The sequence below is a fragment of the Triturus cristatus genome, chromosome 7 (genome assembly GCF_964204655.1).
Source record: "Triturus cristatus chromosome 7, aTriCri1.1, whole genome shotgun sequence".
NCBI lineage: Eukaryota > Metazoa > Chordata > Amphibia > Caudata > Salamandridae > Triturus > Triturus cristatus.
The window spans coordinates 273,892,074-274,135,866 of record NC_140590.1 but is presented as its reverse complement, the minus strand read 5'-3'; the positions used below and the strand labels follow the sequence as shown (position 1 = coordinate 274,135,866).

General features: G+C 47.6%; 1 protein-coding gene across 1 annotated transcript; it reads right to left on the bottom strand.

Moving 5' to 3' along the window:
• Positions 1–2,079: 2,079 nt before the first annotated feature.
• Positions 2,080–190,436, bottom strand: LOC146809396 (testicular acid phosphatase homolog). Its single transcript, XM_085616225.1, has 11 exons — positions 190,279–190,436; positions 173,504–173,599; positions 153,854–153,940; positions 147,232–147,384; positions 132,651–132,749; positions 81,771–81,866; positions 74,250–74,382; positions 70,461–70,543; positions 67,691–67,797; positions 15,937–16,115; positions 2,080–4,926 (listed from the first exon to the last, which is right to left on the bottom strand). Exons 1-11 carry the CDS (start codon positions 190,381–190,383, stop codon positions 4,820–4,822), a joined length of 1,245 nt encoding a protein of 414 aa, XP_085472351.1. The 5' UTR covers positions 190,384–190,436; the 3' UTR covers positions 2,080–4,819.
• Positions 190,437–243,793: the final 53,357 nt, after the last annotated feature.

Sequence of the window (243,793 nt, the reverse complement as noted above, 5' to 3'; positions counted from 1 at the left end):
AATATATTTTAATAATTATTATTTATGTATTTAATACTTTGTATTGTTAGTTGTGGTAATTAATTTATTATTAATTATTTATCAATTGGTTGTTAGTTATTCATTAATTGGTAATTATGTGAATTGTCTCATTATCTTAGGAGCGGGATGTGTGTTGATAGGGGGGTAGGGTGGGAAGTAATTTAATGTTAATACATTTAAAAATATTTTTAATATAAAAGATTCTAATGTTATTGTCTAGTTTTGTGTGAATTAATTTTTATTAATTGTTTTTATTTTGCTTGTTAATTGTTCTCAATTAATTAATTGTTAATTAATTATGTTAAATGTGTCATGTTTTACAACATTTGTGGTGTCAATTATAGGGGAATATGGTGGGAGGTAAATTATTTCTAATTAATTAATTATGTGTTAATTAATGCTAATTAATTAATTAAATATTAAATATGCTAATTGTGGAATCATTTTGATTTGTTGTTGATTGTTATTCATTAATTAATGTAAAATTAGTTATGGAAATTGTGTAAATATATTTAGGCGTGTGTTTTGCTGTTTATTGGGGGAGAGGGGGGAAAGTAATTTATTTAAAATTAATTAATCAGTAGTTGATCATTAATATTCCTTTATTAATTGATAAATAGTTTTGGTCATTATTTTGTATTTATTTTGTTTGGGGATTTAGGTTCAATAATTGTAATCTTTGGTTTTATCCCCTTCGCTATCCAACACTTTCCCTAATGTTACACTAATTGGAGTGGGAATAGTAAAATATTCCCCTCAGCTATACAACACTTTCCCTATTGTTGCACTCCCTGGAGTGGGAATAGTAAATTATTCCCCTACGCTATCCAACACATTCCCTACTGTTGCACTCGCTGGAGTGGGAATAGTAATTTTTACCCCTCCGCTATCCAACACTTTCCCTACTGTTGCACTCCATGGAATGGGAATAGTAATTTTATCCCCTACACTATCCAACACTTTCCCTACTGTTGCACTTTTTGGAGTGGGAATAGTAAATTATTCTTCTCTGCTATCCAACACTTTCCCTACTGTTGCACCGCTGGAGTGGGAATATTACATTTTTATCCCTCGCTTATCCAACATTTTCTCTACTGTTACACTCGCTGGAGTGGGAATAGTAAATTATTCCCCTTCGCTATCCAACATTTGCCCTACTGTTGCACTCCCTGGAGTGGGAACTATGATACCATAACCCCTTGAAAGCAGGCGCTGTCCTTGGCCAATCAGAGATTACCCCTGCAAATGTAAACCTTATTCTAGTTTGTAAGTCTAGGGTCCACTTCAACTGATACACAGTCAGATAAGCCTGTCATTGCCATGAAAACGTATTGAAGTTACTAGCCACATTTCCTTAATGATAATAAAAGTTCGTTTTTTTCTTTTTCTAAAGGAATAACACAGATTGGATAATGTATTTATTGCGAGTCATACATATGCAGGCTGATCCAGAAGTCCCACTCCCTCAACCTCCTCCAAGATTAAGCCTTCACTGTTTGACTTCACCACCCCCAAAAAGTCTAAGCCTCAAAAGAAGGCCCTTGGCCTTTCAGGGAGCCCTCAGAAGTACCCGATCTCTGCATTTCCATGGACAGTAGAAGTGTGCGCTGAAAGGATTTTCTTTCTGTCCCTGAGTTGTGCAGGCCCCAGAGAACTGGCCTGACACCGGTACTTAAGAAATACTCCAAACAAGAACATCCCAAGAGCCCCATCTTTGAGGGCTTGTGATTATTATTGGCCCCACAACAAGTGTCTGATTCTGCCGTTGAGTGGCATGTTTAGAGTGGCATGTTTAGAGTGCCATGTTTAGAGTGGCATGTTTAGAGTGCCAAGTTTAGAGTGGCATGTTTAGAGTGGCATGTTTAGAGTGCCATGATTAGAGTGCCATGTTTAGAGTGGCATGTTTAGAGTGGCATGTTTAGAGTAATGTTTAGAGTGGCATGTTTAGAGTGGCATGTTTAGAGTAATGTTTAGAAATGAAATAAAAAAATAATACGTTTTTAAAAGATGATCTGGATCCCAAATTAAATCAATGTATTTATTTGTATAATCCAGTGATGTACATAAAAACAATGGCATACAATAAATATCCACACACAATTCATTTACAGTATTAAAAATAAAGGCAGACTTTCGTTTTGTATCTGTTCCATTAAGTTAGAGATAAATGTACCTATTGTTAAATAACAGCAGTATCTGTGACAGTTTAAAATAGTGTTTTTAAGCCGAGGTCTGTGAACCCCTGAGGTCAGCAGCCCTTTCTGAGGGAGCTCACGGGCCCTTATGACCTGTATTTACTGTCAATAATCATAAGCATTTTGAACTAAAAAACTGTATAAAGATGGTTCTTCCTACAAGCATAATAGCTTCATAAAGTCACAATAAAGCTTACTTGCAGTCTAATATAAGGCCTCTCCAATGTATTTGTTACATTTATTAATAAAATCAATAAAATTATGTTAAAAAGTCATAGGCTTTTAAAAAACGTTTTTAGTCAGACGCGACTGCTAGTTCAGGACAGAGAATGTGCGGATGCGCGCAGTCACTGTTCGCATTCAAACACACTCCGACCTGAACTAGCAGTCAGCTTCTGACGGAAATACTTTTGAATTGCTCATAATTTTCTAGATAATTATATGCATCTGCTGACTTATGGTTCCAGGTTTCTACCTGCTCAGTGATCTATGCATGCACACACTGCTAGGCTGCCCAAAAGGTCCCTCCAGGCTGCACGTTCTCACATCCGGTGCTTTACGTGGGAAGCACTTACAGACTCAAAGCACTTACGCTGCTTGTATAGGAAAAGAGGCATACCCACACTTTTCAGCAGGGCACTTACACTACTTGAATTGGAAAGGAGGCATGCCAGCACTTTTCAGCACGGCACTTTCACTACTTGAATTGAAAAGGAGGCATGCCTGCACTTTTCAGCAGGGCACTTAAACTACTTTAATTGGAAAGGAATCATGCCTGCACTTTTCAGCGGGGCACTGACACTACTTTAATTGGAAAGGAGGCATGCCTGCACTTTTCAGCAGGGCACTTTCACTACTTGAATTGGAAAGGAGGCATGCCTGCACTTTTCAGCAGGGCACTTAAACTACTTTAATTGGAAAGGAGGCATGCCTGCACTTTTCAGCGGGGCACTGACACTACTTTAATTGGAAAGGAGGCATGCCTGCACTTTTCAGCGGGGCACTTACACTACTTTAATTGGAAAGGAGGCATGCCTGCACTTTTTAGCGGGGCACTTACAATACTTGAATTGGAAAGGAGGCATGCCTGCACTTTTCAGTGGGGCACTTACACTACTTGAATTGGAAAGGAGGCATGCCTGCACTTTTCAGAAGGGCACTTTCACTACTCGAATTGGAAAAGAGGCATGCCTGCACTTTTCAGTGGGGCACTTACACTACTTGAATTGGAAAGGAGGCATGCCTGCACTTTTCAGCAGGGCACTGACACTACTTTAATTGGAAAGGAGGCATGCCTGCACTTTTCAGCGGGGTACTTACACTACTTGAATTGGAAAGGAGGCATGCCTGCACTTTTCAGTGGGGCACTTACACTACTTGAATTGGAAAGGAGGCATGCCTGCACTTTTCAGCAGGGCACTTTCACTACATGAATTGGAAAGGAGGCATGCCTGCACTTTTCAGTGGTGCACTTACACTACTTGAATTGGAAAGGAGGCATGCCTGCACTTTTCAGCATGGCAGATGTACTTCCACACGCACTTACCAGCAGGCAGCGTATACTCTGGCATATTGAGCACCCGGTCTTCAGGCTGTCACTGTCTTTGTCACCTTGTGATACAAAGGCCTGCTTGGTCTCCAGCTTTACCCATACCAAGCTCGATCGGCGACCAGAGTCTGCCTGAGGCCACTGTCGATCCTGCTACCAGCTCCGCCCCTCCATGTCTGCTGGTTTCACATCATTCTCTGCTGATTTATGAGTATGACCTGGATCTTACACTATTGTGTGGTCTCTCTCATATTAAAACATGCAGTGCCGAGGAGCATAGATGTGCTGAGCTCACATCACGTACAAATCGTAGAACTGGCTTGGGGGCCATGGATTCCCGATGATGATCCAATGAGGTCCACAGGAGTCAAAGTGTTAAGAACCACTGGTTTACAACATCTCATGACATATTTTATGAAAGGTTTTAGCCTTTTCCTAGAACATCAAATAGGAACCTAAGAAGATATTAAGATAGATCTGTCCAACTAGTAAACGAAACTTTATGGCTTTGACATTATTCGTCTTCTTATTATTAACACTATTGTTATCATTATTATTATTTACAAATAATATGTTTAAGAATTAAACTTTTTATCTTCTTTTATCTTCTTATACAGGGGACACCGTTGTAGTCTTGTTTGCTTTGCAGGCATATTTGCTGATTTGCTTTCTAGCTATGGAAAATCGATTGCCTCAAATCGGTTAAAAAACACAATACATGATATACTCGGCCTCCTAATAATCTTATCATTAAAAGTTGACATAGATCTTGTACAAGTGTCCGGCTCTCCCTTCGAAGCTGAGAGCACATGCCCTAGTTTCATCAATATGTACACATTTCATTGTATTTGTAAAATTAAAGGAATTTGCTGAATCCCGAGTGAGTAAGGTGCACACCCTTATAACCGTTGACAATGGTGCCGTTTAGATAGTAGCGGAAGTGTGGCCCGCTGACCGGCTGAGAAGAGGTAGAGCCATTGAGCCTTCACGGCCCCTACCGACCCTGTCCCCGTGCGCGGATCGGTCGCGTGCCGCGTCTCAGATGTTCACCCTCTCACATGGTCCTGTAGCGTTTTCGGAGTCTCCCGTACAGCACTGCCAGCGTCAGCGTTGCCAGCCCCAGGATCACCGAAGTCACCGACAAGGCAATCAGGGCTCTTCCTGCAGAACAGAGCACACAGAGAATCAGAACTGACAGTGAGGAAGGAGCACGTGCTCACGTTCCAGGGCTGAGAGTGTGAGTGACGCAAGCCGCACTGCGTGCCCAGCGCTGACCAATCACTTACTGGTACGGATTTTACAATCAGTGCCTTGTGCCTTAGGCACCGCCAAAGCATGACATGCCATGCTTCTACTCATGGCACGCAATAGCTCTGGGCAGAGGTGGGCGGCCCAGCAAATTAGCAGGGGGAGCAGCGCCGATCCCAGGGTCAGGCTCGGATCTTAGAGCCCGTGCACGAGCAGAGCCCTAAACAATATGAGTTATGTAAATCTAACAACAAACTACATAAGATATGATAAAGTGTCTTCAAAGATGAAAAAAAAAATTGACATGTGGGAGCTTTGACATTAATAGGGCACATTATAGTTCTGCACAGGGAAGTACTTAATAAAAGTGATAGTTTTGTACAACTGGTAGTTTGAACTCACATATTCAAAAGTGTTGTCATACGCCATAGTGGAAGGAGCACGATGGCAACAGAAGGCTGGAGAACTTCAAGTTTATTAGAAATTACAGGAGCCTACGTCTTGCACTGATTACCACAAAGGAGTCCCCGGCAAACTGACCAGCTGCCAGTTAAGAACTTCCAGGAGTGTCAGGGCAGGACGTGGAACTACCATTAAATAACAAAAGTAGATGAGGTAAGTTCATTAGCATATCTAGTATTCTATAAGTACATCTTTATGACTAATATTACATCACCTTCCCCTTTGCAAAACAGACACAAAAACCAAAGTAAAGAAGAGAATAGATCAATTATAACAAGAAAGCAATGAAGCTAGTGCATACTAAAATCCTTAAACCTTGCGGCTAGATTAACTTTGCGAGCAGGTCTACCTTCACTACGAACAAGCCCATCACAATGGGAATGAACAATGAGCGGCAAATCAGATCTGTCAGATTGCTCCACTGCGGGAACAAATTGCCCAGTGGAACCAGCTTCCAAAGAAAAATCAGCACTTGACATGATGGAAGGTTCCACAGAAGGAACAATATGTTCCACGGTGGTGTGCAACCATCAGGAACCATCAAGTTGACCGAAAGACACCTGAGAGCCAAAAGACCCTACACGTAAAGTTAAGAAAATGTCAGCCTGTTCCCACATCAGTTTCACCAAACGTCGTTTGCTTTACCATCCTTTGCCATCGATCAGCACAGCATCTTTGGAAACTCTGACAAACTTTCACGGATGATATAAATAGAGATTCCCCCTATCTTCACTTTGTAGTGTTTCTTAATAAGTACCTAATCACCAATATTCAAAACAAGTTCCTTAACATTATGTTTTTTGTCAAAATACTCTTTGCAATGTCTCTGCTGAGCCAACACAGAATTTGTTACCTTATTATGCATTTCATCTTCATCAAACTCAGCAGAAGACTTAGGGCCTCATTACGATGTTGGTCAGAGTTGCCTCCGACCAACACTGTTCCAGAGGGTAAACAGTCAGAATATCGAGGTTTTTTTTTAGTTACACTAATATCGAGTACAAAATATCAGGATACAAAAATATCAACTGTCAGAATGTCGTGGTAAAGCATATTGAGTCTAAGGTAAGTAATATTGTCTTGAACAATATCGAAGTCATTAATATGGTTTAAAAAATTTTCAAAAGTCATTAATATCGTTTGCAACAATATCGTTGTTAAAAATATCGTTTTTTTAGTTTCTGTTATGTATTTTAGTATGTATTTCCGATGATGACACCAGCGCTTTTATGATATACTCGTACTTGAACTTGTTCCCACTGCACCGAACAAATCATCTCTATTATCACTTTTGCTATCTGCCGAACCTTGCCAAAATGTTTTTATACTTATTTTATACTTACACTGCTCTGTATTGTAAAGAGCTCTGATACCCTACTCAGGGTCTTGTTCACGCTATAGAAAACTCTAAAAATAAAATAAATAAAAATAAATAAATATGTGGGTTTTTTTTGTGTCTAAGTATTGCATTTGTTTTTTAATATATGTATTACATTTTTAGAAGTTATTAATTTTATTTTAAGTAAATGTAGCATTTTAGTTCCGTAGGAGGTTGTGGTTTTAGAGGGGAATAGGGTGGGAAGTAATTTAATTATAATGTATTAATAATTTGTAGAAGTAATTATTTTTTTTAAATTACATTTTACGTTTTAGTTCCGTAGCAGGTTGTGGGTTAATAGGGGAATAGGGGGATAGTAATATAATAATAATTAATTAATTAATATTTCTATTAATTAATATTTATGTATTTAATATTTATTATTAATTGTGGTAATTCATTTATTAATTATTTATTAATTGGTTGTTAATTATTATTTAATAGGTAATTGTGTCATTTTTTTAGGAGTGGGTTGTGGGTTGATAGGGGAGTAGGGTGGAAAGTAATTTAATTATAATTAATTAATTAATATATTTTAATAATTATTATTTATGTATTTAATACTTTGTATTGTTAGTTGTGGTAATTAATTTATTATTAATTATTTATCAATTGGTTGTTAGTTATTCATTAATTGGTAATTATGTGAATTGTCTCATTATCTTAGGAGCGGGATGTGTGTTGATAGGGGGGTAGGGTGTGAAGTAATTTAATGTTAATACATTTAAAAATATTTTTAATATAAAAGATTCTAATGTTATTGTCTAGTTTTGTGTGAATTAATTTTTATTAATTGTTTTTATTTTGCTTGTTAATTGTTCTCAATTAATTAATTGTTAATTAATTATGTTAAATGTGTCATGTTTTACAACATTTGTGGTGTCAATTATAGGGGAATATGGTGGGAGGTAAATTATTTCTAATTAATTAATTATGTGTTAATTAATGCTAATTAATTAATTAAATATTAAATATGCTAATTGTGGAATCATTTTGATTTGTTGTTGATTGTTATTCATTAATTAATGTAAAATTAGTTATGGAAATTGTGTAAATATATTTAGGCGTGTGTTTTGCTGTTTATTGGGGGAGAGGGGGGAAAGTAATTTATTTAAAATTAATTAATCAGTAGTTGATCATTAATATTCCTTTATTAATTGATAAATAGTTTTGGTCATTATTTTGTATTTATTTTGTTTGGGGATTTAGGTTCAATAATTGTAATCTTTGGTTTTATCCCCTTCGCTATCCAACACTTTCCCTAATGTTACACTAATTGGAGTGGGAATAGTAAAATATTCCCCTCAGCTATACAACACTTTCCCTATTGTTGCACTCCCTGGAGTGGGAATAGTAAATTATTCCCCTACGCTATCCAACACATTCCCTACTGTTGCACTCGCTGGAGTGGGAATAGTAATTTTTACCCCTCCGCTATCCAACACTTTCCCTACTGTTGCACTCCATGGAATGGGAATAGTAATTTTATCCCCTACACTATCCAACACTTTCCCTACTGTTGCACTTTTTGGAGTGGGAATAGTAAATTATTCTTCTCTGCTATCCAACACTTTCCCTACTGTTGCACCGCTGGAGTGGGAATATTACATTTTTATCCCTCGCTTATCCAACATTTTCTCTACTGTTACACTCGCTGGAGTGGGAATAGTAAATTATTCCCCTTCGCTATCCAACATTTGCCCTACTGTTGCACTCCCTGGAGTGGGAATAGTAATTTTTACCCCTATGCTATCCAACACTTTCCCTACTGTTGCACTCACTGGAGTGGGAATAGTAATTTTTACGTCTCCGCTATCCAACACTTTCCCTACTGTTGCATTCATTAGAGTTGGAATACTAATTTATTCCACTCCGCTATCCAACACTTTCCCTACTGTTGCACTCGCTGGAGTGGGAATAGTAATTTATTCACCTCCGCTATCCAACATTTTCCCTACTGTTGCACTTAATGTAGTGTAACATGTAGTTTTAGAAACTAATAAATATTTTAATATTTAAATTTATAATACATATATATATTTATTTTTAAATGTCTGTATATATATATATATATATATATATATGTCTATCATTTTTAACATATTTCTAACATTTTATAATTTATTAAAATAATTATTTTTAAATTATTATTAAGAAAATATATATATTATATGTATGTTTAATTTATTTTTACATTATATTTAATACTTCTAATTGTTAACATTTTCTAATAATTCTAAAAAAATGTTTAAGTCATATGTATTATTTAATGTATTTTACGTTATTTTTTATACATTTAAAAAAAATATATATTTTTAACAACTATATATTTTTTTCGATATCTTAGTACTTACCATTTTGAAGATAGGATGTCGATATTTTTGACATCGATATTTATGTCCCGATATTTTGGGAACACAATATTTTGTCAGTGATCTGTTTCAGAGACGGAACCGGAAACTTCCATTTGTCAATGGGGACTTGTGCGGTCACAGAAAAAGTCCGCAGCACAAGCTCCCATTGAAAAATGGAAGTTTGTGAACATCCCTGCACCGTGTGGCAGGCACTCCACGGTCCCAGCAACATGGAGCAGTGATGTTTAGGGGAGCACCATAGGTGCTAGCCAGGCCCAAATGCAGAGGCCAAGGAGGCTACGGAGGGACGGGGGCCCTGCTAGGGGCCCCCAATGTCGCTTTCCGACAGCCTTTCCATGTTGGAAAGGCCGACATGGAATGGCTGTCGAAAACCCACATCATAATCCCAACGGCGGAAATGCCATCCTTAAGGGATTATGGTGAATTTCCGACCGCCCAACAGTCTCCATGAGCCCGATGGAAGGCTTCGATCAGTCCCTCCGACCGCACACATTGTAATGCATTGGTCAGACTGAACCAGTAGATGGCGGTCGGACTAAAACCAACAAGTCTTCGGTTGCGGTACAACCGCCATCGTAATTAGGCCCTTAATCTTCAACCGATCTGGACACAAATTAGACCTGAGGATATGTTTTCTCAGAGACTTATAAGGAGAAACTCCAATGGTGCTATGTTGTGTAATGGAATACACACATATCTTTTGTCTCAGAAAATTCTCCATATCCAGACCAGTAGCTAAAGTGGTCTGAATACCCTCCTTCCAGAATCTATTAATTCTCCCCACCAAACTGTTGAGATGGAGAGAGTACAAAGCTACACGCAGATGACTAGCGTGATTTAATCCAACAAACTGTCTCATGGAAGCAGAGGTGAAATGCGTTCCATTATGTGTAACCAGAACAGAAGGGACACCTTCAGCCTGGAATACTTTTTTCAAAAATGTAATCACCAAAGCTGTAGTGGGAGCTGCAGCAAACTCAAATCACAACATCATCACAGAGTGGGATGGGGTCAGTGAGACTGCTGATCCCACCCCACTCTGTGATGAGGAGCCACTGATTGACTCTCGACCCTGGGCGCTTCAGACTTAAAACGAAAGCACCCGGGTGTGAGGCAATCAGTGACGCTACCCCTCATCACTGTGGGGGAGGCCTCAGGGTTCTTTGCTGAGCTGAGGAGGTCACACCCACATGAGCTGTGACTTCCTCAGCCCAGCAAAGTTCAGCTCAGGCAGCCAGGAGCCTGCGCATTTGGCGCATGTCTGGCTCCTGGCTGCCTGACCTGAAAATTAACTGTGTCTGTCAGGCAGACCTTTGTTCAGCCTGACAAACACTGTTCGTGAGGGACAAAAGGTGGAGGGGCATGGCCCCTCAGCCTCAATGGACCGTCTACGGCTGTCTTATTCCAAGGATTCTCAGGTAACGACACCACATGCAAAGGAAACTCAAAGGTCTTCCAATGCTTATCAGAATGAAGAAAATGTCACACAAGTTTAACCACTTGATCTCCTAAGAATCGATTGAAGGCCACAAGTAATACTGTTTAAAAGTCTTGCACGCACCACTGATATCCAAATGGCCCTTGTGAGCTAAACCAATCAACAAGGCCCAAATGAAAGCCGGGAAGGGGATCAAAAATATCCTGATGCGTGGGATGACCATTGACAATTCCTCAGAAACCTTATCAAAAGGTTTAATATTAGAATCCAAATTCCTCTCTTTGGGCCAACAATTCTTGATAAACGTAAGAACTTTTTTCAAAACTACATCTGAGTCCAATGTCTTCAGCCAGTCCATTTTAGAGACTGCTCCCTCGTCCTTCAACATGTAATCCAAAAAGGCCACCACACATTCAACATCTTCCTCTTGATCAGCTGTAGAATCTAGCTCTAAATGTTTTCTTGACATCTTGACAAACAGTCCGCCCTCCTGTTCTTACCACCGGGAATGTAATTAATGATAAATGAAAACTCCTGGAGATGTGCTAATGGCCTGACTAACTTCGAAGAAGCCTTACCCGTGCCATTCCCATCTAGCATGGATATCAAAGGCTTCTGGTCAGTGTAAATCTCAAATTCTTGAGCACCACAAAAAAGGCTTAAACTTTTCCACAGCCTTACAGCCACCATGACATTTGAAAGTGGTGGGGTGTAAACTTAGTGTCTGAGTGGACCCCGGCGAGCATGCGGAGCGAGCAGGCTCGAACAACCTAAGGAGGGTTCGAGGGGGTTTTCCCCCTGATAACATTTTGAAAAAAGAGTGGGCAAATGGTGCATTTTCAAGCAAATTTGGGCAAGCAAGAAGGTAAGAAAGCAATTGTGAAAATGCACTTATTACATTAAACATTACTAAACACCTTTACTCTGCAAAATCTCTGTAATAGACTAGTCTCCCACATTAAAAAGAAATGTCAAGAGAACGGTATTCAAAAAATTCTGTTTATGGAGGTCATCAGGGCAAGACTGCAGAATAGAGCCGGCAAACTCTCTGTGCACCTCTCTCTGAGAAGCATATACGCTGCGTGCCAGCAGGGCATAGCTTCAGAAACATTTCTATCTACAAATGTTCAGTCTCTGAAGCTAGGCACTGCTGGCACGCTGCATGTATGATTTTCAGAGGTGCGTGGCAGGGAAAAACTTCAGAAACATAACATTTCTTATACACCATGCACGCTGCAAATTCGAGTTTGCTAAAGTCTCGTGCTCGGCCAGCATTCATCCTCTGTGAGGGCTCCTTAAACACACACACTCCGCTTATCACTGCAATTCGGTCTTTCCTTTCCACTTGAACTAAAGGCACATCCACTTTTTTCCATGATCAGCTTTTGCACTCGACCTTACTATTGGCGCTTGTCAGATGGGCGTGTTTAATCCATCTTTATCTACTGCCCATTCCAGCTCAAGGCCTGCTCCTTCACCCCTACCTTCCGCGCGTGGTGCTCCTGTTTTCCATGAGACAACTTTACTGCTGCTAAGCAATGGCGCAGCTTTTATATTGCCTGGATAACGCTTCTGTAGTAACACACAGGCAGCACGGTATAATCCACCCATTATGTACACTATTAAAACAAAGCCTCCCAGCAACAAAGCCTTTTAAAAAACAATTTTACTCCTTCCGGATGCACAGCGTAGCACTTGAATTTTCGTGCCTGGAGAAAGTGACAGCTCTATAACTGATGCAATCATTCTGTCCGGCATCTGAGTGACCATCTGGACACGAACGACAGAAAGCATTCGCTGCTTAGATACCGTGCTTAGCCATGATAAATATATTTATACAGTTTCCTCCTGAACCTGCAGTCATGGCAAAAAAAACTAACTCATGCAGAACTACATTATACATACTTATTTTTCAAAGCACTGCTTTACTTCCAGAGGGTCCCTGACTGCTGTGTATGCTTCAGAGGTGCGCAGGGCCTAGCTGGGCCCTACACCTCTAAAGCATACGCAGCTGCATGCCATCCAGGCTCCAGCAGGGCGGGCCTAGCTGTCTGCAGACTGCACCAGACCAGTACTTTTGCATTTCCGACGCCATATAAACATTAACACTCTTTGAAGTGCAGAGTGACTCTGCCAGAGAATCACTCTGCACTTCAAAGACTGTTAATTTTTATAGTGGGAATGCGACTGTTCAAGAGCTACGGGCGGCTGCTGCTGGCTTTGTCATGAGCGCTGGCTGGCAGTCCTGCAGGATGAGCATGTGCCGTGTGGACATCGCAAAGTCCATAATAATTTAATCATACGTCGAGTAAACAGGACTGAAGAACCAGCCAGGTTCGAGTCTCTGCTTCAATGTTTTTTCGTGCGGCCTAGTGTGCAGCAGGGTTCATTCTTGGCCCATGAACCCTGCTGCACATGCACAGTGCGCACTACGTCGCACTAAATAATTTTGACCCATCGGAATCATGGCGGTATCGGTGTCCTGGCCGCAGCACAGCTGACTGAGCTGCCTACTTTGGAGAGGGTATCTATGCCACTTGAGTCGTGTGCACTGCACTACGGCCATGACTGCAGTGCACACTAAAGTACCGCCGCTCGCATGAACATGTTGCATAGATATATTACAACAACTGACAATACAACAACAAAAAAACATAACTAATACTTATAGTAACTCACTCACTTGTGACTCGTCGTCTAGTAGGTCGGACTAAACGAAACCAGGTGCCTGCAGAGGGCCCGGCTGCCAGACAGTGCCATTGCTAATCAAGTGATTGGATGCACACACTACCGTAATTTCCGCGATGCCGCATCAGCCTCAGGGCTCGGGCATCCCGGGCAAGAGGTCAGGCGGAGCTCAGCTCTCTTGAGTGCGCCTCCCGACTTTCTCTCGCTCCACTCCCTCAATCAGAAACGGGCATAACATGCACGCACAGGAGGGAGCAGTCCAGAGAGAGGCTGAGCTAGGGGGAAGCAAATGACCAATCACTGCACAGCTTTACAATAAAGCCATGCAGTGATTGGTGAAAATGTCCACACATGCTCCGAGCCAATTCCAACTCGGGGCTCAAAGTTCTCTTCCTAGAATCGCACGCAGCCACTGAAGCAGCTAATCCAAGCGCTGCTAAAGCAGCGCTTGGATTGGCCTGGGGCAGAACAACTCGCCGCTCCTCGGGAGACCGGTGGGCTGCGGCTTCAAACCCCTCCCAACCCCCGGCTCCTTCATTTTAAAGGCAGGGAATTCTAAAATTGCGCATGTCGGGCTGGCCGGGGAAAGGCACCCGGCCAACCCAACATGCGCATAGCTGCCTGCCTCCCTCTGGCTTAGTCCGACTAACCCCACCCCCTAAGCTTGCTGCCGGTGCCGGGCTAAGTGACACATGCATAACGTAATGCCCGTGGCTGAGACAGCAGCGCAGCTGACTGCCGCGGGCGGAATTTGTTTTAAAGTAAGTAGCTAGTGCAGTTGAATGATTATTTCCCTGACAACTGCATGTGCTCTGGAGAAGAAATTAGTGGGGCGACGCCCAAACGCCCCTATGAAGGAGCTGTCACTGCCTACAGCAGGCAAGAGCTTCACGCTCAATGGTGCAGTAGTTAGTCTCTGACTGTGTCAAACAGCAGTAAGCAAATGCTACAGTCTGCTCCTTTCCATTCACCTATTGTGAAAGAAGTGCACCCAAACCGACTAGACTGGCATCTACCGTCAGAAAACACTTACTCTCTGAGTCAAAAGTAAGCCTGGGCAAAGCACTACGCTACGCTCGCGTAGTTTGCGAAGTTCGCGCTACTTCGCACTATGCGAACTGCACGTAGCACAGTGCGAACACGCGTAGCGTAGTGTTGCGTAGTGCTGCGGTAATTTTTTGCTTGCTCGCGGTCCTCAACGTCAAGTTGGCGACCGCGAGCAAGCAAAATGACATCCCGGCGAGACTTTTTCCTTGTTCGCGATCAGCAACATCAAGTTGGCGATCGCGAGCATGGAAAATAAACCTCCCGGCGAGATTCCCAATGCGAGGAGGTCAGGTTTCTCATTGCGAGTGGTCGGGTATGCTTGCGACTGCTCGCGATGAGAAACTACCAGTTCGCGTTGAGAAAGCTGCCGCTCGAGTAAAAATCTACTCGAGCAGCAGAAAACTACAGCTCGCACTGTGCAAGATGCCATTTTCAATGATTGCACATTGCCGGTTGCTTGTCCGCACTGTGCAATCATTGAAAACGACATCTGGCACAGTGCGAACAAGGTACTACGCAGTTTGCGAAGTGCTACGCATAGCTCGCGTAGTGCGAACTGCACTTTGCGTAGCTTCGCGAAGTGCTACTTCGCGGACTACGCCCAGGGTTAGTCAAAAGAGGAAAGGGCATGAGCAGATGTAATCATTTTTTTGATTCTAGAGAATGCTTCTTCAGCAGCCTCATCCTAGTTAAATTTTGCACCTTTTTAAAGTAAAGCACTTAACAGCCGCACAATAAAAGCAAACCCCTCAATAAGTCTCGAGTAGTACTCACTAACCCCTAAAAAAGACAGAAGTGAATCTTTATCTTTGGGCGGAACAGCATCCTGATTAGCCTGCACCAGTGAAAACTTAGGTTTGATCCCCTCAGTCGTAATGTGATGACCCAAGTAATCTAGGGCCATATGTACAAAGCATTTTTCGGGTCACAAAGGCCAAATTCACAGAATCGGACTGTTTGCGACTGAAAAATGCGATTCGGTAACTTGTTACTGAATCATATTTTGCATTTGCGATTCAGTATTTGGAAGGGGCGTGTTTAGAGTGTCACTTCCAAATACTGAATCGGTATGGTATTACTATTTTGTGACCGGATTCCAGTCACAAAACAGTAATACACTACCACCAGTTTAAAATTGGTGGTAACCCATTCTCAAAGGGTAAAAGGTCCCTGTGGGAGAGGAACCTTTGTGAATATATAAAAATATGTTTTAAGAGCCGGCAGTGGTCGTTCAGATCACTGTCTACTCTTAAAAAATTAAACTGCAAAGTTTCATTTTTTTCTTTTGAAATGCATCCCGTTTTCCTTTAGAAAAAAAAGGTGCTGCAATTAAAGAAAAATATTGCTTTATCAAAGACATGGTGGTCTGCTGACCTTAGCAGTCCACCATCCCTGTGATGGCTGCGATTCCTAATAGGTCGCAAATTGCGACCTACCTCGACAATGGCCGCTGCTCTCTGTGGGACAGCAGTAGTCCACCCTCATTAGATCTAAACTAGAATCCTGTGACCAGTAATGCTTGTATGTGGCATCACCTGGTCTGTAGTCGGTGGCATCCGCCCGGTGGCACTCCTTGCCCCAGTCCTCAGGGATGATGGGCTCCGTCAGCTCGATGAACCGATGCAGCGGACATGAGAAACTGCAGCCTGGCAGCACCATCGGGTATGGAGGTTGGTAGGAGGTGTTCCGGTACAGCATGCTGACACTGTAAGACCTGTAAGAACAACAGTGTATATCAACCGAGGGTCTCCTTTATATGGGAAGACATGTGTGATTGTAGGGCTAGAAGGAATATGTCTCAACGGGGCACTGATGCATCTCTGGTGGTCATGCTGAAAGAAGTGCCGCTAACAACGTAGCCAAAAGAGCTCCGGTCGCCTGACCCAGGCTCATGCCCAACACTCAGCCAAGGATAAGAGCCTAGGCATTTGGATGGACTGCAACCTATCCCTGGAGACACAAAACAACGAAGTGGAAACTAAGGGCATTTATCATCTTTGCCTGCTGAAGAAAATCTATTGTTACCAGAATGTTTCACAAAAAACACAAATCTCCGTGGCAGTGGTCCTCTCCTGGATTGATTTTGCCAACATCACATATTTGGGAGTACGTAAGATGCTGTTAGCAAGTTACAAAGACTACAAAATGATATTGATCTGACGCTGACAGCAGGTCTATGCTGGAATGAGCATGTCTCCCCGATTACAGCAGCTATACGTTGGCTATCAATAGAAAAACCTCTTTAAGGTATGCCTCCATGTATAGCCCATCCGGCCATATAACAAAGAGTACCTAGATTTCTCAGAAGAAAATTTATAATAAGTATTGTCAGGACAAACCTAGGATCAACTGACAAAATGGGTCTAGCCGTACCCAAATACAGACATATTAAAGGAGGTGGGAGGGTCCCGGGCTTTCTCAGTTTGCGCAGCTGAATTGAGGACTTTACTTCCTATAAAACTAAGTGAATCTGGAAATGTATGCCATCTCAGAAAGCCCTTAAAAACTCATCTATTTTGCTGAATAGGTTTCTGGATCGATTGTGTGGGTCCAGGGCACAAGTCCTAAAAAAAGAAGTGGGGGGACGCTCCAAGTTAGGTGGTGTCACCGGAAGTGACGTCACAACAGGAAGTGACGTCACGAAAGGTGGCTTGCACCATCAGACTCATTGCCTCCCCTCGCTCACCCCTTAGATGCGATTGCATCTGAGAAGCCAGCGTGTTAGCAGCGTTCTGAATGAGCTCCGATCATGACACGGAGAGGCCAAAGAGTGAATGTGTGGCTCCATTTGCTCCAGCTATCAAGCTCTCAAGTTTTCCACTGTCATGTGGGTGATGACAGCCAGTCCTGGTTTTACAACTCTCCTTGCTTTGCGTTATGCATAATATTATAATAGTAATAATGCAGGTAAAATTACAATCGCAGGGATCTCTCGAGTCACTCGGTAAAGGGAGATGAACGGGGCGGCCTTGCGGGCAAGTAACGCCATAATTGAAATTCCAGCTTTTGGGCAGGGGGGACGGCATCCACCCAGTAAAAATCCGGTAAAATAAGTGGGGGGACGCCGTCCACCCGCGTGGTACCCCGACTCGAGCCCTGTGTGGGTCTCAGTTTTCAGAGGTAGTCATTCAGTGAGAAGGTACCGTCTTGTCGGCGTATGTATGTGTTTCATAAAACCTGCTAACATAACACAGCAAAACACAAGATGATCCTGCTGGTCACAATGCTTAACGCCCTCCAGCCGTGTGATGTCATAGGATCCTTCTGTACACTCTGGCCTTTGATCATGCTGTGCTGAATCACTTTACCTTGATGGCCTTATTGTCCTTGAGGCACCTTCGAACTGTTATGCGACACTGATGACCACCTTAGCCGTAACTCCCAATGGGATGCTGTATCACCCTTTCTGGTGAACTTGACTTTGAACCCCACTAAATGATGCCCATGATGTCACATGATCTCGCTGGTCATTCGTGCACATGAGCTCCGTTTGTGAAGTAGCATCAAACTACTTGACACATTGCCATTTAGGTCTCCTATGCGATGTCATCAGGGTCGGACTGGCCTATCGGCCAATCAGGCAGTGCCTGAGGGACTGGTCTGAAAAGTTTGTGGGCAGTGTTTTTGGCCCCCGTGGGCTGGTTTTATGGTCTGGAGAGCCGGTTTTTACTGTTGATTTCTCTGATACTAAAACAAACATTGCTTGCAAAACGTTCAAATCCATGCACTCTTCCATACCTTGCAAAACACTTATACAGCGTGTCTTTACAATTTCAGAACTGCCCCAATTTGCAAACATGGGCCACTTGTTTAGCTATCTAATTCACTAATGAGGGCCACTTTAATTTTGGTTCCCGTGCCTATTTTCTGTCCCAGTCCCACCCTGGATGTCATAAAATATGTCGGTTGCACCGCCCTTTGATAGCTGCCACGGTCATCATATTAACACAGGTCACATAGCTCTTTGGCGTTGCCTTATGATGTGACGTATTCCTGCTAGTCACATTGCCATTTTTCCCTTCTGTATGGTTCCCATCAGATCCCACTGTGTGACGCTGCATGATCCTGGTAGTAAATCCCCCTTTGCCCACACATGGTATGTGACATAGCCCTCATGGGGAAAGTGATTCAAACCCCCACTTTGCAATGTCCCATTATCCTCCTGGACACACTGTCCACCATGTTGTCTCTTTATGTTTTCTAATGAACCTGCTGGTCACATTGTCCTTTTATACTACTGATGACATCACAACACTGTTACAAATCCTTATAATCCCCCCTTACCCATGTGTAGTCAGTCAAAAAAAAGTCAGTCATGTGATGACAGTCAGATGAAACTGCTGTTTGGAGTCCTATAAGGCTGCTAAAAATCACATGGCACAATGGCTCTGTACTTCACATCTCACCCAGGTAGGATGTCTTATAATCCTTGTAGTCACACTGGCCCCAAACTCCCCCTGCCCCATTATGTGGTGCTAAACATTTCTGCTTGTAGCTTACTCACTTTCAATGCATCATTAAATCAAAGGTTGGAAAAGCGCAACTTCTCACCGGTGAGGGTCTCAAGGTGCTGGGAGAGCTGGGGAGCAGATCCGTCTATGTGCTGTGGTGCACTTTGTATGATCACACTCTTATGACCCTAGTATGTCGGGTTGCACACGGCCGGACTGGAAACAGAAACCAGCCTTGACTAGAATCCTCTCGACTGGCCCTGGGGGCAGGGGAGTTGCTACTGGGAAGCTCCAGCCCCAGGTAGGGGTGCTAGTGTGAAGCGCTGCTGCTGCTTTTGTTACAGGGGGGCTCATATTGCAGGGGGGATTCTAGTGTGAAGCGCTGCTGCCGCTTTTGTTACAGAGGGATAATATTGTAGCGGGGTGCTAGTGTGAAGCACTGCTGCCGCTTTTGTTACAGGGGGATAATATTGTAAGGGGGTGCTAGTGTGAAGCACTGCTGCTGCTTTTGTTACAGGGGGATAATATTGTAGCGGGGTGCTAGTGTGAAGCACTGCTGCCGCTTTTGTTACAGGGGCATAATATTGTATGGGGGTGCTAGTGTGAAGCACTGCTGCTGCTTTTGTTACAGGGGGATAATATTGTAGCGGGGTGCTAGTGTGAAGCACTGCTGCTGCTTTTGTTACTGGGGATAATATTGTAGGGGGTGCTAGTGTGAAGCACTGCTGCCGCTTTTGTTACAGGGGGATAATATTGTATTGGGGTGCTAGTGTGAAACACTGCTGCTGCTTTTGTTACAGGGGGATAATATTGTAGGGGGGTGCTATTGTGAAGCACTGCTGCTGCTTTTGTTACAGGGGGATAATGTTGTAGGGGGTGCTAGTGTGAAGCACTGCTGCCGCTTTTGTTACAGGGGGATAATATTGTATGGGGGTGCTAGTGTGAAGCACTGCTGCCGCTTTTGTTACAGGGGTATAATGTTGTAGGGGGTGCTAGTGTGAAGCACTGCTGCCACTTTTGTTACAGGGGGATAAAATTGTATGGGGGGGGCTAGTGTGAAGCACTGCTGCTGCTTTTGTTAAAGGGGGATAATATTGTAGCGGGGTGCTAGTGTGAAGCACTGCTGCCGCTTTTGTTACAGGGGGATAATATTGTATGGGGGTGCTAGTGTGAAGCACTGCTGCTGCTTTTGTTACAGGGGGATAATATTGTAGCGGGGTGCTAGTGTGAAGCACTGCTGCTGCTTTTGTTACTGGGGATAATATTGTAGGGGGGTGCTATTGTGAATCACTGCTGCTGCTTTTGTTACAGGGGGATAATGTTGTAGGGGGTGCTAGTGTGAAGCACTGCTGCTGCTTTTGTTACTGAGGGATAATATTGTAGCGGGTGCTAGTGTGAAGCGCTGCTGCTTTTGTTACAGGGGGATAATATAGTAGGGGGTGCTAGTGTGAAGCACTGCTGCCACTTTTGTTGCAGGGGGATAATATTGTAGGGTGTGCTAGTGTGAAGCACTGCTGCTGCTTTTGCTGCAGGGGGATAATATTGTATGGGGGGCTGCTAGTGTGAAGTACTGCTGCTGCTTTTGTTGAAGGGGGATAATATTGTAGGGCGGTGCTAGTGTGAAGCACTGCTGCTGCTTTTGCTGCAGGGGGATAATATTGTATGGGGGCTGCTAGTGTGAAGTACTGCAGCTGCTTTTGTTGAAGGGGGATAATATTGTATGGGGGGCTAGTGTGAAGCACTGCTGCTGCTTTTGTTACAGGGGTATAATGTTGTAGGGGGTGCTAGTGTGAAGCACTGCTGCTGCTTTTGTTACTGGGGGATAATATTGTAGGGGGCTGCTAGTGTGAAGCACTGCTGCTGCTTTTGTTACAGGGGGATAATATTGTAGGGGGGGCTGCTAGTATGAAGCACTGCTGCTGCTTTTGTTACTGGGGGATAATATTGCAGGGGGCTGCTAGTGTGAAGCACTGCTGCTGCTTTTGTTAAAGGGGGATAATATTGGAGGGGGGTGCTAGTGTGAAGCGCTGCTGCTGCTTTTGTTACTGGGGGATAATATTGTAGGGGGCTGCTAGTGTGAAGCACTGCTGCTGCTTTTGTTACAGGGGGATAATATTGTATGGGGGTGCTAGTGTGAAGCGCTGCTGCTGCTTTTGTTACAGGGGTATAATGTTGTAGGGGGGCTAGTGTGAAGCACTGCTGCTGATTTGTTACAGGGGGATAATGTTGTAGGGGTGCTAGTGTGAAGCACTGCTGCTGCTTTTGTTGCAGGGGGATAATATTGTAGGGGGGCTAGTGTGAAGCACTGCTGCTGCTTTTGTTACTGGGGGATAATGTTGTAGGGGGTGCTAGTGTTAAGAACTTCTGCTGCTTTTGTTACAGGGGTATAATGTTGTAGGGGGTGCTAGTGTGAAGGACTGCTACTGCTTTTGTTGCAGGGGGATAATATTGTAGGGGGGCTAGTGTGAAGCACTGCTGCTGCTTTTGTTACAGGGGGATAATGTTGTAGGGGGGTGCTAGTGTGAAGCACTACTGCTGCTTTTGTTACAGGGGGATAATATTGTAGGGGGGTGCTAGTGTGAAGCACTGCTGCTGCTTTTGTTACAGGGGATAATGTTGTAGGGGGGCTAGTGTGAAGCACTGCTGCTGCTTTTGTTACAGGGGGATAATGTTGTACGGGGGTGCTAGTGTGAAGGACTGCTGCTGCTTTTGTTACAGGGGGATAATATTGTAGGGGGGGCTGCTAGTGTGAAGTACTGCTGCTGCTTTTGTTGCAGGGGGATAATATTGTAGGGGGGTGCTAGTGTGAAGCACTGCTGCTGCTTTTGTTACAGGGGATAATATTGTAGAGGGGGTGCTAGTGTGAAGCACTGCTGCTACTTTTGTTACAGGGGGATAATATTGTAGCGGGGTGCTAGTGTGAAGCACTGCTGCCGCTTTTGTTACAGGGGGATAATATTGTAGCGGGGTGCTAGTGTGAAGCACTGCTGCCGCTTTTGTTACAGGGGGATAATATTGTAGGGGGGTGCTAGTGTGAAGCACTGCTGCTGCTTTTGTTACAGGGGGATAATGTTGTAGGGGGTGCTAGTGTGAAGCACTGCTGCCGCTTTTGTTACAGGGGGATAATATTGTAGGGGGGTGCTAGTGTGAAGCACTGCTGCTGCTTTTGTTACAGGGGGATAATGTTGTAGGGGGGTGCTAGTGTGAAGCACTGCTGCTGCTTTTGTTACAGGGGGATAATATTGTATGGGGGCTGCTAGTGTGAAGTACTGCTGCTGCTTTTGTTACTGGGGGATAATATTGTAGGGGGCTGCTAGTGTGAAGCACTGCTGCTGCTTTTGTTAAAGGGGGATAATATTGGAGGGGGGTGCTAGTGTGAAGCGCAGCTGCTGCTTTTGTTACTGGGGGATAATATTGTAGGGGGCTGCTAGTGTGAAGCACTGCTGCTGCTTTTGTTACAGGGGGATAATATTGTAGGGGGCTGCTAGTGTGAAGCACTGCTGCTGCTTTTGTTACAGGGGGATAATATTGTAGGGGGGCTGCTAGTATGAAGCACTGCTGCTGCTTTTGTTACTGGGGGATAATATTGTAGGGGGCTGCTAGTGTGAAGCACTGCTGCTGCTTTTGTTAAAGGGGGATAATATTGGAGGGGGGTGCTAGTGTGAAGCGCAGCTGCTGCTTTTGTTACTGGGGGATAATATTGTAGGGGGCTGCTAGTGTGAAGCACTGCTGCTGCTTTTGTTACAGGGGGATAATATTGTATGGGGGTGCTAGTGTGAAGCGCTGCTGCTGCTTTTGTTACAGGGGTATAATGTTGTAGGGGGTGCTAGTGTGAAGCACTGCTGCTGCTTTTGTTACAGGGGGATAATGTTGTAGGGGGTGCTAGTGTGAAGCACTGCTGCTGCTTTTGTTACAGGGGTATAATGTTGTAGGGGGTGCTAGTGTGAAGGACTGCTACTGCTTTTGTTGCAGGGGGATAATATTGTAGGGGGGCTAGTGTGAAGCACTGCTGCTGCTTTTGTTACAGGGGATAATATTGTAGGGGGTGCTAGTGTGAAGCACTGCTGCTGCTTTTGTTACAGGGGATAATATTGTAGGGGGGTGCTAGTGTGAAGCACTGCTGCTGCTTTTGTTACAGGGGGATAATATTGTAGGGGGGTGCTAGTGTGAAGCACTGCTGCTGCTTTTGTTACAGGGGATAATGTTGTAGGGGGTGCTAGTGTGAAGCACTGCTGCTGCTTTTGTTACAGGGGATAATGTTGTAGCGGTGTGCTAGTGTGAAGCACTGCTGCTGCTTTTGTTACAGGGGATAATATTGTAGGGGGGTGCTAGTGTGAAGCACTGCTACTGCTTTTGTTGCAGGGGGATAATATTGTAGGGGGGCTGCTAGTGTGAAGTACTGCTGCTGCTTTTGTTGCAGGGGGATAATATTGTAGGGGGGTGCTAGTGTGAAGCACTGCTGCTGCTTTTGTTACAGGGGATAATATTGTAGAGGGGGTGCTAGTGTGAAGCACTGCTGCTACTTTTGTTACAGGGGATAATATTGTAGCGGGGTGCTAGTGTGAAGCACTGCTGCTGCTTTTGTTACAGGGGGATAATATTGTATGGGGGTGCTAGTGTGAAACACTGCTGCTGCTTTTGTTACAGGGGGATAATATTGTAGCGGGGTGCTAGTGTGAAGCACTGCTGCTGCTTTTGTTACAGGGGGATAATGTTGTAGGGGGTGCTAGTGTGAAGCACTGCTGCCGCTTCTGTTACAGGGGGATAATGTTGTAGGGGGTGCTAGTGTGAAGCACTGCTGCCGCTTTTGTTGCAGGGGGATAATATTGTAGCGGGGTGCTAGTGTGAAGCACTGCTGCTGCTTTTGTTACAGGGGGATAATGTTGTAGGGGGTGCTAGTGTGAAGCACTGCTGCCGCTTTTGTTACAGGGGGATAATGTTGTAGGGGGTGCTAGTGTGAAGCACTGCTGCCGCTTTTGTTGCAGGGGGATAATATTGGAGGGGGTGCTACTGTGAAGCACTGCTGCTGCTTTTGTTACAGGGGGATAATGTTGTAGGGTGTGCTAGTGTGAAGCACTGCTGCTGCTTTTGTTACAGGGGGATAATGTATGGGGGTGCTAGTGTGAAGCACTGCTGCTGTTTTTTTTTACAGGGGGATAATGTTGTAGGGGGGGTGCTAGTGTGAAGGACTACTGCTGCTTTTGTTACAGGGGATAATATTGTAGGGGGTGCTAGTGTGAAGCACTGCTGCTGCTTTTGTTACAGGGGGATAATATTGTAGGGGGGTGCTAGTGTGAAGCACTGCTGCTGCTTTTGTTGCAGGGGGATAATGTTGTAGGGGGGTGCTAGTGTGAAGCACTGCTGCTGCTTTTGTTACAGGGGGATAATATTGTAGGGGGTGCTAGTGTGAAGCACTGCTGCCGCTTTTGTTGCAGGGGGATAATATTGTAGGGGGTGCTAGTGTGAAGCACTGCTGCCGCTTTTGTTACAGGGGGATAATATTGTAGGGGGGTGCTAGTGTGAAGCACTGCTGCTGCTTTTGTTACAGGGGGATAATATTGTAGGGGGTGCTAGTGTGAAGCACTGCTGCTGCTTTTGTTGCAGGGAGATAATATTGTAGGGGGGCTAGTGTGAAGCACTGCTGCCGCTTTTGTTACAGGGGGATAATATTGTAGGGGGGGTGCTAGTGTGAAGGACTGCTGCTGCTTTTGTTACAGGGGGATAATATTGTAGGAGGGTGCTAGTGTGAAGCACTGCTGCTGCTTTTGTTACAGGGGGATAATGTTGTAGGGGGTGCTAGTGTGAAGCACTGCTGCTGCTTTTGTTACAGGGGGATAATGTTGTAGGGGGTGCTAGTGTGAAGCACTGCTGCTGCATTTGTTACAAGGGAGGTAATATTGTAGGGGGGTGCTAGTGTGAAGCACTGCTGCCACTTTTGTTACAGGGGGATAATATTGTAGGGGGTGCTAGTGTGAAGCACTGCTGCTGCTTTTGTTACGGGGGGATAATATTGTAGGGGGGTGCTAGTGTGAAGCTCTGCTGCTGCTTTTGTTACAGGGGGATAATGTTGTAGGGGGTGCTAGTGTGAAGCACTGCTGCTGCTTTTGTTACAGGGGGATAATATTGGAGGGGGGGGCTGCTAGTGTGAAGGACTGCTGCTGCTTTTGTTACAGGGGGATAATATTGTAGGGGGGCTGCTAGTGTGAAGCGCTGCTGCTGCTTTTGTTACAGGGGATAACATAGTAGGGGGTGCTAGTGTGAAGCACTGCTGCTGCTTTTGTTGCAGGGGGATAATTTGTAGGGCGGTGCTGGTGTGAAGCACTGCTGCTGCTTTTGTTACTGGGGGATAATATTGTAGGGGTTGCTAGTGTGAAGCACTGCTGCTGCTTTTGTTACAGGGGGATAATATTGTAGGGGGTGCTAGTGTGAAGCACTGCTGCTGCTTTTGTTACAGGGGGATAATATTGTAGGGGGTGCTAGTGTGAAGCACTGCTGCTGCTTTTGTTACAGGGGGATAATGCTGTAGGGGGTGCTAGTGTGAAGCACTGCTGCTGCTTTTGTTACAGGGGTATAATGTTGTAGGGGGGTGCTAGTGTGAAGCACTGCTGCTGCTTTTGTTACAGGGGGATAATATTGCAGGGGGGTGCTAGTGTGAAGCACTGCTGCCGCTTTTGTTACAGGGGGATAATATTGCAGGGGGGTGCTAGTGTGAAGCACTGCTGCTGCTTTTGTTACAGGGGGATAATGTATGGGGGTGCTAGTGTGAAGCACTGCTGCTGTTTTTTTTTACAGGGGGATAATGTTGTAGGGGGGGTGCTAGTGTGAAGGACTGCTGCTGCTTTTGTTACAGGGGATAATATTGTAGGGGGTGCTAGTGTGAAGCACTGCTGCTGCTTTTGTTACAGGGGGATAATATTGTAGGGGGTGCTAGTGTGAAGCACTGCTGCCGCTTTTGTTGCAGGGGGATAATATTGTAGGGGGTGCTAGTGTGAAGCACTGCTGCCGCTTTTGTTACAGGGGGATAATATTGTAGGGGGGTGCTAGTGTGAAGCACTGCTGCTGCTTTTGTTACAGGGGGATAATATTGTAGGGGGTGCTAGTGTGAAGCACTGCTGCTGCTTTTGTTGCAGGGGGATAATATTGTAGGGGGGCTAGTGTGAAGCACTGCTGCCGCTTTTGTTACAGGGGGATAATATTGTAGGGGGGGTGCTAGTGTGAAGGACTGCTGCTGCTTTTGTTACAGGGGGATAATATTGTAGGAGGGTGCTAGTGTGAAGCACTGCTGCTGCTTTTGTTACAGGGGGATAATGTTGTAGGGGGTGCTAGTGTGAAGCGCTGCTGCTGCTTTTGTTACAGGGGGATAATAATGTAGGGGGGTGCTAGTGTGAAGCACTGCTGCTGCATTTGTTACAAGGGAGGTAATATTGTAGGGGGGTGCTAGTGTGAAGCACTGCTGCCACTTTTGTTACAGGGGGATAATATTGTAGGGGGGTGCTAGTGTGAAGCACTGCTGCTGCTTTTGTTACTGGGGGATAATATTGTAGGGGGGTGCTAGTGTGAAGCTCTGCTGCTGCTTTTGTTACAGGGGGATAATGTTGTAGGGGGTGCTAGTGTGAAGCACTGCTGCTGCTTTTGTTACAGGGGGATAATATTGGAGGGGGGGCTGCTAGTGTGAAGGACTGCTGCTGCTTTTGTTACAGGGGGATAATATTGTAGGGGGGCTGCTAGTGTGAAGCGCTGCTGCAGCTTTTGTTACAGGGGGATAATATAGTAGGGGGTGCTAGTGTGAAGCACTGCTGCTGCTTTTGTTGCAGGGGGATAATATAGTAGGGGGTGCTGGTGTGAAGCACTGCTGCTGCTTTTGTTACTGGGGGATAATATTGTAGGGGGTGCTAGTGTGAAGCACTGCTGCTGCTTTTGTTACAGGGGGATAATATTGTAGGAGGTGCTAGTGTGAAGCACTGCTGCTGCTTTTGTTACAGGGGGATAATATTGTAGGGGGTGCTAGTGTGAAGCACTGCTGCTGCTTTTGTTACAGGGGGATAATATTGTAGGGGGGCTAGTGTGAAGCACTGCTGCTGCTTTTGTTACAGGGGGATAATATTGTAGGGGGTGCTAGTGTGAAGCACTGCTGCTGCTTTTGTTGCAGGGGGATAATATTGTATGGGGGTGCTAGTGTGAAGCACTGCTGCTGCTGCTTTTGTTGCAGGGGGATAATGTTGTAGGGGGGTGCTAGTGTGAAGCACTGCTGCTGCTTTTGTTACAGGGGGATAATGTTGTAGGGGGTGCTAGTGTGAAGCACTGCTGCTGCTTTTGTTACAGGGGATAATATTGTATGGGGGTCCTAGTGTGAAGCACTGCTGCTGCTTTTGTTGAAGGGGGATAATGTTGTAGGGGGGTGCTAGTGTGAAGCACTGCTGCTGCTTTTGTTACTGGGGGATAATATTGTAGGGGTTGCTAGTGTGAAGCACTGCTGCTGCTTTTGTTACAGGGGGATAATATTGTAGGGGGTGCTAGTGTGAAGCACTGCTGCTGCTTTTGTTACAGGGGGATAATATTGTAGGGGGTGCTAGTGTGAAGCACTGCTGCTGCTTTTGTTACAGGGGGATAATGCTGTAGGGGGTGCTAGTGTGAAGCACTGCTGCTGCTTTTGTTACAGGGGTATAATGTTGTAGGGGGGTGCTAGTGTGAAGCACTGCTGCTGCTTTTGTTACAGGGGGATAATATTGCAGGGGGGTGCTAGTGTGAAGCACTGCTGCCGCTTTTGTTACAGGGGGATAATATTGCAGGGGGGTGCTAGTGTGAAGCACTGCTGCTGCTTTTGTTACAGGGGGATAATGTATGGGGGTGCTAGTGTGAAGCACTGCTGCTGTTTTTTTTTACAGGGGGATAATGTTGTAGGGGGGGTGCTAGTGTGAAGGACTGCTGCTGCTTTTGTTACAGGGGATAATATTGTAGGGGGTGCTAGTGTGAAGCACTGCTGCTGCTTTTGTTACAGGGGGATAATATTGTAGGGGGTGCTAGTGTGAAGCACTGCTGCCGCTTTTGTTGCAGGGGGATAATATTGTAGGGGGTGCTAGTGTGAAGCACTGCTGCCGCTTTTGTTACAGGGGGATAATATTGTAGGGGGGTGCTAGTGTGAAGCACTGCTGCTGCTTTTGTTACAGGGGGATAATATTGTAGGGGGTGCTAGTGTGAAGCACTGCTGCTGCTTTTGTTGCAGGGGGATAATATTGTAGGGGGGCTAGTGTGAAGCACTGCTGCCGCTTTTGTTACAGGGGGATAATATTGTAGGGGGGGTGCTAGTGTGAAGGACTGCTGCTGCTTTTGTTACAGGGGGATAATATTGTAGGAGGGTGCTAGTGTGAAGCACTGCTGCTGCTTTTGTTACAGGGGGATAATGTTGTAGGGGGTGCTAGTGTGAAGCGCTGCTGCTGCTTTTGTTACAGGGGGATAATAATGTAGGGGGGTGCTAGTGTGAAGCACTGCTGCTGCATTTGTTACAAGGGAGGTAATATTGTAGGGGGGTGCTAGTGTGAAGCACTGCTGCCACTTTTGTTACAGGGGGATAATATTGTAGGGGGGTGCTAGTGTGAAGCACTGCTGCTGCTTTTGTTACTGGGGGATAATATTGTAGGGGGGTGCTAGTGTGAAGCTCTGCTGCTGCTTTTGTTACAGGGGGATAATGTTGTAGGGGGTGCTAGTGTGAAGCACTGCTGCTGCTTTTGTTACAGGGGGATAATATTGGAGGGGGGGCTGCTAGTGTGAAGGACTGCTGCTGCTTTTGTTACAGGGGGATAATATTGTAGGGGGGCTGCTAGTGTGAAGCGCTGCTGCAGCTTTTGTTACAGGGGGATAATATAGTAGGGGGTGCTAGTGTGAAGCACTGCTGCTGCTTTTGTTGCAGGGGGATAATATAGTAGGGGGTGCTGGTGTGAAGCACTGCTGCTGCTTTTGTTACTGGGGGATAATATTGTAGGGGGTGCTAGTGTGAAGCACTGCTGCTGCTTTTGTTACAGGGGGATAATATTGTAGGAGGTGCTAGTGTGAAGCACTGCTGCTGCTTTTGTTACAGGGGGATAATATTGTAGGGGGTGCTAGTGTGAAGCACTGCTGCTGCTTTTGTTACAGGGGGATAATATTGTAGGGGGGCTAGTGTGAAGCACTGCTGCTGCTTTTGTTACAGGGGGATAATATTGTAGGGGGTGCTAGTGTGAAGCACTGCTGCTGCTTTTGTTGCAGGGGGATAATATTGTATGGGGGTGCTAGTGTGAAGCACTGCTGCTGCTGCTTTTGTTGCAGGGGGATAATGTTGTAGGGGGGTGCTAGTGTGAAGCACTGCTGCTGCTTTTGTTACAGGGGGATAATGTTGTAGGGGGTGCTAGTGTGAAGCACTGCTGCTGCTTTTGTTACAGGGGATAATATTGTATGGGGGTCCTAGTGTGAAGCACTGCTGCTGCTTTTGTTGAAGGGGGATAATGTTGTAGGGGGGTGCTAGTGTGAAGCACTGCTGCTGCTTTTGTTACAGGGGGATAATATTGTAGGGGGTGCTAGTGTGAAGCACTGCTGCTGCTTTTGTTACCGGGGGATAATATTGTAGGGGGTGCTAGTGTGAAGCACTGCTGCTGCTTTTGTTACAGGGGGATAATATAGTAGGGGGTGCTAGTGTGAAGCGCTGCTGCTGCTTTTGCTGCAGGGGGATAATATTGTATGGGGGGCTGCTAGTGTGAAGTACTGCTGCTGCTTTTGTTGAAGGGGGATAATATTGTAGGGCGGTGCTAGTGTGAAGCACTGCTGCTGCTTTTGCTGCAAGGGGATAATATTGTATGGGGGCTGCTAGTGTGAAGTCCTGCTGCTGCTTTTGTTGAAGGGGGATAATATTGTATGGGGGGGGCTAGTGTGAAGCACTGCTGCTGCTTTTGTTACAGGGGTATAATGTTGTAGGGGGTGCTAGTGTGAAGCACTGCTGCTGCTTTTGTTACTGGGGGATAATATTGTAGGGGGCTGCTAGTGTGAAGCACTGCTGCTGCTTTTGTTACAGGGGGATAATATTGTAGGGGGGGCTGCTTGTATGAAGCACTGCTGCTGCTTTTGTTACTGGGGGATAATATTGTAGGGGGCTGCTAGTGTGAAGCACTGCTGCTGCTTTTGTTAAAGGGGGATAATATTGGAGGGGGGTGCTAGTGTGAAGCGCTGCTGCTGCTTTTGTTACTGGGGGATAATATTGTAGGGGGCTGCTAGTGTGAAGCACTGCTGCTGCTTTTGTTACAGGGGGATAATATTGTATGGGGGTGCTAGTGTGAAGCGCTGCTGCTGCTTTTGTTACAGGGGTGTAATGTTGTAGGGGGGCTAGTGTGAAGCACTGCTGCTGCTTTTGTTACAGGGGGATAATGTTGTAGGGGTGCTAGTGTGAAGCACTGCTGCTGCTTTTGTTGCAGGGGGATAATATTGTAGGGGGGGCTAGTGTGAAGCACTGCTGCTGCTTTTGTTACAGGGGGATAATGTTGTAGGGGGTGCTAGTGTGAAGAACTTCTGCTGCTTTTGTTACAGGGGTATAATGTTGTAGGGGGGTGGTAGTGTGAAGCACTGCTGCTGCTTTTGTTACAGGGGGATAATGTTGTACGGGGGTGCTAGTGTGAAGGACTGCTGCTGCTTTTGTTACAGGGGGATAATATTGTAGGGGGGGCTGCTAGTGTGAAGTACTGCTGCTGCTTTTGTTGCAGGGGGATAATATTGTAGGGGGGTGCTAGTGTGAAGCACTGCTGCTGCTTTTGTTACAGGGGATAATATTGTAGAGGGGGTGCTAGTGTGAAGCACTGCTGCTGCTTTTGTTACAGGGGATAATATTGTAGAGGGGGTGCTAGTGTGAAGCACTGCTGCTGCTTTTGTTACAGGGGGATAATATTGTAGGGGGGTGCTAGTGTGAAGCACTGCTGCCGCTTTTGTTACAGGGGGATAATGTTGTAGGGGGTGCTAGTGTGAAGCACTGCTGCCGCTTTTGTTGCAGGGGGATAATATTGTAGGGGGGGCTGCTAGTGTGAAGCACTGCTGCTGCTTTTGTTACAGGGGGATAATGTTTTAGGGGGTTGCTAGTGTGAAGGACTGCTGCTGCTTTTGTTACAGGGGGATAATATTGTAGGGGGTGCTACTGTGAAGCACTGCTGCTGCTTTTGTTACAGGGGGATAATATTGTAGGGGGGCTGCTAGTGTGAAGCACTGCTGCTGCTTTTGTTACAGGGGGATACTATTGTATGGGGGCTGCTAGTGTGAAGCACTGCTGCTGCTTTTGTTACAGGGGGATACTATTGTAGGGGGGCTGCTAGTGTGAAGCACTGCTGCTGCTTTTGTTACAGGGGGATAATATTGTAGGGGGTGCTAGTGTGAAGCACTGCTGCTGCTTTTGTTACAGGGGGATAATATTGTAGGGGGGGTGCTAGTGTGAAGCACTGCTGCTGCTTTTGTTACAGGGGATAATATTGTAGGGGGTGCTAGTATGAAGCACTGCTGCTGCTTTTGTTACAGGGGGATAATATTGTAGGGGGGGTGCTAGTGTGAAGCACTGCTGCTGCTTTTGTTACAGGGGGATAATATTGTATGGGGGTGCTAGTGTGAAGCACTGCTGCTGCTTTTGTTACAGGGGGATAATATTGTATGGGGGTGCTAGTGTGAAGCACTGCTGCTACTTTTGTTACAGGGGATAATATTGTAGGGGGTGCTAGTGTGAAGCACTGCTGCTGCTTTTGTTACAGAGGGATAATATTGTAGGGGGTGCTAGTGTGAAGCACTGCTGCTGCTTTTGTTACTGGGGGATAATATTGTAGGGGGTGCTAGTGTGAAGCTCTGCTGCTGCTTTTGTTACAGGGGGATAATATTGTAGGGGGTGCTAGTGTGAAGCGCTGCTGCTGCTTTTGTTACAGGGGATAATATTGTAGGGAGTGCTAGTGTGAAGCACTGCTGCTGCTTTTGTTACAGGGGGATAATGTTGTAGGGGGTGCTAGTGTGAAGCACTGCTGCTGCTTTTGTTACTGGGGGATAATATGGTATGGGGGTGCTAGTGTGAAGCGCTGCTGCTGCTTTTGTTACAGGGGGATAATATTGTAGGGGGTGCTAGTGTGAAGCACTGCTGCTGCTTTTGTTACAGGGGGATAATATTGTAGGGGGGTGCTAGTGTGAAGCACTACTGCTGCTTTTGTTACAGGGGATAATATTGTAGGGGGTGCTAGTATGAAGCACTGCTGCTGCTTTTGTTACAGGGGGATAATATGGTATGGGGGTGCTAGTGTGAAGCGCTGCTGCTGCTTTTGTTACAGGGGGATAATGTTGTAGGGGGTGCTAGTGTGAAGCACTGCTGCTGCTTTTGTTACAGGGGGATAATATTGTAGGGGGCTGCTAGTGTGAGGCACTGCTGCTGCTTTTGTTACAGGGGGATAATATTGTAGGGGGTGCTAGTGTGAAGCACTGCTGCTGCTTTTGTTACAGGGGGATAATATTGTAGGGGGTGCTAGTGTGAAGCACTGCTGCCGCTTTTGTTGCAGGGGGATAATATTGTAGGGGGTGCTAGTGTGAAGCACTGCTGCCGCTTTTGTTACAGGGGGATAATATTGTAGGGGGGTGCTAGTGTGAAGCACTGCTGCTGCTTTTGTTACAGGGGGATAATGTTGTAGGGGGTGCTAGTGTGAAGCACTGCTGCTGCTTTTGTTACTGGGGATAATATTGTAGGGGGTGCTAGTGTGAAGCGCTGCTGCTGCTTTTGTTGCAGGGGGATAATATTGTAGGGGGTGCTAGTGTGAAGCACTGCTGCTGCTTTTGTTACAGGGGATAATATTGTAGGGGGGTGCTAGTGTGAAGCACTGCTGCTGCTTTTGTTACAGGGGGATAATGTTGTAGGGGGTGCTAGTGTGAAGCACTGCTGCTGCTTTTGTTACAGGGGATAATATTGTAGGGGGTGCTAGTATGAAGCACTGCTGCTGCTTTTGTTACAGGGGGATAATATTGTAGGGGGCTGCTAGTGTGAGGCACTGCTGCTGCTTTTGTTACAGGGGGATAATATTGTAGGGGGGTGCTAGTGTGAGGCACTGCTGCTGCTTTTGTTACAGGGGGATAATATTGTAGGGGGTGCTAGTGTGAAGCACTGCTGCTGCTTCTGTTACTGGGGATAATATTGTAGGGGGTTGCTAGTGTGAAGCACTGCTGCTGCTTTTGTTACAGGGGGATCATATTGTAGGGGGGTGCTAGTGTGAAGCACTGCTGCTGCTTTTGTTACAGAGGGATAATATTGTAGGGGGTGCTAGTGTGAAGCACTGCTGCTGCTTTTGTTACAGGGGGATAATATTGTAGGGGGGTGCTAGTGTGAAGCACTGCTGCTGCTTTTGTTACAGGGGGATAATATTGTAGGGGGTGCTAGTGTGAAGCACTGCTGCTGCTTTTGTTGCAGGGGGATAATATTGTATGGGGGTGCTAGTGTGAAGCACTGCTGCTGCTTTTGTTGCAGGGGGATAATGTTGTAGGGGGGTGCTAGTGTGAAGCACTGCTGCTGCTTTTGTTACAGGGGGATAATATTGTAGGGGGTGCTAGTGTGAAGCACTGCTGCTGCTTTTGTTACCGGGGGATAATATTGTAGGGGGTGCTAGTGTGAAGCACTGCTGCCGCTTTTGTTGCAGGGGGATAATATAGTAGGGGGTGCTAGTGTGAAGCGCTGCTGCTGCTTTTGCTGCAGGGGGATAATATTGTATGGGGGTGCTAGTGTGAAGTACTGCTGCTGCTTTTGTTGAAGGGGGATAATATTGTAGGGCGGTGCTAGTGTGAAGCACTGCTGCTGCTTTTGCTGCAGGGGGATAATATTGTATGGGGGCTGCTAGTGTGAAGTCCTGCTGCTGCTTTTGTTGAAGGGGGATAATATTGTATGGGGGGGCTAGTGTGAAGCACTGCTGCTGCTTTTGTTACAGGGGTATAATGTTGTAGGGGGTGCTAGTGTGAAGCACTGCTGCTGCTTTTGTTACTGGGGGATAATATTGTAGGGGGCTGCTAGTGTGAAGCACTGCTGCTGCTTTTGTTACAGGGGGATAATATTGTAGGGTGGGCTGCTTGTATGAAGCACTGCTGCTGCTTTTGTTACTGGGGGATAATATTGTAGGGGGCTGCTAGTGTGAAGCACTGCTGCTGCTTTTGTTAAAGGGGGATAATATTGGAGGGGGGTGCTAGTGTGAAGCGCTGCTGCTGCTTTTGTTACTGGGGGATAATATTGTAGGGGGCTGCTAGTGTGAAGCACTGCTGCTGCTTTTGTTACAGGGGGATAATATTGTATGGGGGTGCTAGTGTGAAGCGCTGCTGCTGCTTTTGTTACAGGGGTGTAATGTTGTAGGGGGGCTAGTGTGAAGCAGTGCTGCTGCTTTTGTTACAGGGGGATAATGTTGTAGGGGTGCTAGTGTGAAGCACTGCTGCTGCTTTTGTTACAGGGGGATAATATTGTAGGGGGGTGCTAGTGTGAAGCACAGCTGCTGCTTTTGTTACAGGGGGATAATGTTGTAGGGGTGCTAGTGTGAAGCACTGCTGCTGCTTTTGTTGCAGGGGGATAATATTGTAGGGGGGGCTAGTGTGAAGCACTGCTGCTGCTTTTGTTACAGGGGGATAATGTTGTAGGGGGTGCTAGTGTGAAGAACTTCTGCTGCTTTTGTTACAGGGGTATAATGTTGTAGGGGGGTGGTAGTGTGAAGCACTGCTGCTGCTTTTGTTACAGGGGGATAATATTGTAGGGGTGCTACTGTGAAGCACTGCTGCTGCTTTTGTTACAGGGGGATAATATTGTATGGGGGCTGCTAGTGTGAAGGACTGCTGCTGCTTTTGTTACAGGGGATAATGTTGTAGGGGGGCTAGTGTGAAGCACTGCTGCTGCTTTTGTTACAGGGGGATAATGTTGTACGGGGGTGCTAGTGTGAAGGACTGCTGCTGCTTTTGTTACAGGGGGATAATATTGTAGGGGGGGCTGCTAGTGTGAAGTACTGCTGCTGCTTTTGTTGCAGGGGGATAATATTGTAGGGGGGTGCTAGTGTGAAGCACTGCTGCTGCTTTTGTTACAGGGGATAATATTGTAGAGGGGGTGCTAGTGTGAAGCACTGCTGCTGCTTTTGTTACAGGGGGATAATATTGTAGGGGGGCTGCTAGTGTGAAGCACTGCTGCTGCTTTTGTTACAGGGGGATAATGTTGTAGGGGGTGCTAGTGTGAAGGACTGCTGCTGCTTTTGTTACAGGGGGATAATATTGTAGGGGGTGCTACTGTGAAGCACTGCTGCTGCTTTTGTTACAGGGGGATAATATTGTACGGGGGTGCTAGTGTGAAGCACTGCTGCTGCTTTTGTTACAGTGGGATACTGTTGTATGGGGGTGCTAGTGTGAAGCACTGCTGCCGCTTTTGTTACAGGGGGATAATATTGCAGGGGGGATTCTAGTGTGAAGCACTGCTGCCGCTTTTGTTGCAGGGGGATAATATTGTAGGGGGTGCTAGTGTGAAGCACTGCTGCCGCTTTTGTTACAGGGGGATAATATTGCAGGGGGGATTCTAGTGTGAAGCACTGCTGCTGCTTTTGTTACAGGGGGATAATATTGTAGGGGGTGCTAGTGTGAAGCACTGCTGCCGCTTTTGTTGCAGGGGGATAATATTGTAGGGGGGCTAGTGTGAAGCACTGCTGCTGCTTTTGTTACAGGGGGATAATATTGTAGGGGGGGTGCTAGTGTGAAGGACTGCTGCTGCTTTTGTTACAGGGGGATAATATTGTAGGAGCGTGCTAGTGTGAAGCACTGCTGCTGCTTTTGTTACAGGGGGATAATGTTGTAGGGGGTGCTAGTGTGAAGCACTGCTGCTGCTTTTGTTACAGGGGGATAATGTTGTAGGGGGTGCTAGTGTGAAGCACTGCTGCTGCTTTTGTTACAGGGGGATAATATTGTAGGGGGTGATAGTGTGAAGCACTGCTGCTGCTTTTGTTACAGGGGGATAATGTTGTAGGGGGTGCTAGTGTGAAGCACTGCTGCCGCTTTTGTTACAGGGGGATAATATTGTAGGGGGTGCTAGTGTGAAGAACTTCTGCTGCTTTTGTTACAGGGGTATAATGCTGTAGGGGGGTGCTAGTGTGAAGCACTGCTGCTGCTTTTGTTACAGGGGGATAATGCTGTAGGGGGGTGCTAGTGTGAAGCACTGCTGCTGCTTTTGTTACTGGGGGATAATATTGTAGGGGGGTGCTAGTGTGAAGCTCTGCTGCTGCTTTTGTTACAGGGGGATAATGTTGTAGGGGGTGCTAGTGTGAAGCACTGCTGCTGCTTTTGTTACAGGGGGATAATATTGGAGGGGGGGGCTGCTAGTGTGAAGCACTGCTGCTGCTTTTGTTACAGGGGGATAATGTTGTAGGGGGGTGCTAGTGTGAAGGGCTGCTGCTGCTTTTGTTACAGGGGGATAATATTGTAGGGGGGCTGCTAGTGTGAAGCACTGCTGCTGCTTTTGTTACAGGGGGATAAAATTGTAGGGGGGCTGCTAGTGTAAAGCTCTGCTGCTGCTTTTGTTACAGGGGGATAATGTTGTAGGGGTGCTAGTGTGAAGCACTGCTGCTGCTTTTGTTGCAGGGGGATAATATTGTAGGGGGGTGCTAGTGTGAAGCACTGCTGCTGCTTTTGTTGCAGGGGGATAATGTTGTAGGGGGGTGCTAGTGTGAAGCACTGCTGCTGCTTTTGTTACAGGGGGATAATGTTGTAGGGGGTGCTAGTGTGAAGCACTGCTGCTGCTTTTGTTACAGGGGGATAATATTGTATGGGGGTGCTAGTGTGAAGCACTGCTGCTGCTTTTGTTGAAGGGGGATAATGTTGTAGGGGGGTGCTAGTGTGAAGCACTGCTGCCGCTTTTGTTACAGGGGGATAATATTGTAGGGGGTGCTAGTGAGAAGCACTGCTGCTGCTTTTGTTACAGGGGGGATAATATTGTAGGGGGGTGCTAGTGAGAAGCACTGCTGCTGCTTTTGTTATGGGGGGATAATATTGTAGGGGGGTGCTAGTGTGAAGCACTGCTGCTGCTTTTGTTACAGGGGGATAATGTTGTAGGGGGGTGCTAGTGTGAAGCAGTGCTGCCGCTTTTGTTGCAGGGGGATAATGTTGTAGGGGGGTGCTAGTGTGAAGCACTGCTGCTGCTTTTGTTACAGGGGGATAATATTGTAGGGGGTGCTAGTGAGAAGCACTGCTGCTGCTTTTGTTACAGGGGATAATATTGTAGGGGGGTGCTAGTGTGAAGCACTGCTGCTGCTTTTGTTACAGGGGGATAATGCTGTAGGGGGTGCTAGTGGGAAGCACTGCTGCTGCTTTTGTTACAGGGGGATAATATTGTAGGGGGGTGCTAGTGTGAAGCACTGCTGCTGCTTTTGTTACAGGGGATAATATTGTAGAGGGGCTGCGAGTGTGAAGCACGCCTGCTGCTTTTGTTACAGGGGGATAATATTGTAGGGGGGTGCTAGTGTAAAGCACTGCTGCTGCTTTTGTTGCAGGGGGATAATGTTGTAGGGCGGTGCTGGTGTGAAACACTGCTGCTGCTTTTGTTACAGGGGGATAATATTGTAGGGGGGTGCTAGTGTGAAGCACTGCTGCTGCTTTTGTTACTGGGGGATAATATTGTAGGGGGGTGCTAGTGTGAAGCACTGCTACTGCTTTTGTTACTGGGGGATAATATTGTAGGGGGGTGCTAGTGTGAAGCACTGCTGCTGCTTTTGTTACAGGGGGATAATGTTGTAGGGGGGTGCTAGTGTGAAGCACTGCTGCCGCTTTTGTTACAGAGGGATAATATTGTAGGGGGGTGCTAGTGTGAAGCACTGCTGCTGCTTTTGTTACAGGGGGATAATGTTTTAGGGGGTGCTAGTGTGAAGCACTGCTGCTGCTTTTGTTACAGGGGGATAATATTGTAGGGGGTGCTAGTGTGAAGCACTGCTGCTGCTTTTGTTACAGGGGGATAATATTGTAGGGGGGTGCTAGTGTGAAGCACTGCTGCTGCTTTTGTTACAGGGGGATAATATTGTAGGGGGTGCTAGTGTGAAGCACTGCTGCTGCTTTTGTTGCAGGGGGATAATATTGTAGGGGGTGCTAGTGTGAAGCACTGCTGCTGCTTTTGTTACAGGGGGATAATATTGTAGGGGGGTGCTAGTGTGAAGCACTGCTGCTGCTTTTGTTACAGGGGGATAATATTGTAGGGGGTGCTAGTGTGAAGCACTGCTGCTGCTTTTGTTACAGGGGGATAATATGGTATGGGGGTGCTAGTGTGAAGCGCTGCTGCTGCTTTTGTTACAGGGGGATAATGTTGTAGGGGGTGCTAGTGGGAAGCACTGCTGCTGCTTTTGTTACAGGGGGATAATATTGTAGGGGGGTGCTAGTGTGAAGCTCTGCTGCTGCTTTTGTTACAGGGGGATAATATTGTAGGGGGTGCTAGTGTGAAGCACTGCTGCTGCTTTTGTTACAGGGGGATAATATTGTAGGGGGTGCTAGTGTGAAGCTCTGCTGCTGCTTTTGTTACAGGGGGATAATGTTGTAGGGGGTGCTAGTGGGAAGCACTGCTGCTGCTTTTGTTACAGGGGGATAATATTGTAGGGGGGTGCTAGTGTGAAGCTCTGCTGCTGCTTTTGTTACAGGGGGATAATGTTGTAGGGGGTGCTAGTGTGAAGCACTGCTGCTGCTTTTGTTACAGGGGGATAATATTGTAGGGGGTGCTAGTGTGAAGCACTGCTGCTGCTTTTGTTACAGGGGGATAATGTTGTAGGGGGTGCTAGTGTGAAGCACTGCTGCTGCTTTTGTTACTGGGGGATAATATGGTATGGGGGTGCTAGTGTGAAGCGCTGCTGCTGCTTTTGTTACAGGGGGATAATATTGTAGGGGGTGCTAGTGTGAAGCACTGCTGCTGCTTTTGTTACAGGGGGATAATATTGTAGGGGGGTGCTAGTGTGAAGCACTACTGCTGCTTTTGTTACAGGGGATAATATTGTAGGGGGTGCTAGTATGAAGCACTGCTGCTGCTTTTGTTACAGGGGGATAATATTGTAGGGGGTGCTAGTGTGAAGCACTGCTGCTGCTTTTGTTACAGGGGATAATGTTGTAGGGGGGCTAGTGTGAAGCACTGCTGCCGCTTTTGTTGCAGGGGGATAATATTGTAGGGGGTGCTAGTGTGAAGCACTGCTGCCGCTTTTGTTACAGGGGGATAATATTGTAGGGGGGTGCTAGTGTGAAGCACTGCTGCTGCTTTTGTTACAGGGGGATAATGTTGTAGGGGGTGCTAGTGTGAAGCACTGCTGCTGCTTTTGTTACAGGGGATAATATTGTAGGGGGTGCTAGTATGAAGCACTGCTGCTGCTTTTGTTACAGGGGGATAATATTGTAGGGGGCTGCTAGTGTGAGGCACTGCTGCTGCTTTTGTTACAGGGGGATAATATTGTAGGGGGTGCTAGTGTGAAGCACTGCTGCTGCTTTTGTTACTGGGGATAATATTGTAGGGGGTGCTAGTGTGAAGCACTGCTGCTGCTTTTGTTACAGGGGGATAATATGGTATGGGGGTGCTAGTATGAAGCACTGCTGCTGCTTTTGTTACAGGGGGATAATATTGTAGGGGGTGCTAGTGTGAAGCACTGCTGCTGCTTTTGTTACAGGGGATAATGTTGTAGGGGGGCTAGTGTGAAGCACTGCTGCCGCTTTTGTTGCAGGGGGATAATATTGTAGGGGGTGCTAGTGTGAAGCACTGCTGCCGCTTTTGTTACAGGGGGATAATATTGTAGGGGGGTGCTAGTGTGAAGCACTGCTGCTGCTTTTGTTACAGGGGGATAATGTTGTAGGGGGTGCTAGTGTGAAGCACTGCTGCTGCTTTTGTTACAGGGGATAATATTGTAGGGGGTGCTAGTATGAAGCACTGCTGCTGCTTTTGTTACAGGGGGATAATATTGTAGGGGGCTGCTAGTGTGAGGCACTGCTGCTGCTTTTGTTACAGGGGGATAATATTGTAGGGGGTGCTAGTGTGAAGCACTGCTGCTGCTTTTGTTACTGGGGATAATATTGTAGGGGGTGCTAGTGTGAAGCACTGCTGCTGCTTTTGTTACAGGGGGATAATATGGTATGGGGGTGCTAGTGTGAAGCGCTGCTGCTGCTTTTGTTACAGGGGGATAATATTGTAGGGGGGTGCTAGTGTGAAGCACTGCTGCTGCTTTTGTTACAGGGGGATAATATTGTAGGGGGGTGCTAGTGTGAAGCACTACTGCTGCTTTTGTTACAGGGGATAATATTGTAGGGGGTGCTAGTATGAAGCACTGCTGCTGCTTTTGTTACAGGGGGATAATATTGTAGGGGGGGTGCTAGTGTGAAGCACTGCTGCTGCTTTTGTTACAGGGGGATAATATTGTATGGGGGTGCTAGTGTGAAGCACTGCTGCTGCTTTTGTTACTGGGGGATAATATTGTAGGGGGGTGCTAGTGTGAAGCGCTGCTGCTGCTTTTGTTACAGGGGGATAATGTTGTAGAGGGGTGCTAGTGTGAAGCACTGCTGCTGCTTTTGTTACAGGGGGATAATATTGTAGGGGGGTGCTAGTGTGAAGCGCTGCTGCTGCTTTTGTTACAGGGGGATAATGTTGTAGAGGGGTGCTAGTGTGAAGCACTGCTGCTGCTTTTGTTACAGGGGGATAATATTGTGGGGGGGCTGCTAGTGTGAAGTGCGGCTGCTGCTTTTGTTACTGGGGGATAATATTGTAGGGGGTGCTAGTGTGAAGCACTGCTGCTGCTTTTGTTACAGAGGGATAATATTGTAGGGGGTGCTAGTGTGAAGCACTGCTGCTGCTTTTGTTACTGGGGGATAATATTGTAGGGGGTGCTAGTATGAAGCACTGCTGCTGCTTTTGTTACAGGGGGATAATATTGTAGGGGGGTGCTAGTGTGAAGCACTGCTGCTGCTTTTGTTACAGGGGGATAATATTGTAGGGGGGCTGCTAGTGTGAAGCACTGCTGCTGCTTTTGCTACAGGGGGATAATATTGTAGGGGGCTGCTAGTGTGAAGTACTGCTGCTGCTTTTGTTGAAGGGGGATAATATTGTAGGGGGTGCTAGTGTGAAGCACTGCTGCTGCTTTTGCTACAGGGGGATAATATTGTAGGGGGTGCTAGTGTGAAGCACTGCTGCTGCTTTTGTTACAGGGGGATAATGTTGTAGGGGGTGCTAGTGTGAAGCGCTGCTGCTGCTTTTGTTACAGGGGGATAATATTGTAGGGGGTGCTAGTGTGAAGGACTGCTACCGCTTTTGTTACAGGGGGATAATGTTGTAGGGGGTGCTAGTGTAAAGCGCTGCTGCCGCTTTTGTTACAGGGGGATAATATTGTAGGGGGTGCTAGTGTGAAGCACTGTTGCTGCTTTTGTTACAGGGGGATAATATTGTAGGGGGGTGCTAGTGTGAAGCACTGCTGCTGCTTTTGTTACAGGGGGATAATATTGTAGGGGGGCTGCTAGTGTGAAGCACTGCTGCTGCTTTTGTTACAGGGGGATAATGTTGTAGGGGGTGCTAGTGTGAAGCACTGCTGCTGCTTTTGTTACAGGGGGATAATATTGTAGCGGGGTGCTAGTGTGAAGCACTGCTGCTGCTTTTGTTACAGGGGGATAATGTTGTAGGGGGTGCTAGTGTGAAGCGCTGCTGCTGCTTTTGTTGCAGGGGGATAATGTTGTAGGGGGTGCTAGTGTAAAGCGCTGCTGCCGCTTTTGTTACAGGGGGATAATATTGTAGGGGGGCTACTGTGAAGCACTGCTGCTGCTTTTGTTACAGGGGGATAATGTTGTAGGGGGTGCTAGTGAGAAGCACTGCTGCTGCTTTTGTTACAGGGGGATAATATTGTAGCGGGGTGCTAGTGTGAAGCGCTGCTGCTGCTTTTGTTACAGGGGGATAATGTTGTAGGGGGTGCTAGTGTGAAGCACTGCTGCTGCTTTTGTTACAGGGGATAATATTGTAGGGGGTGCTAGTGTGAAGCACTACTGCTGCTTTTGTTACAGGGGGATAATATTGTAGGGGGTGCTAGTGTGAAGCACTGCTGCTGCTTTTGTTACAGGGGATAATATTGTAGGGGGTGCTAGTGTGAAGCACTGCTGCTGCTTTTGTTACAGGGGGATAATGTTGTAGGGGGTGCTAGTGTGAAGCACTGCTGCTGCTTTTGTTACTGGGGGATAATATGGTATGGGGGTGCTAGTGTGAAGCGCTGCTGCTGCTTTTGTTACAGGGGGATAATGTTGTAGGGGGTGCTAGTGTGAAGCACTGCTGCTGCTTTTGTTACTGGGGGATAATATGGTATGGGGGTGCTAGTGTGAAGCGCTGCTGCTGCTTTTGTTACAGGGGGATAATATTGTAGGGGGTGCTAGTGTGAAGCACAGCTGCTGCTTTTGTTACAGGGGGATAATATTGTATTGGGGTGCTAGTGTGAAGCACTGCTGCCGCTTTTGTTGCAGGGGGATAATATTGTAGGGGGTGCTAGTGTGAAGCACTGCTGCCGCTTTTGTTACAGGGGGATAATATTGTAGGGGGGGCTAGTGTGAAGCACTGCTGCTGCTTTTGTTACAGGGGATAATATTGTAGGGGGGGCTAGTGTGAAGCACTGCTGCTGCTTTTGTTACAGGGGATAATATTGTAGGGGGGTGCTAGTGTGAAGCACTGCTGCTGCTTTTGTTACAGGGGGATAATATTGTAGGGGGTGCTAGTGTGAAGCACTGCTGCCGCTTTTGTTGCAGGGGGATAATGTTGTAGGGGGTGCTAGTGTGAAGCACTGCTGCTGCTTTTGTTACAGGGGATAATATTGTAGGGGGGGCTAGTGTGAAGCACTGCTGCTGCTTTTGTTACAGGGGATAATATTGTAGGGGGGTGCTAGTGTGAAGCACTGCTGCTGCTTTTGTTACAGGGGGATAATATTGTAGGGGGTGCTAGTGTGAAGCACTGCTGCCGCTTTTGTTGCAGGGGGATAATATTGTAGGGGGTGCTAGTGTGAAGCACTGCTGCTGCTTTTGTTACAGGGGGATAATATTGTAGGGGGTGCTAGTGTGAAGCACTGCTGCTGCTTTTGTTACTGGGGATAATATTGTAGGGGGTGCTAGTGTGAAGCACTGCTGCCGCTTTTGTTACAGGGGGATAATATTGTAGGGGGTGCTAGTGTGAAGCACTGCTGCTGCTTTTGTTACTGGGGATAATATTGTAGGGGGTGCTAGTGTGAAGCACTGCTGCCGCTTTTGTTACAGGGGGATAATATTGTAGGGGGTGCTAGTGTGAAGCACTGCTGCTGCTTTTGTTACTGGGGATAATATTGTAGGGGGTGCTAGTGTGAAGCACTGCTGCCGCTTTTGTTACAGGGGGATAATATTGTAGGGGGTGCTAGTGTGAAGCACTGCTGCTGCTTTTGTTACAGGGGGATAATATTGTAGGGGGGTGCTAGTGTGAAGCACTGCTGCTGCTTTTGTTACAGGGGATAATATTGTAGGGGGTTGCTAGTGTGAAGCACTGCTGCTGCTTTTGTTACTGGGGGATAATATGGTATGGGGGTGCTAGTGTGAAGCGCTGCTGCTGCTTTTGTTACAGGGGGATAATATTGTAGGGGGGTGCTAGTGTGAAGCACTGCTGCTGCTTTTGTTACAGGGGGATAATATTGTAGGGGGGTGCTAGTGTGAAGCACTACTGCTGCTTTTGTTACAGGGGATAATATTGTAGGGGGTGCTAGTATGAAGCACTGCTGCTGCTTTTGTTACAGGGGGATAATATTGTAGGGGGGCTGCTAGTGTGAAGCACTGCTGCTGCTTTTGTTACAGGGGGATAATGTTGTAGGGGGTGCTAGTGTGAAGCGCTGCTGCCGCTTTTGTTACAGGGGGATAATATTGTAGGGGGTGCTAGTGTGAAGCACTGCTGCTGCTTTTGTTACAGGGGGATAATATTGTAGGGGGGTGCTAGTGTGAAGCACTGCTGCTGCTTTTGTTACAGGGGATAATATTGTAGGGGGTTGCTAGTGTGAAGCACTGCTGCTGCTTTTGTTACTGGGGGATAATATGGTATGGGGGTGCTAGTGTGAAGCGCTGCTGCTGCTTTTGTTACAGGGGGATAATATTGTAGGGGGGTGCTAGTGTGAAGCACTGCTGCTGCTTTTGTTACAGGGGGATAATATTGTAGGGGGGTGCTAGTGTGAAGCACTACTGCTGCTTTTGTTACAGGGGATAATATTGTAGGGGGTGCTAGTATGAAGCACTGCTGCTGCTTTTGTTACAGGGGGATAATATTGTAGGGGGGCTGCTAGTGTGAAGCACTGCTGCTGCTTTTGTTACAGGGGGATAATGTTGTAGGGGGTGCTAGTGTGAAGCGCTGCTGCTGCTTTTGTTGCAGGGGGATAATGTTGTAGGGGGTGCTAGTGTAAAGCGCTGCTGCTGCTTTTGTTACAGGGGGATAATGTTGTAGGGGGTGCTAGTGTGAAGCACTGCTGCTGCTTTTGTTACAGGGGATAATATTGTAGGGGGCTGCTAGTGTGAAGCACTACTGCTGCTTTTGTTACAGGGGGATAATATTGTAGGGGGTGCTAGTGTGAAGCACTGCTGCTGCTTTTGTTACAGGGGATAATATTGTAGGGGGTGCTAGTGTGAAGCACTGCTGCTGCTTTTGTTACAGGGGGATAATGTTGTAGGGGGTGCTAGTGTGAAGCACTGCTGCTGCTTTTGTTACTGGGGGATAATATGGTATGGGGGTGCTAGTGTGAAGCGCTGCTGCTGCTTTTGTTACAGGGGGATAATATTGTAGGGGGTGCTAGTGTGAAGCACAGCTGCTGCTTTTGTTACAGGGGGATAATATTGTATTGGGGTGCTAGTGTGAAGCACTGCTGCCGCTTTTGTTGCAGGGGGATAATATTGTAGGGGGTGCTAGTGTGAAGCACTGCTGCCGCTTTTGTTACAGGGGGATAATATTGTAGGGGGGGCTAGTGTGAAGCACTGCTGCTGCTTTTGTTACAGGGGATAATATTGTAGGGGGGGCTAGTGTGAAGCACTGCTGCTGCTTTTGTTACAGGGGATAATATTGTAGGGGGGTGCTAGTGTGAAGCACTGCTGCTGCTTTTGTTACAGGGGATAATATTGTAGGGGGGTGCTAGTGTGAAGCGCTGCTGCTGCTTTTGTTACAGGGGGATAATATTGTATTGGGGTGCTAGTGTGAAGCACTGCTGCCGCTTTTGTTGCAGGGGGATAATATTGTAGGGGGTGCTAGTGTGAAGCACTGCTGCCGCTTTTGTTACAGGGGGATAATATTGTAGGGGGGGCTAGTGTGAAGCACTGCTGCTGCTTTTGTTACAGGGGATAATATTGTAGGGGGGGCTAGTGTGAAGCACTGCTGCTGCTTTTGTTACAGGGGATAATATTGTAGGGGGGTGCTAGTGTGAAGCACTGCTGCTGCTTTTGTTACAGGGGATAATATTGTAGGGGGGTGCTAGTGTGAAGCACTGCTGCTGCTTTTGTTACAGGGGGATAATATTGTAGGGGGTGCTAGTGTGAAGCACTGCTGCCGCTTTTGTTGCAGGGGGATAATATTGTAGGGGGTGCTAGTGTGAAGCACTACTGCTGCTTTTGTTACAGGGGGATAATATTGTAGGGGGTGCTAGTGTGAAGCACTGCTGCTGCTTTTGTTACTGGGGATAATATTGTAGGGGGTGCTAGTGTGAAGCACTGCTGCTGCTTTTGTTACAGGGGGATAATATTGTAGGGGGGGTGCTAGTGTGAAGCACTGCTGCTGCTTTTGTTACAGGGGATAATATTGTAGGGGGTTGCTAGTGTGAAGCACTGCTGCTGCTTTTGTTACTGGGGGATAATATGGTATGGGGGTGCTAGTGTGAAGCGCTGCTGCTGCTTTTGTTACAGGGGGATAATATTGTAGGGGGGTGCTAGTGTGAAGCACTACTGCTGCTTTTGTTACAGGGGATAATATTGTAGGGGGTGCTAGTATGAAGCACTGCTGCTGCTTTTGTTACAGGGGGATAATATTGTAGGGGGGGCTGCTAGTGTGAAGCGCTGCTGCTGCTTTTGTTACAGGGGGATAATATTGTATGGGGATGCTAGTGTGAAGCACTGCTGCTGCTTTTGTTACAGGGGGATAATATTGTAGGGGGGTGCTAGTGTGAAGCACTACTGCTGCTTTTGTTACAGGGGATAATATTGTAGGGGGTGCTAGTATGAAGCACTGCTGCTGCTTTTGTTACAGGGGGATAATATTGTAGGGGGGGTGCTAGTGTGAAGCACTGCTGCTGCTTTTGTTACAGGGGGATAATATTGTATGGGGGTGCTAGTGTGAAGCACTGCTGCTGCTTTTGTTACAGGGGGATAATATTGTAGGGGGTGCTAGTGTGAAGCACTGCTGCTGCTTTTGTTACTGGGGGATAATATTGTAGGGGGTGCTAGTGTGAAGCACTGCTGCTGCTTTTGTTACAGGGGGATAATATTGTGGGGGGGCTGCTAGTGTGAAGTGCGGCTGCTGCTTTTGTTACTGGGGGATAATATTGTAGGGGGTGCTAGTGTGAAGCACTGCTGCTGCTTTTGTTACAGAGGGATAATATTGTAGGGGGTGCTAGTGTGAAGCACTGCTGCTGCTTTTGTTACTGGGGGATAATATTGTAGGGGGGTGCTAGTGTGAAACACTGCTGCTGCTTTTGTTACAGGGGATAATATTGTAGGGGGGCTAGTGTGAAGCACTGCTGCTGCTTTTGTTACAGGGGGATAATGTTGTAGCGGGGTGCTAGTGTGAAGCACTGCTGCTGCTTTTGTTACAGAGGGATAATATTGTAGGGGGTGCTAGTGTGAAGCACTGCTGCCGCTTTTGTTACAGGGGGATAATATTGTAGCGGGGTGCTAGTGTGAAGCACTGCTGCTGCTTTTGTTACAGGGGGATAATGTTGTAGGGGGTGCTAGTGTGAAGCGCTGCTGCCGCTTTTGTTACAGGGGGATAATATTGTAGGGGGTGCTAGTGTGAAGCACTGCTGCTGCTTTTGTTACAGGGGGATAATATTGTAGGGGGTGCTAGTGTGAAGCACTGCTGCTGCTTTTGTTACAGGGGATAATATTGTAGGGGGGTGCTAGTGTGAAGCGCTGCTGCTGCTTTTGTTACAGGGGGATAATATTGTAGGGGGGTCCTAGTGTGAAGCACTGCTGCTGCTTTTGTTGAAGGGGGATAATGTTGTAGGGGGGTGCTAGTGTGAAGCACTGCTGCTGCTTTTGTTACAGGGGATAATATTGTAGCGGGGTGCTAGTGTGAAGCACTGCTGCTGCTTTTGTTACAGGGGGATAATATAGTAGGGGGTGCTAGTGTGAAGCGCTGCTGCTGCTTTTGTTACAGGGGGATAATATTGTAGGGGGCTGCTAGTGTGAAGTACTGCTGCTGCTTTTGTTGAAGGGGGATAATATTGTAGGGGGGTGCTAGTGTGAAGCGCTGCTGCTGCTTTTGTTACAGGGGGATAATATTGTAGGGGGCTGCTAGTGTGAAGTACTGCTGCTGCTTTTGTTGAAGGGGGATAATATTGTAGGGGGGTGCTAGTGTGAAGCGCTGCTGCTGCTTTTGTTAGAGGGAGGTAATATTGTAGGGGGTGCTAGTGGGAAGCACTGCTGCTGCTTTTGTTACAGGGGGATAATATTGTAGGGGGGTGCTAGTGTGAAGCACTGCTGCTGCTTTTGTTACAGGGGGATAATGCTGTAGGGGGTGCTAGTGGGAAGCACTGCTGCTGCTTTTGTTACAGGGGGATAATATTGTAGGGGTGCTAGTGTGAAGCACTGCTACTGCTTTTGTTACAGGGGGATAATATTGTAGGGGGGTGCTAGTGTGAAGCACTGCTACTGCTTTTGTTGCAGGGGGATAATATTGTAGGGGGGCTAGTGTGAAGCAGTGCTGCTGCTTTTGTTACAGGGGGATAATAATGTAGGGGGTGCTAGTGGGAAGCACTGCTGCTGCTTTTGTTACAGGGGGATAATATTGTAGCGGGGTGCTAGTGTGAAGCACTGCTGCTGCTTTTGTTACAGGGGGATAATATTGTAGCGGGGTGCTAGTGTGAAGCACTGCTGCCGCTTTTGTTACAGGGGGATAATATTGTAGGGGGGTGCTAGTGTGAAGCACTACTGCTGCTTTTGTTACAGGGGGATAATATTGTAGGGGGTGCTAGTGTGAAGCACTGCTGCCGCTTTTGTTGCAGGGGGATAATATTGTAGGGGGTGCTAGTGTGAAGCACTGCTGCCGCTTTTGTTACAGGGGGATAATATTGTAGGGGGGGTGCTAGTGTGAAGCACTGCTGCTGCTTTTGCTACAGGGGGATAATATTGTAGGGGGCTGCTAGTGTGAAGTACTGCTGCTGCTTTTGTTGAAGGGGGATAATATTGTAGGGGGTGCTAGTGTGAAGCACTGCTGCCGCTTTTGTTGCAGGGGGATAATATTGTAGGGGGTGCTAGTGTGAAGCACTACTGCTGCTTTTGTTACAGGGGGATAATATTGTAGGGGGTGCTAGTGTGAAGCACTGCTGCTGCTTTTGTTACTGGGGATAATATTGTAGGGGGTGCTAGTGTGAAGCACTGCTGCTGCTTTTGTTACAGGGGGATAATATTGTAGGGGGGGTGCTAGTGTGAAGCACTGCTGCTGCTTTTGTTACAGGGGATAATATTGTAGGGGGTTGCTAGTGTGAAGCACTGCTGCTGCTTTTGTTACTGGGGGATAATATGGTATGGGGGTGCTAGTGTGAAGCGCTGCTGCTGCTTTTGTTACAGGGGGATAATATGGTATGGGGGTGCTAGTGTGAAGCGCTGCTGCTGCTTTTGTTACAGGGGGATAATATTGTAGGGGGGTGCTAGTGTGAAGCACTGCTGCTGCTTTTGTTACAGGGGGATAATATGGTATGGGGGTGCTAGTGTGAAGCACTACTGCTGCTTTTGTTACTGGGGGATAATATGGTATGGGGGTGCTAGTGTGAAGCGCTGCTGCTGCTTTTGTTACTGGGGGATAATATGGTATGGGGGTGCTAGTGTGAAGCGCTGCTGCTGCTTTTGTTACAGGGGGATAATATTGTAGGGGGGTGCTAGTGTGAAGCACTGCTGCTGCTTTTGTTACAGGGGGATAATATTGTAGGGGTGCTAGTGTGAAGCAGTGCTACTGCTTTTGTTACAGGGGGATAATATTGTAGGGGGGTGCTAGTGTGAAGCACTGCTACTGCTTTTGTTGCAGGGGGATAATATTGTAGGGGGGCTAGTGTGAAGCAGTGCTGCTGCTTTTGTTACAGGGGGATAATGTTGTAGGGGGTGCTAGTGGGAAGCACTGCTGCTGCTTTTGTTACAGGGGGATAATATTGTAGCGGGGTGCTAGTGTGAAGCACTGCTGCTGCTTTTGTTACAGGGGGATAATATTGTAGCGGGGTGCTAGTGTGAAGCACTGCTGCCGCTTTTGTTACAGGGGGATAATATTGTAGGGGGGTGCTAGTGTGAAGCACTACTGCTGCTTTTGTTACAGGGGGATAATATTGTAGGGGGTGCTAGTGTGAAGCACTGCTGCCGCTTTTGTTGCAGGGGGATAATATTGTAGGGGGTGCTAGTGTGAAGCACTGCTGCCGCTTTTGTTACAGGGGGATAATATTGTAGGGGGGGTGCTAGTGTGAAGCACTGCTGCTGCTTTTGCTACAGGGGGATAATATTGTAGGGGGCTGCTAGTGTGAAGTACTGCTGCTGCTTTTGTTGAAGGGGGATAATATTGTAGGGGGTGCTAGTGTGAAGCACTGCTGCCGCTTTTGTTGCAGGGGGATAATATTGTAGGGGGTGCTAGTGTGAAGCACTACTGCTGCTTTTGTTACAGGGGGATAATATTGTAGGGGGTGCTAGTGTGAAGCACTGCTGCTGCTTTTGTTACTGGGGATAATATTGTAGGGGGTGCTAGTGTGAAGCACTGCTGCTGCTTTTGTTACAGGGGGATAATATTGTAGGGGGGGTGCTAGTGTGAAGCACTGCTGCTGCTTTTGTTACAGGGGATAATATTGTAGGGGGTTGCTAGTGTGAAGCACTGCTGCTGCTTTTGTTACTGGGGGATAATATGGTATGGGGGTGCTAGTGTGAAGCGCTGCTGCTGCTTTTGTTACAGGGGGATAATATTGTAGGGGGGTGCTAGTGTGAAGCACTGCTGCTGCTTTTGTTACAGGGGGATAATATTGTAGGGGGGTGCTAGTGTGAAGCACTACTGCTGCTTTTGTTACAGGGGATAATATTGTAGGGGGTGCTAGTATGAAGCACTGCTGCTGCTTTTGTTACAGGGGGATAATATTGTAGGGGGGGTGCTAGTGTGAAGCACTGCTGCTGCTTTTGTTACAGGGGGATAATATTGTATGGGGGTGCTAGTGTGAAGCACTGCTGCTGCTTTTGTTACAGGGGGATAATATTGTAGGGGGTGCTAGTGTGAAGCACTGCTGCTGCTTTTGTTACTGGGGGATAATATTGTAGGGGGTGCTAGTGTGAAGCACTGCTGCTGCTTTTGTTACAGGGGGATAATATTGTGGGGGGGCTGCTAGTGTGAAGTGCGGCTGCTGCTTTTGTTACTGGGGGATAATATTGTAGGGGGTGCTAGTGTGAAGCACTGCTGCTGCTTTTGTTACAGAGGGATAATATTGTAGGGGGGTGCTAGTGTGAAACACTGCTGCTGCTTTTGTTACAGGGGATAATATTGTAGGGGGGCTAGTGTGAAGCACTGCTGCTGCTTTTGTTACAGGGGGATAATGTTGTAGCGGGGTGCTAGTGTGAAGCACTGCTGCTGCTTTTGTTACAGAGGGATAATATTGTAGGGGGTGCTAGTGTGAAGCACTGCTGCCGCTTTTGTTACAGGGGGATAATATTGTAGCGGGGTGCTAGTGTGAAGCACTGCTGCTGCTTTTGTTACAGGGGATAATATTGTAGGGGGTGCTAGTGTGAAGCACTGCTGCTGCTTTTGTTACAGGGGATAATATTGTAGGGGGGTGCTAGTGTGAAGCGCTGCTGCTGCTTTTGTTACAGGGGGATAATATTGTAGGGGGGTGCTAGTGTGAAGCACTGCTGCTGCTTTTGTTACAGGGGGATAATATTGTAGCGGGGTGCTAGTGCGAAGCACTGCTGCTGCTTTTGTTACAGGGGGATAATATAGTAGGGGGTGCTAGTGTGAAGCGCTGCTGCTGCTTTTGTTACAGGGGGATAATATTGTAGGGGGCTGCTAGTGTGAAGTACTGCTGCTGCTTTTGTTGAAGGGGGATAATATTGTAGGGGGGTGCTAGTGTGAAGCGCTGCTGCTGCTTTTGTTACAGGGGGATAATATTGTAGGGGGCTGCTAGTGTGAAGTACTGCTGCTGCTTTTGTTGAAGGGGGATAATATTGTAGGGGGGTGCTAGTGTGAAGCGCTGCTGCTGCTTTTGTTAGAGGGAGGTAATATTGTAGGGGGTGCTAGTGGGAAGCACTGCTGCTGCTTTTGTTACAGGGGGATAATATTGTAGGGGGGTGCTAGTGTGAAGCACTGCTGCTGCTTTTGTTACAGGGGGATAATGCTGTAGGGGGTGCTAGTGGGAAGCACTGCTGCTGCTTTTGTTACAGGGGGATAATATTGTAGGGGTGCTAGTGTGAAGCACTGCTACTGCTTTTGTTACAGGGGGATAATATTGTAGGGGGGTGCTAGTGTGAAGCACTGCTGCTGCTTTTGTTACAGGGGGATAATGCTGTAGGGGGTGCTAGTGTGAAGCACTGCTACTGCTTTTGTTGCAGGGGGATAATATTGTAGGGGGGCTAGTGTGAAGCAGTGCTGCTGCTTTTGTTACAGGGGGATAATGTTGTAGGGGGTGCTAGTGGGAAGCACTGCTGCTGCTTTTGTTACAGGGGGATAATATTGTAGCGGGGTGCTAGTGTGAAGCACTGCTGCTGCTTTTGTTACAGGGGGATAATATTGTAGCGGGGTGCTAGTGTGAAGCACTGCTGCCGCTTTAGTTACAGGGGGATAATATTGTAGGGGGGTGCTAGTGTGAAGCACTACTGCTGCTTTTGTTACAGGGGGATAATATTGTAGGGGGTGCTAGTGTGAAGCACTGCTGCCGCTTTTGTTGCAGGGGGATAATATTGTAGGGGGTGCTAGTGTGAAGCACTGCTGCCGCTTTTGTTACAGGGGGATAATATTGTAGGGGGGGTGCTAGTGTGAAGCACTGCTGCTGCTTTTGCTACAGGGGGATAATATTGTAGGGGGCTGCTAGTGTGAAGTACTGCTGCTGCTTTTGTTGAAGGGGGATAATATTGTAGGGGGTGCTAGTGTGAAGCGCTGCTGCTGCTTTTGTTACAGGGAATAATATTGTAGAAGGGGTGCTAGTGTGAAGCACTGCTGCTGCTTTTGTTACAGGGGGATAATGTTGTAGGGGGTGCTAGTGTAAAGCGCTGCTGCCGCTTTTGTTACAGGGGGATAATATTGTAGGGGGGGCTAGTGTGAAGCACTGCTGCTGCTTTTGTTACAGGGGGATAATATTGTAGGGGGTGCTAGTGTAAAGCGCTGCTGCCGCTTTTGTTACAGGGGGATAATATTGTAGGGGGGCTGCTAGTGTGAAGCACTGCTGCTGCTTTTGTTACAGGGGGATAATGTTGTAGGGGGTGCTAGTGTGAAGCGCTGCTGCTGCTTTTGTTGCAGGGGGATAATGTTGTAGGGGGTGCTAGTGTGAAGCACTACTGCTGCTTTTGTTACAGGGGGATAATATTGTAGGGGGTGCTAGTGTGAAGCACTGCTGCTGCTTTTGTTACAGGGGATAATATTGTAGGGGGTGCTAGTGTGAAGCACTGCTGCTGCTTTTGTTACAGGGGATAATATTGTAGGGGGCTGCTAGTGTGAAGCACTACTGCTGCTTTTGTTACAGGGGGATAATATTGTAGGGGGTGCTAGTGTGAAGCACTGCTGCTGCTTTTGTTACAGGGGATAATATTGTAGGGGGTGCTAGTGTGAAGCACTGCTGCTGCTTTTGTTACAGGGGGATAATGTTGTAGGGGGTGCTAGTGTGAAGCACTGCTGCTGCTTTTGTTACTGGGGGATAATATGGTATGGGGGTGCTAGTGTGAAGCGCTGCTGCTGCTTTTGTTACAGGGGGATAATATTGTAGGGGGTGCTAGTGTGAAGCACAGCTGCTGCTTTTGTTACAGGGGGATAATATTGTATTGGGGTGCTAGTGTGAAGCACTGCTGCCGCTTTTGTTGCAGGGGGATAATATTGTAGGGGGTGCTAGTGTGAAGCACTGCTGCCGCTTTTGTTACAGGGGGATAATATTGTAGGGGGGGCTAGTGTGAAGCACTGCTGCTGCTTTTGTTACAGGGGATAATATTGTAGGGGGGGCTAGTGTGAAGCACTGCTGCTGCTTTTGTTACAGGGGATAATATTGTAGGGGGGTGCTAGTGTGAAGCACTGCTGCTGCTTTTGTTACAGGGGGATAATATTGTAGGGGGTGCTAGTGTGAAGCACTGCTGCCGCTTTTGTTGCAGGGGGATAATGTTGTAGGGGGTGCTAGTGTGAAGCACTGCTGCTGCTTTTGTTACAGGGGATAATATTGTAGGGGGGGCTAGTGTGAAGCACTGCTGCTGCTTTTGTTACAGGGGATAATATTGTAGGGGGGTGCTAGTGTGAAGCACTGCTGCTGCTTTTGTTACAGGGGGATAATATTGTAGGGGGTGCTAGTGTGAAGCACTGCTGCCGCTTTTGTTGCAGGGGGATAATATTGTAGGGGGTGCTAGTGTGAAGCACTGCTGCTGCTTTTGTTACAGGGGGATAATATTGTAGGGGGTGCTAGTGTGAAGCACTGCTGCTGCTTTTGTTACTGGGGATAATATTGTAGGGGGTGCTAGTGTGAAGCACTGCTGCCGCTTTTGTTACAGGGGGATAATATTGTAGGGGGTGCTAGTGTGAAGCACTGCTGCTGCTTTTGTTACTGGGGATAATATTGTAGGGGGTGCTAGTGTGAAGCACTGCTGCCGCTTTTGTTACAGGGGGATAATATTGTAGGGGGTGCTAGTGTGAAGCACTGCTGCTGCTTTTGTTACTGGGGATAATATTGTAGGGGGTGCTAGTGTGAAGCACTGCTGCCGCTTTTGTTACAGGGGGATAATATTGTAGGGGGTGCTAGTGTGAAGCACTGCTGCTGCTTTTGTTACAGGGGGATAATATTGTAGGGGGGTGCTAGTGTGAAGCACTGCTGCTGCTTTTGTTACAGGGGATAATATTGTAGGGGGTTGCTAGTGTGAAGCACTGCTGCTGCTTTTGTTACTGGGGGATAATATGGTATGGGGGTGCTAGTGTGAAGCGCTGCTGCTGCTTTTGTTACAGGGGGATAATATTGTAGGGGGGTGCTAGTGTGAAGCACTGCTGCTGCTTTTGTTACAGGGGGATAATATTGTAGGGGGGTGCTAGTGTGAAGCACTACTGCTGCTTTTGTTACAGGGGATAATATTGTAGGGGGTGCTAGTATGAAGCACTGCTGCTGCTTTTGTTACAGGGGGATAATATTGTAGGGGGGCTGCTAGTGTGAAGCACTGCTGCTGCTTTTGTTACAGGGGGATAATGTTGTAGGGGGTGCTAGTGTGAAGCGCTGCTGCTGCTTTTGTTGCAGGGGGATAATGTTGTAGGGGGTGCTAGTGTAAAGCGCTGCTGCCGCTTTTGTTACAGGGGGATAATATTGTAGGGGGTGCTAGTGTGAAGCACTGCTGCTGCTTTTGTTACAGGGGGATAATATTGTAGGGGGGTGCTAGTGTGAAGCACTGCTGCTGCTTTTGTTACAGGGGATAATATTGTAGGGGGTTGCTAGTGTGAAGCACTGCTGCTGCTTTTGTTACTGGGGGATAATATGGTATGGGGGTGCTAGTGTGAAGCGCTGCTGCTGCTTTTGTTACAGGGGGATAATATTGTAGGGGGGTGCTAGTGTGAAGCACTGCTGCTGCTTTTGTTACAGGGGGATAATATTGTAGGGGGGTGCTAGTGTGAAGCACTACTGCTGCTTTTGTTACAGGGGATAATATTGTAGGGGGTGCTAGTATGAAGCACTGCTGCTGCTTTTGTTACAGGGGGATAATATTGTAGGGGGGCTGCTAGTGTGAAGCACTGCTGCTGCTTTTGTTACAGGGGGATAATGTTGTAGGGGGTGCTAGTGTGAAGCGCTGCTGCTGCTTTTGTTGCAGGGGGATAATGTTGTAGGGGGTGCTAGTGTAAAGCGCTGCTGCTGCTTTTGTTACAGGGGGATAATGTTGTAGGGGGTGCTAGTGTGAAGCACTGCTGCTGCTTTTGTTACAGGGGATAATATTGTAGGGGGCTGCTAGTGTGAAGCACTACTGCTGCTTTTGTTACAGGGGGATAATATTGTAGGGGGTGCTAGTGTGAAGCACTGCTGCTGCTTTTGTTACAGGGGATAATATTGTAGGGGGTGCTAGTGTGAAGCACTGCTGCTGCTTTTGTTACAGGGGGATAATGTTGTAGGGGGTGCTAGTGTGAAGCACTGCTGCTGCTTTTGTTACTGGGGGATAATATGGTATGGGGGTGCTAGTGTGAAGCGCTGCTGCTGCTTTTGTTACAGGGGGATAATATTGTAGGGGGTGCTAGTGTGAAGCACAGCTGCTGCTTTTGTTACAGGGGGATAATATTGTATTGGGGTGCTAGTGTGAAGCACTGCTGCCGCTTTTGTTGCAGGGGGATAATATTGTAGGGGGTGCTAGTGTGAAGCACTGCTGCCGCTTTTGTTACAGGGGGATAATATTGTAGGGGGGGCTAGTGTGAAGCACTGCTGCTGCTTTTGTTACAGGGGATAATATTGTAGGGGGGGCTAGTGTGAAGCACTGCTGCTGCTTTTGTTACAGGGGATAATATTGTAGGGGGGTGCTAGTGTGAAGCACTGCTGCTGCTTTTGTTACAGGGGATAATATTGTAGGGGGGGCTAGTGTGAAGCACTGCTGCTGCTTTTGTTACAGGGGATAATATTGTAGGGGGTGCTAGTGTGAAGCACTGCTGCTGCTTTTGTTGCAGGGGGATACTATTGTAGGGGGTGCTAGTGTGAAGCACTGCTGCCGCTTTTGTTGCAGGGGGATAATATTGTAGGGGGTGCTAGTGTGAAGCACTACTGCTGCTTTTGTTACAGGGGGATAATATTGTAGGGGGTGCTAGTGTGAAGCACTGCTGCTGCTTTTGTTACTGGGGATAATATTGTAGGGGGTGCTAGTGTGAAGCACTGCTGCTGCTTTTGTTACAGGGGGATAATATTGTAGGGGGGGTGCTAGTGTGAAGCACTGCTGCTGCTTTTGTTACAGGGGATAATATTGTAGGGGGTTGCTAGTGTGAAGCACTGCTGCTGCTTTTGTTACTGGGGGATAATATGGTATGGGGGTGCTAGTGTGAAGCGCTGCTGCTGCTTTTGTTACAGGGGGATAATATTGTAGGGGGGTGCTAGTGTGAAGCACTACTGCTGCTTTTGTTACAGGGGATAATATTGTAGGGGGTGCTAGTATGAAGCACTGCTGCTGCTTTTGTTACAGGGGGATAATATTGTAGGGGGGGCTGCTAGTGTGAAGCGCTGCTGCTGCTTTTGTTACAGGGGGATAATATTGTATGGGGGTGCTAGTGTGAAGCACTGCTGCTGCTTTTGTTACAGGGGGATAATATTGTAGGGGGGTGCTAGTGTGAAGCACTACTGCTGCTTTTGTTACAGGGGATAATATTGTAGGGGGTGCTAGTATGAAGCACTGCTGCTGCTTTTGTTACAGGGGGATAATTTTGTAGGGGGGGTGCTAGTGTGAAGCACTGCTGCTGCTTTTGTTACAGGGGGATAATATTGTATGGGGGTGCTAGTGTGAAGCACTGCTGCTGCTTTTGTTACAGGGGGATAATATTGTAGGGGGTGCTAGTGTGAAGCACTGCTGCTGCTTTTGTTACAGGGGGATAATATTGTGGGGGGGCTGCTAGTGTGAAGTGCGGCTGCTGCTTTTGTTACTGGGGGATAATATTGTAGGGGGTGCTAGTGTGAAGCACTGCTGCTGCTTTTGTTACAGAGGGATAATATTGTAGGGGGTGCTAGTGTGAAGCACTGCTGCTGCTTTTGTTACTGGGGGATAATATTGTAGGGGGGTGCTAGTGTGAAACACTGCTGCTGCTTTTGTTACAGGGGATAATATTGTAGGGGGGCTAGTGTGAAGCACTGCTGCTGCTTTTGTTACAGGGGGATAATGTTGTAGCGGGGTGCTAGTGTGAAGCACTGCTGCTGCTTTTGTTACAGAGGGATAATATTGTAGGGGGTGCTAGTGTGAAGCACTGCTGCCGCTTTTGTTACAGGGGGATAATATTGTAGCGGGGTGCTAGTGTGAAGCACTGCTGCTGCTTTTGTTACAGGGGGATAATGTTGTAGGGGGTGCTAGTGTGAAGCGCTGCTGCCGCTTTTGTTACAGGGGGATAATATTGTAGGGGGTGCTAGTGTGAAGCACTGCTGCTGCTTTTGTTACAGGGGGATAATATTGTAGGGGGTGCTAGTGTGAAGCACTGCTGCTGCTTTTGTTACAGGGGATAATATTGTAGGGGGGTGCTAGTGTGAAGCGCTGCTGCTGCTTTTGTTACAGGGGGATAATATTGTAGGGGGGTCCTAGTGTGAAGCACTGCTGCTGCTTTTGTTGAAGGGGGATAATGTTGTAGGGGGGTGCTAGTGTGAAGCACTGCTGCTGCTTTTGTTACAGGGGATAATATTGTAGCGGGGTGCTAGTGTGAAGCACTGCTGCTGCTTTTGTTACAGGGGGATAATATTGTAGGGGGGTGCTAGTGTGAAGCGCTGCTGCTGCTTTTGTTACAGGGGGATAATATTGTAGGGGGCTGCTAGTGTGAAGTACTGCTGCTGCTTTTGTTGAAGGGGGATAATATTGTAGGGGGGTGCTAGTGTGAAGCGCTGCTGCTGCTTTTGTTACAGGGGGATAATATTGTAGGGGGCTGCTAGTGTGAAGTACTGCTGCTGCTTTTGTTGAAGGGGGATAATATTGTAGGGGGGTGCTAGTGTGAAGCGCTGCTGCTGCTTTTGTTAGAGGGAGGTAATATTGTAGGGGGTGCTAGTGGGAAGCACTGCTGCTGCTTTTGTTACAGGGGGATAATATTGTAGGGGGGTGCTAGTGTGAAGCACTTCTGCTGCTTTTGTTACAGGGGGATAATGCTGTAGGGGGTGCTAGTGGGAAGCACTGCTGCTGCTTTTGTTACAGGGGGATAATATTGTAGGGGTGCTAGTGTGAAGCACTGCTACTGCTTTTGTTACAGGGGGATAATATTGTAGGGGGGTGCTAGTGTGAAGCACTGCTACTGCTTTTGTTGCAGGGGGATAATAATGTAAGGGGGGCTAGTGTGAAGCAGTGCTGCTGCTTTTGTTACAGGGGGATAATGTTGTAGGGGGTGCTAGTGTGAAGCACTGCTGCTGCTTTTGTTACAGGGGGATAATAATGTAGGGGGTGCTAGTGGGAAGCACTGCTGCTGCTTTTGTTACAGGGGGATAATATTGTAGCGGGGTGCTAGTGTGAAGCACTGCTGCCGCTTTTGTTACAGGGGGATAATATTGTAGGGGGGTGCTAGTGTGAAGCACTACTGCTGCTTTTGTTACAGGGGGATAATATTGTAGGGGGTGCTAGTGTGAAGCACTGCTGCCGCTTTTGTTGCAGGGGGATAATATTGTAGGGGGTGCTAGTGTGAAGCACTGCTGCCGCTTTTGTTACAGGGGGATAATATTGTAGGGGGGGTGCTAGTGTGAAGCACTGCTGCTGCTTTTGCTACAGGGGGATAATATTATAGGGGGCTGCTAGTGTGAAGTACTGCTGCTGCTTTTGTTGAAGGGGGATAATATTGTAGGGGGTGCTAGTGTGAAGCACTGCTGCCGCTTTTGTTGCAGGGGGATAATATTGTAGGGGGTGCTAGTGTGAAGCACTACTGCTGCTTTTGTTACAGGGGGATAATATTGTAGGGGGTGCTAGTGTGAAGCACTGCTGCTGCTTTTGTTACTGGGGATAATATTGTAGGGGGTGCTAGTGTGAAGCACTGCTGCTGCTTTTGTTACAGGGGGATAATATTGTAGGGGGGGTGCTAGTGTGAAGCACTGCTGCTGCTTTTGTTACAGGGGATAATATTGTAGGGGGTTGCTAGTGTGAAGCACTGCTGCTGCTTTTGTTACTGGGGGATAATATGGTATGGGGGTGCTAGTGTGAAGCGCTGCTGCTGCTTTTGTTACAGGGGGATAATATTGTAGGGGGGTGCTAGTGTGAAGCACTGCTGCTGCTTTTGTTACAGGGGGATAATATTGTAGGGGTGCTAGTGTGAAGCACTGCTACTGCTTTTGTTACAGGGGGATAATATTGTAGGGGGGTGCTAGTGTGAAGCACTGCTACTGCTTTTGTTGCAGGGGGATAATATTGTAGGGGGGCTAGTGTGAAGCAGTGCTGCTGCTTTTGTTACAGGGGGATAATGTTGTAGGGGGTGCTAGTGGGAAGCACTGCTGCTGCTTTTGTTACAGGGGGATAATATTGTAGCGGGGTGCTAGTGTGAAGCACTGCTGCTGCTTTTGTTACAGGGGGATAATATTGTAGCGGGGTGCTAGTGTGAAGCACTGCTGCCGCTTTTGTTACAGGGGGATAATATTGTAGGGGGGTGCTAGTGTGAAGCACTACTGCTGCTTTTGTTACAGGGGGATAATATTGTAGGGGGTGCTAGTGTGAAGCACTGCTGCCGCTTTTGTTGCAGGGGGATAATATTGTAGGGGGTGCTAGTGTGAAGCACTGCTGCCGCTTTTGTTACAGGGGGATAATATTGTAGGGGGGGTGCTAGTGTGAAGCACTGCTGCTGCTTTTGCTACAGGGGGATAATATTGTAGGGGGCTGCTAGTGTGAAGTACTGCTGCTGCTTTTGTTGAAGGGGGATAATATTGTAGGGGGTGCTAGTGTGAAGCACTGCTGCCGCTTTTGTTGCAGGGGGATAATATTGTAGGGGGTGCTAGTGTGAAGCACTACTGCTGCTTTTGTTGCAGGGGGATAATATTGTAGGGGGTGCTAGTGTGAAGCACTGCTGCTGCTTTTGTTACTGGGGATAATATTGTAGGGGGTGCTAGTGTGAAGCACTGCTGCTGCTTTTGTTACAGGGGGATAATATTGTAGGGGGGGTGCTAGTGTGAAGCACTGCTGCTGCTTTTGTTACAGGGGATAATATTGTAGGGGGTTGCTAGTGTGAAGCACTGCTGCTGCTTTTGTTACTGGGGGATAATATGGTATGGGGGTGCTAGTGTGAAGCGCTGCTGCTGCTTTTGTTACAGGGGGATAATATTGTAGGGGGGTGCTAGTGTGAAGCACTGCTGCTGCTTTTGTTACAGGGGGATAATATTGTAGGGGGGTGCTAGTGTGAAGCACTACTGCTGCTTTTGTTACAGGGGATAATATTGTAGGGGGTGCTAGTATGAAGCACTGCTGCTGCTTTTGTTACAGGGGGATAATGGCGTAGGGGGGGTGCTAGTGTGAAGCACTGCTGCTGCTTTTGTTACAGGGGGATAATATTGTATGGGGGTGCTAGTGTGAAGCACTGCTGCTGCTTTTGTTACAGGGGGATAATATTGTAGGGGGTGCTAGTGTGAAGCACTGCTGCTGCTTTTGTTACTGGGGGATAATATTGTAGGGGGTGCTAGTGTGAAGCACTGCTGCTGCTTTTGTTACAGGGGGATAATATTGTGGGGGGGCTGCTAGTGTGAAGTGCGGCTGCTGCTTTTGTTACTGGGGGATAATATTGTAGGGGGTGCTAGTGTGAAGCACTGCTGCTGCTTTTGTTACAGAGGGATAATATTGTAGGGGGTGCTAGTGTGAAGCACTGCTGCTGCTTTTGTTACTGGGGGATAATATTGTAGGGGGGTGCTAGTGTGAAACACTGCTGCTGCTTTTGTTACAGGGGATAATATTGTAGGGGGGCTAGTGTGAAGCACTGCTGCTGCTTTTGTTACAGGGGGATAATGTTGTAGCGGGGTGCTAGTGTGAAGCACTGCTGCTGCTTTTGTTACAGAGGGATAATATTGTAGGGGGTGCTAGTGTGAAGCACTGCTGCCGCTTTTGTTACAGGGGGATAATATTGTAGCGGGGTGCTAGTGTGAAGCACTGCTGCTGCTTTTGTTACAGGGGGATAATGTTGTAGGGGGTGCTAGTGTGAAGCACTGCTGCTGCTTTTGTTACAGAGGGATAATATTGTAGGGGGTGCTAGTGTGAAGCACTGCTGCTGCTTTTGTTACAGGGGATAATATTGTAGGGGGGTGCTAGTGTGAAGCGCTGCTGCTGCTTTTGTTACAGGGGGATAATATTGTAGGGGGGTGCTAGTGTGAAGCACTGCTGCTGCTTTTGTTACAGGGGGATAATATTGTAGCGGGGTGCTAGTGTGAAGCACTGCTGCTGCTTTTGTTACAGGGGGATAATATAGTAGGGGGTGCTAGTGTGAAGCGCTGCTGCTGCTTTTGTTACAGGGGGATAATATTGTAGGGGGCTGCTAGTGTGAAGTACTGCTGCTGCTTTTGTTGAAGGGGGATAATATTGTAGGGGGGTGCTAGTGTGAAGCGCTGCTGCTGCTTTTGTTACAGGGGGATAATATTGTAGGGGGCTGCTAGTGTGAAGTACTGCTGCTGCTTTTGTTGAAGGGGGATAATATTGTAGGGGGGTGCTAGTGTGAAGCGCTGCTGCTGCTTTTGTTAGAGGGAGGTAATATTGTAGGGGGTGCTAGCGGGAAGCACTGCTGCTGCTTTTGTTACAGGGGGATAATATTGTAGGGGGGTGCTAGTGTGAAGCACTGCTGCTGCTTTTGTTACAGGGGGATAATGCTGTAGGGGGTGCTAGTGGGAAGCACTGCTGCTGCTTTTGTTACAGGGGGATAATATTGTAGGGGTGCTAGTGTGAAGCACTGCTACTGCTTTTGTTACAGGGGGATAATATTGTAGGGGGGTGCTAGTGTGAAGCACTGCTGCTGCTTTTGTTACAGGGGGATAATGCTGTAGGGGGTGCTAGTGTGAAGCACTGCTACTGCTTTTGTTGCAGGGGGATAATATTGTAGGGGGGCTAGTGTGAAGCAGTGCTGCTGCTTTTGTTACAGGGGGATAATGTTGTAGGGGGTGCTAGTGGGAAGCACTGCTGCTGCTTTTGTTACAGGGGGATAATATTGTAGCGGGGTGCTAGTGTGAAGCACTGCTGCTGCTTTTGTTACAGGGGGATAATATTGTAGCGGGGTGCTAGTGTGAAGCACTGCTGCCGCTTTTGTTACAGGGGGATAATATTGTAGGGGGGTGCTAGTGTGAAGCACTACTGCTGCTTTTGTTACAGGGGGATAATATTGTAGGGGGTGCTAGTGTGAAGCACTGCTGCCGCTTTTGTTGCAGGGGGATAATATTGTAGGGGGTGCTAGTGTGAAGCACTGCTGCCGCTTTTGTTACAGGGGGATAATATTGTAGGGGGGGTGCTAGTGTGAAGCACTGCTGCTGCTTTTGCTACAGGGGGATAATATTGTAGGGGGCTGCTAGTGTGAAGTACTGCTGCTGCTTTTGTTGAAGGGGGATAATATTGTAGGGGGTGCTAGTGTGAAGCGCTGCTGCTGCTTTTGTTACAGGGGATAATATTGTAGAAGGGGTGCTAGTGTGAAGCACTGCTGCTGCTTTTGTTACAGGGGGATAATGTTGTAGGGGGTGCTAGTGTAAAGCGCTGCTGCCGCTTTTGTTACAGGGGGATAATATTGTAGGGGGGGCTAGTGTGAAGCACTGCTGCTGCTTTTGTTACAGGGGGATAATATTGTAGGGGGTGCTAGTGTAAAGCGCTGCTGCCGCTTTTGTTACAGGGGGATAATATTGTAGGGGGTGCTAGTGTGAAGCACTACTGCTGCTTTTGTTACAGGGGGATAATATTGTAGGGGGGTGCTAGTGTGAAGGACTGCTGCTGCTTTTGTTACAGGGGGATAATATTGTAGGGGGTGCTAGTGTAAAGCGCTGCTGCCGCTTTTGTTACAGGGGGATAATATTGTAGGGGGTGCTAGTGTGAAGCACTGTTGCTGCTTTTGTTACAGGGGGATAATATTGTAGGGGGGTGCTAGTGTGAAGCACTGCTGCTGCTTTTGTTACAGGGGGATAATATTGTAGGGGGGCTGCTAGTGTGAAGCACTGCTGCTGCTTTTGTTACAGGGGGATAATATTGTAGGGGGTGCTAGTGTGAAGCGCTGCTGCTGCTTTTGTTGCAGGGGGATAATATTGTAGGGGGTGCTAGTGTGAAGCGCTGCTGCTGCTTTTGTTACAGGGGATAATATTGTAGGGGGGTGCTAGTGTGAAGCACTACTGCTGCTTTTGTTACAGGGGGATAATATTGTAGGGGGTGCTAGTGTAAAGCGCTGCTGCCGCTTTTGTTACAGGGGGATAATATTGTAGGGGGTGCTAGTGTGAAGCGCTGCTGCTGCTTTTGTTACAGGGGATAATATTGTAGGGGGGTGCTAGTGTGAAGCACTACTGCTGCTTTTGTTACAGGGGGATAATATTGTAGGGGGTGCTAGTGTAAAGCGCTGCTGCCGCTTTTGTTACAGGGGGATAATATTGTAGGGGGTGCTAGTGTGAAGCACTACTGCTGCTTTTGTTACAGGGGGATAATATTGTAGGGGGTGCTAGTGTGAAGCGCTGCTGCTGCTTTTGTTACAGGGGATAATATTGTAGGGGGGTGCTAGTGTGAAGCACTACTGCTGCTTTTGTTACAGGGGGATAATATTGTAGGGGGTGCTAGTGTAAAGCGCTGCTGCCGCTTTTGTTACAGGGGGATAATATTGTAGGGGGTGCTAGTGTGAAGCACTGTTGCTGCTTTTGTTACAGGGGGATAATATTGTAGGGGGGTGCTAGTGTGAAGCACTGCTGCTGCTTTTGTTACAGGGTTATAATATTGTAGGGGGGCTGCTAGTGTGAAGCACTGCTGCTGCTTTTGTTACAGGGGGATAATATTGTAGGGGGTGCTAGTGTGAAGCGCTGCTGCTGCTTTTGTTGCAGGGGGATAATGTTGTAGGGGGTGCTAGTGTAAAGCGCTGCTGCCGCTTTTGTTACAGGGGGATAATATTGTAGGGGGGCTACTGTGAAGCACTGCTGCTGCTTTTGTTACAGGGGGATAATGTTGTAGGGGGGTGCTAGTGTGAAGTGCTGCTGCTGCTTTTGTTACAGGGGGATAATGTTGTAGGGGGGTGCTAGTGTGAAGCACTGCTGCTGCTTTTGTTACAGGGGGATAATATTGTAGGGGGGTGCTAGTGTGAAGCACTGCTGCTGCTTTTGTTACAGGGGGATAATATTGTAGGGGGTGCTAGTGTGAAGCACTGCTGCTGCTTTTGTTACAGGGGGAAAATATTGTAGGGGGGTGCTAGTGTGAAGCACTGCTGCTGCTTTTGTTACAGGGGGATAATATTGTAGGGGGGTGCTAGTGTGAAGCACTGCTGCTGCTTTTGTTACAGGGGGATAATATTGTAGGGGGGTGCTAGTGTGAAGCGCTGCTGCTGCTTTTGTTACAGGGGGATAATGTTGTAGGGGTGCTAGTGTGAAGCGCTGCTGCTGCTTTTGTTACAGGGGGATAATGTTGTAGGGGGGTGCTAGTGTGAAGCACTGCTGCTGCTTTTGTTACAGGGGGATAATATTGTAGGGGGGGTGCTAGTGTGAAGCACTGCTGCTGCTTTTGTTACAGGGGGATAATATTGTAGGGGGGTGCTAGTGTGAAGCACTGCTGCTGCTTTTGTTACAGGGGGATAATGTTGTACGGGGGTGCTAGTGTGAAGGACTGCTGCTGCTTTTGTTACAGGGGGATAATATTGTAGGGGGCTGCTAGTGTGAAGCACTGCTGCTGCTTTTGTTACAGGGGGATAATATTGTAGGGGGTGCTAGTGTGAAGCACTGCTGCCGCTTTTGCTACAGGGGGATAATGTTGTAGGGGGTGCTAGTGTGAAGCACTGCTGCTGCTTTTGTTACAGGGGGATAATATTGTAGGGGGCTGCTAGTGTGAAGCGCTGCTGCTGCTTTCGTCACAGGGGGGCTCATATTGCAGGGGGGGTTTTAGTGTGAAGCACTGCTACCGCTTTTGTTACTGGGGGCCGATATTGCAGCACTGCAGCAAAACTGACTCCCAGTAACAAAACTGGCCCCCACACCACGGGTCAGAAATCGTTCCCCACCCTTCCGGCCCAACGATAAAAAGCCCGGTGCTCGCTACGGTCAGTCCGGCCCTGCTGTCGCAAGAGCCTGCAGGGCACATTCACCTATGACACTGATGTGCAATGTTAAATCTGGTGAGTGGTTATTGCCCAAATAATAAACATTTGTGAAGTGAGAAGATCCATATTGCCCTTCGGTAATCAGACTAACCTGACCACTAACCCTCAATGCTGGACTGTCATCCATTTTATACAAGTATTCAATGTTCTTCAAATTTATTTTATTTAATAGTTGTACATAGTGTGGATGCACTAATTAGTATTAGTGTGCTTCGCATCACAAGGACAATGCACAATCATATAGGAAAACCATTCAGAAATAACTAGCAGTGGTATGGGGTGCAGCCAACTTTGTAGGAATCTAAAGAGTGAAGGAAACAACAGAACCCTGAGCACAAGTGGAAAATGTCAGGAAAAAAGACCTGGAAGCGTGGAAGGGAGGGGAACAGAGGAAGGAAGTGGGAAGTGGAAGGTGCAGAAATACATCGGATTAGGGAATGCGTTCTACCAGAGGCTGAGGTGACTGGCCTCAGTTCAGGTACTGTTTGAGTACATTTGTTTTCAGTCCCTTTCTGAAGGAGAGTAGAGGTGGCTGGACTCACAGGTATCCGGGTGACGGGTTACAGACACTGGTTGCTGCCCCCATGATAGAGTGTAAAAGGCTTGAGATGGCCTGAATTTGTGTGTCTGAAGCTGTAGAGAACCCTTACTTCTTGAGGGTCATCTGCGGCTGGATATGATCAGATAACACCCTTTGATCAGTTGGATGGCTTCCTCAGCCATCAAATTTTGAACTTGATCTTACCTTCCCGGGGTAATCAAAGTACTCTTAGCATTTGAAAAAAGTGGTCGAAGTTGCTTGGGTTTGATATTAATTTTGCTGTAGAGCGGAAGATGATGGTGCGAGGGAGGAGCATGGGATCTCCGTAGTCTAGCAATGAGAGGATTAAGACTAGAAACTGAGCTGCTTTTTTTATTTAATTTCAAGACAGTTTTATTTGCTTTAGCAAATGTAAGGGGAAATGTGCTGATTAAGCCAGCTTGTTTATTTGTGGTAAGGAGTTGTCTTGGGTGATTCCTAGTGATTGAATCACAGATCATACGGATGGAAAATACATCCTCCCTGGATTTTGTAATCACATCATCGTCAATTTTTGGCATCAGATCAGAAGGTTTTCAGTATTTTGTGGGTTTAGCATTTGAACATTTTCTGATATCCAATTGTAAGGTTTTGTGCATCTGCTCTTTTTTGCACAAAATGTGCAAAACATCTGTCTATGAGACCCTCATTTCTTGGTTTTACAGACACTGGGCTCTCACTTCCACTGTATCCATCCCTACACCCCTCACACTCTGTATCCCAACATGGAACTCCCAGGTTTTCTATATCTACACATGGAATGCTCAAATCCTGCATTCAGACATGCTGCTATGTAATGAGACAAAGGACACTCACCCTCTTTATTAAGGATACGGATTATGCACGCTCTGTAATACGATTTGAGACACTCACACCTTCTGTATTGAAACTTATAATTATCAGTGTTATTGTCATTGGACCCTCAAGTTGACTTTACCCTCCCAATGCAGCCAGGGGGCCCTCACAAGTATAGACCCTCTATACACTAGCCTGATAATCAATCCTGAGTAACCAGGGCTGGCAGCCTCACACCCAGGCGGCCACATCACATGAACCCTCACACACTCTGGTTTTAGAACTCTAAATTCATGCTTGAGTCCTTTTCAACCTCTATGGTCAGGCCTGACTAGCTATAACCAAGCCTGATCTCTGTACCCAAGCTTGAAACCCTTAAACTCTCTGCATCTAGGACTGAGTCCCTCACACCCTCTGTGTCCAATCCTGGAAACCTCACACCTGGTGTAATCATGCCTGGGACCCTCAAACCCATTTAATTCATGCCAGGTTACCTCACACCCTGTATTCATTTCTAGAAACAACTCAACCTTTGCATTTAGGTCTATAACTCACATAGCCTCTGTATTCCCCCAGGGACACACATACCCTCTGTGTTCAGGCCTGGCACCCTTCCATTCTAGGAACTCGGGCCTTGAACGTGTTCTCAATACTCACAAACAGTCCCCTGTTGATCCTTAGAGCAGATACAGCTGTTTTACTCCACCAAGGAAATAGAAGTAAAAGATGTAGGCTCAGACAGCAGAGCAATGTCTGCTCTGACAACGTAAGCTAGTTGTGACAACCCACCCTTGCTTTGCTAACCAATCTATGCCGCAAGGACCAATCTCTGCAGAGGTTCCATACACCTACTGTGGTGACCTATTCCAACAGGGTCAAGGAGCGCCCTCTGTGGGACCAGCTAACCCTATCCATGCTAACATATCCATGCTAGTGGCCTCTCGCATCTGTGAAGACATAACTGTGTTACAACTCCTCCAGGCAAACTTCATGTGATGGGCCAACCTCTGTGCTAGTCAACACATCCTGGCTGCTACGACGACTCATGCCAGCTATGATGACTCATGCCTGCTACGACGACTCATGCCTGCTATGATGACCCGCTCCCTGCGATGCTGCCCGCTGTCTCCTGAGAGAGATCCACATACCCATCAGTCTCCTCGTAGAACTCGAAAATGTGGCAGGCGGCGTAGGGAGGGTGGCGGCCATTGAACACTCTGAGAGCCGCCTGCAGGGCGATGATGGTACTGTCATGCTAGGAGGGGAGAGAGAAACACGTCAGATTTGGAAACGGCATTACATTGGGTGTCATGGGATCCTAGTCGATATTATTAACTTCAAGACTATTATTGTTCCATGAAATATCCTCCAATAACAATTGCAAGACAGTCCTAATAATCCTTCAAATGTAATGCAATCATAATTGAGTTTGTAGAATAAAGCTTGGATCCATCTGTCAATATTTTTACATTTCATGCTCCCCACCAACCATCCCTACGTTTAAGGTCTGTTGAACTGGAACAGCTGCTTCAATGTTTCAAAATAACACAAACCTGACAATTGCCTGGGTAGGAGAGGGAAACTGACAGCTTAGCTTCATAACATAAAGGAGCCGATACACAAAGGCCTTTTGGAGTGCGTAAAGTAGTGCTCTTATAGTACATTTTTACGTACTCTTACATACCTTCATGAATGCCCAATTACCTCCTGGTAAAAGTGCAAAAATGGCACAGTCTTTTCTACTTGCCCAAGGGAACTCTTACCTGGGTAATATCCACCTTCTCTAACTCTCAGAGGAAGGCAGACCCCTGCTTGATAAGCCAATAGAGGATAGTCAAATAAAGAAAGTTATTTTGCACATGCTCAAAAAGAAAACTCCTGGGTTGGGTGGAATTCTTGATCAAGGGACATCGGAAGTGTTTATCCCAGTAGATCTCATTGCTGTCTCTAACACTGCCTCCCACGCCATTCTTTTCAGACGTATGCATATTCTTGACATCGGTCTCAATGCTCTTAACTGGCTCAAATCTTTTTTATCTGACAGAACCCGAACAGTTAGCTTGCCCTCTTTTTCTTTTGATATCACAAAGATCATCTTTAAGCCCATCAGGGGCCTCCCAGAGTCTGACCTTCTATATGACTCCACTGGCTGATATCTTCAAATCGTTTGAATTCAATATTGTTTCCTAAACCGATGATGCCCAGATCACTGTCTCTGTTACAGAAAATATTAACAAGACATGGGTTAATTTCATAGCATGGATTTCCCAAGTAGCTAGATGGATGAAGGGCAACTGTCTTAAGTTTAATAGGTACAAGACAGAGCTCATTTGGTTCACAAACTCCACTGCTATCAGGTCTAAGGCTAGATGGCCCAAAGAATTGGGCAACTTGTCGATTCCAACGGACTTGTCCAGGAACCTTGGTATCATCGGAGACAGAAACCCTTCCAAGGTAGATGAAGACACTTCTGTCTCTTCTTCTTGCTTTAGCCCCCTCAGGATGCTCCCTAAAGTGTTCAAGTGGTTCCCCATTAACTCTCATAAAATTGTCACCCAAGCCCTGATCACCAGCAGTTTAGATTACGGCAACGCTCTGGATGCTGGCAATCCCGATTACCTCATCAGGAGGATGTAGACTGTTCAGAACACAGGAATCTACCTGCTTCTCAACCTTCCATCATGCACATTGATGTCTTCACATCTTAAGGCCTTGCTCTGGCTTCCAATGCACAGATGTGTCATCTTTAAATTACTGTGCCACACACACACACACAGCACTAGATGGTACTGGGCCACACTTACCTGAGTAGAAGGAGATCTTTGTCTAGCCTTCTAGAGTGTTTTGCTCCAATGCACTTCATCTAACTACATTTCCACGGATCCACCAGACACGAATGGATCAAAAGGACCTTTTCCTTTCTGGCAGCCCATATTGAAAACCTTCTTTCCCTTCATCTATGACTGACTGACAACATTTCCACTTTTAAAACGAAACTGAAGACTTGTTTGTTTTGACAACAAGGCTTTAAGGAAACTCCTATCACAGTCTTAATGTCCGGTATGTCACCTTAATCTATCACAATCAATAATCCACAAGAACCACAGAATAACTGTTTGCTCTTGGATACATACAAGGTTTCTTAAAAAATCAGCTCCCAGCTTTTCCCATGGTTTACTTGGCAGCTCACTTGCCACCATGGGTGTATTACTAGAACTCAAATTCTTACCCGAAAACTTTCAATCACACTCCTGAACACTGTACTCCACCTCTCTGTCCATCATAGCCTACCAGTGTGCACCTCGTAACTTTCTCTTACTCAAGGTCATGCCCAAATATCCCACATGCAACATCTCTATCAGTTTCTTCTCAAAATGTGCCCCCCCCATGAGATGGGGGGGGCACATTTTTCACCCTTCTTCTAGTACCACTAATAGTGAGCGGTGAGCCCACTAACAATAACAAGACAGTGAAATTTGCTCCATTGAAGTAAAACAAAGCACCTTCAGGTGGAGAAAGCAGTTTAAGGAGCTGTGTCTGTGTTACAACGTCTCATAATACCTGCAACTTCATTGCAATTAGTCGCCCTCCTTTAATCTTGACCACAATTTCCTCAAATATATTGCATTGCAGCCCACAATAGAAAGTGAGATGATGGCGCAGCTCACTGGTTTACTCTCAATTTGCCCAGTACATCTAAAATGACCCATACATTATACATACTACCGTGACATCATAACCCAAAAGGACATAGTACAGAATCTAGTGGAGGACATGAATGCATACACCCCGGATCTTCCAGGGATCAGGCTCTCTCAGTAGCGTTGAGTGGCACCCGCGCTTCTCCTTGATACCCTTAGTCGGAGTGGAACTTATAAATTAAATCCTTGCACGGCTTAGGGGGAAGAGGATACTTACAGCAGAATACATAATCATCTTGAGTGGGAGTGATCTCCTCATCACCTCTGAGAAGTTCCTGAGCACAGCGTCCACGAGGATTCCTGCATAAATTGGAGGGAAAGGGTTAGGGTCAGGCTGGATGTACGATGTTACAACGCGAGTTTTTACAACGCATACCGTTACATCGCGGTCGTTACAACGACTGCGATGTTACCCCGCCATGCCTTTACAACGCAAGTCTTTACATCGACTTGCACTAGATGGCGTGCTAACATTAGAAAAGCGTAATTTACTATTCCAACTCCAGTCCACTTAACAGTAGGGAAGGTGTTGGGATAGTAAACTACACTATTTGTAATGTTAGCACGCCATCTAGCGCAAGTTGATGTTAAGACTTGCGTTGTAATGGCATGGCGTGGTAACATCGCAGTCGTTGTAACGATTGCAATGTAACTGCATCGCGGTGTTAAGGCTGTTCCCCGTCAGGCTGCATTGAATGAAGAATGGAGTCCCTGTGGCAGCAAGGGTGAGGGAGACTGAGCACATGCAGTCCTTGCAGTCCGTGTCTGAGAGGCCACTGCAGTGTGAGTCCAAGAGCTGCTCACAGCATGTGTCCATGGCAGAGACCTAACAGTCAGTGTCTTGGCCACAAAGTCCTTTCACTTAATTCCCAAGAGGCTCTTGTAGTCTGTGTCAGAGCCAGAGAGCCTCATAGTATGAGTCCAAGAGGCCATTCCCACCTGTGTCACAGATGCTAGTACAGTGTGTGTCTGAGAGGTCCTTACACTCCGTGCCAAAGACCTTCCAACAGTGTGTCTGAGACACAGAGTCCTTGCAACTAGTGTATCCTACAGGCCCTTTCTATCTGAGGCCTGTAGTCTGTGTCTGAGGCACAGGGTCCTTTCTGTCTGTATCCCAAGGCTATCACAGACTCTACAGTGTGTGTCTGAGAGGTCCTTACACTCTGTGCCAAAGACCTTCCAACAGTGTGTCTGAGACACAGAGTCCTTGCAACTAGTGTATCCTACAGGCCCTTTCTGTCTGAGGCCTTACTCTGTGTCTGAGGCACAGGGTCCTTTCTGTCTGTATCCCAAGGCTATCACAGACTCTACAGTGTGTGTCTGAGAGGTCCCCACACTCGGTGCCAAAGACCTTCCAACAGTGTGTCTGAGACAGAGTCCTCGCAACTAGTGTGCCTGAGAAGCACAAAGGCATGTAGTCTGTGTCTGAGACACAGAGTCCTTTTGTCTGTATCCCAAGAAGCGAGGCTCTCACAGTCTGCACAGTCTGTGTCTTTGAATCCTTTACACTCTGTAGCGCAGAAGCCCTTGCAGTCAGTGACAATGGCAGGGAGACCCTTACAGATGCCTCTCAGGCCAAGAAGCCCTGGCTGTCTAGTTTTGAAGCTGGGGGGTTGTTACAGTCTGTGTCAAAGACGCCCTTACAGTCTGTGTCTAACCTTCTGGGTCCCACTGACAGATGCCCATATAGTTTGTCGTTCAGTCACACAGGTCCTTCGGTCTCTGTCCTAGAGGCCATTTCAGTCTGTGACAATACATTCTTACAGTCTGAAGCCTAAGAGTCTGTGTCTTACGCACACACAGTCTTTTATATTCCATGTCCAAGAGGCCCTTTCCATTTGTGTCTGAAAAGCCAGTTAGCCTGTGCCTCAGAAGTCCTTATAGTCTAAAGTACCAAAGAGGCCTTAGGACTGTGGCAGAGAGACCTTTAGGGTACGTGTCCGAGCGAAAGAGATCCTGCAGTTTTCATTCCAAGCAGAGAGTCCCCTCACTGTCTGGGTCTTCAGAAGAGTGCTCTTCCAGTCGGTGTCCTTGAGCCCTTCGCATTCTCCAGCAGAGAAACCCTTAAAGTTAGTGTCTATCGAGCGAAGACCCTTATAGACTGTCTCTGATGCCAAGAGGTCCCCACAGTCTTTGCGGCTGGGGGATTGGCCAAGAGCCCCTCACAGTCTTTGCGGCTGAGGGATTGGCGAAGAGGCCCTCACAGTCTTTGCGGCTGGGGGATTGGCCAAGAGGCCCTCACAGTCTTTGCGGCTGGGGGATTGGCCAAGAGGCCCTCACAGTCTTTGGGATTGGCCAAGAGGCCCTCACAGTCTTTGGGATTGGCCAAGAGGCCCTCACAGTCTTTGCGGTTGGGGGATTGGCCAAGAGGCCCTCACAGTCTTTGGGATTGGCCAAGAGGCCCTCACAGTCTTTGCGGCTGGGGGATTGGCCAAGAGGCCCTCACAATCTTTGCGATTGACCAAGAGGCCCTCACAGTCTTTGCGGCTGGGGGATTGGCCAAGAGGCCCTCACAGTCTTTGGGATTAGCCAAGAGGCCCTCACAGTCTTTGCGGCTGGGGGATTGGCCAAGAGGCCCTCACAATCTTTGGGATTGACCAAGAGGCCCTCACAGTCTTTGCGGCTGGGGGATTGGCCAAGAGGCCCTCACAGTCTTTGGGATTAGCCAAGAGGCCCTCACAGTCTTTGCGGCTGGGTGATTGGCCAAGAGGCCCTCACAATCTTTGGGATTGACCAAGAGGCCCTCACAGTCTTTGCGGCTGGGGGATTGTTACAGTTTGAGCACGAGGCCCCTTAGAACGAGACTGAGGACGCGGCGCTGCAAGTCGTCATGCGATGCCCTGCTGCGTCATTAGGAAAGTTAATAAAGGGGTAAGGGAGTGCTGCTGTAGGGGTCTCACATAAAGTTACACTGGGCCTCTGTAATGATGCAGGAGAGCCTGTCCGGTGGTTACACCCCAAAGCCCACCAACATGGAGAGCAATTGTCAGGGAGAGGACAGCTCCGGCCATTTAAGCAATATTTCCTAGAATAAATTCTCCAAGTTGCAACGTCAATAAGTTAATAATTACTCAATTAATTACGGAAGTATGAGATCAAGAAATTATAGAGAATGAATAGCTGACAAGTGTTTTGCCACCTGCCTTTTTCAAAGCCGTTATATAACATTAATGCATCATAATGCATAAAGCAGGCATATTAAATTATAGAAATAATAATTAACCATAACGTACATAAATCACAAGGGCATAGAAACCAGGGTAAATCATGGAAAAGAAACATGAAGCAAAACGCGGGAGGTACAACACAAGGTGAGAAGGGAATATCCCAGGGCAAGAATTAAAACATGTTGCAGAAGAAAGGAGGAGAGAAGAAGAAAAAAAGAAATAGAGGCAGGAAAATGCCCAAGGTCAGGGATGGTACATGTGGCAGAAAGACGAGAGAGAAAAGAATAGGAGAGAGAAACACAGAAAGAGAAAGAGGAACGAGAAATGCATGTTATGAACATGGATAGTAAAGCACATATAGGTGATGTAATAACCTATATGTGCATTACTATTCATGTTCATAACATGCACTTCTTGTTCCATCCCTGACCTTGGGCATTTTCCACCCTCTATTTCGTTGGCCCCTGAATATTGCCTCTTGTTTGTTCAGGGTTAGAACCCACAGAGACTCCTTACACCTATTATTGTGCTGAGGGTCCATCTGTCCAGTTCTCTCTTATGTGTGTGTGCAGTGACTCCTTAGGCTCTCCCGTTTATCTCTCTCTGTCCAAGCGCAGTGCTCCCAGTCCTCCCAATTGTGCTGAGCATGAGGGCTTATTGTTTGGGTGCTGAGGGCCAGTTCCCTCAGCGCCTTATCACCCCTGTATGCTGAAGGGTGGGGTTGGAGCGGGGTCACTGCCCAAATCCCTTTTAACATTTCCATATATGGACTGTGAGGCCCATCAGCCCCCTTTTACCGTCTTTATATTGAGAGTCGAACCACATATACTGTTCCTCACCTCCGGTCAGGCGGGCCTTTTCGTTCAGCTTGTGGAAGCCCACGTGGGACATGACTTCAAAGGTGGAGATCTCCTCCAGCGTGGCCATGACCTGCGGCGTGGCCCACTCAGGTAGGCTCAGGTTGTGTGTCTTCTGCAGAGAGTAGAAGAGGAGGAAGACATGAGGACAGGCCTGAGCTAGTTATGTTTGTGATGTTTGCCAGGTTCAACCCGACCCCTTCTAAGACACAGGATAGTCATAATCTTCATTAGGCACAGTGGTGCTGGAACCATTGTCAAAGTGGAGGTGCTGACTTCACACACTGAAATTGTTGTACTCTCACATGAAGTAGACGCTGTCAGCCATGTAAGATCTTTTAGTACCTTTATTCCAGTTGTACAGCAAGTAGGTTCATAGGTACATCAAACAGGTAGAACAAGTAACTGGATAAGGTAAGTAGGGTAGCCCAGTGGTCAGTCCTTGGTACTATGTCACAGCAAACACCTTTGATGTATCAAACCCCCTTGGTAGTATCTAACCCCACCAGGAGCAGCCTGCCTGCTGCTCAGCCCATCTGTAACTGTCATACCTCACCCAGTCAGACTCCCAACGTTCTATGCATCACAGCATTCTCAACATTCTACTCCCAACACACTCTGTGGCTGATCAGCAGGTGAACTAGTAAACTGCAAGATATGAAAATACTATGCAGGGCATAACATATTGCCATTGGAGGCGCGTGCTATATCCGCCAACCACGTAATTTTGCCAACCAAGTTTTTTTTTGTTTCTCCACGTGCGTAGTTCCTTCGATAAAGTTTTATGTAGCAGGAAGATGTTCTTGTGAGCGTGCCGTTTGGTTTACTTTCCAGAGGACAGACGGTGTTATTTGATACATCGCCGGTGAGTGGCAGTTTTGATGCTGATCCTTTCAGTTGCAAAAGCATTTAGAGGCAGAGTTTTGATGTCGCTTCATGTGAACTTGGGGAAAGTCAGATTTTCAGAGGTTGTTCCTGGTACACGACTTTGGGGCTGAACATATCTAATTGGAGAGTTGGAGACTGCACAATATGAATGGCGTAAATGTTTTCGGGTGAGAGATCGCTCACCGGTGTGGCATACAGTTTTAAGATGTTTTGCATTTAAAATGTTTGCAAATTTTATGTAATGTTTTTTTGGAGTGTGATTTTCCACAGTATTTGTTTCCCTTCATATGGGTAGGACATGTAATGTCGGGGTGGTAATCACAGGTTCATCTCTAGTTTCAGGGGTGTGGTTCAGTTAACGCTCATCGTATAGTTACAGTACCCTTAGGCAAGGGATGCCCTATTAGTGTTATTGGGCAGAGGCTACACGTATGCCTGATTTAGTTAGTGAGTGTAAAGTTGAGGTGTTTTTTTTCCTCAGTGGTTCTATTTCCACAAGTTTAGTGCCCTTACGCAAGGGATGCCCTCTTAGTGTCTTTAATGGGCTGTGTTCACTTGTTCCCTTATTTTAGGGATGGGTTTGGGTTTGGTTTTAGTTCCTTCCCATTTAGAGTTATTGGAACCCCTGCTCTGGGGTGGTTATGTGGTCTTGTTACACATTAAGCGGTACACGCGGCCTTTTTATTGAGGCGAGTTGGTGAGTGAGATTTCTACTCACAGTTCCCATATTATAGGGATGGTCATGGTCTGGGTACGAGCCCCTTTCCATAGTGCGTAACACGCAGCCTTTATTAAGGTGAGTTTATGGGTATTGTTCCCATTCAAGGTTTACAGATTAGTTCTTTTGGTAACCCGGACGCGGGTCATGTTTTCATGGTTTCCACCAGTTAACATAACACTGTACCCTCTCACAGGGTTGGTTTAGATTTATGGGTACGGTTCCCCTACACAGGGTGTATATGTTAGTTATATTGTCCCATATTCATTGTTATAGTCTTGGACCCTTACATTAGGGTGGACTTTAGGGTCATAATCCCGAGTTTCTGTACCTTGCATGAGGAGTGAAGGTTTGGTTTTAATCATCTTCACAACGTAGGTAAGTTTCCTTTTGCTAGGAACTGTGCTTTTCATTTGTTCCCTTTCTTTACGGATTGTATTATAGGGTTGGTATGTGTCGGATGGGTCTCATGCTTTTCAAGGTCATTCCTACTCAGGATGTGCATGCATGGGAGTTAGACTCAAATACAGTGGCAAGGTGGTTACCTTTTGTCTAACGCAATGACACTTTCTCATTTTGTTTTTAGGAGAGGATGGGTTGTTGTACTCAATTTTACAATTGTTGTATATTATCCGTTCTCTACTTTGAATGGTTCATTATCTCTCGTGATGTTCTTAATTGCACATCCCTGGTTTTGAATCATTCTTTTCATGGGTAATTTTGCTGTGTTTGAGATTTGGCAATATGTGCATTATGCTTCAGAATGTTTTTTAGATTGAGTTGGGTCGTGGGGTTTGTTTCCCTTTTGCTATATGCTACTTATTGTCTCAATCTGTTTTATTCTTTTTATTGCCTTTGAATCTTTCGTGTTGTTTAACACTTTTAGGCATTTCTGAGTTTTGAATCATTTTATTACAAGTGTATTTTCATTTGTGTATGGTTTGCTCATATAGCATTGTTGTATTTTCATAGTACAAATGTCACTTTCGTTTTTCATTTTAAAAGAAGGGGGATATGTTATGCCCTGCATAGTATTTTCATATCTTGCAGTTTACTAGTTCACCTGCTGATCAGCCACAGTGTGTGTTGGGAGTAGAATGTTGAGAATGCTGTGATGCATAGAACGTTGGGAGTCTGACTGGGTGAGGTATGACAGTTACAGATGGGCTGAGCAGCAGGCAGGCTGCTCCTGGTGGGGTTAGATACTACCAAGGGGGTTTGATACATCAAAGGTGTTTGCTGTGACATAGTACCAAGGACTGACCACTGGGCTACCCTACTTACCTTATCCAGTTACTTGTTCTACCTGTTTGATGTACCTGTGAACCTACTTGCTGTACAACTGGAATAAAGGTACTAAAAGATCTTACATGGCTGACAGCGTCTACTTCATGTGAGAGTACAACAGAAATCACAGGGCAAAATCCATATCTTACTGACCAAGGGTCTGATTACGAGTTCCACCGAACCCGTGGTGGAGGTGCGGTGGCGGTCAGGGACCACCACGCCAGTGGTCTGACCGCCGTAATACAAGTACGGCGGTCAGACAGTTTTAGGACCATTGCAACCGCCAGGGAATCGCGTTTCCAGTTACGGTGGCACAGCAGTCTGTGTAATTTGTGGTTCAAATGTTGGTGATATACTTCGAACGTTTACAAATTGTATAAAGCAAGTGTTTTTGCAACTTCATTGTATAAAAGACATTTGCCATATTTTGCTTTTAACATCCCCTGAATCCCAGAGTGAGACTTATAAGTTAAGGAAATGCCTAGACTTTTCAGGCACATTCGAGCAAGGACGAGCACAGCGTTTACAAAAGACAGCTATTCTATGATTCAATTACACTCAACTTCTGACTGACCACCAAGGCTGCAGGAGTAAATAATCTCAAGGGCCTCATTATTACCCAAACTCTTGTCGAAGACTTTCAAGATCATTGGGGTTGCGGGGGTGCTGCAGCACCTCCTGTAGCCCTTCTTCCAGCACCACTCTTAGGCTCCTGCTAGATAAGTAATAGTGTTCTTCTGCTGGGACATCAGCTGTGGGCAGGTCTAGCATGGCCCACCTCTATTGACCCCTCCTCTTTGGCACTCACAAGATTTCCAAAAACCTCTCTTAGTAGCTTGTAACTAGTCTGGTCAGTTTCAGAAGTACCCAGAGACAGTTATGTGGGTGGCATGTAGAGTTTGGGGACCATTCAAAATTACAAAATGATACAACATGTTAAACCCATTAAGTTCCAAATAAGATTACTTAATTATTGTACAACACTGATCAGAAGCATCTATCCCTACTTCCCAAATAAGATATTTGAGGCGACCAGTCACCCAAAGAGAATTAGGGCATCATAGGCAGTAACTTCAGTCCAAAATTAGGACCTAGAGGGGTGCGGGTGAGAATTTGTTGTAATCATGAAGAGCAATAGGAGCTCCAATCCTCAATCACAATCTAAAACTAGCGAACAAGAAAAGGAAACTACTCATAAACTTCTATCCGTGCGACAACGGGAGTGGTATCAGTGCTGCATACTGTGACAAGAGTAGAACATAACATTGTTTAATAGTTCAGCAGTAACAGCCCAGCATAGACAGCATATTACCCTTTGGAAAACTGGTCTTCATTCAAGGAAATGGAGTTCAGCTAGTGCAGTACCATGCAAAATGATCTCTTAGAGAACAGCAAAGTAAAAAATGCCCAGAGTCCAACCGGTATTCAATAAAATAGCAGATTAAGAGGGAGTAGAGTGGACAAAATGACACTTAAGAAATGATTAGAGACACTTCAAGAAGAATACATTAAACATGATGTATTCCTGCCAGACTTAGGACTAAACAAGTCATAAAAAACTACATGATGAATCCAGTACTAGCGTATAATTGAATATTGTACTCAATGGCCTAAACATGCTTCATCATGCTACCTAGACAAGTACAAGAATCAGAATCCCTGTAAGGGCCCACTGACAACATGGTTTGATAAATCAGTGAACATTTAAGAATAAAGTTTAAGCAATGATAGATATCCTGAGGGGAGAGCACAAGACCCTTTTCCATCAGATAAAAACAAGAAATATTGACTAGAAAATGGCTAAACTGCAATACAGTAGCAAAAAACAAGGAGTCTAAACAATTCTGGATGATGGGAGCAAGGACTCATTAGACAGAACCCTAGACTAGATAGTCTATTATAATCAAAGTGGTGTATATGGAGCAGTTTGTGAGCATGTTCTCCTAAACACAATTTCAAAATGGACCCCACTACATCACAAGTCCCTCAGAGGATAAACACTGAGAAAAAGAAAACTGAATCAGAGGAAAGATATGTAAACCTGGTTATTATCAGATCAAGTAAGTCTTCTTATATCTCCTAACTACAAACGTTCCAGATTCAAACCATCTTCCAAATGAATACTTCAATGAGCTCCCAGAGTGATGGAAGCCTATTTTTTGTATAACCTCTTTTGCGTCAGCATAGAGAATTACATGGTCACAGGGTCCTGCAAACTGGCATTGTTGATCCTATCCATAAGACAAGTAAAAGAAGATAGAAGGGCCAAAATCATAAGCCAATCATCCTTGTGGACCAAAAAAATACATCCAAAACGGTCTGTATGATGAATATTTCCTAACCACTTCTCAAAGAGGTTTTAGGTCACCTTCTCTACTGTTACTGAAACCTTTCTCATACAACAACATGTACTTTACAGATAAAGGTAACCTAACTGGTGCTTTTCTGGTCTACTCGTTGACTGTCGACCTTGTAGAAACAAAATTCGGATAAATTTTGGAAGCACTTCTATCCACAATTAATCTGTTTAAATAGAGAACTGTACTTGGATTCATCAGCGTAGGGAGGGGTTAGCCTCAACAGACATTTTACACTCAGATGATCAAATACTGGGCTGTCTTTTGGCAGATCTGCCCCATCTGTTTTAAAGATATTTAAGAAGTACTCGCTGCTTCAATCAAGATATGCCAAAAATACTCGAGATGAGAATTTCTATCTTCCTATAGGCTGATGATGTGCTTGCTTCCTCACTGACTGCACAGCTTTAGGTCCTAACATAAAGCAATATATTGCAAAAATAACAAGATTAAGACAAATTAAAACAGTAGTCTGTGGCACTCAGAATTTCACAGCAAGGAGCAATGAGAATTCCCTCAGCACTTGATTCCTAGAATTCATATGACTATTAGTATTAGTATATATAATTGCATTAGATTTGGTGCCTCAAGTCATGGAGCCACCCCTGGATTTCCTACAAGCAAAAGGGATCACCAGTTTAACATCTAACTCCATTGAAATAAAGCTGGTAAAAATTCAGGGTGCAGGAATACTACAAAGGAAACTCTTGAAAAGGTATATATCTCCTTTAGGTGCCATTAACTTCAGTACTTCAAGCAGAATGAGGATACATCTCAGTAGAACTTCAATGCTGTAAAGCAGCTCTTTGTTTGATAATAGCTTCTGTTTGTGACATAAGATATCAGTTGAATGACGAAGTGCTGGGAAGAAAGTACATATACCAATAACTAATGACCCCAAATAATCCAAAAATCGTGGACAAGAATGTGCCTTAGTCGCCCTCCAAATGTCACTGCCTACCTGAAACAACCAAAATCAAATTGGACTAAGACAATTTTCCACAAAATCATTTGAAATCAGTATAACGAATGATATTTAAGTATGGACTTTGTAGCCTGCATTGTATGAGTTGCAAGTACATCTACAGCCCTATCGCACGACTCTACTTGGGACAAGATACTGCAGAACCTTTGCTAGCGCATGCATGAATCTTGCGAACAAACCAGGGCTAAAAATTCATTGGGGCTTTCAGGATACCTCTGTGAGTGCTCGAGAGAAAGCATGTGCGATATACTCTACGTTCGGCCCTATTACAACAAGCCCTGTGAAATGTTTCTAGAAAAAGTCAAGATAAGTTTTGTCATAAGAATCACTGGGAGAAGGCAGTCCTATATCTAGAGGTCAATTCTACCATCACAGTTTACATAAAATGTACCGCTTCGCAACAAGAAACTGAAAAAATGGATGGCGAAACCATGGCATCCTAAAATCTAGTCAGCAGCTACTGCTTACACAGAATAAACGTATCACCGTAAGGAAGCTCTTAGAGGGCATACCTTAACCATCAACAAAAGTGAAGACTTCCCTAAGTGGAGCTAAAATATTGAGCTGGGTTGGTATCAAACACGTAAAAAGGGAGTGTGGAGCTCGCGGCCTGGCAACTAACTGTGAACTGCTCTATGGTAATAACTAGCAACCCAAAGTCATCGGCTGAGCCATCACTGATCCCTCACTTTTTTACCTTTGGGAACAGACCTTTTTGCCTCCTCATTCTCATTGCACTTAATACTTTCCTGATACTCTTGTTTTTTTTACTTTGCCTACTACAGTGAACAGTGGATAACCCTTCTGCCTGAACAACAGGAGATTCTTCTGACTGACCAATGTCTTATCCTTCTGACTGAACAACAGATGAACCTTCTGACTGAACAGTGGAAGAGAAGTCTGAGGGAGCAACGTGTGAACATTCTAACTGAATAGTGGATGAACAGTCTGGATGAACATTTTGGATTAACACTGAATGAGAAGAATAACTGAACTATATATTAATATTTTTATGAACAATGGACAAACAGACTGACTAAAAAAGTGATGGTTAGAGGAGTATACAAATAGATTTGACTGCCAGACCTCAAACAGACCCAAGTTTCCCTCCCCTATATCATGCAGTAAATCCAAGTCCTGGACATTAAAAGTGAAACACTGAAAGGAAATCAATGTAAACAGGTGTCTGGCAGCTTCTCATTAATATATTGATACACCAGGGAGATTTTTTTCACAGTTTCCTCACATTTAGAGTCAGTCTCACTTACCTGGCAGAAAAGAGTGTCGTACACCTTCCAGGCGCGGCGCGGTCCAGTCCCCTCCACGCTGTACCCTGTGTGGTTGGCAATGTCTTTGATAAAGTCCTAGGACAGAGAAGTAGAATGATGAGGGATTCCAGCGACTCCTCCCAATCCATGTGTGATGGATATGCAGGCTCCTCCCCCTCCCCCAGCCTAGTCTACCAGAACATGTCTTCCTCTTGTTACACCATGCCGATAATGGATTTTGTGGTGGGTGACTCACGTCCTTAACAGGGTGGAATGACCCAGAAAACAAAATGGAGGCTGGTGACTGTTCTGAGTCAAGTGCTTTACATTACTGAAATCACAAGAAATCTGAGTTGTGTGGTATCAAATGTACGGTGCTGTTCAGTATTGTGAAATGCATAAAGGGGCATAATTACTACTAGTTCGCACAAGTTGCAGCGCTGTGTTGTGTGGACATGAGAGAGCTGAACAGCACGATATATACCAAGATATGGCGCTGTTCAGCTCCTTCGATGCGCTGGCACACTTGCCGCTGCCTACCACTAACGCAGGCACTCTTGCACTGTGGCGCAAAGGCATTTACATTAGGGGTAGAAATGTTTTTGTACAGGATGGTGTATCTTCCAGCTCAAAAACCCTCCTTAGAGGCATATTCCTCCTTCCGTGTGTGCTGCTAAGTGCTCAGATACATCTCTGCCAGGCCTTGACGCACATCTTTCCTTGAAATAACCCTCCCATACATTCAACTACAGATGCAGGCTAGGTTGGGACCATGGGCTATTGTAATGCCGCCTGTGCTTCCTCCCCTGGCATGCATTTTACCCGCATGCGTAGTCCAGCATGTTGATCAGGAGCATGCTCCTCCGATCGATACATATCAGGGTCGGGTCAGAGCGGTATTTAAACATCCACGAAATGTAGAATTGGTTCTTAGGTCCACAGCCAGGATTAGGTTCTTTCTAGAATCAGGCCTGGCGACTGTCCTGCTGCCCACTATCTGGGCCCTGCCTCCATCGCTGTCAAGGTCTTCTGTTTGAGTCACTTGTGGGGTGAGCATTTTCAGCTACTTGGAAAGCCCCCATGACAGAGTTGCTTCTGCTTTTCATAAAAGTTTCTTCATACTTCTGTCATTCTACATAGCGGGTTTCCACAGTGTGCTGCTACAAAGCCACGCACGGCATCATCGCTCCAATCGCCAGCTCTGCCTCTTTTCAAAGCACACTTCCCATCTCACCATCTGCCAGCTTGATGATGTAAACAAGCACTTTACTGTAACTATTGTCTGCTGGCTGCAAACGAAACGAAATAGCGCCCTCGTGTGGGCGACTCTTCTAAAGATGAGGCTGGCATCTCATTTAACACTGGTTACAGCGCCCTCAGGGCCTAGCCTGCCCTAGATTCACACGTGTGCGCAGAGTTCAGCCTTAACTTTTTCCAGACCTAGCCATAGTACAACTAGTACAGACACCGTACGAACTGATTGCACTCAGAGGCATCGTACCACCCCCCCACCCCACCAAGCAGCTGCAGTGGGGGAGTTCTTTATGGGCCTCCTCTCACTGCAGCTCCACAGACGAGCGCTCTTAATCTAGGATAGCAATCATTTGGAATGCAATAGGTCTCGCATTTGCGAGAGTTGGAGCATTTGGCATTGTAAATGATGTCTTTTATCTCTGTGTTTTGAAAACCTGCAAGCGGTGCGTAAACACACTTTGTACTTATAGTCCTTGCTGACGAGAAGCAAGGCTGGCAGTAAAAGAGGCGCAGTAACCACGATGCACATGTCCGGATCGATGCTCTCACGCATGGATGCTTTAAGCCGCGAGTCATCGGAAGATGCTCTGCTGCGAGGATTAATCCACAGTATCCCGTCTGCAGACACCAGAAGCGCGCGGGCTCTGGCAGCAAGCACTGACGAGTCGCCCTGTCTGAGCCGGCTCCTTCTGCTGCTTGAGGTGCACCCGGGGTGATCCCCGAAGCTGGGATCCCCTGCAGGGAGGATTTTATCTTAAGAGCTGCAGTCTGCCCCTCCCCCATCTCCTCTCCTCCTTGACAATAGTTAACCCCTTTGGTAGCACAAGAGGTAGGCACAACACTAGATCACTTGAATACTACAAGGGTGGGGATAAGATGTTCAGTGGCTGGTAGTTGTCGTCTCTCTTTCAAAACACAAAACACTCCTCCGGTGTTTCCAAGCACGTCTGCGGAGCACGACTAGCACCCTGGCCCTTGTAGCACAGCAGCTCACCCCTGCACAGCAGAGCATGGCAGGAGGAACGCAAGGCCGAGCACTAGTTTACACTATCTCCGTTTCCACACAAGTCTGCAGAGCACGACTGGCCTCTTTAGCACAGAAACCACACCCTGCACAGAAACTAACCCATGCGAGGAACGGGCCTCTCGCAGGAAGAGATCCAAGAAAGAGAAAAAAACAGATTACATGAGTTGGAAATGGCACGACTCAAAATGGACGGTGAACTAAAACTAGCCGAGCAAAAACTGAACCTAGAACATCTGCGGCTCCGAGAAGAACGGGAAGAAAAACAGAGACAGAGAGAGCTCGAAGAAAAAAGACTAACATTCGAACACGAGCGCAAACTGGCAGAAATAGAACTACGGAAGCAGAACAAAGAACCGGAGGTGCCCGAGCGACCGCGCACCCCGGGAGCAACCGAAAAAAAAGTCCACATCCCCAAGGATGTTGTCCGAGAGTATGTCCGAGAGGACGACATACAACAGTGGTTCAAAGCCTACGAGATCGCCATGACCTCCCACCGGATCGATCGGAGTGACTGGGGAGCCGGCCTATGGGGGAGGTTCGTCAACGAAGGCCGCGATGCCCTACTGCAGCTCCCAGACCATCAGATGTCATCCTATGACCACATGAAGGCTGCCCTCCTCACCCGATATGGGCTCACACCCGAAATGTACCGCCAGAGGTTTCGGGACTGCACCCGGATCCCGGGTACAACGTGGGTGGAATATGTCAACTATTTCAGCCGAGCCTTCGAGGGTTGGATCAAGGGAAGCCACGTAACGACCTACGAGCAACTTTTTAATCTCATGGTGTGGGAGCACCTGTCTAACAACTGCTTCGTCGAGCTCAGGCAGCACCTCCTCGACAGTAAATTGACTGACCCACGGCAACTCGCCGCCGAAGCTGACCGGTGGGAAAGCACCCGAGTGGGCCGGAGAGGGCCACACGAGCAAAACCGGAACAACCAAGGTCAGCACCGTCCCCGAGGAGGAGGAGGAGGCCAGGGGCGAGGGAGAGACACCGTTCCGGCCACTCCCGCGGCCAGCACCCCGCCCCCGGCCGGCCAGGGCAACCCCCCCGATGCGCCCGGGGTTCCGAGACAACGTCACGTGCCACCGATGCCAGCGAGTCGGCCACTACGCCAATGACCCGAACTGCCCGCAGAACCAAATGCCAAAACCCCGCCAGGTAGCTGCCGCCGCCCTGGGGGGAGAACAAATCTCCGAGGAACAAGAAGAATATGAGCAGGCCCAACAAGAGTGGGAACCGGCTACCATGGTTCTGGCGTGCCTAGGGGGAAAAGACATGGTCCCGCGGGCTCCCCTACCCGCCAACACCAGAAAATATAGCCAGTGGGTGAACATTAATGGGCGCCAGGCCGAAGCCCTACGTGACACCGGGGCCAGTGTGACGGCCGTCCGCTGTCACCTGGTAAAACCAGAGCAGATCCTGCCGAACATTCTCTGCCCCGTCCGCTCAGCCGACAATTCCGAGAGTCTATGTCGGATGGCCTGCGTCCCCTTCGAATGGGGAGGGGTCTCCGGCATGTTGAAGGTGACGGTCCGGGATGATGCCCCCGTGGACTGTCTCCTGGGGAATGATCTTGAGAGTTCCCCGTGGGCCGCCGTCGAAAGAAGAGAGCACCTGGGGATGCTGGGCCTCCCGGACTGGGCGCGCGTAACCACCCGGTCCATGGCCGCCCGTGCCATCCCCCGACCAGAAGAACCAGAATGGCCTACAACTTCCCCCCGATCGCTCCAGTAGAGGACACCGACTATACCGACCCCCCAGAGACAACCCCCGAAGGGGTCGCCCAGCCCCAGGACCTTCCCGGCCTGGCTCAGTGGCGTCAAGAAGGGGGGCCCACCCAGGAACAGTTCCACCAGGAGCAGAAGACCTGTCCCTCCCTCGAGGGACTCCGCCAGCAAGCCATCGCCCAGAGCGCAGGGGACTCCACCGGAGCCCATTGGGTCTATTGGGATAACGACCTGTTATACAGTGAACAAAGAATCGCGGAGTTAGGGGCCAGTCGAGTGCTGGTGGTGCCCCTCCGTTTCAGAGACTTCCTGCTAAATTTGGCCCACGATGTCCCCCTGGCTGGACACCTGGGCCAGGACAAAACCTACAGTCGCCTGGTGACCCACTTTTTCTGGCCGAGGATGCGAAACGACGTCCTCAACCACTGCCGGTCCTGCCCCACGTGCCAGGCCAGCGGGAAGAGCGGCCGCAAGCTCAAAGCACCTCTGCAACCCTTCCCAGTGGTCACCACCCCGTTCGAGAGGGTAGGAATAGACATTGTGGGGCCCCTGGACCCCCGCACAGCACAAGGACATCGGTTCATCCTGGTACTGGTGGACCACGCCACCCGCTACCCCGAGGCTGTGCCCCAGCGAACTGTAACAGCTCCGGTGGTCGGCCGGGCCTTAATGGGGATCTTCTCCCGGGTGGGCTTCCCCCGAGAAGTCGTTAGCGACCGAGGCACAAACTTTATCTCGAAATATATGAAGTCCCTCTGGCAACAGTGCGGGGTCACCTACCGATTCACGACCCCCTATCATCCTCAAGGGAACGGACTAGTTGAGCGATTCAACCGCACACTCAAGGGAATGATTGGGGGATTGGAAGATCCCCTCCGTCGCCAGTGGGATGTACTACTTCCGTGCCTCCTCTTCGCCTATCGAGAAGTTCCCCAGAAGTCCCTCGGTTTTAGCCCTTTCGAACTCCTGTACGGGCACCCTGTGTGAGGGCCCCTCAGCCTAGTCAAAGAAGGTTGGGAGATGGCCCCCCTAAAGACCCCTCCAGACATCTTCAAGTACCTCCTGGCACTACGCAATCAGACCCGGCGATTCAGGGAAATGGCAAAAGCGAATCTTGAGGCCAGTCAGGAGGACATGAAAAAATGGTACGATCAGAATGCCTCCTCCGTCGAATTCGAACCTGGTCAACAAGTGTGGGTGATGTCCCCCACCGAACCATGTGCCTTGCAAGACAAGTGGACGGGGCCCTTCAAAGTGGTCGAACGCAAGAGCCCCGTCACCTATCTCATCGATATGGAGTCTCCCCGGAACCCCCTCCGGGTCCTCCACACCAACAGACTTAAACCCCACTTTGTGCGCTCGGAACTCAGCCTCCTGATGGCTACAGACAGTGGGGCGGAAGAAGACTCCGAGCCTCTCCCTGATCTCCTGAAGACTCTGGAGAAAGACGGTTCCGTGGACGGGGTCCGGCTCTCCGATGCCCTCACCCTAGAGCAACGCCAGGGCTGCCGGGACCTCCTGCTGCAGTTTGCTACTCTGTTTTCCCTCACCCCAGGGGTCACCCCCTGGTGCTTGCACGACGTGGACACTGGGGACACTCCCCCTATCCGACACCGGGCCTACCGCGTACCAGATCGGGTGCGGGCCTGCATCCAAGAGGAAGTGTCCAAGATGCTCACGCTCGGGGTCATCGAGCCCTCGGACAGCCCCTGGGCCAGCCCGGTCGTGCTGGTCCCCAAAGCCGCTGCCCCCTGCACCACTCCTGAACTCCGATTCTGCGTCGACTATCGGGGCTTGAACGCTGTCACCAGGACCGACGCTCATCCCATCCCCCGAGCGGATGAATTGATCGACCGCATGGGGGCTGCCCGCTACCTCAGCATCTTCGACCTGACAGCGGGCTACTGGCAGATCGGTCTCACACCCCGGGCCCAAGAACGGTCTGCCTTTTCTACCCCCGATGGCCACTACCACTTCAAGGTCATGCCCTTCGGCATGAAGAATGCCCCAGCTACTTTTCAGCGACTAGTGAACCAGGTCTTGGCGGGGCTCGAAGAGTTCAGCGCCGCCTACCTGGACGACATCGCTGTATACAGCTGCCACTGGTCCGACCACCTCCACCACCTCCGAGAGGTCCTGCAAGCCCTCCAGCGGGCCGGCCTCACAATCAAGGCCGGCAAGTGCCAAATTGGTCAGGGGTCCGTGACCTACCTCGGACACCAGGTGGGAAGCGGTCTGGTGGCCCCTCTGCAACTCAAAATTGCTGCCATCCAGTCCTGGCAACCCCCAGTCACGCAGACCGAGGTCCGAGCCTTCTTGGGGCTCACCGGCTACTACCGGCGGTTCGTGAGGGACTATGGCAACTGGACCCCCGACTGTCAAGCGGCCTTCGAGAAGCTGAAAGCCGCCCTGTGCACCGCCCCGGTGCTCCAGGCCCCCGATTACAGTCGGGAATTCATTGTGCAAACGGACGCCTCCGACCACGGCATCGGGGCGGTTCTCTCCCAGCTGAACCCCGAGGGTCTTGACCAGCCGGTGGCCTTCATCAGCAGACGCCTCCTGGCCCGAGAACAGCGCTGGAGCACAATCGAGAGGGAGGCCTTCGCAGTAGTGTGGGCCCTCAAAAAGCTCCGGCCCTATCTCTTCGGTACCCACTTCCGGGTGCAAACCGATCATCGGCCCCTGCAGTGGCTAATGCAGATGCGGGGGGAAAACCCAAAACTATTGCGCTGGTCCATCTCCCTGCAGGGGATGGACTTCACTGTGGAACATCGACCGGGCCAAGACCACGCCAACGCAGATGGCCTGTCACGCTTTTTCCGCCTCGACGAGGAGAGTCCCCAAGAGGATGGGTGACTCTCCCCGCCTTCAGCTGGGGGGGACGCATGTTGGACAGGCCACATGAAGGGCTGGCTCCCTCCCCGCATGACAAGGCCCAAGCCCCGGACTCCCAGGTGTTACCCACAAGGGCAACCCGCACCCCGTCTCCCAACGGAACTCCTGCCCCCGGACATCCATGTATCATGGGGCCGAACCACTACCGGCTCCCCCGGCCGGATCAGCCGCCATCTTGGACACTGCGCCACGAGGCCGCGTGGCCTCAGCTCGACCCTAACCCTGGGCCTGGCCGGCCCCGACATCCCGGCACCACCATCCACCCAGGAGGTGAACGGACCACTTGGCAGGTCAATGGGAGAAAGAAGTGCCGATGGCTCTCCCCCGCCAGGTGCCGATCGCCCTCCAGCTCCCCCAGGCGCTGGCTCCACCCCCTGCTGGGTGTCTGGACTCCCTCATCCCGGACCCCCCGACCTCCAAGTGCGAGGGTCCGGACATCAAAGGGCGCCAGACCTATAACTAGGGCAGCTCCAGAGCAGGAAGGCAGTTGTATCCTGGAGTCGAGAGACACCGAGAGAACTCAGCCTTGACGGACTACTGGCGCTGCCGTAGCTCTGCCTTGTGAAATATCGTCCTGCCTGCTGGCGCTGCCGCGGCCTTCTGCATCATCCATCCTCGTCGGGACCTGCTGGCGCTGCCGCGGACCGTTGTAACGACCACCTTCATCGGGACCTGCTGGCGCTGCCGCGGACCGTGTAACGACCACCTTCATCGGGACCTGCTGGCGCTGCCGCGGACCGTGTAACGACCACCTTCACCGGGACCTGCTGGCGCTGCCGCGGCCCGTCCAAGCTAGAACACCGAGCTCGAGGATTGTGAGCTATCCACCCTACCATCTCAGCTACCAGATTGGTAACCAGACTGTCCCGCTACCCCCTTTTCCCAAACCAAGAGACTAGAATCGAGGGGACCCCTGAGTCCAGACCTCCTTGTACCATTTCATCGTACCTTAAGAAATCACCTATAAAGAACGTTAAATCCTATCCTTGTGTGGTGTATATCTGTGGGGGGGAAGTTGCTCATCTGTACGATCGCTGGAGACGGCTCTCCCCGGAGACCTCTCCCCTTGTCCTCGGCCGACCCTCCCGGTCCGTCTAACATTTACACTATCTCTGTTTCCACACAAGTCTGCAGAGCACGACTGGCCTCTTTGGCACAGAAACCACACCCTGCACAGAAACTAACCCATGCACTGCACACCAGAGTGAGGCAGGCGGAGCGCAAGGCCGGAGCACTAGTTTACACTATCTCCGTTTCCACACAAGTCTGCAGAGCACGACTGGCCTCTTTAGCACAGAAACCACACCCTGCACAGAAACTAACCCATGCACTGCACACCAGAGTGAGGCAGGCGGAGCGCAAGGCCGGAGCACTGGTTCCTCTACCTCTATTTCCACACTAGACACTCATTTGTAGAGCACTGCTAGCGCCCTGGTGCCATTAGCACAGCAGCTCACCCCTGTACAGCAGAGTGAGACAGGTACAATGCAAGGCAGAGCACCAGTTTTTCCCACCTGTTCTTCCACACAAGTCCACAGAGCACGACTAGTGCCGCGTCTCGCTTTAGCACGGCAGTTAAACCCTGCAAGAAAACAGATAAACCCTGCACAGCAGCTGAACCCTGCATCAAAGCTAAACGCAGCACAGCAGCTAACCCCTGCACACAAGAGCGAGGCAGGTGCAACGCAAGAGCGGAGCCTAGTTTTCACCACCTCTGTTTCCACACAAGTCTGCAGAGCATGACTGGTGCCCTGGTCCCTTTAGCACAGTAGCTAAAACCTGCACAGCAGCTAACCTCTGCATAGCAGCTCAAAGCTGCACAGCAGGGCGAGGCAGGTGCAGCGCAAGGCTAGGCCACTAATTTCAACACAAACACCCCATCTATTTCTACACAAGTGTGCAGTACACTGCCATCTCCCTACCCCATCCGACAACAGTTACCCCTGACAACAGCACAGCGAGTCTACACTTCCATCACCCGAGCATCACTAGTTCACTAGACCCTGGAGGCAGCTGGCTACAAGGCTGATTCATGCTTTATGGTGGTTGATGCTAGTTCCACACAAACAATGTTCCCACAGATATGTCCCCGCCCTTATGACAATGCACGTCACGGATGGGTTGGAGAAACTGCAGCTGCTGCATGAATAGTTCATTAGAATCCCAGGGGCCCTGGTGATCAGATAGGCGGGGCTTAATAGTGACCTCTGCTGCAAAGGATGGCATCCCGGGCCCTTAGGATAGCAGTTAACCTCTTGAGCACACAGTGAGGCTTGGATGGAGAACCCCGTGCTGGTGCATCAAAGGCTGGGGCTGGCGGGGGTAAGGTGGGTTTATGGTGATTGGCACTGTTTTCACAACATCACGAAGCTATAATGCATGGCTACCTCAAGACCATACACAAGTTAACCCCTTCAACACACAGCGAAGGTGTGCTGCAGAACCCCCTGCTGGTGCCTCACTAGCTTACCAGATCCCTAGGGGCTGGCTACAAGGTGGTCACTGGCTGCCCATGGCTGACAATGTTCTCATGAACCCACCCCTGATGTTGCCGCATAAGGGGCTTCTCACTCAGCTCCTCGCAGCCGCACAAATAATACATGATGGGAAAATGAAGGCTGGCAGCTGAGCCCTAATCTTTCATTTTTCCTGAGGCATCGCACAGAGAGTCTTAAAACAGCCACTTGGAGGAGCGCAGATAAGACAGGCGTGCCTCCTCGCTGGCCGGACCAGTCAAGGGTGCAGCTTGCCGTTTATGCATAATAACCCTTACCGATGAAACGCGCGTTTGGGCTCAAAATGCAAGCTTGCGCCTTGCTCGAACTGCACTGCTCACCTCTAAGTCCCTCCATAGAGTCCTGGTTTACGGTTCTGCACTTGTCCCAGGCCATCCAGTCCCTGAATGACGGCTGTGTGGCATTGAAACTGCAGTGCACAGATCCACACAGCACCGGCACACACTCATGCAGGCATTATAAACATGAAACTGGGTGCCGTGCTGAAACAAAGCGCGGCGCCTGTGTACATAAAACTTGTGCGCTTGGCGATACGTGAAGCGGGTGCCACAGTGATTTAAAAATCTATAAAAGCGGGCGTCGTGCTAAAACATGAAGCGCAGCGCCCGTGGCACTCACACCACACAGTAAGGTGGCCCATGTATTGGGCACCATGGTAATTATAAAAAAAACATGAAAGCGGGCGCAGTGCTAAAACATTAAGCGCGGCGCCCGTGGCACTCACACCACACAGTAAGGTGGCCCATGTATTGGGCACCATGGTAATTATAAAAAAAACATGAAAGCGGGCGCAGTGCTAAAACATTAAGTGCAGTGCCCGTGGCACTCACACCACACAGTAACACTAGCAGGATATAAAACAAGTAGTCCACAATAATAAGGCACACATAAGCATTTACAAGAGTAAGGAAACTGTAGTTGGCCAGTGCTCCCAAGCATAAACTGAATATTGTATTGGGAGCGCCGACCAATAAGGACCCACGAAATAAAAGCGGAGCAGAAGTGAACCTATTGCAAGCTGCAGGTGGGTTTACACGCACTGCCTAGGCTCAACCTAAATAGGGCTCCTGGTATCGCCCCTGGGCTGTAAAATGAAAAGAAAATACAGTGCAGGGGACGAGAAAGATAAATGAACATAGTGAATAAGTTTAGTCTATAACTCTGAGTGCCTCTTCAGTCACTGATGAGTTTAGGCACTCAATAAATCATCATAAATGCACTCTGTTACTCATACTCGCACTCACTCATTTATTCATTTACCCTCTAACTCATTCTTGCATTCACCCTCTTACCCATAATAAAGCAGGCACATAAACTGAACAAATATATGCAAGATAAATCAGATAAATGAAAAGAATAAAAGCTGAAAAGAATAAAAGTTGAAAATAAATGCATGCTGCCAACTAAACCTGGAGGGCACATTTGTACAATTTATACAAACAGCATCGGATGGCCATTGTGCGGTGTAGTGTACAAAGTGTTTTGTTGTTTTTAAGTTCCAACATAGCTGCCATGTTTAGAAAAATCTGTTGGCCATATTACAGTGGTAACAACAATGATAAATTATGCAAATACTATTTAAAGATGGCTGCTCAGTAAATAAACATAACACTGGACGGCCATCTTCGAATAATAAAGTCTATGATTATCAGAACGATGAAACAATGATACACTATGAACAACACCATTCCAAGATAGGCTGCCAGTTTACGAGTAGCGGATACTAGGAATACGGAACACTGCAAATGAAATGATCATCAAGTAGCTTGGAAGAAGTGTTTAGGTTTCAGGAAGCTCTTTAAGAAAGAAGGAAAGAAATGAAAGGGAAATCTAAAAAAATCGAGAATGAAAGGACTTGTCTAGCAGCCCTATCACTGAAGCACACTATTTTTCAGATATATGAGCACATATGATCAGGCAAACTTCCGTCACTCACAGGGCAACCGAGGCGATAGCAGAAATGGTCTCACCCATTGCTCCCTGCAGTGTACTGTCATGAGGAGAATCAAAATGTGAACATATGTATAGTTTTTGTTTGCTAGGAGTCTGCCAAATAGTTACACTTTCCAAGCCCTCCTCAGAGGGTCTAGCAAGGATTTGCACAGTATGCAGCTTCTAACACCAGGGTTTGTCAAAAGAAGTAACTAACACCACAATCCTTGGCTCCTGCCATAATGTATGAGAGTTCAGCCTTTAACATGGCGCAATAACAATCCACCCTTAAATGTCTATCTACCTAACCATATGGGTTCCAAAAGAAATGAGTCAAGACCTGCTGCCTTTATTGTAATTTTTCATAGTAAACAGAGCTGACTTATATCACAGCAAACACCAGGAGATGATGGACGGAGCGCTGAAACTTTTCAGACGCTCACCCCCAGTCACAGATCTAGGTTGAATCCATCATCATTCTTTAGCACACTTCGCCACCCCAGTTCAGACACAGCTATATGCAAATCAGTCTGACCCTGTGCCTCAGGGGAACAGTCCAGCCCGAAATGCCAAGCCATGACTACCCTGGACAGAAACAAATATCCTGGGACTGGTTTCGGGATAACACCCTCATCAGCCAGGCTAGATTAATCCAGTGGCAAAGTGACCAAGGGACCCATGTCTGGGCATACCCTGCCAACTTAGGGCGAACAAAGCAAACACAAGGAGATGATGGATGGAGCGCTGAAGCTTTACTGACACTCACCCCCAGTTACAGATCTGGGTTGAATCCATCATAGTTCTTTAGCTCACTTTGCCACCCCAGTTCAGACAGAGCTATATGCAAATCAGTCTTGATTTCACATATCTGAAAATTTATGACAAAGTCTGTAGGTCTGACATGTTTATTAAGAAAACCATATCTTAAATTCAATAGGCCTCTATGGGTGGATTGTTATTACACTGTATAAAGCTTGTAGACAGGTTCTGCGTTACATGTATTCTCACAATTCACTGCAGTTGGGAAGGATTTTGGTGGTGGTGCTCCCCGTGTGGAGAACAATTGGACTTTTATCATCCTTGTTAGCTGCTCTAAGCAGGGGTTGTATACTGTTTTGCAAAGTATACTATTGTATGTATTTGTAATTTTTTTAATGCCTGCCTGATGGGAGCTGTGTGGGAAAGCTTGTGATGAATACCATATGACTGATTTGGGAAAGGTTATGGCGGATGCAATATGTCTTATTTGCTTACAATGTAGAGTACGACAAAGGCAGTAGATCTCACCTATTTATTTTTAAATTTAATACGTTAAGGCTAATAAGCCTTTAATGATGAACTTTTACCATATTGTGTTGAAGCTTCTTGACAGGTATTTTGTTACATTGGTTCTCAGAGATTTCTGCAGTAGGTAATGATTTTGTTATTGATCATATACTTTGATCATCTTTGTCAACTCTTCTTCGGAGTGGTTGTGTATTTTTTTGCCACTATACTTTTGTGCATATTCGATTTTTTTAGGTCTTGCTGAGTCAGCGCGCATGCGCTGCCCTGCGAGACATTTAGTAGGTGAGTTTTCAAAGTGCTACTGGCTGGCCTAGCGCTTGCGTTCACGCGAGCAGCCGGCCGCCATCTGTCTTTCACGGGTCATTAGCACCGTGATGACTTTTATTTTCGCAAAAGTAAAGAAATAGAAAAAAACATCTATTTCTTTACTTTTGCTATAATCGCAGCACCCGCGCTTTACTTTGAACATTAAAAGTAAAGCGCGGGCTGCCGCAATTATAGCAAACGTAAAGAAATAGAAAAAAACATCTATTTCTTTACTTTTACTATAATCGCGGCACCCCCGCTTTACTTTTAATGTTAAAAGCAAAGCGCCGGTGCCGCGATGCTTGTTTTTTTTGCATTAATGCCACTTACATCAACCTGTGCAACTCTTTGTAGATGTGGTTCCTCCGTGCACATTTCAAACTCAAATCGCACAAGTTTTCAAGATAATTGAGTGATTCGCTCGCCTAGTCCAAGTATAATGTTGCATCCTGGGGCTCGTGGTCCTAATTTTGAAATTCATAAAGAGTCCTACCGATCTCGGAATGCTTATAAAAAACGTGGCTTAGACAAGGTATTCATGGATGGTATTGAGATGGTGTGGGCGCCTACACACCATGTAATTTTCCCAAATCTGCACAGAAGGCTTGCTTTTCGGCTGGGGTTCTTAAACTCACGCGGCATCCTACGTAGCTGCTGACATCATGCTCAGAGCGCGCACTTTTCACCGAAAGCCTAAAAACGCCTCCCACCTCCCTACCAGCATTCTGACTGACCTGACTCCCTGTGGCTACAAGTGCACTTCCGGAAGTGTGAATGCCTCCGTCTTTCCAGCAGGCGCCGAGTGTGCAGTGCCTTTGTTGCGGCTGGGGTGTGCGCCCCCTCCCTTCGCAGCTGTGAGACAGCGTTAACGATCGGCCCAGTCTAGCAATTGTCTGCCGGAGGTGAACTGGAAGCGATGAAGCTGCGGTCCTCCATCCCGCCCCTGGCACGCTTTTATCCCGTGAGGAGAACTGGGCTGAGGTCACCACTCTTTGGAAATCTCATTGTTGCTGCTGCCCCATGGTGTTTTAAGGTGTTTAATGGCATTGTTTTATGAAGCTCACAAACCCTGTTCTATTGTTACAAAATACACAAGCGAGGTGACCGTGCCAAGTACCACAAGCGCGTAGACCACTAATTTCAGGGTGACGTCACGCCAGCAATCAGCCGCGGTCCGTGGAGGGAGTTCTGTGGGGCGGAAAGGCGGGGCGGGGGAGGGGTAGGGTGGGGGGTACTAAACACCGGAATATGGATAATTGGAGGTGAGTAAACAATTAAATAAATAAAACGAATTTCGTAGTGCGCGCTGCATCGCATTTTTTATTTAATTTCTTTTGTTCATTATTTTACGTACATATAAAATTCATCTTTTGTTTTCGGAAAGACCATACAAACATTTGTTACTATTTTCATATATAAAGCAGAGTTGGTATGAAATACAATTGGATATTGTCTTATACAAGTCTACAATTGTTGGCGTTGCAACGCAGAATTACCAGACGAACATAACCCAGCATTTCAGCATTCTGATCTGAGGATGCATTTTGTGCTAGGACTATAGAGCTAAATGCAACAGGACACAAAAGGCAGCAGCCATCAGACGCCTGCTCTCTGTTTCTTTTTTCTTGAGGTAGGCAGTTTACCCTAATTTACGCAAGTGGGGTAATCGTTTAATTTTCAGTAATTTTGTGTCTCAAGAGTAGCACGAAATAACCGAAACTTCTCTGATTGCTTTAGTGTAACTAAAAGTTCATCAAGGCCTACTCCTCACCCCTCAATTTGCCAAAACCTGTCCATTTCCAACATTTCTCTTCTTGGTAAACTTCTCTCCTTTCTACACCTCATCTAGTTCTTCCTCTCTTGTTACTTCTCCTTAGGTCCTTCTCCCCTGTCTCTTTATTTGCTCTCTGTCCATCCTTTATTCACAGACTCTTTTACCATCATAGACTCTCTACCTCACCACCACATTTTTTAGCTCAAATTTTTCTTTTACTTCTGGGCATTTCTCTTTTCACATCATCCCCTTTTCCATCCTTTGATGTTCTATTTTCCAAAATCTCTTCTTACTTCTTCAGTTCTTCTCTTTCTCCTTCCTGCACTTTCCTTCCCTCCACCCCTGCCTCTCTACCCTTTTCATTACCTTCCATCTTTTCACCTTATCTCTTTCCCACTACCCACTTTCGGTATGCCTGGTTACCCTCGCCTGTCCCTTGCTACTGTAAGGGTCAGGGCCCTAGGTCTCATGCAGTAACAATGACCACATATCTAGAACTGGCCCAGGGCTGCCCTCTACCCAGGAATCAATAAATCGCTGCTATGAAATCTCAAGACCATACGGACACAGCGGCCAGACTCATTCTCGGCACCCCACGACATGAGCACATCACCCAACACCTGCAAGACCTCTACTGGCTCCCCGTCGAAAAGAGGACCCTTCAAGCTACTCACCCACGCCTACAAATCCCTCCATAACATCGGACCCAAATACCTCAACGAAAGAGTCTCCTTCCACGTACCCAAAAGGAGCCTTCGCTCCAGCTACCTCGCCGTAGCAGAAACCCCACGTTTCCGCAGATACAGAGCAGGTGGAAGAGCCTTCTCCTACACCGTAGCCAGAGCCTGGTACGAGCTCCCAGTCAGCATCAGACGCTCCCCTACTCTGCACACCTTCAGACCTTCAGGAAGACCCTCAAGACCTGGCTTTTTGTCTGAGCCGGAGCTGCATCCCCCCCCCTCACGGGTGAATAGTGCGCTCTAAACCCCCTGATTGATTGATTGATTGATGTGCGCCCAGCCCCTTTTATTGGCAGGGTTACCTGACAGGTGACACCTGTGATGGATGGGTGTGTGGTGATATTGGAAGCCAGACCTCAGGGAGTGGCTGTAAATACATACACTGAGAAACACTAGAACAGTGACGAACTGGTCACTGCATCCCTCCCAAACTTTTTTCAAAAATGAGACAAATCCAATCTGTGGGAGAGAACAAAAGGCCAAAACAAATCTCCACTGAGTCTATTCAGGATGTTTCCACGGACAGGATAAGTGGATAGATGCTGCTGGGAGCACCGGGCATCATGGCACGCCTCCGTTATTTTAACCAGACTACTCTGGGCATGAATTGAAGTGTAGATTAAATCTAGATTTCTCGGGGGGCGTGGTTTGGACGCCGAGAGAGATGGCGGCTCGGTGATTCTCTCTGCCCCTGCGTGAATCGTATGAGGGCGGAGGAACGGGTCTCACCGCTCCTATCAAGCATCTGACGGTGGAAACAGTGATCGGAATGTGAGGGGGACTCAGAGGTGAAGCTTGGAGACTTTTTTCGCTGCTGAGAAGCGGCTCTACCGCAGCCTCGAGAGATCCGCTTGATGACTGCGAGGGCTACGGCAGGCAACGGGACCGCGTGACTGAAGGTGTGTCGGCGGCCGGGCTGTTGCTGGAGTGGATCGGGCCTATGTGCGACTGGTGGCGGAGATCAGCGGGTATGTGGGCAGGAGCGCGCCTGTGATGAGGCAGAGGAGTTGCGTGACGCGGTGAGAAGTCGTTGGCGCCTATCGCACAGACAAGATGGCGGCTACCGCGACATAGACGGAGAGCCCTTGCATTACTACTGCGGCGCCTGTGGGGTGTTTGGAGCTGACTGAGGTATCGGCCTACCGGGAGTGATGAGTGCCTTCTGGATCGTGCCCTGGTGCTGCTAGATTTCAGAATTCGAAGCCGGATCTATCCCCATCAGTGCGGCTGGGCTACGCTGCCCGCGAAATGGTGGTTGTGTCGACGTGGGAGCGTGCATGTGGTGGACTGCTCCCTCCAGGGTGGACCTAAGCTTGCAAGGCCGAACCTGAAGCTCCACCTGTGGTGTGATCTGCTTTACTAATCTGGAGTCCTAAGAGCCTGTGTATGGGGTTATGGAGCTGTAAATGATTCAGGCGCTGCGTTGCGTGGGGTGAGTCTTCCTTACTGCTATCCTGCAATCCTGCTACTCTGAGACTGCCTGAGACTGCCTGGCTTCCCTGCTACCCTGTGATTTCACCTGAAATCTTTTGCCTTGCAACATGGTTCTTGTGTGTGATGGCGCGACCTAGCCCTGTTCTTCTTCGCTGATTTCCACGATGTGGTCACGCGTCTCTGCCCTTGGATGGGAAACACGTGCGCCCTTTCAGAGATCCACCAATCACATAGGTAACGGTCGGGAAGGCGCCAGGGAATGAATCCATAGTTGCACGCGTAGTGATGTATTAGGTCAATGTGAATTTACCTGGATTGGCTGCTACCAGTCGGCAACGGGGACGGCAATAGGGAGGCACTCCATAGGAGAAGGTTGAAGCGCTTTAGGACATCTCTGACCGGCAACGGAATCTGCACGACGGGCTAACATGGCTGATAGTAAAGAATCTGTGAAAAGCATGAAGAGGCTCAAATCTGATCAGTCGAATCCTAGTTCACCCAGCAAGGGAGCGAAAAGCATTCCGGATCCGATGGAACTGATACTTAATAAGCTGGAGGAAGTTAGGGAGCTGGCTAAAGCAACCAAGGATGAGGTAGCGGCTATCAGGCAGGATAATCGCGAAACCAATGCAAAACTGGTGGAGGCAGAGTCGAGGATTAGCAGACTGGAGGATCTAGAAGTAAAGTCGTGTGCAGCCATCAAGCGCTTATGCATAACCTCGGATCAAACTATGCGGAAACTGGCGGAGTTGGAGGATAGAAACAGACGGGGGAACCTCCGCATTTTTGGTCTTCCGGAGGGATCGGAGGATCAGCACGCGAGCTGTGGGGCCTTCCTGGAGTCTTGGTTTACCCAGGCTACTAACCTGTCTCTTCACCATCCTCTGGAGTTCGATAGGGCTCATAGAGTGCCAGGCAAGATAAGTAAAAACCAGAAAGGTCCTAGAGCGATTGTGTGCAAGCCATTGCGATATCAACATGTGGAGCAGATTCTTGACTTCATGCGGAAAAACAACCATATTTTATGGAAATCGGTCAAGGTATACATCTCACAGGACTACAGTAAAGAGACGGTGGAGGTTAGAAAAGCGTTCCTGGCACTGCGACCGATGCTAAAGAAAAGGGGCTTCCAATATGGGTTTGCTGGTCCTGCAAAGTATCGTGTGTTGGTCCACGGATCTCCACATTTTTTCTCGGATCCTTTGAAGCTGAAACGCATGCTTGATGGGCCGGAAGATCTGGACATGGAAACAAGCTCTTCAATGGGGGCAGGGGAACAGGCCTCAGCCTCAGGTTATAAGTGACCACAGATCTGCATGAGCTACTTCTACTTGAAGGGGCAGGTTACCTATAGCATGTTCTCTGCCTCGAGGTACTCTCCAAAGACAGTTCTGTTGGCAGTATGCAGACGCAGATGCTCCGGGTACCTGGCCACATAATATGTTTTAGATTACTGCCTTTCGCATAGATGGGTTTCAGTTTAATTGGCCAAGATTGCTAATGGTCATGTTTCATGTTTCACAAGTTTGCTCTGTGGGTTTGTAATGATCGTTGGGGGCCGGTTGTTGCTTAGCGGCTGGGTCTAGACTGGTTGTTGAGGTCCCCGAGGGATGTGCTAGTGGGTGAGGGTGTTGATGTCCAGGGGGTGGTAACAGGCCTCAGTTCGAGTGGGATAGTTCCTCTGTTCCATGGTTTTCATCTTTCTGTAACAGTCATGCACGGGGGGTTTCCGACGCATTCTCTTTCCAGTCACCATGCCTATATCGTACAGTTGGGGTGGGGAGGGTGGGGGGGCTGGGGGTTTTTTGGGTAGGGGTATGTGTTCCTTGTTTATTGCTTTTGTTTTCTCTGGCTTGCATGATCTTCATCTTCTTATTGCTCATGGGTGGGGGTGGTGTTGGGCTCTACTACGGCTTTAACTGCGCTTACATTGTGGAGTATATGCAAGTTGTGATGTTGATGCAACCTCCTGATGCTAAATAGCTCACTTAGCTCTCCGATGGGAGTGTGTAATATGGACAGATTGAAGGTATTATCGTTTAACGTTAAGGGTCTGAACCAGCCTGTTAAGAGACAGAAGATCTTAGATTATGTTAAAAGACTGAGGGGTGATATTGTTTTACTCCAGGAGACGAAGCTTGAGGCTAAGCAGTTTTATCACCTGAGGAATACATTTTATAATGAGGTGGTAGGTGCTGAGGCTGTGAACAAAAAGAATGGTGTCCTGATACTTGTTGCGAGGAAATCTAAGGTGGAGATCTTGTCATCTGAAGGCAGTGCAGATGGTAGATGGGTCACGGCCAAAATGAGTAGGGATAATACAGAGTTTTATGTTACTAGCGTGTACGCCCCCAACACTAGCGACTTGGTCTTTTGGGACAAACTAAATAAGCACCTTGAAACTATTCCGGACAACGCGGTGCATATAGTAGCTGGGGATTTCAATCTTCCAATAGATGCAACTTTAGATAGAGACTCACACTGCACCTTTAAGTCAACAAAAGCTCATAAAGCTTTTCTTAGTCTGTGTAAACGCTTTAACTTGGTGGATACATGGAGACTCCAGAATCCCACTGAGAGGGATTATACTTTTTATTCTTCACCACATGACTCGTATTCCCGGATTGACTTTCTTCTTATCACACAGAATGGCGTTCCTAGATTAGAATCTACAACCATTGAACCTCGTGCATTATCTGATCACTCGTGCATTTCATTATCAATCACTAATGTCAAACCATCCTCTCGTCAGACATCTTGGCGGCTGAATGATGAAATCCTAACTAGTGATAAGCACCAGTCCACAATCCAGGAGGCGATATCCTCCTACCTTCAGATCAATAAACAGGGGGACACGTCCGATCTCATTAGGTGGGAGGCTCTGAAAAGTACTATAAGGGGAGTGTGTATCAAAATTAGGTCAGAGATGAATAAATCTTATAATGAGAAGTTGGAGGCTTTGGAGATGGACATTAGGAATCTAGAGATTAGACATTTAAAAGATAGGGATGAGGTGTCTCTTGCTGCGTTGGCGAATAAAAAATATGAGTATAATAAAATAGTTAGTGAGAGAGCGGGAGTCTGGCTTGATAAGGGTAGGCGGTTTAAGCTTTGTGAGTCTAATAAGGCAGGAAAGTCCCTAGCCTCATACTTGAAGTTCAAGGTTCAGAAGAACTCTATTAGTGTCATTAAAGATGCATTGGGACACTCGCATTCAGACCCTGACAAAATAACGGAGGTGTTTAGAGTTTTCTACGAGGACCTCTATGCAAAAAATGAGGCGGTAGAGGAATCTAGAATTAAGGAATACTTAGATGAGTGCGAACTCCCACAGCTTTCGGATGAGGACCGGGTCTGTCTTAATGGCCCAATTAGCTCTTCAGAGATAGAGATTGCAATTAAACGCTTAAAAGTAGGGAAAGCCCCGGGCCCTGACGGATTCACTGCAAAATTTTATAAAACCTTCCCCTCCCTTTTGGTCGAACCCCTCCTGCAGCTATTTCAAGGTATTAATAAATCGGGTGAGGTTAGAGGTACTTTGGCAGAGGCCATAATTGCTGTACTTCCTAAAGATGGGAAAGACCCCTCGCTACCGAATAACTATAGGCCGATTTCATTGATTAATATTGATTGCAAACTCTTGGCCATGATACTCTCCGCCCGCCTCCAGGGGGTTCTCCCACAGCTGATCCACCCATCCCAAGCAGGCTTCCTTAAAAACCGGTTGTCCAGTGACAATACAAGGATTTTGGCGCACGTATTAGAAAAAGCGAAACTTTTAGACACACCGACTGCAGCAATAACACTAGATGCTGAAAAAGCATTCGATAAGGTTGATTGGCCCTTCCTCCGCGCGGTTCTCTGTAAATTCAACTTAGGGGAGTCATTCACTAGACTGGTAATGTCCCTTTACTGCTGCCCTTCGGCACGTGTTAGGGCTGGTGGATCCTTTTCCTCCCCCTTTTGTTTACAGCAAGGCACGCGACAGGGTAGCCCCCTGTCACCCTCACTGTTCTTGTTGGCAATTGAACCGTTCTTATATCATATAAGGCATGATCCCAATATAGCGGGTATACCGTTTGGAGACTGCACTGTAAAATTAACGGCTTATGCGGACGATGTGCTTATTGTGTCGGAAAGAGCGGATGAGGCAATTCCGGCGCTCATGACTGACATCGAGGAATTTTCCAGAGTCTCTGGATATAAACTCAATAAAGATAAAACGGAGGTCAAACTTTTGAACAGTGTTGGGGACAAGGGGATTATCAGAGATTCTGGGCTCACATGGCAGCCTCGGTGTTTTAAATACCTTGGGCTGGATTTTGATAAGGATTTGATCTCTACACTGAGAGTAAATGAAGATTTGACCCTGAAAAAGATTTCTACATTACTGGAAGGTTGGTCTCCAAAGTTTCTCTCCTGGTGGGGTAGAGCAGAGACGCTTAAAATGATGTCGACCCCGTTGGTCAACTATCTGGCCAGTATGCTCCCTATGACGTTCTCTAATGCTTTTGTTACTAAGGTGGATCAGCTGTTTGGAAATTTCCTGTGGCAGGGCAAGAAAGCCAGAGTCTCACTGAAGAAATTACAATTAGCAAAAGACAAAGGTGGTCTGGGTCTCCCCTCCTTCAGGTGCTATCAGACAGCGTTTCTGTGCAAACAAGGTGCTCAGTGGCTGTTGAAATCCCCTGCGTATACACCACTATGGATTAATATTGAAGAGGCACTAGTGGACCATGCGCCTTTGGAGGCCCTCCTCACGATGGACCTGTCACACCTACCTCACTCTAAATATATAATGCTGAATACTAGAAGGGCCTTACTTAGACTCGACCAAACACATAAAACAAAGTTGACATTTGCCAGGTCATCGTTTATGTCCTTGTGGAGAAATGCCCGTCTTAAACATAAGGGTAGTAGTATATTCTGGGAGTCTTGGTCCAAGAAGGGCATTAATTTGGTGAAGGACTTATATGATGATAAGGCTCCGCTGCCATTCTCGACCTTACATCACCGGTATGATCTTATCCCGATGGATTTTTATGATTTCCTAAAACTTAAATCGATGTTGACAGCGAGTAACTTCTCTCCTTATGTCCCATGGCTCTTACTTCATATCCCACGACTGGTACATGCTGGCCACTTTGTGTCGAAGGTGTATAAAATGTTGTTGCCTTTACCCATGAAAAAACACAAAAGGGTGGAGGTCGTATGGGAGGCTGAGCCAAATCTAACAGGCATACCTTTTGACTGGGAAGTGATTCATAAGTTAGCCCTTACACATAAAGTCTCACCCATCCTATTTCAGACGAAATATATGCTCCTCAACAGGGCCTTTTGGACGCCTGACAGGCTTTTTAGATGTAAATTAAGAGACTCTCCTATGTGCTGGAACTGTCAATCAGGTACTGGTGATCTTGCACACATGCTATTTTCCTGTCCTTCATTAGGGGATTACTGGGGGAAGATATTTGATTGCATTTCTCACGTTTTTAAGATAAAACCTGTACAGGAATTTGTTTACGTTATTCTGGGGGGCACTGGATCCGCAAATAACAATAGACCAAGATCGCCAGCTGTTGGATTTAATGTTAACAATGGCATGTAAAGTGATTCTTTGCAAATGGAAAAATGCGTCCGAAGTGAGTTTTAAAATCTGGCAGGAGTGGTTATCTTTCCTGAGGGGGTCTAGTAATCCGGCTCTGCAGGCTTCTGCCTGGAGCCCTTCTAACAAAAAGCTTTGGAAATCATTGGATGCATCCTCCTTTCATTATGAGCCACCTTGAGAGGTATACTGTGGTTGGTCCCTCTGATTGGGGTTGTTGTGAGCTGAGGCGTGGTTGACCTTTCGAGTCCAGGGGCGCTGCGCTCACACATTGAGCAATGTAACTAGGGATGTACCTGTATATTGATGATGCGAGCTGGAATGGGTTTTCTTTATTTCATTTGGTTTTCTTTATTTCATTTGTCTTGCTATTCATTTTCTATTTTTGTATCTGTATGTGATGGACATGACTATTTTAACCTTGTGTACGGAAGAGTTATTGTATTGTCTCTGTTACTTTAATAAAAATGATTTGAAATAAAAAAAAAAAATCTAGATTTCTCACTCCCCAGTGCAGATTGTCACAGTTCACCTGAGCACTGTGGGTCCCGTACCACCTGGTCTCACTGCATTGAAGTCTATTTACAGTGTTCGCTGTGAGGGTGAATGAGGAGCTAAAGTGAAGTCTGTTGCCGATACATTTTCAAAGGCACCCAGACTCCATGGATTGCAAGCCTCCAAAGACAGATGATGTACCGGCGACTGTTGACAAGATTTCCCAGCTGCCTGATGATGGAGCAACGTCCGGCTTACTTCTCTCACCAGGATTCCCCTCTCTTACCGGGATTCCCCTCTCATGGGAGTCCCCTGAGGTCCTCTTCACCGGGCTTCCATGGGACTGTGTGTACTGCGCCATGTCTCTCCAGTGCCATACTATAGGCCCATGGAGGAATCGCTACGAGTCCCAAGTCACTCGCTCTGTCTCAAGGATAGTTGTTTCTAGGTCAGGGTACTCCTGCCATACTGACTCTGGTTCACAGGCATCTGTTGGATAGTCTTTGGGTACCCAGACTCCGACCGAGACCTTTGTGCTCCATGGTACCTGCTGGGGAGCTGCTGCAGACGCATTTCTCGTGTCGGGATTCCTCCCTCTCTGGCACTCCCTGAGGCCCTTACCCCTGGATTGCCACTGGCCGGTGTGGATTGCTCAGATCCTCTTTTAGTCGCCACAGCCGAGGTCACTCAAGATGTCCAAACAGGATCACAACCAAGTCTCCCGTGCAACCCCAAATGTGGATGGAACAAATGGTCCAGTATACTCTCTTCAGCAGACTTCCGGTTCACTTGGTCTAACCGAAGATTTCAGCCTTTCATGGCACCAAAGATGCCTCATTGACCTCAGGGTGTTTCACAGGCACAGGGCCCCACTCTAGATGTCTAGGGCTCCTTAGATGTTCTTAACCCCTTCGCTGCTAGGCCTTTTGCCCCCTGTGTTAAGCCTTTTTTTGGCTGTTTGGGGTAGTTCGCGCTTAGGCCCCAGTAACTTTTTGACCACATAAGGTATCCACGCCAAATTTGCGTCCTTTTCTTCCAACATCATGGGGATTTTGAAGGTACCCAAGGTGTGTTGATTCCCCTGGAGGGGACCCAGAAATTAGCCAAAATACTGCTAAATTATGTTTTTGGGGGGAAAAATGGGAAGCAAGGGCTACAGGGGTTTTTATTCCCTGCAAATGGTATCAACAAAGGGGTTGTGGTGCTGAATTTACCATCTTCCTAGCTTTCAGGGACAAGCAGACTTTAGTCAGAAAACCAAAATCTTTAACACAGTTTTGACATTTTTCTGGGACATATCCTATTTTTGCTATTTTTTGTGCTTTCAACGTTGTTCCAGTTAATGGTAAAAATGGGTATGAAAGCAATGATGGATCAGGAAAGCTATACATTTCTGAAAACTAGACAAAATTCTAAATTCAGCAAGGGGTAATTTGTGTAGATCCTTCAAGGTTTTTGTATAGAAACTAACAGTTGAAAATAGACAAAATTGAAAATGAGTTAAAAAAAACAGCCATTAGTGCCAAAGTTATCAACTGTAACTTCTACTAAGTATGACAGATATTTGAAAGCAATATACCGTTACATCCGCTGCACCCTTCTGGTTGTGGAGATATATAGGACTTGTAGGTCCACCAAGAACCCGAGGAACCCAGAGCCAATAACTGAGCAGTGTCTTGCAATGTTTTTTTTCTTGTGTACCGGGTATAAAGAAATTCATTTGGGAAAATATAAACAGGGAAAAATCGGTATGAAAGTCACCTATGTATTTCCGAAATGGGAATAAAATATAGAGTTTAGAAACAGTAGCTATTTGCACATCTCCGAAATTGTGGGTACCGATACCCGCATGTGAATTATAGGTAATTTTTCAAAGTGACTTCTTTTTTACACATTGTCTTACATTTGAAAGGCAGAAATGCATTGAAAGTCAATAGCTAATAACAGTTGCTATACAATTTTGTGTTCCCCTAAGTTTCCAGATAAAAATGGTACCTTACTTGTGTGGGTAGGTGTAGTTCCCACGACAGGAAATGGCCCAAACCGCAACGTGGACACACCACATTTTCACAGTGAAAACAGACCCTTTTTTTGCAAAGTGCCTAGCTGTAGATTTTGAACCCTAGCTCTGCCGGCACCTAGGAAAACCTAGCAAACCTATACATTTTTTAAAACTAGACACCCAGGGAAATCCAGGATGGGGTGACTTGTCTGGCTCTCGCCAGGTTCTGTTACCCAGAATCCCTGGCAAACCTAAGAATTTTACTGAAAATAACATATTTTCCTCACATTTCTGTGGTGGAAAGTTCTGGAATATGCGTGGATCCACAAAATTCCACCCACCCCACATTCCCCAAAGTCTTCCAAGAAAAATGGTACTGACTTGTGTGGGTAGGCCTAGTGCCCACCACAGGAAACAGCCCAAAAAGCAACATGGACACACCACATTTTCACAGTGAAAACTGACCCTTTTTTTGCAAAGTGCCTAGCTGTAGAGTTTGAATCCTAGCTCTGCCGGCACCTAGGGAAACCTAGCAAACCTGTACATTTTTTTAAACTAGACACCCAGGGAAATCCAGGATGGGGTGACTTGTCTGGCTCTCACCAGGTTATGTTACCCAGAATACCTTGCATACCTCAAATTTTTCAAAAAAACACATTTTCATCATATTTCTGTGGTGGAAAGTTCTGGAATCTGCATTGCATGGATCCACAAAATTCCACCCACCCTGCATTCCCCAAAGCCTTCTGAGAAAAATGGTACCTCACTCGTGTGTGGGTAGGCCTAGTGCCCGCAACAGGAAACGGGCCAAAACGCAACTTGGACACACCACATTTTCACTGTAAAAACTGACCGTTTTTTGCAAAGTGCTTGGCTGTAGATTTTGAACCCTAGCTCTGCCGGCACCAAGGGAAACCTAGCAAACCTATATATTTTTTAAAACTAGACAGCCATGGGAAACTAGGATGGGGTGACTTGTCTGGCTCTCACCAGGTTCTGTTACCCAGAATCCCTTGCAAACCTCAAAATTTGTCAAAAAAACACATTTTCCTCACATTTCTGTGGTGGAAAGTTATGGAATCTGCATAGATCCACAACATTCTACCCACCTCGCATTCCCCAAAGTCTTCCAAGAAAATTGGTACCTCACTTGTGTGGGTAGGCCTAGTGTCTGCGACAGGAAACGGCTCAAACTGCAACGTGGACACACTTTATTTTTACAGTGAAAACTGACCCTGTGCCCAGCTGTAGATTTTGTGCCCTAGCTCTGCCGGCACCTAGGGAAACCTAGCAAACCTATACATTTTCAAAAACTAGACACCAACAGAAATCAAGGATGGGGGGACTTGTCTGGCTCTCATCAGGTTCTGTTACCCAGAATCCCTTGCAAACCTCAAAATTTGTCCCCAAAAAACACATTTTCCTCACATTTCTGTGGTGGAAAGCTCTGGAATCTGTGCGGATTCACAAAATTCCACCCACCCCGCATTCCCCAAAGTCTTCCGAGAAAAATGGCACCTCACTCGTGTGGGTGGGTCAAGTACCCGCGACAGGCAAGGGCCCAAAACGTATTGAGGAGACATCAAAATGACCTATCACAAAACAACCTGGTTTTGCAAGGGGGGGGGGGGTCACCTGGGATTTTGGCCAAACCCACACATTGCTGAAAACTAGACACCCGGGGAGTCCAGCGAGGTATAGTGCGCGTGGATGCCCAACGTTTTCCTACCCAGAATCCCCTACAAACCTCAAATTTAGCTGAAAGAAAATCACTTTTTTCTCAGATTTCTGTGTGGGAAAATGTTGGAATCTGCGTGGATTTACACATTTCCTACCACCCAGCGTTCCCCCAGGTCTCCCGAGAAGAATGGTACCTCAGTTGCGTGGGTGGGTCAAGTACCTGCGACAGGCCAGGGCCCAAAACCTATTGAGGCAACATCAAAATCACCTATCACAAAACAACCTGGTTTTGCAAGGGGAGTCCCATGAGTTTTTGTCCCCGGGCTTGGCGGCTATCTAGGGAAACCTACCAAACCCACACATTTCTGAAAACTAGACACCTGGGGGAGTACAGCAAGGTACGGCTTGCGTGGGTCCCGCAACGTTTTCCTATCCAGAATACCCTCCCAACCTCAAATTTAGCTGAAAAAATCACTTTTTTTCTCAGATTTCTGTGTGGGAAAGTTCTGGAATCTACATGGATCCACAAATTTCCTACCACCCAGTGTTTCCCCAGGTCTCCCGATAAAAATGGTACCTCACTCGCATGGGTAGGTCAAGTACCTGCGACAGGCAAGGGCCCAAATTCTATTGAGGAGACCTCAAAATGAGCTATCACCAAACAACCTGGGGGCATATTAGCAAGCACGGAGTTAAAATTATCGCCGCTTTAGCGGCAGAAAACTGCCGCTAAAGCAGTGATAATGGACTTGATAATATGCCGCAGAGAATTCCAATAGAAGCCCATGCTAACACCAGAACATGGGCTTCTATGGAAATTCTCTGCGGCATATTATCAAGCCCATTATCGCCGCTTTAGCGGCAGTTTTCTGCCGCTAAAGTGGCGATAATTTTGACGCCGTTTCTTGATAATATGCCCCCTGGTTTTTTTCAAGGGGAGTCACCTGGGTTTTTAGCCCCGGGCTCGGCGGCCATCTTGAAAAACCTACCAAACCCACACATTTCTGAAAACTAGTCACCCGGGGGCGTCGAGCAAGGTATGGCTTGCTTGGATCCCCAACGTTTTTCTACCCAGAATCCCCTGCAAACCTTACATTCAGCTGAAAAAATCACTTTTTTCTCAAATTTCTGTGTGGGAAAGTTCTGGAATATAGGTGGATCCACAAATTTCCTACCACCCAGCGTGGATTTGCAAGGGAAGTCATCTGGGTTTTTGGCCCCGGGCTTGTTGGCCATCTTGAAAAACCTACCAAACCCACACATTTCTGAAAAGTAGACACCCGGGGGAGTCCAGCGAGGTATGGATTGTGTGGATCCCCCAACGTTTTCCTATCCAGAATGCCGTGCAGACCTCAAATTTAGCTGAAAAAAAAACAGTTTTCACATATTTTTGGGTGGAATCACCGTGCCGTCACAAATGTCCTACCCCACAGCATTCCTCTCAGTCTCCCGAGTAAAATGGTACCTCACTTGTGTGGGTGGGGCAAGGGCCTGTTACTGGAAAGAGCCCAAAACATAGGGATTAAGGGAACAGCACCGAGAATTCCAAGCGCTCCATTTTAAAAAAAATAAGTTTTTAGCCAATTCTACATTGGACACCCACACATGTGAGGTATCATTTGACTCGGGCACTAAGGTGAACGCTGTGGGGAAGGTCGTTTGTGCCGGCACGGCAATTCCACACAAAAATATGTGAAAAATATGTATTTGTCAGCTAAATTTGTGGTTTGCAGGGGATTCTGGGTAGGGAAATGTTGGGGGATCCATGCAAGCCATACCTTATTGGATTCCCCAGGGTGTCTAGTTTTCAGAAATGTGTGGGTTTGGTAGGTTTCCCTAGATGGCCGCGAGCCCAGGCCCAAAGAACCAGGCCACCCCCCACGAAAACCAGGTAGTTTTGTTACAGGTAATTTTGAAGTCTCCACAGTTTGATATGGGTGAATTTCCTGTTGCAGCCACTCTGCCTACCCACACAAGCAAGGTACCATTTTTATCGGGAGACCTGGGAATTTGTGTCAGCCCAGTGATCCTACAACTTTCCCACACAGAAATGTGAGAAAAAAGTGATTTTTTTCAACAAAATTTGAGGTTTGTAGGGAATTCTGGGTAGGGAAATGTTGAGGGACCCACGCAAGCCATACCTTGCTGAACTCCCCGGGTTTCTAGTTTTCAGAAATGTGTGGGTTTGGTAGGTTTCCCTATATGCACGCCGAGCCCGGGGCCAAGAACTCATGGGACCCCCCTTGCAAAACCAGGTTGTTTTGTGATAGGTAATTTTTTATGTCGGCTCAATAAGTTTTGCGCCCTTGCCTGTCGCGGGTACTTGACCCACCCACGCGAGTGAGGTACCATTTTTATTGGGAGACCTGATTGAATGCTGGGTGGAAGGAAATTTGTGGATCCATGCAGATTCCAGAACTTTCCCACACAGAAATTTGAGAAAAAAGTGATTTTTTTCAGCTAAATTTGAGGTTTGCAGGTGATTCTGGGTAAGGAAATGTTGGGGCACCCACACAAGCCATACCTTGCTGGACTCCCCTGGGTGTCTAGTTTTCAGAAATGTGTGGGTTTGGTAGGTTTCCCTAGATGGCCGTCGAGCCCAGGGCCAAAAACTCATGGGAACCCCCTTGCAAAACCAGGTTGTTTTGTGCTAGGTAATTTTGATGTCGCCTCAATAGGTTTTGGGCCCTTGCCATTACCATTCTTCTTAGAAGACTTTGGGAAATGTGGGATGAGTGGAATTTTGTGGCTCCACACAGATTCCAGAACTTTCCACCACAGAAATGTGAGGAAAATGTGTTTTGTGTGACAAAGTTTGAGGTTTGCAAGGAATTCTGGGTAACAGAACCTGGTGAGAGCCAGACGAGTTACCCCATCCTGGATTCCCCTGGGTGTCTAGTTTCAAAACATGTATAGGTTTGCAAGGTTTCCCTAGGTGCCTGCAGAGCTAGGGTTCAAAATCTACAGCTAGGCACTTTGCAAAAAAAGGGTCCCTTTTCACAGTGAAAATGTGTGTCCACATTGTGTTTTGGGCCATTTCCTGTCACGGGCACTAGGCCTACCCACACAAGTGAGGTACCATTTTTCTCGGAAGACTTTGGGAAATGCGGGGCGGGTGGAATTTTGTAAATCCACCAAGATTCCAGAACTTTCCACCACAGAATGTGAGGAAAATTTGTTTTTTTTTACAAAGTTTGAGGTTTGCAAGGGATTCTGGGTAACAGAACCTGGTGAGAGCCAGACAAGTCACCCCATCCTGGATTCCCCTGGGTGTCTTGTTTTAAAAAATGTATAGGTTTCCTAGGTTTCACTAGGTGCCGACAGAGCTAAGGTTCAAAATCTACAGCTAGGCACTTTGCAAGAAAAGTGTCCGCTTTCACTGTGAAAATGTGGTGTGTCCACGTTCTGTTTTGGGCAGTTTCCTGTCGTGGGCACTAGGTCTACCCACACAAGTGAGGTACCATTTTTCTCGGAAGACTTTGGGAAATGCAAGATGGTTGGAATTTTGTGGATCCACGCAGATTTCAGAACTTTCCACCACAAAAATATGATGAAAATATGTTTTTTTGACAAAGTTTGAGGTTTTCAAGGGATTCTGGGTAACAGAACCTGGTGAAAGCCAGACAAGTCACCCCCTCCTGTATTTTCCTGGGTGTCTAGTTTTCAAACATGTTTAGGTTTTCTGGGTTTCCCTAGGTGCCGGCAAAGCTAGGGTTAAAAATCTATAGCTAGGCACTTGGTAAAACAAGCATTGGCAATGCCAATCGGTCTCGCCATTGGGATCTGATATGTATTTAACTATGCAGCATATTAGCGTGGGTGCTGAAACATACTGTTGTTTAACATGGAGGGAAAGTAAGCACCAAACTGTGTGACACGCCAGGTATGGGAACAGATGGTCAAAAGCAATCAATCCACTTCCAAAGTAATTAGCCATCTTAAAGTTATTATTAAGAATGCTGTTTAAAAAATGGCAGGCAAGGAGCAGCTAAGTATGTGAGAGAGTATTTGGGTGAATTTAAAGGCGTAAAAGTGAAATGTTCTTTTCTCAGCTGAAAAGAAAGGGTAGTGTTACCACTTTCAGCTGCTCTGAAACAAAGGAAGTCAAAATGATTACCTTGTGAATAAGAAATCATTAGAGGAATGAAAATAATTAGTTGTCACGAACATAATGCAGTAAATATTTAATTTCACGAAATATAATTATTAATGATCAACAACACGGCTGCCTGCGGCGTTTCATTTATGGTCTTAAGTATGAGAATGTTTACGAGATGAGGAAAGAAATTGTTTGAATTAATTAACCGAGCCGGATTTCGCAACTAGAGTTGTGAATACGAGTAAGCTTTGTATTTATTCCTTTAGTCTTTTCATTAGTTTAAGTGAAGCCTGGGTCTCGCCTTGCCTCCATGTTGGGTGTTTGGTAGGATGTTGCCCGTAGCTAGTGATTAAAGGTAGCATCTTTGTTTTTGTAGCCTCACCTCTCCCCATGTGAGTTAGAAAGGCACCCGTAAACCGAGGTGGTAAAACTTGAATAGTAACGTTGGTTATGTGAGGAAGGCTGCTAGGGGCTCGGGGGGCTGTGTGTTTAGGCACTAAAGAACCACAACCCTGTTGCCAGTGTGCGCCACTCTCCCCAGCTCCACACAGTGTGTGGTACTGTAAATTTCGGAACCATGTTGGTAGCATGGCCCTACCATGCCAATTTTGGTATCAGCGGACCGCAAATGACTAATGCGGTATGTATGAGTGTTTTTGTCACGTTTCCCCGATGTACTCACCGTGTATGCAATACTACATATTAAACCCTCGGGTTCCATTTTAAAACGGTAACCATGTTGTGGTTGCCCTCACATAGGCTGCGCACTGAGGCCATGCCCAGGCCTAAAGGACACGCAATCTTTCTGTGACTTCTTTGTGACCTGTGCAAACTGACTCCGCTGCTCGAGGTCAGTCCTGCCCGACCGGTTCCTTTTACTGCGGCCAAATGGGATTAGCATCAGGGCCCGACACATCATAAAGTCGTGCATCCCACACAAACCCTGACTAATCTCTTTCACACCTGACTCTGTTTCCTACTTTATGGCTTGTTTTACGAGGAGGAGGTGTCCGTTTTATTTGGGTCTGCTGATATCTGATGAGGGTTCTGAGCCTCACTGGGAAAATAATTGTGGGCTGACCGAGCTGAAATGTGGGATTACCATCATGACTTTGCTCTTTCTTTGAAGTGAAAATATGTGAACGACCACTTGTAAAATAGGGGCGGTGTTGCCCAGAGCGTAATATTCTGTATATAAGAAAAGACTGGTTTTTGGTTTGGAGCAGTCTCCTGAGAACATACACTGTTCTGTACTTCTCGGATACCTGTGATTGGTCTGCAGCCAATAAATACGATCTTTGACTTCATCTAGAAGACTCTGTGTTTCTGTAGTCTGAAACAGGAAGAACTCGAAGTCTTCGGGTGTGTCCCCAGGCACCGCTGGGTTGGTTCTGAAAACCCAGTACTTCAGTTGGCGCCCAACGTGGGGCGATTTCAGCAGTACCGGTCCAAGCCAGAGGTTCGTGAGGAGCTTCGTGTGAAAATTCTAGAGGAAGGCCGCCACTTCATCGACCCCTGCATGTCGACGTGGTCCGAAAGTCTTTACTGCGAGGTTCTCCGCGTCCCGACGGCTATGAAGGACTGCTGCCCTGACTATCACCCTGTTTTGGACCCTTGATGATTTGGTAGAGCGAAACGATTTAACGAGTCTTCTGGTGACGTCATCGATACCTCAGTTAAGTATAAGTGGAGCGTCTCCCAGTCCTTAGTTTGGTTCTTAGTTTGGTATCCCTTTGGGATCGCTTTGATTTGGAACTTGCAAGTGCCAAAGCCGAAGGACTCGTGTATTCACGAGATTACCGTATTCGATAATCCTTTGACGTTTGAAACTAGACTAGTGAGCGAAGATGCCTGGTTCTAGTATATTTGAAAATTTGTTTTGTCTGGGTTGTAATAAGGACTCCCGATTAGAGGATTCGTGTCCGGTTCCTCCAATTGGAACTCCAACTTATGAGCTTTATGTAAAACATGGCGTGGGCCCCATTACGTACAATGAAGTATGGATCCGATACACCAGGAAAGATGGTGATTTAAAATGGCCCCAATATGGTAGTTTCGACACAGAGATTTTGGATAATCTAGAGGTTAAATTATTTAAAAAGAAAGCCCGGCCGGCGATGTTTGATTCTTTCCGCCTATGGCGAAAGGAAGCCAAACAGAAAGAAATCAAATTAGCGAAGAAAAATAAAAGAGAGAAAGGTATGTCGATAATGCAAGCAGCCTTACAGTTTAAAGATAATGAAGAAGAACAAATGAATGAGCAGTTGCGAAGGCAACGTAAACTCGTGATTGATAAATGTTACCCAGTTTTGCCGCCCCTTCAGCAAGATGCGTCAAAAGAAAAGGAGAAAGATCCCCTATTGTCACATTTGCTGAGTTCACCACCCCGTATGCGCAGAGTGCTACAGCACCTCCGCAACCCTTAAATGTACAGCCTTTAGTTAATTTGCCGCAAGCCTTCCCGCAGCCGCCAGCTCCTCCTCAGCCGGCTCCTATCCCTACGGCGCAGCCCTCTCAAGAGCCGCCGGTTTCGCTACCTATCTCTTCTGTGCTTCCTGCGACTCTACCTAGTACATCAGCTGCCTCTCTCGGCGCTATTCCTGATACGATACCTGTACCTGTCTCCGCACCCGCTTTTCTTCCCTCTGTTTTTCCCCCTGTTCTTGCCTCAACTTCACCTTCTACATGACAACGAATAGCTAGTGCGGTCACTGGTTTTATATCGCCTCTCTTCGGGTCATCTAGTACGACCCCTGGTTCACAACGTAAGCAGTTGCGTAGTCAGCTGCCTGGTTCTGAAGAGAAAGAAGTATTAGACCGCATGGCACATAAATGGATTGTTTATCCTTCAAGATATGATGTGGAATCTGTTGTAAATGTTTTTCATCAATGGGAAGCACCAAAACAGAGATACGTTTTCGAGAAAATGTGTGAATTCCTCTGTGAGGAATTGGAAGATCATGGTCTAGACTCAAGCCCGCAGGAGTTGTGTCAGGTACGGTTCGATTTTGAGAAAGGCACGATTGTGGGCCCCGATGTTGATAGAGCAGTTGCGACATTGTTGTCCTTCAGTAATGGGGATTGTCATCAGTCGTTGTTCGAACAGGAGTTCCCTGTAGGGAAAAAGGTAAAAGCGCGCCAATATCTGATGCGTGAGGTTCCTCCAGTTTGGAGACCGGGTGATTTAAATGCTAACCCACCTATTCAGCCACATTTTCAGCGTGTTTGGGTACACGTGCCATGGAAGCGAGCTGAAGTAATAGCGCTTAAACAGACATTGCCTGACCCCCGTAAAAACCCTGCAGGATATTATAAGGAGTTATCACAGACCGCAGAATCGTGTGTTATGAATTTAGCTGACATTGATATGTTGTTCGGGAATGTTGTTCCGCAGCCTTTGTGGGGATTGATTCGTAATGCAGATCATGCTGCAGAACTAGGTGACACATGGGCTAATATCATTGCTGCAGACACTAGACAAGTTGGTGGTGCGAAGCCTGAGCCCGCGGTAGCAGAGCTCCCTGGTAGAATAATTAATTATATGAAAACTTTAATGCCCGCGATGCGTGTGAATTGGGATAAATTATCGGCATGCAAGCAGAAGAAAGATGTGTCAGTGTCTGATTTCTTTACCAGGTTTGAAGAAACTTTTATCGACCATAGTGGGCAAGATATGAGTACGGAAGGTGGTCAACGATTATTTGTTGAAAAATTTGTGCATAATTTGCTTCCCGAGTTGTGTAAGAAATTGAAAGATTCTGAGAGTTCTTGGGCTGTTTCCTCTTCAGCACAAATACTGGCTACTGCACAGTATTACGAAAATAGGGATAAAGATGAGAAAGATAAAGCAGACAAGAAAACAAAAGAATTAAAAACAAAGGTTCTGTTACAGCAGGCCTACCCACCATGCGGAAGTCAGAGTAACTATCAGCAACCTCAGCAGTTTCAAAGAAACATGCAAAGGTTCGAATATTCCCAACCGCGTGTTCCGGTAGGTCCCAATCAATGTTCGTATTGTAAAGAAGAAGGTCATTTTAAGTATAGTTGTCCTATATTGTTGCAGCGTACGAATAATGCTTATGGCACGAGAGGTAGAGGTGGTCAGCAAGCTCCTAGAGGTAGAGGGCGTGGGAATGTTCCACAGAACGCGCGTCCTCTTCCGCCTCAAAATACGATGAATAGTTTTGATCAGAAAGCCAATGCAACTGGTAGGACAGCTCAGTGTACTATAACGATGACTATTATGCGGAAGATGAAAATGCGGAAGGTAATGATTACTAGGACAGCCATAGACAGAGAGAGGGAGTTGTTTCAGTGCCAGTGGATCAGAGTGGACCGTATGTCAAGGTGACTACAGCGGGTGTGTCAGAGCCTTTTCTATTGGATACTGGTGCTGCAAAGAGTTCTATTATGCACTCAAAACTCCCTGGCGCTCCTTTGTCTGGCAAAATGAATGTTTCAGTAGGTTTTTCTGGCGCCCCGGTTAGGAACCCGATCTCTAGTCCTATGCCCCTTTCTGTTGGACCTTGTGAGCTGAAAGCACCCCTCATCCTAACGACAGGATGTGGTGAAAACCTGTTAGGGTTGGATTTGTTAAAGAGATTACATGCGACATTATATTGTTCCTCCTCGGGGGTACAACTTACACTGGGTAGGGAAGTGATTTCTCCAATGTATTTGTCGAAGAATAAACTGCCAGCTGAATTGTCGTTTCTTCCGGATGTCCTTTGGGCTTCTGGTCTTAATGATGTGGGTCTCTTAGAAATACCGCCATACGTGGTCACTTTGAAAGCCAATGTTAAATTGCCACGCATTCCCCAGTACAAGATCTCTAATGAAGGTGAGAAAGCGTTGTTAGCGATCATCTATGACTAGATTGAAAAGGATGTAATTGAAGAGACAAGAGGCAACGTTTGCAATAGTCCGGTTCTGCCTGTTTTAAAACGTACTGACCCTTCTCAGCCACCTGTTTACAGATTTGTGATCGATCTTAGAGAGGTCAATAAGATAGTTGTGCCACAGTTTCCAGTTGCCCCTGATATAACTGCCTTGTTAACTATGATTCCAGCTTCCGCTGCTTGGTTCTCGGTGATCGATTTGAAGAATGCTTTCTTTAGCATCCCGATTGCAGAGGAAAGCAGGGATATTTTTGGTTTTAGTCTAGGAGGTCGAAGCTTCCGTTTTAAACGCGCTCCTCAGGGCTACTGTGAAAGTCCATCAATATACAGTCAGGCTTTAAAAGCGCAGCTTGATACAATTGTTCTACCTAGTGGTGCTACCCTTATTCAGTATGTTGACGATTTACTAATCGCCGCGGATACTGAGGAGATTTGTAAAGAAGCTACATTGTCGTTGTTGCGTCATTTGTCTACTTTTCATCACAAAGTGTCTCTCTCAAAACTGCAATATTGTCGACAAGAAGTGACCTACTTAGGCCATCTCTTATCGAAAGAGGGAAGGAAACGGACCCCAGAAAGAATTCAGGCCATTGCACAATTGAGCGTGCCAAGAACACAGAGAGAAGTGCGTGCTTTCTTGGGTATTACTTCATACTGTAGGCAGTGGATCCCGAGTTTTTCTTTGCTGGCAAAACCTTTGATAGCATTAACATGTAAAGATATCCCGAATCCCGTCCCGTGGTCTGAAGAGTGCCAGAAAAGTTTTTCGGAATTGCGTAATGCATTATGTTCAGCTCCTGTGTTGGGTACCCCCGACTACAGTAAGCCCTTTACGTTGTATGTTCACGAGAAAGAAGGTTGTGCATTGTCAGTGCTGACACAGTCTTTTGGAGACAAACAGCGTCCGTGCGCGTATTTTTCGTCAATTTTGGATCCGGTAGCCAAGGCATTGCCAAGTTGTTTGAGAGCCACAGCGGCAGCAGCTGTTTCTATTCGACAGTCTGCTGGGTTAGTAATGAACAACACATTGATTGTGATGGTTGCACACGCAGTGGACACGTTATTAAACAGGACCAAGACACAGCACTTAACTAGTGCTCGATTGTCAGGTTATGAGTTAACACTATTAGCGAGTCATGTGCACATAAAGAGGTGCAACACGTTGAATCCAGCTACTTTATTGCCGATTTCAGCAGACACAGATGAGATTGAACAACATGATTGTCTGTTCAGAACAGAAGAAGAAACAAAAGGGAGAGTGGATCTTAAAGATACTGCCTTGGTTGAGTGTGATGGTACCTTATGGGTGGATGGCTCGTGCTTCAAGCTCCCGAATGGTGAAACGACTGCTGCATATGCTATCACGACTTTGCACACGATTGTTGAAACTGCACGTATACCACATAATTCGGCTCAAGCAGCAGAATTAATTGCACTTACAAGAGCATGCGTGTTGTCGAAAGGAATGAAAGTGAACATATATACTGACAGTCAGTATGCCTTTGGCGTGGCCCATAGTTTTGGGCGCTTGTGGAAAGAACGTGGGTTCTTGACTTCGCATGGAACTAAGATTCAGAATGGTCAGTTGGTGAATGATCTCCTTGAGTCGTTGACCTTGCCATTACAAGTTGCGATTGTGAAATGCAGCGCACACAAGAAAGTTACCGATGATGTTGGTCGTGGTAATGCATTTGCTGACGAAGTTGCGAAAGAAACAGCAAAAGATTTTACAACTCGAATGTATGTTGCAGGCCCTGCAAGATGGGTTGGTGATGTTGGAATGTGTGAAGACACGATAGAGAGTGTGAAGTCCCTTCAAGCTGAAGCCACAGAGAAAGAATTGAGTATGTGGAAAGAAAGTAAGGGTAAATTGGATGAAAAAGGTTGTTGGGTTGATTTGTCAGGGCACCGGCGATGGTTGTTACCTGATGCATATGTGCTTCCAGTGGTCACGATGGCACATGGAATGGCGTATATCAGTGTGAAAGGAATTTGTAAGTTGTTTGATCCAGTATGGCAGAATGCTGGGATTCCCAAGTGTGCAGAGAATGTGGCCAAAAATTGCATGGTATGTTTGAAATACAATCCTGGTAGGGGAACCCCAACTCCAGCTGGTCATTTTGCACCTCCAACGTATCCGTTTGAGGTTTTGCAGCTAGATTTCATCCACATGGAAAGGTGCAACAATTTGAAAATATGTACTTGTTGTCTGTGCTTTTTCAAGGTGGATAGAAGCCTATCCCCTAAAAGACAATACTGTCTTATCCACAGCTAAAGCCCTTGTCAAGGAATTTTTCCCTAGATTTGGAATGCCGAGAATGGTATGGAGTGATAATGGGAGTGAATTTAAGGGTCGAGTGATGAAGAATGTATGTGAGGGACTAGGTATTAAGCAGAAATTCCACGCTGCAAATCACCCCCAATCAGCTGGACGAGTAGAATGTTACAATGGTACTTTGAAACTTAAGTTGGCTAAGATTCAGGCGAGTTCTGGTCTTAAATGGCCTGATGCTCTGCCCTTAGCACTCCTATCAACAAGAATGACTGTGCATTCACGAGTGGGACTTAGTCCGTACGAGATTGTGTTTGGCCGTCCGGCCAATATATGGGGTGTGCCAAGACCGACAAAATTCAGCGAGATTGAACATCCAGTACTGCTTGATTACCTGTATGAATTGACGGCTAAATTGCGTGTTTTACACCAACAGGTGCATGATACTCTGCCTCGGGTCTCTGAAGCTCCAGGACATCCTATCAATCCTGGATCATGGGTGCTGGTCAAAAACTTTCAGCGGACGAAAAATGATGAGCCCCGTTGGACCGGCCCCCATCTCGTCCTTCTCTCGACGAGATCAGCTGTCCGAGTGAAAGGGAAAAAGAACTGGATCCACGGCGTTCATTGCAAGAGGGTCCCTTTGCCTTTGCCCTACGACCAGTGGGTCCAGAAAGGGATCGCTGACTCAGAGACTGAGACTGTGCCTCATTTTCTGCCCTTTAGCGATGCACGAGTAAAAGGAACGCTTTCTGAGAAGGAAAGCGATGACATCTTGCAAGAAGCTGTGCCACCGTCAATTCGATTGGACACTACAGAGCCTGAACTCTTGTTTCAAGACCAGACAGTACCTACAAGAAGCCGGTACAATTTGAGGCTGAGAACTATGGACAAATAAAAATTCTTTTTCTTTGATATTTTTGAGAAGTGCAGCTCTCTCTTCCATCTGAGAAACTTTCTCATTTTTGTTTTTTCGAACCGCCATCCGGGTTCAGCTGTAGGGTCGCGGTGCCAAGACTTTGGGGTACAAGCCGGAGTCGTTAGGTCAACGGTCTGGTTGGTCTAGGGCGTTCCCTGGACTGACAGGTGTACTCCTTAGCAGAAGACACTCATCCGCCGCGAGCAGCACGATTAGAGGATGGAGTTTTTCGAGATGGAGAGACCCGCTGAGGAAATAAATTTTAAGAGCAGAATATGTAAAGTAATGAATAACCAACGTTTTGTAATATTATGTCTGTTTGTACTATTTAGCATAATGATGTTTTCTGTAGGTTATGTATTATTGTCTTTTCAAGTGCCGTTTGCACCCACTATACAGCCCATACCTCCTCCTACTGTTCCCTCACACTCTTTCCACCCTCTGCCTGAACACGAACAAGCTAGACGTTCTGAGTTCGTAAACAATTCGTTTATTCAACTCCTGCACCAGCACCAACTAGTTATGAACACAACAAATTGCTGGGTGTGTGGTTTGATGCCGCATACCATTGATAAGGGTATCCCGTATCTAGTGCTGCCGTTTAGCTATAATGGGTCATCATGGGCATTCCAGACTATGTTTCTTTTTGCACTTGAGACCTATTCCCCACGACCACCGCGTTCCACTAGACCTAGCACGAACAATAAAGCCTTGATGAGAGGAGTTGCTGATATGAGTAGAGACATCGATGCATATTCATCTATTCCCAAGGATGAGTTGCGAGCTTATGTGGGTTGGAACGCGACGGGGTATAGCATTAGTCTGGGCGAGAAACAGCGTAAAAGTTCATCTCCGATTTGGGTCGTACCCCACATAGGTCGGTTCTGTTTACAAGGTAATGGTCAGAATCCAAGAGCTCAATTAGGGAAGAGTGACTGTGCTGAAACGTACATTTTTCCATCACAGTTTTCCCCTGCGTTTTTGGCTGCCAAGGGTACATACTTTGTTTGTAATGACCGAGCATATACATGGTTGCCCCCCGATTTCTCGGGCACGTGTTATGTTGCAAATTTGCTACCGCTGTCATTCACTGCCGCCTCTGATTATCACAAGAGCAGAGTTGTGAGAGGCGTTGTTAATAAGGAGGATACTGCCGGTCAGGAAGCGGGAGACTTTTTCCTGGGTTTCCTGCCGTTTTGGGGACCAATGGTCAATAGTAGGAACCTGAGACAACTGACTCGTGTAGTTGAAACCACTGTTAATGTAACGGCTGGTGCCCTTGGTAACTTGACAGCTGAGCTCCAAGCGGATCGCCTCATGACGTTGCAGAACCGTATGGTTCTAGATGTCATACTTGCAGACCGCGGTGGGGTATGTAAGGTTATCCAATCAAGCTGCTGTATTTTCATACCAGATACCGCTCCGACAGTCTATCAGGTCATTTCCAAACTGCATAAGATTTCCGAATCCATTCATGTGGATAAAGGAGACTGGTCGATGATGGGGTGGTTCTGGGGACTGATATCAGCTTGGGGATGGAAGATTCTAATAGTCACTGGGACGATCTTAGCCATTCTTTTCCTGTTCTGTCTATGTATACAGTGTGCTCCTGCAATGTGTAGCCTCTGTGTTGCATCATGTGTAAGGAACCCCGTATCAAGGGACGAACTAAGCAATAGGATGATGCTACAGCAACATCTTCATGACTTTATGAATATGGACCTGGACTCAGATTAGTATGAGTATAGTTATTGCCTATGTAAGGGCAAAAGGAGGGTCTGTGGTACTGTAAATTTCGGAACCATGTTGGTAGCATGGCCCTACCATGCCGATTTTGGTATCAGCGGACCGCAAATGACTAATGCGGTATGTATGAGTGTTTTTGTCACGTTTCCCCGATGTACTCACCGTGTATGCAATACTACATATTAAACCCTCGGGTTCCATTTGAAAACGGTAACCATGTTGTGGTTGCCCTCACATAGGCTGCGCACTGAGGCCATGCCCAGGCATAAAGGACACGCAATCTTTCTGTGACTTCTTTGTGACCTGTGCAAACTGACTCCGCTGCCCGAGGTCAGTCCTGCCCGACCGGTTCCTTTTACTGCGGCCAAATGGGATTAGCATCAGGGCCCGAAACATCATAAAGTCGTGCATCCCACACAAACCCTGACTAATCTCTTTCACACCTGACTCTGTTTCCTACTTTATGGCTTGTTTTACGAGGAGGAGGTGTCCGTTTTATTGGGGTCTGCTGATATCTGATGAGGGTTCTGAGCCTCGCTGGGTAAATAATTGTGGGCTGACCGAGCTGAAATGTGGGATTATCATCATGACTTTGCTCTTTCTTTGAAGCGAAAATATGTGAACGACCACTTGTAAAATAGGGGCGGTGTTGCCCAGAGCGTAATATTCTGTATATAAGAAAAGACTGGTTTTTGGTTTGGAGCAGTCTCCTGAGAACATACACTGTTCTGTACTTCTCGGATACCTGTGATTGGTCTGCAGCCAATAAATACGATCTTTGACTTCATCTAGAAGACTCTGTGTTTCTGTAGTCTGAAACAGGAAGAACTCGAAGTCTTCGGGTGTGTCCCCTGGCACCGCTGGGTTGGTTCTGAAAAACGCAGTACTTCAAGTGTTGCAATCCGAGTTGCATAAAAAGGTAACCACCCGTTTCAGAATGTATCAGAAGGTGCCAAATAAACCACCAAGGCCACGCTCGATTCATTTCTTATACACGGAAAGATTAAGTGACTTGCCCGAAATCACAGGCTGTTTAGAGACGCTGAGACTTCATCCCCGTTGCAAAGGGTCAGGGTCTGCGTCTCTGACCGCAGGGCAACAGCCTCTCCTGGTGTGCACAACCACCCCCCCCCCCACTGCTGGCAGAAGAGGCAGATTAAAAGTAAATAAATAATTCATCTGTGGGATTTGTGCTCACGCACTCCATCCCTTTTTCTTTTTTTTGCGAAAAGGAGCCCTTTACATGAGCGCCAGCTACATTGTACAGTACATAATACTCCCCTGAATCGCCAGACGTAAGGCTCGAACCTGCCCTCCAAGCTCGTAGGTCGGCTGCTCCAGCCTCGCCACCACTGGGTGCACGGAGGCCAACCCCCAAGCAGCTGCGCCTCCCGCAAGGGTCTGGCCACTGCCTGGATGTGAGCCCGCTTCATGAAGGGCTGCACCCAGGCATACCCCTCAGGCAGCTCCACAACACATAAGAAATTGGCAAGAAAGCCTCAGGACACCTCTGCTCATCTGCGTTAACACACGCAAATAGCTGCCACGGTCATTGGCACACAACAACCCCTGGTCTGCACCCAAAGACCCTGTCGCCTCTGCCCCGACAACGGGGGTTCGGAATGCCCAATGGCGGCGCGCAGTCCACTGTTGACACACTGCCAGGCCGGAGACCCGGGCAGACAGAAGAAACCCAGGCCCAGGAAGACAACGGACTAACAGACTCACTCACTGCATAAACCCGATGCTGCATAGACCCGACGCCCGCGGTGCCTCAAGCCAGGCAAATGGCCTCCCGACCGCAGTGCCAACGAACCAGAGACGGCGTGACCAGAAGGCAGAAATGAATCTTTATGCTGGTTAATCAGACCTTCTGACAAAATGTGCCCAAATGTAACACTTGTAAAAAGAGATTTGACGCATGCGTAAAATAGCCGTCTGGGTAACACTTGTAAAAAAGAGTCGACGCATGTGTAAAATAGCCGTCTGGACAGGTCAGGCAAAATAGAGTTCGTATTCAGCCAGCCAATCCCAGGACCAAACAAGCATTTAAAATGCAATAGGACTCGTATTTATACGTGACCTATTGCATTATAAAAGCATGTGCGGCCCTCGAAGAAGGCACAAACGGGAGGGGCGAGGGGAGGGGGTGGTGAGACGAGAAGTTACGGACCGTGGGAGGGAACGGGGGAGGCAGGAGACCAAAACTGTTTTGAAAGTAAAGGGGCCGATAGCCATGGAGGGACAAAAATGACACCAATCAGAATGCGACATTTAGGATTTCGGCCAATTGAAAAGATAGCCGGAAAGTGGGCGGAGCTTCCCCCTATACTGTATACAGCATCTCTCGACGAGACAGCGCATGCGCTGCCTAGGCGAGAGCTAAAAAGGGTCAGTTTTCACTGAGAAAATGTGGTGTGTACACTTTGCATTTTGGGTCGTTTCCTGACGCAGGCCCAAGGCCAACACACACAAGTGGGGTACCATTTTTCGCGGAAGACTTTGGGGAATGCAGGGTGGGTAGAATTTTGTGGATCCACGCAGATCCCAGAACTTTCCATCACAGAAATGTGAGGAAAATGTGTTTTTTTTTTACTAAGTTTGAGGTTTGGAAGGGATTCTGGATAACAGAACCTGGTGAGAGGCACACAAGTCACCACATCTTGGATTCCCCTTGGTGTCAAGTTTTCAAAAATGTCCAGGTTTGCTAGGTTTCCCTATGTGCCGGCTGCGCTAGGGCCCAAAATCCACAGGTAGGCACATTGCTAAAAACAAGTCTGTGCCTAGTGGGCTTTCTGCCACCCATGGGGAGATTCGGGGGGGGGGGGGGTTGCCCCGATATGCCCCGAAGGGGAGCAGAAAGACTGTTGCTATTTTTTGGGGGAGTGGGGGCACCTCCACGCATAAAAAAAGCCAGTGTAATCGCTGGCGCCTAGTGGGATTTCTGCCCCCCGAGGGCAGATCAGGGGCCACTGTCCCCATCTGCCCTCCACGGGGGGCAGAAAAACTGGAATTTATCTTGGGGCCCGGGGGATTGTCATGCCCATTTTGGGAAGCCCCCACCCCTACATGAATACAAAAACAAATCTGTGGTTTCTAGTGAGCTTTGTGCCCCCAGGGGGGGCAGATTGGGGGATACCGCCCCCATCTGCCCCCCAGGGGGGACAGAAAGACTGTAATGTTTGCAGTGGGAAGGTGGGGACATTGGCATGCCCGTTTTGGGCAACCCCACCCCTAATTCAAATTGGCAAAAAAAATCCCTAGCGTCTCGTGGGCTTTTTGCCCCCTGGGGGCAGATTGGGGGCTACTGCCCCCATCTGCCTCCCAGGGAGGACTGAAAGGTTGTAATTTTTGTGGGGGTGGGGGCATTGGCATGCCCATTTTGGGCATCCCCCACCCCTAATTGTACTTGCCGAAAATAATCCCTGGTTTCTAGTGGGCTTTCTGACCCCACGGGGGGCAGATTGGGGGCTACTGCCCCCATATGCCCCCAGGGTGGGCAGAAAGACTGTAATTGTTGCGGGGGGTGAGGGTATTGCATTGCCTGTTTTGGGCAGCCCCCAACCTAATTCAAATTGCCTCAAAAAAATCCCTGGAGTCTAGCTTTTTGCCCCCCAGGGGGGCAGATTGAGGGCTACTGCCCCCATCTGCTGACCAGGGGGCTCTGAATGGCTGTAATTTTGGTGGGGGTAGGGGCATTGGCATGCCCGTTTTGGGCAGCCCCCACCCTAATTAAAATTTCCACAAAAAATCCCTGGCGTATACTGGGCTTTCTGCCCCCCAGAGGGGGCAGAGAGAGTGAAATTAGCCAATTTGTTTGGGCGGAGCACCGGCCCTTGCCCAAGAGGCTGCTCCCCCTCCCTGGTGTCTAGTGGGTGAATCCCTGCTTAGGGATATTCTCCCCTTTCCAATGATACCCCTCCCGTCTTTCTACGTGCTCAGGGGGCTGAGGTAGCCCCCTGAGCACATAGAAAGTGAAACTGAAATGAGCCTAAAGGCTCATTTCAGTTTCGGTTTCTATGAAATGACGTCAGCTTGAAGTGCGCGCTTATTGTCATTTCACAGAAACGGGGTCAGGGTGGGGTGGGGGGGGCTCGGGTGCCTGCACCAGAGGGATTTCCGGTGCCATGTGTCATGAGCCACGATGGCCGGGAGCCATCCTGTGACGGCTCTACCAGCACAGAAGGGGTTATGGATGCACTTGATAGCGATAACCCTCACAGTTCATATTCTGTACTCTGCGGTGTGCTAGGTGAATACTACATACCATTAACTTCTTTTTTTCACACTCTAGTGCTTTGGCCTTGTGCCACACTTTTCTCTTCCATCTTTGTTCTTCTTCCTCATGATTTAAACTTGTGGCCTTGTGCCACTTCTACACTTTCATCGTCTTCCTCTTCATGACAGGGTCTGGTGCCTTCGTGCCTTACTCTTCTTTCTTTTGACCGGGCCTCTCCATGTGACGTGCAATTTACATGGGTCTCCCTAGCCATGCCTAACACCTAGGACTTAGCCTTCTACTTGTCTACTGATCAGACCACTCATCATGACCTTCTTCTTTTCATAACCTCTCACAGACTTATTTTCGTGGGCCTCTCACAGGCCTTCTCCTTGTGGACCTCTCACAGGTCTCTTCGCTGGGCCTCACACAGGCCTTACCTCCTTGCGGACCTCTCACAGGTCTTCTTCCTGGACTTCTCACAGTCTTTATCTTCATGGGCCTCTCACAGTCCTTGCGGACCTCTCACAGGTCTTCTCTCTGTGGACCTCTCATACATCACCGGTCTCTTCTTCATTTAAAGACACACTCCTTGCACCTCAATGGAAGCGCTCACTCCTACCTCCACTCAAACAGGCTTCGCAGGGTCAGTCACAGCGCGTGATGACATTGGCTCTCGTCCTCGCAGGGCTCTCACTCTCAGGCTCCAGCCCGTGCAGTCAGCTTCTCGAGTGCGATCTTCGGTGCGCTTCTAATTTTGCACCCTCCATCCTTCACTTGAGGGTGCTCCACCTGCTGGCGCCTTGCTCACAAGGTTCCTCCTTTCCCCACGAGGTAAGCATGTAGCACGCATTCTTCTGTCCTTCGTGGACTTGCTGCTGGGGGATTTGCTGCTTGGTGGCTGTTAGCAACAGTGGAGCCTTGGCAGTTTAGAGCTTCTTTGAGTTCTCTGCAATGGGATTCATAGTCTCTCCCCCATTACAGTTCATGCCCCTGGGTGCTCCCACCTTGCTTCAAACGATGCCCAGCAGCCTTCTCAGCGCTGCAGGCCTTTCTCCTGTCACAAAGGGTCCTTGACTGCTGCAGTAACCTCCCATGACCACTGGGTGCTACTACAGCACTCCTCATAGGCTCCTCACTCAACTTTTATTATCCGGTGTGCACTGTCTCTCCCCATTCCAACACACAGCATCCCATTAGAACATGTGGCACTCTCTCTAAATACTGCGGTGCTCAAGTTGCTTCGAGTGCAGGACACTGCTGGTCATTGTCCGTTGTACTTTGTTAGTGGTTAGGGCCTTGCCGCGCTTTTGATTGTTTTTATAGACCAGCACAGCGCTGCCTCTCCCCTCACATTATCTGGAGGCCCTAGGCAGTCTTCACCATGTCCATGTAAACTGTTGCCCTTTCTTTTCTTTTACTGGTGCGGCTCCACCAAACGGCCACTAGGTGGCAATGCCACTTTATTTGTAGGCCCCGGCAGCTTCCTAACGCTGCCAGCCTAGTGTGCCCTCACTAGAGCACCCGTAGGTCAAACCATGCCCTGCTCCTCTTACCCGGGGTGCCGAGCAGCACGTCCCGCGCCAGTCCACCACACTGTCCCGAGGAAGACCAGTCTTTCTCCAATGGCAGGCGGCAAGCCACTGTCTCCTCCTCAAGCCACGGCTGAGCTCAAGTGCTTGGCCAGTGGATCTTCTCTGGCTGGAGACACTGGGTGCATTGCTGGATGACACTGCCCAGGTTCCACAGAGCAGGACAAGAGTCGGTAAGCGAGGCAGAGCTCTCTTGACGGTGGCTTAACTTTTCTGTACATACTTGGTTCTTGAAACGGTGCCCCTCCAGTATGTTACTCCCTTTAACTCGGTGGGCTGCCACTTCTCACGCCATTCAGAGCTCTCCCTCACTCAGTGCTTTACCCCATCCAGATAATTAGACACGTTGCTGTTCAGAGACACTGCAGTTTGGGGACCTTGCAGCATGGGCAATACCCAGACTTACTCCTTCGCCATACTGTGTCCCCATCACTGGCTGAATGCCCACCCTTCCCTACGACAGCCTCCTCGATCTTGCAGGCTAGCAATGGGCACGAATGCTTAACTTGTTCTAGGGGTGTGATGCTCGCACGGGAAAACGCCGTGAGCCATCCACGCTTCCCTCACAGCTTATGCCTACACCTTTGGGGCTCACCTCATGCCCGATGGGTCAGCCGGCGCTTCGCTTGGTCTGCAGCAGCCTCACTGGGTCACGGCAATGGGACCTTAGACCAGCTCTCCCTTCCTCACTTCAGGAGCCAGCACTCGTCGGTGTGATGGTGCCGAATTATGGCGGGTGCTGCAGGGTCACACCCTGGGAGGCACCATGTTCCCCACCCACCTTGTGCAGTATGTTGGCAGGGGAGCCGTCAACACAAGCTACACTTCCCCCACCTCAACCTTCAGGCTGCCACACCTACACACGTGGGTCCAACCCGCGCATCGCCAATGTAAGGGTCGGGCCCTGGACCCCCATGCAGTAACAATGCCCACACAGACACAGTGGTTTAGTACCTAGAACTGGCCCAGAGTTACGTGCGCTCGGCCCCTTTTATTGGCAGGGTCACCTATCCGGTGACACTAGTCATGGATGGGTGTGGGGTGATGTTGGACGCCAGCCCTCAGGGAGTGAGTAACACTAGAACAGTGACCAGCCGGTCACTACACCCACGTGCAATGTTTCAGTGTTCCCTGTGACCCTAACCTGCTCCTTCCCCTACCTTCTTTAGGTGTTCCCTGTTACTCTCACCTGCCCCTTTCCCCTTCCTTCCTTTGGTGTTCCCTGTGACTCTCACCTGCCCCTCCTCCTACCCTCCTTCGGTGTTCCCTGTGGCCATCAACTGGCCCTTTCCCTACCTTCTTTCGGTGTTCACTGTGGCCCTCACCTGCCCCTACCCTCCTTTGTTGTTCCCTGTGACTTTCACCTGCCCCTTCTCCTACCTTCCTTCGTGTTCCCTGTGACTCTCACCTGCCCTTTCCCCCGACCTTGCTTTGGTGTTCGCTGTGACTCTCACCTGCCCCTTCCCCCTACCCTCCTTTGGTGTTACCTGTGACTCTCACCTGCCCCTTCACCTACCCTCCTTCGGTGTTCCCTGTGGCCCTCACCTGCCCCTTCCCGCTACCTTCTTCGGTGTTCCCTGTGACTCTCACCGGCCCCTTCCCCTACCCTCCTTCGGTGTTCCCTGTGGCCCTCACCTGCCCCTTCCTCCTACCTTCATTCGGGGTTCCCTGTGACTCTCACCTGCCCCTCCTCCTACCCTCCTTCGGTGTTCCCTGTGACCATCACCTGCCCCTTTCCCTACCTTCTTTCGGTGTTCCATGTGACTCTCACCTGCCCCTTCCCCCTACACTCCTTCGGTGTTCCCTGTGGCCCTCACCGGCCCTTCCCCCTACATTCTTTCGGTGTTCCCTGTGACTCTTACCTGCCCCTCCTCCTACCCTCATTTTGGTGTTCACTGTGGCCCCACCCGCCCCTTCCCTCTACCCTCCTTTGGTGTTCCCTGTGACTCTCACATGCCCCTTCACCAACCCTCCTTGGGTGTTCCCTGTGGCCCTCACCTGCCCCTTCCCCCTACATTCTTTCGGTGTTCCCTGTGACTCTTACCTGTCCGTTCACCCTACCTTCTTCGGTGTTCCCTGTGCCTCTCACCTGCCCCTTCCCCCGACCCTCCTTTGGTGTTCCCTGTGACTTTCACCCGCCCCTTCCCCCTACCCTCCTTCGGTGTTCCCTGTGGCCCTCACCTGTCCCTTTATCCTACCTTCTTTCGGTATTCCCTGCGACTCTCACCTCCCACTTCCCCCTACTCTCCTTTGTTGTTCCCTGTGACTCTCACCTGCCCCTCTCCCTACCCTTCTTCGGTGTTCCCTGTGACTCTCACCTGCCCCTTCTCCTACTCTCCTTCGAGGTTCACTGAGGCCCTCACGTGCCCCTTTGCCTTACACTCCTTTGATGTTCCCTATGACTCTTAACTGCCCTTTCCCCCTACCCTCCTTCGGTGTTCCCTGTGACTCTCTCCTGCCTCTCCCCCTACCTTCTTTCGGTGTTCCCTGAGACCCTCACCTGCCCCTTCCCCCTACCCTCCTTCGGTGTTCCCTGAGATCCTCAGCTGCCTCTTTCCCCTACCCTCCTTCGGTGTTCCCTGTGACTCTCTCCTGCCCCTTCCCCCTACCCTCCTTCGGTGTTCCCTGTGACTCTCTCCTGCCTCTCCCCCTACCTTCTTTCGGTGTTCCCTGAGACCCTCACCTGCCCCTTCCCCCTACCCTCCTTCGGTGTTCCCTGAGACCCTCACCTGCCCCTTCCCCCTACCCTCCTTCGGTGTTCCCTGAGACCCTCACCTGCCCCTTCCCCCTACCCTCCTTCGGTGTTCCCTGAGATCCTCAGCTGCCTCTTTCCCCTACCCTCCTTCGGTGTTCCCTGTGACTCTCTCCTGCCCCTTCCCCCTACCCTCCTTCGGTGTTCCCTGAGACCCTCACCTGCCCCTTCCCCCTACCCTCCTTCGGTGTTCCCTGAGATCCTCAGCTGCCTCTTTCCCCTACCCTCCTTCGGTGTTCCCTGAGATCCTCAGCTGCCTCTTTCCCCTACCCTCCTTCGGTGTTCCCTGAGATCCTCAGCTGCCTCTTTCCCCTACCCTCCTTCGGTGTTCCCTGAGATCCTCAGCTGCCTCTTTCCCCTACCCTCCTTCGGTGTTCCCTGAGATCCTCAGCTGCCTCTTTCCCCTACCCTCCTTCGGTGTTCCCTGTGACTCTCACTTGTCCCTTCCCCACTACCAATTTTCAGTTTGCCCAGTGACCCTTACCCGTCCCTTCCTAGATACCATCTGTCGGTGTTCCCTGAGACCCTCACCTGCCCCTTCCCCTACCCTTCTTCAGTGATCCCTGTGACTCTCACTTGTCCCTTCCTCACTACCCTCTTTCAGTGTGCTTTGTTACTGTCCCTTCCTCATTGCCTTCTTTCAGTGTGCTTTGTTACTGTCCCTTCCTCACTACCCTCTTTTAGTGTGCTTTGTTACTGTGCCTTCCTCACTCCCCTCTTTTAGTGTGCCATGTTACTGTCCCTTCCTCACTGCCCTCTTTTAGTGTGCTATGTTACTGTCCATTCCTCACTGCCCTCTTTTAGTGTGCTTTGTTACTGTCCCTTTCTCATTGCCCTCTTTTAGTGTGCTTTGTTACTGTCCCTTCCTCACTACACTCTTTCGGTGTGCTTTGTTACTGTCCCTTCCTCACTGCCCTCTTTCGGTGTGCTTTGTTACTGTGCCTTCCTCACTCCCCTCTTTTAGTGTGCTTTGTTACTGTGCCTTCCTCACTCCCCTCTTTTAGTGTGCCATGTTACTGTCCCTTCCTCACTGCCCTCTTTTAGTGTGCTATGTTACTGTCCCTTCCTCACTGCCCTCTTTTAGTGTGCTTTGTTACTGTCCCTTCCTCATTGCCCTCTTTTAGTGTGCTTTGTTACTGTCCCTTCCTCACTACACTCTTTCGGTGTGCTTTGTTACTGTCCCTTCCTCACTGCCCTCTTTTAGTGTGCTATGTTACTGTCCCTTCCTCACTGCCCTCTTTTAGTGTGCTTTGTTACTGTCCCTTCCTCACTGCCCTCTTTTAGTGTGCTTTGTTACTGTCCCTTCCTCACTTCCCTCTTTTAGTGTGCTATGTTACTATCCCTTCCTCATTGCCCTCTTTCGGTGTGCTTTGTTACTGTCCCTTTTTCACTGCCCTCTTTTAGTGTGCTTTGTTACTGTCCCTTCCTCACTGCTCTCTTTTAGTGTGCTTTGTTACTATCCCTTCCTCATTGCCCTCTTTCGGTGTGCTTTGTTACTGTCCCTTCCTCACTGCCCGCTATTAGTGTGCTTTGTTAATGCCCCTTCCTCACTGCCCTCTTTTAGTGTGCTATGTTACTGTCCCTTCCTCACTGCCCTCTTTTAGTGTGCTTTGTTACTGTCCCTTCCTCACTGCCCTCTTTTAGTGTGCTTTGTTACTGTGCCTTCCTCACTCCCCTCTTTCACGGTGCTCTAAGGCCCTTACCTTCCATCCGGCCATCTTGTCTCGGTACTGGGGCAGCTGGACTGTCTCCTCCATCAGCTCGTGGTATCGAGGGCAGTCCTTCATCGGGAACTTCAGCAGCTGGAGGAGCAGAGAGACGAAGAGTGTCAGTGGGCTTCATCCTGCGGAAAGCTGCTCTTCTCTCTGCGTCTCGCTCATCTCTGCCTTCATTGGCTGCTATGGCTGCTCGCTCCATGCTTTCTCAGCTCGTCCTCTGCCAGCCTGTTCCCATCCTGTGTCTCTGTCTGCTCACTCTCTGCCTGCTCATCCTCTGTCTCTTCACTGTGTCTACCAGTAGTATGTCTATTAGCTGTTAGTACACTGTATAAGTACGTGCACTCTGGCAGCTCATTCTCTGCCTCCTTGCTGTCTGACTGTTTGCTCCTTGCCTGCTGGTTACTCTAAATGTGTTCACTTTGTCTACTCGCTCACCGTTTGCATTCAGTATTTTTGCAGTCTGTCTCTTACCTTTCGATATGGCTGCTCTCTGTCTCGGTGTTCTGTGTTTACTTGCCCTCTGGTCACTATGTCTACTACTACTGTGCATGTTCACTTTCTGGTATATATTTGTTCATTCACTCTGTATCTACTTATTCTCGAGCTAAGGAAGATTCTAGGCTGCACTCACCTTGCCCTGTGTGAGCTGCACCCTGTGGGCACAGGAAGATTCTAGGCTTCACTCACCTTGCCCTGAGAGTCTATTCTGCATGCCCTGAGTGAGCTTCACCCTCTGGGCGCAGGAAGAGTCTGTGCTGCATGCCCGAGTCAGCCGCACCTTGTGGGCACAGGAAGAGTCTGTGCTGCATGCCCTGAGTGAGCTGCACCCTGTGGGCACAGGAGGAGTCTATGCTGCATGCCCGAGTCAGCAGCACCCTGTGGTCACAGGAAGAGTCTGTGCTGCATGCCCTGAGTGAGCTGCACCCTGTGGGCACAGGAGGAGTCTATGCTGCATGCCCAGAGTGAGCCGCACCCCGTGGGCGCAGGAAGAGTCTGTGCTGCATGCCCTGAGTGAGCTGCACCCTCTGGGCACAGGAAGATTCTAGGCTGCATGCCCTGAGTGAGCAGCAACCTGTGGGCGCTGGAAGAGTCTGTGCTGCATGCCCTGAGTGAGCTGCACCCTCTGGGCGCACAAAGAGTCTATGCTGGATGCCCAAAGTGTGCTGCACCCTATGGGCACAGGAATGGAATGGAATGGAAAGACATTTGTAGAGCGCATGGCTACTCGGAAGCATCCCAGCGCTAATAACTGACACGGGGGAGACAGAGGGCTACAGAGGCTAAGGGATTGTGCAGAGATGGAGAGGCAGGGAGTTCCAAAGTTTGGAGGCATTATAGGAAAAAAGCCTACCGCCACTCTTGATCCTAGGGATCTCTGCCAGGTACAAATCGTCTCATCGAAGATTCGGGTTGGCTTTATATGGACGAATCATGGTGGAAATGATAGGTGGGCCAAGTCCCAGCCTTGTCTTATGTACTAAGCATAAGGCCTTGAATCTGACCCATTCCTGAACCAGAAGCCAGTGGAGGGAACGGAGGGCCGGTTTGGCTGAGAGTCTATTAGTGGTTCCCATCAAGAGTCTCGCAGCACTGTTTTGTACGGATTGAAGTTTTGTGACTGCGGAGATGGGGGCGCCCAGATATAAAGCGTTTCCATAGTCCAGTCTCGAGAGTATTAATGATTGGACCAGTACTTTCCTGGCCTCAAAGGGAAGGAGGGGCAGGAGCTTTCCAGCCATTCTAAGAAGGCCATAGCAGAGAGCTGCCGTTTTTCTGGCCTTAGTCCTGAGGCTCAGGTCCAGGTCCAGCCTTACACCAAGGCTCTTGATTTCTGCTTTCGGGACTGGGGCTGGGCCCATGCTAGGGGGCCACATCAAGCTGGGATCGAAACTGAGAGTGTTGCCCAGAATCATAATCTCAGTTTTTCCTCCGTTAAGCTTAAGCTGGGAGGCGTCCATCCAGCTCGAGATGTCATTTAAGCAGGAGTAGAGGGCGTGGGTTGTTAGATCTCCTTGATTGAGCCCAACCACCAATTGTGTGTCATCGGCGTAGGTAATTATCCGGATTCCATAGGGAGCTACTATGGCTGCTAGAGGGGACATATAGACAATAAAAAGGGTCGGACTGAGTGATGAGCCCTGTGGCACACCACTCAGAAGACGGGTGGGTGTGGAAACAATGTTTTCTTTGAAGACCTGAAAGGTTCTTCCCTCCAGAAAGGAGGATAACCAGCGAGGCGCTGTACTATCCACTCCTATACACCTGAGTCGTCGGATGAGAATTGAATGATTCACTGTGTCAAATGCGGCGCTCTGGTAGTAGAATGGCCACCGATCCTCCTGAGTCCAGAATTTTCCTACTTTCCTCTACTACTGCCAGTAAAGCGGTTTCGGTGCTTTGGCGCGGGCGGAACCGGTTTGGGAGGAATGGAGCAGGTTATGACTTTCAAGAAACTCCGAAAGAGTTCGGTTAACATGTTTCTCTGTTACCTTGCTTATGGCAGGCAAAGGGGATATGGGGCGAAAGTTGCTCAGTTCTACCGGATCCAGATTAGGCTTTTTAAGTAGCGCTTTAACTCTTGTCTCTTTCCATTTGGTGGGGACTATTCCAGAGGCCAGTGAAGCGTTGCTCAAACTTATCACATTGGGGGCTATGCTGCACCCTGTGGGCACAGGAAGAGTCTGTGCTGCATGCCCTGAGTAAGCTGCACCCTGTGGGCACAGAAGGAGTCTATGCTGCATGTCCTGAGTAAGCCGCACCCCATGGGCGCACAAAGAGTCTGTGCTGCATGCCCTGCGTGAGCTGCACCCCGTGGGCACAGGAAGAGTCTGTGCTGCATGCCCGAGTCAGCCGCACCCTGTGGGTACAGGAAGAGTCTGTGCTGCATGCCTGAGTCAGCAGCACCCTGTGGGCACAGGAAGAGTCTGTGCTGCATGCCCTGAGTGAGCCGCACCCTGTGGGCACAGGAGGAGTCTATGCTGCATGCCCTGAGTGAGCCGCACCCCATGGGCGCAGGAAGAGTCTGTGCTGCATGCCCTGACTGAGCTGCATCCTCTGGGCACAGGAAGATTCTAGGCTGCATGCCCTGAGTGAGCAGCAACCTGTGGGCACAGGAAGAGTCTGTGATGCCCAGTTCTACCGGATCCAGATTAGGCTTTTTAAGTAGCCCTTTAACTCTTGCCCCTTTCCATTTGGTGGGGACTATTCCAGAGGCCAGTGAAGCGTTGATCAAATTTATCACATTGGGGTCTATGCTGCACACTGTGGGCACATGAAGAGTCTGTGCTGCATGCCCGAGTTAGCCGCACCCTGTTGGCACAGGAAGAGTCTGTGCTGCATGCCCTGAGTGAACTGCACCCTGTGGGCACAGGAGGAGTCTGTGCTGCATGTCCGAGTCAGCAGCACCCTGTGGGCACAGGAGGAGTCTGTGCTGCATGCCCTGAGCGAGCTGCACCCTATGGGCACAGGAGGAGTCTATGCTGCATGCCCTGAGTGAGCTGCACCCTGTGAGCACAGGAGGAGTCTATGCTGCATGCCCTGAGTGAGCCGCACCCTCTGGGCACAGGAAGATTCTAGGCTGCATGCCCTGTGTGAGCAGCAACCTGTGGGCGCAGGAAGAGTCTGTGCTGCATGCCGGAGTCAGTCGCACTCTGTAGGCACAGGAAGAATCTGTGCTGCATACCCTGAGTGAGCTGCACCCTGTGGGCACAGGAGGAGTCTATGCTGTATTCCCTGAGTGAGCCGCACCCTGTGGGCGCAGGAAGAGTCTGTGCTGCATGCCCTGAGTGAGCTGCACCCTCTGGGCACAGGAAGATTCTAGGCTGCATGCCCTGGGTGAGCAGCAACCTGTGGGCGCAGGAAGATTCTGTGCTGCATGCCCTGAGTTAGCTGCACCCTGTGGGCACAGGAAGATTCTAGGCTTCACTCACCTTGCTTTGAGAGTCTATTCTGCATGCCCTGAGTGAGCAGCAACCTGTGGGTGCAAGAAGAGTCTGTGCTGCATGCCCTGAGTAAGCCACACCCCGTGGGCACAGGAAGAGTCTGTGCTGCATGCCAGAGTCAGCCGCACCCTGTGGGCACAGGAAGAGTCTGTGCTGCATGCCCTGAGTGAGCTGCACCCTGTGTGTACAGGAGGAGTTTATGCTGCATGCCCTGAGTGAGCCGCACCTCGTGGGTGCAGGAAGAGTCTGTGCTGCATGCCCTGAGTGAGCTGCACCCTGTGTGTACAGGAGGAGTTTATGCTGCATGCCCTGAGTGATACAAAAGGGGGTGGTGATGGACGGAGCATCAGAACCAATCAAACACTCACACCCAGTCAACAGATCTGGGTTTGATCCATCACCGTTCTTTAGCCCACTCTGCCACCCCAGTTCAGACATGGCCATATGCAAATCAGTTTGACCCTGTGCCTCATGGGAACAGTCCAGCCCGAACTGCCAAGCCATGCCTTCCCTGGACCGGAAACAAGCTTCCTAGGACCGGTTTCTGGCATTTCAGCTGTCTTCAGCCAGGCTTGCTTGAATCCAGTGGCAAAGTGAGCAAGGGACTCACGTCTGAGCATACCCTGCCAAATTATGGTGATCAAAGCGGTACAAAAGGGGGTGGTGATGGACGGAGCATCAGAACCAATCAAACACTCACACCCAGTCAACAGATCTGGCTTTGATCCATCACCGTTCTTTAGCCCACTCTGCCACCCCAGTTCAGACATGGCCATATGCAAATCAGTCTGACCCTGTGCCTCATGGGAACAGTCCAGCCCGAACTGCCAAGCCATGCCTTCCCTGGACCGGAAACAAGCTTCCTGGGACCGGTTTCTGGCATTTCAGCCGTCTTCAGCCAGGCTTGCTTGAATCCAGTGGCAAAGTGAGCAAGGGACTCACGTCTGAGCATACCCTGCCAACTTCTGGCGAACAAAGCGGTACAAAAGGGGGTGGTAATGGACAGAGCATCAGAACCAATCAAACACTCACACCCAGTCAACAGATCTGGGTTTGATCCATCACCATTCTTTAGCCCACTCTGCCACCCCAGTTCAGACATGGCCATATGCAAATCAGTCTGACCCTGTGCCTCATGGGAACAGTCCAGCCCGAACTGCCAAGCCATGCCTTCCCTGGACCGGAAACAAGCTTCCTAGGACCGGTTTCTGGCATTTCAGCCGTCTTCAGCCAGGCTTGCTTGAATCCAGTGGCAAAGTGAGCAAGGGACTCACGTCTGAGCATACCCTGCCAACTTCTGGCGAACAAAGCGGTACAAAAGGGGGTGGTAATGGACAGAGCATCAGAACCAATCAAACACTCACACCCAGTCAACAGATCTGGGTTTGATCCATCACCATTCTTTAGCCCACTCTGCCATCCCAGTTCAGACATGGCCATATGCAAATCAGTCTGACCCTGTGCCTCATGGGAACAGTCCAGCCCGAACTGCCAAGCCATGCCTTCCCTGGACCGGAAACAATCTTCCTAGGACCAGTTTCCGGAATTTCAGCCGTCTTCAGCCAGGCTTGCTTGAATCCAGTGGCAAAGTGAGCAAGGGACTCACGTCTGAGCATACCCTGCCAACTTGTGGCGAACAAAGCGGTACAAAAGGGGGTGGTGATGGACGGAGCATCAGAACCAATCAAACACTCACACCCAGTCAACAGATCTGGGTTTGATCCATCACCGTTCTTTAGCCCACTCTGCCACCCCAGTTCAGACATGGCCATATGCAAATCAGTCTGACCCTGTGCCTCATGGGAACAGTCCAGCCAGAACTGCCAAGACAAAGCGGTACAACCTTGGCATGACATCCATGAACAGTGCAAACAATTATGTTGCCGTTTTTCTTTATCAGAAGGTTTGAGTCCTAGTAGAATTGTAGTAAGAAACATTATCTTGGTTTTCCGTTCTGATTACCGTAAGGCATTTTGTCCAAAATGTAAAAGTGGAGGTGAGGCTTGGATGTCAATTTTGATCATGTAATCTTTTTCAGTTGAATCGGGGAAATGTTGGATTAAAAATTGCCATACAGAAATTTAAAAAAATTATATTTTTTGATGTGTATCCTCTTAACTTGTCTTAAGTAAATGTCTTCTAGAGTTTCAAAAGACTTAAGCTATCTAACAAAAATCCGCGTCTGGCCCTGTCTGTATGTGGTGCATAGCTTTAGAAGTAGCTGTTCTTGAATGCCTTTGAGGCAGCACATAGTTTGTTTTGATGAACACACGCCTAAAGCCCCGATAGTACTGTGGCATCTTTCTTCTGAATTAGCACCTGCGATGACGGTTTACTAAAGAATTTCTCCAGAGAAATACCGAACGAGAGAATCCCTTTTGTAAATACAGCCCATAAGGAGTAAAACAGCGTGTTTGGTTTTGCAGTTTCTTCACATGTTTGAACAGTACTTCAGTGCTAAATAACGTCAGTGTGCAACCAGTTTCCTGTGACTCAAGTTAAAATACACCTAGCCTACCTGGAGACATGTCTATTTCTCGCGAGGAGGAAACCGTCCCGGTCTTGCACACACCATCCACACGCAAAGTCTGGGGCAGTTCTAGACCCTTCACTAATCTTGGAGCACGAACAGTATAAAAACACTGATTATTGAAAATGGAATTTTCCCTGCATGGACGGAACATTCTGTCTTTTGCTGCAAAGTTTTATGTTTTTATCTGATTTTGTTTTATTTGATTATATTAATTTTTGTGCTTAGTAGAGGGAACCAGCCCCAGAGGGTGTTAGAGCACAAGTTGTCAATGGTTTGTCATGATTTGACCACCGTAGAATTGGTAAAGTCAGGCAAAGGGAAGTTTCTATTCCACAAGACATTCAGTATTGCTGTTGGATTACCATCTACAGGTGTCAATGACGAGGTGTGACACACGCATAGCAGCTATCCGGGCATGTTAGAATGAGCATATTCACCATGACAAAAGGCTACCAGGCTAGGGGGGTACAGATGTGTGCTAGCTCTTTTCCAAGAGAACCTGAAGGTAATGATCATAACTAGAGAACCAGTGGCAAGTATAGAAGACTTGGCAATTCTTGACAGGAGGTGGTAGCACAGCTGTAGTAGTTGGATCTGCAAAGATGTGGGTGAATGAGACATATGTTTTTTAGGTCAAGCCTAGGCAGCTTATGCACTGCTCTGCAAGGCATACTGTACTCGGGTATGGACTTGGAGCTCCGCCCACTCTCCGCCCATTTTTTCAATTGGGCCCTGTCCCTTCTAAATGGTTGCTTCTGATTCATTAATAGGCTTGTTAGTCCCTCCTTAGTAACTCCTTGTCTGCATTTGTAACCTCCCATAAGGATAGGACCTTTTACTTGCATGGTCACACAGTATGTGTAGTTAGTCTGTGAGAACTATTTTCTTTCATTAACTTGTCCTACTCCAGACACGACCTGCTTTCCTGCAACGGCTGCGCACCTTTCTTTATATATTTTTCCAGCGTGAACCACTTTGAATAGAGTGGCCGGGCGCCTTTCTTTCTTTATTTTTCCAGCACAGTCCGCTTTGAATCGAGTGGCCGACAGCACTCCTTTCTTTTAATTATTAAATGTTTTATGTATTTTTTTTAAAGCGCTCCATGTGGCGTTTTCACTTTAATATCAGCCAGACACCTTTCTTTACAGGAGCCGCGTCTAAAGAAATGGGCATGGCCGACATTAAAGTGAAAGTGCGGCATGAGGTACTTTTACAAAAAAAATGTTTGTTTGTCAACTTGATAAAAAAAATATTTGTTTGTCAACTTGACAAATGCTTTTTTTTGTGAAAGCGCCCCATGCCGTGCTTTCACTTTAATGTTAGCCACACCAATTTCTTTAGATGTGGCTCATCTAAGGAAAGGGGCCTGGCCAACATTAAAGTGAAAGCGCTGTATGTACTCTTTGACAAAAAAGCATTTGCGATGCAACAGGTCTCGCATTTAATAGAGTAACGTAAATTCGAGCCCTATTGCATTGCAAATGCTTGTTTTCTTAATTTTTCCCTGTTGTGCCATTGTTTTTGTGCCCATCTGTGTCTTGCTCTAATTCCACCACTGTTTTTATTTTCTCGTGCCTGCCTGTTCCTTTCGCCTTTCTCCGCTGCTGCCCCTGTGGCCCCTCCCCCTGGAATTCCCCCGCTCCCGCCTCCCAGCCTCTCCTCCCTCCCACCTCCCCTACTTATTGACGGCCGCTGCGGGGGAGCACGAGTAAGACCTCCTACCCTCGGTCTAGGTCCACTCTCTCTCCGCAGCTCTGCTGTGTCGTCTCTTTCCTCCAGACCCCGACCTCCTCCTTGGGAGGTTCGAGGCTGCTGTACGCTTCTGTGCCTGCTGCCGCTACCAACTGGGACCAGACTGCCTGCAACCACTGTAACCTTTCTCAGCCGTTTTTTCTTCTTAATTTTTCCCTGTTGTGCCACTGTTATTGTGCCCATCTGTGTCTTGCTCTAATTCCACCACTGTTTTTATTTTCTCGTGCCTGCCTGTTCCTTTCGCCTTTTGCCGCTGCTGCCCCTGTGGCCCATTCCACCTGGGAATTCCCCCCCAGAATTCCGCCGCTCCCGCCTCCTACTCTCTCCTCCCTCCCACCTCCCCTACTTAAGGCGGCCGCTGCGCGGCGGTGAGCAGCAGGCACGCTGCTGGTACGCCGAAGGCTTGCCGAAGGCAAGCTCGTCTGCGCCCCGACCACGACCGGACTGCGGCTAGCGCCAGGAACCCTGGACCTCCCACTACCCATTGCTACGACACCACCACCCTCCGCGCACTCAACCCTGGAAGACTTAGAGAATGCCAACAGGCCTCGCTGAATATGACCCACGGCCAGTTCTCCTGCCTCCACTGCCGCCAGACCCTCAACACCACCCCGGCCTCCAACACCGCCGATGTCAGCACCGGTGACACCCTAAAATGCATCCTCCTCAACATACACTCCGTACACAAACACACCATGGAAATCTGTAACCTACTCGACTCTCTCTCACCCGACATCGCCTTCTTCACAGAGACCTGGACCAACGCATCCTCCGCCCCCGACATCAGCACCACCATCCCAGATGGATACAAGATCCAGAGGAAAGACTGCCCCAACCACCCAGGTGGGGGCCTCGCCATCACCCACAAGAGCACCCTCCACCTCACCACCTCCAGCGAAATCTTCCCCTCCGCTGAACACCTGCACTTCCAGATCCAGACCATCCCCCAAAGCGACACTCCGAGGAACCCTCATCTACAGACCCTCCGGCCCCAGAACACCCTTCGCCACCGCCATCACCAACTTCATCGCACCTCACACCATCGCCTCAAAACCTACATACTCATTGGAGACCTGAACTTCCACCTCGACAACCCCAGCAACCCTAACTCCACTATCCTTTGTGACAACCTCGCCAGCATCGGACTTAAACAACTCGTCAACCCCCCCGACCCACAGAGCAGGACACATCCTTGACCCCATCTTCGCGGCAGGAAAGAGCGTCCAATTCAGCCACACAATGCAGCCGCCATGGACCGACCACCACTGCTTACACTTCGCTATCAACAAACCCAAGGCACCCAAACCAACCCCACGCCCTCCACGAAGGAACTGGAGCAAGGTTACCGACGAGCAACTTAACTCCACCCTCACCAGAGACAACCACACCTGGGCACCCGACGCAAACGACGCAGCCAGAGAACTTCACAACTGGATCTCCGACTGTGCAGACGAGCTCGCCCGCTATGCAACCCCGACAGACAACGCCCCAGGAAAGCCGTCTGGTTCCCCACTGCTCTCTAAGAAGCCAGGCGCACCTGCAGATGCCTGGAGAAGAACTGGAGGAAAACCAAGACAACCGAAAACCACACCACCTACAAGGACGCCATGACGGACTACCACAACCAGATCAGAGACACCAAGAGGAACTTCAGCCACAACAAAATCATGGCCAACTCCACCAACTCCAAGGAACTTTTCAATGTCATTCAATAATTCACCAACCGACGCAGCAAAGCCACAGACATCACCCCATCCCAAGACCTCTGCGACAAGCTTGGAACCTATTTCCACCTCAAGATCAAAAACCTCTACGACAACTTCACTGACCCATCCACCAGGTGCCACAGACGGCCCCTCGCCCCCCAGAAACACCAGTCAGCCCACCATCTCCAACTGGACACCAATCACGACCGAAGACACTGCCTCGACCATGAAAAGCATTTACTCGGGGTCCCCCACCGACCCCTGCCCCCCTCACATCTACCACAGAGCCATGGCTGCCATAGCACCCAAACTACAACGCACCATCAACACCACCTTCAAAACAGGCACCTTCCCAGACGACTGGAAGCGCTCAGAAGTCAGACCTCTTCTCAAGAAGCCCACAGCTGACCCCACCGACCTCAAGAACTATCGGCCCATCTCGCTCCTCCCCTTCACAGCCAAAGTCGCAGAGAAAACAGTCAACAGGAAACTGACACGATTCATTGAAGGGAATGCCGTCCTCGACCCATCCCAATACGGATTCTGAAGCAACCACAGCACAGAGACAGTCCTACTTGCCGCCACAGATGACATCCGCACCCTCCTGGACCAAGGCCACTCCGCAGCCCTCATCCTACTCGACCTATCAGCGGCCTTCGACTAGTCGCTAGACTACATGACGCAGGCATACAAGGAACAGCCCTGGACTGGATCCGATCATTCCTCACCGGAAGAAGACAAAGGATCAGACTCCCACCCTTCCTCTCCAACCCCACGAAAATCACCTGCGGAGTCCCACACGATTCATCCCTGAGCCCCACCCTCTTCAACATCTACATGCCCCCCTCGCAGCCATCGTCCGACAACACGGCCTCAACATCGTATCCTACGCTGACGACACCCAGCTCATCCTCTCCCTCACCAAAGACCCCACCACTGCCAAACTCAACTTCCAGAAAGGAATGCAAGCCGTCGCAGTCTGGATGACCAACAGCTGCCTGAAGCTCAACACAGAGAAGACAGAAGTCCTCGTCTTCGGTACCACCCCTTCTGCATGGAACAGCACCTGGTGGCCGACCACTCTCGGAAGCCCATCTACCCCCTCAGACCACACCAAGAACCTTGGCATCGTACTCGACCCATCACTCACCATGAACCGACAGATCAACGCCCTCACCTCCAGCTGCTTCAACACCCTCCACATCCTCCACAAGACCTTCAAGTGGATCCCCCCTGAGTCATGGAAGACAGTCACCCACGGACTCAGCTCCAGCAGACTGGACTATGGAAACGCACTCAACGCTGGCATCAACAAGTCCCTACTCCGCAAACTCCAGACAATACAGAACACCACCGCCAGACTCATCCTCGGCATCCCCCGACACGAACACATCAGTCATCACCTACGAAGGCTCCACTGGCTCCCCGTGGAGAATAGAGTCACTTTCAAAATCCTCACTCACGCCTACAAATGCCTACACAACAATGGACCAAAATACCTCAACGACAGAATCGACTTCCACGTACCCAAAAGAAACCTCCGATCTTCCAACCTTGCACTGGCCGAAACCCCGCGCATCCACAGAGCCAAAGCAGGCGGAAGATCTTTCTCTCACATTGCAGCCAAGACCTGGAATGAGCTACCGGCAAACATCAGACGCGTCCCCTCCCTGAACACCTTCAGGAAGACCCTCAAGACCTGGCTCTTCGGCTAAACAGATCTACGGACCCCACCCCCTCAGCGCCTTGAGACCCTCACGGGTGAGTAGTGCGCTTACAATTCCCTGATTGATTGATTGATTGAGTTCTCTTCAATGAAGTTCGTTAGTTGGGCATTGACGATCTTCTCGGTGACTTTGGCCGTGAAGGGGAGGAGAGAGATGGGTCCGTAGTTCTTGAGGTCCGTCGGATCTGCCGAGGGCTTCTTGATGAGGGGCCTGACTTCTGTGCATGTCTTCGGGGAATGTGCCTGCTTCGAAGGTGGCTTTGATGGTGCTTCGTAGCTCAGGTGCTATGACGGTGGCAGCTCTGTGGAAGATGTGCGGAGGGCAGGGGTCCATAGACACTCTTGAATGGATGCCTTTCCTGGCTGATGCGGTGTGTTCGGTGGGGACTGGGGTCCAGGAGGGGATGGTAGGCTGGCTGTCGTTGCTGGGGGGAGGAAGGGGTTCGGTGTACAGAGTTTGTTCGTTGAAGTTGTAGTAGAGGGATCTTATCTTCAGGTGGAAGTAGGAGCTGAGTTTGTTGCAGAGGTCCTGGGAGGGTGTGACATCCGTGGTTTCGCTGGGGGGGCTTTCCTGAATGATGGTGAAGAGTTCCTTGGAGTAGCCGGCTTCGATTTTGTTTCGGATGAAGGTCCTTTTGGTGGATCTGATAAGTTGGTGATATTCCGTGTCTTCTGAGGTTTTGCTGTTTCTCCATAGCTTCTTGAGACATCTGCAGGTATGTCTGGATTCTTGGAGCTCGGTGGTGAACCAGGTGGCCTTACCGGGGCACTGTCTGTCGGGGTTGCGGAGAGGGCGAGCTTGTCTGCGCAGTTGTTGATCCATCTGTGAAGTTCTTTGGCTGCAGAGTTGGAGTCGGTCGAGGTGGGTGGAGGATCATGGATAAGGGTGGAGTTGAGGTGCTCCTTAGTGACCTTGCTCCAGTTCCTTCGTGGAGGGCGTGGTGTAGGTTTGGGGCGGTGGCTTTTTTGAAAGAGAAGTGTATGCAGTGGTGGCCTGTCCAGAAGGGTTGCGTAGTGTGGCTGAAGTGGATGTTTTTACCTCCTGCGAATATGGGGTCGAGCGTGTGTCATGCCTTGTGGATGGGGGTGGTGTCTAGCTGTTTCAGTCCGAGGTTGGCGAGGTTGTCCAGGAGGGTGGTGGAGTTGGGGTTGCTAAGGTTGTCGAGGTGGAATTTGAGGTCTCCGATGAGTATATAGTCCATGGAGGCGATGGCGTGGGGCGCAATAAGGACAGCGATGATAGTGGTGAATGAGGTTCGAGGAACGTGGGGGTCTGTAGGTGAGGGTAACTCATAGGGTCGTCTGGGGCTGGTCTGGATCTGTGAATGGAGGTGTTCGGTGGTGGATGGGGAGTCGCTCGTGCTGGAGGTGGAGAGTCGCAGGGAGCTCTTGTGTGCGATGGCGAGTCCTCCTCCTGGGCGGTTGGGGTGGTCCTTCCTCTGGATCTTGTATCTGTTGGGGATGGCAGTGGAGATGGCAGGGGCGGAGATGGGGTTGATTCAGGTTTCCGTGAAGAAGGCGACGTCTGGCGAGAGGGTGTCGAGGAGGTCCCAGATCTCTGCAGCATGTCTGTGCAGGGAGCGCACATTGAGGAGGATGCACCCCAGGGCTTCAGGGGTGCTGGTGTCGGGCGTGAGTGAAGCAGCCGTGGGGGTGCAGAGGATGGTAAAGGATTGTCAGCAGTGTTGGCAGGAGAACTGGCCATGGGTGGTGTTCGGCGAAGATAGCTGGCAGTTGTTGCTCCTTCTGGGGTTGAGTGCGTGGAGGTCGGCTGAGTCGTAGCCTTGGTTGGTCGGAGAGCCAGGGTCCCTGGCTCTGGTCACCGTCGGGTACAGACGGGCTTGCCATTGGCGCACCTTTGGCGTGCCAGAGGCTGCCACTAAATAGGGAAGTGGGGGAGGGAAGTGCAGCAGCGGCAGGAAAGGAAACGGACACGGAGGACAAAAACAGGCACAAATAAAAAGAAAGACAGGAAATAACAAATACAAAGGCACATTAACAAAAAGACAGATGAAAGACAGAAAACGGGCACAAACAGAAAGACAGAAAACAGCGGACCAGCAGAAGAGCAAGGCTCTCCCACTGGACCACCAGGGATGACGCGCAGGCAGGAGCCTGCAGGTGGGGGAGGGCCTCAAACACCTACCTTTTTAGAGAGATGTAGGGGGCAGCGGCACAACAGTGGAGCTGCTGGGGCACAGAGCTGAGTCCCTGACCAGGGTGTCAGAGGTCCTGAATGAACTGCATCACATGGGCACAGTGAAATATCATGGAACACTTACCTTGTCTATTGGTACAATGAGGGCACAGAAGACTGTCAGGCTGTCTCTCACCCGTTCCTGGGACACTGTCACAGTGTGGGCACGGAGATAAGGCATGCTGCACTCACCCGGTCCTGGGACAATGGCACAGGGTGGGAACGGAGACATGGCATGCTGCACTCAGTCACCCGGTCCTGGGGCACCAGCACAATGTGGGCATGGAGACATGGCATGCTGCACTCACTCACCTTGCATTTGTCACCCTAAGTGGGAAGGGTATGCCCAGACGTGGGTTCCGTGCTCACTACACCACTGGATTCAAGCTAGCCTGGCTGAGGAAGGGTGATGCCCTGAAACCGGTCTCAGGATGCTTGTTTCCGGTCCAGGGAGGACCTGGCTTGGCAGTTCGGGCTGGACTGTTCCCACAAGGAACAGGGTCAAGACTGATTTGCATATGGCTGGGTCCAAACTGGGGTGGTGTGGTGAGCAAAAGAATGATGGATTTAACCCAGATCCTTGTGACTGGGGGTGAATGTTTGTATTGTTCAGCATTCCATCCATCAACTGTTTCTTTAGCACTCACTCACCTGGTTATGTGACACTGGCACAGGGTGGGCACAGAAACATGGCATGCTGCACTCACTCACCCGATCCTGGGACACTGGAACTGTGTGGACGGGGATGGGTTGCCACCATATTTGCGGATTCCAGAGTTCGCTTCTGTTTGGCGGGTACAATCCTGCCAGGTTGGCTTGGGCACTCATCAGTGTCCGGTCGTAATCTGTGCTACGGACGGAGATCTGCCAAAGAGAGCACAAGAGAAGACTTCAGATACAACCACTACTCCATACCATGAGCACCCCTCAAGCTCATTAGGTAACCCTATATAACATGGTAACCATCTGCAATATGGGCACCGGTCTGCAGCAAGGCACCCCTCCGTAACATATGACAGGCCTCTCTGCGGTATGGCCACCGGGCTAAAACAAGACATCCCTCCGTAACATCATATAGGCCTCTCTGCAGTATGGGCACCAGGTTGAAACAAGACATCCCTCCTTAACATAAGAAAGGGCCCTCTGCAGTAGGGGCACCCGTCTGGAGCAAAGTACCCCTCTGTAACTTAAGTCAGGCCCCTCTGCGGTATGAGCACCCATCTGCAGCAATGCACCCCTTTGTAACTTAAGACAGGCCCCTCTGCAGTATGGGCACCGGTCTGCAGCAAGGACCCATCCGAGACACATGTCAGGCCCCTCTGCGGTATGGGTGCAGGTCTGCAGCAAGACACCCCTCCGTAACATGACAGCCCCTCTGCGGTATGGGCACCGGTCTGCAGCAAGGCACCTCTCCGTAACATAAGATAGAGCGCTCGCCCATGCATGTGTGATTGTGGCCCAAGAGTCATGGCCCTACAGACAGCAGAATAGTAACTGACAACTTCTGAGGTATCTGTTTGGAACTTAGTTCAAGGGTGAACGACACTCGTGTTCAGTGAGCCAGGGTCTCATGGGTTGCCAGTGTTGGCCCCTCATGTAGGGCAGTGAGGCGCTGGCCTTCTGCCGGTCTGTATTCTTTTAATGGCTGAGGGCTTCTGGCCACCATAAGCATCAAGCCTTCAGTTTAACTCCCTCTGGGTTCAGACATTGCTACTACCATCTGGGCCTTAGTTCTAATGGCAGCAGGGTGCTGGGGTGTTGACATGATTCCATGGGGCCAGCGATCTATGCAGGGCCGCACTGGGGACACAAAGTAGCCCAGGGGAATCATATCAAACCAGCCCCCATACGGTGCAAAGCGAGCATAGCGAGCAAGCCTTACCACTACAAAGGGGCATGGAGGGGTTCTCCCCTTTAGAAATTTTGGGGGGAAATGGTGCATTCTACAACATATTTTTAATTATATATTCAATTGTATTCATTTTTAAAGCATAGTAAATGATGACCTTACAGTGCACCAGGATACGGCAATCTTAATTGGGGCTCTTTAATGATTACCCTAGCTATCATCCTCCAACAGTGTCTCTCATCTCTCCCTATCACCTTTCTCACTTATATTTCATTAGTTTTGTAGCGCCTCACATACCAGTGTAGGGCATTGGAGCACTTTACATCACACACAAATATAGAGACAAAGAATCATACATGTGTAAATCAGTGTACAGAAAATGTTACATAAAACAAAGTGTCCTTGGTCTGGGGAAGCACAAACTCAAGTCAGTGGCTTAGGTTGACTTAAGTAATAGGAAATTATTTCTACCCAAACAAACCTTATTTAGCAAAATTAGGATACTGAAAGACTGGATAAAAACATAACTTTCTAACGTAGATTACGTTTGTAACTTATAAACTGCACAGTAACAAAATGATGTCTGTGACAAAATCAGTAACCCACATAAAATCCTGTTCTGTGGTCTGCATAATACACACTCTTTACAGCAGGCATTATAATACTCTGCACTACCTTTGACAAGCCAAAACTACCACTAAACAACACACCGACCTCTCCAGCAGGTACATTAATCACCAGAGTTATCTTGGCACTTTTATTGTTGTATGAAAAGTGTTGGATATATAAGGAATTCAGCGTTGCTTTTAAAACTGCTACACTGCTACAAAACCGGCCCCCAGTACCAAAAGTGACCCCCACCCTTCCAGCCTCCAGGGGAAACGCCCAATGCCTGGGTCGGCCAGTCCTGCCTTGGATCTGTGGTTGTACCTTTGGAAGGTGGGCTGCTGGGATAACAGTGCTACACTCTGACATTTGTTTCTGTCTCAGGCCTGCAAAAACTGTCACAGCACTGTTGGGTGGCATCTGTTTGCCTCATTTTACTACTGTGATCTCTGTAATCCCTTTCTAGAGACTCTTCCCTCCTCGATCTCTTGTTTTTACTCATCCCAAACTTCATCTTACTACTGTGGTCTCCCAAATAACACTTACTAGACTCTTCCCTTTTCTATTTCTTCATTATCCTATTCAATACAACTAACAGATTCACATGTTCTCCGCTCAAATGACCTCAAATTTCCCTATACAAATCCACCACTAATCCTTTTGGGTTCTGGAGTAGTGCCGAAAAGCGCTGTGACAACTCATTTGGGGTAGTAAACGCTTTATAAATACAATTTTTCAGATTCAGATTTCAAAACCACTTTATTCGATTAGTTAAAATCATAAAAGTGTACAATTCAATAATCAACAATTTAAAAACATTCATCATGTACATAAGTAAAAAGGGAGAATTAATTAATACCGGTGGTACAGTTTTATGAAAACTAAATGATTTCCTCCAAGGTAGCCAATCTAGACCTCCTTAGCCTAATAGAGGCAACTAGAAAACTGGCTACACAAAACATTGTTGTAGAAGATTCCATTAATTGTAAAAACATTAAAGCAGGTTTAACTTGGGCAAAAGCTCCCTCTCTCAAAATGGGAAGGATAACCCTTTTCCTGGCATCAAGATGCATGGAACCCCATCTTCCGGCTTAAACCACCCCTGAGGGACACTTAATACAAAGTGAATCTGACTAAAACGGAATTTGGTCAGAAGCCATCTATGATAAGAATTCGTAACAGTTGATAAATATGGGTGCATATCCATGGATAGATTAAGCAAGAGGTGAGCCCTTACTGATGATTTACCAAGCTCTATGGATTCACGCTCAGCCTCGCAGTGCTTAATATAGTATGACTTAACCCACAATAAGTCGGCTTTACAGAGACCTTCGGGATTGGTAAACAACTCAGGGCGTCCTAACTCCTTAGTAATCATTTTAATGTAGGACAGCCACTGTATTTCCTTCCAATTATCAAGTTTAATGCAGTCATTCAAAATGCTATGGTTCAATGATAAATCCGGGTTTAGCCAGATTCTAATCCATAGCAGAATTGGGGCGATTTTTAAAATATCAGAAATATATCCAATGCCTAGTTCTAAATGGACCGAATATGTTGCAGTAGATTGATGTAGGCCAAGAAGGGCACGTAGAAATTTGTTTTCTACGATTTGAATGGGTTCCAGATTAGCATACCCCCAAATAGCAGCCCCATACCTAGCTATAGAAACAGATTTTGCTTGATATATTTTTAAAATAGCTTCACAGGGTTTCCCTCCCAACCTTTTAGCAAAATCCAATATTGCAGCCGAAGAGCTACGTACCGCTTTTGCCTTTGTGGTTACTTGGGATGGCCAGGTACCCTTATCACTAAAAACGACTCCCAGGTAGGTGAATACTTTCACTTTAGAGATAGCAGCATCATTACAATAACATGTTTTAAGGAGTTTTTTTCCCTTACCTAGAGCCATAATATGGGATTTATCATTATTGACCACAAGGTCCAAAGACTTCATAAAATTCCCAAAGGAATTCAATAATCTTTGTAGGCCAAGCGGGGTCCGGGCCAATAATACGGTGTCATCCGCATAAAGAAGTACGGGTATGGGAGTTCCACCAATCCGTGGAATATCGAGGGAAGCCGATAACAGGCTTTCTTCAAGGGAATTTATGCACAATGTAAATAGCATAGGGGCGAGGATACAACCCTGACGTACCCCTCTGCCAGATTTAAAACTGGCTGTACATTTCCCCTCCTGGGACATCCTTATAGACGCTTTCAAATCTTTGTGTAGTTCTGCCAAAAAATACACAAGGGGCCTATCCAGACCCAATTCCAACAGTTTAGACCAAAGCTTGGACCTGTTAACCAGGTCAAAAGCCGTGGACAGGTCCATAAAACCTAAAAATATCGAGCCCCCAGAGGCTTAAATATATTTTGCCACTATTAGGTGTAAGTTAAGGCATTGATCCTCTGTACCCCTCCCTGATCTAAAACCATACTGTGCATTAGAGATTACGCCCTTTTCTAAGGCCCAATCATTTATCCTAGCCAGGATAACCTTTCCTAAGATTTTAAACGAGGAATCCAGCAAGGATATGGGCCTATAACATCTAGGGTCTCCCCTTTGGCCCTTCTTAAACACAGGGATTATAATTGATAAGGACCACGACTTGGGGGGGACTACTGCAGCCGCTGAATTAAAAACATTTAACAGAATTTTGCCCCAGCAATTGGGGTTGGCCTTATACATATCCGAGGGCACCCCATCGGGGCCTGGCGCCTTACGACCAGCAGTACCCTCTATTGCTTTCACTACCTCGTCAAAAGTAAAATTAATAGGGGAGAGGAGAGGACTAGAAATTGGGTTCACAAAGGCTTCCAGCTCAAGATGACTTCCATAGATTTCTTCAAAATGGGCTAGCCACTCCTCCTCAGGGATATTCAGTTCTAACACCGAGTTGTGTGAACCGGGTAGCAATGGGGAGTTAATAATATCCCAAAATGTAGAACTATCTTTCAAAATGGCTTTATCCATTAAAGCTACCCATGCCTCCTGCTTAATTTCCCTTTTCTGTACCAATTGTATTTGTGAGTACTCTTTCCTTAACCGTATAATTAGCCCTTTGTTTCTCGGTTTCTCATTGAGGGCATTTTTAAGTTTGTTTAGGGCTGTGGTGCAACTATGATTGAACCAACCACAGGCGGATTTACGTTTGACACCTCCGCCTTTTGTGGTAAGAGCATTATCCACTTGGGAGCAAATCGTTTCAAAGGCCAATATTATATCCCTGCTATGAGAAGACGGATCAGCACATGTATTTAAATAAGGGTCAGCTTTTAAGGTAATTAAATTAAAAAAGTCTTCAGGAATTACCTTACTCCATTTAAGTCTCCGCCCTTTATCTTTAGTGTTCATAGAAACCACAGCTTGGGTCAGAGCACACTTGTTCATAAGTGGGAAAACATTAGCTAAAATCAGGACCACCGGGTTATGGTCACTAAAACAGGATCGTAGAGCATTATAAAAAAAACACATATTCTAAAAGTCCTGCAGATAAAAATATGTAATCAGTTATAGATTCACTATCCCTTGCATCATAAGTAGGTATACGAGTATTCTTGTCCAGGAACTCAACTTCATACAGGTCATTATCTGACAGAAGGGACTCCATAGCTTCCCCCTTCAAGCTGTGTTCGAAATGCTGGGGGTTAGTGAATTGTGGGCCATCCATGTCCCTATAATGGCAATTTAGATTACATAAATGTACATTAAAATCTCCCATCAAAATATAATAGCAAAAAGTGGTTTGTTTATCCTTATAAGATTCTAAAAATTTAGACAGCCAGTAAATATGCTCATTGGGAAAATCTTCTTGAGGTGAATTATAACAGTTGATTAATAAAAGCTTGGAATTATTTGCCAGACTAACTTCCAATATAAGACAATAATAGGAGGTGCTTACAATCTTCTTGGTACTCCCCATAATATTCACAGAGATAAGGAACATGAGGCCACCCCTATCTCTACCCGCTATGGAACTCTGAGCTGGCACAAAATAGGAGGTGAAACCATCCACCCAAAAATCACAGTCCCTATCCCAAGTCTCTTGTAAGGCTATAATGTCATATTGCTTTAAAGTATCTAACCAACCACTATCCCTCATTTTAGACCGTAAGCCCGCAATATTCCAGCTTAACATTACAATACAATTACAAATACATCCTCCAACCTCAGGGGCACTGCGGCATAATATCTACACTCATAGTAGACTCCCTCTTACTTCTCCGTCACACACCCGTCAGTCTGTCCCTCTTCTCTCATGTTGTATACACGGAGCAGCAGCTTCCACTTCCCTTCCCTGACTATGCCGCTTCTCTCTCTGAATTATGTGCTCATTTTAGGGAACGCTACAGACTTTGATCTAGCGTTCTGAATTGTAAACTAGCACCAAGTACTCTTACCTGAACTGGGGGCTTAGAGTTGGTGCTTTGTGGTCTGAGCTGGCAGGAGGCACTCGGAGGTGGCACGAAGTGCTAAAGGTGCACTGAGATCGCTGGATGCCCTCAGGTGGCACAAGGCACTTTCAACTGGTAGTAAAAGTAGCTGGGTCTTGCTGCTAAGTGGACTAATGCGTCCATTTAGGGGCCTGTGTTTGACCTCATGGTCACAGGTTCAAATACCTGCAGGTCCACTCAGCCTTTCATCCTCCTGAGGTCAACAAAATGAGTACCATTGAGTTGGGTAACAATAAACATCTTATTCAGCGCCAAGATGCCCACGGGTGACCGTACGCTTTACAAATACAAGTTATTTTGATGTGAAGCCTTCCTCGGAGCTCTATTTGGTATTGTGTGACTTCAGCTGGCACTAACCCGCTGTCCTCCAACATGGCCCATGCGTGCACTGCAGTGGGGTGCAGCCCCAGACCTTACCTCCTGCCTCCGGTATGAGCTGCTGAGGAAGCCCTGGTAGCGGGCCCGGAGGTACTGCCCAAGTTCGAACTGCTGCCGCATCCCCTCCTGGAGGCGAGAGAAGGACAAGCTCACAAGGACGAAAGCGAATCAGAGCTGCGCATAGATACACCGGACACACACCTCAAGCTCCAGGGGCTGTTACCTTGATGGGCAAAGCATTCATATCTCATAAACTCTCCATGCAAAAGAAACTATAGATTTTATATACAGACTATTGAAAGACACACACAGATCTCAGATACAACAGGGGTCTGAGGTAGATGTTGAACAAAAGACGGGGAATAACGGGGCTTGAAAGACAACGTGTGTGGATGAGGTGAAAAAAAGGATGGAATGGGTTGGAAGAAAGTCGAGGTCCTGCTTCGAGCTCTGATGTCACACAGGCATAGAAGGTGAGCCCCATCAAAGGGTCCAGCAACAATATACACATCAGGATATAGACTGCCACTGTCTCATCAAGGTAGATATATCTAGTTAAATGTAAATGTACTATTCTTAACAGCACATGTACATACTGTGAATATATATATATATATATATATATGTGTGTGTGTGGTACTCGTGGAACCTAATATCCTGCACTTGATACTTTTTTGGGCAATCTTTTATCACTCAATATTGTGACATACATCAAAATTTGTTAAAAGGACCTCACAGGTACAAAGAGTCCTTACGATAAGACAGTACCATAGATACAAGGGATGTTAGTACCTATGCAGAGAACAACACAGTCTTAAAGGTTTCAGGATGTAAGCAAATATAATATGCATCCCTTACAGTTCCGGAAAAGAATACAGATAGAAGGCTTTCCAAGGATCAATTTATTTTCACGAGGGAGCTCTTTTAGTAATACCTCTACTTTCATACTTGTCGACCATTAATCCAAAGTGTCGTCTATCCTTAAACATCAGAGACATCTACCTTTAACCTAGAGTTTTCTACCCTTAAACTCCAGTGTCATCTACCCTTACACCCCAGAGTCGTCTACCCTTATGAAAATGTTGTCTACTCTTAATCCTTAGTGCCTCCTACCCTTAAACCCATGTTTCATCTACCTTGAAACCACAGCGGTGGTACCCTTAAACCCCAGATTAGTCTACTTTTAAACTTCAGTGTCTTCTAACCATGAACACCAGTGTCATCTACCCTTAAACCACAACATTGGTACCCTTAAACCCCAGAGTAGTCTACTCTTAAGCATCAGTGTCTTATACCCTTAAACACCAGCGCCATCTACCCTTAAACCCCAGAGTAGTCTACTGTGTTGTCGACCCTTAATCCTTAGTGTCTTCTACCTTCATACCTGAGTCTTCTACCTTTAACCCCAATGTCATCTACCCTTAAACCCCAGAGTATTCTCCCCTTAAGTGAGTGTTGCCTACTGTGTTGTTTACTCTTAATCCTTAGTGTCTTCTGCCCTTAAAACAATGTCTTCTACCCTTAAACTCCAGAGTTGTCTGCCCTTAAACACTAATGTCTTCTACCCTTAAACCCCAGAGTTGTCTACCTTTAAGCGAGTGTTATCAACCGTGTTCTCTACCCTTAATTTTTAGCGGCTTTCCCCCTTAAAACCATTGCTGTCTACCGTTAAGTGAGTGATGTCTACTGCGTTGTCTACCCTTAAACCCCAATGTCATCTAGCATTAAGTGGCTGTTGTCTACTGTTTTGTCTACCTTTAAACTGCAGTGACTTTTATCATTAACCCGCGTGTTTTCTACCCTTAAACCCAGGTGTCTTCTAGCCTTAAACTGCAGCGTTTCCAACCCGTGAACCCTAGTGTCATCTACCCTTCACGGAGAGTTGGCCACTGTGTTCTTTACCATTAAGCCCCAGTTGTATATACCCTTAAACCCTAGTGTCTACTGCTCTTAAGCCCCCGTGTAATCTACCCTTTATAGGTTTGCGAGTTGGTATTAGAAAGGGGCGTGTACAGGGTGTCTTTTCCTAATAGCAAGTTGCAGGGGGATGTATGAATGTTTTGCAACCGGAATGCGGTCGCAAAACATTTGAAGTTTTGCACCTACTTCAAGTAGGTGGTTGGCCAGTCGCAAACAGGAAGAGATCCGTAGGGGACCCCTTCCCTTGTGGTTGTGAAAACGTTTTTTAAGAGCAGGCAGTGGTCCCATGAACCACTGCCTACTCTTAAAAATTGAATCTGAAATGTTTCATTTTTCTTTTTAAAACGCATCGCGCTTTCCTTTAAGGAAAATGGGCTGCATTTAAAAAAAATGCTTTTTTATTTAAAAGAAACACAGACATGGTGGTCTGCTGTTCCCAGTAGGTCACCATCCCTGTGTTTTTAGTGATTCCCAAAGGGTCTCAAATTGTGACCTACCTCATGAATACTGATGAGGTAAGTCAATTGCGACCCCATTAGGAATCGCTAAATGTATCTGAGACACATTAATACACCGCATTTTGTCACTTCCTAATTGTGAGTCACAAAAAAAAGTTGCAATTGGGAACTCGCAAAATGTAGCGGTCGTACATGTGTCCCTTAGATCCTACCTTTTTTATAATTTGAACCCTCGCTCAGGAGTGCTTGTGGCCACGTGCACGTCATACCTAATTACACAGCAATACTTCTACCTGTCCTCAAAACTCTGAAGCGCTTACTAACACGCTTCATAATTACAATGTTTTCTAATTATCAGTTGTCTACCACATCTTTCTCAGCTCTTAGCCTGCTCTGTGGTGTCGACATTCCTTATGTTTGTGGTGCATGTTTGTTGCGGTCTTCCCTGTGCTGTGCAGAGGCCCCAGCATACCTGCTTCACTTGCATGAAAAGTATGACAATCCTTTCACCCGCAAAATGTTCTGTGGCTAGAACAGAAATCCTCCTAGAATCAAAGTATATGGGGAACTGTTCGCTAAATATCCTCTGTTTCATGCTTGATAGTAACGTTCATGTCATTCTGTCTATTTCAGAGAGGATAAACACACAGATGATGAAAAGTATTGGGGTGTGGCGTAGTTTTCAGTAGCCAACCCTGTCCCCCATTAGGATCTTCTGAACACCGGCTTCCTTCTTTGTCCCATGCTATGTCTGGTCTTGCTTCCACATCCCAAGTCTCTCTCTGACATAGTTGGGGAACATCAGATCTTGGTATCTTCCCAAACCCTTCTATATCACACAATTATTCTCTATTGTGGATGAAGGTGTATAGACAACGAAGAACGCCCCCATAAGGAGCAGGACACCCTTCCGGCTCCCCCTCTTACCTACTACCACAGGCCTCGCTGCCCCAAAGCAGAAGCACCCACTGTTCCTCTTTGGGGAGGGTGGGCCTATGGAGGTGGTGAACAGACAGAACAACAGACAGGGTCACAAACAGTCCCGCAACAGGTCAGCATGCTTCCATAGATCTCAGGGCTCTCTCAGTGGACTTTCCCTCTTCAGTAAAGCTTGTATAGAGAGTAAGACAATAATCTAATTTAGTGGCAATGACTGCATGGTACCAGAGCCAGGGTCATCCTTTGATAGAAACCCAAAGATTCTACAGATTAAGTTCTTTTTTTTAAAACAAATTTTATTGGCATTTCGCATGACTAGGTCCATACAATAAAAGAGACAACAGCTACTCCACAAACACTTAGCAATTTAAAACCACAACAGGTATACAAGGCAACTTCCACTCCTCCCCACTTAGGACAGACGAACAAAGCAGTTGAGCTGCTGCTCAATGGATAGTGAAGATTCAAAGTAGACCTCGGAGTATGTACTTTGCTTAGCAATAGTGCTTTAGGAAGGTATCCGTGCTTTAAATGGGCCGGTACTGTCCGATACTGAGTCCCGGCACTTGTTTTATTTTGAGGCGGAGAGTATCTGCACTTCTCAAGAGTGACGCAATACCTTTAATTGGCGAGTACCAGCACTTCTCAGACACAAGCAGGTGCTCTGGTACAGGGTACCCGCACTTCTTTTTTTCCATTTCAAGCTTTTGACGAGCATTGGAAGTGATTCATTTTTGATGCTTCGTCCTAAGCAAGTTCTTTTACACCCAATTCCAGAGCTCAGCTTCGCAACGGGCTGCATCTGGAGGAGAAGTTGTGAGCTTCACTTGGATGCTGTTTGCAAACACATGAAGCATGACCTCAAGATCACCTCTCTCAGGAGTTTACTTAAACATTGAACAGAGTGGCCGAATGACTTGACCACCATGGTGCTCCATGGGGACATCACAGTCTCAGTCCTTCTGAGGATGCACCTCTCAGGAGTTTACTTAAACATTGAACAGAGTGGCCGAGTGACTTGACCACCATGGTGCTCCATGGTGACATCACAGTCTCAGTCCTTCTGAGGATGCACCCCTCTCTGGAGTTTACTTAAACATTGAACCAAGTGGCCGAATGACTTGACCACCATGATACTCCACGGACGACATCACAGTCTCTGTCCTTCTGAGGATGCGCCCCTTGGGGTTGGCTATCAAGGATGCAAACCATGGCTCGGTTGGTTCAGGCACCAGGCACCCCAGCTCTTCCACTTGTAACATGAAGTGGAAGAGAGCATGAAAAGCCGTTCACAGGTCCAACAGAGCGGCACCACCTTGACAGATGGTCTGGGGCAGACCGCTCCACACAAACCGATCAGTGTTCCTGCTGCACTCAGGATAGGGGGTTCTCAATTCTTCCCAGAACCTCCAGTGCCGGGTCTTCAGTGGATGAGAAGTAGGGAAACAAGGCCTCCCATGTAACCATCTGATCAGTAAATTAGTGGACTGCAGTTCAGACCATTATGGTCAGAATCAAAAAGATTGCAAAAATATGACAATGACATTAAGTAAAAAAAAGATTGCAGCAAAAAGACGGAACTGAGAAAAGACGTCATTTAGAAAACACTGGAACTAGATAAGGTGTTCCTGAAAAACTCACCTTCCTGGCGCTGATTCTTTCTTCCCGGTGTTCCTGGTCGTGAGGACAAACGGCAGTTGGGGCAGTGGCGCGAGGCTGATAGCACCGCATTAACCACAAACTACATCCCCCAGGTGCCCCAGCAATCACCGGCGCACCGCTGACGACGCCACCTGCGCCCGGAGGCGCTACTTAACAGCGGAACGCCGAGTGCTCCCTGTGTTCCTGAAAAACTCACCTTCCTGGCACTGATTCTTTCTTCCCGGTGTTCCTGGCCGTGAGGACAAACGTCGGTTGGGGCAGTTGCGCGAGGCTGATAGCGCCGCATTAACCACGAACTACATCCCCCAGGTGCCCCAGCAATCACCGGCGCACCGTTGACGACGCCACCTGCGCCCAGAGGCGCTACTTAACAGCGGAACGCCGTTTGCTCCCTGTGTTCCTGAAAAACTCACCTTCCTGGCGCTGATTCTTTCTTCCCGGTGTTCCTGACCGTGAGGACAAACGGCAGTTGGGGCAGTGGCGCGAGGCTGATAGCGCCGTATTAACCACGAACTACATCCCCCAGGTGCCCCAGCAATCACCGGCGCACCGCTGACGACGCCACCTGCGCCCGGAGGCGCTACTTAACAGCGGAACGCCGAGTGCTCCCTGTGTTCCTGAAAGACTCACCTTCCTGGCGCTGATTCTTTCTTCCCGGTGTTCCTGTCCGTGAGGACAAACGGCGGTTGGGGCAGTGGCGCAAGGCGGATAGCGCTGCATTAACCATGAACTACATCCTCCAGGTGCCCCAGCAATCACCGGCGCACCGCTGACGACGCCACCTGCGACCGGAGGCGCTACTTAACAGCGGAACGCCTCCCGCTCCGCGGGACGCACGCGGGCGTCGCCGGGCTAAGCCCGGGCAAAGGGCGGGCCGTTTGTGGTCGTCAGGGGCCGAAGGAGGACGGGACAGGCCACCCCCCTAAATACCGTTATGTCGGGACCTGTACATTGTAAATGAGTGTCCATCATCACTCCTGAGCCATTATTGTGTATCTGTGTTTAAGCTAGGGGTGCTTCGCTACATTGTTCTCTATATGTGCATGAGTCATTGGCCGTCAATAACTGTGTGACCAACAACACCCAGTAGCTTAATTTGACGTGGCTGCAGTGTGTCCCATTGAAATACACGGAGTGTCAAATAATAATGGCTTCTTCCCTAAGGTCCGGGAGAAAGATCGTTCAGGATAGTATAGGGGGTTCTGTGTTTGGGACTTTAGATAATTTCATCACAAGAGCGGCCTGTGTTCTCGAGCACGAAATTATCCTTACCGAGAAAAGATTGTCCCTAGAGTTATTGGCTAAGAGATCCTCCCTTGGTAACATAATGTCTGCTGTTTCTCCTGAGCGCTTGCCAGCGCGCATCGAATTACACCCGGCGTCAAGTACTGAGATCGTGGGGTCGGATATAACTAATTATAGCAGTCTAGACACTACCCCCGAAAGTATTTCCATTCTAGAGAATGTGCCACCTGCCGTGAAACCCAATACCAATCCCCCGTTGCCCCCTGAAATAGCACCACGGCTGATAACTTGGAAAAGGGGAGTACGACCCAGCATGTCGATGGTAAAAGAAATAGGAAAAAACGTGGGGGAGGGACTCAAAAGGGTAGATGCGTTAAAGTGTCTAAACCCGATATTACTCCGAATGCAACCCCCCCCCCCCTAGCCAATTATACCACATCCATAGTCGCCCCTAGTCCTAGGTCTAATAAGGTAACATCTTGCCAGTCTTGTGTTAACCAGCTCCCAAATGGCATCCTGGAGACCCTTGAACAACTGTTAAAGTCGTTATTGCTTCCCATACTCGAGAGAGTCAAACAACTTAGTATAAATGTTGGGAACCTGGAAAGCACTGTGCTTGCCAATACGGCTATTTTAAATAAATTTATCGAGCCCATCGCTGATCATGGGCCAGTAACATCTCTAGGTATAGTTACAAATGCCCAGAACGTTTTGACTGGCACCCCTCATTCCATCTTGCCTAGCCAATTCCCTCTTGGTCCTACCTCTACTATGTCCAAAGAGCTAGTAAATACACCTGCTTTGGACTCCATCAGGGAAGAAGGTCAAACACACGTTGGAACGGGTAGGACGAAGTTGGCCACTAACAATCCTAGACCGCAGCCCAATAATAGAGGGATCACCGCGCCCCGGAGAGAAGGTCTGTTTCCTAAATCTCCGTGTATTAACCTACCCCCTGATTCTTTATCGTATACGGTAATCTTGGCAGGTGTTCCTGGGATATCCCGTGATAAGTCTGAGTCCCACAGAGAGCTTAAAAATAAGGTCATACATTGGCTTAATAGGAATAGGTCTCTCCCACCTAACATTAATACAGAAATTTTGTCTGTTAGAAGAGTGAGCTGGCTAGGTACTAAAACCAAGGATGTGGAGGGTGACTGCATAATCACAAACTTTAGGGACCCAAGAGTGGTTAGGCACATCTGCAGCCAACCCAATATCCAGGGCACTAGAGGAATTCTTACTTTTGATCTGCGCTACTTCTACCCCACTATCCATCATGGTACATACAATGCCCAGACTGATGGGTGGGAAAGGGTTTTTAGACGTCCACATGGCCCATTCAGACAGGATTTCCTCTTCCCCTTGTACAACCGATTTGGACCATTGAGTAGTATGGAGGGGGTGGATTGACTGGTTGATAACAACATGGGTTTCGACAGTGAAAGAAACAAGGGGTATGGAAGCATTAGCAGGGCGGAGCAAGCATTTTGTAGAGGTAACTCGGGGGGGTTTGAAGGGACTGGGAGTGAACGACTAAGCATTGCTCCCTCTATATCACCTGTGCTATATAGAAAACTAGATTTTCCTCTTTTACCTCCCGTTTCCTCTGAATGCTCCCAAGGCAGAAATCTACCTCGCAAAAAGTCAGCCGATTTAGTGTTAGCTCCCTATGTTAGAGAGGCCCAGCGTGACATGGCCATTCACACACGCTCGGAACCAAGCCCCCGCGAGATAGAGTCCCTACTTCCTGGCAAGAATGACAATTTGATTAACCCCCAGGTTTTGTCTCCACACCATTTACTTGTTGATAGTGTTCTCCAACAGCTTACTCTGGTCTCCTGGAACATAGCTGGCCTTAGGAGTAAAATCTCTATAGATGAGTGGTCCGCATGGGTGGAAAACTATGACATTCTGGTTTTCCAGGAGACATGGACAGTGGACCCGGTTTATCTATCTGGCTACCTTAATTTTCATAAAGCAGCTATCAGAGGGACCAAGGGTAGACCCTTAGGAGGTCTTAGTATCTGGGTCAGGCAAACCATCAAGTGTAGACCCACAGAAATGGTCATAGACAGCCCAGATCTCTTAATTTTATTGTTGCACCTCGAGGGCAGCCCCGATATCATGATTAATAATGTTTATAATAGAGGTCAGCCAGGAGGGCGTGGCTCCAACACCTTCTTACATCTTGATGGGTTTTTGGAATCAGTCAACCCCGATACTAATGTAATAATATTGGGGGATCTCAACTGCTGTTTGGAGCCTCTGATTGTTAATGGGAAACACTTATGACTGATGTGGATGTCTTATGGAACATTCCCTCTCTTGACCTTCCTCCTGTCAAGAAGTGGACTGAGTCCGCTATTCAGTGGACGAGTCTGTGCCTGGGGCGTGGTTTTAGGGCGGCAAATGGACGGACTGACTCCGATAAAATGGGTCGGGACACATTTGACGATGGTCTTCATCATAAAACTCCGCATGCCAAAAACATCTGGGCACGGAACTGGAATAGACTGGATTACCCCTCCTTGACCTCCATGCTCCGCGACTCTACCCCTACTCTTGTTGGCTTACCATCTACCTCTCAAGCCAAGGCCATTAACACCTGGCTGGCTGAAGGCTGCGACTCTGTGGCGCCCCTACGCCGCATCTCCATCCGCCGACCAAAGGACTCTAATAGATGGTTCAATGACCACCTAAAAGACCTCAAACTGAGCGCCCGACGGGCAGAGAGGCAATGGAGGAAAAATTACAATCCCTTATTAAAAACCCACTTCATTTCAGCACTGGACAAATACAAAACAGCAATCCTGGCTGTTAAGACCACCTACTTTTCGTCAAAAATTACTTCTGTTCAAAATAAACCCAGGGAAATCTTCGGGATAGTGAATGACCTGGCATTCTCAGACCGAACCTCGCCCAATATCCCTCCCTCCCAACCTCTCTGCGACCAGCTTAATACTTATTTCTTAGATAAAATAGCAACCATCAAGCTCAATATCCCTCCACCTTCTTCCGCCTTCGTCGATCCCTCCCCCCCTCCCCTCCCCTACCTGCTTACCTCCATCCCCCCCCTCACTCAGGACTCTTTTTTGGAGATACTCCCTAAAGTGAAGTCGGGGTCTCCCGCGGACGTCTGCCCAGCACGAGCCCTGCAGCAAATCTACTCCAGCTGCCCTGACCCCCCCATTGCCTTCCTCAACAGCTCCCTGGCACAGGGCGTAGTGCCCACTGCGCTCAAGGCAGCTACCATAGTGCCCATCCTGAAAAAACCTGGCGCTGACTCTTCTATCTCGGCCAACTATCGCCCCATCTCCCTGCTACCCTTTCTGGGCAAGGTGATGGAACGCCATGTTACCGCGGTGCTCAGCACCCATGTTGAGGCAAATGGGGGACTGGCATCCCGCCAAGCCGGGTTCCGTCCCAGGCATTCGACCGAGTCAGTCGTGGTCTCAGTCTTGGACAAACTCAGAAAGGGTATGGATGAAAACAAACACCAGGCACTGGTCCTCCTTGATCTCTCCGCCGCCTTTGACACGGTGGACCACACCATCTTACTCACCCGTGTCAAGGCGGCCGGCATCGGGGGATCAGTTTTGATCTGGCTCTCCTCCTTTCTGAGGGAACGCACTCAGGCGGTCCGGCTAGGCGACTTCACGGCCACTCCCCTCCCTGTCACTTGTGGTGTCCCCCAGGGATCCTCTCTCTCCCCCTTACTTTTCAACCTTTATATCTTTCCTCTCATCTTTGCACTACAGCAGCTGGAGGTCACCGTCTATAATTACGCGGATGACCTCCAGCTCATCTTTGATCTGTCCCCTTCTCCTCTCTCGGTCTCTAATTTCCAGTCAACTATGACATTTATCAGGGACTGGATGAACCACAACCACCTTAAGCTGAACCCGGATAAAACCGAGTTGGTTCTCACTGGTGGTTCGTCCAGTCCCTGGAACTCTCTCTTCTGGCCCCCCTTCCTTGGCTCTGCACCGACCCCCTCCACCACGGTCAAAACCCTTGGTGTCAAAATAAACAGCCAACTCACCCTCCATTCACAAATCAGTTCTGTGGTGTCCTCCTGCTTCCTCTCTCTCCGCACTATCCGCACTGTCTCCCGCTTCTTTTCCCCCCAAGCACTTAAGATCATTATGGCCGCACTTGTGATATCGAAACTGGACTACGCTAACGCTCTCTACCACGGTATCCCCGCATACAGTCTGCGTAGACTCCAGACCGTCCAGAACCAAGCAGCCCGGCTGGTGTACGGTCTCCCTCGGTATCACCACTCCACCCCTCTTCTCAGGGAGCTTCACTGGCTCCCTATAAAGGAACGGGCCCTATTCAAGATCGGCTGCATGGTCTTCCAGGCCCGCCAGGGCACTGCCCCCGTCTTCATTTCCTCACTAATCAAGTCTTATGTACCCGTAAGAGAACTTCGGTCTTCCTCCAAGTCCCTCCTTCAGATCCCTCGCTTCACTCGCAAAAAGTGGGGCGGGGCTAATTTCTCTACCCTGGCTCCAACCTTCTGGAATTCACTCCCTGACCATCTCCGCTCTGCCACTCAGTATCTCCCCTTTCGTAGAGATCTGAAAACGTTCCTCTTCAGCCAGGCTTTCCTCACTTAAACTCCCTCAAAATTCCCTTCACCTCTCCCGGGTCTTTCCCCCTCAGTTGCCGATCTCCCCAGCGCCAAGAAACCGCAAGGTGTATGTTGCGCTCTAGAAGTATTTTAAATTAGAAATTAAATTAAATTAGAAATCATAGCAGAATTGATTATGCCCTCATTAAAGGGGAGTTCTGGTCCACCCTAAGAGATATGGTGATTCTGGACTGCCCTGAGAGTGACCATAACCCCCTGGTTCTATGCCTTTTGCCTTGTATTGCCCACAGAAGTGTCGAGCAAACTGAGATAGTCACCGCTGATGCCCTTCTTACTAATAATCTACGTAGAGTGCGCTGGGATAGGGTCGCAATTGATACTGGAGCACTAGAGGAGATCAGTACTAAAGTTTCTTGTGCCCTGAAAGGCCTGCGCTCCCTTTCATCCCAAGTAGCCATCAATAGGGAGATTACAAAAATTCACGAGGTCTTATTTTTGGGCCTAAAAACTTACTTCTCCAAACCCACCAAGGTAAAAAAAAATAATTCAACTAAAGCGCAATCATTGGTACAACAAAACGTGCCGTGAGACTTATGGTAAATTGAAATCTGCCATTAAAACCAAGATCATGGGTGACATTCAAATAGCTAGGCGCAATTACCTCAAAGCCAAAACTCTGGCCAAACAATCCTGGGATAACAACCACTGGCTAGAGCTCTTGGCTCAATAAACACAGTTTGAACTAGGGAGTCCTAGGGAAAGTTTTAGAGACCACTAAAGGATTATTTCCCCAAACAACTATTGACAAAACGCAGAAATCCTAGGGTCTACGGACTACCTCTAAGTATTATTTAAACCTATGTGGTAGTAAACCTAACTTTTAGGAAGCTAGTGAGCGCAATATGCATAAGGGCAGATCCCTTTAAGGACGAGATCCCTCACTCACCATTGGTGACATGCTTCATCATAGGGACTCTCCTCCCAAGGGAAAAACCTAGTTCCCTTGGGGGCTACAACCCCCTCTCTGAGAGGGAGGAGCTCAGGGATGTTTTATTTTTGATGTTCAGGACTAACTAAGTCCACATATGATGAGCCAGGAAGTGTGAGCAAGGGTGCAGCGCAAGAAATGAAATTAGTGAGTCTGTGGAAAATAGTGATAGACTAAAACTGGCTAGGAGGCACCAAAACCAACTTTAATCAAAAGGTGCCTACTGTCAGGATTAAAAAGCAGTACACCTGCAGTATGGATTTAGAACTGCTATGGTGTGGGTTTTAGGTGGTCAACATGTTTCAGCCCACGAAGACCAAAGGTGGATCGGGCTTTCGTCAGGGCCTTTCAGAAAAACGCTACTGCAAAATGAAAAAATTGAATAAATTATACCAAAAAGGATATCGGGCCAATGCAATGTCATCAGCCTGTATTTGAACCTGCATGCACCCGCGAAGGCTGGGTACAGGATCTCACCTCTCGCCTGGCAACCGCTCAGGAAGGCAGCACCGCTCTATCCGTCGGTACCGCTAGACCAGGAGAGCCTGCTGCCGGAGCCTTTTTGGTATAATTTATTCACTTTTTTCATTTCTAAATCCATCCTGCAGGTGTACTGCTTTTTAATCCTGGCTCATCATATGTGGACTTAGTTAGTCCTGAACATCAAAAATAAAACATCCCTGAGCTCCTCCCTCTCAGAGAGGGGGTTTTAGCCCCCAAGGGAACTAGGTTTTTCCCTTGGGAGGAGAGTCCCTGTGATGAAGCATGTCACCAATGGTGAGTGAGGGATCTCGTCCTTAAAGGGATCTGCCCTTATGCATATTGCGCTCACTAGCTTCCTAAAAGTTAGGTTTACTACCACATAGGTTTAAATAATACTTAGAGGTAGTCCGTAGACCCTAGGATTTCTGCGTTTTGTCTAGAGCTCTTGGCTGCCAGCAAACTTAAAAACCTGACTAAGTTCTGGCATATTGTAAAGTGGGGTAATTCACTGAATGCACAGGTCCCCACTAACCACGTTCTTCCGGAACTATGGGTGGAGCATTTTGAGTCCCAGGTTTCAGGTTTTAACCTGATTGATGAAACTACCCCTCACAATTTCTGTGATATGACCAACACGCAGAATCTAGCATTTGATTGTAGAGAGGTCGAAGCAGCATTAAATCAGATACCCTGTGGAAAGGCCCCGGGTATGGATTGTGTCCCGGCGTACCTTTTCAAATACGATCGAGGAAACTGGGTACCATATATTGCTTTCTTGGCTACTGCCATAGCTAAGGGGGCTGCTATCCCCGAATCTTGGAAAGGTGCCGAGATACTGCCTATATTTAAGAAGGGTGACTGCTCATGCCCAGGGAACTATCGCCCGATCAGTCTGATCGACTCGATCCAAAAAATCATTGCCAGGATGGTATTAGCTAAAATTCAGATTTGGATCGAGCAGGAGGAGATTTTATCTCCCCTACAGGCTGGGTTTAGATCCTGTATCAGTACCATCGATCAGGTTTTTAGATTTCAATTGATCGTGTGGAAAACGGTCTACCTAGGCGGTGGCACCTTGTATGCCGCTTTTGTTGATCTTAGGTCAGCTTTTGACCTAGTCCCTAGGTCCAAATTATGGGGGGTCCTAGGTAGGCTAGGGATGCCCCCAGATCTTTTGAACATTGTAATTAGGTTGCACGATGCAAACTTTGCTTGGGTACGATGGGGGAATCAAGGGCAGGTCACAGATAGATTTGCAGTAACACGGGGTGTCAGGCAAGGGTGCGTCTTAGCGCCTACCCTGTTTTTGTTATTCATTAACAGGGTTGTGCAGTATTTTTCAACCATTTCAACAGACGCCCCTTCCCTAGGTGGTATTAAGTTTCCGTTACTCATGTTTGCGGATGACACCCTTTTATTATCGCAGACACAGATGGGTCTACAGGCGACCCTGAATAAGTTCGATGACTTCTGCCTTGATCATGACTTACAAGTCAATGTCTCAAAAACGAAGCTTATGGTTTTCAATAAGGGAAGACGTATGGCAGGCCATGTTATGATGAATAACGAGAAGCTGGAACAAACTAATGTTATGACCTATTTGGGGATCGTCCTAGAAAGTAAATTGAGTTGGAAGCCCCAAATTGATATCTTATCACTAAAGTTTGCCTAGCTATCCGGGTGCTTGGTAAAAGAGCTGAGACTGTCTCAGACCAAAAGGATAGGTCCAGCAATGAAGATTTATAACTCCAGGATTAGTTCTGCGATTCTTTATGGCGCGGACCTCTGGGGGTTTGCGGACCTTTCTTCTTTGGTTAAAGTCCAAAATAAATTTCTGAAGAACCTCACTGGTCTTCCTAGCTCAAGCCCCGTGAAACCATTACTATTGGATCTTGGGTGTCATTCAATAGAAGATATTGCCCGGTTTAAACCAGTGGCTCCATGGAGAAGAATCTGGACCACCCCGGAACTAGCCCCATATGCTAAGGCTATCCTGGATGTCCATTCCATCTTGGGTTCGGGAAACCTAGCATGGTTTAAGCAAGTTAGATTGCTCCTGGAGTCCATGGGCTTGGGAACCTTGTGGTCTGATCCCGCTGACAACCCCTTCCCCTATAAAACTACTTAAAAGCTTATATTGGTCTCATATCCAGCAGAAACATTTTAGTCACATCTCGGCTACCTCATTGACCGGCATGTTCTTGGTGTGTAAAAGTGACCCTTTATTAGAAGAATATTGGGATATTATCTGCAAGTCCAGTGACAGGAAACTCTATCACCAGCTAAGGGTCGGCTCCCTACCCATTAGATCTTTTAGTAAAAACTGGAAGGGGGAGGAGACCGAATCCTGTCACTGGTGTATCGATCGCAGAGAAACGATTGGACATATATTCTTTGAATGCCCAGCCTACGTCGCTCCCCGGGCGAAATGGCTTAAACCCATCTGCCGTAATATGGGCATTAGAGTGGGGTCAGTGGCCTTAAGATTACTGAGATATGACACGAGTGAACCCACTGTAATTGCTGTGGCCAAATGTTTAGGCTGGGCTCGGATTATTAGAGCAAGGTTATAATGGTAACTATGTGTCGTGTTTCTATCTAGTTTTTATCATTATTGTATTGATTTTAATTCTATTTATAACTATGGAGTTTTAATGTTTGCTCTTAATAGGAAAGTATTTTTACCATTTTTTAACTTTTGTTCTCATCTTTTGTATGCCTCTTTCCTGGTGGATGTTCTCTTTTTTTTATTTATTTTTTATAAATGTCTTTCATGATGAATTCAATCGAAATAAAGACTTATTGACTTGACTTGACTTGACTTGATAAGACCATTTGTGGTAAATGTACTTTAAAATGAACAATGCAGCCGAACCTTGAGAACAATTTGAATGAATCTTCTGCTGCAAATCAATGTCACAGTGGGAGGGAGGCGCTGCGGAAGGTGTGGGGGGGCTGGGAAGTTTGGGGGGTGTCCCCCCCAACAATGGATGAATGGGGCCAATATATTACACAAACCAGTACACTATAGGCCAGCAGATTATACAAACTTATTTAATGTTTTCACCTCGCAACTTTTTTAACTACTAAATAATATTTTCTATTTTTTGGGATGTACTTTATTCCATCATACATATATATATAAATACATCCCTACATCTATATATATCTATGTAGATATATATAGATATATATATTTTTTTTAAATCACCAAAAAAGTAATGTTTAAGGTGACATTATAGTTAGATATGGTAATAATATATTACTTTAAATTAAAAGTAACCTTAGAAATTCACTGGGAAAAAAACAAAGGTTAAAGTGACTTTATAGTTAGGTGATAACTTCAGTTTAAATGTAAGATTTTAAACTAAAAAAAACCTCAAATTCACCAGTTGTAGTTAACTGATATGACTATAACATGCACCCTCACCCAGTCCCCATGAGCAGCCAACCACATGCTGCTCACAGCCGATGGCCCGCATCCCTGCTCTGCATTCAACCCCCCATACTAGGACATACATGAAAACATTTTAAAACTAGGAAAAGGGACATTTTGGAGAAAAAAATCAAGACCGATAAATAATTTTTTATTCAATCTAATGGACATCATTCGGGGACTATAGAAAGGAGCCGGTAAGATCGAGATCTAACCTGTTTGGAGGGTCGCCGGAGACAATTTTGATAAAGAAGGGACATATCACTAACGCCAAATTCTCAGTACTGTGTTTCAGAGTCTGTACCTGTATTTTCACTCCTAAAGCGTGTTTGGGTTGCTAAAATGGCAAGAAAGCGCCATACTTCAACCAACATCAAGCGCTGCCCAGAATCGTTCTCCTGTGTTTGAAGAGAACTGGCGTTGAAAGACTTACTTCTGTCTCTAGCCTCCCTTTCGCCATTTTGTATCAAACAGTCCGACTATAGATGTACTAAAATCATCTTTGGCTTGGTGTATTCTTGCATTGTGGAGATCGTACATATGTTTTTTTTGTTAATTTTCTTCAATTTATACCCACGTATAGCCGCAAAGTTTCACAGGCCCATGTGTGATTTGCTGCTCCAATCCTTTTTTGCTTCCTTTGAATTATGGGACTTTTAGACCTGCTTTATAATGGAATAAACATGACTACAAGTCCCAGATTTCAAAGGGAACAAGCATTTGCAATGCAATAGGTCTCGCATTTACGCAAGTTTGAGCTATTAGCATTGTAAATAATAATGGCTTTTATTTATATTTTGGTTTTTAAAACCTAAATAAAAAGTATTGTCATTTACAATGTTAATAGCTTAAACTCTCACAAATGCGAGACCTATTGCATTGCAAATGCTTGTTTTACCTTATTTACAGACCTGGGGCTCAGTCCCCAAGTGCTATAATGTGTTTAATATCTATCTGCAACCCCTGATTGAGGAACTCACGCGTAAGAACTGTGAGGTCTTTAACTACGCAGACGACACGCAGTTACTGGTCCAGCTGGGTGATACACCAGAGGCCCAGGAATCAGTCAGAGATCTTCTGAGATTCACGGTCAACTGGATGACTAACAACTTCCTTAAAGTTAATGCAGATAAAACGGAGGTTTTGGTGGTGACCAACATAGCCAATCCTTGGGATGATCTGTACTGGCCCCCAGAACTCGGCAAAACCCCCAGCCCTGGGACGGTAGTGAAGAGTCTTGGCCTAAAGATCGATGCGGCTCTCACTATGGCCCCCCAAGTGTCGGCTGTGGTAGGTTCCTGTACTGCCGTGATGCGGCAGCTGCGTAAACTTACTGCCATTCTCTCTGCCTCCACGCTGCAGACTATTGTCTCGGCAACGGTCATCTCAAGGCTAGATTATGGCAACGCTCTGTACCTGGGCCTGTCACAGAAGCTGATGAGGAAACTGCAAGTCGTGAAAAACGACGCTGCCAGACTGGTCTTTTCTCTTCCCAGAAGTGCACATGCATCCACTCTCCTTCGTAAACTGCATTGGCTTCCAGTGAAGCTTAGGGTCCATTTCAAAGGCCTCTGTATGGCCCATAAAGCACTTTTTGGCAACGCCCCGGAATATGTCAAACAGCGCCTAAGGAAGTATGTTCCCGGTAGGTCCCTACGCTCTGGGTCTGTCCCAAATCTGGTTCAACCCAGATTCAATTTAAAAACTAAAGGAGGTAGTGCTCTCTCAGTGCTCATTCCTCAACTCTGGAATGACCTTCCTTCTAGCCTGAAGGAGGAATTTAACCTTCTTTCCTTCAGGAAAAAATTGAAGACATTTTTGTTTGGTACAGTAACATCTTCGGTCTAATTGGAGTTGGCAGATGGTTGGGAGGCGGCACGATGTTGTTGGTCGCCTGTTTAGCGCTTAGAGACCAGTGGTGATAAGCGCGCTATAAGAACCATATAACATTAACATTAAAATGGTTGTTGACACATCTTTGTAGATGTAGCGACAGCCATTCAGATCTTGTCTTAAATCTGTTAGCTCCGCAGATCTGCGGCGTGAAACGTACAGCTTTTGCGCCTTTATTTCTCAAAAACTACTGGATGGATTTAGACCAAATCACAAAAACACAGTTTTTGGACCAAGATCTAGCTTTCTGCCAAATCTGGAGTAACTTTGTTCAGTGGTTTTTGCAGTAATGCTGTTCAATTTTCTCAAAATGAACTAGGAAAATGCATTTTGGGGCCCTTTTCCTCAGCCCTTGCTTGACGGATCTTTCGAAGCTTTCCAGGAAGGAGCTCAGGAAGATCTGTCATATGGCGTCAAAGTTATATTATGCAAACCAAAAAATGCTTTTCCTATAGTAATGCAGACCTAACTATAACTATCCAGTGGAGACAGCCACTGGGTTTGTGTGTGTGTGTGTGTGTGTGTGTATGAGTGTGTGTGTGTATATATATATATATATATATAAAAAAGAGTAATAAATACATGCATCACCTATAGAAAGAATATTACCATAACATTAATTCAATTAAATATTTGAAAAAATAAAAGACTATTTAATAGGCAAAATAATTGTTGAGGCACCTACCAGATCAAAATAGTTTTTATCTGAAAGTAATGCCATCCAAAATAATGGAGGTCAATATAGTAGCATCAAACTTTTCCGGTCTTGAAGCTTTGGACTGTCATTATTACGTTGCAAACTCACACGTGTTATTGTTTCTACGTATTGCAATCACAATCTCACCTTATTTTGTCTTTCTAGTTTTTGCACCCTATATTGTTTCTGGGGTGGTTCTGTGCTTTGTTTCAGAAGAGTTGCTAGCCACTCTTTTTGCAGTGGAATTCACTGTGGCCACGTGTGTCATGAAGCCACTTGTTGTATGTGTGCTTTATAAAGTGCATGGCACAACAATATTATTTTCTTTGGGGAGACGACAAAAGGAAAATGTATGAAGGTGAAAGACACAAGAGTTTAAAAGTGACTAACTCCTTTCTACTATACAAGGGAAGAGAGACAGTCCTGATGTGTGTGCACTTTGGGTGCTTTTCTTGTCCAGCAGGGCCATGTACCTGGAATACCTGCAGTGGATATTAAGATGTCAGGACCACTGGCTGAAAGCACAGGATCAGTTGGAAAAGTTAAAAACATGGGCAGAGTGGCACAGCTGCCTGCACAGTGCAAGGACTCTCATGCCTAAAAAGAGCCTTTGATGCTGCAGGAATAGCCTGTCACTGAAACAACGAACAGGCCCCAACCCACCAGGAACAGCCCCTTGGTGACCCCACAGGAAGCACACAAATGAAATTTGGAGTAGCACCTGATGTTAAGAGGAACATCCCCTCAATGCTGCAGAAACAGCACTTCATTACTGCACACTTTTTCTCTCAAAGGCCCCAGTAGCTGCAGTTCAATGTCTTCTGAAATTGACTCTATATTCTCCCTTTGCTGCCATCAAGATCTGCCTCTGGATCCCGCCAAAGACCACCCTACATTGACCTTGGAAATCCATCTCTGGTGTCTTCAATGCTCCTGCCATTGTGACAGTAACAAATAGACCCCTTCCGGGATACTCCTCGGGCTTAATTTATAAAAGAATGAGTGCGAGTGCCGAAAGCTCTGCTCAGAAGCCCGCGGCCAGAGTTATTAAATGTCAGCTTGCTGAATGTGTACCCTTGAATCCACCTCATGCCTCTTTAATCCACTACCAGACACTCCCTGCCCCTTTATCTCTCTCTTGCAGGTTCCGGCTTTCTCCCTTTCTAATGGTTTTTCCATCATTCTCATTCTTTCCCTTTTGTGTGTTTTTCCTTCTCTTGATCCATGTCTGTGGGAGAAAAATAAGTGCCAGGCCTCAAAAATGAGTGTTGGTGGCTCCCCCGTCAACCACTGGCTCAAATTTAGCACTGAAAACTCTGGGTCAAACAGTTCAGTACACACAGGTTGCAGAGGGCCTGAAGTTCGTACCTGCGTGAGCTGCTGCAGACCCCCAGGCCAGGGGGCATCCTTGTGGGGGTCCTTGGGGTAGGTGTCTATCGGGGCTCGATCTCCATGGCGGTAAAGCTTTAAAGAAAAGAAAGAAGAATGAGTTATCATGTAATAAACTCCTGCATGAAAAACTGACTGACTTCAAACTGTAAATTGTTCCCTCTTTTTCCTATCGATTGACCAGCTCCTACGTCCATCCTCTGCATGCCCCGCTGTCTCAGCACAGCCTCCTCTAAATCACATGACTGTCTGCCCCAATCTCTTTTACCACATTTCTGCAATCGCCCTCACCTCATTTCTTAGATCACCACCTCTCCTTCCATATCCCTGCAACCTAACAATACTTAGGACCTTATTTAGAGGCTGGCTGGCGGGATACTCTGTCACTAACATGGTGGATGTCCCTTTCCCCATATTACTAGTGCATTGTAGCCTACTGCACTTGTAATACGGCTCTATTCTCTAATCTCCTCTAGCCTATCTATTCATCTCACCAACCATTTGCAAGAACTCACATAGCAATGATCACGCCTAACTCCTTTAATGTAACCTACCACAAAAAAACTGGAGAAAATGCAGGAAGCGATAACCTTGAAAGCACAACACTAATCAAAATAACTAATAACCACTGGATTAACCACTAACCTTGGGTTCCGGAGCAGAGTGAGCCTTGCCATAAATTGCACCAATATCTTGTCAGAGGTAGTAGGCGTTTTATAAATGTGATTACAATTCAAATGTGATAAAACAATGGTCAGAGAGATTAAGTGTCACTGACTGGCTGGTAAACTTAGAGATTCGGACATTAAAGCAGGAGTATTGACTAAGATGAAAAAAGTATTGTCTAATCAAAGTGCATTCAATTGACACTTGAACTTCATTATTACAAGATTATTGGTCCCATTTCAATTTTTTTTGCTGTATTTAGAAAGCCAAGATGTGTTGAAGTTATTAAGTCATTATAGATGTCTTTGCCATTTGACATTCCCTGCTTTTCCGATCATTGCTCCCCTCCGCCAGCTGTTTTTGAGATTCCTTTGGAACAGACAGGGGAGAGGGCGTGTCAGATAGGAGCAGCTGAGCTTCTGAGAGAGGAAGCTGCTTGCTTGGCTGGATGTTAGAGAGAGAGTGCTTCAATTAGACAGGTGTCCATCAGACACCTTTTTGGAGTGCTTGAGGGGCTTCGAATAATAGATGGTGTATTCCCATTATGTGAGGGGGCTGTATAAGACATTTACGTTTGCGAAGAATTAATCTGTGTGATGGAGCTTGTGAGGGGGTTATTCGTGAGACCGTCAGGTTTATGATGGTCAGGAAGGACTGTCAGAGGAACGCCTGGGAGAAAGATGTGTGAGAGGAAGGTTTGCAAATGCACCATGTCTGCAATGGACGGTACGCCTGAGGAGGTGGAGTCAGAAAAGTGAAGTCTGACTGATGTGATTCAGGGTAGGGGTGAACGGGGACAGCCTCGGATTGGGATCACAGTTATGTCCAGGCACACCCAAAAAAGTGGCCCATATTCCCAAATGGATAGTATTTTTTTATTTAGTTTTTTGTAGCATGAACTCCAAAGGCATTGAAGCAATTGCCACGAGCACCAGCTACATTGCACAAGATCAAATTCATTTTTAGGTCTCGCCTGGCGTAGGCTGCGCGCAAGCGCAGTCTCGCTGGCGAGATTTAATGAGATGTGGTATTTTCTGTAAGGGGCATTAAGCCCCGCCCCTCTTTTCCATTGGCTGGCGTCACCGTTTATGCTAAACGGTGGCCAGCCATTGGAAAAGAGGTGTCCGTGACGTATTTGCTCAGCTTTCTGAGCTGTCCCATTTGGACGGCCTCGCCTGCTTTGCGTTCGTCGCAAAAGGTTTCTTATCTTTATGGGGCCAAATACATGGCCCCATAAAGACAAGAAACCTTTTGGCAGAAGCCGAGCAAATACGTCATGGCGAGCGCTTGTGCGATGTGAGCATGCGCAGAGCCTTTCGGTCCTAGCGTCGCCTCTTGTTTAACCGTCTCGCGACCTCTCTTAGAGAGTCCCGCGCGCGCCCCCTCCCCCACACACACACACCACCTCCCATAGCAGAGGCTGGAATCTCAGGAGGGTCTCTTCCGACACAAACCAAGTGAGTTCCTTCACAGGGTGAGGGTTTGTATTCTGGGGCAGGCGGGTGAGGGTGCTGGGAGCTCCGTGAGGTCAAAGCGCTACTTGACCACCGAGGGGGGTCTCTACCAGAGCTTTCAACACAACAGATGGAAGCCGGCCTGCCCACCCTTCCTACAGGAACACAGTCCATTCACCTCTCCCTCACAACAAACCTTGTCGCTACCTGCTCACAGCTAGAGGGAGCCTGCCCATCACACCCTGTCCACCCCACTAAGGAAGCCTGCCTACCACCCACTCGCATCTGGAACCAGCCTACCACCCATCCCCATGCACATGGAGCCAGCCTGCCTAACTATCCCCTCGCACCTGGAACCAGCCTGCCCACCCCTCACACCTGGAACCAGCCTGCCCACCCCTCACACTTGGAACCAGATTGCCCACCCCCTCACACCTGGAATCAGCCTGCCCACCCCCTCGCACCTGCAACCAGCCTGACCATCCCCTCGCACCTGCAACCAGCCTGACCATCCCCTCACACCTGCAACCAGCCTGCCCCTCCCCTCGCACCTGCAACCAGCCTGCTCATCCCCTTGCACCTGCAACCAGCCTGCCCATCCCCTCACACCTGGAACCAGCCTGCCCATCCCCTCACACCTGGAACCAGCCTGCCCATCCCCTCGCACCTGGAACAAGCCTGCCCATCCCCTCACACCTGGAATCAGCCTGCCCACCCCTCACACCACCTGTGATTTTATACGTTGCTTCACCACAAACTGCGGCCATGCTCGGAGCTTCCCTTGGAGCGGGCGGTGGGTGGACCCCGGGGGTCTGTGGGGGGGGGTCTGAGAGGGAGCGCTGGCAGTAGGACTGAGGGGTCTCAGTGGATGCAAAGGGTCTCGGGCCCTCGTGAGCCAGAGAAGGGTCGTCAATGAGAGCAGTACCGCCAGTCCGCCCCCTCCCCCTTTACAGGGCATGGTAGGTCGAGTTACCCCCTCATGTCAGGCACACAGTTCCAATCTGAAGGTCAAGGGGCACTGGGCTGCCCACCGTACCCCACTACCCTTCCTGGCCTGCTGCTTCCTCACTTCCCAGTCAGCTCGCCCCCCCAACCACCCCACACATATCCCCACCCCCAGCCGGTCTTGGGTACTCGCTACTCTCAGAAATGTTGAAAGGAGTGACGTGGGCATCCAGCACCAGCGACCCCTGTAAGTTCAGTGAAACAATAAAGCGCAACTGGTTGCACAAGAGCACACAGAGGGTCCGCAGCGAGCGAAGCAGGCAGAATTGCAAAGTGCGCGGCTTGCACAACACAGCGGGGGGGCTACATCTAAAGAGAGGAGAGGTTCCCCCCCCCCCTCAATAAAATGCTTGAGCTTGGCGAGTGCCATGACAACACCTCCCCCCACCACAAAAGAAAGGTGAACAACAGGAAATACCGACCAGGCCACAGCCCACTCACTGGGGAACATTCCTAACAGCAGCCTCAACCAGCCCCGCTTTCAGATTCAACAAAACTATTTCGAAGAAATATATTAGTATGGAAATATTAGACACATTTCTATTTCTTATTAAAAAACAAGAGAAAAAACGACAATTTTAGTAACCTAAACAACAATGCACAGCTGTGTCCTTCCGCCACTACTATGTGTAGATTATACAATTTCAATGTTTCAAATTCTCCCTACCCAGACCCAAAACAATCCCAACTCAAAGTCCTACATACGTTTAAAACCTTCTACTAAAAATAGTAAACAAGGATTTGCAATGCAATAGGTCTCGCATTTACGCGAGTTTGAGCTACCGACATTGCAAATGATAATGGCTTTTATTTTTGTTTTCAAAACCTAAATAAAAGGCATAGTCATTTACAATGTCAATAGTTCAAACTCGCGTAAATGCGAGACCTATTGCATTGCAAATGCTTGTTATTTTAGGTAGGAAGATTACGGGCATATTATCAAGCACGGCGTTAAAATTATCGCCGCTTTAGCGGCAGAAAATCGCCACTAAAGCGGCGATAATGTGCTTGATAATATGCCGCAGAGAATTCCAATAGAAGCCCATGTTCACACCAGAACATGGGCTTCTAAGGGAATTCTCAAGGGCATATTATCAAGCCCATTATCGCAGCTTTAGCGGCAGTTTTCTGCCGCTAAAGCGGCGATAATTTTAACGCCGTTTCTTGATAATATGCCCCTACGTTATTTGCACAGAATCACTGGTTGTTGAGCTAATGACAGAACTCGAAAGTACCTCCCCAGTTCCAACGTCAGCAGTTCTGAGACCATAACGCTACATTCTATGTATTAGTTTTCCTCTGGAAAAGGAGACCTAATAGAGAGACCTATGCAAACACTCCCCCACCCCTCCACCAAGGTCTGTAAGACACTGGGACCGAGGTGACAACAACTGTCCCCTAACAAGGCCACTTATCTTAGTCACCCGCTCCCCATCTCATTATAGCCTCAGGGTATGACCAGGCAGGGGAGGTGGTCAAGAAAAGCACACTGCGGCTGCTGCTACTCCAGGGAAGCGTAGGTGAGAATGCCCCCCCCCTGCGAGGACCCTACATACTCCCACCCTCCCCACACCTGCCATTGCCTCAAAGTGATGGCCTGGGGTGGTGACACTGCTTCTGGGCCGGGCCACCACACAAAGCAGGGGTCAAGGTGAGAATGTCCTAAGGGCCAGAACAACACCTAGCTCCCAGCCTCAGTTTGACAGCATGGCAGGGGAGAGCCCATGAGACTGGCAACACTTTACAGTGGTCTGGCTGGACCGAGGAAGACAGTAAGTCTCTGTGGGCTGGTTTAGGTTAAAGGCCCACACCCAGAGGGGGCGAGAGGGCCGGAGGAAAAACCCCACCAAGGCCCTGGAGAAGATTGCACCCGGGAGGAAAAGGGCCCGAATAAAACAATGGGCTCAGGAAATGGCACCCTAAGCCCCCTTTACCGGGAGGAGAGACTGGGGGTGAAAGAGCACCAAACGGAAGGAAAAGGGTGTAAAATACCAGCAGCCAATGGGAGGTTTGATATACATTTGAATTACACTCCGAGGGGGTTCTCCAGGTTTAAAGGGGACTGCCACGGCCGGGACCCCCACATTCAGTGGGTGGACGGGCACCCAACACGGAGGGGTGGCAGGACTACTTACCTTAGGATGCCTTATGGCAGAGTAGGACAGTCAATGGAGGGGGTACACAAAACACTGTGCTCGCTTCCAGGTAAGCGGGAGGGAAGGATGCAGTGAATCATCGAAGGTAGCAAGTTAAGCCTACAAGGGTTAAAATAAGTACACTCCACACAAATGGAGAAACACCAGGGCAAAGACTATAGTTCCTCACTAAATGTTTGAATTATGGCAACTTGACTTATGATTGACAGGTGGAGACAAGGCATTGATGCAGAAAGTGATATATGGTTTTTCAGATTTGGGGCATCATAAGAATGCCAATGTGATTTATGATGATCTGTCACAAACAATTAATGACCCCTGATGGGTCATACAAATGTCAAGATAATTTATGATTAGCCTGTCAAAAATGATTTATGACCCCTAATAAATATCAGTACGGTGCAGGTGCTGTAAATAAGTGTTTAAAATAAACTGCGGCCAATATTTCTGACTTACAAATGGATCTATGTTTATCATTTTTGGGGAGTAGACAGTGGCAGCCGCCTCGGAACAGGGGTGGTGAGGCAGGGGGGAGGGGGTGGATTAAAAAAAGAAATAATAATAAACTTACCTTTTCCGCAGCGCTGCTGCACACCTCTCCCGCCGTCGCACGCCTCTCCTCGGTCCTCGGCCTGCTGGAAGCACCCAGGCTTCCGGACTCTCCAAGCCAATCACGACGCTGCAGGAGCAGCGTCGTGATTGGTCTCAGCATCCTGTTTGGACACTCAGGCAGTGCCTGGGAGTCTGGGCATGTTCTCCATGGGGCTGTGCAACACAGCCCAATGGAGAACATGCCAAGTGCGCATGACGATTTGGCAGACCCTCGATGGCCTGCCAAACCATCATATCCACTCTTCCCTTGCTCTGGCATCACAGACCCCAGCTCTGCCAGACTCCTGCATAGAAAAATAAAATGATAATAACATCCTGTTATTATCATTTTATTTTTATTTTTTGCGCTGCTGAAATAGCAGTGGGGTGACGCTCCTCCGACTTAGCGGAGGAGCCGCCACTGGGAGAAGGCCACATGGAGGGGTTTACAGAGGCCCCAAAACTCGCCCCACAGATGACCCGGAGTCACTGGTCCATCGCCCAATGCCTGACTGCCCACCTCCCCAATCCAACCCTGGATGGGGTGGAGAGTGTCTGAGCAGGATATCTCTGAAGGAGGTGTCAAAAGGAAGGGTTGCAAGAGAGGTTGCTGTGTAGGTAAAGAACATTATGCGAGAGGCAAAGTGGATGGGAAAGAGGCAGTGTGACACAGGCAGCCTTGCTCTGACAAACCTGACTGGAAATCTTGGAGAGGATGTGGCGTAACGGGCATTGCTAACATCTTTGGATTTGGGAACAGGGTTCGAGTCTCGGTGTTAGCTCAACATCCTGTGATTCTCGGCAAATCACTTAATCTCATTGTGCTTACCAAAAATGAATGAGTTTTTGTGTAATGTAATTGGTACTCATGTAAAGCGCTCCAATGCCTTCGGTTTGAGTTCGCACTATATAAAACTGCAAAAAAATATATATATTGAACTTTCTCTCATTTGTATCAGCCTCCATTCTCAACTGAGCTGTGTGGTATGTCCTGTCGCATTTGTTCACCAGTGCTGCCCAGCTGTGATGACGTTCGAGTACTGTGGTGTGTGTGATGATGTCAGTGGAACGCACATGAGAAAAGGTTCCACCAGTTGCTGAGCTCAAATGGAGACAGAGGTGCAGACAGCATAGTTCTTGGTGGGTGCTATGCTATATACTTACTTAAACTCTAAGGGGTCAATTACGATGCCATGCAGAAAGACTCCAAATCGGATTTGGGTCTGCCCAATCTGATTCGGAACCCGTCTTTTCGACTGATTCAGAAAGGTTTCTGAATGACCGATTACGATGTTTGGAAAGCATTTGGACTTTCCGAGTCGGTTCCGGACGGCATTCGGAGGAAGCAAGTCGTTGAACCTACTCTTGCAGGTCTAAGGACCACATTACCGACCGAGCGATTACGATGTCAGATTCAGACAGCCTTTCTGAATCAGTTGTTCTGACATGGACCAGCTATCAAATCTGACTTTGGAGGCCCGTAGCAGGCCCCCCTTCACCAGGAGCCTTCTGAATGGAGTCCATGGGGGTACCCAAGGGACCCCCCCTTTCAGACCATGCACAGTGTGGCAGGAACCAAGGGGTACCTGCCACAGGGTGATCGATTTTCCCCAACCCCCGCACCCTTTCTTCAATGGCAGGCTGTGTATTCGGTCGGGCCACAGACTCCCATTGAAGTCAATGGGAGTCCGTCCGAATCATATCCAGAAGCATCGTAATCAGTGCGTCAGACTCACCAGATCCGATTCGGTCAGAAACCATTAAGAGACTGATTCGCTCAGAATGCTTTCTGACCGGCATCGTAATCGACCCCTAAGTCTTAGACGAATAAACATTCTTAAAGTACATCTTGTCCGTTGTCATTTTGTACCCTTGCTATGACCTGGGTTCTAGGCTAAATTTAAGCCAGAAGGCCATGACCCTTTCTTTGTGATGAGATGGCACCACTGATAGCCTCCATCTTTAACCTTCGTTGGCTGGTGTTGATATCCAGCACCTTTGTTCTGATCGCGCAAGGACAAGTAGTTCTGATTAGTTGACTGTCATTACACAGCAAGGTTCCATTTCCCCATCCGAGGCTGCAGAGGCAGGTGAGATGCTTAGATGGCAGAGCGTATGGATCACAAACAGTGAAACCAAATGATCAGCGTCCAAAGGGCCATAAACCCTGAGCTAGTGGGTGACCCTGAGGGACTGAAACATCTGTACGGCAATCAGTAAGAACTGAGATATGGACCTGCTTGGCTGCCTTGTCGCACCCGTCTGTGAGATGCTTTGAACCATAAGCGCTCCAGGGGTCCCAGAATTACACCCAGTGGAAACAAAAACACAGTCCAGAGTCCACTAACCCTATCCATGAGGTGCCAGGAGCTTTCAAAGTCCAGCATCAGTAAAAGTCGCTCGTTCTTGGGACACTGTTTATGAGTGTTTAATATCGTTACACATTTCGGCAGGGTCGGGCTTCTATAGACTACAGGGGCCATTTCTTAAATTAGGGCGCGTTCAGCACCATGGAGGGGGCTGGCGCTGTCCATGGTGCTGACAGCAGTTGTAATAAGAGTCTTTGGAGCAACACAGGGACGGTGAAAATACGGCTATCACAGCTGGAGCTAAGGGTTCAGGAACATACGTGAAAGGGACTGAATTCCGAGCCCTTTCTGAGGCTTTGTGGAGGTCTTAACCCTTTAGTCAAAGGAAAAACTTTAGTAACCCGCCATCTGACTTCGCAAATAATAATCTTGATTTCAGAGGCAGATTTTATTTATAGCTTTGAAACCGGTATTGCTGCAGACCTCAAATTCTTGCTCTAGTGGCTCATTTTAGGCAGTGTTTTATTAAAGGGAACATCTGGATATCAATAATTTGTGTTAGTGACAGCCGATGGCATATCTGGTACCAACATGTCCATCATTGCGCTCGAGCTAAAGTTCGAGTGCGCGACCACAGCTCCCACTGGGGGGCGGGGGGGGGCGCTGTGGAGCCCTGACTCACCTCTGCGGCCCAAGTATCCAGAATCCTGGGCAAGCATGGAGGACCTACAGCAATCCCAACGCCCAGGGGCTCCCCATCATCAACAGAATCTAGAGACGAAGCGGCCAGCATGAGAGTGGGTCATCGGGCCGAACAGGGTAGCGCTGAGAGTCCGACCTGTCGGGCACGGTGCCCTCTGGGCAAAGGGTGTGGGGAAAGGACCTGCTAACCTCAATAAATGCCAGTATTTACCTCTGCCTCAAAGCCCCAACACTGTCCCCGCTATCTGATGGTGGGAGTCTCCTGTGGGGGTACCACAGGAGAGAGCTCTAAGATACACCTCTCGTTTTGTGCTTCGATCACGTAAAAAACAAGCGTTTTAATTCTGGAACGAAACGAAAACGGTATTTTCTACTACAAGAGAGGTCAAATGAAATCTAAAGTTAAATATGCAGAATTTTAGTCAGACTGCCAACTTTCCCACTTGCCTCATCTCCTTAGCATTGTGAAGACTGCTCTTTCGATTCTACTGCCTCGATCGAGATGAGCGAACAAAGGTAGTGATGGATGGAGAATGGCACAGGAGTTGCACAGGTGTGGTCTACTGGCTAAAGAGTGTCGCTGGGGCCTAGACTGGCGCGCCATGATGGAACGACCTAAGGCGCGGGGGTAACCCATAGAAGCATACCAAGATCTGGGGGAGGTAGTGGACGCACTATGGGCTTGAGACACATCTGTGCACACATATAAAAAGAGACATAGGTTTGGAAAGTGATGGGGCTGTTTACAGACCGGTGAGATGAGCATATTTCATGAAAACAGAAAGGTTGCGCTTCTGCCCTTGTAGGGCTTGGTGCAAACCGCCAGGCGGCAGATGGGAGCCATGAAAAAAGACCAGAAGCTAACACCGACTATGTGGGGGTGTGTCAGTGTAGGCGAAGGACATCTGCTTTTGTAGCACCTACAGGAGGAAGGAGCTGGATGTACACAGGTGACATGGGACTATGTGCACACATACAAGATAGAGACAGGTACACGGGAGCTATACGTACGTAGGCAAACACAGCTCGCCAGTTGCACACCTACTTGAACATTGCAACGTGCCTCAACTTGCTTTTGTCCGCCTTCACTTGGAGGGCACAATTTAAAACTTGGCGAAGCCAACTCTTGCCTTCCATCCTTCTGAGGCTAGTAAACGGAGTGCCAATAAACTGGGTGTTAGTAGTTTTTACATACATATGTATAAAATAGAATAGAGTAATAGAAAAACATATATGTGTGTGTGTGCGTCTATACACACACACACATTTATAAAAAACATATCAAAACAAAGTATACACATTTTGTTAATCACAAACAAAATGTTAAACACACATATATAAGAATAATAAATAAACAAATACAATAATTATGAATGAATTTAATTTAAAAGAAAAACTTTGTCCTAAAAACTAAAAATAGAAAAAAATTAAATGAATAAAAAACATACTGGATGACATAAAACATTTTGCTGCATGAACACAGACACTGTGTATTAATCATGCTCTCCTGCTTGACCCCTGGCCAAAACCCAGTTCCTGTCATCAATATGGAAACTCAACTGTGTACAAGTATCTAAGGGCCATATGTATGAACACATTTTCCCATAGACACAGAATGGGTAAAACCCTTTGATACATCTGGCCCCTAATCTCAGCTGTGTACACTATCCCCGTCTTACCTGTTCGCAAATAGCTCTTCTTACCTGGGTTGACCTCCCCCCTTGCATGTGTGTTCCCATCATCTGTGTGGTAAACCGCCATGGTCACTGTGCACCTGGACATCTCGCACATGTCTGCACCGTGCCACAACTTAGCTTGAAATAGGACAACTTGAGATGTATGGGTTATCGTACCCCTTGCATCTGTCTGTATCTAGTCCCCATCTCACATATGGGCACCGGCCCACATGTACACCCAAGTGCACAGCTTCCATTCATGTGCATACAACGAAATCCCTCTAATATGCGGGCATGTAGCATACATTCCCCTCTAACCCGTAATCACCAAACATTAATTCACCCATTTTGCCCTAACCTCTTGTTTGTTTACATCTACCTCCCTCTCTTCTGCGTTCCTCTAGCCCTCTCTCACGCGCTCATACCCCTTCATTCCCAGATTCCGAGTACTCTCATTTGTGTGAACTGCCCCTCTCGCGCCCATTGTGAATGGATGGATGCTGTGGAGGTCTTGCCAAGTTTCCTTCTTGATTGCCCGAAGAAAGGGCTGCTCCTCTTACTAGCCGCGGTGCCACCATGGGCTTAAAAGTGCCTGGGAAAGTGTCAAGTGTCTCCTTAACATGGTCCCAGTGAGGAGGGAAATGCCACAGAGGGCAAAACACCGCCGAAAGCAATCTTATAACTCTTGATTGAAAATGAAGGTGATGGGGAAGTAGATAAGCAGGGCACCAAACTTTGCCCCTACTACCAGGGAAGAGAAGAATTGCCAAGTGAAGACATCCAGTACAAGAACCAAAAGGAATTCATGCTGCCTGGAGCAAAAATCAGGGACAGAAACAGCAGGAAGTGGGCAAAGAACATGACACAAAAAGAAACTGATGCTTTGAGATGCACTTTTCACTTGATGATGCTTACTTTAAATTTGATTGGGGACCTCAGGAACCAATATATGGACTGACCAATATATGGACTGACCACCATCCTCTGCAGTCCTGCTAACGCTCTTACCACCCGCCTGTCCTTGCAGGTAATGGAGCACCCCTCCAGATGAGCGCAGCTTCAGAAATGATGGAGGAGCAGTTCTGTCTCGAGGATGCTCAGCCACTGGCTGGGCTCAGCATCCTGCAACATGTTGAATGGCTGTGCAATGAGTGCACAGTTTTCCTTCGAAGACTTATTGCTTATGGTAACCTCTCGGCTCATATGTAACACCCACATACACCCAGACTCGAACCCCTTTGCATCTCTTACACTTGAGCACTCTTCCTCTCCTACATTTCTACATTCCCAGAACCTTTTATTTACACATATATCTAGACCTTTATGACCCACTGCCTGTCACTGTGAGAACCTCGCAGGGCCTTCAGCCTCAGTTCCAGAGCTCTCAGTCATGGCCCGTTATAAACATCCACCCACTATCTGGGCTCGCATAGACATCTGCCGACGAACAAATTTACAGTATGCACAATACCAGATCAATATGTTGCATGAAAAAAACTACAAAAAACAGCATCCTGGAAAAACAAATACACCTTGAGAAGTAAATTAAAGACAAACTTCTGAAACGTAAACAAAGAGCTACCTCGCCAATATGGATTACCTTAATGTTTTTACACTCATTGTTCTGATATTGTTCCCGAGAGATTGATCACTATTTACCTGCAAAAGGACAACAATAGAGGGTCCCATAGGGACATGTTCAACGGTCAGTTTTTAATTACTGCAAACACCAGGAGATGCAAACACAAGGAGATGATGACTGAGTGCTGAAACTTTCCAGATACTCAACCCCAGTCACAGTTCTGGGTTGAATCCATCATTGTTCTTTAGCTCACTTCGCCACCCCAGTTCAGACCAAGCCATATGCAAATCAGTCTTGACCATGCTCCTCATGGGAACAGTTTAGCCCAAACTGCCAAGCCAGTTCTTCCCTGGACCGGAAACAAGCATCCTGGCACCACTTTCGGGGTAGTACGCCTCATCAGCCAGGCTAGCTTAAATCCAGTGGCAAAGTGAGCAAGGGACCCACATCTGGGCATTCCCTGCCAACTTAGGGTGAACAAAGCAAACACAAGGAGATGATGGACAGAGTGCTGAAACTTTTCAGACACTCACCCCCATTCAGACTGGGGTGGCGAAGTGAGCTAAAGAACGATGCTGGAGTCAACCATGGATCTGTGACTGGGGGTGAGTGTCTGAAAAGTTTCAGCTCACCGTCCATCAAACCCCACTTCAGTAGCTGTGCCCCTCCATCCTACAACCCCTCCCAGAGAAAACACTCTTTATTTCTTGTGGTTTGGCCAAGGCTGTGTAGTATCTCGCTGCCCTGTACTTGACTAGTCACTGAGAACTGCCACATTGCACCATTCTACATGTGACACTGTCAGCCAGCCACAACATTTTAGCCGATAGCACTTTAAATTTTGAGATACATTGGGCCATCTGTGGGTTTGTCAGATGGGATACTCCTCATATTACACGTGCATTGTACCCTAATGGCACTTAATATGGCGGACGGGATATTCACCAAGGTTGGACAGAGTAACTCATCTGCTGAACTTTGCATAAGGTAACAACAACAATTGGTCCTGATCTACCTCCTGTGGAGGCCAAAGAGGCAAAGGGACTCTTCAAATAATTAATTGAGTTGCCAAAAAGGTTTTCTCATAATTGCATAAACAAGAGAGTAAAATACTCTTCAACCATGCACCAGAGAGAAAGACTAAACAATTGAATTCAAGAGGCTAAATCTTCTTTATATATTTGTTATAGAAATTGCATAATCAATAGAATATTAGATGGTTGTCAAAAAAAGAGAAAGTGCAAGAAAAGTGCTCTTGTGTGAGATGAGTGGAAAAAGTGGAAATCAGAAAATAAACAGTTTAGGGATCATAGTATCTTAATTTTGCAGAGATAACACTGGTTGCAATGATGCTAAGAAAGGTAAACCAGTGTTCCTGGGCCTGTTTACAAAACAATTGTGTTATATTCTCCCATGTCCGATTTATGGAATGATGCTGTTATTTTTAGATTGCATCATCCAGTTGCAGGAAGGACAAGTATATTCCAGGCCATAAAATGAGGGGTGTCGCCGTTTCGACCCAATTTAAGCGATGAGGGTAAGTTTAAACCTCCGCATGCGGGTCTTCATCGGAACAATGGAAATGGAAGAGGCAACCTAAATAGAATAAAGTAAAATCTGGGCTGTCTCCCTGGTGCATGAAAAGTCATAGAAACAAAATTAATTAAATGCATGGTCACTGCCCGTGGTGGGTGCCTAGAAAGGCAGGGCGGGTCAGTCCAATACTCCCGGCAAGTGGGTAGTCCTTGGAATGAGAATGGATCAGGTCAGAAGAGTGGGTGGTCTTTAATCATAAATGTATCAAATGGTAAGAGTCACCAAGACAGAAAAGTGGGATTCTAAGGGTGGAACTCTAAATACTATAGACTTACCACCGCACTCAGGGGGAATCCTGTTGCTCACTTGGCGGTTCAAAAGGAAGTGACTACAGATTGTTCAATTGGCGTTGAGTTCAAGTCATCAAAATCAAACCAACCACAAATATTATCTAAATGGATAAATAAATAGAAAGCGTAGAAAGGTCATGATAAGTACCATCTTCAAGCCGTGAGCTGGCAAGGAGCCAGACTTGCTGGTACCTTGTTAGGCGTCCTTGCGGCAGTGAGCGGAAGCTCCTGGTCCCGCGATTTCTTTGAGGAGATGCGTGTCGGGAGACCAGCGGTTTAAGTGATCACAAGCATGTAAAGTACGTCTGTGTAAGGCCCATAGTTTTGATTTTCTCATTTTAGGTATAGGCCTGCTAATGCCAATATGGATCTCAGAATTGGCTCTCACAGGGCAACTTGAGGTGTAAGGTCCACCCCACCATACAAATGTAAAGACCGAACGTAGACATTCTTCTCTGTCTGGGAAGTCCAAATGACTACAAGGATTACAAAACACACCTTCCTGTGACCTCCTTATCCTCTGTTATCAGCTAAAAGTAAACAATTAAAATATCTGAAGGGATTTAAACAGCTGAACTATGTCAACCTTTTAAATAACCCTGTATGCCACCTCCCAGGACCGTTGTAAGTCACACTAAGGCAGACTGGTCTACAGGGAAAAGAGCGGGGCACAAGTCGGGGGTAAGCGCAGGTACACGGCGTCCACTCACTCTTTTCACAGGGTGGACGCCGTCCCCTCTGCCAAGAAGGTGGGCCCCACAGAAATATGCTGAACGTGTCCCAGTGTAATTTTCAGACACCGGGTCACATTCACAGCGCCTGTGCGTTGTCTGCTTTGATTCCCAGCAGCAACATACAGGCTGGGAGGGAGCTTTTTCTCACCTCCAGCTGGGCCGAAGTTAAGGGGCCTCCTTTTGTTTGAATATGGCGATGGCGACTGGAGGGGCCTGGAACCGCACACTTAAATGTAAATGCCACGGAGGGGAAACAAAGACACAGCGTGTTATCTCTTCACAAGAACTTAAGAGAGGCAAGCGTTTGCCTTTGTTCAGTCCTTGTATGTGAGAGATGCATGCAAAGTAAGAATGTCAGGTGTGTGGGTCTGTCCCAGTATTTACACAATAACAATTTCAGCAGCACTACTTTATTTCTTTTATAGCGCTCGCAACCCAATGCAGGGTGTCAGAGCACTATACACATTACACATTGACAATAAATCATGTACATGTGTAAATCAGTGTACAAGGTGATTTCCATGAGACAGTGAGGGTTACAAGGTGTAGGAGTCACATGTCCTTCATAGCTCACTGTACTATATACATGAATTACAATGTATAAACTGCAGGAAACAAAAGGATCTCTGTTATAAAAGCAGTAACCCACTTGACTATCTACATAAAAAATAAATCTTTCATCTGCTCGATACGTGATGTGCTTTGAAGAGACACATTAATTAGCCTTATACTACTGTGGTTCAAATCTTGGTCTTCACAAAACATAGATCTCGCCGACAAATGCGTTAAACTCCAGAGTTATCACCATTATTACTATTCCCTGAGATTTACTGGCCAGCTTTATAGCAGATGCCTTAACCCAATCAAATATTTTAAAATGTAGACTTAGCAACCAATTAAGCATAACAGATCTGCTGCCATGCTTCTCCTTATTGCCAATTTCTTTGTGACAGGGCTTAAAAAACATAAATGTATTAGTTGAGGCCCAGATTTTGCATCGGGATTGCGCCACTCTTTTGGCGCAACCCTGACGCCAAATCTCATTTTATAAATCTCATAATGCACTTAAATGTACTCATGATATGCCGGTTAATCATATGTGTGAGGTCTTGATATCTGAAGTCACTTCCAGTGAGGTCACATCCAATGTCACACGTCGTGACATCATGCGCTGCTATGACACCCGTCATGATGTCACTTGCATACTGCCTAACCTGGTTAGTCCCCCCACTTCATTTTTTTAGGACTTGTACCCCGGAAAAGAGGAGAGTTTTAAAACATGCCGGTGCCGCTCTCTTGTCCATAAGCTGGAAAGAGTCTGTCAGGCAGCCATCTTGCAAAGTCTATACATCAAAACCCGCATATTTTAAATTGGCCAATGTGCCAACATGCAACAAGGTCCGTCTACTGTATGCAGCCCCTTTCCTCTCATTCGGTGCCACTAGGACTGCTCATGGTCGCTGAGTGCCCCAGGCCATGTGTAACTCCTTGAGTCAGACCTGTTTTTGATGCAAAACCACATTGTATTCTGAGACTTGTCGTTTCTAAGACCATATAATATTTAATGCAAATCCCTGCACATTACATAGCTCCAATTGATGCTCTGGCAAGTGTGACCAATTTTCTAAGAAACAAAACATTAAATAGTTATCGATTCTTAGCGCACAGAAACAGCTTCGTCACAGTACTGGCGCTCTATAAATCAAACAAAATAAATAAAAAGCGCCACAGATCAATGGATCACCGAATAATCACTGAACCCAGGGCCGTTTCTACCATTAGGCAAGACTAGGCGGCCGCCTAGGGTGGCAAAAGGGGGAGGGCGGCAAAAAACATGAGTTTGGGAATATCTAATGGATTAATTCTTCTAGCCTGGATGACAGGGGGAGAGAGTTATGGTAGTAAAAGGGAGGGGGCGGCATTTTTCTATTGTCGCCTAGGGCGGCATAACACGTAGAAATGGCCCTGACTGAACCCCTCACTAACCACTCACCAGAGTGACCATCCGCAGGGTCCGTGCTTGTGCCCCCAGCTGGGCACCAGCCAGAAAGAGGAAGACGATTGCGAAGGGGGCCAAGAGAGGCTGGCGCCGGTACATGGTGCCGGTGGCACGGGCGAGGAAGTACTCCTCGCTGACTAGACGCTACAGGATAGTTATACCGTGTGCTCACCCAACCTCCTCCTGGCACTGCCCGTGCTGCTGACTGGCCACAAAAGGCGTGTTTGAGTTTGCCCGCCGCGCGACCGCACGAGGGGGCCCTGGCGCACGAGCGCGCGTGTGTCCGCCAGGGCACAAACACATCCTCGGCGCGTCTGGCGCAACCCTTCATTTCCCTAATCTGTTTGGGTGATGAGATTCGGGGTGATTTGTTTGTTGGTGGATAAAAGTGTTTTTTTCTACAGAAAGTGAAAGTTAAATGCTTTGTCTAATTGCTCTGAAAACATTGCGGCTCGATGACGCACGTGGCCGCCCAAGCAGTAAACGCCGCCATTTTAACCCATTACTTTTACCCGCAGTGAAGCCTCCCCGCTGTAGTGTTAAGGAAGGCCACGATTGCGTGTTACTATTGGATCACACGCGTATACCTGTCATAAGTCCTTTCGTCATGTAACGTGCCATTCACCCAAGCTCAATGAACATTTGTGAGATATGGGAAATGTATGGGCCCCTGATTACGTTCTGCAAGGGGGAGTGGGGTCATTTTGCGATATGAAACTGACTAGGATAGAGTCCCATCTACCCCTGGGTAGTGTAGGCGCCTGCCTTATGGAAGAATCCTATTCACGACTAGGATAAGGCATTTGTGTGGCGTCAGGGATAGGGTTACCACTGGCCAGGGCTTTAAGTGGGCCGGGTCTCACGGGGTCTGAGCTCCGGCAGTTTTGAAAAGGGGGTCTCGAAACGGGTCTCTATTGGGCTGTGTTTTGTGCCCTGGCACAGGCGGTCTGTTCTTTTCCGGACTGCAGTGACAGCAGGTACATTGATGTGTGCCGCTCACACTGCTCACTTCTCACTAGTGGAGAAGTTATAGCACAACAGGTCAGCGTTGTAGGGGAAGGAAAATCTTTTAAAGAGAGTCATTTTCTCTCTGGATTGCCCTTCTCTTTTAGAAACTAAGGAGCAACAACATTGTCGTGGTGTCATTTTAAGGTAAGAAGGGGGGAAAAAAGGTCCCAAAGAAAAGGCAAAGAAATAGTATCCAGACTTGAACAACGCGGATACAATCGTAATACCTTGGAAACCACACTTAAAACAGTCTCAAAAATTGAACGGACAAGCACCTTGAAAGCCAAACATAAAAAAGAGGAAGACCCAGCTATCCGCTTCATCACCAATTTCCACAATTGGCATCAACACATTTATAAAATCTTGAAACGACATTGGCACTTACTCAGACATAATCCCAGCCTGAATGACCATCTCAAGGACCACCCGGAAATGACTTTCCGCAGAGCACCTAACCTCAAAAGTATGCTGTGCCGCTCCGAATTCAATTGTTTTCAACAACAGTGGTCCCCAGAAAGTGAAATGGAAACCAAAGGAATGAATATAGACTGAATCGTAGCTATATTTAGTGGACCTGTCCAGCCGGACAGAGGTCTGATATTTACTTGTAGGTTTAGGATATAATCATACAAAACAATACATAAAATGGGACACAATCCTGTGTCCTACTTAGCCAGTAGAGTACATAAACAAGGGAGAAAACGAACAGCAGGGGGCTCAGGCAAAGCTTTTCCGGTTTGTTACACAAGGAGGATATACAGTGTTACAAGAACAAATCACTACAAAACACCTTTACAGCGGAATGAACGAAAGGTTTTTTGCGTATAAGGTGTATCAGGGTGTCGAGGGCATTTCGATCCGTTTAAAGGATGAGCGGATCATCATCAGGACTTTAATAACATGCCTGTTAAATAGAGCCTCATTAGCCGCTATTCCAGAATGAGGGAACTTAGGCGGGGAGACGAGGGCTACTATAATGGCGGCTCCAGATATGATGAATTTCAGCTCGGATACGGGGGGAGTCGCCTTCGCGTACTCTAACGGCTCAGTCGCCGTTTCGAATCACAACCGGAAGAATCCTGCTATTCAGCAACTTTCCTGCAACATACTGGTGACTGAGCCGTTAGAGTACGCGAAGGCGACTCCCCCCGTATCCGAGCTGGAATTCATCAGATCTGGAGCCGCCATTATAGCAGCCCTTGTCTCCCCGCCTAAGTTCCCTCATTCTGGAATAGCGGCTAATGAGGCTCTATTTAACAGGCATGTTATTAAAGTCCTGATGATGATCCGCTCATCCTTTAAACGGATCGAAACGCCGTCAACACCCTAATACACCTTATACGCAAAAAACCTTTTGTTCATTCCGCTGTAAAGGTGTTTTGTAGTGATTTGTTCTTGTAACACTGTATATCCTCCTTGTGTAACAAACCGGAAAAGCTTTGCCTGAGCCCCCTGTTGTTCGTTTTCTCCCTTGTTTATGTACTCTACTGGCTAAGTAGGACACAGGATTGTGTCCCAATTTTTGTATTGTTTTGTATGATTATATCCTAAACTTACAAGTAAATATCAGACCTCTGTCCGGCTGGACAAGTCCACTAAATATAGTTACAATTGAGTCTATATTCATTCCTTTCATTTCCATTTCACTTTCTGGGGACCACTGTTGTTGAAAACAATTGTCTCCCAAGGTCCCTGGCCGATTTCTCTTGGGTTCCCCTGTTGTTGCAGAATATGCTCCGAATTCAATGACGGACGGAAAAAAGTAACAACCTTCTGGATAGACCTGCTGGCTTTCACATTTGCCGCAAGTGCAATATTTGCAAACTCAGCGTCAACAAAACAACTGAAGTACCGATGCCACAGGGGTAAAAACTCTATATCAAAGAATGGATTGATTGCACCAGCCAATTTGTCATCTATGTGATTATTTGTCCCTGAAACAGAAAACACATTGGGAGTACTATCAGACCCTTACGTCCTCGGATCCAAGAACATTACAGGAACATTTATAAATATAACTCTGGCCACCCGCTGACTGAACACTTCCACAATGAACATCCGCACAAAAAAGATTTTACCTTCTTTGGTGTAGAAGTGGTACGACCAGCCAAAAGAGGAGGTAACCGTGAACTAAAACTTAGGAGGAGAGAAAGTGAACTCATCCTCCACTTCAACACGGTGAAACTTGGTCTGACTAAAGATGCTGAGATGCATGTATGGCTAGGTGAATGAATGATGATCACCTTCCCTCCACTGTCTCTCATTACTATGTGCCCAACCTCAACCCCCCAACTTGTCCATATTCTATGAAAGTATGACACCATGACCAACCAGTGTGGTTTATAACCCTTTTTTCATTAATAACCAAATCCATATCCTCCATGTTGTTTACACCTGGGTCCGTTTTCCCTTCCGTCTTTTTATCATCTTCCTTCCCCCTCACTTTATTTATTTATTTTTCTGCCTTCACCTGGCACTTTCCATGACATTTTGCTACACCCCATGTGCTTCCTATTCACCATCCTGACATCACTACCTGTCTTCTTTTCAATACGTCTTTTCTTGGTTCTTTTCCCACAACCACCCCCCCTCTTTTCCTCCCTTTTCCGCCCAAGCATTCACTATTGCTTGCGATTCTCTTTCACTGCCCACTGTCCCGCCGTTAATAACCCTTTCCAAGATGGCGCCGGCTATCTACCACCATACCCGGCTCGTTTAGACTCTCTCTGGGTAAACACACCCCCTTTCCGGCGTAACCCGGAAGTGTTTGGCAAACACAGCCCCTTCCCCAGACTTACCCGGAAGTGCTCGACACACGCTTTGTTTTAAATATCCCCCACGCCACTGCCCATTTGTGAATACCAACTGACCCGGACTGACTGCAAAGGCGACGCGCCTCAATAGGTAGGCTATCCATACGGCCACGCTTGTTACTCTCCTTTCCTCACACCGAGGCCCCTTTCTCGATCCCAGTTCCTAACCCGCCCGATACTTTCTCTTCTGTTTCCTCCTCCAGATACTAAGGACGATTTCTTTACATACTTATAACTTGACAGAACCTAAGATTCCATACGGTTTCATATACGGTAAGCGCATTACTTACAGGTTAAGCTACCGCGACCTCTTTACCCTCTCTGCTCCTCTTATTGATCCCCTTAACCGTATTTTGTTTTTCTAATATGTTGTGTTTTACCTTTGTCCCTGCGTGGACACCGTAGTCACCTTTGCTTATTGTCCCAACTGATACGCCGTATCAGTTGTGACGTTCGTGCCTTGACGTGATCAGCTGCCGTTTGTTTTGACAGTTGACAGCTGACCACGCAACGCACCACATGTTCTGCCGGCTCCGCTGTTGGAGCCTCCGTGTTGGTTTGAACAATAAAGTTGTTCTTCACGAAGACTTCGACTTCCTTTATTACTACAAATTGGCGACGAGTGCCAACACGGGAACCCACGGAAGGAACACCTTTATGAGACTTTTGGTACGTCTTCTTTCAGAAGTGCCCTGGAGAATATAACTTTAAAGAACAATGTTCAGTGCATAAGTAATCTACATGTCTGCGTGGAACTTGTTAAATTTCCGTTAAATAAGAACCTATGAAAGTGACTGGAGTGACTGTCAACTCTCCGCATCTGAGGTGAAAGCTTGAACTTTGACGAGCTTCACGCATTCCATACTTCGGCAAGTATGAGGTGAGCTGTTTGTCACGACCGTGTGAAGGCTTGACCATTTCTTGTGTTCTGGAACCATCTTCACAGCTGTTGCGCCTCAGCAGTGATTGTCAGTTCCAACGACTTTAACTGTCATTCACCAACGTTCGTTTCCAACTGTCAACAGCTGAGCAGCGCATCATCATTGAGAACTGTGCGCATGTACGGCGTTACTACGTCATGACGTTTCCAGGACAACGGAAACTAGAGGCAGCAGTCTAGCTTATGCACGCAACGTGACGGCCATTTTGGAAATTGATTCTCCTTTGTTCAAAGTGTAAACACCCGAGCACGTCCTCCGGCGCGTGTTTGGAGCTTTTTGGATAATTTGAAATCGGAGTGCAGAACTTGCTGTAAAAAGGTAAATCCTGCTAGCGCTCCTGAATTCCTGTGCATTATTGACTGTTAGAGCGACTACAACTGTGGAAGCTTACCGGCGCTCGTGTGTTTTTAAACTTTTTTGACTTTTCAAGCAGCATTCAGCTCTTCAGCCTGCGCGTTAGCGGTGTCTGTGCCGGTCCTAACTGAAACACAAAGACTGCATGGTACCCTGCGACCATTATATTGCTTCCTCACTTTAAGCCTTGTCCAGGTACTTCCTTCTAGCGTCCAAGTAATAACACACCTTATGAGTTTATACCATTTACCGTAATAACCTTGAGCATACTTGTATGAAACAGTAGCCACTAACACTATTTTAAAGCAGCTTTACCCATCCTCTGACCACCCAGTATTCAACCTTTCTCCTTCAGTACCTGCAGCCACAACATGGCCTCTGGCTGCATTTGGAATCTTTCTCCACCAGAGACATTCTTACGTGGGGGCGGTGAACCCACCCTTAAGTGGGAAGAGTGGAGGGAGTATTTCTTGAATTACATATCAACGCTGGAGGAGGATGATGACGTAAAGCCAGAAAGGAAATACAAGATGCTAATGCATAGTCTAGGAGCAGGGGGAATTAAGGTTTACAACTCCATAAATAAAAAGATAAGAGCGGAGAATGAAGGCGATGTTTTTCTCAATGCCATAGACGATTTAAACACATACTATAAGCCCACTGTGTGTGTAGGGGTTGACCGCTACAAATTTTTTCATAGAAAACAGGGCAAGGAGGAATCAATAGACGATTACGTGTCTGTGTTGAAAAATCTTGCCATTAACTGTCGCTTCGGAGCACTGCATGATGAGTTTATACGCGACCAGATCGTAATGCAAGGGTCCAATGAAAACATCCAGGACAATTTGTGGGCAAAAGGCGAGTATCCTTTGCAAAATATAATTGATATTGCTCGCAAGGCCGAGCTTACAGGACGCTGTGCTAAAGCGATCCTCAGTGAGGAAAAAGATAAGAAATCCAGTGAAAGTGTAAGCAAAGTGATGGACCATAAAACAAATTCTAAACATAATTGGGGCAGAAGCAGTCAAAAATTCGTTGGCCAAAAGCAGGAAACTAAAGTCTGGGGGCGTTGTTACAGATGTGGAAGTACATATCACCTGGCAAATGACCCTAAGTGCCCAGCTCGTGAGGTGAAATGTACCAATTGCGGACTGAAAGGTCACTTTGCCAAGGCATGCAACAGACGCAGAACCAAACAGGTGAAACTTGTGGCTGGAGATGATGAGAGTGCACAAGGTGAGCAGGAAGAAGTAGATATGAACATGTTCGTACTTAACATTGAGGAAGGAAGTAGGGGTGACAGTACATATGTGAGCGCTACAAAGACAAAAAAACCCATGTGTGAAATGACTATAGGAGGAGTAAACATAAGTATTGTGGCAGATTCAGGGTCACCCTACACCATCGTAAATGAGAAAGTGTGGATAGCAAAGTTTAAAGACAAATTGGGTGACAAACTACACAAACCTGACATAAAGATAAAGTCATTCACGGGTGAACCCATAGAAGTGTGCGGTTTCCGAGATCTTTTGTTTGTCTACAAAGGAAGGGAAGCACAAAGCAAGCTCTATGTGTCGAAAGTGGGGCCATCAGTTCTAGGTTGGATGGACCAGGGTGAGCTAGGCATCATACTGGATCCAAGAAGACTTGACCCTGTACTGGTGGTGACAGAGCTGGAAGGTTCAAGTGAAAGCTTATGTCGTGAGTATCCACAGGTTTTCAGCAAAGAGATCAGTGCACTAAAGGGTTATCAGCACAAGATCAGACTGAAACCAGTCACCGTTCCAACTGTACACAAGGTACGGAACATACCTTTCGCCATCAAGGGAGAAGTCAAGGTGCAATTACAGAAACTGCTGGATGAAGGGATAATAGAGAGAGTAGAGGCGTCTGAATGGGTCGCACCTTTAGTTGTTGCTAAACGACCAAATGGCAAATTGAGGTTGTGTGTCGACTTACGTGATCTCAACAAGAACATTGTGATTGAACAGTACCCATTACCTAAAATAAATGAGATGCTCGCAACCACCAAGGGGGTACGGTGGTTTTCTACAATTGACCTAAAGTCAGCCTACCACCAAGTGCCACTCCACAAAGAGAGCAAAAGACTAACGACATTTATCACGCCATTTGGTTGCTACAGGTTCACGCGAGTACCGTTTGGGTTGGCCTCTGCAGCCGCAATGTTCCAGCGTTTAATGCACAATTTGTTTGATGGCGTTAGTGACATTTTGATCTTCCAAGACGACATTTTAGTCATGGGAAAGACGAAAGAGGCACATGACATGAAAGTGAGACAGGTGCTAGATATTTTAAAACAAAAAGGGTTGACTGCCGAGTACAACAAATGTAAATTTGGATGCAGCTCCGTTAACTACCTAGGCCATCGCATAACAGGTGATGGCATAAGCCCCAAGAAAGAACTCATGGACGCTATACAAAATGCACCAGTACCAACCAACAAGGATGAACTGAGATCGTTCCTTGGGATGGTAGAATTCTATTCTAGATTTGTTAGAAACTTTTCCCACAAGACGTATGATTTAAGGCAATTGCTCAAGTTGAAGAACAAATTCATATGGTCAGAGGACTGTGACTGTAGCTTTAAGAACATTAAAGACGAAATGTGTGCAGCTCTGCCCCTCAAGGGATTTGACACGAACCTGAAAAGCTTCGTAACAACAGACGCAAGCAACAAAGGTTTGGGGGCGGTGCTCTCGCAAAAAGACATTGACGGGACAGAGTACACCATAGCCTTTGCTTCACGCTCCCTCACACCCTCTGAAGAAAATTTTTCAGTAATTGAACGTGAAGCGTTAGCGTGTGTGTGGGCCCTGGAACACTTTAGACATTTTGTGTGGGGCCGCAAGGTTACTTTATGTACGGATCACAAGCCGTTGACAAAGGTCTTCACCACTAAAGGTTTGTACACTGCCTCACCACGTCTAGCTAGGCTATCTGTCCGGTTGTTTGATTATATCTATGAGATTGAATACGTGCCTGGAGTAAAAAATGTGGTCGCTGACTTTCTCAGTAGAATGCCAGTAGTGCACCAAAATCTTGAGACACCCACAGATGTGGAGGAGAATGCCATAGCTGTTGTCCTGGAGCAGATTAGTAACATATCCAGAGACGAATGGTTCAAAGAACAAGAAAAAGATGGAAATGTTAGACAGGTAATGTCATTCGTGAAAAATGGCTGGTGCAACAAAAGAGAACTCAATGACCAACTACAAGCTTACTGGGAAGTTAAAAACGAGCTGTCACTTGAAGATGGATTCCTTCTCAGGGGAGGGAAGTTCATCCCTCCTTCCAGTCTTAGGAGCAAACTACTTGATGCATGTCATGAGGGCCATCTAGGCATCAGCAAAACCAAAGAGAGAGTAAAGAACCTGTACTGGTGGCCTGGTGTCGGATTGGAGGTTGAACGAGCAGTTAGAGAATGTGCACTCTGCATGTCGGCAGACAAGACGCAAGTCACATTTAGACCACCTCTCCATCCTCTTACGTGCCCTAACATGCCTTGGGAAAGGATAGGCATAGACGTAATGGGTCCCATCACTGAGGAACTTGAAAAATGGTATGTCGTTGTTATGATTGATCACTTCTCCAAGTGGCCAGAAGTGCTGTTCACCCAAAATCCTGAAGCAGTGAACATTGTGAAATTCATGGACAGCATCTTCTGCCGCGAAGGTTTACCCAAGGTGGTTGTGAGTGACAACGGAACACAATTCATGTCAGATGTATTCCAAGAATACGTGAAAAGGCACAACATCTGTCACAAGACCACGTCAGTGTACCACCCGGCGGGGAACGGTGCAGTAGAACGTTTCAATAGAGTCATCAAGGGCATAATACAAATAGCCAAGAGCAATGGATTGCCATGGAAAAATGAAACCATGAAGACTGTATGGGCGTACAGGATCACCCCGTGCGAGTCCACTGGGCACAGTCCATTTGAACTGATGCGAGGAAGAACGCCATTGTCGAAGGACAATGTAGGCTGGATCACGGCGGCGAGAAAGGTTGACTGGTCAGCTAAGTTGGTGCTAAATAAACTTACCAAGTCACAAGCTAGGGCGAAGGCATACTATGACAAAACCCACGGTAGTAAAGCTGTAGAACTCAAAGAAGGGGACTATGTAAAGGTGAAGAAAAGTGGACACATCGCCAAAGGGCAAGAGAGGTATACCCCGCCGTACCAAGTCCAGAGAGTGTTTTGCAACTCAGCACTTCTGAGTGACGGAAGGGTGTGGCATTTTTCGAAATTATCTGCAGTCAAACATACTAATGAAACACCTATCGAATCAGACTATCCCTGCTTTGAACCAGTTAACTCTCATGGATGCAGGCGAACCATAGATTACGACTCAGAGAGTGAGGTGCCCACGGAAGGGATGACTGGTGCATACCCAGCAGTGTCGAGTCCACCTAATCCAATTTTGGTGCCTAGACCCGTGGAAAACGTGGTCAGACGGAAGTTACCCAAGACACCAAGTCTGGACAGTGCACCACTAGCCACCACAAGCAGAACAGGCAGACTCCTGGGTCCTCCAGCTAGACTTAAAGACTTTGTGTGTGAATGAATCTCTTCTTCCCTTAGGGAAGGGGATGTGTTGTGTTTTACCTTTGTCCCTGCGTGGACACCGTAGTCACCTTTGCTTATTGTCCCAACTGATACGCCGTATCAGTTGTGACGTTCGTGCCTTGACATGATCAGCTGCCGTTTGTTTTGACAGTTGACAGCTGACCACGCAACGCACCACATGTTCTGCCGGCTCCGCTGTTGGAGCCTCCGTGTTGGTTTGAACAATAAAGTTGTTCTTCACGAAGACTTCGACTTCCTTTATTACTACATAATAAAACCACCCACGGCTTCTTCTCTCCAGCGCAGCCCCATTAGCATTGGTTCGTTCTTACTGTCACCCATAGCACTCGAGACCCAGCAGTTATTCTCGGATATGGCTATACGCCTGGGTCTCTCCCGACACTTCGATCACCTAACGGCGATTTTTTCTGAATTCTAATTTCCCTTATCTTTTGTCATTCCTCCCTACTTTTCCTGACCCGGAAATCTGATCCATCCATTACGGGATTTTTTCCCAAACCAATTCAACGGATGTTTTTTCCCCATAATGTATTTTTCATAACAATATGTGCATGCTGCATTACCTTTCCTGTAACACCCTTGCTTGCTGTTTACTTTGAAATGCTGTGTATGTCGGGATACGAATCATGGTCATTTGATACTCCTCTTAGCTTCCACCATGCTCCATCAATTATCGCCTCTTTATCTCCAATTGTTCACCTTGACTTAACGTGCGTAATATGACAACGTGGTACTTTTCAATTATGGATCTCTATGCGCCACATTTCGGATTTCTTCATGATGTTTCACCACTTCTCGATACACCATTGCCTGTATATGATGTTACTTGACCTTTTGTATTTTGATACACGTTTCTTCTCCACTAGATTGCTCCATCATATTATGTCTTCACTATTGTAATGTTTTTCCTTGACCAAACATGTGTGATATGCAAACCTATACTTTCGAATGTCCATTTAAATACCTGATATTTCGGGTTTTATTATGATGTCTCTCTTACTATTTTCTCTAATTGTTTTCCTCGCTCTTCATCTGTTCGTGGCTCGCAACCCCACCGCTCTACAACCTTTTCTGACCTTCCCACCTTTCTATTCTATTTTACTTTATTACTGAATTTCTACCTCTCCTCTACTGCTGAAATCGTCTTTCAAAACCTCTATTTTTTCTTAACTGTTATATCCTGCTTCCACACATAATTACTCTATCTTGTTTTTACCTCCTGCACAGTCCTTGACCTCTGACGGGCCATTCTTGTTATATAATATGTACATATGATGCTATATATTCCTGTGTTTTACACTGTACTATACTGCACGCCCAACCCCTCAAATGTATTTCTCTCCAAATTCACCACTCTTGAATTTGTATGCTTTTGTCACGTATCACCACAGCCCTGAGGAAGCCCCAGGCCGGATGGCCAACTAAATGGGGTGAAACACGTGTTGGCTGCACTTCTCTTGTTGCTCGCCCACAAAAAAGTCACAATACCTCATGCAATTGCAATTAAAAACGTTTTTCATGTTAAAATCGCAACTGCTGTCTCTGGAATTTTTTCCACAACTATCAACAAAAAAATCATCATTTGTCCTAACACCCTTTTGAATTGTCGTGGTGTCACCGGGGCTGTAAGTGGAACCTTCTTCAATAGTATATACAAGCCACTGTTGCTGCTTATTTATCTTACGTAACAAACAACTATTGACAAAGCGAATAGTCCTGACTTGTTGTAGGTATGATGTTACTGGTTGTATCATATATCTAGATGCAATGACAGAAACAGCAAAATAGAAGTCGGGCGGCACCCTACTCTAAACACAGACTTTTAGATTACGTGTTTTAAGCCACGCCCTTATTTACATCGGTCACGCCCCTTTGAGAGACCCTCCAGTTTTTTCATCCCACTTAAAGCACTGCCACTGGCTCTAAGACAAGCTTTCAAAATCATGTTTCAAAGATGGCGTCATGGCCCCTTATGCAAGAAAGTGTTATGCCCCCTCCCGCTCCTCCCACCACCCCCTCTCCATTTTGAGAAAGTAAAAGGTGGCCATAATTGGTAACTCAAATCCCTTGATCTCAGAGCTATTTGATGGCTACTCCCCTGGCTTTCACATAGACACTAAAAGGCGAGTTCGCTATTTACGTCCCCACGGTTGTCTTCCTTAGGGTAAGTAGGGGAAAAGTAGGGACAAGTTCCACTCCCCATGTGTCTTGACGCTTCAAATAGTGGGCTGTGATTTTTGCAATATGAAGGTATTATTGTGCCTGAGAACAGTGCGTCCTCACCCCACTAACACAATACTACCAATGGTGTAGAAAATGGGATCTCTACAGGGTTGTCAATTGGCCGTTCTTTTACCGACATGACCAGTATTTACTGTCGTGACTGGTGGGAAAAATCGGAAACTCACCTAAAGTCCTTTCCTCTTCTCAATACACACTTAGAAACACAAATATAAAAAAGAAAGCACTTTAAAATGTGTTCTAGAACTGCCTCAATGAATCATGACTTGTAGTTAAAGCAAACTAAGGAATTTTATATAAAGGCCTATTTGAGTAAAATGTCCGGCCCTTTGCTAAATTCTAAAACAGCAACAAATGGTCGATCCGCTTTTTTCAGTAAAGGTGTCAACCCCAGGCCTATAGCCAGACTGCACTAAACTGGGAGCTTTGAACTCAGCCAGAAGCCCCCTGCGTGACTCTGGCTGCAGGACCAGATCCCAGCTCGGTGTCTTCCAGAAGGTTCTAGATCCGACTAGAGGGCAGATGACGAGAGGTAAGAGCTGGTGTGTGCGTGGGGCATCAGACCGGGAAGTTCATATCGGCCCCTTTTACACACACCCTGTAGCATAGGAAAGTGGTCTTGGATGATGCATTTGTTTCATTGCATTTGTTGTCTAAAAGTCTTCATTTTACCCTCCTTCCAAGACCTGTCCACAGATTCCTACTGATGAATACATTACACACGTGGGGTCTTCAGGTATCCCCTTAAGACCATGGGGGCAGTTTCTGAGCAATCCCTGGTTGGGTCGGACTGAGACAGAAAATAGTCCTGGGTACCAAAACCAAGTGGCCCTTATTAGCCAATCCGATAGGTAAGAAAGTGGCCTCGTGTGCAGATCAGGGCAGGTTTGAACTTGTAAAGACACAACTGCAAAGGAGTTTGCAAAGTAGGGAAACTGCATGCTTTGTGTTTGCTGGAGGCAATGTTTCAGGGAAAGTGGCCCACCGACCATAAAACAGAGCCACAACCCGCTCCATACACCAACCTGCCAGACCAGCCCGTCTGGCACTGCCTGGCAGCCCCGTAGTCCAGTCGGACCCTAGAGGAACTGCTGGCAGGAACTCCTCCTGCACATAGCATGGAGAATACAAGAGGGTAAACAACCCAGAACTGGGACTAAATCAGTATGAAATATGGGCTGGTAATGCCAATCCGTGCATGTTAGTCCCCGTTCTGGGCAGAAGTATTAAGAAAGTGTGGCTCAGGTAAGAATGAGTGTCCAGAATCCGTGACTCCAGCCCCGCTTCACGTTCTGCGAGTCATTGGCCTCCTAGGCCCGATTACATTAGGGCTGAACACTGCAAATGGAAATAGAGCGGCCTTTAATTTCAAATGTGTGGCGCATGGTGGGAGCAATTGGCGCCATGTGTGCATGATTTATAATCCCGCCTGGGGCCCCAGTGGCATGACACAATGTGATGGCCCCTCCTGCAGAATGTGGAGGGGCCCCTATTCTCCCACATCTCACAGATTCATTGGCCATGGGCTCAATCGGGGCCTCCTGAAGGGTTGGGGGGGCACTAAAAAGGTACGATGTGTGCTTCCTCTTCCCCCTTCCAAAGGAACCTTCAGCATGTTGTCAGTAATTTAATAAAATTAGTTTCTCATATTGTTTTCAGAAAGGTAATGGTGCATAAGTCTGGCTGTTTGCATGAAGCCCAGCTTTGTGCCGGTGACCAAGGTCCGCCAGCCGTGTCTAGCATCGGATTCATACTCGAGGAACATCTCCCAGTGCCATGTCCTCCTTGTAGACAACAGCCAAGGGTTCTGGCACCAGAGGCGTAGCTAGAGCTTGTGGCGCCCGGGGCTATCCCTCAGATTGTCGCCGGGGGGGGGGGTTGCTCGGGAAAAAGGACGGCAAGCACTTGAAAGAGGACCGAGAGGCACGTAGTATCGCCACTAATAGTTACCTCGATCATGCAAGTTACATGCACATACATGACACGGTCCAAGGCTACTCAGTTGAATACACCGGTGACTGGCAGTACAAAAGAGAACACACAGACTGCATGATCTATCTGGGGACTCAGAAAAACCGCATGAGACATCCATCAGAGAGCTGCGTGAACAATTACCTGGTAATCCCCTCAGCACAATGCAAACATGCACATACATGACACTGTTCAGGGATCCATCATCTTCAGCTAACATTAAATGACCATTCATCATGGTCCCCCCATTAAAGCAGTGCACTTTGTGATCTGCATGGTAGATGTTCTTTGCAGCAGGCACATTAACCCTCTGTGCTACCTTTCCTGGAGCCAACCCTTCCACTAGACAAAAGGAAAAACATTAATCACTGAAGTTATCATGACATTTTTATTGTTTCTGAAAATTGCTGGAGGCCAGGAAGGAGGCAGCAAGTTTTTAAAAAATCATAATATACTTACAAACACTACCCACCCACCTGAAATAGGTACCCAGTGCGGTCACACCGTTCGCACCGCCCTAACCTGCTCAAGGTTCATGTGACCTCAGTGACAGAGTCACAGTGACTGGATCACTGTTGCTCTAGGGTGTGCTGCTTCGTAGGCCTGCTCGCAAGACTGGAGATGAACTTCAGTATGGATTGTGGTGGACAGGCCTTCAAGGTTAACTCACAATTGACACCACTAGGGTACACCTGCTTGTGCTAAGACATCAAGCCTTCTAAGGTCTAGTGGGGCCTTTTAAGGTCTAGCATGGGCATATGCTCCCTCAGTAGAGTGGTCTGGTGGACTGGTCATGAAGGCTGAACCCAGTTCCCCAGTTCCAAATTCGACAGCTCTGGCCATAGTGCCACATCCTCTCCCCCACTGAACACCATTATGCCCCACTGAGAGAAACTCGCACTGCCTTCAGCTACAACCTAATTGTGTCCGCTATAAACACTTGGATGTGGCTCAATTCAAATTATGCTCTTGATAAGAGTAATATGCTGCCTTAAAAAAAAAGTAAAAGCAACCACTCATAGGGAATGCAAGATTAAGTAAAGCATGTGAAATGTAAGCAGAAACAACATGGTTACCTTAACGATCTCTCACTCACTATTCAGAAATCAGCGAGTGGTTTTACCTGAAAAGTGAAGGACATGACTAGAGGGCCCTGAAGGGAAACGTTTCAATGTCCATTGCTTATATCCTTACAAAACGTAAGCAGCATGGTTTAAAAAGACCACACCCATAAACACAGAGCCACGGTACACATTTTGTTCTCCAATCCACCCATCAACCAGGTAGTGCAGTACCTCCAGGAATGGTACACTTTCCCACCTGGGGACAACAATGCTGTTCAAAGAAAGAAGAGAAAACAAAAGTAGCGCTTCACTGGCAAACTCTGTAAAGTGATGATGATGTATTTGGATGTGAATAAAACCAATCTGGCCTCTTTGCAACCACTCTATCTTGCTTTATTTAGTTATGTATTTATTTTTCATATTTAAAAACTTCTATTTCTCTCCAACCCGCTGCACTTTGGAATAGAAAAATGTCAGAAAAAGGGCATTTCTCGCAAGAGTGTTTTTCTTTATTGGATCCATTTCACAGGGAAGCAACTAAATGAAAGAAGGAAAGAGAGGTTGTGAACCCTTTTTTCAAGTCACGGTTTTCAGTAAGTGAGGAGCAAGACAGAAAGAGAGGGAATAATAGGAAGAGAGGGGGGGACAGCTGCCAGCACAAAAAAGAAGAGGACATTGCCCGAGTCCTGTTCCTTCTCTGCCCGTCCCCGAACGTCCACGAAAGCAAGCCGAGCCTTATCTGAATGCCTTTGTCCGCCCCCAAATTAGAGCCGCCTGGGGCGGACCGCCCCCACCGCCCCCCCCCCCTAGCTACGCCACTGTCTGCCACGCAAGATGTGTGATTTAGGGGCAGTACGCTTGTTACACATATGTTTATTAGGTAATATTCTACTTTCCCAATTGCTTGGTGTTATGTTTTGAAGCAAAGCCAGATCATGCGTCTTACCTGGGTTTGCACTAAAACCTATAAGTTTTGCACTTGCCTCCCCTGACATGTCCCTTCTGCCTGCATTGAGAGGGATGGTACAAAGAGGCGGCACTGCACAAGGGTCAAAATTAGGCACAAAATAACTTTTTAGTATGAAAGTTGATCAGTTTATGATAAATCTGGCCCCAAGTGTCCAAGGGGGTCAGACACATTTTAAAACAACAATCTTATGGAGGCCTCGAAGGCATCTCATTGCATTTTGCAATAAAGTGCAATTACTTTAAGAATAAACGATTCTATGCGATAAAACTGTTTTTTGGTTTCATAGTTAAAGTTTTTGCTGTTCACCAGAACCTCAGATGGTTCGCAGTTACAACTGGGACAAAAGGGGGCCTTTGTCTCAGACCTGACGAGGCGCTTCCATATAGTCCTGGGGTCCCTTTCAGCAGGGTTAGATGGTGCGTGAGAAGAATTCCAGACACCAGCTGAGCAGATAGACAGCATGGAATGTTAAAAAATAGGATGAGATTTCCTTAAATACAGGCATATGCTAACATACATTTGTAGCATAACGCTCATATGTACTTGTGGGTGTAGACTTTTGTTATACGTGGCTGCTTAATTTGCTAAAACATGACAGGCATCCATGTACGAGTGCACGTCCAAGAGTTAAATAAACATGGAAATATAACATTTTACAGCTCCATTTATTCGTAAAACACAAAATTAATATGGATAAAAACCAATGAGATAGACAAAAAATAAATACAGACAGAAATGTTAAAAAAATAAATACCATAAAACCGAGAGCCATAATTACAAGTAAGCAGATATTCCATCAGGCACCTGTGTGTTACTGCATCCCCCTCCTTGGTCCCAGGCCAAGCTGCAGAGGAGCATGGCAGCTCAGACCTCCAATGTCCAGGCTTCTGGAATTCAATGACTTCACCCCCGAGCTCACATAACCCCCCGTTTCTCACCAGTGAAAAGTGTTTCAAACTACCCACTGGGCAGGATAGTACTATAAAAAAAAAAAACAGTTAATACAACGAAATAAAACAAAATAAGATAAATGAAAGCATGACCATGCAGGATTTTGGCCGAGTATCAAGGGATCAAGTCCATAACTCTGACCCTTACTGAGGGATCTCGGCTGTTCGTCATTGCATTCTTACCTCATACCCTGGAGCGAAGGGAAAGGTCCTGTTATGGAGACATGCGTGGTTTCCACACAGTGAGATTTGGCAAATCTCCTCCCAGGGTACAGTAAAATGGCTGCATGACTTAATCTCACAGACTGCCAACACGTGAAGTATCCCCAAAGACAGGCAAAACAGGTTCCTCCCTTGAGGTCAAGGTGCGGGCACATTAAATGTCCCCTTCGCCACCCAGAACCTAGGGCTCTACAGGTAATCCCATACAGCTAATACCAGCATGGACTGGACATAGGGACCATTCATGGTAAACATAAAAAGTGTCTTAGGGTATCCAGTGGATTCTCTGTGGACTCTTTCTTGTTAACCAAACTTTCATGTCAATGATCTCTGAGAACCAATTAGTCGCGTGTATGTGGGCCATCTCCTATCGGATGAGCCTAAGGAATATAAGCCTCAATCCAGACCGAATCTTCATCTGTGGCCTCTGCTTCGCTCACCAAAAACACTTGGACAATATTCTACTCCTGTTACCAAAGGCAGACATCTTGGGCTTCTTGTTGATCAAGATGTCTGACAGTCTAGCGCAGGAGCTGCAAAACACACCTCTGGGTGTTCAGCCTTGAACACATGATCTTAGATAGAGATGCACCTGCCCCTCACATAGGGTAACCCACGCTGCTGATAGGGGGCCATCTGATTCTGAGATGTGGAGTTAAACCTGCTTTTGAGAGAGGGTTCACTTGCTTTCAACAGAGCGTGCCACCTGATGCCCAGATAGGGTTCCAACCACCCCTGACAACGGGATCCCCCCCAGACTCCTGACACATGGATCCATCTGCTGGTGAAGGTAGATGCAACATGCCTAGATACGCTTCCAGCTGCTTCCAAGATTTGGTTCCACTTGTTCCTAATGTAGATTTTCCTAACTCCAGATAATGGGTTACAACTGTGATTTGGAGAGAATTGCATCTGCTCTCAAAACATAATTCCATTTACTTTGAGTTGGGTTTCAATCTGTGCTTGATAAAGAGGTCCAGATACCAATGAGAAAAGGATCTGCCTCCCTCCCAACTCCTTCAAAGACAGAGCTTTAGGAGACACTATGAGAGTGCGCATACGCCCCATAGATGATCTTTTATCCAATACTAGGATAAAGTGCCACTTGCACTTGAGATAGAGTTAAGGAATTCACTAAGAGAAGGTCCCGCCTCTTCAAGAAATTCTGAGAATGGAGTTAAACTCCTAGACCCCATAAGGTGTGATGCTTTTGTAGCCCCCTCCTTGACCCTGCGGCTGCTGTTCGGGCATACTGGGATGTGTAATATCCCACTTCTCTTGCTTACGAGCAACCATATTTCACACTACGCTGCACACCTGTTAAGTATCTGTTTCATCTTGCACTGGTGCAGCTGCAATTGATACCATGGGGAAGGCGAACCATGGCCAGCCTCCCCTAACGTTTGAATAAAGCACGCTGCAAAAACCCCGGCCCCGGCTGATGGGGGAAAATGGCAGCCAGCTAGGAAGCCGGTCGCGGGTCTTGCTCCACTAACCTCTTCTGAAAACTGATCTCCCATTGGTGCTGTGTAGCTGTGGCTGGCTAGTGGCCGCATGTCTTTCTTTTCCGTGTATTGTTTCTCTTTTCTTTTTTCTTTTTCTTTTTGCTGGTTTCATTGGGACCGCTTGGGCAGCGTGTGCTTTCAGCTTTCGTTGCGGTGGTGGTGTGAACCGCTCGCGGCGGCTTGTTCCAGCGGATCTGTGGGGCGGCGATCGAAGCTGTGATCTCGGGGGCAGGTCAGCGTGGTGCTGCTCGTTCCCGGCATTGGGGGTGGCTCCGGAAGCTCGGTGGGTGCCTGTAGCAGCATCTTTCACTCCCGGTTGGGGTAGGTGGTTGCCTTAGACAGACGCGGATACGGCTTTGGGCACTGTCTGGACTTCATTAATCCCTTCCTAGCAAGGATGCAGTCTCCTTGGATTAGATCAAGTTTGGCGATACGAATGGTGAGCCATTTCAGTTCGTGATTTGACTGTGCTGACGCCATTGGGAGGTTGTGGTTCTGGATTGCCTCCGAGTCAGCTGCTGGGATTTCAAGGTGTGGTTTGCCCCGGGTAGTGGGCAGTGGGGGAGCTACACAGGCTTGGAGAGGACTGCACGACTTAGACTCCAAGTGTTAATTTCACCATAGTAGGGGTTCAGGGTGAGGGAGGGATCGCCACCGAGGCAAGAGGGGAGTTGTACCATATAGGTGTTTCAAGTCTGCACTCTTAAATCCTCCACCCCCCGGTACTGGATGTGTGGTGGACCATCTTTTGCTCTTCTCAGAGCCGCCTGAGCGCTTGGTGAGTCTCACCGAGCCCGGTCTCGCTCGTTCGAGTTGACCCCTTGTTATTGGATCAGCTCGGTAAGGGACTGTACACTTTGTACACATTGTTCATTAGTAAGAGCACAGGGTACGAGTTGGTCTCAAACAGAGGTGTGTTCTGTTCCCCTGGGTACTTGGAAAATTTGTTTCTTGGATATATGCCATCATCCAATTGAGGTAAAGGCGGATGAGCTAAGGTATGACTCAGCCTCCAGGTTTAGGTCTAAGTCTATGTAGTGAGTCTCTCTGCAGTGTGGGGGAAATAAACAGCCACATAAGGGAGACCTCCTTGTGCAACATAAACCATCTCCTAGTCTTCCCACTAGCCTAATCCCAGACAGCGACATTCTATTAGGAAAAAGATACAAATTAAAATCTAGTACGTTCCCAGGGAAAGAGCTCCCCCCCCCCCATCCCCGCAGCAAGCTATACAGCCCAGTCAGCTTCTAGCTGTCGCCCCGAGTAAGCATAGACACAGGAAACTGCCAGCTAAGTCAGGGAAGGGGACCCCCATTAAGGAGAGAAAGAAGAAATCTACTCTGCCACCGGCGAGGGTGACCCCATCACTCAGGTCCTACTTTAAATTGAACATGCAGAGTAATGAGGGAATCGTAAAGCAGGGAGCAATCTCTTCACAGATTCCTTCGCCATCAGATTCTGCCATTACATTGTCAAATAGATTCTCTACCTTAAGCGAGGCAGGCTCCTTATTGGGGGGAAAGTTCTCAGCAGGAAGGTGACCGTATAAGGAATGCAACCCCAGAGGTGGCTCAGGTAATAACTCAATGCTCAGGTCTAATACAGGGGATGTTGACCCAGTTGTCTCTAGAGATCAAGAAACGCATTTCCACATCAGAAGTAAATCAAAAAAACATACAGGATACATGTACTAATCTAGAGGAGAACATGTCTGCACTAACGTATCATATGGAGATGCTAGAGAACAAAGTGGGAGAGCTAAGATTGAACTTGAAGGGGAATACTCTAGAAGTGAGCAGGTTAAAGGAAAGGGAGAAAGACCTTTCGGAAAGACTGGAGAGACTTGAAAATAATTCCAGAATAAATAATATCAGGATTCTTGATCTAGGAGAAGGACTGGAAGGGGATAACATTAAGACCTTTGTTATAAAGATTCTGACCAAAGCATTTCCGCAGGTTGCCTCGGCGTCTGTCTGGGAATCTGAGATTCAACGGGTTCACAGAAACCCGTTTAAATTAAACTCTGGACGGAAGCAGCCCAGGAAAATCTTAGTGTGTATTCAATCATATACTCTCAAGGAACCATTACTTGGGGCAGCTCTGAAGCTTAAAACCAAGGCGCATCCCTCAGAATAAGATCAGACATCTCTCGTATTACAGAGGATAGAAGGTGGGAGATAGGCAAGCGGATGGATTCCTTAAAAGATCTAGGTGCGCAAGTGCAGTTAAGGTTCCCTGCATTTCTGAAGGTGAGGCTGGATAATAAGATGTATAATTTTAGATCACCTGAAGAAGTGGATAGTTTTCTGACACACAAGAAATCAGCGGCTAGCTGAAACCGACGTCTATCGCTAGTGGAGGGAGTTCAGTTGTTACTTGTTACTTTTCAATTTTCTTATTTTTGAGAGGTTAGTGGGTCCCGGCTCAAAGAGGCAATTTTATTTGTCAATGAGTGGTCAGGGAGGGTTCCCAAGGGTGGGGAGGGAGGGTAAGGGGGTGCTGCACGTGCGTGGGTGGGTAGCATTGGGAAAAAATAAAAACCCTAATAGGGCCCTTATGTGACTCAACAACCACCGGTAGATGCAGCTTGGGGTGGAATCAGGAACAAGATGGTTTAGGGGGAAGTGAGTGCCTTGAAGTTTTATGTTGGAATGTGAACGGTTTGAGAGTCAAGAGAAGGCAACGACTGGTCTTGCAACATCTTAAGGATAATCCGGCCAGGATTCTCATGCTTCAGGAGACACACCCGCTGCACTCAGAATGTAAGGCTCTGTTTGGGAAGCAAAGATGGGTTGAGAGGATTGGAGCCTCTCACCAACAATGTTGGCGGTGGTTATGATTCTTAAAACAAACTCAGGAGTGGAGCTTATTAAGACACAGGCCGATGACAGTCGACGTTGGGCAATAGCAGTGGTGAGATGTCAATGTGCCAGATATACTTTAGCTAATTATTATGGCCCTAATGAAGATAACACTGCCCCCCTAAATAATCTTTGTTTAGCTTTGGCAGATTTTGAAGCCCCCTTGATTTTAGGGGGTGACTTCAATGTCCTGCTCAATAATAAGATAGACAGATCCTCCCTTAGAACTCAGATTGCGGTACCACAGGTTAAAGCCTATTTAGCCACAATGCAAAAATCTTTCAATCTCTGTGATGTGGTGGAAAAAAATGGGTGAGGTGAGGGAATATTCTTTTTACAGTAAAAAAAATGGCCACTACTCCACAATTGTTTATATATTTATTGATCTCTCGGAGCTAGAAACAGTAAGAATAATAGAGTATCTACCTATACACATCTCAGACCATGGGGCTATTGCTTTAAAGTTAGAACTTGGCTCAGAGCCGACTTTGAGGAGGTGGACCCTGAATAGGAGACTTCTCCTGCAATCTTCGATCCCTGACACATTAAAGAGAGAAACAGCCATCTTTTTTCATCACAACCTAGATTCGGCCCCTTTATATATAGTGTGGGATGCCTTTAAGACCTGGCGAAGAGGGACGTTAAGGGGCGAGGCCTCGGGCTGGGCCAGATCGGAAAAAAAGGAGATGGCAGATTTAGAGAAACAACTAGCACTAGCAGAAACAGCTTTAAAAATTGGGCAGGGGACCGATGGGGAGAAAGAAATCCTATTAGCAAGGGTCGAAGACCTACAGTTGAAGTTCAGGCTTAAAACCCAGGAAATTATGCTTCAAAAGTGGGAGGCAAGTAAAATGAGAGATTTTGACCAGGGCGAGAATTGTGGTAAACTCCTCGCCATGAAGAGCAAAGTCAATAGATCTCGTAACTACATCAGCAAGATTATGGTTGGTAGCCAAATTGTGGACGATAAAGGGATATGGAGCAGGCTTTTGTGGAATTTTTTCAAAGCCTATATAGTGAGGAGTTATTGGTTAAGGAAGATGTTATAGATCAATGGCTCTCTGAGAAACAATTACCAAGGTTGAATTTGGTTAGCCAAAAAATACTTACCCAAGATGTAGATGGGAGTGAAATACTTGCAGTTTTAAATAAAGCTAAGAAAGGGAAAGCTGCGGGATTTGATGCAATCCCAATCGAGGTCTATACGTTGATATCTGATAAAATTATTCCGATCTGGCTGAAATTGTTTAATGAAATCCTTAGAGGAAGCTCCTCTTTGCCGGATTCATGGAGTGAGGCTGTTATTACCCTGATTTTGATGCCCGGGAAGGACTCAATGTCAGTCTTACCGGCCCATATCATTATTAAACTGCAATTATAAAATCTTTGCAGGAATATTGAATAACCGTCTTAGTATGATAGAGGGGTCGATAATCCATCAAGACCAAAAGGGCTTTCTCCCGGGCAGACAGATGCTGGACCTGGTTTACTCCCTAATTGGTTCGGTCAATTTGGCAACCGCGCAGGGTGTTCCTCTTTCAATTATCACTGTCGAAGCTGCAAAAGCCTTCGATCAAGTCAACTGGCATTATTTAAACAAGACCTCGAAGGCTTTTGGCTTTGGAGACACTTTCAGAGAAGTCCTTAAGAACATATATAAAGTCCCCCTGGCCCAGATCGTGGTTAATGGTAATCTTACTGCAGCAGTTACAATTCAGCGTGGTACGAGGAAGGAGTGTCCATTGTCCCCCATTCTTTTTGATTTGTATATCGAGCCTTTGGCCCAAAGTCTAAGGCAGAATGATAAAATCTCCCCTTTTAAAGTTAATGGGTTTACCAGGAAGGTAGCATTGTATGCTAACAACCTGATTTTATTGTCATCAAACGTTAATCCCACTCTATCTGAGCTAGTGGCTGAAGTTCAGGCTTTCGGGAAAATGTTGGGCTATCAAGTTAATAGCGACAAGACAGAGATTATGGCCTTGAATACTCCAGCCTCAGGGGGTGAGGCTTTCCAAGGAACTAAGATACCTGGGAGTAACAATAACTCAAGACATACGAAATATTCCCAAAATAAATCTAGAAAAACTTTCCAGGGAGGTGGAGATCTTATTGAAGAGATGGCAGAGTATGCTGTTATCCCACTTTGGTCGAGTCAATCTGATTAAAATGAGTGTTCTCCCTAAGTATGCCTACCTGTTTAATAACATTCCTCTGGAATTTGACAAAGGTGAACTTCTTAAAATGCAGGGTAAGATCTCCTTATTTATTTGGGCAGTCAAAGGGATCAGACTGTCCGGGAAGAAACTGAGGCGGAAACTGTCACATGGAGGTATGGGTCTGCCGGATCTTCAATTGTACTGCTGGGCATACCAATTAAAGAACGGTAGGATGTTACTTTTAAAGCCAGATTGTTTCCTGATCTGTTTAAAGCTATGCTCCTAGACCTAGATGAGGTAGGTTTTATGTACAAATTTGGCGCTGCTAAATTCTTTAAAAAAGTTAGAATGGGGGGCATGGCGGGGCAAGATGGCCGAACGGTCATAATCCGTTTCGGCTCCCGCACTCCGCTACTTTCTCGGACCTTAAACTACAGCACTATCAAGCCCTACCTGCCTGAAATGCGTTCCGGTGAGAGTGCGAATGACTCTGGCTGAGAATGACCCGCTGAGAGTTCATCGGAGCCGCTCCTGCACACCGCTGTACGAGCTCGTGCAGAGGCCCCGACACTAATCATCATGGCGGCCGGTGCTGTGAGCTGGGAAGACCAACCCGACTGAGGCCGCTTGCGGTCCCGCGCCATAATATCCGGCACCCCGCTGCTCCGAGAGCTCAGATGAGCGTATGGGAGCGTGGCGGTCGGGGGGAGGAGACGCGCTATACCCCGATCCCCGAGTGAGTGCGGCAGCAAGACAGCGCGAGCAGTTGGCGGTCTCCCTGAGGGAAGCAGACCGTTGTACGGGCGATCATTTGCGGACCTGCTATCCTGGGATGAGGGGATGATCGGCTAGCAGCAATTACCGACCTTGGATCACGCCACGCCTGACGTTAAAATGGCAGCCGACCACTAACACAGGCGCCATTTCATAACGCTCCTGATGTTGAACACACAGAGATTTTGCAGCTATCACCCTACACGCATCAGCTCCGATACCCTTCAGCCCCAGATGGGACCACTGATGGCTAAGCCTCAGGAGCTACATTGATCTTACCACGGGCGGACTCTAAAAGCAGACTTGCCCCCCCTGAAAGGCGGTCTCCAGTTGAGGCCCAGGGATATCGCCAGCGCAGTAATCACATTGGGGGCCGCCTTATGCCTGTGCCTTCCTGACTTACGTAGCAAGTGCTAGACCTCTACTACCCATAACTTCTCTTCGTCTGCTCCCTTTTTACCACCACTACAAGATCAACGGAGTTTGACCATTAGCGCCTATCAAGCATTCCCGCACCGACGTACCATCCTGGGCTGTGGACTCACCTCCTCTCCGCCACACCAGTATCCAGTGGCTGAGGTCGAGCCTTATGCCTCCGAAGAAGTCGACAACTCGAGCGACAACTAAGGTCACAAGCTTTTTTACACCAGCTGATAAGCATCGGACCCCTGTCCGCAACGACGAGTCATCCACTATGGCTCTTACCAAAGAAGATCTTATGTCTTCACTTCGAGATTTCAAAGCAGAACTACGGAAAGATCTGTGCCACGACATTCAAACTTCCATAGACCAACTAAAGACTGATTTTACCACACAGATGGCAGATATTCAACGCGACATGGACTCAGTGGGAAGCAGAGTGATCGACCTTGAAACGCGCGCCCAAGATGCAGATAGGCGCTCCTCCGAGTTGCTTGATACGGTCCTCACCCTTCAAGATCAGCTCCGTCAAACCCAGCTCAAGGCATAAGACTTGGAAAATAGAGGGCGACGGGACAACGTAAGGGTCCGAGACCTTGCAGAGGGAACGGAGGGACCAGACCTAGAGACCTTCTTGGAAGGGCATTTTGCAGAGATCCTCAGCCCCCAGACACTCCAGATCAAACTCGAGAGAGTGCATTGGGTGGGGAACCTAGCGAAGGAAGGGCGACAACGACCGCAAGACATTCTCGCAAAATTCCACTACTATAAAGTGAAGGAAGCGGTGCTTCTGGCGGCCCGTAAGAAAGTCGCGGTGACCTTTCAAGACCACACTTGCTCTATATACTAGGACCTGGCCCCAACCACGCTGATTCGACGACAACAATTTCGGACCATCACTTCCAAACTCCGTGAGGACAAAGTTCGTTACCGCTGGACTTACCCTTTCGGCCTAAGCTTTGAACTTCATAACAAACAGCGGCATGTGACGGATTTGAAGGAGGGGCTGGACTTGCTGGGACCCTCCTCGGAGGCCGCAGACCTCATGCAGGGAAAATCCCGGGACACACAGATTGCCAACTTCCCTACTTCACAGTGGTCCTCAAGCCCTCGGGCCGCCACAACTAACTTAGACCTTGCAAATACGGCCTCCAAATTTCTATGTTGGAGGCAATGGGGCCGAGGAGATAGTGACTTGGCTAAGGAGTTGATGATGTGGAGCCCGCAACGGGCAATAGCGAGATTTCTCCTACACTTCTCTGGAGATCTACATAAATACATGTTGACTCTCTAGGTCTTCAGCACTCCCACCCGCTGATTACCAATCGATGTGTAGTCACGACAAAGCTCGGCTGGACCCCAACACAGGGTGGGGATATGATATCGCCTACACTGTACCGCATGGCTTGAACCATGATTCCTCACAGGCTTGCCACTCCCTCCGTGCCAGCAGGAGAGACTTGACCATCCGGCCTGGATGTGAACATCAAACGGCATGAGGGGGGGCTAGAACTTCTCCTTTGACAGGTCCGAAGGAAAGGCGGGCCGGGGCCCCGGTCCTACCGTGCCTTCACCCACACATGCAGGTTCCATAACCTGCAGTCGGAGACTTACCACCGATCCGGCGTCTGGGACGTTATTTTTGATTTGTTATGTTTTAGGTTTTGGGGTTTGGGAAAGGGGGGGAGGGAGGTTGGTGGCGGCTCTTTCACGATTTTTCCTACATCTGCATCGGGGGTTGGCTCGGGGCTTCACATTGGGTCCATTCTACTCTCAATGTGGGTGGGGACCATCATGCAGTCGACTGGGGGTTCATACAGGGGCTCTTAAGAGGACAGAGAGGTGAGTCACAGTCCCAATGGTAATAACAGTAGGCTCCTGGAATGTCAAAGGCCTTAATTCACCTCAAAAAAGGCAAAAGGTGTGGAAATACATCTCTGATCACCACCTAAACATAATAGCGTTACAGGAGACACATTTGCCAAGGGCGGAAGAGACCCGTCTTCGCCACAAAAATTACCCATTAATCTACTGGGCTTCTGCTCTCACCAAACACTGGGGGACCGCGCTCCTCTTTCACACGGCCATGAAATTTCAACCCATAGCTACTGCATCAGATAAAGAAGGCCGCTGGATAATGGCCAAAGGTCTCCTAAAGGGAAAAATATGCACCTTCATTTCAGCTTATGCACCCAACACTGGATAGGCCGCTTATCTCCAATTAGTTCTGGGGAAGATCCAGGACTTCGCCGAGGGCCCATCGCTCCTCCTGGGGGACTTCAATCTTGTGTGGCAGGCAGACATGGATAGTACGCACTCCCATCGCCAGGAGTCTGGCGTCTTCCCCACAGAGGTTAAGCAGCGGATACATGACATGGGGCTTCGAGATGCTTGGCGGTCTCTATACCCCCAGACACGCAATTATACCTTTTACTCACATTTGCATCACACGTACTCCAGACTTGATCATATCTTTGTTAGCCAACATTTATTTGGGGTTATAAGTGAGGCCAAGATCTTCCCACTCTCGGTGTCCGACCACAGTCTCGTCTCGATCTGCCTGTCCTGGGGCTCTCCACCGCCCACCTCTCGCAAATGGTACTTCCCGGCCTCCCTTACCAGAGACAGGGTGCTATGTGCAGAGCTAAGGGACACAATTACGGACTTTTTCACTAGGAATCTACCTGAAGCCACCTCACTGTTTAATAACTGTGACACCTTTAAGGCAGTTTGTAGAAGCCGCTGTATTGCCCTCAATTCTGAGTTGAACAAACGTCGTGCCAAAGAGCGAAATGACTTGGAGGTCAAATTAACCACAACAGAAAGACTCCATAAAACGAATCCTACTAGATTGACTCTTCATACGCTGACAGCGCTACGGGGGAAACTTAAGGCTATATATAACAACAGGGCAGAACATACCCTCCTAAAACTTCAACAACTTTCCTATACCTAAGGAAATAAGATAGGCAGACATTTAACTCGCCAACTGAAGGAAAACGGGAGCGGGAATATATCGGGGGCATCCAAGGTGACCAAGGGGAACTGACCCATAAAGACACGGAGAAGGCCGACCTGTTTGGCGCCTTCTATAGTCGCTTATACATGGGGGAATCACATGACATAGAGACACAATGTAACTACCTACATCAATTCTCTCTTCCTCAGGTCTCCCAAGATTGGAATGATAGACTTACTGCTGCTGTAACGACTGAGGAAGTGGCTAACGCTATCAAATCCCTCATACCAAAAAAAGCCCCAGGTCCGGACGGCTACACAGCTCAGTTCTATAAAATCTTTGCGCCTGACCTCATTCCCCATTTTACCCGCCTTTTTAACGCCATGGCTGCGGCAGGTTCAGTCACTCCCTCGATGGCGGACGCTGAGATTACGGTGATTCCGAAACTGGAGAAGGATCCACAGATATGCGCTTCTTATCGCCCCATTGCCCTTCTCAATCTGGCTGCAAGCTATACTCGGCTATCCTCGCGACCCGATTGAACGACCTCATGCCAACTCTCATCCACCCTGACCAGTCTGGCTTTATCAAAGGCCGCCAGACTCATGACAACACCAGACGTATTGTCCATCTAATCGAAAAAGCTACCAAGAAGCATATCCAAGCAGTACTGGTAGGATTAGATGCCGAGAAGGCATTTGACAGGGTGGATTGGGCGTTCCTCTTTACTACGCTTCAGTCCTTTGGGTTCACGGATAAATTTATCACTATGATAAGGGCTAACTATGTCCAGCCACGCTCGAGGGTACAGGTCAACGGGGTCATGTCGACCCCCTTCTCCCTGACTAGGGGCACCTATCAGGGATGCCCCTGTCGCCCCTCCTGTTCGCTCTGAGTATTGAACCGCTGGGCATGGCGATTCGCGCCGCTCCTGAGATTAAGGGCATCCCTTTTAGTGGAGAAGCACATAAAATATCTCTTTTTGAAGATGACGTCCTCCTTTCCCTTACGGACCCGTCCACCTCTTTACCTGCCCTCCAAACGGAACTCACTCGATTCGAGGTAGTAGCAGGATTCAAGGAGAACTTAGATAAATCCTACATACTTAATCTCACGGTCCCCGCCGCTGAGGTTGGGCGCCTTCAGGCAAGTACCCGGCTTCAATGGACTACCCGGCCCCTCCAATATCTGGGAATCCCGTTGACGCCGAGGGTAGAGGAGCTGTATAAAGCTAACTTCCCGCCTTCCCTCTTAAAGCTCCAAGCAGATCTCACGCGATGGAAACCGCTTTTTATTTCCTGACTTGGCCGCATCCACGCAATTAAAATGACAATACTTCCTAAACTATTACATCTATTCCAACCTCTCCCAGTTGAGCTGGACAGAGATTTTTTCCCCAAAGTAAAATCTATGGTGCTATGGTTCGTCTGGCAGGGTGGCCACGCGCGGTTCTCTTTTTCCTTTTTGAGAAGGCCCCGTAGGGAGGGGGGAGTGGGGCTTCCCGACTTTGGCCTCTACTATAAGGCAGCTCAGCTGAGAGTGGTGACTGAGTGGTCCAAGAGGGAGTCGGAGATGCATTGGCTTCATATGGATAGGACGGTGATGGAAAGATCGATATGGGACCTCATATGGAGGCCCAAGAGCGATAGGCCAGAAAATGCCTACCTTATTACACCCACCCGAACCACCTTAAAAGTATTGGACTCTATATCACATAATACCCAGTGGACCTCATTTCTGTCCCCGTGTACGCCAATACACTTTAACATGGCCTTCCCCCCGGCCTTACAGGAGGGCCCCTTTGACCAGTGGAGGGAGGGAGGCTGCAGAGCACTGACACACCTCTTTCATAATCACGACATCCTTACCTTCGATAGCTGGAAGAGGGATTATGGGCTGGAGCATACTGAACATTATCACTATCTTCAACTGAAACACTGGGTGCTTACACCCCACATTCATGAAGCAGCTACTCGTCCTCTCACAAAATTTGAGCAATACGTACAATTGGCGGACTCTATGAAAGGTGTGATCTCCTTTCTATATAACTATCTTCTCACCTCTTTGCATACACCGAGGCCATGCTACATGTCCATGTAAGAGGGCCTATCACAACGGGATATTCGCGATGACGAGTGGGCAGGTCTTTGGTCGGACATCCCCAAATTTAATCATTCTATAGAACTACGGGAGGCCCACATCAAAGTAATGATGGACTGGTATCTCTATCCCGCCAAGATCCACAAGATCTTCCCTGCTTCGTCTGCCTTGTGTTGGAGGGGTTGCGTCCTTTTAGGCGATTTTCAACATATTTGGTGGGACTGCCCAGTGATACGACCATTTTGGACAGAAATCCTGGTGCAAATTAAAGATATGCTGGGATACCCTATTCCCACCTCTATGGAATGCGCACTTCTCGGTCTCCGTGTCCTTTCCCTTAAACACCAAACCAAGGCAGACAAGGCAATTATGTGGACTTGTTTAGGAGCCACGAAAGTAGCCGTAGCGGCTGCCTGGAAGCAAAAGGAGGCCCCCGCCATCTCATTGTGGCACTCCAGACTTTGGAAATTACTAAGCCTTGAACGATGGCTGATATATGCAGAGATGATTATAAAAACTTTGAATATCGCTGGGGCCCGCTAGTAGCCTTTCTCACAAAGGGTCTTCCATCAGCCATCTGCCCTGCCTCGATCAGAGTCATGCACTTGTTTCAATTCTAACCTACCTAGACCCCTAGGATAGCAACCTAATTGCAGTTGAATAGCCCCCACCAGGGTTGGGAGGGAGGGACTGGGGGGGAGGGTTCTTTTGTTTTCTGAGATTTCTAAGGGATCTGGTTATGTTGTGTTTCCGTTCAACGACCCTTCCATGGTTGGAGGGGTCAGATTACTAGTATTACCAACGTGCGACAGATGAAGAATATGTTCAGGGTCCATATAAGCTTACTCCCTATTCGTGCTTTTGGAGAGACTGTCTTACTTCTTTAGGATTCATGGGATGCGATGGGGGTACACCTCTATGATTACATGTTATTCTAGTGGGGACCTGTTCTCTGCTTAACTGTCCTAACCTATTCAGAAATATACTCTGCCGGATTACTTTGTACTAAGGGATAAAATGTTAATAAACAGATCTTTGAAAAAAAAAAAGTTAGATTGAAGACTTTATACATGGCAGCCAAGTTATGGTCGGATTGTCTGGTTTGTTTGGGACTGTCCTATTACAGCGAATGGGCTCCAGTGTAGGACTCCCCAGGAACACCAGAATGTTTCTTAGACGCTTTAGTTCAGCTACTAAAGGAGGCCGGTGTCATACACTGGAAGGGCATGGTGGACGGTAACAAATGTTTCTCTTGGGATTTCTGGAGGAGCCTCACTAGTGGAGCTCTCTCCAGATTTAAGTACTACCAAATGTCATCATGGTGTAACAGTCAACGTTGGTCTTTCCCTAAGGATAACACCAAGGAAGTTGAGTTACAAGATCCAACTGTGAAAAAAAAGAAGTAGGAAGGTGGTATCATTACCTTCTTGCTGCAGTGGATGGAAAAATGGAGCATCCATACTTGGTCTGGGAGAGGTGCTTGCCGAGTGAAGAGCTGGAAAATGTATAGCAAGTATCCTTAGACATTCTATACCCATTGATTAAATCTGCTGCACTTAGGAAGAATCACTTTTTCACACTCCACAGGATATATTGGTCCCCTCTAAAGCTTTCCAAATTAAAGGGTAAAGGAGAAGCAAAGTGTCTGAGATGTGGCGTCCCGAAAGCGGATGACATACACATATTTGCGGCCTGCCCCGCGATTCAAGAATTCTGGGGTAACGTGGGTAAGACCTTGTCTGATATCCTGGGCACGGAGGTTGAGGTAAGCCCTTCTCTTATCCTTTTTATGTCTCGCCTAGCTATTGCGTAGCAATTGCTATGCGAGACTCTAGTAAGGGGCTCCCAAAAGTGCTCCCAAAAGTGGATTGCATGGCGAGCACGCGCACAATCACGTGCATCGTGCCGCCATGCAATCCGTTTGGCATCGTACTTCAAAGGGTCCGCTCCCCCGCCTGGAATGCTCTCCCCCGCCCCTGCCAAGCGCGCGCGCCACGCTCCACCGGGCTTGTCTTGTTTCTCTTGAAACATTCTTTCCATCTCCTCTAGCTCTCACCCCCCGCCTAGCTCGTTTTGTTTCTGTTTACTCGCTTAATCCATCGTCTCTACCCTGTGCTTTCCTCATTCCGTTTTCATTCTTCTGTCCCCTTCCAGAGCTGCCTTGGATTGCACGCCTCCGCTGGTCTCATCTGACCTCCTCTCCTCCATTCCCATGGCTCGTCAGTGATCTCCCCCGCCCGACTCCCTCACTTCCCTCTCGTTGTGCCTAACAAGTTGTACAGATAATACAAACACATCAATTATGTAAAACAATGCAGTAATTACCGTCTCTACTGTACTCGGGCTCCCTCCCCCGCCCTTCCTCTCCATCTCTATTTATCACCTTCCATTTCTGCTTTGTTGGTCTCCAACTGCTGTCAGCATTTTGGAAATACCGGCCTATTTTGAGCCACGTACCTTCATTTGCAGATCCCAGGTTCCGTGCACCAGGGCAACTGTTCTGCTGCAGCGTCGGCTATGTATGTAGCACGTACGCCAATTAATTTAACATAGTGTACATTTGTAAACAATTACACAATCAAAACTGGTACTCATATCGACCTTGGGAGCATGAAAGGCTGATTTGAGCTTACCGACTTCGAACTCATAACCTTATGATCATGGACACAGCAGTGAAGGCTACAACTCCGTAAGGTATTTTAGCAGCATGAAAACAGGAAATTTCACTAGGGGTCACATTTACTTATAATTCATGCAACACAGTGCATCAAGGCAAGTTGCTGCGCTGCATTGCATGAATGGGAGAGAGTTATTGCTCCTCTGTACGCCTCACATGGGAAGGCATAGCATTTTGAAACATTTCCAGTCTAATTAGCTGTAGTACATACAGGAATGCGCCAAGATCCATGGGTGGGTGCATGGGAACGCCCATGCTCCACCCATAGACCGCCTTCCCACTGCAAGACAGCACTATGCGCTGCGTTGCATTACTCTGTATTTACTAAACCATGCAAAGCGGCTTTGCATGGCTTAGTAAATACTAAAAATGAATTTGCATTGGGGCAGCGCCACAAAAGTGACACAACCCCAACGCAAAATTATAGTAAATCTGCCCCTAGATGTTTTCATGACGCATCGCCAAAAGAAAGCGAAGAAATGTCCAGGTGGGTCTGGGAGAGAGTAATGCTCCGCCAAGGACAGTACCCAGGGCTTTAAGTGGAATTAAATAACTGGGGGGTCTCTCAAAGGGGCGTGGCCATTGTAATTAAGGGTGTGGCTTAACCACACTTGCGCTACAAATCTGTGCTGCCCAACTTGTATTTTGCTGTTTCTGTCATTGCATATAGACATATGATACAAGTAACATCATACCTACAACAAGTCAGGACTATTGGCTTTGTCAATCGTTGTTAGTTGCATAAGATAAATAAACAGCAACTATGGCTTGTTATATATAATGTTGAAAAAGCTTCCAATCACAGCCCTGGTGACACCACAACAATGTTGCTGCTCCTGAGTTCCAAAAAGAGAAGGGAAATCCAGAGAGAAAACGACTCTCTTTAAAGGTTTTCCCTTCCCCTTCCCCTACACCGCTCACCTGGCATTACGTCATGCCGTAACTTCTCCACTAGTGAGAAGTGTGCAGTGTGAGCACGTGCACATCGATGTGCCTGCTGTCACTGCAGTCCGGAAAAAAACGGACCGCCTGTGCCAGGGCACAAAACAGAGTCCAATAGAGATCCGTTTCGAGGCCCCCTTTAAACAAGCATTGGCATAGCCAATAGGTCTCGCTTTTGGGACCTTATAAGTATTTAGTTATGCAGCACAATATCCATGGTGCAACAACATCAACTGTTGCATGGGTAAACACTTATAAGGTCCCAAAAGCGAGACCTATTGGCTATGCCAGTGCTTGTTGGTATTGTATTGAACCCGGAAGGGATGTTGGGCTCGGAAATTCCGGCCCGGAGGCGGAGCTTCCGGCCCGGAGGTGGGATTCCGGCAGGTGGCGGAGATTTAGCCATGGCCGAAATCTCCACCTCCGGGCCAGAAGCTCCGCCTCTGGGCCGGAAGCTCCGCCTCTGGGCCTTAAGCCCTGCCTCTGGGCCGGAAGCTCCGCCTCCGGGCCGGAATTTCCGGCCCGAGTGCGGACGTAAAGATAGTAGTCGTAAATTCATTCTGTGAATACCAAAAGTAGTAAGTGCATTCTGTGAATACCAAAAGTAGTAAGTGCATTCTGTGAATACCAAAAGTAGTAAGTTTAGGATTTTGTTAATTCTGTGAATCGGGCCCATAGGGATTAGGTCCTACATACTTTGCCTCCAAACACTGAACACACAGACGGGGTATTCTTTGTTGTGTAAAAAGACACTGCTTGACATGAGTATACACTCAAATTCCTAGTCAGGCACACATATCATGTGTATCAAGGGATAACTCTATGCCTAAAAGGGTACAGGGCGGTACATGCAGTATTGGTGTGGCTTGTCTCTACTGCTTTCAGAGTAGACATGCTCATGCAAACCCACACCTGCTCAAGCAGTGTCCTACCGCAACTGTGGTCAGGGCTTGCTCTACGGCGGTGCGACTGGTGCCATCGCACCAGGTGCTGACTTCAGGGAACGCTGTGTTTACAAGTTTAATTTGTTTTTTAAAGCACCTGGTGCAGAGGTCCTTGACTCCAGAAATCTCCAGGCAACAATACAAATGTCAAGATAACTCCCTTGATGTTCTTCCTGGAGGGAGATCGGAGATTTGTCTAGTTGAGGTTTTGACTGATCATAAAATAGCTCCAATGGTTAATATGTCTGCTGCAAAGAACGTGTACCATTCAGATCACAATGTGCATATAATGTAATTAGGTCAGTGGGTTACTGCTTTTCTAAGAGACAATATTTTATTACTTGCAGTTTATAAATTAAAATCCTAATATAGAACAGTGAATTATTAACTGTCACCATATAACTGCATTCACACTGCAAAGTATAGATTACAGCATATAAATCGATTCTTATGATTAAAGAGAACCCCAACTATGGTGTTTTCAATTCTGAGTTTGTGCCTCTCCAGACAAAACATTCTTAAACTATACTGCCTACCAGAATGGATGACAAGTTACTCCTACACCTTGTAGTCCTCTGACATATGAAACATTTCATATATGCGGATTTACACACCTATGATTGTTTGTCTCTGTGTAACGTGTGTGTGATGCAAAGTGCTCTGACACCCTACAAAGACATGAGTGGAGCTGTATAACTATTAAATGCATCTGAAAGAGTGGTTATGGAGATTTGAGGAGCACTGTTAAAGGGTGGTAGTAAGGGAATCCATGGCGGAGATGGTCATTGGGGGAGGCGTCAACACTGTCGCTCTGGGCGCCACCAGCCCTAAAGTCGGCCCTGACCACGGTCATATTCACTTGTGTCTTTCCCTTAAATGTGGCTGGATAAAACACAGTTGCTCTTATTTGCCACACATGTGCAAGCCCTGTTCCAGTGGTGTCATCATCTCTGATGAAGATGGCAAGATAATACACTCCAGCTTTTGAGGGAGAACAGAGGGGCAGGCTGGTCACCATCAAGGCTCCGGAAAGAAGAAGGAGCATTACTATTACTCAATCAATCAATCAGCATTTATAGAGCGCAGCACTGTTACTCCTAGGGCCATCTGGGCACTTATTGAGCCCGGTCTCCATCGAAAAGCTAGGTCTTGAGTTTCTTCCTGAAATCTGCAAGGGAGGGTGCTGTTCAGAGGTGTAGGGTAAGGTCGGTCCAGGTCTTGGCCGCGATGTATGAGAAGAAGTGGCCTCCGCTGCAGCTACGAGGGATGCGGGGTCTGTGTGCTAGGGAGAGTGAGGAAGAGCGCAGGTGTCTTAAGGGCAGATTGAAGTGCAACCTACGGTTGATGTAGGTTGGTTCTAGGTCGTGAAGGGCTTTGTAGGCGTGTGTGAGAATGTTGAACTGTCATCTTTTCTGGATGGGGAATCACTGGAGGTTTGTTAGTTGGGGAGTGATGTGGGTCAGTTTGGGGAGGTCCAGGATGAGTGGGGCTGCAGTGTTTTGTATGGTCTGGAGTCTTCAGAGGAGCTGGGTGGAGAAGCCTGTGTAGAGAGCATTGCGGTAGTTAAGGTGGCTGGTGATGAGAGCCTGTGTGACGGTCTTTCTGGTTTTGATTGGGATCCATATGAAGATTCTGCGGAGCATGCGAAGGGTGTGGAAGCAGTAGATGGCTACTCCGTTGACTTGTCGTTTCAAGGTCAGTTGGCTGTTGAGGATGATGCTGAGATTGTGTGCATGGGCGGTCAGTGCAGGTATGTCCGAAGTCCATTGGCCACCAACTGTGGTCCCATGCTGAGGTGTTCTTCCCGAAGATCAGTACTTCTGTTCTGTTGATGTTGCATTTGAGGCAATTGTCTCTCATGCATTCGGCTACGTGGTCATAGCATTGCAGAAGTTGGTTTTGGCGCTGGAGAGGTCCTCAGTGAGTGAGAGTATTACTTGAGTGTCGACCACGTAGGTGATTATGTTGAGTCCATGGTTTCTGACGACGTCTGCGAGGGGGGTCATGTAGCGGTTGAACAGGGTGGGGCTGAGGGATGATCCTTGGTGCACACCACATATGATGTCCTTGGGTGCAGAAATGAACGGAAGTAGTCAGATGCTCTGTGTGCGTCCTGTAAGGAGGGAGGCCTACATATCTAACGTGCCTTACACCAACAAGAGATTGTCACCTTTATATCTGGACTGCAAGGAGAGAGAATTGTGGTGCTCAAAGCTTATCAGAACAGGAAATGAGTGAGTCAAGTCTCCATTGTGTCTCCTTCCATGTTCTTATTATGTAGAGGACAAATGCTGATTCTTGTCACCGAGAAACCACCCACGCTGTAGACCGGTGGGAAAAGCCGGGCTCTCCGCATAGCTCTAGTAACCGCCTAAAGAAGTGGTTCTTAACTTGTGGTCCGGGAACCCCGGGAGGTCTGTATAGCCTACTCAGGGGGTCCTTTTTTTATATACTTGTTTGTGAATTAAATATTTAATCATTTGTGTATTTGCTTGATAAATGCTTGTTTCGGTATTTTGTACACATTGTTTTGTGGTACAGATCATCAAAACTACTTAGGCTGCTATTCCCTACTTCTAGTATTGCCTTAGGGGGGTCCCTGCATTCTAATGATGATTCAGCAGGGGTCCCGAGTTGCAGTGATGAATAAGTGGGGGCCCACAGAAGTCAAAATGTTAAGAACCACTGGCCTAGGAGGAGCCTAGCGCGCAACCAAGATGGCCGCGTAGGTGCGAGGCTCCCGAGGACCTCCACGACCTCCTACATCTATCCTGTCCTCATCCTGATTTGGTTGAGGGGACTTTGTTTGTGAACCTGAGCCGAGGTGGTGCCCGTTTTCCGTTTTCGAATCGGACCCCGGGTGCCGTGATGGGCTTCGCTTGAAGTTTGCGGCCTGCTTCTCCTCTGACCCCGGACTTGAGTTGAGGGGCGATCCAGTGGTGAAGTGAATAACAACGGCGGGACGAGCCTGGCGGGGCGCGCACCCCTCACTTTCACTTTCGCTTTTGAGCCCTCTCGCCATCATCACAAGTGGGATCTCGGCTCTTTTGCGGAGTGTGGTGGTTGGCTCACTGGGGGACCCTGCCTACTCTGAGGGGACCCGTTCCGCCTTCCTGAGGCGACCTTTGGGGTCTTCGGCCTCGATTGTTCGCCCCCCGTCGCTGGACTCATGGGTGCACGGATTACAGGGCGATGGCGACGAAGCAGGATGGAGAGAGGCTGAAGGCCAAATCGGCCCGGCGTGGTGCCTCTACCCAGGCCAATGTTATGGATCGCTACACCCTGCCGAAAGGTTCTCCCGGCGGGTCGCATAAGTCTCCGGAGCGGCCCGCGGATGCCCCGGATTTGCCAACGGACCCGACCTTGCAGGATATCATGGGCACCATAGCGGAGATGAAGACCTCGGTGGGTCAACAGTTTGACACCCTGGCGCACAAACTTGACGCGGTTCTCATTGATGTCAACCTTGTTAGGGCTGATCTTTCCAAGACAAATGATAGGGTTGACTCTTTGGCCCACAATGCGTCGGGCCTCACGACTGAGGTGGCTGCCCTCCAAACGGAGGTACGTCGGCTCCGGCAGGCCAGTGCTCTCACGGATCGGCGACTGGAGGATTCCGAGAGTAGGGCCCGGAGGAACAACGTTCACATTATCGGAGTGCCTGAGGGATTGGAGGATTCGGCTGCGGATCTCTTTGTGGAGGACTTGATTTCCAATCGTCTGATGCCTCGGGGATTGAGTAAATTCTTCGCTGTGGAGAGGGCCCATAGAGTTCCTGGTGGCAAGCCGAAGGTTGGAGCTCCTCCGCGGCCTCTTATTGCACGTATCTTCAATTTTCGGGATAGGGATGTGATTTTACAAGCCTCTAGAGTGCAGGGGCCGCTTAAGCTAGAGAACGTTGAGGTGAACTTCTATCCTGACTTCACGCAAGCGGTCCAGAAGCAGAGGCTGGGTTTCATGGGCGTCAAACGGCGGCTCAGAGACATGAACTTGAAGTACGCCATGCTTTTCCCGGCCAGGCTGCGGGTGGAATCCGAGGGTCGTTCTCATTTCTTTGACCGTCCGGAGGCGGCGGGGGATTGGTTGGACACTAGGGGACATGATCGAGAGGGACTGGGGGCCGCGAGTGGGGAGTGCCCACCGGACCGGGCCTTATGTATTGACACTGGGGCTACTTTCTGATGATGTCACTTCTTTGTTGGGCTCAGGGTTCCTTGACTGTCGTGTTTTGTCCTCCCTCGCTTGGAGATTGTGGTGTGTCTTGAGGGGGTTCTCTTTCCTCCTCCAGGAGGTCTTTTTGTAGTTTAGTTCATGCAAGGGCGACAGGCACACTGCAAGTTGGGGGGGCTGTTTGGGCTCATGCAGGGGTGCAGGGTGGGGGGAGTTTTGTTTGGAATGTTGGGTTGGGGTTGGGTATTGTTTGTTCGTACCACAAGGCAGGATTATTGTTGTTTCATACTTGAAGTGCTCTCTGGGAGGGTGGTGATTGGAGCTGGTTGTGATGGGGGGTAGGGGACTGAGACTTCTTTCCTGGAATGTTAACGGACTGGGGGACAGGATAAAACGGGGGGTGGTCCTGCAGTTTTTAAAACGGATCTCACCCGATATCGTGTTTCTGCAGGAAACACACCTCATTGGTAATTCCTTCCGTGCTATGAATAGGCGGGGCTATCGCCTTCTGGCTCATTCGGGCTTCACCTCTGGTTCGAGGGGTGTGGGCATAATGGTTAAAACCTCGCTCCCGCTGGAGGTTGACGAGGTGATCCATGATGACAGGGGGCGCTACACTGCACTGGTGGGCAGATGGGAGGGTAAAGTGATTGTTTTGGTTTCTATTTATGTCCCGCCGGGTTTGCAGACTACTACTTTTGCCGACTTGGGGCGCCTTCTTCTTGGGCTACCAGAGGGGATTCTAGTGGTTGGAGGGGACTTTAATGCTGTGGTTTCCGGAGCCGAGGATCGATACCCCCCCAGGGACCTCCCCCGGGCCCAAACTTGGTTGTCTGGACTCTTGGACACCCTGGGATTGGTGGATTGTTGGCGGCTAAAACACCCTGCACAGACACAGTACACGTTCCACTCCGGGGCCCATGGTAGTCTTTCACGACTTGATTATGTTCTTATGCCAGCGGCCCAGTCGGGGAGGATCGGGGAGGTGCGACATCTGGCCCGGGGTATTTCAGACCACTCCCCGCACTTCTGTTACACTTCGATATTGTCCTGGGGGTGGAGGGGAGGGTGGTCCCGATCAACTCCTGGTACCTGCGTAATCCCACAATTCGTGCAGATTTGATTAAATCCCTTGAGCAATATTTTGAAGATAATGTGGGATCGGTCTCGTCTGCTGTTTCTCTTTGGGAGGCGTTCAAGACGGTACTCCGGGGGGAAGCCCTGTCCCTCATTTCCCATTCCAAGAGGCGCGAGCGGGAGGAGGTGACTCGTATTGAGTCTGAAATTACTGAGTTGGAGGGTGACCTGGATCGTGGTGTCACGGAGGACAAATTACATGCTCTCAGACTCAAACAAGCAGACTACAAGGCCCTGGTCACTGAAGCGGCCAAGGGCATGAGTAGGGAGCAACAGGGGCGACTGTATGATATGGGGGATAAGGCTGGAAAACTGATTGCGTGGCTGGATAAAAAGGAGAGAGCGAGTCGAGTTGTGCCGCTGGTTGAGAGAGTGGATGGTGTGTGTGTTACTGATCCCGAGGAAATTGTTGATTGCTTTGCAGAGTATTTCCGCGGGGTGTACTCCCCGGTCTCTTCTCGCCCAGAAGAGGATTCCCGCGTCCTGCTTAAAGATATTGGGTTGCCTTCCCTTTCGGAGGAGGATAAATTGTTGATGGACGCCACTCCGACGTCTGAGGAGATCGCCCTGGCCATACGCTCAGTCGCTTCTGGCAAGGCCATGGGTCCTAATGGCCTTCCCATTGAATTGTACAAGTTGCGGCCGGATACCTTAGCGCCTCATCTTCGTGATATGTTTCTCGCGGCTCGGGCGGCGGGTTCTCTCCCGCTGGACCAGCGTCTCGCCACCATCGTGGTTATTCATAAGGAGGGGAGGCCGCGGGATCGAGTCACGTCCTACAGGCCCATTTCGCTTTTGAATGCGGAACCGAAAATCCTTGCTAAGGTGCTGGCTAATCGACTGGTTGGCGTGGTGTGCGATCTGATCCATCAGGATGAGTCCGGTTTTATTCCTCATCGCAACACCGCGCTTAACCTACGGCGTCTGCATGGGGTGCTCGCGAGGGTTCCGTTTATACGTGAGCCGGCCATTTTGGCGTCCCTGGACGCCACTATGGCGTTTGATACGCTTGAGTGGCCATATATTTGGGCGACGCTGGAGAAGTTTGGGTTTGGCCCGGGATTCATCGGTTGGGTGAAATTGCTGTATTCTAGACCGTTGGCGCAGGTGGTGGTGAATGGTAGAGTGTCTGCTCCCTTCGAGTTGGGCAGGGGCACGTGTCAGGGTTGTCCGCTGTCGCCTCTCCTCTTTGCGCTCGCTTTGGAGCCCCTGGCGGAGTGGCTGCGGTGGCACGCATCGATTCGTGGTCTCCGATGGACCCCAGAGTATGAGGACCGAGTCTCTCTCTATGCGGACGATATTCTTTTGTATCTCGCTTCCCCGCGTGAATCGTTGATTGTGTTGGTGGATGTATTGTCCTCCTTTGGCCGTAACTCCGGCCGAGTCATCAACTGGGCTAAGTCCTGTGTTTATGTTCTTTTTGGAGAGGCTCCTATCCTCCCGCGGGGTTGCCCTATCCAGGTCGCTCACCAGGGATTCAAGTATCTGGGAATTTTTATTACCCTGGACTCAGCGGCCCGATACACACAGAATTTACTCCCCCCTCTCCAACGTTTGAAGGCAGATGTGGCGCGTTGGCGGCGCTTGCCGCTCTCGCCGCTTGGCCGGGCGGCGCTGTTTAAGATGATGTCATTGCCGCGGTTTTTATACGCCTTACAAAACACAATGGATGTCGTGCCGGCTAGCTATTTTAGGGAGGTGGAGGGTCTGCAGCACCAACTGTTCTGGGATGGGAAGCCGCGGATCGCCCTCGCGAAGCTGACGCTCCCGTGGTACGACGGGGGGGTCGCCCTCCCCGATATCAAACGTTATTATTGGGCTTCCCAGCTGGCAGCGATAAATCACGGGCTTTATGGGCCTGCCCTTATTCCGGCTTTTGAGATGGACAAATTGTTGTTGCCGGGTGGCGACTACAATAGGGCGCTCTACTCCAGATCGCTCGACGCGCGGTTGACGGGTCCGACACGGGTCGCGGTACGTGTGTGGCACGCGGCAAACTCGGCGATGGGGTGGAAGGATCGGTTGACCCGGGCGACGCCATTGTATGCTTCCGAGCGATTGGGTTGTTTGTGGACGACGAAAGGCTTTGAGAAGTGGGACACGATCGGCATTAGCAGGGTAGGGAATCTCTGGACGAAGGGGGGATTTAAAACGTTCGATGTGCTGAAAGCGGAGTACCAATTGCATGACAGGGAGTACTTTCGGTATGCGCAGGTTCGTCATGCGTTGCTCTCCGTATTCCCGGAGGTCGCGTCCATCCCGGAGTGCTCCCCATTGGAAGATAGAGTACTAGATGGGTATGTGCCGGACAGCACTATTTCATTAATCTACAAAAAGCTCGTCAATGATCGCTCGGGGCTGCTGGCCGCCCTTCGTGAGGCATGGGTCGCTGATGGATTGGAGCTGGATGACGAGGATTGGGTGTCTGCGGTGGCCTCCCCGAAAGAGGTGGCCATACCGGCCCGCCTTTGGTTCGTCCAGCTCAAGATACTCCACAGGGTGTATGTTACGGGTCCTGGCCTGATGCCTATTGGATATGCGGTGGATGGGATGTGTAAGCGTGGGTGTGGTATGATTGGGACCTTCCTCCATGTTTTGTGGGAATGTCCGGAGGTGACTCGGTTCTGGCGTGGCGTGCATGCAGTATTGCAGGCGGTCACGCATGTTGCGTTGTTCCCCGAGGTGAGGAGGTGTTTGTTGAATGTTTGGGAGCCGACTGATTACACGGTGGCGCAAACGTGGAGGGTGACATTGGGATATATGGTGGCCAAGCGTGACATAGCACAATTGTGGGGCTCCCAGAGGTCACCCACGATCTCGGTGTGGAAGGAAAATATGGATTGGTGTATGTTCCGAGAAAAGACTGTGTATGTGGCGAGAGGCAAGCCTGGGAAATGGGTAAAGGTGTGGGGCCCCTGGAACTCCTATCGTGGCGGGATTTGCGCCCCGCCCCTAACGCGTGACTCTGCTGAGGCCCTGTCTCCCTAGTCTGCGCATCTCCATGATTCTGTGTTATCGGGATAACTTTGTCTCTGCCCCCTGCCCTTCCCCCCCCCTCCTTCCATTATAGTTTGGTAGGCCCCTCCCGAGGGGAGCGCATAATGTCACCTGGACTTTTGCCGCCTTGTGGGGTTTGTTTCTTTTTTCATTTAAAATGAAACCGTCATGTGGGATGTCAAGGCCTATAGCCGCAAATGATATTTCGGATCCTTGGGACCTACACTGCTTGCTGCTTGTGTTTATACCTATATGTTTATGACCTTATTGTTTTCTAGCGGCCGGCCCGGAGGTTGTAGGCCCATACCTGTATATCTATTGAAATTTGTAATAAAGGTTTCAAAAAAAAAAAAAAAAGAACCACTGGCCTAAAGGATCCCAGTGCTAGTCTGTGTCAGTAAAAGAACAAACGCAAGTCTGCAATAGAATCACAAAGGCACAGAGAAAACTGAACATCTGCAAAACTCGAAAGAAGAAAAGTTAGTAACTCTAGGAAATCAGGGGAAGTGACCCCAAAATATTCAGTGTTCACAATATAAATAAAAGGAATAAACAGTTGACATTAAAGCATTTATTCAACTTTTTTTACCACTGAATGCTGGATTGTGCCACAGCGCCAGGACCAACACACTGAAGTAGATTAAGGAAAAAGCCACTTTCCAGCCACCAGCATCCGATGTCACTTCTGTCAAACAATAGCAAGGAAGACGAGGTCTTGCCATTTTCTATCAAAACGGAACACAAAGGGCAGGCTTCCTGTGCATCCATAGAAAAAGCATCTCCTCAGGAGAACTCTATCACCAAAGCAACAGAGCAAGCATGTGATCCAGCCAGCCACATTAGACCTAGCCGTGGGGCTATCACAATGGAAGACCCATGACATTTAGGGGACATTGAGTCTGCACCATCATAACCATACCACCAGTGCCCAAAACTGCTGAAAAGAGCAGAAATAGTGCAAACAGACCCCAGAAAGGTCCATGTAAGCAGGGAGAGCAAAGGTATGGACAATGAATTGCAATGCCTTATTGGCTTCCATCCATGAGACAACGATTCATAAACTACAAGTGGTACAGAACACTACAGATCATCTCATAACTAACCTCCCACCCAGACGCCTTCTTCATAGCTAATTCATAAAAGAATCATTTCTAAAATTTCCTGTCTGACACATAAATCCTTAAATGGCAAAGGCCCAAGCTATCTGTCTGACAAGCTCTGCCCCATCTGTCAGACAGATCATTGAGATCCGGTGATAAAGCCCTGCTTAATGTTCCTTGAATAGGAAAGTCTCGCTCAGGAGGCAGGTTATTTTTCCTATTTGGCCCCTCTGTACTGGAATAGACTTCCGCTCTACCTACTTCAATGGATGGATCTTTTCAAATTTAGGAAATTTCTTTAGATAGAGCTGTTTGCGATGCTGCCCTGTCCTGAGATACCCCTCCCGGTGTGATTTGTGTGCGTTACAAATAAAAACAAGCATTGAAAATGCAATAGGTCTCGCCTTTGATTAAATTAAAGCCATTTGCTTTGCTAATGGTATTGTATAGCAAAGCAAATGGCTTTAACTTGATGAAAGGCGAGACCTATTGCATTTTTAATGCTTGTTCTCATACCTACTGAGGTGTGTTTTACAGTCCAGTAGCCCCATTTCTTGCCCTCTCTTCTTCTCATCCCTGCTGACACACCAACCACACTCTCATCAGCCTGAGGCAGCTCCACTATGGGCTAATTAGTTGATCTGGGGGAGGCCTGGAGAGGTTTGTGTTGGGGGACCATTCTCTACTCATCCAGGGAGTGGCCAGCGAACGCTAGAGGGGCGCCCTGCCGCCTCATTGTACTCACTAGCATCAGAAAGGGTGCCAATTTTCTCTCCGCCCATGGTGCTATCTTAGCAAGGACCGGCTTTAATTACTTTCATATTTCACTATATTAATTCAATACTAATTCTTTATGGGTCCTGGAGTAGCGTGCTACTTGCCGGAAAAGCACTTCGACGCCTCGTATGGGGTAGTAAGCGCTATATAAATGCAATTACAATACAATATTTCCACTGTAGCCAGCCTGGAGAAGTACACAGAGGGGCTTGTTCACAAGCCTCTTGCGCAGCCAGTGTGTCACTTTTAATATGGGAAAAAGTGACGTATCGGCGGCGCAAGGGGCTTGTAAATAAGCCCTGGAGAGTGTACAACACCAGTGGTGCGCACTGCAGCCAGGGTGTTATATGTAGACTGCACGGCTTCCATTACCTCGTCACTACTACAGTCAGAGGCTGGCTCGCTTGCTGACACTACTCACTACTCTTTGCTGCGTCAGGTGGTGTTTTTAGCACAGATGTGAAGTAACACCTGGCCGTGGAGCTGCCCTGGTGCGAGACCCGGTCTGTGCCTGCGACGTGTGTGAGGGACAGCTCCAATAAAGCGCTCTCCACCCTCCAGAAGCCTCCTGCTTTTGATCTGCTCCGGGCTCCCACGCACGGCAATCCCACAGTGGCGACGCATCTCCGCAGATTGTGCAGTGACAGGTTTAGGGCTTCAGGTTAAAGCAACCACAGCCTTAAAATACCTTTTCAGTAAAATCCTGGGGTCCGATTAGTCCAGTTACACTCTTTTTGAATTTGCCAGATTGTAATCGTAGACACGAAAAGTTTTTTAATACCAGCACGTTGCGCAATCCACATTCCTATGTTACTCTTTAGAAGGGTATGTTTTATGTATAACGTGAATGTTTTTTCCCTGGGTAAATTCAGGCATGACGCGTTCCTGAGCTGCACAATCAGTTTTATCCCAGTAAGTGACTCAGCACTACTCTGTTCTGCTTGCACCTCCGTTACCGATCATCATAAAGTCAGTATTACCCCAACCAGTGGCTCAGCAGTACTCCGCCCTGCTTGTACCCTGGAATAACGCTGCATAACGTCCATATTACTCTAGTCACTGACTCAACACCCCCTACTTGCACCCCCTCCCATACAAGGCTGCATAATGAAAGTATTACCATAAAGCATCCAGCATGGCTGCTATAAATAGGCATTCACCGTCCTATCTTTCCAGCGCATGCCCTGAGAATGAAATCTTTATTTTATTTCATGGTTTTCATAAAAGATGACCATCTGCTGCATTTTACTTGTGTCTAACTTGCACAGAACTTTCCGAACTTCCAAAGGTGGAAAAAAGTGTTTTTTCTTTAAGCTCTGTCATTATGCGGGACAGATTGCAACACTAGAAGCAACATTTACCAGATAGTGACTCATAATGTATTTTTTATAGCAAATGTGTTTACAGTTAAATATCAAGAGAACAGATGGAATATCTATCTAAAGCAAATCAGCTTCTCTAAAGCTCACCCTTAAAATTGTATTCTTGAAAGATGGCCACAGTTTTTAGCATCGAGTGCGTCGCCTAATGCTCCACTGCTGCAAGATGTGTTCAAGTCACGGTAAACTGTTTCTTGATGGATTGACTTAGTAGCGGAATTCTCGTGAGACACTTGGAGTTTTACTGTTGTCTCTCACTTAGAAACCTCAACGGAGCATCATTAATTTCTCTGGAATGGAATATCGACTTCATTGATATATAACTGAAATTTGGTTTGTCTAACTAAGGGTCTCAATAGATTCAAGGCATCATTTACACATTTAAACAAGCATGCAGTGCACTTCGCGCCAGGCGGAAACAAAGCACCAGGAGCTCAGGAGGAGCAGAATTCCTCTCAGCCCTGCTTGGTGAGCTTTGGTTTCGTCTTCGATCTGTTATCTTTATGGTGCTATGTGTTTCTAATTAACATGGCCCCATAAAGATAAGAAAATGCTTTGGGACAAGAGCAAAGCAGGCGACCCAGTCCGGATCGGAGGACAAAGGGTGTCAACCAAAAACCCTAATTTCCAATGGTAGGCCACCATTTAGCATAAACGGTGACGCAAGCCAATGGAAATGAGGGGCTGGACTTAGAGTCCCTTTCTGAAAACCCCTCATCCACAAAATCGCTCGCCGAGCGAGCAGCGCTTTGCGATGCAAAGCCAGGCGAGACCTAAAAAAATAACATAGTCATCAATGGATAATATGACCTCAGAAGTGCCTGGATGAGGATTACGTTTTGGTCTAATGGTCAACTGGGGCTGTAGCCCCCACCATTCTTGACTCACAAAGGCAGCCATTCCTGGACATACCACCTCTTGTACACCATGAGTGAACACAAGAAAAACGTTGATTGTCCCATTTTCCAAAAGAAAGGCAGCCATGTGCTTATTGATTTACCGATAAAAGGGTTCGCTGATGATCCAAGGACATGTTTGGTTACGGTGATATGGAGAGTGCCGGTGGGCCTCACATACAGGCTGAGGATCCATTTAGAAAGCCACTTGGAGCGGCTAAAAACATAGCAAATTTCCATATAATTGTTTTTAGTAACCAGTCACTAGACACCTATCAGCTTACTGCAGGTGCTGCCCTACCTGCCAACTCGCTGCAAGTCAGAAGGGAAGTCTAAGGTTCTCGTCATCCTCTTACCAGTGGGCGATGTACTGTTCCAGAGAGGAATGTGTATATTGTTAGCTCTTCAAATTCTGCACCGACAGTCAATTTTCGCTATTGGTCACAGACTATATCATGATGTACCTATAGCTGACAGCACAGAGGAATTGATTCCTGAAGAGGTGATCTCCAATGAGGAACAGCAGGTCAACAAGCAACATGTATAAGAAGCATCAAATTGCTGGGGATAACCATCACCCAAGCACAGGCAACTGCTGCAAGATTATTGTTATGCAGAAGGTTAAATGGAACACCACGGTGCATACACAGGGCCCTTGCCCACAAGCATGACCTGTTGATGAAGGACCCTGTACCTGTGCTGTGGGTACTGCGCAGTCCACCAGGATATTGTTCCAGGGATTGGGAATTTTGCGGTGTTTCTTGCAGCATTTTTGCGGCACCTTATTTTAGTGACAGTTAGTAGTTATATCCTAATAAAAAGGGAATCTGCAGGAAAACGTTCTGGTGTATGGTCGTGAATACACCAGAACATCGTGAAAAAAATCGTTGATCAATCCTGGCTTCCTGCTTAATCAAATTGTGTGATCTTAGGCAAATACTGAGCCTTTCTTTAAACTACTACTTTTTTTACACTGCCACTGTGTAGCTGCCCTCCACTTACCATGCTTAGATTCTCCGACAGGCTTAGGCTCTGCGACGGGAACTGTTGGCAAAACACACAGCGGTCAGCAAGCTGCAAGTGTCTCGAGTCCCCTCTCCCACGCAGCTGCTTCCCTATAATTGGAAAATCCATGTGCACATGTTAGGGCCGTCAGGGAGAGGCTGTAGGGCTAGGGTTGCAAGGAGCCACTGCCAACGTGGCTCAGTGGGAAAATGCAATATGAGTGGTGTGCCTGAAGGAGTGAAGGGTGAGAAATATGCCTGAGTGCAAGGTGTGTCTGTTTAAGTGCAGGGTGAGAAGTGTACTTGAATGAGTGCAGGATGGGGGTTTGTCTGTGTGAGTGCCTCGAGAACAAAGTGCCTGGTTTCATGCCTTTCCTGTATATGTGCAAGGAGAGTTGCGAGCAGAGTGAGGCCTGTAGAGGTGTGGTTTGAGTGTGGGGAGGTGCCTGTGTGAGTTCAGGATGAGAGGAGTGCTTGTGAGTTCAGGGTGCACTGTGTGTCCAGCGGGATGGGGCGCCCTTTGAGTTCTGGGTGAACTGTGTTCCTCTGTTAGTGTAGGGTGAACAATGTTTAGGGTGAGTGCTGTGTCTGTATGAGAGAAGGATGAGTGGTGTATCTAAGAGACTGCAGTTTATAAAAGTCAGATCTAAAGCCTTTGACAGTGTTCATTTTAGCAATAATGTCAAAGCTGAAGAACGGCTTGGAAATGTTGCACATCTGGATGCCTCACACACATGCATGCACACACGTGTATTGCTGCACATGCATTAGGTTTCTATTTCGGGCCTCATCAGAAGGATGCACTAAATCAAGGGTAATACCACCAGAAAGCAGTTACATTACTGTAGTTGGGAAATATATATATATATCCCAATGTATACAATGCAACTCATAATATGAGGTATTATTCAATTTAGGCTGTATAGCCTATAAATGTCAGCGAAGTAAGAGGGATGACTTGATAATAGGTTTACAGATTAAGGCGCAAAATAGTTACAGGTACCTTTTGCACATGACAAGCTCCATGTCACCACAAACAGGTTTACCTTTGACAGAAATGCTTTCCTTTCATTCTTTTTTGAAGTTTTAATATAGTGCGAACTCGACCCAAGGGCATTGCAGCACTTTACATGACCACCAGATTAAATTACACAAGGACAGATTATTATTTTTTCTTTAGGGACAGGGAAATTATGTGATTTGCCCAGGATCACAAGGCGTTAAGCAAATGCTGGGACTTAAACTTGTCCCCCAGTTCCAGAGGGCAGCTTTGTTCGCTATACCACATGCCTCCCTTTCACCGAATAACAAATAACACAAATGCCAACATTTTGACACTAGAAAGAGGGAGATTTTGAAACAAAAATCTGGAGATTTAGTTTCCCCTATTGACTTGCATTGAAGAAAAGGCAATCTAGGTAGAAGACTGCTAAATTAAAGCCATTTTTGGCAGAGAAAGTCAGAAGTCTCCCACCTCATTGGGGCTGTTGGCATGTATGAAACAACTGCTGGGTGTTTGTTTAGTATTATCCTGGCCAGTTACCGAAATAGGATTAAAAGCTTCAATAGGAGAAAAGCTTCAATAGTGTGGTATCGGTCCATCACTAAAGTCGCTTGCACTATAGAAGATACCAGAACATTACAGAAGAGACTAGAACAGTGGAACCTTGCGGTTACGAAGTTCTAGAATGTAGAGTGAGGAGCATGTGTGCTTCTGATCAGGCAATTGGTATGCGGTGGCTGAGGTGTACGGAATAAACCTGATGCTTCTCTTCACTTTTGCGGATGATCACTGGCTGTGAGCCTGATCAGCAAGTAATTGGCTACTGACAGTCACTGTGGTGATTTAATAGTCATCCTGATGTGACCCCTATTCAATGCTTATGTTATTGACTTGGAAAAGAAACTGTGTGCCAGAGAAGTGTGGTGATTTCAACCACCATCGAGCACGTAGACACGTAAAAAGAGAGATGACTATCTGATGCTGCTCTCCTCTTCCGGGGTCAGCGTGAAAGGTGTGCAACTTTCTGATGAGGTTGTGTACTCTACATGGGAAATTCCTTCCTTTTGTACCGACAAACTTAAGTGGCCGCAAACTGAAGGTAGCGGATATGACGCTGCGTACATGCTGCAACAAACTGTTGTGAGGAGTGCATGCTGAACACAAGAATTTACCACCGTTGGAATTCCTCAAGCATGAGAATTCGTCACATATGTGGCTATGAACTAATGTGAGCATGATTGATGCCACACACAAGCAGCTACAAACTGTGTGAGCATGAGGGGTGCGTGCTTAGCACAAGAATTTACCATCGTTCATTTGCCTCGCTCGCAATGAGGAGAATTTGGCACATGAAAATAATGGGTACAAATAATTAAGGGTACTCCTATGACAAAGGACAGGAGGAGTGTCAGCACTTTCATGGGGCAATGCTACAGATGTGGGAGTGTTGGCCACATGGCGAACAGTAAGGAATACCCAGCAATGAGAGCGGTATGTAATAAGTGTGGGAGAAAATGACATTTTATGGTGTGCTGTAGAAATATCTTTGGTAGCAAGAAATCTGAGAAACAAGGTGTGTCTGAGGTGTGCCAAGAAATTGTACTGCAGATGGCTGATGCAGAGTCTAGCAACCCCAAAGATGTGGTAAGGATAGGAGACCTCGAGGTTGAAGTCATATTTGATTCATGCTCTAAAATAACAATAATGTCAGATGAGGTATTTCGTAAACTGTTCAATAAACAGATGAAGCTACACGAAATGGATATACACCCAGGAGAGTATGGTGGTCAGTCAATAAATATGACAGGATACTGGTAGGAAAGATTGAGTATAAGATTTACAGTATGCAAAGTTTTTGTTTCATGTAAAGGAGATAACATTTAAGATGGCCAGCACAAAAAGACATAGGAGTTTATCTGAATCCCAGTGCTGAACCTCAAATACTGGTACAGAATGTTAACACAGATGTAGAAGTGGGATCTGATTTTGAGAAACAATATTCTGAAGTATTCACAGAAAAGTTAGGATGCCTCAAACAGCATGCGAACAGTATAAAATTCAAAGGGAAAGCAATTCCAGTGTCAGCTAAAGTACATAGTCTTTCTTGAGTGTACAGAGTGCAGTGAGAGAACAGTTGGAAAAATTGTGTGAGCTGGGTGTAATAGAATGTGGAAGCAGCTGAATGGTTAGCACCCATTGCAGTGGGAAGAAAAACAGACAGCAAGATTTGCCTGTGTGTCGACCTTAGAGCCCTCAACAAAGAGGTAGTTGTTGATTAGTTCCCTTTGCCAAACATAACAGAGATGATCAAAACAGTAGCTGGAACAAAACTCTTCTCAACATTAGATCTAACATTTACCATTACCAAATCTGTCTACACCCTGACTCTCAAGAGCACATTGCTTTCATCATGCCCATGGGGCATACAAATTTAAAAGCATGCCGTTCAGTGTGGTAAAGGCAGTGTTGATCTTTCAGAGAGTCATGTCTAATATACTGTCTGGAATCCCAAAGGTGATCTGTTATCAGGGCGATGTGGTGATATTTTTGGAGCTCTGAGGCACAACATAATGAAATACTTAGACAAGTTTTGGACAGATTCAAACAGTTCGGCCTTCAAGTAAGGAAAGACAAACGCATACATTAATATACTGAAATAAACTATCTTGGGCACAAATTAACTTCTGAAGGGGTAAAACCCAAAGCAGATCTGGTTAACATCTTAATGAAATGAGTGGCTCCCAAAATCAAAAATGAGCTGAGATTATTTTTGGGGAAATGATAGAATTTTATAGTAAATTCGGCAGCAACTTTGCCTGTAAAACATGAAAATTGTTGAACATTAGGGCAAACTTTGAGTGGGGTGGGCATTGCAAGGGAGAATTTAAAGGTGTTAGGAATGCTCTGAACACTGCACCTGGCTTGAAAGTGTTTGTTCTGGAAAAAAAATATTATTACATCAGATTCCAGTTCAAAAGGGTAAGGGGCTGTACTTGTACAAAGAAGGTGGAAAAGGTGACGAAACCCTTGCATTTGCCTCAAGAGCACTTAGGAAATCTGAGGTCAAATATTCCGTAATCAAAAAAAGAAGTATTAGCAGTGTTAAGGCGCTAAACAAATTCAAGAACTTTATTTGGGGGACTGTGTTCAATTTAAGAACAGACCACAAGCTTCTTAAGGAGGTATTCACAAAAAAAGGGCCGGAGGCAATTTCCAGTAGGAATGAAAGATGGGTCATTAATCTACAAGAACACATTTGACGTAGAATATATTCCTGGCACACGTAACTTTGCAGCAGATTGCCTGTCATGATTGGTTGATGAAACAGAGAAAAGAGAAAGTCAGTGATATCCAAAGTTAGGAAATAGAATTGCACAAAAGAAATGCGTGTGTGATCACCAAAGGGGTGGTTGAGGAAGAAAATTGTAAAAAAAAGAGTTAGAAACTGATCCCATTCTAACCAAAATACAAGATTTGCTTATCCAGGGGTGGGATAGTTTAGAAAAGAATGAAGGGTGGCTGAGGCCATAGTGGATGGCTAGAGAGGAATTGCCAGAAGTAGATGGATGCTTTTCAGAGGCACAAAATTGATACCTCCTGAAACCCTCAGGAAAAAATGGATTGATATAGCACAGGAAGGCCATCTGGGAATTGCCAAAACTAAGTACAGGTTAGACGTCTGGTGGCCAGAGATAGATGTACTGGTTGATTGAGGGACAAGGTATTGCATAGCCTGTTCCACCAGTGATATGGTAGCAGAATTACACACTCAGCCCATGCAGTATCCAACCCTACCTTAAGTTCCCTGGATGGAGGTCAGAAAGTGGACATACGAATGGCAGTCCTGTGTTTCATAAGGGGGAAAACACTGTGGTTTGGGTCAGATCAAGAGGATGAATGACTCGCCCCACGAGTTTCTTAAAAGATTTCTTAGTCAAGTAATACAGCAAGAGTTATTACATTATTAACTTCCCCTTATCTTTGGAAGTGTAATGTGGTACTCCTGTCTAACCTTGACTCTATGAAGCCATTAATGAAAATCCTTACTTAACATATTTAATTCATTTGGCCACTGATGGGAGAAAGGAACTCCCTATGCATTCTAGTTTTACGCGACTTATTTCAAGATGGCAAGAAATCAAATTTGTCTTCAGCTCGACCACAGTTATAAACTTTCTGGTAGGGGAGTTTTGACGAGAGGGACTACCCAACACCCTTTTAACTGATAATGGTGTTCAGTTTTGCTCCCGATAAATGAAGAAATGTATGCAATGTAATGGAATAACACACAAACTTAGTGCCCTGTATCACCCAGGAACCAATCGGGCAGTAGAAAGATTTAACAAAACACTCAAAGAGGGCATTCAGTTTGCCCGCCTGCCACTTTGCAAAAAAACACATTTAGATGCCTCAGTTCCCAATAACTACAGGCATATTTCTCATATCCTTTTTCCAGAAAAGCTGGTAGAGATAGCCATCAAGCTGGAAGATTTCATGACTGCATGGAACAGGTCGGCAAATGGATGAACAAAACTTGGTTTAAAGCTCAACTCGGGTAAAAC

What these genes read in the sequence shown, in the direction of transcription:
- LOC146809396 (XM_085616225.1), bottom strand. Translation starts at nt 190,383, where the DNA reads ATGTACCGGCGCCAGCCTCTCTTGGCCCCCTTCGCAATCGTCTTCCTC. An exon ending in CCCTGCGGATGGTCACTCTG is followed by an intron (nt 173,600 to 190,278) that starts GTGAGTGGTTAG and finishes TTTTCTTTAAAG; the next exon opens with CTTTACCGCCATGGAGATCG. An exon ending in ACGACACTCTTTTCTGCCAG is followed by an intron (nt 74,383 to 81,770) that starts GTAAGTGAGACT and finishes TACTCTCTGCAG; the next exon opens with AAGACACACAACCTGAGCCT.